Below are 243,793 nucleotides of genomic sequence, written 5' to 3'. Positions count from 1 at the left end.
TCCATCCCGGCGGGGCTGCGTCCATGGAGGGGGGTGGGTGGGCTGGGACTCCTGGGTTCCATCCCGGCGGGGCTGGGTCTGCCTGGGGCGGGGACCGGTCTAGGACCCCTGGGTTCCATCCCGGCGGGGCTGCGCCCATGGGGGTGGGGTGGGTGGGCTGGGACTCCTGGGTTCCATCCCAACGGGGCTGGGTCTGCCTGGGGCGGGGACCGGTCTAGAACCCCTGGGTTCCATCCCGGCGGGGCTGCGCCCATGGGGGGGGGGTGGGCCGGGACTCCTGGGTTCCATCCCGGCGGGGCTGCGCCCATGGGGGGGCGTGGCCGGGACTCCTGGGTTCCATCCCGGCGGCGCCGCGTCCATGGGGGGGCGTGGCCGGGACTCCTGGGTTCCATCCCGGCGGGGCTGGGTCTGCCTGGGGCGGGGACCGGTCCAGGACTCCTGGGTTCCATCCCGGCGGGGCTGCGTCCGCCGGGGGGCGGGGCCAGGACTCCTGGGTTCCATCCCGGCGGGGCTGCGTCCGCCGGGGGGCGGGGCCAGGACTCCTGGGTTCTATCCCGGCGGGGGGTCTGGGCTCCAGGGGAAGGGGATCCCGGGGCTCAGCGGGACCCCCCCCAGCTCACGAGCTGCCTCCCCCCCCCCAGAGCAGCGGCCCCTGCCATCTCCTCACGTCACCACGCCCAGCAAAGCCCCGCCCACCAACATGACCCTCCGTGCTCCGATTGGCTGTTTCCCCCACGGCTGGCCACGCCCCTCCTCCCTGGTTGGGCGCGGCTCCCGCGGCTCCCGCCCCTTCCCCTCCGATTGGCTGCAGCCGGCGGCCGGCCCGCCCGCCCGGCGCTGGGGCGGAGGCTGGGCTGAGCCGCGGGTCTGGGGCTCCCGCCGCCCCCTCCAGCGTCGGCTCCGGGGCGGCGGCGGCGGCATCGGGATGGCGGCGGCGGGCGCGCTGGGGGCGGCTCCCGGGGCGGGCGGCGCGGCCGGGCCCCCGGCGGGTCCGTGCGGGGCGGCGGGGTCCGGGCCGGTCCCGGTGCCCATGAACCTGTTCGCCACCTGGGAGATCGACCGCTCGGCGCCCAGCTGCGTGCCCCGGTGAGCGGCGGGGCGGGGCGGGGCTGTGTGTGTAGGGGGCTGTGGGGCGCCGGGGGTCCGTCGGGGGGAGCGTGGGGGGGCTGTGGGGAGCCGTCGGGGGGCGTGGGGGGGGCGTCGGCGGGGTGGGGGGAGCCGCCGGGGAGCGTGGGGGGGCTGTGGGGAGCCGTCGGGGGGCGTGGGGGGGCGTCGGCGGGCTGGGGGGCGTGGGGGGAGCCGCCGGGGAGCGTGGGGGGGCTGTGGGGAGCCGTCAGGGGGCGTGGGGGGGGCGTCGGCGGGGTGGGGGGAGCCGCCGGGGAGCGTGGGGGGGCTGTGGGGAGCCGTCGGGGGGCGTGGGGGGGGGCGTCGGCGGGCCGTCGGGGGGGGCTGTGGGGGGGCGTCGGCGGGCCGTCGGGGGCCTGTGGGGCGTGGGGGAGCCGCCGGGGGGCCGTCGGGGGGGGCTGTGGGGAGCCGTCGGGGGGACGTAGGGGAGCGTGGGGGGAGCCTGGGGGGGTGTAGGGTGGGTGTAGGGGGGCTGGGAGGAGTCGGAGGCTGTGGGGTAGCCGTCGGGGCGTGGGGTACCATCGGGGGTGTGTGGGGGCTGTGGGGCGTGGGGAGCTGTCAGGGTGTGTGGGGGGGCTGTGGGGAGTCATTGGGGGTGTAGGGGGGGCTGTGGGGCATGGGGAGCAGGGTGTGTGTGGGGGGTAGAAGTGGGGGTGGGGTAGGCAGTGGGCTGTGGGGAGTTTATGGGGGTTAGTGTGGGGGAAGGTGGGGGGCAGGGGCATGTTGTAGGGGATATGGAGCTTCTGTGCGTGGGGGGGTGGGCTTATGGGGCACGGTTAGTTGGGGGGCTCCTCCTTCAGCAATGGGTGCTATGCAGAGGGTGTGCGGAGGTATCTGGGGGGCAGGAGGGGTCTGTGTGGTGTATGCAGCCCAGTGTGAGGTGGGGAGGTGCTTTGGAAATCCCTTTACATCCTGGCTGGGGGGACGGGTATCAGAGCCTGTCCAGCAGTGGGTCTGAGCGGGGATGGATGTAGGAACCCCTGGCGGGAGGGCTGTGGTGGGGCGGGTGCTTGTTCTGGTGGGTTTTATAGAAAACTCTCTGGGTTTTGTGGGGTTGGAGGGAGCGGTGGGTTTGAAGGACCTGAGAGCAGAGTGATTTGGGTTGTGGGTGAAGAGCGTTCGTGGTGAGGCTCTTTGGGACTGACGGAGAAAGGTGAGTAGGTTTGGGCCACAGTATATGGCCTGGTTTTCACGGACATTTAGGGCGTTCATCGTGTAACCGGTTCTCTGGTCTTGGGGGAGTTGGAGTGTCACAGCTTGGTCTCAGTCTGCTTCCCCCACCCCCACATCACACCTGGTTAGCCTGCTCTGGGGATGCCTTTCCAAACGGAGTATCAGGAATGGAAGAAGAGTGGCTTGAGTGCCTAGCGGGAGCTCACTTTCCATAGCTTCACTCTCGCACCTGGGGCAGGTGCCTCCCAGAACTCCCTTGTGCTGCTCCCATCTTCTGTGCTGCTCTCATCCCTGCTTTTGGTAGCTAGAGACACAACCCCTCTCTCTGCCGCCATGTGGGAGGCACTTTCTAACCAGAGAAGACGACACAATCCCTGACCTGAGGTGCTCACGATCTAAAGGCAGGCAGTGTAGGATGATGGGGTGTAACTGAGGTCCGCCTGTCAACAACACTTTTAAAATAGGATATGTAAATGATTCCCAAATTGCTTTTTGTCCTCATTGGTCAGCGAGATTCCCATAGGACTCCTGGTAGGAGTGGATGTGGAGAGGGTAGTAGCCTCATGTGGGTCTTGGGGTGGAGGGATGACATAGTGAAGAAGGCATGGAGAGTGAGTTGACATACAGGTAGATGAGGCTCTGCAGTGGAAAATGAGGCAAGGGTGGATAAAAGCGAGGTGGGCCGAGCTATGCAGGGTTCTGAATATTAAGGCAAACAGCTTGAATTCTGTGCAGTGGAGGACATGGTCACTCTGATGGACACTGAAGATGATTCTACCAGCAACGTATTTTGTATGGAGTGGAGGAAAGCAGTGTACCAGAAGGCAGTGTACCAGAGGGGCCAGGATAAAGAAATTGCAGTAATCTGGGTGGAAATGAGGGGCCAGATGAGTTTTCACTGGAGGATTCAGAGAAAAGACCAGACCTGAGAGGTTATAGGGGAGGAAGTGGCCATATTTGGATGTTGCTTAAAATTTGGACCTGTCTTGCTTAGTTCTTTAAACAGCCTAATTATGACTGGCTAGATGAATCTTAGCTTAGCGGAAAAACTGACACAAATGAACACACTTTTCTTGTTCAGAGGGGAGAGAATTGTGCTTGTGACAGACTTTTAAATGAGATTGCTGGACATCAGAGTTGGCTTTTAGAAACAAGTGTCACTCTTCTTATTTCTTTGCCTACTTTGTGAAGGCAAATGTACCTCAAATGCTGTGTTGTCTGACTTATTTATCAAACTTTTTTACATTTTCTTCCTCAATGCTGTCTGTCTATGTAAGATCTTGTATTGATGCCCTCCCCATAGCGCATGACTGCAGAAGCACCTGTTTCTCTTCTCCGGAGTGCTCAAGTTACTGGAATGATAGATAGCAATAGCATTTGAAGATATTTTTGAGCTGTAATTCCTTTGGCTAATGTATTCTCTTGGCCTGAGCAAGGGAACTGAAACTTAGCCTTCTGCACCTCCGTCCTGGCACTATTTGCCTCATCTCATGAGCGAAGCTCTTCCTTGAAGAGCGTACTGTTGCCCCTGGTGCCAGCTGCAGCAAAGTGTTTAGAAATGCCTTTGGCATCAGTGAATTCACTGAAGCCTGGATTCTAGCAAGAGAAGCAGCAAGAAGTGTTGTTTCCATTACTGAGCCATGCTGGCCCAACTTTTATCTGATGCTCAGGTGGCTATATCTGCTCAAGTGTAGATGGCTTTTTTGTTGTTGACAGTGCCTGGCTGGATTAGACCAAGACCAGATGTGGACACGCCATATTCAAGAACTTGATTTTCAAATATGGATTTTGCGTGGTAGTGAAAACCCTTTTGCTCTAAATCTCAGACTGATTTGTACGCCAAGATCTTTAGTGCAATGCAGGTGCTCATAGTTGATCCTAGGATGTTGTTGAAAAGACCCACTGGTGTAATCATGAACATTTGCGTTGGGCGCTAACCTTATGGATGGATGATGGCATGTCTGGATTTAATAGACCTGCTTATGACAGGTGAAGAACAAGAACAAAAAAATTCCTGTAGCAACTCTTGAGGCTCTGGAAGCCAGAGGGCACTGGAGATCTTAATTAACCTGGTGTCTTTTGGTTGACAAATCCATGCAGAGAGGCCCTTTGGTTACTTAGATGATAACTTAAACAGGAAAAGCGTTAGAGTCAAAATGGCTTCTTCTCCGTTTATCTTCATGTCTGTCAACGTGGTATGTAAATTTGCACAAAACTTAGGCAGACTGAAAACCCAGAACAAAAGTGTCTCTCTCTCCATTCTTCTGGGTCTGGCGAATGTGTAGGGTTTTTAAGAGCATCTCTGTACTGATGGGGAGGAATTAAGTGAAAATAAAAGAATATTAAGGAAACTATCGGTGACTGAGCAACTTGAATGAGCTAAAATATTCTGAATAAACTATAAATTGGCAGCAGAAACCTGGATAGCAGTGACGCTGAAAGAGACCTTGGGTGAGAGGACAGGATCTTGGATAGGAACTCGGAATGTGATATGTCTGCAAAAAAGCCAGTGCAATTTGGGGCTACATACTCATATTCCGAGGCTGAATCACAACACGGAGCAGGGAAGTAGTAGTTTCTCTCTACAGCTCTGGGTGACTTAGACTGTTATGCTTGCTTCTGAGCATGTTACCAGCTGGGTATTGACAAAGTAGAGTTCAAAGAAGAACAACAATGATCAGGGGACTAAAGAGAGGGATTTATGCAGAATGAGTAAAGATGCTATCTATCTATCAGCTGAGTTCAGTGGCAAGATGTGTGCGTGTGCACACAACCTACAAGAAAGAGAAGACTACACACCAAGGAGGGAAGAAATGTTTTTGGGGTGGTAAAAGGCAAATAAGTAGAAGTAAAGGGATGACTCTTAGAGAGGTGAAAATATTGGAAGAAGTTTGTACGGTAGGTTTGAGATGGGATTTAAGGGGGATGTAAAGGGAATAGGAAGTGGGTTGGCTGCTACTTTGAAGAGCACTTCTTGTAGTGGCTCCCCATAGAATGGGAATCCTGTGGCTGACCCCAAGGACTGGTCACTAGGTCTCTGGTGTGTAAGGAATGAGAGGGGGTTAATTTATTTTGAGGCCAGAAGGGACTATCATCTAGTCTGACTTCTTGTACAACTCGGGCCAGAGAATTTCACCCAGGAATTCCTGTGGTGATCACATCCACTGTATCCCTAGATAAATTCTTCCTATTGCTAATTTCCCTCTGGGTTTAAAGATTTGCACTCTGTCTTCATCCTTAATTTATCTAACTTCAGTTTCCGGTCATTGGAGCTTGTTGTGTCTTTGGTTTGAAAAGCTCTCTGCTATCAGAAATTTTCTCCCCATATAGCTAACGTATAGCTACATACAGACCATGGTCAAGTCTCTCTTAACTTTCTCTTTAATAAACATGATAAGCTGAGCTTCCTAAACTTTCCCTCTATGGGAGGTTTTCCAGGTCTTGAATCATTCTTGTGAGCCCTTTGTAGTTTGTCAACATCCTTTTAGGAATGTAGACGTCAGAACTGCAGACAGTAACCAGTAATGATCTGATCCAGCTGTTCTCAAACTGTGGGTCGGGACCCCAAAGTGGGTCATGACCCTGTTCTAATGGGGTTGTCAAGGTTGGCTTAGACTTGCTGAGGCCTGGGGCTATTGCCAAAGCCCAAGCCCCACTGCCTGGGGCTGAAGCCCAAGGGCTTCACCCCTGGGTGGCAGGGCTCAAGTTACAGGCCCCCTGCCTGGGGCTGAAGCCCTTGGGCTTCAGCCTTTGTGCCCCCCGTTCCACTCCCCGGGGGGGGGCAGTGGGGCTTGGGCTCCACAGGTTAGTGCCACCCAGGCAAATGGCTAGTGAGGCTAGAGAGTTGTCACTTTGGATGGGCTATTACCAGCAGGAGAGTGAATTTGTGTGTGGGGGGCTGGAGGGTGAGAAAACCTGGATTTGTGCTGGAAATGGCCCAACTTGATGATCACTTTAGATAAGCTATTACCAGCAGGACAGTGGGGTGGGAGGAGGTATTGGTTCATATTCTCTGTGTATATATAAAGTCTGCTGCAGTTTCCATGGTATGCATCCGATGAAGTGAGCTGTAGCTCACGAAAGCTCATGCTCAAATAAATTGGTTAGTCTCTAAGGTGCCACAAGTACTCCTGTTCTTTTTGCGAATACAGACTAACACGGCTGTTACTCTGAAACCTGGCTAGTGAGGATTGCTTGTATCATGATTTTATTTTTTAAAACCAAATCTTTGACTTCAGGCAGGCTAATCATCTATGTCCCTAGGTGCCTATGTGTTTGTCACTAGTCCTCCTCTTCTTGCTGGTTGTTACACCCACTTGTTGTCATGTCTTAATTAGATTATGAACTCTTCAGGGTCGGAACTGTTTTGCTCTATGGCTTGGGGCCCAGATCCTGTTTGAGGCTCTTGGGCACTCCCATAATAAAGTGTAATATAACCTCACTATCGGAAGCCTTCTTGGAACGGACCTTTCTGTGTGTTACAAGTGTAGTCTTAATACTCAAAGTCCTAATCAAATCTGGGACTCTTTGCACTGACCTTAGACACTGACAAGTATTGGTAGTAACTAGCCTTGATGCCCCGTTGGACTTGTTCCCAGCTGCTGCTAGAAATGACATAATGAAAGGCCCCCTGGCTGATAGCTGCTTCAGATGCCACCTTTAAGGTAGATGCCCGCTGGAACAGCATGTATGTGAAACCGTGAACAATGAAATTAAATGGTCCACATCTCATGGCTTCACTGAGATTACAGGGTTTATACTGAATCGTAGAAGAATAGTTATGGAAGCTAGCTACTGTGCCTGGCAGGATGTCTTCCTGTGGGGCCCCAGAGCGATTGGCTAAATCAAGAAAGGCTCAAATGGATTTAGAATTTATTTTTAAAAAGCCTCTTTCCAGGCTGACCAACAATATACTTAAGTTTCATTCCAGAGCAGATGTGTCATCCTTCCTGACTTGGATTAAATTTGTCAGCTTTCAGGGGTTGTGGGACTTCTGCTACTTGCCCACTCCACCCTCTGAACACACTGCTCTGAATTGGGAAAGCCAGGGCTGGCACTTTCTGGCTCTGGGAGCACTCAAACACAGTGAACCAAGCTGGATTTCCCTGGCAATGGGCTGTTGTGCAGATATGTAGAAGGAGTTGAGTACCTGGAAGCCCAGTGTCCTGTTCTCTGATCATGCAATTAAAGCCACCCAGCTGTGCAGGAGTGATTGGCTTCCCAGCTGTGCCTCACATGCTGGGGAGCCCCGCTGCTTGGTTTCCATCCTTTGTGCCTGAGGCCCCAGCTGCACGCAAACTTGCCTTAAAATAACTCAAATCAGCTTTAATTCACACCTTTAGTTATAGCGGTGCAAGTCCCTGTGTGGACGTTCGATGTGGGAATAAGTGTCCCATTCTGGTTTAGTTTAAGGAAAGTCCCCTGGAATGCTGTCAGTATGTCTTTGGTATGTGGAAAGCATGAATCGTGAACCAGCCACTTTAACTTAAAGGAGTTTGAGAAAAGTTGCACTGAACTTTCTAAAAGCTCCCACTTTAACATTAATTTGGACTCTTACCAAGTAATATTTCATTGACATTTCTAGGGATTTTCAGTACTTCAGTATTTTTATTCACTGTGCTGTAAATTTGGGTGATATGCACAAGATACATTCAGTCAATATAAAGAGGATGGGACCATTCCTTTAAATGAGAAACTGAACCCGTAGAGGCATTACTGCACCTCTAATGTTAAATGGGAAAAAACGAGCAATAACATACATGCTGTGAAATCAAGCTTTGAAAAGTTAGGAAATTCCAGGACATTACATACTCTTACAGTGGTCCCTTCTTCCTTGACAGATCTGCTCCAGGTTTGTGTTCAGTATCATAACTGCTTGCTTTAGTGATGAATAAGTCCTTGCACCTCTAGTTAAGGTGAGGAGAAGGATTCCATTGTGGTAGGCCCATCAGCAGAATTATTGAAGTCTGTTTGTAGAATGGAACTCTACCTTCACAACTGTGCAGCCACAGTGTCTTGGGAGCAAAACAAGGCTGAATTTGACCTGATGAATTTTTTATGGTGATGATGCATGAGCTGGAAGGAGCCCACCTTTCTTTGAACATCCCAGATGGATTTTGTGGTGCTGATAGTTATGGGGAAAAAACCCTTTTGTCTTTAGATACTGATCCTGTCTGATCCAGAGTCTTTGGGGAACAATCAATAGGAAACCCAATGGTGCTATCTTTAGCAAATCTCTTGTGAGTTCGTCTGCATTGTTAATTGAAGTCCCCCTCCGCCCTCATGCATGTGTTGGAAAGTTATAGGCTCATGAAAACATGGTTGGAAGACAAATGGTGCCATAACTGTAACTACAGCAGCAGAATCTTAAAATAGGGGCTCCTTAGGTGCTAGCCGCAGCCACCCTCTGCTTGACCAGGCGACTGCGGGTCCCACGCATGTAGTGCGACCACCAGGCTGCTTGGATCCAGGTGGAGGCACCTCAGTTTAGACAGATCAGCAGCCTCCTTCATTCTGCGCAAGGGATAGATCTTCTGTTCACAGGGCAGTTTGCCAGCGTGACCTTTTGCCAAAGGTCTGAGTAGCTATGTCCTAAAAACATAGTGCAGTGTGGAGAAATGGCTCCAGCCCTAGTTCTGGTGGCGGTGCTGTGCTTGGTCAGCAGCTGCTCTCACAGCCCTGTGAAGCTGAGCTTCGTAATGCATCAGTTACAGGACTTCATTCCAGAAAAGGAAATAGGAAGGCTGAATTCAGTCTGGCTCTGTTGCAACTCAGTCTTGTGCTTCCTGAATGTTTGCACTCTCGGAGGCTGTTGTATTGCATGATGGGGGTCTGAAAACTGGGCGTTCGTTTATTCCAGCTGGAATATCTTTATTTCTTAATATGCATATTAGACTGCCTAATAAATACTCATAGTATTGTATGACTAAATCAGATGTATTGACTCTAAAGAGGACCTGCCTTTAAATTTCCAGTGACACTTTCCATTTGAATAAGATGGCCTGAGCACAACTCTGGGAGTGCTGATTGAGTCCGGATTGTCCTTTTAAGGAACATATTGATGCTCTTGCGAGTGAGGGAAGCTCCAGACTGGGAGTACTGTGAAGTGGTCCAGTTGCTTGCATGGAAACAATATCCTTTGTAACTTGTCCTGTTTGCCTTGGTTTGACTATGGTTGTCTTTTAGCCCCAGATAAAAAATAAAATGTTCCAAACCAACATCTCATCATTGTCCGCTGTTGGTTCTCCTTTGTGACTACTGCTTTTAAGCATCTCTCATCCACCGAAGACCTGAATACACTTGGAGTTATTTTTCTCCAGGTCTGTTAAATTGTATTTCTCCACGATGACTCATTTGTTTGATGCCTTTGTGGTGTTCTCCATCCTTCTTTGTCTTTGCTGCACTTCTAACTTGGTATCCCTGGCAACTTAATTGACATGCTCTGATGTACTTATGCCTTCTTCCAGGTCATTAATGACATGCTAAATAAAACTGAGCCTAACACCAATCCCTGCAACACCCCACCTGCTAGATGTGCCTTGCAATTCAGTACCACTTCACCCTTTAGCCAGTTTTCAATCATGATGAGTATTCAGATCTAAACAAATCTGAGTTATATTGGTCAGTAAGAGAGTCTGAGATTACCAAATGCTTGCCTAAGTTTGTCTTGCTCACCAACAAAAGTTGGTCCAATAAGCTATTACCTTACCCATCTTTGTCTCTGCCTAAAAGCCAGACATTTTCCCATGTGTTGTCTCTCCAACTGCTAACTTTGTATTCTAAATGGATCGAAGATTGGTCTGAATTACTGTTGTAATTAAGGGGCAAAGAGTCCTGTGACACCTTATAGCCTAACAGGTGTATTGGAGCATAAGCTTTTGTGGGTGAATACCCACTTCGTCAGATGAATGTAGTGGAAAATTACAGTTGTAATTAAGATTGGTTTCTAACAAGGGTTTGAGATGGAGTGAGTGACATTTTATGCTGCAGCAGTTCTGCTATCAAAGCAGCTAGGTAGTAACCTGTCTGTTTTCATACCGTATCTGTTACGGTGGCATCTGTTGTTTTCTGGCACGTCTCGCTAGCATACGTAAACGAACCGTGACTGCTTGCTAGGCTCTTAGGTGCAGCACGTATTTGTGGCTGTATTAGTGCAATCTTGCTGCTGCTTGTCCTGGGACCTGGCTAAAATGGAGCTCAGCTGATCATCTTAATTTATAAACCGATTCGATGAGTTATGGCTGTTACCACCTTTTCGGGGATACCGCTTCTCTGCAGCCTCCTCTTCTGTCAAGTTTCCTGTCTGCCGAAGGAGTGGGTGGCTGGGCAGCAATAATCAGAGGCAGCTGCTGGAGCGGATTAAGTTTTTGCTGAAGTCTGGGCTGCTCGCACTGTGTTTTTCTCCGCGTGTGGAATGATCCCAGCTGGAGGCCATGGTATCAAAGTGCTTTAGAAGAAATGACGTAGTGGAAGGTAGAGATGAAAAAGATCTGTCAGATCATGCAGCCCATCTCCTGGGGACCAGTGCGTGGCTGTTCCCTGTTTGTATGTGCTCTAGTAGGCTTTGTCTACTCCTAGCTTTTTAATTTATTATTTATATCCCTCTGGTGCCTGGGAGCCCTCGTCATGGATCAGGACCCCAGTGTGCTAGGCGCTGTACAGACAGAACAAAGAGAGAGTCCCTGCCCCAGGAGCCTCACGGCCTAAGAAAACAGGGGACAGACTTATGAAGAAAAACAAGCGAGGGAGTACCAGGAAACGCAGAGGTGACATTGGTCAGCATGATAGGCAGGTGGTGGTATCAGCACACCAGCAGCCTGGGGTGTGTTTTTTTGGGGTTTTGTTTTTTTTTCAGGTAGGTATCAGGCAAAGGAGGTGTGGAGGAGGGACCAGACCCGGACAATGAGGTGGCTTTGCAGATGTGTATGGGGAGCTCCTCCCAAGCTGGAGGGCAGCATGGCGGTGCTTGTTTGAAAATGTAACAAATGGGTAATGGTGGCTGATCAGAGGCGAGAGTCGAATGAGAGATGGTAGGTGGGGATAGACCTGTCAGGGCCTGGAAAGTGAAGACAAGTAGTTGGTTTATGCAGTAGAGGAGGGGGAGCCAGGGAAGGGGTGCAAAGAGAGGGGGGCATGGTCAAAGGGACTGGCTAGGAACAGGATTTTGGCAGCGACATTCTGAACGGATGCGAGTGGAGCGAGATGGCCTCGAGGCCAGAGGGAAGGGTGCTGCAGGAACAGAGGTGCCAGGTGAGAGCCTGGACACAAGTTCTAGCTGTGTGGCTGTGTCTTGGAGACATGCCCAAGAGTCCATGTGATTTAGACACAGCGTGGGTGTGAGGACCTAGCGTGTTGACGAAAATGCCCCCCCTACATCAGCCCTGCCAGCCTCCCTCCCTTGGTTTTTGTACTACTCCGAATTCCAGCTTGTGACCGTTTGTTTAATTGGCTGGGTCGCAAGTGGGTGTGGTTAGACAGCGCAGGGCAATAGAAGGGGAAATGATGTGTTATTTGGGGGTGCTGTCCTCTGCTGTAGGGGAGGCAGGCCATTGTGAAAGGGCTGTGGGTGGACTGAAGAGTGCTGGATCTCTCTGACAATATGGTCTTGCCTTATTTATTTGAATCCCCCCCGATGCTACAGTAGATTTCTGCCAGCAGAATGCAGTGTTCCAGGCGCCATCACGTGGCGCTACACAGAGAATCTATTAATTGCCGGCTCCAGGATGTGATCACCCTCCACAGATGAAGCCTGAAATTATATTGGCCTTTTTGCCACCCTGTTGCCTTGCAAACCTCCTGTAAGACTAGACCAAAGACCGAGTGCTTATGGTGTTCTCTGCTAGACGCTTCCCCAAATTTGATGCCCTGCCTATTATGGCTTCTTTGTATTTTTAACCAGTTTTCAGTCCACCTGGTAGCATTCCTAGCTACACGATTCTGAATTTTTCAATATCTGATTTTGAGACAATATCAAAAGCGCTGTTAAAATTCATGTGTGTATATTACAGCTGCTGAGTTCCTGTCAGCCATTTGCTTTTCACTTCTTTCTAAAATCAATCACATTTGATTGACAAGTGCTCTTTATAACCTGCAGTCATGCTGCCTATTGCTCATAGTTCTGTGACTCCATTTTTTTCTCTTAATACCTTGTTCCATTGGATTAGTCGGGGTAGAGGCAGGATTTCCAGGGCCATAATTTCCAGGATAATGCACTTCTTAAAAAATGGTTCTGCGTTTGTTTTTTTGCCTGTCTCTTGGAATTCCCGTTTCCAGTGGTGGTTCAAAGATAGGTGCAGCAAAGTCCCTCGGTTCCTGAGTGCATGTCACTCAGATCAGCTGACTTCTATTTTTACAAGATCTTTCTTACCCATGTTCAAAGATCTTTTCTGTATTTTTTGATGCTTTTTAAAAAGCAGTTCAGTCATTTTTGAGTAATCCATTAATTCTGCCTCCCGCACTTATTAACGAACCTACTTTCTTCCTACTGCCACTTGCCCTTTGTTCTGAAAGCCCTTCATATTCTCTTTGACATCTTTGACACTACTGACTTACTGCTTTTCCCCCCTGCTCCTGTCTTTCCCTGCAAGCCTCAGTGAATGATTCTTCTTGTCTGTTGATGTCTCTGCTTTTCCATTTTCAGGACAGGTTTGCGAGTGTCCCCAGATCTTTGAGTCAGTTCCTTGTGGAGCCGCACTGGCCAAATTTTATTCCTTGCATTCTTTTTCAGAGGCTCCGTGATTTGTTGTGCTTTCAGGGGTTCCGAGAATTTTCTTTTGCTATACTCGTGAATTTCCATGTTTCCTCCCATTTCACTTGGATATTTTCTGAATTGCCCCAAATGTGCTTTTCTGAAAGGTCATACCTTGATGGTTGCTGCTTTGACGCTCTCACCCTTTATTGCACCGTAGATCCTGGTTCCAACCATTGCAGTTTTTTTCATCTGCTCGTTCCCTGCCCCTCAGAAGCCGAGTCCGGGTAGCTACTTTAGTTGAAATCCCAACTTTCCAGAACATAATGTATGTGCCTAGAGTAAATCCTGTAATTTAGGAATTTTCTTCCTGATACCTGTTAAGTCGTATCCCATTGCTGGGGGATTTTCTGTAGTTTTAGATTACTGTGGGAGCTGGTCCAAGAAGCTTTCATTTCCCTCTCCTGGAGACGTGTAGCAAATACCCATATTCATGTCTTCTGTTCCTGTTCCTTGTATCCTTTCCTGTAGAATGTCACCACCACACTCTTGTTCTTCAAATTGTAACTAGCTAGCATGGTGGCTTGATGGAAATCATTTTGAATCTGTTTTTGCAATTTGTACTCTTTCCTGAAGAGAGGTTGATTCTCATTGGTTGGGAACCATTAAAACATGTTGATTTGCAACTAAATAGAGCCTCTAGGCTACATTTGGGATTTAAGGCCCTCACCTGGGAGGTAGGAGATGTGGATTCACATCTGCTGTCTGTCCAGAGGCTGCTCAAGGCAATCTGAGACCCTAGGCAAAATTTCAGCATGCCACGCCCCCTCCTCATAGGCCTAGCTTGGCAGGTTTGTCCCAGCTGCCCCTCCATCATGGCCCCTATAACTAGGGCGGCCTCTGTCTGATGCAGAGGAGATATTTGAACCCATATCTCCTGGGTGAGTGCCTTAACCACCAAGCTAGACAGTCATTCTCACACTGTCTCTCTGACCCAATGACTATTTAAATATTTACACAAAGTGGAACAACTTCAGCTGGAGAAACTGAGAGCAGACCATCCCAGAATAGCTATAGCTGGGTGGTTAGGATGCTCCCTTGGGAGTGGGAACCTCTGACTTCAAGTCCCTGTTCAGAGTGGGGGTTCAAACCTGGGTCTCCTACATCCCAGGCAAATGCCCTAATCCCTGGCTGTAAAGCCACTTCCCTCCCCTCCGCCCCCCAAGCTGGCCCAACGTGGACTTTTCCTGTTTGCTGGAACCAAACAGAATATTTTCCCAGTTGGTTTTTGGCTTGCTGGCCAATCCTGGGACTTGTCCTGGCTGCACTGGGGTTTTAAAAGCATATTTATGGGAAAAGGTGCTTTGCTAACAAATTCTAGTCTATTTAAGGCCATAAATGGTCCAGTTGTATTCACTTTTCATGCTTTGACATGTTAGCTCATTAAGACATCATGCTTTTGCCCGTGGAAACAGTGGCGCCATCATTTAGCAACAGGTGCCACATCAGTCTGTTAGCTCTCTAGCTTTCCAGAGGCAGAGCTCTGTTTTCACGTCCTTCTGTGCTCTTTTGTGCTGGGAAAAGTGGAATCCACCTACTGAGTCATACAAATAAGAACTGTGCTGAGTGTACTTGTTAAAATTCCCTCAAAGAACAGCAATGGATTTGGGGGCCGCTGGTGGAGAAATGTGACTTCCTTCAGATCTGGGGGGAGGAGAAGGGGGAAATGTTGAAATTAAAACAACTTGTGCGTTAGCTATGCTGGTCTAATCCCTGTAGTATGCTGCACTTATCTCTATAAAAGTGCTTCTCCTGGGGAGAGTAGCTATCCCAGCGTGATGACGACGTCCAGAGTAGGAATTGTACTGGCAGAACTATTTCAGCTTTAAAAACTTGCAGCCCTGCCTGAAATGTCTATATGGAGACAAATCTGTGTAGACCGAGCCTTACAGCTTTATTAGACACACACTGAATGATGAATTTTTATTGAATGAGAGAAGACAGTATATAAGCTCCATCACCTCTTTCCCCGCACCCTTTGGATGTTACCTTGGAATACCAGCTGTTCAGGGCAGGTGCGCTCTTCCTCTATCTGGACACCATCTAGCATGTCGAGTGTCAACAGAATACAAATATCTGATCTGTACTGGATGGGTTTATGATGTGGGAATTGTTATGATGGTATTACAGTAGGACCTAGAGGCCCCAGCTGAGATCAGGACCCCAGGGGTGCTGGATAGTGCACCTCTATCCTTGCCCTGAAGAGCTTACAGTGTAGATGGATAAGCCGAGGGATGGTGCAGGAAACAGAGACACAAGAGAAATGAAGTGACTTGCTCAAGGTCCCATAGCAGGCCAATGGCAGAGAACCCATGTATCCTGATTCCCAGTCCACTGGACCCTCCCTACCTTTCCTTGGTTGAGTGTATGGCCTTTATGTGTTGGCTGTTCTGTGTCTTGCTTTTGAAGTGCTTGGGATTTGTAAATGATGTAATAAGAAAGTCTATTGTCCTTTAGTGACCTCAGTGTGTTGGGAATTTCTGGGGGGCGGGGTTTGTGTGTGTGGAGATTACATTTCTTCTTGTGAAAGCAAGTGGAAGTATAGTTCTAAGGCTGGGATTTTCTAATGTACCGAAGGGTGTTAGGCACCCACTGCCCAGTGACTTTCAATAGGTGTTGGCCATCTTACTACCTTAAGGGTCTGGGGTTCCCACCACAAAACTTTCAATACCTAGGACGGCTGGATCGCAATATTATTAATGTGAAGACGTGGAGGATACTGGCCAAGCTGCCAGGCTGCTGAGGAGCCCCATCTCATTCAGTGTCCACCTGACCAAGTACACACGTGCTGTATAGCTAGGTTAGCCAGACACCCTGCCTGTGCTCCAAATGCTGCTGAGAAGTCCTCGGTCGTGACAGGCTGTTAGCCCCTACATTAGAACTTGGTTGGCTCGCTTGCTTTCACAGCCAGTGCCTAACCCCCAGGACACTGCCTACCAACCAAGTTACTGAACCTCTGTGCCTTAACTGCAATCCCTTTGAAAAAGCTGGCCCATAAGAATGCTTATCCAAGGGATGTCAGCGTTCTCTCCACCTGACCGCTGGCCCAATGATGGGTGGCTTTGTCTGAGTCACTGTGATATTGGGGCAGGGCCTGGGACACCTGCTTCCCATCAGGCTCATTTGCCTCCTCTTGAAATTGAGCATGTGCATTTGCCCCTTTGATCTGTAGGGGAATTTTGGTGGGGAATTTTACCAGATCCTGGTATTTTACTTTCACTTGTGAAAAGTAACCCTGACTGGTTTGGGGAGACAGGCTGTCTTCCTCGTCTGGGGCTGCTTTTATTTCTCCTCTGGTTTTCGCTAACAGAATTGTAAACTGTTTTAGAAAACTAGGCACCTCTTGTCCTTGAAAACTGTTTCTTGCATGTGAGCCAGTGTAAAAAGGATTTTATGGTTTTATGTGACAATTTGTGTGGCTATCTGCCCAGTTACTATTAAATTGCTTGTAAAAATGTCAAAAGGGGCCGTTTTAAAATGTTAACGTAAAAGCACTTGTTCGGTTTGATGGATTTTCAGGGCTCTGGTCCAGCCCTCAGTGAGCTAGAACCGTGAAAGGCTGAAGACATGCTGATTTTTTTCCTTTCCCTTATTAAAAGGGAGATCAAAACCAAGCCCTCCTTAGTCGCATTGTGGCTAAAAGGTTCTCGTCGGGAAGGCTTTCCACTTTCCCGAATAAACCATGTAACATGGCAGTGCTGGAGCGAGAAACCTGGGTTTGACAGTGCCCGAAATGCAGGACTCTGCTAACTGAGCTCAAGGCACATCTGTTTATCTGCCTGAGAAGGACCTTTGTTTTCTCTAAGCTTCAACCATCCAAAAGGCCGTGGCACATTCACCTTGTGTCCAATCCTGATGCAACTGCAGACAATGGCAAAAAACCTCCTATTGACATCAATAGAAGTAGGATTGGGGTCCCAAATCATACAAAAATTAATGACTTTGCTTAATTACAACCCATTTCCCCAAAGACAGGCATGGCCAATGAGTTTTCAAGGAGACTTAGCCGAATGAAATGTTTAGAGGGCAGGAACTGTGTTTGAGCTAGGAGGAAACCAACAGTTAAATCAGTTTAAAAAATTACCCTGCGTGTTAAAGACCTGTTACGCATGTAGTTTCTTTCAGCTGTGTCTGAAAAAAAAACGTGTTAATCTTTGCCTTCAGAGCAAATCTGATAGCTTAAAGCCGAACGAATTTTCTAAGCCACAATGATAGGAAAGTTAAATTAGGGCTTTTGAGTTCCTAACTCCATGAGGTACGCTGGGAAATCCCACGCTGGGAAATCCCACACCGTTCACCAGCCTCCTGAGCTGAGATCAGACACCCCCGCCCACAGCCGGCTGATGCTCAGTTTCCTGGACCAATACAACCCAGGTGATTTGGAGCAGAGCACACTCAGTCTCTGCTCAGAACCAAACAGTGCAGCTAGAATGTACCTTGCCTGCATGAGGTGAGCAAATACACACAGCACTGCTGCTGTTCCCTGTCGTGTCTCTTCACCTGCATCCCTTGCACTGTCTGCTTCTAGCTAGCTCTGCTGCACCCCGCTCTTAGGAATGTAAATGAGCCACTCTCTGCAAGGGTTTATCTGAACTAAACCGAGGTAACCTGTGCTGAAAATGCTCATGTAGTTTGTGGAGTCAGTGTACTACAATTAATTGTACTTTTATCGCCTACTGTGGAGTCCTCTTTCAAAGTCGACTTACTTTGCTCTGAAGTGAGTTAGTCCGGGCGGTTGTTCTTGTGCTTCGAATACTGCTGCAGACTACTTTGGCACTTGTCCAGTGGCTATCCCACACTGCTTTGCAGATGACTGTTACTGACCTGGTTATGTGTGTGCCCTCCCTTGCTCTGGAGGCAAGTGGACTGGACGGCCCCTACCCCCACTTATCCACTGGCCCCTGGATTCCAGCTTATCACACTTGCTGTGACATTACTCCAGAAGTCCTGCAGCTTGCGGCTGGGAGCGCTGCTGAGACCCTGGGTCTCTTTGCTGTCTGGGGAGGAGCGTTGGTGCAGGAAACGCTTGTGGCCAGCCCCTGGAATAAAGACCTTTAAGTGCACATTGCTAGGCACAGTGCTAAAGTCTCTTTCTTAGAAGCCAGCGGCTCCTATTCAAAGGTCACTAACGCAATAACAGTGGCCAAAATCCTCAAACCTGGAGGCCTAAGTGAGGCTCAAAATAAACGAGGCCTGACTTTCAAAATGCTCAGTTCCCCATCCCCATGCCCAGTTCGAGTGACCACCTTTTCAAAAGGCAAAAGTAGGACACAGGCAGGAGCCCTGTGAGTAGCCCCTGGCCCGTGTCCCCACCCCCAAGGGCAGATGGAGGGCCTGGGGCTCCCCACAGCACTGCGGGGTCCCTACGTGGCTCTTAGCATGGCCCAGCTCCGGCTTGGCCAAGGGTGGGGTTTTTGGGGGGAAGAGGAGCAGGGGCAGAGTCTCATAGCAAGGGGGGCTGGGCCCACTTCAGCCTCCTCTCCCCCCCAAAAGAGCCTGGCACCACCCCGAGCCTCTGGCAGGCTTGGAGCGGTGCTGCAGGGAATCCGGGATACTTGCTGTTCCGGAGTCATTCAGCCCGGGACCAGGACTTGTACTCTGCATTTCAGGACTGTCCTGCCCAATTCGGGATGAGTGGTCATCCTACTCCCAGGGATGAAACAGAGTTGGCCTCTTGCAAATTTCCTGCTTCCCAGAAATAAATTTCCTTCCAGGGGAAATTCTGAGTACAGAGGGCAGGGCCCAACTTACTCCCTGCCAGACACTGCAGGTTTGTCCAGGTCACCCAAAGCAAAAAGTACTATCCAGTAAAAGAGAGAGAGAAAGAACCCCCTCCCACCACCACCAGACACACACTGATAGCGGCTCCATTTCGTGTCCTGGGAACCTAAGAGGACAGGTGGGCAGTTATAGACATGACATTTACAGACAGCCTTCCAATTCCAAACTTGCCAGCTATTTTTCATCTGCACAGCACCCCCAGCAGGGTGTGTCACCGGATCCCCAGCTACTTTGGGACAGCCAGCTGGCGCCGAATACAGCAGCTGGCCTCCTAAACACCAGCTCAGCCAGAGAGCCCATTACAGCTGTGCTCCTGGATCTGCACTGGCTGAGGACTGGTTTGCAGGTAGAGTGAGGTGCTGGTTTGGACCTGCCAAGCCGAGTGTTTTTTGTCCTAGCTGCCTGAGCGACCTACCTCACTTCCTCTGCAGTGCCACAATGGTGACTATCAGACCTGCTTGCCCCAACATCTCCGCACTGGCCCATTTAAATACAGCCTTCCCATAGTGAGAGAGGTGCTGCACAATGGGGAAGCCATACATATAGGGTGCTTGCTGCAGGCTCCTGAAAAATATACCAAATACAATGAGAGGACAGCAAGTGTTCGCCTTGGGTCACCTGAAACGGGGAAGGAGTTAAGAGTTTCCAGAGCATGTCTGGCCTTTGATGTAGTCTGGCCCACTTCCAAGGCTTTTCGTTCTTCAGAAGCATTTGTAGGAGCCCAGGAGAGAAATCACCCCTGCAAGAGAGGACTGAACGGCATCCAGAAAGGGGGCAACTCCGCTAGAGGTTGGGAAACAGCCACGACACTCCACCTCTCCTCAGCTGGACACCAGAAATCGTGTGGTTCCAGGCTCGAAATGGCCCTCGGGGGCGGGACACGGAAGTGATGGAGGGAGAAGCGTGGACACACAAAGGAAGTTTGGAATGTGATGTTTTGGAAAGCTCACTTCACTCCCTTCTCAGACAGCTTGTTTCATTTGTCTAACCATTTCACCATCAGGGGTTATTAGCAGCCGTTCTCCGAGACAAACGGGCCAAGCACAGACCTGCTACTCAATAAGCGGTTTCTTTGATGCTGACGCATAGCAAGTGTTGTAAGAAACGGCCCGGCCACTCAAGAACCAGAGCATGAGGCACCAAAAGGGAGATAACCCGTCTCTTCTACCACACTCTGTCCATCTATTTAGACTGTAAACTCATCTGGACTGGGGCTGCCTCCCACTGTATGTTTGTACCACGTCCAACGCAACAGCCCTCGCAGTGTCACTGCAATGCTTAGAGCACCATGAAGGGGAGGGAATGATGATCTGGCAGAGGCTGTGGGGGGTGCTCTCAGCCACCGGGCCCCACAAACGCCTTGTGAATAGAGGGTTGGGGAAGGACTGTGGACAGGAAAGGGATTCAACTGCAAGTTAGGATGTTTGACGTTGCTAGCTAAGGGCTGTTTCTCCTGTGTTGTATTGATTCAATGATAACAAAGGGCCCTGGGCTCAAGGGAGAGTGGAAGAAGGTGATCGCTGGGTGCCCCCCCCCCAGCCACATAGCACCAGCAAGCAGTTGTAAATTTAATCTCTACACGGGGACAGGATGGTTCAATCGACAGCTTTTTGCAGTGTGTTTGGTGATGCACGTTGTATGAGGCCCCCCGGATAGCGTGCCCATGGGACAGCCTGTCCTCTGTCAACGCGTACCCTTGTGTTAGCACAACCGCGGTTTTTCTGGGCACTGAGGACGTGGCATTCGCCGAGGCTATCCCGTGTTCCTTTGCGTTGCTACCGGGCAGTGAACGTTCTGGGATTTTCCTGGCTGTGCCCTGTGGCATGCAGAGTGGAAGGCATGCTTTTTAAAGAATTCCATGCTTCATCTGTCGCTGCCCCGCGCTTCCTTCAGGGGCGGGCTAGCACCATCTTCCAATGGTAGGTGGCCCACATGGACCCAGCATGCTGCTCAGGCTGCATCCTGCACTCGGAGCTGGACAAGTTCGGCTCAGGACTCTGCCAGCTGCACTGCGGAGCAGACGATGTGGTGGTGGCGGCAGCAGCAGCTCCTCCCAAAGCAGGAGGATCTTCAGTGGCAGTGGAGCTGGGGCCCAGGCAAGGGAGATGCCAAGTCGCTGACAGTAGAGGGCAGTTCCCAGAGCAGCTTCTTAGGGCGCAGCGCCATTTCTGGGCTTGGAAAGCCAGAGCAGACTGGGCTGGGGGGGAGAAGGATTTTTCTGCAGACTTGGGATGACCAGCAGTGGCAAGGGAATTTCAGGATGGCGACGACATATTCGTGGGATCAACACTGCCCTCTGAAAGCTGGCACCCCCAATGCTACTGGTCCATAGCCAACCAATTTGGTGTGGGAAGATTGACCGTTGGGGCCACTGTCATGCAGGCATGTGGTGCCAGGAACAAGGGACTGCTGCACCAGGGTGCAAAGCTGAGTAATGTCCAGGATGTTATTGATGGCTTTGCACACAGTGGGTTCCCAAACTGTACTGGGGCAACTGATGGAATCCATGTGCCTATTCTTCCCCCCACGCCCATCAGGGCTCAGAATTCACAAAAAAGGGGTATTTCTCCAAGGCTTGTCACCCACCGTGGCAGGTTTACACGACACAAAGGTTGGTGGTCTGGAAGGGTCCACACAATGCTAGGATCTTTCAGAATTCAGGTTGGTTTAAATTAATGGAGAAAGGACTGCTGCCCCCAGGAACGCTCTGGACATCAATCGTTATCTTGGGATACCCGGCTTATCCTCTGCTTCTCTAGTTAACGAAGCCATTCACAGGCCACTTGGACAGAACTATTTCACAATCGCCTCCATAGCGGCTGCGCGGCCAGTGGAGTGCGCACTTGGCCATTTGCAGAGGAGACGATGCTGATGGTGGAATAGGTTGGAGGCAGCAGGGGGAAAAAAAAACCAAACATACCAAAAATTTCAGCAGCATGTTCCATTTTGCAAAAAGGTTTTGAAAGTAAAGGTGAACGCCCTAATGATGGGTGGCAGGCCGAGCCATCCGAGCAGCCAGCATGGCACCCAAAGCAAAACGCAAAACAGTCTGGTCAGCAATTCCTGATGCTTGTTTTGAATGTCAGGCTTGAAATAGTGCATCTGTACATCCAGCTGTTAGGCAGTGAGGAGGGGGACAGCGGGGGGGCTCTGTAGTTCAGTGTTTATATGGGTGGTGGATGTGCAACATTCTGGCAACCCGTGTGTGTGTGTTTGTAAAGCCTTCTCAATTGGTGCAAATGTAATGATTTTCTACGTAAAATGAACTGTCAACTCCTTAGGAAGGATATTTTAAAATGTTTTTATTTTGCTTTAGCTCCCTTGCAAATACGTTGAAAGTGCAGAGAAAACGAGATCGTGCTGCATCCCAGCCATGGCCCTTTGTGGACATCTGCCTAGCAATGTGCACTTAAAGGTCTATCTTCCAGTGGCTGGCCACAAGAGCTTCCTGCATCAACGCTCTGGGGGGTGGGGACACGGGCCAGGGGCTGCTCGCAGCCTGCCTGTGTCCTACTTTTGCCTTTTGAAAAGGTGGTCACTCGAACTGGGCATGGGGACGGGGAACTGAGCATTTTGAAAGTCAGGCCTCGTTTATTTTGAGCCTCACTTAAGCCTCCAGGTTTGAGGATTTTGGCCACTGTTATTGCGTTAGTGACCTTTGAATGGGAGCCATTAGCCTCTACGAAGGAGATTCTAGTCTGTTTTAGGACTTGCAGAGTTTCTTGCCCTCTGCGTTGGCTAGCAGAGCTTGTTTTGCTAGACTAATGGCTCCTGGATCTGGGGTCACTCACTGTGTTGCTTAAACAGGATCAGGTCTCGTTCCATATAAATGTGCTGTTTGCGTCTCGCTGTTTGTAATCTGCATCAAGAGGAAAACAAAGATGAGTTTGAGAGACCAATCTAGAGGGTCAGATTACTGGAGCAAGGACTCCTGGGTATGAGGGACAGAACTGGTTATTACATTCCCACTCCCTCTACAGGGACTGCTGGCGAGGTATTGGATGGATGCTATGGTATAGGGCAGGATGGATGTCTGGGCAGAGGGGTGACACCTAACTCAAGCTGGGAGTTCATCCAGCTAGAGGCAGCCGAATTGCTACACTGTCTGTCTGCTGTCGCTCGCTGCTCCTATGTCGAACTCAATGGAAGGAGGAGAGTCTTGTTAGAATAGTAGAACTGTCGGCCTGGAAGGGATCTCGAATTCACCAAGTCCAGCCCCCTGCGCTGAGGCAGGACCAAGTAAAGCTAGACCATCCCTGACATATATTTATCCAACCTCTTCTTAAAAACCACAACCTCCCTTGGAAGCCTGTTCCAGAGCTTAGCTACCCTGAGGGCATGTCTACACTACGAAATTAGGTCGAATTTATAGAAGTTGGTTTTTTAGAAATTTGTTTTATATATTCGAGTGTGTGTGTCCCCACAGAAAATGCTCTAAGTGCATTAAGTGCATTCACTCGGCGGAGTGCTTCCACAGTACCGAGGCAAGCGTCGACTTCCGGAGTGTTGCACTGTGGGTGGCTATCCCACAGTTCCCGCAGTCTCCGCTGCCCATTGGAATTCTGGGTTGAGATCCCAATGCCTGATGGGGCTAAAACATTGTTGCGGGTGGTTCTGGGTACATATCGTCAGGCCCCCGTTCCCTCCCTCCCTCTGTGAAAGCAGCAGCAGACAATCGTTTTGCGCCTTTTTTCTTGAGTTACCTGTGCAGACGCCATACCACGGCAAGCATGGAACCCGCTCAGTTAACCGTCACCGTATGTCTCCTGGGTGCTGGCAGACATAGTACTGCATTGCTACACAGCAGCAGCAACCCCTTGCCTTGTGGCAGCAGACGGTGCAATAGGACTGGTAGCCGTCATCGTCATGTCCGAGGTGCTCCTGGCAACCATGAGATGTGGATGGCTTGCAGTCCTTCTGCACCGTCTGCTGCCAGCCAAAGATGTAAAAGATAGATGGAGTGGATCAAAACAAGAAATAAACCAGATTTGTTTTGTACTCATTTGCTTTCCCCCCCTCCCCCGTCTAGGGGACTCATTCCTCTAGGTCACACTGCAGTCACTCACAGAGAAGGTGCAGCGAGGTAAATCTAGCCATGTATCAATCAGAGGCCAGACCAACCTGCTTGTTCCACTAAGAACAATTACTTAGGTGCACCATTTCTCCGTGAAGTCCTGCCTGAAATACTCATTGATGTAAAGCCACCCTCTTCGTTGATTTTAATTCCCTGTAAGCCATGTCGTCAGTCACCCCTCCCTCCGTCAGAGCAATGGCAGACAATCGTTCCGCGCCTTTTTTCTGTGCTGACGCCATACTACGGCAAGCATGGAGGCCGCTCAGCTCACTTTGGCAATTAGGAGCACATTAAACACCACACACATTATTCAGCAGTATATGCAGCACCAGAACCTGGCAGAGCAATACCGGGTGAGGAGGCGACGTCAGCGCGGTCCCGTGAGTGATCAGGACATGGACACAGATTTCTCTGAAAGCATGGGCCCTGCCAATGCATGCATCATGGTGCTAATGGGGCTGGTTCATGCTGTGGAACGCCAATTCTGGGCTCAGGAAACAAGCACAGACTGGTGGGACCGCATAGTGTTGCAGGTCTGGGATGATTCCCAGTGGCTGCGAAACTTTCGCATGCATAAGGGCACTTTCATGGAACTTTGTGACTTGCTTTCCCCTGCCCTGAAGCGCATGAATACCAAGATGAGAGCAGCCCTCACAGTTGAGAAGTGAGTGGCGATAGCCCTGTGGAAGCTTGCAACGCCGGACAGCTACCAGTCAGTTGGGAATCAATTTGGAGTGGGCAGATCTACTGTGGGGGCTGCTGTGATGCAAGTAGCCCACGCAATCAAAGATCTGCTGATATCAAGGGTAGTGACCCTGGGAAATGTGCAGGTCATAGTAGATGGCTTTGCTGCAATGGGATTCCCTAACTGTGGTGGGGCCATAGACGGAACCCATATCCCTATCTTGGCACCGGAGCACCAAGCCAGCTAGTACATAAACCGCAAGGGGTACTTTTCAATAGTGCTGCAAGCACTGGTGGATCACAAGGGACGTTTCACCAACATCAACGTGGGATGGCCGGGAAAGGTACATGACGCTTGCATCTTCAGGAACTCTGGTCTGTTTCAAAAACTGCAGGAAGGGACTTTATTCCCAGACCAGAAAATAACTGTTGGGGATGTTGAAATGCCTATAGTTATCCTTGGGGACCCAGCCTACCCCTTAATGCCATGGCTCATGAAGCCGTACACAGGCAGCCTGGACAGTAGTCAGTAGCTGTTCAACTACAGGCTGAGCAAGTGCAGAATGGTGGTAGAATGTGCATTTGGATGTTTAAAGGCGCGCTGGCGCAGTTTACTGACTCACTTAGACCTCAGCGAAACCAATATTCCCACTGTTATTACTGCTTGCTGTGCGCTCCACAATATCTGTGAGAGTAAGGGGGAGATGTTTATGGCGGGGTGGGAGGTTGAGGCAAATCCCCTGGCTGCTGGTTACGCGCAGCCAGACACCAGGGCGGTTAGAAGAGCACAGGAGGGCGCAGTACGCATCAGAGAAGCTTTGAAAACCAGTTTCATGACTGGCCAGGCTACGGTGTGAAAGTTCTGTTTGTTTCTCCTTGATGAAACCCCCCGCCCCTTGGTTCACTCTACTTCCCTGTAAGCTAAACACCCTCCCCTCCTCCCTTCGATCACTGCTTGCAGAGGCAATAAAGTCATTGTTGCTTCACATTCATACATTCTTTATTCATTCATCACACAAACACGGGGATGACTACCAAGGTAGCCCAGAAGGGGTGGTGGAGGAGGGAAGGAAAATGCCACACAGCACTTTAAAAGTTTACAACTTTAAAATTTATTGAATGCCAGCCTTCTGTTTTTGGGCAATCCTCTGTGGTGGAGTGACTGGTTGGCCGGAGGGGGGCCCCCCCCCACCGCATTCTTGGGCGTCTGGGTGTGGAGGCTATGGAACTTGGGGAGGAGGGCGGTTGGTTACACAGGGGCTGTAGTGGCAGTCTGTGCTCCAGCTGCCTTTGCTGCAGCTCAGCCATACACTGGAGCATACTGGTTTGATCCTCCAGCAGCCTCAGCATTGAATCCCGCCTCCTCTCATCATGCTGCTGCCACATTTGAGCTTCAGCCCTCTCATCAGCCTGCCACCTCTCCTCCCGGTCATTTTGTGCTTTCCTGCACTCTGACATTATTTGCCTCCACGCATTCGTCTGTGCTCTGTCAGTGTGGGAGGACAGCATGAGCTCAGAACATTTCATCACGAGTGCGTTTTTTTTTCCTTTCTAATCTTCACTAGCCTCTGGGAAGGAGAAGATCCTGTGATCGTTGAAACACCTGCAGCTGGTGGAGAAAAAAAAAGGGACCGTGGTATTTAAAAAGACACATTTTATAAAACAGTGGCTACACTTTCAGGGTAAACCTTGCTGTTAACATTACATACATAGCACATGTGCTTTCGTTACAAGGTCGCATTTTGCCTCCCCCCACCGTGTGGCTACCCCCTCAACCCTCCCCCCTCCCCGTGGCTAACAGCGGGGAACATTTCTGTTCAGCCACAGGCAAACAGCCCAGCAGGAACAGGCACCTCTGAGTGTCCCTGAAGAAAAGCACCCTATTTCAACCAGGTGACCATGAATGATATCTCACTCTCCTGAGGATAACAGAGAGAGATAAAGAATGGATGTTGTTTGACTGCCAGCAAACATACACTGCAATGCTTTGTTGTACAATGATTCCTGAGTACGTGTTACTGGCCTGGAGTGGTAAAGTGTCCTACCATGGAGGACGCAATAAGGCTGCCCTCCCCAGAAACCTTTTGCAAAGGCTTTGGGAGTACATCCAGGAGAGCAGCGAATGCCAGGGCAAATTAATCCTTTCACATGCTTGCTTTTAAACCATGTATAGTATTTTAAAAGGTACACTCACTGGAGGTCCCTTCTCTGCCTGCCGGGTCCAGGAGGCAGCCTTGGGTGGGTTCGGGGGGTACTGGCTCCAGGTCCAGGGTGAGAAACAGTTCCTGGCTGTCGGGAAAACCGGTTTCTCCGCTTGCTTGCTGTGAGCTATCTACAACCTCCTCCTCCTCCTCATCTTCTTCGTCCCCAAAACCTACTTCCATGTTGCCTCCATCTCTATTGAAGGAGTCAAACAACACGGCTGGGGTAGTGGTGGCTGAACCCCCTAAAAAGGCATGCAGCTCATCATAGAAGCGGCATGTTTGGGGCTCTGACCCGGAGCGGCTGTTTGCCTCTCTGGTTTTCTGGTAGGCTTGCCTCAGCTCCTTAATTTTCACGCGACATTGCTTTGGGTCCCTGTTATGGCCTCTGTCCTTCATGCCCTGGGAGATTTTGACAAAGGTTTTGGCATTTTGAAAACTGGAACGGAGTTCTGATAGCACGGATTCCTCTCCCCAAACAGCGATCAGATCCCGTACCTCCAGTTCGGTCTGTGCTGGAGCTCTTTTGCGATTCTGGGACTCCATCACGGTCAGCTCTGCTGATGAGCTCTGCATGGTCACCTGCAGCTTGCCACGCTGGCAAAAAATGAGATTCAAAAGTTCGCGGTTCTTTTCCTGTCTACCTGGCCAGTGCATCTGAGTTGAGAGTGCTGTCCAGAGCGGTCACAATGGAGCACTCTGGGATAGCTCCCGGAGGCCAATACCATCGAATTGTATCCACAGTACCCCAAATTCGACCTGGCAAGGCCGATTTAAGCGCTAATCCACTTGTCAGGGGTGGAGTAAGGAAATCGATTTTAAGAGCACTTTAAGTCGAAATAAAGGGCTTAATCGTGTAGACGAGTGCAGGTTTACATTGATTTAACGCTGCTAAATTCGACCTAAAGTCCTAGTGTAGACCAGGGCTGAGAATTAGAAAGTGTTTGCTAATATCACACCTAACTCTCCCTTGCTGCAGATCAAACCCATTACTACTTGTCCTACCTTCCGTGGACATGGAGAACAATTGATCACTATCCTCTTTATAACAGCCCTTCGCATAACTGAAGACTGGTATCAGGTCCCCAGTAGTCGTCTCTTCTCAAGACTACACATGCCAGGTGTTTTTAACCTTCTCTCGTAGGTCAGGTTTTCTTAAGCTTTGGTCGTTTTGTTGCTCTCCTCTGGCCTCTCTCTCCAGTTTGTCTACATCTTTCCTAAAACATGATGCCCAGATATGGAAGCAGTACCCTAGCTGACGCCTTACCAGTGCAGGATAGAGCAGAACAGTTACCTCCTGTGTCTTACACGCGACAGTCCTGTTAACACACCCTGGAATATTAACCTTTTTTGCAACTGCATCACAATGTTGTCTCGTTCAATTTGTGATCCGCTACACTCCCCAGATCATTTTCAGCAGTACTCCTGCTTAGCTAGCTAGTTCCCAGTTTGGAGCTGTGCATTTGATTTTTTCCTTCCTAAATGAAGTACTTTGCATTTCTCTTTACTGAATTTCATCTTAGATTTCAGACCAATTTTCCAATTTGTTCAAGGTAGCTTTGATTTCTAATCCTGTCTTCTAAAGTGTTTGCAACGCGTGCCCACTTGGTGTCCTTTGCAAACTTTATAAGCATACTCTTCACTCTGTTATCCAAGTCATGAATAAAAATACTGAATGATACCAGACCCAGCACTGACCCCTGAGGGCTCCCACTAGATAGGCCCTCCCAGCTTGACACTGATAACTACTCTCTGAGTAAGGGTCTTTCAGCCAGTTGTGCACTCACTTTATAATAACTTCATCTAGACCACATTTCCCTAGTTTGCTTATGAGACTATCATGTGGGACTGTGTTAAACACTTTAGTAAAATCAAGCTATATCGCATCTTCTGCTCCTGCCCCCTGTCCACTATGCCAGTAATTTAAGACTTCAGACCTGTTACGTTTTTTCCCCTACTCTGTCTGCTGAAGAGACCTCCTCTTAATCTTTCCAAGCCTGTACCCACTGCTGTAGCATCACCTACAAAGTGTGTGTGTGTGCTTTATTAAGTAATATACTGACACCTGCAAGCATTTGTCTGTTCTGATCCTATTTCCTGCCTGGTATATGTCACGTGCCCCTCATTTAGATCATAAGCTCCTGGAGGGAGAGATCAGTGTTTGTTTTTGGTGAAGCTCCTAGTAAACTTGTAGGTGCTATTGAAAATAAATGAAAGGGGAGTTGGGGAAGAGGACTGGACTCCACTAGCCCACCAAGCCCTGCTAGAAAGAAATCCTCAAAAGGAGGAGCCCAACGGGGTCCTAATTTCTTGCTGATGTGGATGCCAAATCAAAACAGGAAAACTTGCTGGCTTGGTTGTTGTGGCCATTGCATTGTACAGCAGACGCAGACCCAGAGAATGATGTCCAGTAGTTGGGATGCATAGTGATATTTGAGAATGGTAATACAAATAGAACATAAAAGCCGACCAGGTGTTCCTGGAAATGCCATGTCCCTGAGTCATGATATAAAATATAGCAAGCTGTGGAATAATCTCCTGGAGAAAGGATGGCACTTGACAAAATGCTTGAAAAGGACATATGTTGGAGAAGTTTTTTGATAGTAGAAGGCTCAGTAACAGACAAAGGCATTACAAGAGTCAATGGGTGGAAGCTGAAGCTAGACAAATTCAGAGTGGAATTAAGGCTGACGGTTTAAACAGTGGTGGTAATTAATCATTGGAATAAACCAGGGGTATGGTGGATTCTCTCTCACTGGAAGGCTTCAGCTCGAGAGTGGATGTGTGTCAAAAAGCCAGAGGTTATGGGCTTAATTCAGGAATCACTGGGTGAAATTCTCTGGCCTGTTATGCAGCTGGTCAGTCTAGATGATCACATCGGCCCCTTCTCGCCCTAAAATACATGGTTGGAAGCAACTGTGTGCTGACTCTTGAGAGATGATCTCCTAATAGGTCTTAGTACTGCATGATCTTCACATAGGTCTCTTCCATCTTCAGCATCCAAGCAGGCGGGTTTAAGAAAATGAACGTGATCGGGATTTTTAGTTTCTTGGCCAAAACGTAGCTAAGGCACCTGTGACCCTCGCTCTTATGTGAGCCTAATATAGTGTTGTCCATAGAGAAATCTGCAGAAAATTGCAAGCCTCGGCAGTGTAAAAGAAACTCCCGAGTAAATACAAAGCCTGCTGTCCTCACTGTATTCTTAATTTTCACATGCAATTCAGTAAATACGTACCTTTGTCAGATTTCCATGGAGCTGAGCTGCAGAATTGCCAGGGTGCCACAGAATTTAAGTCCAACTTGCCACAGCGGGTGGGGGCCGCAATTGCTTTGACTCAAGTGAGCACGTATTCAGGGGCGAAAAAATGTCATGCCAAAGAGGATCTCAGAGTAACAGCCGTGTTAGTCTGTATTCGCAAAAAGAAAAGGAGGACTTGTGGCACCTTAGAGACTAACCAATTTATTAGAGCATAAGCTTTCGTGAGCTACAGCTCACTTCATCGGATGCATACCGTGGAAACTGCAGAAGACATAATATACACAGAGACCATGAAACAATACCTCTTCCCACCCCACTCTCCTGCTGGTAATAGCTTATCTAAAGTGATCATCAAGTTGGGCCATTTCCAGCCCAAATCCAGGTTTTCTCACCCCCCCCCCCCACGCACACACAAAGAGGATCTGTTCTGCCTGCTCTTGCTCCACCTGAAGCATGGAGCTCCCCTGAAAAGGTCTTGCTGGATAGGCAGCTGATGACAGCTTTCAGCAGGAACTCTGCAAAAGCAAAAATAACGGCCAGAAAATCCAGTGTAGATCTTTCTAAAATAACCCCAGCCTTGCTCAACAGCTGAGACTGCAGAGGCTGTTTCTTCCCCTGGCTGGTCTAACTAAACAGTTTTGAAGCAGAGAAATTGATTACAATTGCAATCTTGCTGGGGTTCAGTGCTTATATGTAGGGTATTGCAAACAGAGCAGTGCAGCCACATCTGTTCCGTCCATATTTCAAAACTTGCCTTCTTGTAGGAAAGGCATTTTGCAATCTGTCGCTCAAGGAGACTTGTATTCCTGCAGGTTCTCAGCTGTAAAGTTCCTGCGTGGAGAGAGGCCAGAGCTGGGGTTGGTATAGAATGGGTTGGGGCATTACGGGGGGGGCAAGGCTGTTCTAGCAGTAGGGGGTACAAATGCAGGCCCTTGGGAAAAGTCCAGTGGTCCAGGTTTATCTGTAGCATTCTGTGTAACCGCTACAAGAGGTTTGAGAATTTAGTGGGAGTCATTGAAGTAGCTTTACTGCTATCTGCTAATATCACAATCTGGAGCTTCACAGACTGGGTCTTGCAGTCTGACTGGGGCTTAAACCTGGCCAAAAGGAACTGGTTTAAGTTTCAAGCTTTGAGGGTCGCTATAAACAAGGAGTTAAAAAAAATGCTTTTAAAGACTGTGCACGTTTTTTGTTCTTTCTTGGGCTTGGGGAAAATACAGGCAGCTACCTGCTCTCTGGCCGGTTACATACGCTATAAACTGGGGAAGTCTTACTCCAGTTAATAATAATACAATCCTACATATTTCTTGCCCCTTCCATCCTGAAGGATCCCAAAGCACTTTACCAGTTCCCGTCAGAGGAGTCACTTCCCTGATCACAAAAGTGCAGCTGTTTCTGTGGTGGAATGCCCCAGTGGTTTGACTGCATACAACACTATGCATGCTGCTCTGAAACTCTGATTTTGTCCAGAACACACATCTCAAATACTCCCCTCCTCTGACACTCATACAGCTGTGAAAGGTGCTAAGGGATTGTTCGTGACCACAGATTTAAACATCCACACCACAGCACCTTCCATAGCATGGTTCTCCCAATGCTCTGCAGGAGCTTTGGCTCAGTACTGACTCAGAGAGCCCCCCTCCTGCCCCCACTTTCTGCAGTTGCCTCCCTGTTCCTTGGAGATCTCCGCTCCATATATTGACCCTTCTTAATCTTACTTGGTTTGTGTGATCCTGCGGCAGGCAGGTGGGATAACCAGGGATAAGCAGCTGTCAGCCAGGTGCTGGAAAGGCTTTTTCTGTCTGGATTCTTTGTATGCCGCGTGGTGGTCTCTGGTGACATGGATGTGCTGGGTTGCCGTGGCAACCAACATTCTTTCCCTCAGGCACCACATCCTTGTTACTGAGTTTCCTATCAGCTGTGCCGTTCATCACGTTTGCATTGGGGCTGGGTTAGACCCCGGCAAGGCAGCTCTCTGGCCATGCTGGAATAGGTCACTAACGTGTGGGGGTGGTGAGCATGCACCGTGTTTATAAAGACAAGTAGGAGTCTGTTGTTCTTTGCCATCCTTTTAGTGCGTGCAGGTTAGCTAGAGCCACTGGCCTCCCTTCAGCACCTGCTGAATGTGAGCTCTCCAAGGTTACCAAGTTGGGCAGCAGTGTCGGTTGAGGTGTTTGAAGTGTGTGTGTTGTAGTTTGTCCACGTGGAGCGATTTAAGTCAAGGGGGTCTAAATCGTTGCTTTAAATCAGGTTATCAATGTTGAGAAATGCAAAGTAACACACTGGAAAACATAATCCCAACTATACATACAAAATGATGGGGTCTAAATTAGCTGTTACTGCTCAAGAAACAGATCTTGAGTCATGGTGGATAGTGCTCTGAAAACATCTGCTCAGTGTGCAGCGGCAGTCAAAAAAGCGAATAGAATTGTTAGGAACCATTAGGAAAGGGATAGAGAATAAAATAGAAAATATCATAATGCAACTATATAAATCCATGGTACACTCACAGCTTGAATATTGTGTGCAGCTCTGCTCGCTCCATCTCAAAAAAAGAAAGTGTGTTAGACATGAAAAAGTTACAGAGAAGGGCAACAAAAACGATTAAGGGGATGGAAGAGCTTCCACATGAGGCGAGATGAAAAAGACTAGGACTATTTAGTTTGGAAAAGAGACAACAAGGAGAGGATATGGTAGAGGTCTATAAAATTATGACTGGGGTGGAGAAAGTGAATAGGGAAGTGTTCTTTATCCCCTCACATAACACAAGAACCAGGGGTCACCCAGTAAAATTAATAGGCCCCAGGTTTAAACAAATAAAAGGAAATACATCTTCAACCAACGCATAGTCAGCCTGTGAAACTCACTGCTAGGGGATGCTGTGAAGGCCAAAACTGTAACTGGATTGAGAAAACAATTAGATAAATTACTGGAGGTTAGGCCCATCAGTGGCTATTAGCCAAGATGGTTGGGGATGTGAGCTCATGTGCCAGGTGTCACTGAGTCTCTGACTGCCAGATGCTGGGACTGGACGATGGGATGGATCACTTGATAATTGCCCTCTTTTCTTCATTCTCTCTGAAGCATCTGGCATTGGCCACTGTCGGAAGACAAGGACACTGGGCTAGATGGACCATTGGTCTGTCCCAATATGGTCATTCTTTTATTCTTTTTAAAACTAAATGTGAAAATGTGTACTGTTGAAACCTTAGATTAAAATGTATAATAAGTAAATGATAAATACCGCTTTTGTAAAGTGTGGTAAGAGATCTTACTGGAACTTCACAGACTTCTACATGCAAAAAGCAAACTGTTGAAACGATCCTGCTGCTCTGATTCTGCAGCCTCTTAACCAGGTGCATAATTCATGTGACCAGCACTGGAGTGAAGCGTGTGCAGAAGTGTTTGTAGCATCAGGGGCTAAAATTGTATTTTTTATTAACTTTTCTTTTAGTGGCCTTAAAACCTTTGTCACTTCCAAACAAAACTACTTCAGGGTTAACTGTGAAAAGTTAGGTTGATTTTTCAATACATATAAAAAGTTCCTAATAACTTTATTAATCCTCAGGCCAAAAGTTTCCAAAATGAGAGCCTCAGTTAGGCACCTAAGGGTGGGATTTTCAAAAGTATGTAGGTGACTTAAGAACACAAGTCTCAAACTGCAATCCCCTGTGCCGTGTAGCATGGGCAAAGCATTTCAGCTTTCCTGATCTGTGGAAGTTCAGTATATGGGAAGGTTGGTTGCAAGTATATCACGGACTATTTGCTTCTCAGTTTTGTGTTTACAGTTGTGGTGTTTGCACAGTGATGTTTATGGGCACATCTGCACTGCAAACAAACAAACAAACAAAAAAAACCCACCAGCAGCAGTTCTCAGAGCCTGGGTCAGCTGACTCAGGCTTGGGGGGGCTCACACCACAGGGCTAAAATAGTAGTGTAAATGTTCCTTCCCGGCCTGGATCCCCGGGCTCTGAGACCCATCCCCTCACCCGGTCTCCATGCCCAGGCTCCAGCCCAAGTGGGAATGTCTACACCACTATTTTCAGCCCTGCAGCATGAGCTCGATTCAGTGGACTCAGGCTCTCAGACGCTCGGATGCGTTTTTTTTCCCAGCGTAGACATACCCATTGAGGCCCTGAACTTGTCGTCTTCGTCAGCATTGGCGAGCATTGTAAGTGTGAAACCTTGTGGGGCGAAAAGAAGTCTGCATGTAAAATCTGGAATTCCACTTTTAAATCTCTAGAATAAAGAGAGAGGGAGAGAAAAGAACCAGCAACATGTAAATAAAAAAAAATCCTTTAAACAAAAAATTCCTGATTTTTAAATTTTAAAAAATCCTTATATTTATCCACCCTGGCTTGTGCCCAACTCTGGAGACCCTTCTCGCTCCCTGCCACTGAGTGTATTCACTGTCTGAACTAAAAGTCACCCATTTTGTGTGCGTTATCCTGGATTTCATATTCCCCTAGGGAGGTGCTCTGTTCTTCTGCGCACTTGCCTTTTCAGGCAAAGTGTGCATGCCCTGATTGAAAAGCTGTGCTCTCATCTTATTACTGAGCCTCTGAGGGGATCCGCACACTCTGTGTGTCTCTCGTATCTGCCCCTCGACTTAGCGGAGGCTGTGCCAATTGTTTCTCCGGTGACATTCTGCTTCGGCAGGCCTGCAGCTGGCGTCCGTGAAATCCCTCCGGAGGTCACCCCTTGGAGTCCCGTGCCATGTTGGATAGATCTCTGCGCCAGTTAAGAGGCGGCCTTGTGCTATTAAATATGCAGATGGGGTCGTGACTACATCCCTTTAGAGGTGATGGATTACATCCATTGTGCAGAGAGATGTGCAGGCTCCTCCCCATCCTCGCTCCCCCTTCGCTTCCTGCCTGTCAGCCTGGAACTGCACGTGGCTTCCCAGCGTGTTTGTTTAAAAAGCAAAAAAGTCAGAGACTCTTGATTCTAGAGGCATTCCGCAGGATTCATGCCGGGGCCCTGGTCATTTGGACATTGAAAGGCGTGAAGTATGCTCACACATCTGTGATCAACACCAATACCACATAGCAGGGGTCATCGATTTATATTTTGGCAAGGTCAAAATTTCTTGGTCAAGGTCCAGACTTCAGAGAAAATAATACAAAACCAATAACAATAATGATCCTAAGGAAATAAAAAGCTGCCACAGTCTGTTCCAAAGCATCTGGTGGTCTGGAGTTGGCCCTTGGGCTGCCTGTCAACTACCCTGCCGTATAGCGTCAGTCAGGGGCGGGCCATTCATTTGATCTCCTTACCTAGACTTGCTGTTTCAGTCACCCTTATTGAATGGCCACAGGGCTCTTCTTGGGCCTCAGCGAATGCAGTAGCCTCAGGTTGTTCCTCAGCCTCTGATAGTTTTCCTCCTTGGGATCCTTATAACAAAGATAGACGAAAGAATTGCTGCCTAACTTCACCATCTTGGGAGTTGTCTGGGAGCTCAGAGGGAGACACTGAGGCAGCCGCAAGCGCGCTGGACTGGGGTCAGGAGGCCTGGGTTTTATTCTTGCCTGTCACTAACTTGCTGTGTGACTCTGCATTGAACCTCGCTCTGTGCCTCAGTTTCCCCATCTTTAAAATGGGGATAATGCTGCTGTTTGACCTCCCCTCTTTAAAGCATTTTGCACCGTTTTGATGAGAAGCCTTGTGGAACTGTCAGGTGTTACTTTACGACATCAACTGAGCAGGGATAGCATCTCCCAGTGATGCAAAGGCTTCTCAGGAGCTTATTGGCCATCTGGCTGTTGAATGTCACTTTTTTCTGTTAACAGTTCAGGAGAAAGCTCTCACGTTTTCTGATATATTCTGCATCCCAAGAGGAAAAATGTATCTTGTCACGTCACTGAGTTCTGGTCCCACAGTACCAGAAGTACCAAGAGAAGGTGATTGCTTCATATCCAGATATTAGCAGGTCTTTTAGCTAATTTATTTTTCCTGCACCAAATGCATCGGTAGTGGACAGCCCATGAGTGGACCCAAAATAATTTCTTCTGCTCAGTTAATTTGATCATGTGGGGCAGAAAAGTTTCTTCTTCTGTAGCTGTTTCTGTGAGGCTAGCTAATTACCACACAATTTGTGATACAAGATGTCTCCAGGAATGGATTTTTCTCCCAGGTTTATGCAAACTAGCTCTTAACTCACCAGTGTTCCTGTCTTGAAGCCTCAAATGTTGGAGATATTTTGTGTGTGTAATGAAAAGAAGAAAAGAATCAAATGTGTAGTCACAAGCAATAATCCTTTGGAGATTCTAGAGATCTCAGAAACCAGAGGAGTGAGCATTATTTGCAGTTCCAAATGGCATCTCCTTATATTATGCCGGTGTGTGTGTGTGAGAAACTCTCACGGCGTTTGTTGAAATGGTCTGGTTCATGTTCTGGTGCCTCTGTCTCAACATACCATAGATCAATCGAGAAGGCCTGTGAGTTGGTCTCACGGGGTCAGATTTTCACAGCTAGGCATGTACAGTTGCACACATCTGGCATACATACAGATAACTCATACGTGTGGGTCTGGGTCAGGAGTTTACTTGTGGCCAGTCAGGTGCGTTTCTGGCCATGTGTGTGCACCGATTGTGAGCCAGGGACATGCTGCGTCCCTCATTTTGGTGCTGACAGGACTCGTGTAACAAGGGGACTGCCTGTCTGAGAACCCCCTTGCTTTGCCTGGTGGGGAGCTGCCAAGTGTGTGTGCCCTCTATTTGCGAGGCTAAGCAGCTGCATGGTCTCCCCTGTCTGTCGTGGTATCCGAAAGCTTTTCTTTACAAACAGCTGTTGTGTTGTGTCCTCTGCCTGCATGAGTCTGGTGACAAAGGCTGCTAGACTTGACGGGCAGAGACAAGGATCGTGGAAATAAACCTTCCTCCACGTCTTATCAAATAGGCTGTGTGTTGGGTGTGAATTGGGGACCTGCTGGCAACAGTCTCTCCTCCCTTGCCATCGAACAAGTCCTTTCTGGGATCCGCCTGACCCAGTATGCCCCCGCTCCAGCCCCTCGCCCCCTCCCCCGCCCCTGAGTGCCTCCAGCAGACTGGAGATGGGTCAGGGCTGGCCTGATGAAAGTACTGACCTCCTGGCCGGAGGGATAGGGCAGTCTGGGCTGGAGCTGGCTGTGGTATAGCACGGTCCAGGAGTGACTAGGGTGTACCATTGGGGGCTCTCAGGTGAGCCCTCCCCTGCTGTGGCTGCCATCTCAGAGGAGCTCTCGCTCCCACCCTCTCTGGGGTAACTGCACAGCTACGGTGAGGGGGGAACCAGGCCCCTCTCTCTGGGTGCAGCAGGAGGCCAGCAGCCCCTTCCTGGAACAGATCTGGAGCATTTTCTCATGCACTGGGAGCAGCTGTTGTTGTGGATTCTTTCACTTCACTAGCTGCGGTCCCCTCCTGGCAACCATGCGTTCTCCGCGGACTGATGGCCGAGAGTGGTCTGGGCTGTGTGTGTTTGTTTTGCTGAGCTGCTTGGCTTCGTGGTTGGTTGTTCACCCTGCAGGTTTAGTGCTGCTCCGGTACCGCCATTGCTTTGGATTAAATCCACGCAGGCTCCTTCGGAAGCTTCACTGTTGGTGTATCCTTGAACGCTGGGCTGGCCGAACTGCAGCCGGACCCCTGCTGGTGGCACGGGGGGAGGTCAGGGACTGCTTTACCCCCCCACGGGGCTGGGGTCGGGAGGCTGGGGTTGCTCGGCCCGGGGCTGGGGTTGGCCAGCTGGCATGACTGGGGCTTGGGTCGGTCTCTGCTTCAGGAGAACCAGTTTGAGACCCACGCGCGGGGGGTTAACGGTTAGGGGGGTTAATGGTAGGACTTATACTTACCAGTTAACCGTTCAATGTTTTACACCCCGAGTCTTCGCTGAAGCATTGCAGCTGTGCCGTGTTCTGAGCGTAGACAAGCCCTTATTCTGGTCGGGGCTATCAGAAGCATTTCAGTGGCCCTGGGAAGAAGCTGACTGCCCGTAGCTTCTGGGCCGGTTGGAATCATGGGGCATCTGTCCTGGTCAGATAGCACCGGGTGCCGCTTTTCATGGCCTTTGCAGAACAGGCCAGCCCTGCTCGAAGCGTGGCTGCTCCAGCAGGAGGCGATGGCCACGCAGGGAAGGCGCAGACTAGCTCTTGCACTTGAGAGAGCAGGGTAGAGTTTATAAGCTGCCTTGGAGTGAGGTTTGGGAAGGGAAAGAGGAGAGTGTTCCGGGGCAGAGGGGAAGAGGGCACGAGGTGGGGCTGGGGGTAGTGGGCTCTGTTCTGGGGGTCGCTGGTATTTGGGGCAGGCAGACAGGCGGCTGGCTCTGGGAGAGGTGGAGGGCAGTGCCCATTTACTGCCCTTGGGACACATGCAGATCGGGGCTTGGGTACTGTGGGAACAGGCCCCCTCGCTGTACACGAGCTAGAGAGCGGTGTGTGCAGTACTCTACCACAGCCGGAATCGCCCCAACCTGCCTTTCCCAAGGCTGGGGGGGTGGGGGGGCCAGCGCAGATTCCTTTCCTCCAGGCTGCTGCGGTCTCTCGCTCTCCGGACTGCGGCCCCTGCCCTCTGGTGTGACGTATGCCGAGAGACCTTTTGCTTTCATCTTTGGCAAGGGATGGACAGGGGGACCTAATAGGTCTCCTTAGCTAGGATCTAGGTTTCTATTAAACTTTCTCCTCTTTGAATTAGCACCACTCAGCCCTGGAACTGCGTGTTGGGAGGGAGTAGGGGCCTTGTGAGTTTGCAGGGAGCGTGCTCAGCTAGTGTTCATCAGCTCTGGTGGCTCTGCCCTGTTCTTTGCAAAATCCCAGTGCAGGCTGGCTCCTGCTAGGAAGAACGAGCTACCGCTACAAACAGCAAGAAAACCCCAGGCTCTGCTGGGCAGAGGGAGGTGGGGGCTTCTCTCCAGGATTCAGGGAGCTGTACAGAACGCTGGAGACTGGAAGCAGCTGCTATTTCAGTACCTGCCTGTCTTCCGCTAGATCAGCCACTGGGACAGCAGCTGTTTGCCTAGCTCTGATGGGAGCCTGTGTGTCCAGTGAGAAGAAAAGCAGTGACAGCTGTCAGAAGACTGTAGGACGCTGTGTGTTTGCTAAGACCCTGGCACTCGCCCAGTGCTCCATCAGTAGGTGTTACCATCTGCAGCAGGGGGAGCGGGCTCTGCTGTGGGCCTGGGCCATGAAAGGAACCTGTCTCCCCTCCTGCACTTCGTTCTGGCCTAGTGGAAGTGTAGATACATTGTACAGCGCCAGAGCAAATTAAATAAAGCCCTATAACCGCAGTTACCATCCTCCTAGGAGACTACTCCAAGCACGTCTCCGTCCAATTCCCCAGCTGCGGTTCTGTCCCCAAGCACCTTTGTGCAACCTTGTAATAGTTCTTAAAGATTCCCCGCTGCAAAGCTGGTGATTGCTCCGCTGGGGTCAGCCGGCAGCGCAGACAGAGGAGAGCTGGCAACTCACCGTTCAGAAGTGAGAGGCTCTGAAAGCTTTGCTGTGTGTGCTAATGCCCTGTCCAGAGGGGAGTGTGTAAAAGCATGCTAGCTTTGGTACAAAGCCCTTTGCATCTACTGCCCAGCCTGGCTCGAGTGGAAATCCGTGTCCATCAGCAGGCTGCCGCTAGCAATAGTGAGCTGAGGAGCGCTTGCAGGTGGTTAGTACGGCTCCCGCTGTCCCCTTCACGAGCTGCTGGTGTCGAGAAGAGACGGGAATGTGAGAATACTCCAGCCTCTCTGAACAGCCCTCTGCATGTTCTCCGTGCCCACCAGAGTGCACAGCTTGGTTGCAGACCCTCCCTGTTCTCTGCTCAGAGAGTGTGGGCACCTTGCGGTGCAGGGCTGACTGCAGGAGATGGCCCAGAGGGATTCCTTAGGACACGGGTGAAAAGGGGTTCGGACCTGCAAAGGCTTTGGGGGATGTTCCCCCAATTCATCGTAGTTCTGTGTGCCTGTGCCATGCACTGAATGTGTCTCTTCCCAGCTCTCCGTCCTGGTTTCAGCACTGTGTGCCTGTGGCATGCATCGAGCATGCCTGTTCTCGGTTTGCACCACAGACCTGGTCAGCTACGCCTAGTGCTGCCTGGAGAGCCTCTCCGAGCACGGAATCCATTTGTCCTGGCTGGGACCTTTGCACCAGCCTCTCCGGTGTAATTCTCAGTGTGACAGTAAGTCCCTCCTGTGTCAGCCCAGTCCCACATCATCAGTTGGGCTTCATATCCCTGACAGTTCTGCCCACCAAACTGTCCCAGGGTGGAACTTCCTCAGAACCGAACATGGAGCCCCGCAGCAGCCTCCCATCCCAAGCAAGAGGCAGGTTGAGGGCACTGCCGTACACCGCATGCAGACTTGCCAGGGAGAGGTTCTGAGTGAGTGGTCCGGGGACCCAGAGACAGTGCTGCTCTTCTAAGCCACCTGGTGAGTCTGTTACTGGGTGGGTGTCGTTCAGGAGTTCCTGGGGGAATGATCGTTCGCAGAGGTGCTGATGCTTTTTCAGTACGATAATGTTTCCTGTATTTCTAACCCAGCATCTGGCATGGGGGACTAGCGGTGCTCTGGCCAGGGCAGAACAGTGGGTGTGCATGATGCGAAGTCGAAGAACTGGGTTTTGCACTGAGTTCTGAAGGCAGAGGCCTGTGGTCGCTTCACTCTGGTCAGAGTCTCCAGGAGGCCTTTGAGAATCAGGACAGAGGCCTTGAGCAGGGCTCTGTATTGAGGGGGCAGCCCCCATGAAGAGCAGGCCCTGGTGCGATGTGTTTGCAGTAACCTGTGTTGACAAGGAAACTGGCTTATGCATTTTGCATGGATTGGAGGTTTTTCAGAGTGCATGGCTTCATTCTTGCACGGGAGTGGCCTCGAGCCTAGAAGTTATGAGTGCACAGATCCCTTTGGCTGTGTCTGAACCCAGTAAGGTGGGGCGCAACTTTCTCCCAAGGCACAGATAGAGGGGGATGCTTCCTGCTACCATCACTGTTTGGCTCTCCGGGCTCCAAAGGGAGAGAGAGGCTGAAGACTGACTTACTGGTGCAGTTCGAGGGCAGATGCCTTTGGCCCTCGGAGATGCAATGACAAAGGATAATTCTTTGAAGTTCTTTCCTTTTCCTACCAGCATGACTTCGGTCTTGCCTAGGTGCAGCTTTAGCCAGCTGCTGTTCATCCAAGTTCTTATTTGGCTAAGCACAGGTGAATCTGAGAGATGGTTCGGGGGGCACGCTGAATAGTGTCGTCACCATTACAAGTGTGTGCCCTGTTTTCAGTCTGAATTAGTCTACCTTCAACTTCCAGCCACTGGATCATGCTAGGCCTTTTCCTGCTAGACTGAAGAGCCTATGATTAAATATTTGTTCCCCCTGGAGGGGATGATTCTCCATTTACAGTTACATTGTGAGACCTATCAGTTAGCCAGTTTTTAATCCACAGAATGTGGGCCATGGTAACTTTATATTGTTCTAGTGTGTTAATCAAAATGTCCCGTGTACTAAGTGAAGCCCCTTACAGACGTCTACATCTCTTACAACAACACAGAGCAGGTGGGGTGGTTCGTCAGTGATGAGCATGGAGAGTAAAGGGTTTGTTGGCCATTGATTTTGTGTGGTTCACCATGAGGCTGAGATGCTGCTGATTGTCTGTTTTGGAACTGGTGTGAGGTAGCTGTTGATTGCACTGGATTTGAATCCAGTTGCTCAGAGATTTTTTCTAGGCAATGGCTGGTGTTTCCTCTCTTTGTCTTCCTGCTCTGACTTGCACTGGGGAAGGACACGGGTGGGTGGCCAGCTGAATGGGCAGGGACCGCGACCTAGGGCTGTGCCAGATCCCTGCAGAGTGGCACGACTGCTCAGCTCTCCAGGGGTCTGAGTTAAGGTGAGCTGCCAGTAAAGGAGTGGAGATCCCTCTGTTGCCCAGGATATGGGAGGCATGTTCAACACCCCAGTGCTCTGTGCTTTTGCTAAGCTTGGAGAAGGGAAAGCGGGCAGTGCTCTGCTCTGGAAGTGAGGTTGCAGATGGGAGAGAGGGTTGAATTTTTCGAAAGGCACTGGAAGTAGGCTGAAGGAGATGTGTCTCCAGGAACGCCGATGCTTGGAGGTCACACTAGAACGAGATTCTTTGGCTGCCGTTACAGGATTGAGAGGGAACGTGGAGACTTGGTTGGGGTTTGCTGAAGAGGAAAGTCTTGTGCAGCTGGGCATTCCTCTCCTGTCGGAAAGAATTAATCTAACTCTCTGCTTTGCCAGAGATGTTTCCTGTCATTAAAATCCAACGGACAGTAGAATTAGCCAAACCCTGCAATGGACGGCTGAAAGGTTAGCGAAGCCCATAGGACCAGTCTGAGTGGGGCTTTCTCTCACAAGCTAGTGACCATGCCCTGTGGATCAGGCAGGAGAATTGTCTGCCCTCTCCGAATATGGGCCAATAGTTCACCCCAACCTAAACTGCAAGGAGGCAGCTAGCTCTCTTGGGGCCCCTTCTGTTTCCCAGTCATAAATGGGACCCTGTCAGGGCAGGAAGTGCTGCGTATTCCATCCACCTGAACCGGCAGGGGAGGTCAGGAAGGCATGATAGGGTTCTCAGGTTGGAATTTGGCCAGGTGTGGGGGCTAACACCTTAGCGTGTGTGAAGAGCACCAGGGACTCTTTGCCCATGAGTTGTCAGGAGCTCGGTTCACATCTCGTCCGAAGATGGTGCCCCCAGCACCTCACTGGGGCAGTAGGTTCAGGACAAACCCCAGGGGAAGAGCACTTCCTCCTGAACTACTGGACCTTCCTCACCTCCAAGTGCTGACCTGGCCTGACCCTGCTTAAGTTTTGGAATGAGATGAAATCTCCTCTTTCCCCCGCCCTCTTTGAGCCTTCTCCCATCTTCTCATGGAACGCCCCTGGATTTGGTTCGTGCAGCCACTACTCTGTCCTGCAGAGTCCTCTGTCCCTCCTTGAGAGCCACTTCTACCTCAGTGATTGCAAGAAATCAGCCACCTAATGATGCCTTGAGAGAGGGGCTCTTAGGGACAGCTGACATTTACTATGCAAAACACCCCTTTGAACAATACAGCTGGCATAGCGGTATCCCTCCTTCCTATGTCGTTTTTCTCTTTAGATTGTGAGCTCTTAGGGACCGGATCCTCAGCTTATGTGCTTGGGCAGTGCCTGACCCTCCTGGGTGCTGCTGGAATGCGGCTAATGCTCCTGATAGAGGATGGCATCAGATGGCAGATGGGCAGAAATGTACGGGGCAAGGATTCCTTCTTTCTGCTTTCCTTGGTTGCTAGGGCAGGGTTGCTCAGCTCTGCTGTGTCCATTGCCATTCCTCAAGGGCATTTGCCCCGTTAAATGATGTGCCTTGTTGCTTGGGGAGCTGGGGATGGTGTTTTTCCCATGGCAGAGAAGAAAGTGGTTGTGGCTTCTGGGAGCTCAGTGGAAGGCCATGGCGGCAGGGCCTGTGGGGTCCACAGTGCATAGCGAGTATTTAAGCAGGGGGCAAAGTGCACCAGGACGTCAGCTGTTGTGATTTTATTTTTCTCCGACTGTTTACACCCTTCTAGATGCACCTAGAGGAAGTTGTTGCTCTGTGGAAGTGGATTGACTTGTGGGCTTTTGGGTACATGCTCATGACTTCTGTGTTTAAAAGTGAGCAGAGGACGGGGGAGCCCTCTGGAGCAGGTCTGGCATAGCCTTGCCTTTCTAGGAGATTGGCTAGGAAACCTGGGAGGGCAAGTCTGCATGTTAGCATTCAACCTCCCCGGTTTCTGGGAGCCACGCTGGATCCAATAGCATGTCCAACACAAGCTTCCAGGGGCTGGCACGTTCCTCTTGGTATCTTCCCCTCCCAAGATCAGCAACACAAGAAACTTAAAACAAGGCAACATCAATGCACTCGGCATAAACAGCTGCATGCTCTTTGTGGTTCATCATTTCCAATGGGAATAGCCCCATTCTGTGGATTGGAGATGCTCGGGGGAAGATGTTCCATTTAGAAATGAAGAGGGGGGTATCTTGGGAAGTGGAATAAAATTCTAGCAAATCTACATAAACTTTGGTTTGCCTGGTCATGCCTCTGTTACAGGGTGTGGGGGTCTTACTCTGTTCCTGGCAAACAAGGAGTTAATAGCAACTATGCTCACACCTGGTATGTCTTCACTGCAATGTAAGCCCAGGGTCTGTGGGACATGAGCCCGCAGGTTCGTATTTGTAAGCTCAGGCTTGAGCGTCCACATTGAATATTTGACTCTAGGTTTAGAATTTCTAGATCTGCGTCTTTTACCTGCGCTCAGGCATCTACACGGCACCATGCAGCCCCAAATCAAACCAACCTACCCCAGGCTTCCTAGTGCCCTCCCCAGCGGCAGCCACGCTAGCCCTTTGTTCATGGTACCCTGAGGGAAAACTTGACTGTCCATCCCACGGAACGTTGCAGGAGGCTGTTACAGCCCACCAATGCATCCAGCTGAGCCGTCTTTTGGGTCTGTACTCTCCTGGCAACCAGAGCCAGTTGCATGGAGGAGTCCCCACTGTCAGAACTTGTCCTGCTTGGGATTTCAATCCTGTGTCGGGAGACAGGCAGAGCATCCCTGAGATACTGGTGGACCTTTTGGTGGCGTTTTCTGACCTGCTAAAGGCACCTGTCTGAGGAGGACGATGATACAGACCAGGCAGCCTCTCACTGGCTGATGCTACTCTCCACTCTTGGGGTAGCCACTGATGCCCCCTGTGTAGACCAGTGCTTCTGGAGCAGGGCCACAAGCACAGACTGGTGGGATCACGTCATCATGCAGACCTGCAGTGACCAGCGGTGGCTCCAGAACTTTTGCATGAAGAAAGCAACGTTTCTGCAGCTTTGTGAGCAGCTTGTCCCAGCCCTCCAGCATAAAGATACACTCACGAGGCCAGCTGTGCTGCTCCAGAAGCAGGTTGCTATAGCCCTCTGGAAGCTGCCTGTCCCAGACTGCTTCAGCTCCGTTACTAGCCAGTTTGGTGTTGGAAAGCTAACGGTGGGGAAAGGGGCGGTGGAGGTTTCTGAGGCAATCGGGTGTGTGGCTTACCCCCAGGCGGCGGGCATGAAAAATAACCCTGCAGTACCTGATGATGGTTTTGGGTGGGGGGGGTTGTTTCCAAACTGTACAAGGGCCATTGATGGGACTCGTGCCCATAGTTTGCCCTCCTCAAGGAGCATGTGACTACTTAGATCGCGAAGGGCACCATTGTTATGCAGGTCCTTGTGGACCACAGAAGCTGATTTATAGATGCCAGCATGGGCTGCACTGGAAAAGTTCATGATGCCAGGGTTATCTGCCAGTCGGGAGCCTATGTTCATAGACAGGCTGGGACACACTTCCCATCAAATGACATGCTCATAAATGGAGTTACAGTCCCCATTGTTGTTCTGGGGGACCCCACATACCTCCTTTAGACTTGGCTTATGAAACCGTATCCTGATCTCAGAGGCCCTGGCAAAAGAAGGTTTAATCACACTCCGTAGGTGTAGAATGGTGACTGAATGTGCATTAGGCAGATTGAAATCCTGTTGGAGATGTTTACAGAACCATCTGGATTTCAGTGTCATCGGTGATGTCCATGCCCTTGTGGCTTGCTGGGCTCTTCACAATCTTTCCCAATCCAAAAATGAGCTGTTTGCCACTGAATGAACCTATGGCAGTAATGGGTTGCTGAACCGAGGTACCCAGCCAAAAAGAAAAGGAGGACTTGTGGCACCTTAGAGACTAACAAATTTATTTAAGCATAAGCTTTTGTGAGCTACAGCTCACTTACAATTAGCCTAAGTTAATTGTAAGTGAGCTGTAGCTCACAAAAGCTTACGCTCAAATTTGTTAGTCTCTGAGGTGCCACAAGTACTCCTTTTCTTTCTGCGAATACAGACTAACACGGCTGCTGCTCTGAAACCAGCCAGAAAGTGAACCTGTGTCAGCTGGAGCAGGGTGCACCTGGGTAACGGAAATCAGGGATGCCTTGTGCACCCCCATCATGGACCGGAAGGAAGAGGGGGAATAGCACCTTTATGGGTGCATTTGTACAACACTTTTTTAAAGTAAAATGAAGGACACTTGCTGCGTGCTACAAAGGGGGGATGGATTTTCATGAGTTGTTAATTGTGGATGAGATGACTTCTTATGTAGTGCGGGGGTGAGAGTTTTGCGTGACCTGAATTGTGGCTTTTCACTATGGTTTGATCTGAATAGACGTATTGAGAAATTGCTTTGCAGAGTTAATGATACACCCCGTCCTCAAGCCCCTTTTAAGTATCCGCGGTAGTGTCCAACCCCTTCTCCACTGAACACTCTCAGAAATACCAGGTCTGCTGTCTCCAAGGGAACCATGCACTCACCAGCTTGTATGATTCAACTCGGGATCAGCACTTTGCGTAATACCACAGCACTTAGGTGTATTTATAGTGAAAACAAGGATACGTTTATTATCAGATTCAAGTGATAGTGGGTAAGGATATTGGAAACAAAGGTTACTTATAAAACAAAATCATAACGCACTTTCTAGAAACTCAGTTTAACAGGCTAACTTCCTGTCTAAAGAAGTTTCTCATTCCCGAAGGTCTCTGAGGTGTTTCAACCAAGGTTGATGGTGATCCATTTTCATGATTGTGAACACACGGCCCATTTATTTCCTACGTGCAGGATAAAGTGATCTCTTCTTGGCCTTCTATTTCTGTCTCCCAAATTCATTATCTGTTCTCTCAGGATAACCACCTGTGGCTTATTTTTCCTGTGTGCTGCTCCCCTGTTGATTTCACATCTCTGTTGTTTTCGTATGTAAATGGCTATTCATTGTGTTGGCTTAAAATGTTCAATTGACCTCTCCACAGGGAGACAGATGAATAAACATTTCTTGTCTGACAGAAAAACTGTTTGTCAGCCCTGCCTTGATACAGACTTAAAAACCTATTTTCAGTGTCTGTACGTTACTCCTTCTGTAGGATTTGGACGTCCATTTCGCAATGTTAATAACCCGCGTGACCTTGCCTTTCGCTCGAGACCTCATGACATGTTTGTACGTACCAGAATTAGGATATTGTAACCGCTGGCTAGTTAGTATTAAGGCGTTCTCGGGTCACGCAGACACACCCCTCTCCCGCCCTTCTGGCTCCTCATCTGGTTCGTCTTCCGGCTTCCAGTTATTCACGCACCCACCACCACTGGCTCCCAGTTCCAGTCTCCCACTCAGATCCCCCCAACTCCTAGTCCTGCCAGTTCCAGGCTCCCTGCCCACCATGGCTCCTTGTCCAGTCTGTTTCCCCTGTCTCCCCAACCCCTGTTTTCCTCCCCCAGCTAGTCCCAGCCTCCAGTCCTAGGCTGCTACTCCTGCCACCCCCCAGGTCCAGCCCTGTCCCCTCTGTGTTCAATTCATGCAGCTTCCTTCTCCACACTGCCTAGGTGCCGGTGGGGGCTGGGGGCTCTGAGTGCACAGGTCCCTGCTATCCGTTCTGGTGCCCGGACCTGGACTCAGCACAGCCTGCAGCAGCCTAGAGCTGCAGTTGCCGCGAAAGTCCTGCTCAGCCCTGGTAGCCTTGGGCTGGAGCCTGCTCAGTGCAGGTGGAATCATCAAAAAATAATTAAGCTGCAAAGGTCTAGTAAGTCCCTACTGAGCACGTGCAAACTGCAATTTTTCAAAGGCTCATAACTTAGCCCAGTTGCGGGGGGGGGGGGGGATATTAATGCGGATGGCCGAGGCACTTTCCTGACACAAGGGTCACCTCCCACCAAATTTCAAGTGCCTGCTCCATAGCATGGGGACGCTAGAGCATCTCAAAGGAAAGGGGGCCAGAGGTTTTTTTAACACAGGTTAAAGGACACATTTTCTCCTAGCCTCGTTCTAGAGAATGGCTGAACTTGCTTGGCTGAAATTTTCCAGAATAATTCGGCCTCAGGTAGACACCCGGCGTGGAAAATTTCAAATCAAATAGTTGAAGTTTGGCAAAGTGATACGCAACTGGAAACAGAGTATCTTAATAGGAACTGTTACGCAACCTTAATTATAGGCAGTGCCACTATTCCCCCCTATAATACATATCTAATAAAGTGCCCGTGTATGCAGAGAAACCACGTGCGGGGGGTGGGGAGAAGACTTTTAGGCTTGTATATACTTGAGAAGTTACTGAAATAGGCTTCATTGTGTGTGTGTGAGAATGTGAATGCCATTTCTTTAGTTTAATCCAGTGGATGAAGCTAAATTGGAACAGGTCACTCTAATTCTGGAATACGCCTGTCTGCATGGGGAGTTATTCTAGAATAGCTATTTCAGTCAATTTCCCAGCGTGGGCCAGCTCTTGTAGACTGGTCTAGAGTAGCCATGTTACTCATGAGTGGCTTCACTGCACTGGAGCTGTGTAAACTATCCCTAACAAGGGCTGATAGTAGAAAGGTTTTATGCCTGAATGTCATCTTTCCTGTCTTTACCGCGTGTTCCGCAGAGTTTGAGAATGTTACTACTACTCTTAGGTTTCAGAGTAGCAGCCGTGTTAGTCTGTATTTGCAAAAAGAAAAGGAGGACTTGTGGCACCTTAGAGACTAACCCATTTATTTGAGCATAAACTTTCATGTATGCTCAAATAAATTGGTTAGTCTCTAAGGTGCTACAAGTCCTCCTTTTCTTTTTACTACTACTCTTGTATCCCTTTCCAGGTTCCCAGGATCTTCTAGGAGCCCGAATTCACTGTGCAGACTTCATTTTATAACCTCTTTTCTCCCGCCCGCCCTTCACTGATTTGAGACTGCTAACAATAACCTTGAGTGGCCTTGCTAGGCAAAATTGTATGAATTTGAAGTTTAATATCTTGGGATCTTTCAAGAGTGGGCGCATGGGTTGATGTGTCTTGTTGAAAGTTGGAGTCTCCTTTTCCTAATGGTAGAAAGCTCCAATGTCTGTCCCTGAAAGACCATAAGGTATTGGACGTTAGGCATGTCCCTGTTCCAGGACTGAATGTTACCTGTCCTTGGGCCATGGCAGGAGGGGAAAATGCCATAAAGGAGGATACGTTTTCATGGCCAGTTTAGAAGCAGACTCGTCAGAGAGGGTCTAGGAGGGCAGAATGCAGCTATGGCAATCGGGAGCAGTGCTAAGTTTTGGCGATCTCTATGTAACACATTGTCTCTGGTGTGTATTCATACTAATTACTGTGGCAGTCCTGCCCAGAGGCCCCAGGTGGTGCTCAGTGCTGTATAAACCCATATGTGTCTGTGTATGCACTTAGGTGTTTGTGTCCTATGCATGTCTGTATCTGAGAAGTGAGATAATCGGCTTATGTGATTTGAGGGATAAATTTGAGTCTAAAATGAAAGTTGAGATGCTTGCCTAGTATACGGGCCCTGGTGGTTCTGTGTCTAAGAACTGGGTCACGGCAGCAATCAGGAATTGAGCTGGACACATAAAACAGGCATGTGGGTGTTAGGCAGCGATAAGGTACTCGAGCTCTGTGTTCCTTGTGGCCCCCCCTTGGGGGGCAGAGATAAGGGGTGTGTGTGTGGGGGGGTTGGGAAGCGTTGTGGGAATGCTAGGTTTTTTTGGGATCTTTGGGGAAACTTGACTGTCACTTCCTCGTTTCCCGGCATCTGAGTCTGGGGCTCTGCATTCCCACCTCCTGCTGTAGGGCTGATGTCTCAACTCGACCCAACAACGTTCTGCAAGTGAATTAAACCGATCCAGGAGCCTTTGGCAGTGGAGAACGATGGACTCTGGGTCTTGACCTTCTCTCTCTCCACAGACATGGCGGCTGGCCCCCTAACTCTGCCCTCCTGTGAAGCGGGTGGTGGTTCTTGCTGTGGCAGGGAGGCAAAGATAATTGGGAACAGCAAAAATGTATTGTTCCAGATGCTGGGACACTGACGCCTGCTCATCAGCAGTTTGCAGTTCAAACATAGTCTGTGCAATTCACAGTGAGCGTCAAACACTCGGGTCCTTGCTGATGTGTGCTGCTGCGCAGGAATTCTGAACACACAAAACCAAATGCTGACCCATCAGCTGTAGCCCAGGCTTGGCTATCAGGGCTGCAGTGGCCTTTTGGGCCATGCCCCAGGTCTTTGCAGGGCTTTCGGCCACCGGGAGCTCATCCTGCTCTGGGAAGAACCTGGAAACTGAGGAATGGAGACGCGGCGCATACAATGGATTTCACTGATAGAGTCCCCTCCAAGATGGCTTCCGCTGCCTGTGGTCTATATCTATATAATGGACAATACGTCTACACGGAGTTCCCAGAATTTGATGGAAAAGAGGCTTGAGCAACTTGGAAGATGCAGGAAGTGTTTCCAGAAGCAATTTACACCCATTTCATTCCCCTCTCCTCCTCAGCACCCAATCTCCAAGTCCCATCTCAGCCTGGGCGCTGGGGCATGTCTGCCTCGCAAAAGAAAACTTGCAGCACTGAGTTGGAGCCCAGGTCAACCGGCTTGGGCTGCTGGGTTAAAATGAACAGCGTAGACATTTGGCCTCCAAAACCTGGTGAGGGGCAGGGTCTCAGGGCCCAAGCTCCAGCCTAAGCCTGAACATTGTCGCTGCTCGTTTTAGCCTCGCAGCCTGAGCTCTGCAACCCTGAGTCAATTGACCCAGATGCTCAGACTCTGTGCCCATGGGCTTTTCTCTCCAGTGTAGATGTACCCTGAGATTCTTCAGTACAGTGAAGCAGAAGGATGGGCAAACAACAAGGGTTGGGGGATGGCAGGGTGGGGTGAACAACAGGAGTAGGGATGGTGGCGGGAAGAGGCAGGTGAGTGGAGTTGGACAATGGGTGAATGGGAGATGAGGGGGTGGATCACTTGACAATGGCCTGTTCTGTTAGTTCCCTCCGAAGCACCTGGCGCTGGCCACTGTCAGAAAACAGGGTACTGGGCTAGATGGACCCTTGGTCTGATCCAGTTTGGCCCTTCTCATGATGGTGGGGAGAGGTGGGTGGTGGGGAAGCAGTGGGGAGGGTGGGTAACGGCGGAAAACCCTGCAGTGGAAATAGCCACACTGTGCCATGGAGACTGAAAGTGTTGAGATTGTGCCAGTCTGTGAGGCTGCCCCATGGGCACAACAAGGCTGCGCGAGTGGGACTGAACCTGTGGCATAGCTCCTGATCCCTGCCTGGCTCCAGTTCTCCTCAGTTTCTTACTCCTCTGCTTCCCATGAGCCTTCTGATGGTGCCCTCCAGTGCTGCTGGGCCTGTCTGCAGCCAGCCAGCCTGGGATGGGGAGACCCCACTCCTAGCCGGCGGTGCAGCTCTGCAGCCTGGCAGTGCCGGTATGAACTGTGTCACTGATTGCGTTAGCAGAAACCCCCAGCTCGCCAGGGACTGTGGGCAGGGCCCGGGGGAATCTTTGAATGCACAGCACTGCCAGCCCCAACCATTCAAAATCATGGCTCAGCCCCCAAGCAATCACAAGATGTTTTTAGTAAGGCTGTATTGTACATTTGGGTCTCTTGATTGTTGAATTCCCCCAGCTGCCCCCAGTGTGTGGGTGACAATTAACTCTCCCAGATGTGTTGGGTAAGGGGATGTTGGCTCTGGCTCCATCAGTCCACATCTGCCCAGCAATTAATTGCCCCCCCTACTCCCACATCAATTCTGTTGCTCCAGTCCTCAGCTCAGTTCTGCTCCACCTGGCCTCCCCTCTGCTTCCCCTAAGAACATAAGAATGGATACCAGGTCCGCCCAAAGATCCATCTAGCCCAGTATCCTGTCTTCCAACAGTGGCCAATGGCAGTTGCCCCAGAGGGAATGAACAGATCATTGTAATCATCAAGTGATCCTCTCCCTGTCGCTCATTCCCAGCTTCTGGCAAACAGAGGCTAGGGACATCATCCCTACCCATCTGGCTAATAGCCATTGATGGACCTATCCTCCATGAATTTATCGAGTTCTTTTTTGAATGCTGTTATAGTCTTAGCCTTCACAATACCCTCTGGCAAGGAGTTCCACAGAATAACTGTGCGTTGTGTGAAGAAATACTTCCTTGTGTTTGTTTTAAACCTGCTGCCTATTGATTTCATTTGGTGGCCCCTAGTTCTTGTGTTTATGAGAAGAAGTAAATAACACTTCCTTGTTCACTTTCTCCACACGAGTCATGATTTTATCGACCTCTATCCTACCCCCCCTTAGTCGTCTCTTTTCCAAGCTGAAAAGTCCCAGTCTTACTAATCTCTCCTCCTACGGCAGCTGTTCCATACCCCTAATCATTTTTGTTGCCCTTTTCTGAACCTTTTCCAATTCCAATAGAGCTTTTTTGAGATGGGGGGACCAACCACATCTGCAGGCAGTATTCAAGATGTGGGCGTAGCATGGGTTTGTATAGTGGCAATAGGATATTTTCTGTCTTCTTATCGATCCCTTTCTTAATGGTGCCCAACATTCTGTTTGACGGCTGCTGCACACTGAGTGGATGATTTCAGAGAACTATCCACAGTGACTCCAAGATCTCTTTCTTGAGAGGTAACAGCTAATTTAGACCCCATCATTTTATATGTATAGTTGGGATTATGTTTTCCAATGCGCATTACTTTGCATTTATCAACATTGAATTTCATCTGCCATTTTGTTACCCAGTCTTGAGAGATCTTTTTGTAGCTCTTCGCAGTCTGCCTGGGACTTAACTATCTTGAGTAGTTTTGTATCATCTGCAAATTTTGCCACCTCACTGTTTACCCCTTTTTCCAGATCATTTATGAATATGTTGAATTGGACTGGTCCCAGTACAGACCCCTGGGGGACACCACTATTTACATCTCTCCATTCTGAAAACTGACCATTTATTCCTACCCTTTGTTTCCTATCTTTTAACCAGTTATCAATCCATAGGAGGACCTTCCCTCTTATGCCATGGGAGCTTACTTTGCTTAAGAGCCTTTGGTGAGGGACCTCGTCAAAGGCTTTCTGAAAATCTAAGGACACTATATCCACTGGACACCCCCCCCTTTGTCCACATGCTTTTTGACCCCTTCAAAGAATTGTAGTAGGTTGGTGAGACATGATTTCCTTTTGCAAAAACCATGTTGACTTTTTCCACCAACAAGTTATGTTCATCTATGTGTCTGACAATTTTCTTCTTTACTATGGTTTCAACCAGTTTACCTGGTACTTAAGTTAAGCTTACTGGCCTGTAATTGCCAGGATCTCCTCTGGAGCCCTTGTAAAAAATTGGCATCACATTAACTATCCTTCAGGCATCGGGGACAGAAGCTGATTTAAATGATAGGTTACATACCACAGTTAGTAGTTCTTCAATTTCACATTTGAGTTTCTTCAGAACTCTTGGGTGAATCCCATCTAGTCCTGGTGACTTATTACTTAGTTTATCAATTTGCTCCAAAACCACCTCTAATGACCCCTCAATCTGGGACAGTTCCTCAGATTTGTCTCCTAAAAAACTGGCTCAGGTTTGGGAATCTCCCTCACATCCTCAGCCGTGAAGTTCTCCTGGGGCATTCCACCCCCCTCCCCCAGGCCTGGGGGGCTGCAGCAGCAGAGTCCCCCCACTCCTTCCCAGGCCAGGTGTGTGCGCGTGGGGTAGGGGTGGGGATTGGCATAGGAGCTGTCCCATTGCTCTTTCAGTGTCCTGCTCTGAGGAACAGGGCCATACCTGCTTCTTGCTGCAGCTGTGATTGCCTGCTCCACCCAGGAGGTGGGCAAGTGGGGCAGGCAGCCAATCAATCAGAGGGGCTTTGCCCCCAGCAGAACTGAAATTCACTAGCAGGCTAGAGAATCTTGTGTCATTGCCAGGATGGCTCCAGCCCGGGCTGAGATCTCCTCACTGCAAAGAGATCACGAGAATTGGCAAGAGCAGTTGCAAGCTGGTGGGGTCGTGCAGGCATCTGCACGCTGCTGAGGCCCGTCTCCCTCCCGCTGTGCTCAGACACAGAGGAGCAGGAGCACTCTGAGTGTGTTAAACCTCCCCTGGGGAAACCTGTGTCCATGCTACCGGCACAGCCAAAGCCCAGCTCCATCCCACTGTTAACACGGGTATCAGAATGGTGCCCGAGAGCTGTGTAACTTGAGTACACGGGGGCACAGGCTGGTCTCCTGAGGTAACCGGCTCTTGCTGTGCTGGGGTTTGTAGTCCTGGGCACATGCTTCCTTTCCTCCTGGGTGGTTTGTACTCACCCCCGTTCTCAGTGGAGGTGCCGGCTGCCCGGAGCCGAGTTGCCGGGGTGAAGAAGCTGATTGGAATTCAGGTGCAATAGCTCCGTCCTTTCTTCTCCTGGCAAAGTAGGTCAGGGAAATGCATCTACGTGTCAGGGGAGCCAGGGCGAGGGGAGGGGGATTTGAAGAAGGGGATAAGAGCCCAGCACAATCCGTTTTCCATCTGTCTCTCTGGTGAAGGGATTGATGCTTTGAATGTAAATTGTAAGGGCTGGCACAGTGATACCAGTGACTGATGGCAGAGCATTGGCTAGCAGCTTGAGCTGTGGGCTGGTAGCCAGGACTCCCGGACGGTGTACTCCAGCCACTTGCTGTGAGACCTTGCACAGCTTGCTTTGCCTCTTGGCCCGCCCCCTATTGGAAATAGGGATGGAGTGCAGCTAGTGCCAGGAGATATTACTGTCCCCGGCGCTTGGAGATCCTGACAGGCAGGGCTGTAGCCTGGTTAACTGTTCCTGGGGGCTGGGAGACCGCGGCAGGTGTTCGAGCAACTCCACGCTGAGTCTGAACTGACCCTCACTGTGGTAACAAGCCAAGGGAGGAAAGTCTAAGCAAGTGTGTTCCTGCTAACCTTGGGCACTGACTGAATTGTCTCAAGATCACACGAGTGTGTGTGTGTAGGGGTGGCATAGGGGGATGGGGCAGCATGGAAGGCGGGCTGGAGCAATCGGATCTCACAACAGAAACTCGCTCAGAATGCGGCCTTGCCGAGGGGAACGATGGAGCTGGGAAGTTGTCCTGCTGCCTCTCTGGAGCTGAATGCCAGTGGACGAGAGAGCAGATCCTTGGGCCAGGAGTTTGGGGGCCGTGGAAGGCTCTGTGCTTTAGGGTTCAGGTCCTCCTCGCTGTTGACTGTACCCTGCTTTCCCAGCTCCTGAATATATATTCACTTGTAGATATCTGTGTTATGTGGAGAGGTGGAGCAGGCCTCCATCCAAGAGCACAGGGACACAGGGCCTCCAGGCTGGCAAGGATGGGCTGAGGGGCATGCTCAGCTCTTTTTTGGCCATTTGGATTGGCAGGATTAAAAATGGACTGCTATGCAAAGCAGCTGCTGTCAGTGTGTGTCCCCCAGCCCCCATGTCCTCCGCCTCCCCTGGAGTGGACAGTGGGAGTTCAGCTGTGTCACTGGCAAATTAGTTTCTGCTAAAGCACTGGTCTGCAGCGCTGAAGAGAGTTGATGTGCTGACAGGAAGCATGCCCTCGTTGTTAAACCTAGGACTAAGGCCTAGCCCCGCCTCTGCTACTAATTTGCTGTGACCTTGGGCGGGTCCTGCCGGTTGGTGCCTCCACACTCGTCTGCATGACGACTTGGCAAGCCAGGGTGTGAACCCAGAGCACGCGAGCTTGCCGCACGGCAACATCTGGTGCGATCACTGCTGTAACGCACTAGATGCTCCGCTATCACAATGCTCCTGTTTCAAACAGCAGTAAGTCGAAGCATGCGGCGTTTTATTGCGCAGCAGAGTCACACCCTGGCTTGGCGCGCAGTAATATCCCTCAGCTTTCCTTTCTGTACAATAGGGATTATAATATCTTTCTCAGACTTGGATAGAGCCTTATAAATGGTCAAAGTATAAAGTACCGGAAACCTTTCCGAGCATTGGAAGACGCTGAGTTTTCTTTTTGTCTAAGAGTATTGACAAGGAATCTCCAGACGGTTACAAAGATGGACAAACATCTTTATGGTTTCCAAAGATGAGTCAACAGTGTAACACTGTTGCCCCCCCCCAAAAAAAGCGATCATCATTCTGGGATGCATTAGGAGGAGTGTTGTAAGCAAGACACGAGAAGTAATTCTTCCACTCTACTCTGCGCTTACAGCCTCAGCTGGAGTATTGTGTCCAGTTCTGGGCACCACCTTTCAGGGAAGATGTGGACAAATTGGAGAAAGTCCAGAGAAGAGCAACAAAAATGAGTAAGGGCTAGAAAACATGACCCATGAGGGAAGATAGAAAAATTGGGTTTGTTTAGTCTGGAGAAGACAAGGCTGAGAGGGGACATAACCGTTTTCAAGTACATAAAAGGTTGTTATAAGGAGGAGGGAGAAAAATTGTTCTCCTTAATCTCTGAGGAGGACAGGACAAGAAGCAACGGGCTTAAATTGCAACAAGGGCGGTTTAGGTTGGACATTAGGAAAAATTTCCTAACTGTCAGGGTGGTTAAGCACTGGAATAAATTGCCCAGGGAGGTTGTGGAATCTCCATCATTTGGGATTTTTAAGAGCAGGTTGGACAAACACCTGTCAGGGATGGTCTAGATAATACTTAATCCTGCCATGAGTGCAGGGGACTGGACTAGATGACCCTTCTAGTCCTACAAGTTCTGTGATTCTATGAAAGAAACTCTTGAAAGCCGAACATTCCGGAGTTTAAATGATGGATGGTGATTGCTCTTGTGGAGTGTAGGTAGTCAGGATCCAGTGTTATCCATGATTCCAATGCCAGATAATCTGCCATGGACCCCACCCTTTGCTGCAGTTTTGTGCTTCCGAATCTAAGATTTCATTGAAAAAATCAAACCTGTATAGTTGAGAAGAAACCTTTTAAGATGTTGATCCAAGTGTAACCAGTGCAGTGTGGTCTGCTGGAGTCTGCAGCTAGCTTAAACTAATGCACTCGGAAGTGTGAACTTCCTGATTCAGCTCAATGGGATTGTTGACACTGAAACATAATGACAGTAATTGAAATGTCACTATTAGTGGTTTCACGGTCGATCGCTCTGGCAGAAATGTCTAGCTAATTGTGTCCCATAGCCCCCAGCTAACTGCACTGCTGCCCCAGATACCAAAACTTCCAGCTCTGCCCCAACAGTGTCTGTGCTGTGGCTATCCATCGTCAGTACAAAAATCTGTGGCACCCTGTGGACACAGATGGTGCAAAACAAATGGAATTTAATATGGAAATAAAGAGCCCAGGAACAATTCTACTGACTCTTACCCAATTAAACAGGACAGGAAGTAAAACTTCCACATGCAAAATAGATGTGAAGCTGCAGCAAAATCCTGGATCTGCTACTAGGGCCCTTGGTATAGAGGGTCATTGCGGTTAGTTGTGGTGTGCATAGGGCCCTGTGTGTAGATAGCCATCCTAGCAGGTCTCGTACTCACTGTCTGCTCGAGTCACAGCCCTGGCTCTCCGTATGGGACAGGTGAACAGGAGCAAAGGCTTCCTTCCTGAAGCCTGGGTTACTTCCCCAAAGAGCATCAGGGTGTCTGACATGAGCGCTCTTGGAGAAGTGTGTCCGGCAGTGCAGCATATGGACTTACGGAGGGTGGGAGTGTGTCCTGTGTATGCAGTTGCCCTGTGTGTGCACTGAGGCCTTGTGCTTGTGTCCGACCACCCCGGGCTGCATCTGAACGATCCCTGACGTTCTCGCTGGAGAGCTCGGCTGGTTTAGCAGCTGGAGAAACATCAGAAAACCAGCTAAGCAATACACTGAACACGGCGCTCTGCTGTGGCTGTGGTTAGCCCTGCCCTTGGCACCCAGAGAGCCAAGTGAACTGTGTCTGCTCTGCCGTAACCATCCATAGACCTGGCCAGCAGGTCACCTGCCGCGCACCTCCGGGCTGCATTAGAGACACCTGAGCTCTAGCCAAGGCTGGTGCTTCTAGTGTACATTGGGCTGGTTCTGAAATCAGTAAAGCCTCAGTGAAGTAACTAGGTTGTTATGAACAGACTGGACACGTGTGAAATCTGTTACATGTGAAATGAGCAAAACCTTCTAAAACCACCACTTCTCACATGAAAAATGGGTCCAGTCATTTGGTTTCCAGCTTGGAAGCAACGTGTCCCAAGAAACCCGGCCCTTGGTGAAATGCTCCCTCTAGGCTGTTGGGCCGGAAGTCCGAGTCCAGACCACACCCCTTAACTTCTGTGTGTCAAACACCACTGCTGGAAAGAATTGGGGAATCCCAGCAATCCAAAATGGAAATGAGCTATCCACTCCTGTTGTCCATCCCATTCCATGCAGGGCTCTTCCTGCCGGACATTCTCCAGCACTTGTGCGAATGACATTTGGCAGATCTAAGACCAACCTGCTTAGTCGCAAGAAGATCGGGGTTTATTAAGTTTCATACTAATTACATTTGGCTTGGTGTGGCCCTTAATTTTTTTTTTGCCAGCTCCAGTGCAGAGATGTAGATGCCCAGACGAGTAGACTCCAGAGATTCAGATGTTTCTTCTCAGTAGGGACAAAGGGGACCATTGAGTGGGAGTTGGATCCATCGCCTCCTTCAGCAGTGGCAGGGAAATCACTCAGGTGCTGTGTGATCAGATCCATGGGCCCAGTGTCAAACGTGGGTCAGATTCATCCCTGCTGTGAGCCCCGTGAAGTCAGAGGAATCTGAGTATGAAGCCGACTCTGAAAGAAGTCGAAGCCAGCGAACCCTTGGGGGCATGGAGCGTTGCCCTGCGTTTCTACGGTGCCAAATCCTGCCATTTACAATCCCTCCTTGTGACAGAGCAGAGCTCGGTGTTGTCTCCCAGGAACAGCGTTAGGTTACAGAGGTCCTTCCTCTGTAACTCATTCACTGCCCTGCGCTCTCTGGGCAAGATCCTCAGGGAGAAAACCAATCCAGTCCCTTCGCCCCCTCACGCTGTCATCGTCCTCCCGTCAGATGCTGAGACCTCTTCCCTGCTTTCCCTCCTCAGTGCCCTCAACCTTGCTCCTCAGGGTCCGTCCCCTCCCAATACCAGCATGCACTGGTCTCCTCCATCACTTAAACCCAAACCGGCCTTGGCCCCTCCTCCCTCTCAAAGTATTGCCCCATTTCCCTTCTGCAGGCTCTCTGCGGGTGCTGTCTACACTTCCCTCTGCCAGCTCCATTCTCCACCCTCTCCAGGCCAGCTTCTGCCCTCTACGCTCCACTGAACTGGCTCTCCCCAGGCTCCTCTCAGCCAGCGCTCCGTCCTCACCTTTCTCATGCCAGCGGCTGCTTGTGACGCTGACGACCGTGCTCTCGAAATCCGCCCTCGTTCAGCTTTTTTGCCTTGCTCCTCTCCCAGTTCTTCTCCCAGCGGTCAGATTGCTTCTTGAGAGTGTCATTCTGTGGGGTTCCTTCTCCCTTCCCCCTCTGTCCATGGGGATCCCCCATGGTGCCGTCCTTGCTTCCTCCCTCTGCACCTGTCAGTGGGTGATCCTACCCCTGTCTTTACACTGATGACTTGCAATGCACCTCTCCGCCTGGCTGTGTGCCCTGCAATCTGGCTCCCACTGAGCTCATTCAAAATGCTGCTGTTGAGATCTTCCCCCAGCTGTGTCACCTGCTTTCTAAGCCCCTCCAAAGGTTCCCCCGACTCCACTGCATCAAACACATAGCCCTTGACCTTGCCCTTAATGCCCCTTTACTGCTTAGCCAGGCTGTACCTAGCCACCCTGTTGTTCTGACCTCCACCCCCAACTTTGCTGGGCCAGCCAGGCCAGCCTCCATTGCTCTCTGGTGGCGTCCGCCTCTCCCAGCGGGGCAATCCATGCTTTATTCCATGCCACCTCATAGGGATTGCAAACCTCTCCATCCAAATCTACAAAGCTACCCCCCGAACCGCCTTTGAATCCTTCTCCTGAAACTCACCTCTGCAGAACTGCCTTCAGCAAAAGGCTATCTGAGAACAGCTGGGCAGGTGCCCTGTTCCGATTGCCGCTACTGATTGGCTCATTATGCCAACCACTTGTGCATATGGCAGTCTGCAGTGAAATACCCTGTTGTTGTTTCCCCACTCCTCTCTCCCTCCCACCCCCGCTAGTTCATTTCACCCACCAGTTCCCCCTCATCTTTTAGATGAAAGCCGAATACCCCCTGTTGTACACGAGCAACAGTGATTGGATCATCCAGGCATGTCCTGCTTTATTGCTCTTTCCTAATTCTAAAGCTGCCTCTCACCAGTTGTGGTGTTAAGTCAGTTTTTCTGAAACACCAGATCATCTAGACCTGGATTTCCTTCCGGAGATCAATTTCACTTTAACTTGGAATCGGAACAGCCCGGATTGTTATCTCATGCCGCCGGGAGAGGTGGGATTGGAATCGCTGCTCTGCTGAGATCAAGGAAAGGCTGGCTTTACTTTCCTAGCCAGACGCATCCCTGTTGTGGAGGAAGATTGCTACAGAGGAGATCAAATAGGAAAGCTTTCCCAAGTGGTCCTTGCTGCTCTGAGACTGAAGTCTAATGATAAGCCTAACAGAGAGGGGCCAGGCTGACCAGAGAATGACGACGAGCGAGATATTCATCCCAGATGAATAGCCAGCATTGTGTGCCTAGTTGCATGAAAAAAATTGAGATGGCTAGTGAAGAATGCAACTTCTGAGGTCTGCACAGGACCATGTCTGCTCTCATAACAAGGGTCAGCTCAAATCCCAAAAGGTAGAATTGTAACCAGTAGTTGAGTCTGGGATCGGTTTCCTTCATTTGCAAATGAAGGATCTGTTATGAGTTAGTGACCTTCTGGGAAATTACTTTTCTTCAGTGCCTCCGTTTCCCTAGCTGCAAAGTGGGGGAGAATACTGTAACTCACCAGGGTGTTCGGAGGCTTATGTCCTGTCTTTTCTCAAACTTGCACATGTTTGTTTAAACTGGTTCAGCCACACTGGGACAAACCAGTTTGGACACACTCATTTAAGTTTAAGCATGTCTTATCGTGGTTTTGTTTCCACCTATTCCTAAGGCTGTGTCTACAAACATACAGAAATGGCACCATGTAACTTAAATCAGTTTAAAAACTGCTAGCCTGGTGCAAACCCTTGAGTGCACAGTCTTATATTGCTTTAAACCTGGTGCATATCTGGTTAAACAAAACCAGATGTTGTGTCCACAGATGATGATCCACTGGTTTAGCTAAATCCGTTTAAAATGGCCCCCCTGGTTACACCAGGGCAATAGTGTGTGCAGACCAGGCCTGTTCAGTGAAACTAAACCAAAATAGCAACAATGAGGTTTACGCCTGCTTTAAACTGGAATAAATGTGTCCCTGTGCACTGATTTAACCAAATCTGTTTAAATTGCACCTTCAGTTAAACTGGTACAACACTGCATGTAGACAAGCCCAGGTAATGCTTGTGTCGGGCGTCGTTACTCCTATGCCAGGCTGTGGGGAGGAGCTGCTGCTCTTCATTTCCTCAAGGAGAGGGGGACAAAGATGATAATGTTCAGACTGAAAAGGAAATGAGGACACTGACCCTGAATGGGAAGGTTTGGAATTAACCAGCAAATGCCCGGGGAAGGAGGACTCAGCCCCCTGCCCTGGTGCTGCCCCACGTGCCCGGTAACAGAAAGCTGGTCTCCCAGCAGTGCATTTCCACTGGTTTGCGGGTGTGATGTGGCTTGAAAGCAAGGCTGACTTTGTCATGCTGAACTCCGGCAGGGCTCAAAGTCTTCAGGCCCCTAGTTTCTCTGTAATATGCTTGTTAAGGTGCAGTCAGTCTTTAGAGCCCAGGCACTAAACAGTTGTCAGCAGGACGACGGACTTCGCTTGTTTGTCATGAAGCGTCTATCCTCAGCTTGTCATTGAGGGGCCAAAATGGAGAGTGAGGAGACTGCTGTCTGTGCTTGGGTTAGTTGTGATCCGGGCCATGCCAGATAACATGGCGTCATGTGGGTACCAGTATGGGCTCCAGAAGGCAGCACACTTGGGTGACCTCCTGGGTTTGGGGAATCTTATCAGTTGCCAGTGAAGACGTCCGTCCGGTAGAAGGTGAGACCAAGTCTTAACCGAGATGTCCCATTGCAAGATGACTGGGATCTCTCCGCAGGTTGCCAGGATATTGGTGTCATCACTGTCTAATCTGGAGGCTGGGGCGTGGACCATAATTAACTCGCTGGGTATCCAGAATTTGTGCTTTGCAAAGGATGTCCTAATGCCCTGGGGTAACTGCTGTAAGAGGAAAGCTATCAATGTTTTGAGTATCGTCTGCTTAGTCCTTCTGTTGCTCACAGAACTCCCCAAGGGTCTTGCAAGCTGACGAGGAACCATCCGATGCCTTTTTGAGCATGAACTCCGGTTGCCTCAGAAGAGATTAGTGATTTTGTTGATCATTGATAATAGGCTGTACCGATGCCTCAGAAAGGCCAAGTCAGCTGACTCTGCTCATCAGAACCGGCAGTGAAACGAGCAAGGCTGCACAGGTAGTAATGGTCTGCACGCCTCACCTGGGAGGCTCCCAGGGGGAAACCTGCCCTCTTTCATTCCTGACAAAGCTCTGGCTCTGAAAGTCCAGCTGCTCCCTTGAGACAGCTGCCTCCCCTCTGTGTGGCAGCCAGAGCTGCTTCTGCTCTGCTCTCAGACCTTGATGAAATGAACCTTTCTTGACAGGCGTGGCTGCTTTGCTGAAGAGTTGTACGCTAAATAGTGCAGTACACCTCCGTGTGCTGCCTGCAGCCCGGAGCTTACTCGTAGCCCCTCGTGCATGCTTCTTGCTGTCGCTGCTTCTGCTCCGATTGTATGAATTTTGTGGCACCGTCCTTTCCTCGAAGACTCTGCCAGCTCAGGAAGTGTGGGTAGCTTAGAAACCTGTTCTCTGGTTGTATGAGTCTGGAATCTCAAACGGTGCAAGCTGGGTATTCCTGCCAGAAAGGGGCATTGCTGGGGCTGCTGGGATGGAGAGAGCAGTGCATACTGGAGCTCATCTACAGGGGGGCTCACCTCCATGTTAAAGATGAGAGTACATTGCAGCACTTGGTGGGCTGCGCTTCAGCCACCAGGGTCTGAAGTTGACACTCGTGTATAAGGACAGTAACGTGGCGGAGTTCCCAGCGTCCTCCTCCTGGCCACGTTTCAGGATCTTCATTCCATCCTTCTCATCTTTGATCTCTTCATGGGTTTGACACTGTTGGTCACGTTGCCCTGCTTGACATCTTGATCTTCCTTGGCTTTTGACTTTCTCCTCCTGGTTCTTCAGCTCTTCTTTTTCTCTTGCACTTTCTAGGGGCTGGCACGTGGCTTTTATCCCCTCCTCTTTTTCCCTTGCATCTGTTCCACCGGGTGATCTCATCTTCTTACACAGCTGCATTTCCCAGCTTTACACTGCTACCTCTCCGCACCTGACTGCTTTCCCTCTGTGCAGTCCCGCTCCGTTTCAGGCTGTGTCTGAGTTAAGCTAGTGCAAACCCCTGTGTGGGCACACTTCAATCTGTTCACAACTGGCTTATATGGAGTTAGCTTAGTGAGGTAACGGATAACAGGTGGGCAAGGCAGCATGTAATGATCGCTGCTCCTGACTGCTAACAATTGCACATATCTTATTCTTTTTGTTATCCAGTCTCTGGCCAGTTTGTCTCGTTTGCCTGTAATGTCTTCTCCTTTACACTGTAAGATATTTGGGGCAGCTCTTATAGCATAGACACCACTACTCCAATATAAATGTTAAATGATAATACTGAAAGGTAGCAAACTTAAAACTGGTGAAAATATTTGTATACCATGCTTAACTAGCCTGTGGAACCCATTGTCACAAGGTATGCGTGAGACCAGGAGCTGTACACACAAATATTAAGAGACTGTCCCTGCCTGTAGAGCTTATCGCATACCTGTTTTTCCACAATAGCCGAATGTCATAGAAATGTCGGGCTGGACGGGACCTTGAGAGGTCGTCGAGTCCAGCCCCCTGCTCCGAGGCAGGACCAAGTAAACTTAGACCATCCCTAGACCTAGACCATTCTTAAAACCCTCCACAACCTCCCTTGGCATCCTATTGCAGACCTTAAACCACCCTGAGACATAGAAAGTTTTTCCTAATACCTCACCTAAATCTGCCTTGGTGCAGATCAAGCCCATTTCCTCTTGTCCTTCCTTCAGTGCTCGTGGAGGACGATTTATCCCTGTCCTCTCTGTGACTGCTCTTGACGCATGTGAAGACTGTTCTCAGGTCCCCCCTCCACCTTCTTTTCTCAAGACTCAGCACACCCAGGTCTGTAACCTTTCCTCCTAGCTCAGGTGTTCTGAACCTTTGATCATTTTGTTGCTCTCCTCTGGCCTCTCCCCAGTCATGCGCCATAAAATGTGCTACAGCCGCTCCAAACGTGGGGAACAAAGACGCCAGAGTAGGCAGCTAGGCCGAGGTGGCTGAGGTGTCTTTTGTGACAGGCTGAAGGCCCTAACACACTGTGTCTGCACCGCTATGGGACTCCTGCACATGCTGGCCTGACTTGTTACACTAGCAGGAAAACTCCCATTGATTTCAGGGCGAGAGGATCAGGCAAGTAGCAGAAGCCACTGGAAGCAACAGAAAAGCACGTTTCTGGCCTACGGGAGAATATGCTAATATGTTGTGGCTTAAGGCATTTGCTGACCGTGTCACAGAGCTGTATGGGGCAGGCCCAGGGCAGCGAATGCAGAGTCAGAGCCTTTCTGGAGAGATCATGTGGTGGTTTGCTCTAAGCATAACAGCCTGGTAAGGATTTCTGATGATCAGATCAGCTCAATCCCCAAAGAGTGCCTGACCCTCCGGAGAGCTGCTCTGGGATGGCGGTTAGCTGTTGCCAGGCTGCCCAGTTGTGGACACAGCACTGTGCTACTTTAGGAAGAGACCAGAAAAGTGACCGAAAGGGATGCCGTCTTTACTGCATCTCAGTGACCTCAGATCAGGTTGGCTGAGTTCGCACATAAAAGGATATATTTTTTTCTAATTGCCAGCCCTGCTGACCTCCCCAGAACCTGACTCCGGCTGAGTTCTTTCCTTCCCTTGTATCTCCCCCAGTAATAACCATCTTGCTGCTCTGCTTTGGCCTTCAGTTATGCCACTGACTTCAGTGGGAGTTTTGCCCGAGTGAGCACTGAGCAAAAGTCGAGCACTGACGTCTGGATCCGGCCCCAGGGAGCAGAGCTCTGCAGGGAGAGGGGCCTGTTCTTACAGAGTTCGTTTAGACCCAGAAACGAAGCTGTGGGAGAGCTGTTGTACGTCTGTGAATGGGGATGGAATTGGGACAGCTTGTGGCTGTGCCGGTCTGGGGTCTGAGCCCCCAGCAGTTGGAGATGAGTGGGTGGGCTGGCTCTTCTCGAGGAATGACTAGGCTCAGGAAAGAAGTGTGAGCAGCGCAGAGGAAAACTCAATGTGTGCAAAGCTATTTCCCCTGCTGAGCAATGGGACCTCCCTTTACCCTGGTAATCCTAGGTCCGATTCCGGCTCTGGTAGACTGTCCTTCCTCTTGAGCAGAGCTTTCTCGGAGGGTTGTTAGCGCAGAGCAGCATCAGTGCTTGGCAAGCCCTGCCAGCACTAAGAGACGTTAAAATGGGCCATTTCCCTCAGCCGAAGAGCCGGCCTGCCAGCGGAAATGTTTGCTAAGGCCTGGGTGAGAAAGCGGCGCGTTTTGTGGGTGACCTGTAAGTGTTACTTGGAGAGCGAGCCCCTGTGTGGATCAGCGCTGGTAGCACAGGGCAGTGGCTGCCCCATCTGGATCAGGAGAGACTGTCAAGTTTGGTCTGCAGCCTGCACCCTGAAGTTGGGGGCTGCCGCAAGGCTTCTAGCTGGAAAGGGCGGTCAGTTCACTTCCTAGACTCCACACGCTGCTTAGCGAAATGCCAGGGCAATCCTACAGAAATCTGCAAAGTGAACGGCCGGACCTTTCACAACCTGGATGCTGCAGATACCTGCAGATGCTGGTGCTTGCAGACACCTGCTTTGGGACAGGGCTAGTTCAGGAGTGGCTGGAAGGGGGACAGTCATCGCATGGGCTTTTGATGGGTCTCCATTCTGCCTTCTGTTGCTCAGAGGAGGCAGCAGGTGGCATTCTTTTGAGAAGTAATTTGAGTGCACAGATCAGGACAGGCGTTTGCTCATCTGATCAGCTGTATAGAACCCAGAGGGGATGGCTCAGTCTTCAAAGAATTAGATGTGAACTCTAGGCTCAGATCCTGGCAGGATTTGATTTTAGCCCATTATCTTTGCATGAGTCATATGCAGCTGAGTTAGGCTAAGAATGCTGATGTTAGAGCCCGGGGAACTTTTTGTAATTTGGGGTATGTCCTTGGGCAAAACGCGCCCTCCCAAATCTGGGCACTGCACCCCCAGTCCTACCACAGGCTTGAGCTATTCCTGTCGTGTCCTTTGGAGGTGGGGGGAGCAGCGCCGCACAGACCAGGGTGCTCCGTTGCTTTATGTAACGGCATGGCAATTTTCAGCATTGTTCTCTAGCTCATTCATTATGCACCCTGATGTACTCCCTCCTCCCCTGCTGTGACCATTGCTGCGCATGTCAGAGAGGTTTTCGCTCAGCTCTTTGCGCTGATGCTCAGAGCTTTTCCCGGAATGGCTCCAGTTCATTTAGAGCCCAGGAATGTGCATAAGCAGTTCAGATTTTCCTTCCTAGGTGCACTACCCTTTGTTTTCATGGGTGACTTGCCTCTGCTCTTTGCCTAGCCTGTAGGTCCTCTCCAGGGAGGGCAAAGCTTCCTGAGGAGCAGTAATTGCTTCCTGGGGGAGACACCTGCCTTCTGACTCGTGAACCTTTTGCTAATACTCCCTGAGTGCAGCATCACCGCTGTGGCTTGTGCCTTTTCTTATGCCATCCACTACGCTTAGGCCTCATTTAGGCTGGCAGAAACGGTGACGTTTTAAAACGTGTTCTCTAACTGACAAAGCGGGGTGCAAGCCAGAGCAGGGAGGGGCTATGTCACCCACCTGCCCTGCTACCTGGACTGCTGCCAGTCACACCCTGGGTGTCTGTGTTCAGCCACAGCCTGCTCCAGCAGCTCTGACCCCAGCAGCCTGTCAGCAAACACGAGCCGCGCTCTGGCTCCTGCCAGGCTTGGTTACTGCTCCCAGGGTGACCCCAGCACATGCCCAGTCCTGGATTCCCCCCAAAAACGTTTGTTATGCGTGTCCAGCCCTCTCCTGGGCAGCCCCTCTCACGGGATCGGGACACAGCAGTCTGCCTCAGCTCGAGTTACCCACCCAGTTCACAACGCTGGGTTAGTTCTAATTAAAGAATAAAACGAGTGTATTTAATTGCAAGGAGAGAGCTGTTCAGGGTACAAGTAAAGAGGCACGAAAGTCAGAAATGGTTCCAAGAGAAATAAAGATAAATCGCTTCCCAAGCTGGGCTTGGCTCACGGTGAAGTCCGTGAGCACATGTCCAGTAACACTGCTGACCAAACTCTCCGGCCAGGATCTGCTCCCAAAGCCCAATAAGCATTTCTTTCCTGGTCTTAGGTGAACAGGAGAGAGATGGGCGGGGAGAGAGAACCGGGGGGTTGCCCCTCACTTTTATAGTTCAGTCCTCTTTTGAAATGCATTGTCCTGAGGGTGACCCCTAGGTAAAGGTCTTTCCTATGAGACAAGAAGACAAGGAGTCGGAGGTGTGGGGAGAGGTTCCATGCTGTTGTTTGCTGAGATCAGATCTGTTTGTTCCTGCCCCGTCCTTGCCAAAGAATGGCCACTTGGTAGTCGATGGCCCATCAGCTTTGATGGCACCTGCCCGGCTGGGGTGACAACTTGTCCTTTGTCTTTGAGTAGCAGGTTTACCCCCCCAGACTTGCCTGGCAAACGCCCTTCAGTCATGAGTTCAGCTTCTGCTCAGAGCGTTACATAGAATGCTGCTCCAGCCCTGTCCCTGAGATGTCGTTAGCTGTCAGATGACACCTCCCCAGGTGTATCTGTACACAGATTATTGCCATGGTGTGCAGGGTGTGACGGCGGGGGGGGTGTTCCGTCACACTAACACAATCTAACTAGCACGGTTTAAAACTCTACTTCAGCCAGGCAAGTTGTATTTTAACACACATTGGCTACAGCCCAGCTGGCTGACACACGTCCAATACCCTGTCTGCATGCAGGTTTTAAAACGTGTGATAGTGTGTTTGCTAACAGGTTAAAAGTTCCCCTTTCGCCTTGTCTAGCTGAGCCCAGAGTCACTTCCTTGCTCCGGGGTGGAATTCCCCTGTGGGCTCTCAGGGCTGGCATGAGGCAGGGGGCGGATTTAGAGGACAGCGATGCTGCCGAGGCTTTGTTCTGGCCCTCGCCTAGGGCTGAACGTCATCTCCCCTGCTCTTGGCAGTTCACACCCCTGCAGTGGCCTTAGCCCCCTGCGCCAGGAGCTTTTCTTGCTGTGTCGATTGTTCGGCCCTGACTCCACCCACTAATGGCCGGGGGGGCCTGGCTCCGGGTCTTCTCTTTGCATTTCCTCCCCAGGTTCTGCAGGGCAGATGGCTGCTCGCCCTAGAGCCGGCTGTCTGGCGCTGTGGGAGAAGGGGGATGTATTCAGCATGCAGCCTAGACTCCCTTTCCATGCCTGGGTTACTCCAGGTCAGCATGAGAGCACGTCTCTGCTGCTGCTTGCTCTTCCGCTTCAGCCCTGGGTTGGCCCTGCTGGGAGATGCTCAGAAGGAGCTGGAAAGCCCCAGACAGGCAGGCAGAGGTTGTCTGAATACAAACTCAGCCGTGGAGAGCGGGAAAGGCGGAAAGGGGCTGCCACAGCGGGGACCTAGGAGCCCTGTGGGCTCAGCCTCTTCCTGCCTCTCTCAAGCTCGTTTTAGGGGAGCCTGGTTCTTCCCAGCAGGGATCCTTCAAGCTGCCCCGGGGGAAGTGGCAGAGGTGTGTATTTCAGGGGCTCTGAGCCCCTCTCCCCCGGACAGTCGGGGGCAGCAGCAATGCCTCTGTGTGGTTCTCTTCCAAGCCCCTGCCCTGGATTTAATGGGGCCGGCCCCACCCCCTCTGCTCTGTTTCCTTCCCTGTGTACCACAGCCAGAGCCCACTTCCCTGTCTCCGGCAATGCAGCCCTCGTCCCCAAGGGTGTCTGGCTGGCGACAGCTGCTGTCTCTAATCACAGGACTCCCGTGGGCACCGCAAGGAGGCAGCTGCCAGCCGGCGCAGGGACTGGGACAGCGAACGCTAGCTCTGCTTGCTCAGACTGGAGCCACAGGAGCCCAACCGCAACCGCTCGGGCTACTCTCCCTGGGTGGCCCCTTCCAGGGGCGCTGTGTGCCGGGGGGCTTAGGTGCACTGCTCCCCTCTCCTCAGCCTCCTGGTGCTGCAGCGAAGCTCTGAGTGCCCAGGGGTTGGCAGGGGCAGGGCTGGTGCTGCTGTAAAGCTGTTTGGTGCTGGGGAGTGCCAGGGCTCTGGCAGCTGCCTGGCCCCTCGCTGACCTCCGCTTGCAGAGGAATTCATTTGGGGTGTCCCTCCCCCTGGCCTTCTCCCTGTTGTGCATCACCCTGCTGCTGGCCCGCTCTCTGGCTCTGCCTTCCTGACAGCAGGGCACTGCCCTTTCAGAGGGCAGCCCAGGTCCCTTCTTAGCCATGCGTCCCCCCCAAGCTGGAGTCTCTCCTGGACATGTGGGTGTTCTGGAGTCCCAGGCCAGGAGGGCCCATGGGGATCACCTACTTTGACCCCCTAAAGACACAGGCCAGAGACCTGCCCCCCAATCACTCCTGGAGCGGAGTTTTTAGAAAAAGAGCCAGTCTGGACTGAGAAATGGCCGGGGCTGGAGAATCCACCAGGGCCCTGGGTAAATTGTCCCAGTGGTTTATCAGCTGCCAGCCTGACCTGATGGCAGGCTATCCCCCAGAGCACCTGGAGGTGAGTGTCCCACAAGAAGTGTGTGGGGGTAGTGGCTTGCCTGGAATGAATGTGTGCCCATGGGCTGGTGTTTTCCCCTTTCTCTCCAGGGGCACGGGGGGAGGAGGGGCTGAGCTTCTTTTCCTCTGCAGAGCTCGAGCCATGGGTTTCCCTTGCACTCTGACTCTGGCCACAGCCAGGGCTTTTCCAGCCAGCCGGGACCCATTGAAAGGCCTCTCAAGCCTTGTAGAAATCAGACAGAAGGCTCCCATCACTGGTGAGCAATTAAAATCACTCTCTGAGCTGGGACTCCTGCCTTAGGGGTGCAGCAGTTGCCAGACTGGATCAGAGCAGCGGTCTGTCTAGACCTGTCCCTGTTTCTGACCCTGGCCAGTAGCCCCAGCTGTGCCTGCTGCAGAGAAAGGTGTAAGAAACCCTCTAGTGGACGATTGACTTGCCTGCCCGTAAGGCTCCGTCAGGTTCAGGGCTGGCTTCTGCCCAGCTGCAGGAGGATTTACGCGACTTCCAAATGCTTTGCCTCCTCGCAGATGTAGGCAGGGCGTTCTCCTTCGGCAGAGCAGGGGCCAGCCGTTTCTGGATCCTACTCCACCTTTGTCCTCGCTGATAGCTCAAGTTGCTCGGCTGCGGGGTGCTGGGCTCTCTCATTTAGGTCAGTCCGGGAGAGACCAGCTTCAGAGCTGGATCCTGGCTAGAGAACTAGTGCGTGAAAAGTACTAGCAGGAGCAGAGGAAGCAGGAAAGAGGCAGGAGTTAGAGAAGAACTGCTGTTTATAATCTGTCGAGCAAGAATAGAGGTTTGCAACACTGGTGAATAACAGTTGCCTTGTGCAAAGCGTTAATGCTGAGGGCAAGATGTGCAAAGGACCTCCCCAGCAGGCATGCGTCCTGTCCCAGGACAATGAATGTGATACCAAAACTCGGTGAACCTGGCAATCACTGCCTGGGAAGTCCAACTTAAATCTCTGGTAAAATAAAGCCATAACTATGAAGAGGGACAAGTTGCTAACCCCCCGGTGATATGTCCCTTGCGCACTGAGCAGCCTTGGGGTTTGCAGAGAAAATCACACGAGGCAGACTGGAGTCCCTAGAATACAACACGCTACAGTCCCACTGCCAGGGCTGTGCACTAATATCCCCACCCACAATACAACCAACCTTCTTCTGCACCCAGGCATGAACCCAGACCCTGAAAACAGAGCATCCTGCCTTCCGGAGAGACAGCGCAGCAGGGGGAGAGTCCACAGGCAGAAGCTTCGCAGAGCGAATGAGCACAAACTGGAAATAGAATGGGGGGAGAAGGGAGGTCAGGCCTCTAATCAAGATGAAAAAGTTGAAAGGGAAATGGAGAGAGGTTTTCTACAGCACTCTCCAAAATCCCACGGGGTAGGGAAGAAAGAAGCTTCTGTAGCTGCGAGATTTCCTAGCCAGGAGCGCTCAGATGTCTGTGCTTCGTAGATTTAATTGTAAAGCCAGAAGGGACCATTAGATCATCTAGCCTGACCTTGTGTATAACACAGGCCTGTGAATGTCGCCCACTTACTCCTTTATTGGCTAAAACATCTCCCAGAAAGGCTCCAGTCTGGCTCTGAAGATCCCCAGAGATGGAGAATCCACCAGTGCCCTTGGGAGTTTGTTCTGGGGGTTGGTTACTATTAAACATCTGGGCCTTATTTCTAATTGGAGTTTGTCTGGCTTCAGCTTCCAGTCACTGATTCTTGTTCTGCCTGTCGTGGATAGACTAAAAGAGCCCTTTAACACCTGGCATATTCTCCTTCACTGTAATCAAGTCTCCTCTTAATCCTTTTAATAAACCAAACTGTGCTCTTTCCTTCTCTCACAAGAAGGTATTTTCTCCAGCCCTTGAACTATTCTTGTAGTGCTTTCTGGCACCCTCTCCAATTTTTCTACATAAAATACATGGACCCCAAAACTGGACACGGTATTTCTGTATCAGCCTCCCTGGTGCTGCATACAGAGGTAAAAATCACCTCTGTATTCCGACTCACTCCTCCCCTGTTCATACATCCCAGGATCGCATTAGCCCTTTTTGCCACAGAATCGCACAGGGAGCTCACGTTGAGTTGCTTGTCCACAAAGAGAGCCCAGCTCCTTTTCAGAGTCACTGCATACCAGGGGCCAGTCCCCTGTGTTGCAGGGCTGGCCTGCATTCCTTGTTTCCAGATATGTAACTTTGCATTTGACTGTATTAAATCAAATTTTGTTTGAATGGGCCCAGCTTACCAAGTGATCCAGATCACTCTGTATGACTGAGCCTTGTTCTCGTCCATTTTCACCACTCTGCCAATGTGTCATCTGCAAATTTCATCAGCAGCGATTTTTATATTGGCTTCCAGATTATTGATAAAAATATTGGGGAGTACCAGGTCTCATGCTGATCCCTGCAAAACCCACCAGGAACCAGTCTCATGTAAGGATTCCCCATTTATAACTGCTTTGGGGATCGGCCGCTTCTTAAGCCATTTAACAGGGCTTCACTGCTATTGTAGAATGCTAGTACTTTGGTGGAGTGTTGGATGGTGCTAAGTCAAGGGTCTTACCAAAGTCTCAGGATATTACCTATGTGCAACTGCCCTGTCATCGCGTCAAAGAATGAAATGAGCGTTGTTTGCTGATAACTATTTTCCATAAAACCGTGTTGACTGGCATTAATTATTGTCTGAATCCTAGATTAGCTTTAACATTATTTTGCTCAGCGTTGGTGGCAGGCTCACTGACCTCTAGCTACCTGGGTCAGCCTGCTGAGGAAGCCCATGAAGTACATGCCCAGGACAGTGGGTCTGTCACTAAAATGTAAAGCACACAGAGCGTACAGATCTGGGAGAAAGGCAAGAGATGCAGAAAGAACCTCCCAGTATTTATAGCCTGCGCCACCTTCTCTGAAATGGCCAGGGTTCAAAAATGAACTAGATAAGTTTATGGAGGGTAGGTCCATCAATGGCTATTAGCCAGGATGGGTAGGGAGGGTGTCCCTAGCCTCTGTTTGCCAGACACTGGGAATGAGCGACAGGATGGATCACTTGGTGATTCCCTGTTCTGTTCATTCGCTCTGGGGCACCTGGCATTGGCCACAGGGACAGGGATCTCCTAGCAATGAGGGATTTCAGCTCCCTGTTGGTGCTTTAGGGCAGAGCCCCCCACATCCTCCGGGGGTGACAAGTTCATCTCCTTCTGGCCCTATTGAATGCTCTGGTATCTGAGCACAGGACAGACCAGCAGGGCTGAGTTCGCAATGCTCTTGAGCAGTGCAAGGCTGGAAAGCCTGTTCTGCGAGCTCCAGCCCTTCCAGTTGTGGGACCCTGGCTTAGCTGTGTCAAGGGCACTTAGACCTGCCCTGCAGCACCCCCAGCTCTTCATGCGCCCTCTGTTCCAGCCTGTAGCCACTCCTCGGTTCCCTGCCTGGCTCCCCTCTGCTCTGTCTGGCAGATTAGGAAGGGTGCTTTCTGCCAGTGCTGGGAGACCAATTCCACCCAGCCCTGCCGGCCTCTGCTCCACATCGCGTGGCCGGGCCAGCCGAGCGCAGGTGATGGGTGGTTGTTTGCACATCGCTGTGTTTGCAGGCATTTGACTAAGCCGTTGAGTGGCTCAGACGACTCCTCTCCTTGGCGGAGCCTGTGGGTTGGTTCAGGGGCTGGGCCTGTGGGAATAGGCAGTGCCACTTTCTGCCCAGCCTCCTCCCTCCCCCGGCAGGCACACAGCGCACCGGGATGGAGGGTGGGCTCAGGGCAGCCTGCTCTGGCCCAGGGGGTGTTGGGCTGCGATTCCCATGTTTCTGGCTCAGCCAGGCTGGGGAGTATGAAGCTGCCACAGGGAGCGAGCAGAGGCGTAATGTCTGAATGGGAATATTTGTCTTGTTAAGTCCCAGATCAGAGTGGATCTAAGTGCTTTAGTTTATAAATAAACAGCCCTGGTGGCCAAGGTAGCTTTACTGAGGCCTGGCAGCAGCCCTGCTTGGGAAGGATCTGTCCACCACACGGCCTGCGACTTCCTGTTGCACCGTAATCCCTTAATCCTACTTTAGCTCTGTTAATGTTCCTCCTTCCCTTTCTGCTCTGATCCGCTTTCTCGGAGGCGGGGGGTCGGAGGGGGGTGAATCCTGCTGCTCCTCAGCTGAGCGTGTGCCTGTGGTGGGGAGAGGCGGCCGCGGCTCGGCGCCATCCCAGCTACCGTCCAGAGGCCTCGGACCATGCGGCAGGGCCCCGGGGATGGTGGTGCCTGAGTGTGTCCCATTCTCTCTCTCTTACAGACTCTGCAGCCTGCGCCTGAAGAAGCTCACCGTGCTGAGGGAGCTGGACAAGGAGCTGAGCTCGGTGCTCATCGCTGTGAAGATTCAGGTGAGCTGCTGCCCCAGTGCAGCGCTGAGGGGTGGGCAGGCTAGTGCTGAGGGCATTTTCTGCCCCTGTTCCTCTCTCTGTCGAGGCCCCGGGACCGGGGTGAGCTCTGGCGCCAGCGGGACCAGCTCTCGTGGAGATCAGTGGTCGCTGCCCCTGCCCGCTTGCTCTAGTGCTGAATTAGTGGCCAGGCCTGCAGTCCTGTGATGCGGGGCCGGAACCAGTCCTTTCCCCCTCACCCTCTCCCCTTGCCCGAGCATCCGCTCCTGTCCCTTGGAAGGTGGGAAGCAGCACTGTGCGGGCGTTCGTTGGGCTGCTGGAGCCAGTGGCCCCCGGGGAAGGAGGCCCTAAGGGGCTGGGTCTGAGCAGAGGGCCTCTCTTGTCTCCACATGTAGAGAGGGACACCTAGCTGCCAGTGCTCGAGTTCCCCAGGCAGAAACCTCAGACTCCATGTAGATCTTCCCCTGCGTGCTGCAGCCCTGGCTGGTCTCTCCTTCCTGCCGTCTGCCGCACCCTGCACCAGGGATGGATGCAGCATACTGCAGCGCTCTGTTACAGGTCCAGCCAAAACTAGCTAGTGTGGCCCATTGCCTCTCTGTCCCCCGTTGGGCCCTGGAGAGTGATGACATCAGCCTGCCCCCAGCCTGGTCTCTTCCATGAGTATCTGGCTCGGCGCGTCAGTGGGCCCCTCCGTCTGGGTGGGATGCCTGTGATGATGCTGACACTTGACCTGGACCCAAGAGGCTCTGCTCCGCAGCTCCCTGGATAGCATCTGGAGGGCAGCAGGGTGGGAAGCACCCTGGCTGCCTGAACACCTAGGCTCTGCCCTGCTTTGGGGGCCTTCCATCTGGGGCTGTCCAACGTGTTATACTGGGCCTCCCGAGCCCTAGAAGCTCCCTCCTTTCCTGCAGCCACGCTATGCCCTGCAAACGGCTCTGCCCAACCAGCAGGGATGTACAGGGAGGGAAGGAGCTGGAGTGCAGGGGATGTTTTAGGGTGGCGGGATGTAATGACTGGTGCCCAAACACCAGGGGAACGCTCCAGTTCTGGGGAGGAGAAAGCTCCCTTGGGTCTCTCGTGGTGATGAGTGGTTAGGGTAACCTGTCACCAGATCAAGTATGGCTGGTAATGACCACCGGAGTCAAGGGTTTGAACCCCAAACACGGTGTGTAGCCCCGTCTTCCAGCAGACACCCCCGGGTCTGCTTCTCTCTTGCACAGCCTGGCACGCTGATAAAGGCTCGCTGAATGCAACTGATGTGGGGCTTAGTCTCATCCGAAGATCACGACTCTGTGCTCAGCTCGCCTGACCATTCTGACTTAGGAACGCCTCACTCCAGCCTGCGTGAGGAGCAGGAAGAGGACAGGGGGAGCAATGCTGTGTGTGAGAGGGAGAGAGACACCAGCCTGGTGGAGGCGATTTTTCTTCCTCCCTACAAGCCCATGCATGTGTGTGATCTCCCATGCCAGCCTCCCCTTTTTGTTGTCCTGGATGATCCTGCTGCCTTCCCCTGTGAGTGGGAGATCCATCCTACCACCTCTTCTTCCTCACAGGGAACAGGGATCTCTTGCCTCTCGCTGTGTCACACGTGCACAGACCCAGGAGGATGTGTCATTCTGCCCCCTTCCCTCTCCCCAGGGTGTGTGGGGGCCCCGTGATCCTGCTGCCATCCCTAGCAGCAGTCTCGGATAGAAGGGGGCTCTTCTGCGCTCTTGTCAGCTGGTGGAAAGCTGTGGCTGCCATGGGAAGCAGGGTGGGGCGGGGAGGCCAGGGAGCTCTCTGTGCTGCAGGCATTAGGGTTTAAAGCTGGATTAGTGGTGGAAGCCTGGCTATTAATGCTGCTCCAGAAGGGAGGGCTGGTTTTGCCTGCCCCACTTGCCCTCCAGGATCCAGACCAGAGCTGTAGGAAGTATGGGGCACAGGGGGGCCAGACAGCCTCTCCAGTCCTGGCCCCTCCAGTCAGTTCTAGCATCCAGGGTTTTATTCCTGGTCTCTGCAAATACTCGCCTTGTGCCGTCTGAGACTCATCTTGGGAGGTATTGGGGGTTGTTAGCGTCGCTATAAATCCCTACCGAGCCTTCCAGGAGCCGTGAGAGTGCTGCCCAGGGGAATAGCAGAGCTGGGCGGGGGGCTGGTGGCCGGGGGGCGCAGCGCTCACAGGGAGAGGAGCTGAGACGGGGCTAGGCTGCTGCACCAGCACTCCGGTGGTGTGACAGGAGACCTGAGAAAGTGGAGCTGCTGGCGGCGCTGGGCTGGGCCAGGGGCTGAGAGGGGAGGGCAAGGCTCGCGAAGGCTGTAATCCCCTGGGTGGCTAACTGCATGTGACCTCTGTAAGGCTCTCCTGCCCTGGTCGTCTTTGTTACTCTAAGTGCCCCATGGGCCATGAGCCCTCCGTGCTCTGCAGGTTCCCTTTCACTGCATTCCCCAGCCCTCGCCCTCACTATGCCAGAGCCGCAGAGCTGAACCGTTACCCACGAGCCGCCCGGCCCAGTGGGACACCGCTCAGTAGGAGCTGTCTGTATTCTCACATGCTGTTACAGTGGGTCCCGAGCACTGCCCGGTGCTCCCCCTGCCCCTCCAGAAATAGAGCCTCGTGCCCAAAATGTAGACGTTGGCAAGCCAGGGACTGATGGCTGGGACCGAGGCTGTCCTCTACAAGCAGCTCTTCTGTGAGGTCCTTGCTGCTTACCGATACTCAGTCTAAAATGGCATTGCCTCTTGCTGGTTTGGTGAAGAAATCTGTCAGCGATCACGTCCAGGAATGTCTGGGCCCTGCCTTCATTAGTAGCACTTGTCCTCCAATCAGCATCTGGGAAATTAAAGTCTCCCATAATCACACAATTCCCAGTAGCATTTATTTCATTAAAATGTTAAAGAGGTCTCTCTCCATATCCCGGTCGGATCCTGGGAAGGGGGGTGTCGCAGACTCCAGCACCGTCCCATTGGAGCCTCTGTTACCTTTCTTCTCCAATGTGATTTTGGCACAAAGAGGTTCTGTTTGCTCCATTCCATCACTTCTAATTTCTTTACAGTCTAGCACGTCATTAATATACAATGCTACTCCACCCCCTTTACCTTTATTTCTGTCCTTCCGGTGCTCCTGTCATGATTATTATTCCACCATGTTTCCATTGCCCCTACAGCATCTGGCTTCGCTTCCTGCACCAGTGGTTTTACTTCCTCCATTTGTTACCCAGGCTCTTTGCATTAGTGGACAGACAGCGGCTTCCGCATCTGGCCACCTTCGTTTCTTCCCTCCCTTGGGCCACCACCCGGGCTGCCTCTGTAACTGTCACGGCCTTCCTGCCTAAGCTCCTGCCAAGGGAGAAGAAGAACGGTACAGCATGCTAAGAGAGGCAACCTTCCTAGGTCAGCTTGGTTTGCGCCAGGGCCCCCTGGAGAGCTTACTGCATGGAGCCAACGATTTTGGGAGGCACTTTAGCCGACTACAAGCCCGTTCAAATCAGCAGGGGATCGCACTGGTGCCAGTGAAGCCATGTGAGAGTTGGAGCGATCAGGTCGGAGAGCTAGCTGCTAACGGCATTGGGCGTTACGAGTGACAATCAGCAATCCTAGAAGGGCAAGTAGCATTAGTGGGTATTAATTGGCCCTGGTAGCTGACTCCAACAGTGCTTTGAAGCTGGGAACAAGGAATGCTGGGCAGCAGATGCAAGATGCCAGTGAAGAGATGCAGGGTCTGCATTCAGATGTGGGCTGGCCAATCACGCCTCAGGCTCTCTAGGATTGAATTTCATCTGGGTTCTGCCACCCCCTGCCTGCGTGGCAGCCAGTTGCAGTCAGTACCCGGCCCTACCCTTGCCCGCTGAGGCAGAAGAACGAAATAAATCTACAGAGCCCAAAACGATACTGCTTCAGGATAGCTCCCAGTGGCCCTGCAAAGCCAAGGTCCCACAATAGAAGCCTGTGACATGCCTGAACAACGACCACAGTCCATGCCACATGCTGCCCTGGACCCATGAGCAATGGGACAGGGGCCCCGGCTGGAAAAGGCTCCAAGACCGAGGGCACTCAGGGCACAGCAGCAATGATGGACAGTGCTCAGGTTCTGGGGGCGCAATAATAAGACCCCTCTTGCAGTGCCGTCGAGAGCAGACACTGCTTCGCGGCTGCAGATGTTCCCCCTCTGAGAGCGCATCACTGCATTCATCAGCTCCTCCCACTGCCTGAGCTCCCAAGTGTAAACCAGCACCCGCGCTGTGTCGGAGAAAGGGCCCATGCAGCCAGAGCTGCCGAGGAATTGCGATCATCCCTGGGTAATCCTGCCAGGAACTGTGGGACCCCCATTGCCACACGTTTCTCTGCCTGACAGGGCCGGTAAACAGGCCGAGATTGTTCTAACCACCAGTCTGAAAGGGGATCCAGGAAAGAAATTTCCATGGCCTTTGTGCTCTCCCACCAGGAGAACACAGAGAAAAATCCATGGGTGACGCCTCCCTAACCCCCTCGGGATGGAGGAAGCTGCGCTGGGTCCAGGGCCAGCCGCTGCCTTGTTTACCACCTGCATCGCTAACATGCTGCTGCCTCCAGCACAAAGTGCCTCCCAGCATTACAGAATTAGCTGGATGCTGGGAAGAGGGGAAACAGCTCATTAGCTGAATTTGCAGATGATACTTAATGAGGCGTTGTCAGGGGAATGAAATGATCGTACAAAGGGAGCTAGCGCGGCAAGAACTCTGGGCAGAGAGCGCCGCCAGAGTCATCCTTAAAAACCTGCCGCTGATCCATCTGGGGGAAGAGCTGCAAACACAGGCCCTCCCTGGGAGGGAGGGGACCGCGCCACCGTCTCTGGGAGTAAGGAGGCGAGGTAACCAGCAAATAATGCTCTCCCTGTTCAACTATATCCACAGCCTCTGGAGCATGCCCAGAGCCTGACCCTCCGATGGCCGGCTTGGTGCCCAAGCCTCTCCCTGCACAGGCGAGCACCGCCCGCGCTCCCAGGCTGACACCATCCTGCTTTGGCATTGCATCCTCACTTATCGGATGCTCAAGACAGGCTGTTGAACCCCTTTTATTTAAATGACCTTACAGGCAAAAGGGCCCGTCCCAGCTGTGGGCTGCAAGTTAACTGGGTCAATTCTAACCTGTCAGGAGTGACCAAAAGCTGATGGATGGTTAGAGACCTGTGTGATGTGAGCTGGGGGTCTCCTTCCAGGGGTGGCCCTGATCGCCATGGGGCTAGTGTGGACTGCAGAGAGGCTGAGGAGCGACTGGCTCGCTCTGGAGGTGAGTTGAGGTGAGCGGCATCGGTAGGGTACGAGGGGAGGCTGTCCGGCTGCTGTCCATGTTGTATCTGTTCCATGGACAACCAAGGTCTCCTGCGCTGCCTGTCCAGCACCGGAGGTAATGTTTACACGCCCTGGGCAAAGTGCTTTGGATAGCCTCTGGCTAGGTGTTGGCAGGCTCTGGGGAGGCAAGGCTGCTTAGCTGGATGCATCTAACTGTTGTCTTGAAAAGTACAACCTATGCTGCCTCCTTCCCGAGCATCTCCTCCCTCCTGCTGCTTCTATTGTGCCCATTCAGGACCAGTGTTCTCCTGCCCTTTGCCATGCTCTCTGCCTCCCCTCTCACTCCTGCAAGGGGGAGGCATCTCTGGGGAGCTTGGCCTTATCTCCTCCGTTTTTCGTCTGTTGCTGCTTACTATTTCCTCTCTGTCTGGCTGCCAGCATTGCTGGTTTCTGTACGGGCCTCTCCAATCCCTCTGTCCCTTCTGGGTCCATCTGGTCCAATGTCCCCCATCCCAGAAGCCCTAGAAACCAGAACCTCTGCTGCTGCTTGGCGAAGGAGGATTGTGCAGTGGCTAGAGCAGAGCTCTGGGGAGTCGGCTGTTCTTGGGCAAGGCACTTCGGGTATTGGCTCTGTGCTGTCAAGTCAAGCCAGTGCTGCTGGCCTATCTCACTGGATCTCTGGGAAGCACTTTCAGAGCCTCAGCTGCAAGGATGCAGTCGTCATCTTCTCTTGATTCCCCTCTCTTGTGCTGGACCCTGGCCCTGGGGTCTCTCCTAGTTCAGGTATGTTCTGTTCGCCTCTGTGCGGAGGAGCTGCCTGGAGGCCCTCCATGAAAGGGAATGAGGAATAGGCTGATCAGTGACACGTTTACAGCCTCCAAGGGTGATCTGCAAAGGGAAATGTTGGGCTTATGCTTTTCTGCTACTTTGACCAAGCCAGGGGGCTGGAAAGGAGGTTGGGGGTTGAAAGGTTTTTCTGTCGGTGCATGGGCAACGCCAACCCTGTGTGGCCTGGAAAACCAGGACCGCTGCAGGGGCCCAGAAAGCCGGACGGGGGTTGGAGTCACTGCCTTGGCACCCGTTCACCCTGTGACTAAACACCTGGGAGAAGGGAGAGTGCAGACACCTTTCCATGTACAGATGAGAGCTGATGGGGCCTGGCCCAGAGCTGGCCTGAATGGGGGCCTTCAGCAGCACCTGGGGGCCGCTCTACATTCAGACTTTCACTGCAGTAACAAAGCGTGTGACTGAACCCCCCCGAATGATGGGGTGCAGGTCTGCACACAGACCCGTACTTGGGGGGAAAGCAGCCAGCGCCCGTTCGGACAGATGTGCGGCACCGGACAGCTGTGCGGCTCTGCGCACTAGGTCCTGGGGCTGCAGACGTTCCCACAGTGCCACCCAGAGGCCAAGCAGAGGCACAGCCAGTGAGCACTGTGGTGAGTAGGTGCCCCAGAGAGTACCACCCAAGGGAGCCAGAGCGACCGTACCCTGCAGTCCTCTGGTTGGCCCAGTGCCCTGTTTAACCCCAGGGGTTGCCCGGGCAACCGTACAGGGTTGTGGCCTGCTGCGACTTCAGACTTCGCTTGTCGCCTGATCTCCAGTCTCTGATCCCAAAATGACTCTGACTGGCCTGGCTCGGCCTCTGGCCCCGACCCGGCCTCTGGCCTCTGGCCCCGACCCGGCGTCTGGCCCCGACCCGGCCTCTGGCCCCCGACCTCCGGTCTCTGGCCTGGTTCTACTTCTGACCTCCGGTCTCTGACCCTGGCCTGACTCTGACCCCAACTCTTGCTTACTAAACCTGGCTCTTGTGATTCCTCCCACTCCTGCTCAGCGACTATAGTCCCTGATGTGCAGATCCTAGCTGAGTTGTGGTGAACACAAGGCCAGACTGTCTACACATTGATCCCTTACACAAACTGATGTTAGCCACATTCATTCCCAAACAAGGCCTTGGCCACTGGAGAAAGTTGCACTGATTTAAACCAGTTTAGCTAAACCAGTGGAAAAGGCTGTGTGGACATTCTTATTTCAGTTTAAACCAAGCTTGGTTTTGGTTCATCTTAAATCGGATCAGGAGTCAGTTTAAACTACTCTAATGCTGGCATGAGAGCAAGCCCCAGTGTGGCCATGAAATAACTGTTACGTTAAACCATTGCCCCACTCTCCTGTAGATAAGGCCTCTGAGTTGCACCCACAGGCTATGTCTGTGACGAGCTAGAGTTGTGATTCCCCATCTCGTGTACACAGACTTGCACTAGTGCTCAGTATCCTAGTGCAAGTAGAAATCGCTTTGTCGCCGTAGTAGCACAGGGAGCAGCATGAGCACGCATGCACCGGGTGTGTTCTCCGCACGGCTGAGCCATGCCTCCACGGCTGCTGGACTTCTATTTCTACTCGCACGAGCTCGGCCAGGGCTGGGGAATCGCAGTGTGGATGTAGCCATGGAATGGCACCGAAGTCACTAAAGCTGCGAGGTGAAGCCCGTTGAGTTATTGCAGTTCCAGTTTCTGTGTAGACAGGGCCCCCGCTAAGCCAGGACAAGTCTGTGTGCAGACTACGCAGGGCTGCACCTCAGCCTGCAGGACACACGGTTTTCACGTGGGCCGGGGTGTGATATAATTCAAGCAGCACAGCCCCCTAGGGCAGCTGTAGTGGTGTAAAGGTGCGTACAACAATGTGGCCCATCCCCTTCCCTATGGGAAGAGCGGTGGCACCTTTATGCTGGTAGAACTGCATCCACACTCCTTCTGCCTGCGTTTCTATACCCACCAATAAAGCTGTGAGTGGGCAAAGACTGTGTGGAGATTCCAGAGGCAGCATCTCCTACGCCTTGCTGCTGCACTAAGGAACAAGCTGCCCGGGTTTAACTGAAATTGGTTGGAAAGTGGACTTAGTTGAAGTGGTGCAAGCCCCCATGTAGACACGCCGATTTCAGTTTGAGTGGCTTACTTTGGGTTAGTTTAAACTGTAGTTGGTAAGGAATCAATGTATGCTAAGTGGTTACTGGAGTTAGAACCTCCGTGCTGGGCTCTGTCAGAACAGCCCTGTAGTTAAACCAGGGCAAGTTTGTGCGCAGACCAGGCCCTAGTTACTGTGGGCCTGATCCTGAGCCCACTGAAGTTAGTGGGAGCTTTTCCATTGACTGCAGTGAGCTTTGGCTCAAGGCCCTAATTGGGGAGCACTCGCTACCCTGCAGCTCAGGAACGCGGAGAGGTTTCTGCTGCCCTAGCTGGAGCTGGGTGGATGCCACAGGGCTCTTCTGCTGAGCAGGAGGCATGGAACGGGGGCGCTCCTGGGTGTTTGAATGGCACTTCCAGCTCACAATGCAAGCGATTTGCTTTGCAGAAAGGTTCTTTGATACACTCCGTGGATTAATATGATTTAAAAACTAATTAAAAGGTTATTACCAGCAAAGGGGATAAGCGTTTGGACAGGCGTGTATTAGAGCTGCTAATGCCAAGTGTGGAGTCCCTTCCGCTGCACTGATCCACTTGCTTTCACAGCAGAATGAAGCAGGGTGCAGTTAATCTTGCTGGTTGGGGAATTTTTATGAGAAGGGGATCTGTGTAGTATTTGATCTGTGGGACCTGACTCTCATTTATTCTGTAAAGTTTAATAGTTTCAGCTGGGTTTTGCGTCTTCTGTCCTCTTTGCGCTTCCTGCTAGGCTGAAGGGAACCTCTTTGAATTGGGGAGAGCTGGGGGGGCAGGATCTGTTAATGCAGCTAATGGTTGTAAATCAGAAAGACTTCTCTGCAAGTCTTGGCAGCCAGAGAAAGGAATCGGAGCAAACTCCCTGTGTGCGGAAAACTCCAAGCTGGCGCAGACCCTGCCAGCTACATGTGCTGACATCTCCTCCTCCTGGAGGAAAGGACATGAGCCAGCTAGTGTCACCAGCTGTCGGACACTGGTTGAAATAGAGGGCGCAAAGAGGGAAAGAGCCTTTTGTGGTCACTGAGCTGTGCCCAGGCGTTACGGTGCTGGACTCTGGTACAAAGCCCATGGGTGGAGGAAGGGAGAGGAAGCAAGATTTGCAGCTCCAGTATCAGATCAAGGATGGCTGAGCTCAAAATGGCCAAGCCCTGACCAGGGTTACAGACAGCATCTGGGCTTCACCCTGACTGACTTTCAAAAAAACCCTTCTGAGTCAACAAAGCCAGCCCCACCTACAGGATGGGGAGCTGTACTTTGGAAAGCCGTGAAAAAGGCTTACGAGTCACGGTGGAACCATCTAAACATGAACTCAGAGCACAGTGCAGTGGCTGTGCAGGCTAACACGGCCCTTGCCATCCGGATGGATAAACTGAGGAATATCAAGTGGGAGTAAGGAGGTGGCATTCATAACCTCTCTGTATGGCAATACTGAGACCACTGCTGGATACTGTGCCCGGCTCTAGTGATCACACTTCAAAGAGGACATAGACAAATGGGAAAGAGCCACAAGAATGATTCGAGATCTGGAAAACTTGCCTGATGATGAGACTGAAGCGGCTCGATGTATTTGGCTTATTAAAGAGAAGGTTGAGTGGGGGTTTGATCGCAGTCTGTAAGTAGCTGTAAGTAGGGGAAGACATTTCTGATAGCAGCTAGGTTGGCTCTTCAGTCGAGCAGAAAAAAGCCGAACAAGATGGAATGGTAGGAAGCTAAAGCTAAATACATTCAAACTAGAAATAAGGTGCAGATTTTTAAGTGACAATAATTAACCATTGGAACAATTTACCTGGGGATGGGGGAATTCTCCGTTGCTTGGGTATCCTAAAATTGAAACGGGAGATCTTCCTAAAAGACACGTTGCCGCACAACCAGAAGACATGGGCTTGATGCAGAAATTACTGGGTGAGGTGCTGTGGCCTGTGCTATCCAGGAGGTCAAATAAGATGATCACAATGGCCTCGGAATCTATGAATAATCTAGCCTAGGGGTCAAGTTTCTCCTTAACCTTCTCTTTGATGAACGAAATAGACGGAGTCGCTTCAGTCTCTCACTGTAAGGCAGAATTTTTCTTGGGCCTTTCCTCTGCACGCTCTCCGATTTGTAACTGATGGTTTGAAGTGTGGACACCACGGCTGGAAAGTGTCTAATAATGGTCTCACCAGTGCTGTAGACAGAGGAAATATCACCTCCCTACTGTTTCTCAATATTTCCCCACTTGTACGTCCAAGGATCATGTTAGCCCTCTTAGCCACAGCATTGTACTGGGAGCACGTGTTCAGCTGGTTTCCACCATTCATCCCAAGTCCTTTCCAGTTGCTGCTTTCCAGGGTATAGTCCCCCATCCTGTAACTGTGGCCGACACTCGGGGCTCCTAGAGGTGAGACCTTGCACTTGGCTGTATTGAACTGCATCTTTGATTGTGTCCTGCTCACTCATCGATACAGTGCAGTGACCCACCCCCACCCCACCAACCTGGTGTCACGTGCAAACTTCATCACCAAAGATTTTATATTTTTTTCCAAATCGTTGATAGTGTTGGGCTGAGAACTGATCCCTGTGAGACTCCGGTCCCCCGCACCCCAGCTGATAATTCCCTGTTAACAATTAACGTGTTGAGGTCTAGGAGTTGGCCAGTTTCTAATCCGTTTCATTGGTGCTACATCGATTCTGGTGCTAGTTTGTTAATCAGAATGGGCTGCGGTATGAAGTCGGGTCCCCTACAGATGTGCAAGCACTGGGTATGATGTCTGCACCGTTACCCTTATAGGCCAGACTTGTCATTTTCTCTAAGAAAGTTGATCGTAAATTTGCTCAAAGCACCTGCAAAGACGCCGTCTTTCCCCAGCAGATGAGTTACTGGAGCAATCCAGGGTGGATGCTGTGCTCCCAGAGCAGGAAAACTCCCTGACACAGCTGGCTAGAAAAACCCCTCCTTGGCAGTACATCACTGGGGCTGTCTGTCAAAGCTTGGATGGGTTTGGATGTAATCCGAGAGAGGGAGCCTTGCAGGCCAGACAAATAGCACACAGATGTGGAGCCTCATCCACTGCAAAGCTTGCAAACATGGAAGGGGTGGAGGTCTGTGTGTGTCACTTGTCTGGATCTGTTACTGCAGAGGGGCAGGGAAGTCCTCCCTGGCCTTTTGCAATAGAGCCCCCTCAGCGTCCAAAGGCGTTTTGGGGTGGTACGTCCACGACTAGCCTGCCGGAGGCTTGGATGTAGCCTGGCGAAAGGTGCTGGTCAGTTGCACTTGTAAAGAACCTGTCACAGCTTTTGCATCTCAGGGCTCCAGTGACCCCACCTTATGTGAGGATGGAAATGAACTAGTCCTCGTTCCACTCCGTGGAACTTGGTATATTCAGTGTGCAAATCTTCCTGAGGACCCATGTCTGGAAGCAGAGCTGGATCCGTTACACTGATGATGGGCATGCAGGAAATCTTGCATGCCCAACAAGATTAAGGTAATAATAAAATCCTTGTTTACTGTATTACAACACTAAACACATTTGTACAGGTTTGTGTTACGTTTTCGCTGGCAATTACCATTGTAACAACCATCCGTTAAACCTTGTATTAAACACACACAAGAAAAACACAGTCAAAGTATTTGAAACATGAAATTACGTAAGAACTTCATTGTCACAATGTCCATTATTCCCTTCCCCTCTGGTTGTCTGGAGTATTTCTAGGAAAACTCTCCTGCAGGCCAGTCTCTTTAAATAGCGCTGAAGCTGGAGCTCACTGTCCTCTGGGGGAGAAAAGGAAAAGTTCCGGGAGATGTTCGCTTTTGCCACTGTGGAGGATGTTTGCTTTAAGGCAAAAGAAAACTGGCACAAAGGCATAGCACGGAATAACCAAACCAGAGAGGTTTCAGAGGGGCAGCCGTGTTAGTCTGCATCAGCAAAAACAACGAGGAGTCCTTGTGGCATTTTAGAGACTAACAAATGTATTAGGGCATAAGCTTTCATGGGCTACAACCCACTTCATCAGAGGCATGGAGTGGAAAATACAATAGGTTTGTGGAGTGTATTCTTCACACCACAAACCAGAGAAAGCCTTGTCTGTCTGCTGGCCTTTCTTGCTTGCCGGCCTGCTGGGGAATTCCATGCTCAGCACACAGTGTTAATCTTGGCTACTCTGAGCCCTGGTAGATGTCTGCCTATGGCAGGCTGTCAGAGGGACTGCGTTAACTACCTCTCCAGTCTCAGGCTCACCGCAGTGTTGCAGGATTTAGGTGAGCCTGGCAGAGGTTCTCTTCTCTGGTTCTCTTTCTGGCCCCCTCCAGTCAGGTCAGGGCAGCAAAGGCGTTCGGATGGGATGGTGGATCCCAAGGTCATGGTGTGTAGGCCTCCCACTTCCGTGATGGGTGTGTCTGGGATGCTGTCTCTCCAGAGATGGATCTCTGCAAGGGTGCACATTGCTGCATTCATTGGCCTTTGTTACTTCGGGTTATCTCAGCGAATCCTCTCTTCAGGGCATTTCTGATTCCTTCTCCTGGACTCTGCTCAGGTGCCTCTGATGGCAAAGTCCCTGACACGTTATGTGAGCAGTTTGCTGGGTTCAGGGGGTCTGGAGGGAGGCAGCGGCTGCAGCTGAGCTACTGTCAGGAATCAGATGAAGAAGATCTGGCTCTGTCAGGAGGGAGTGCCCATCTCGGTGTGTGCACGAGGGCTGGGGTTCCCAGACAGCACTGTCTTGAGTTTTTCCTGGTGGGCTGCAAGATGATCCACGCTCTGTGGGGACCTTCCCTTGCAAATGGCTGGAGAGCACTGGGACAAACCATTGTCCTGACTGAGAACCCTGTGCCAGCATCATCTCACGTCCCATGCACTACCCTGTCTCCTGGGCCCTCTCTTCCAGCTGCGTCTGTGCTCAGGAGATGCGAGGAGCCAGACAGCGGCGTCTAGGCTTTGATCAGGAAACACCACCAAATTGATAATCAGTGGGAGGGGGATGCCTGGGGGGCGCTCAGAAGAGCTGGAAGAAGCCTCTGTCCTGTGCCTTTGCTAAATGCTGACTCATAAGGGGCGGTGGTGGCTCTGATAGCCAGGAGATGGAAAGGAATTGTTTAGGTTGAAGCTAGGAGTCCAGGAGACTTCCTAGTAGGCTAGGACAGTCTTCCAAGAGAAGTGGTGGAAACTCCATCACTAGACTGGATAAACCCTTCTCCGTGTTCTGCAGGGAATGATCTCTGGTCCCCGAGGAGGCGGACTACATAGGCCCTATTGTCTGTCTCCAACCTTCATGATTCACTGGCGGTGGAGAAACCCTGGGGTTGCACCTGCGTGTTTAGTGTATTGAATGCGTGTCTCCAGCTGAGTGGTTCTGTGCTAGCCGCCTGCCCCTCCACGCCTCTCCTGATCTCGTTGCAGGGTTCAAAGCGAGTCCTGCGATCCAATGAATACGTCCTTCCACCCGGGGGCCTGATGGAGACTGACCTGGAACTGACTTTTTCTTTACAGGTAACGTGCACCTTGCTAGCCTGGATGCAGAGCACCCAGCCTCAGCAGGCTCTGCTGCTCCTCATACCACCCTGGGTCCCTTCCTGACAACAGGGAATTCAGGGAGAACCGAGCAGGAGCCCAGTGATGTTGTCTCTGGGAGCTTTGGTCCGTGCGGGGTGCACGTGTGATGCGGGGAATGCGCAGCTGGGGTCCTGACTGTCAGCACGGGGCTGATTGCATCTCCATGCTGCATGCCAGCTGCTCTGGGCACCTCGCTGTGCCTCGCCCGTGCAGTGTGGGCGGAGGAGATGTGGAGGGTGAAGCAGGTTTGCGTGTGGCCTGGGGGAGGGAGCAAGCTGCTCAGGGTGAGCCATGGCTGGGAGGAGGTTGGGGTGCAGGCTCAGGAGCTGAGAGGGCTGTAGCTGCATGAACATTAGGCCTGGCCTGTGTAGCTCTCCTGCCCTGCCATGGCTGGGTGTTTTCCCTCCCACTGTAGTACCCACACTTCCTGAAGAGAGATGGCAACAAGCTGCAGATTATGCTGCAGCGAAGGAAAAGGTACAAGAACCGCACAATCCTGGGCTACAAGACTCTGGCGGTGGGAATCATTAACATGGCGGAGGTAAGCGGCGCCGGTAGGGGAAGAGATGCAGTGCCTGTGAGCCTGGGTGGCCTGGCCCCGAGTGATGCCTGGGAGCTGCTGCTGCTGGGGGCGGCTGGCCAGGGGTTGCTCTGGCCTAGCAGCATTGCCCAGCCGCTAGCACTGAGTGGCTGGTCAGCGCGTGGAGGCATCCGTGGGGGGCATCGTTGTTGCTGGCTACGTGCTGGCCGGCCGTCACTGGGCTCTGTGTTTGTCTGCTCGCCCAGGTGATGCAGCACCCCACAGATGGAGGGCAGCTTCTGGGCCTCCACAGCAACATGAAGGATGTGAGCATCCAAGTGGCTGAAATCAGCATCTACTCCCTGTCCAGCCAGCCCATTGACCATGAGGATGGCAGCGTCCCCTCTGGCCCCAAAATCAAAGCCTCGGGTAGGTATCTCTCAGCCCAAACAAGATGCGAGCGCTCCTCTCCCCACTCTCAGCGTAGGTTTCTCCAGGCTCTCCCAAGCTACTCTGGGGCAAGGATGTGGGGGACACCCCATATTCCTGGGCATGCTGGGTGTTTCCCGAGGGCGGGGTGGGTGGCTCGGAAGTGGCATCTGCATTTTCTGGTTTCAGATCGCTCTCCAGACATGGATAACTACTCGGAGGAGGACGACGACAGCTTCTCTTCAGAGCAGGAGGCCAGCGATGATGCTGTGCAAGGCCAGGTAAGGGCGGCCTAGCCCTGCTGCTGTGGGGGTCTCAGGTCAGAGTGGGTCCCGCTGCCTGTCCTCAGGGAGAGGGGATGCCTGCAAAGCCCTGGGGCAGGAGGAATGGACTGAGCCTGCAGGTGCCCCCTTGGCCCAGACCCTCTCCTGCCCTGGGAATGAATGCCTGGGTCTCGGGGCTCTGGCTGGCCACAGCGTGCAATAGGTGATGTCTCGGGGTGAAGGCTGTAGGAACTCTCTGGAGCACAGGGCTGCTCTGAGCAGATATCCTCCTTCGTCAAGCCATAGATCCCACAGCCAGAAGGGACCGTTGTGATTATCTAGTCTCATCTCCTGTGTGACGCAGGCCAGAGAGCTGCCCTGAACAAACGCCAACTTGAACTAAAGCATCACTGTTAGAAAAACATCCCAGCTGGATTTAAAAATTGCGAGTACTGGAGAATTCTCTCCAATCCCGGGTCAATGGTTCCAGAGGCTCATTACGCTCACGGTTAAACATCTGCACTATATTTCCGATCGGAACTTATCTAGCTTCAGTTTCCAGCCCTTGGACGGCGGGAGACCTTTCTCGGCTAGACTGAAGAGCCCGTTATTAAATACTGGGCTCCCATGTAGGTACTTTCAGACGGGGGTCGAGTCAGCCCTTAGCCTTCTCCTTGACAAGCTGAACAGCTTGAGCTCTTTGAGTCGATCACTCTGAGTCCTGTATCATCCTCGGGGCTCTTCTCTGACGCCTCTCCAGTTTATCAACATCCTTCCGAAACTGTGGCACCAGACCTGGACGCAGAATTCCAGCAGTGGTTACACCAGGGCTAAACGCCGAGATAAAGGCTGGGTCTACACGACAGAGTTAGGCTGACGAAGGCAGCTCTGTAAGCGTCTTCGCTGCAATGACATCATTGCACCCACTACGCTGACTCAGTGAGGCCACTCGCGAGAGGCGTAGCACTTACACTGATGTGGCTAGGTCAGCACAGTCTCAGTGTAGACGCCACGTTGCTTACAGTGACTCCTGCTACCTTTCAGAACCCATCCCGCAATGCCCCCACGGGCAGCTCAGACACACACTGCCGGCACGGGCATAGTGTGGACATGTGAAACCGATTTGAGGACTGGGTGGCTGTATGTTGACATAACTTAGGTCAACTTAATTTTGTAGTGTAGACTTGCCCATAGTAACCTCTCTGTTCCTGCTCCCGGAGTCGCCTGGCTATGATGCCAGGCTGGCATTAGCCTTTTCAGCTGCAGAGTTGCATTGGGAGCTTGTGTTCAACTGCGTATTCATGACCCCGCCTCCAAGTGTGTGGCTGAGGAGTGTCCTGGGGGAGCTGCTGTTCGTGACACCCAGGCTTCATCCCGGGAAAGGAGCATGGTTTAGTTGTGGGCCCCACCTTGAGCTGCCCCCCCACAAGGCCCTGGCCATCTGCTCCAGTACCCTGCTCTGGGGTGGCCCACGTTTCCCTTCTCATGGGTGTGGCAGGCTCTGCAGTGACAATGGGTCAGGTGAACTCCAGCGGGCCGCACACCAGCTGGCTCCTGGAAGCCTTGGTCTGTTCTTCCCCCATCCCCTGGGTTGGGTCACTGGCAGCTCAGACTCTAAGCAGTGTGGGGCAGGACACGTGTGGGTCTCAGGTGCTGCATGATCAAGGTAAAAGGGAGTCCCAAGGGAGTGATTCCCCTGCAGTGGCGGGGTGCGCTGTATGGGGCAGTCTGCTGGGGATCGGTCATGGAGTGAAGGGGGGAGCAATCAGTGAGGGCTGACAGGCTGGGAGAAAACAGCCTTGTGCTCCAGCCTGGTCAGCTTCTAGGTGTCATGTCAGAGGGCCCTACGCTGGCTTCCAGGGGGGCCGGGACCCTTCCGGAAAGGCAGGGGTGCCCCCGGCGCACTGTGCCCTTCTGATGTGCTGCCGTCTCTGTCCATTTAGGATCTGTACGACGAAGAGGATGAAGTGAGGAAGCCGAAGAAAGCCCGGAGGAAAATGATCAGAACCACGTCCATGAGCAGAGTAACGTCCGCATTTCTTGTGTCTGCACAGCAGCACGGGGACTGGGACTGGGCCCGGGCCCGGGCCCAATCCCGGTGGGGGAGCCGCCATAGCCTTTCCCCAGCAGGAGGCACTGCAAGCTCTGGCTGTGGCGGAGCTCCCACGAGCTCCGCCCCTTGCCCCGCTCGCCGTGAGCAGCGGTGCAGGGCGCTGTGCCCCCGGGGGAGAGAACACCCCACCGTGCAGTGATCTCGCCCACAGGTCGCGAGCGGTGTGTAGCTCAGGAGAGAGTGACAGCCGTCCTGCACTGGTGCGGGGGGTGCCCATCCCTGGGGGGCCATTGACTTGGTCCTGTCGCTCAGTCCTCTCTGCCCTGCTTCCTGGTGGAGCCTGTGCTGCCATGGGAAGACGGGCGCGAGGCGTGCGGTACGGCCCAGTGCTGTGAGGGCAGCCGCGTCACCTGCACACGTGTCCCCGGCTCAGAGCACATGGAGGTTTGCAGGGTGTGTTCCCCAGCCCTCTGCTCTGCCTATCCACAGAGCTTCTCTGGCCCCCAGCACTGTCGGAGCCCCTCACACCTACCCTAACGTGCCCCAGGAGGCAGGGCCGGGCTGTTCTCCCCATTGAACAGGTGGGGAGCTGAGCCCCAGGGAGCAAAGTGACTGGCCCATGGGCACACAGGACATCTGGCAGAGCGGAGACTCGAACCCAGGTCTCCCAGTCTATTGTTACGGTTGTTGCTACCGAAAGCAAAGGAAATCTGGCTCTCCCTCTCCCCACCGCTGCTGAGCCCTCAAGGTCACGTCTTGTCCGTCGGCCTGCCGATGTGCACACGTACCAGCCAGGCTCAGCACGGGCAGATTCTGCTCCCACATCTCCTAGTCAGTGTCGGAGGGCCAACCCGAACCAGCTAAGAGCTCTGCCTTTGGGATGGGTTTGGGGAGGCCTAGGGAGCAGTGGCTGCTGCTGGCCCGTGTGCTCAGGAGGGGAGGGGGCTGGGGGCTGTGCAAGCCCCCCTAAAAATGGCAGAGAGCCCATAGCACCTCCCAGCCTGCGTGCTGTGGGTCTGGTCTGCACTGGGGAGACCTGCCGTGGTGTGACTGTAACGCTGGTCTTACGCCGGGGCACACTGCTGGGCTTGCTCCAGCTAGTGCTCCTCTCTCTATCAGTCAGGGCCTTAGAGGGGCTGGGTGCTGTGTCTCTGCACGTGGCCTGTCATGGCTGCCTGGATGCTCTGCAGATGTTCCTGGTGTCCTCTGGATACTTCGCTTCTGTGTTGTCCCTTTGCCCTCCATGTGTTGTGACTTTGTCTTCGGGAGCTCTTTGAGTTGGGCCGCGTCTCGCTCTGTGTTTAGCTAATGCCATCGCTGTCAAGACAATAGCTCATAAGCCCGGTGGTGCTGACAGAGCCGCTAGCTTTGAGGCTGTGGAGGGGGCCCACCGCTCCCCATGGAGGGCGCCGTGCGTTCAGCACACGGCACAGTGAAAGCGGGCGGCTGGGGGTAACAGCTCCCTGGGAACCTCACGCCTTTTCCTCTGTCCTTTCCTTCCAGCAACCGAACTTCAAGCAGAAATTCGTTGCTTTGCTGAAGAGATTTAAAGTGATGGATGAGGTGAGAAAGGGTGGGTCCGTCCCTGTCTGACGCATGGCGCCAGCGGGACGAGCGCCTTGGGATCAGTCTGGGGAGCCGGGTGGCCATGGTTCCACCATTTCTTACCAGCCATAAGGGCAAGCGACGGGGCGAGGGGGCAGAGGAGCGAGGGGGGAGTGTTGTGGGGAAGAGGCAGCATGAGAGCAGGGGCTCAGAGAGAAGGGGGGATGGGGACATAGTTCAGGTGCCCGTGGGCCCCCCCACACACACACTTTTAGGAAGCTTCCGCAGCTCCTTAATCAGTCCCTTGGCTCTCTCCTGGCAAACCCTATGTGCAGATGTGTTCGAGCCCAGTGGTGTCCCTTGGGGACGCATTGTCTACCCCATAGAAAGCTCACTCCTGCCCCAGGAGACGAGGGCAGCACACGGACATGAGCCATGAATCCCCAGGGAGGGGCTGGCCGGCTCTTTGTAGCGTGAAGAGAGGGCGCTTGTGGGTAACCGGCTAGGGGAAGAGCCTGTACGTGGCATGGGCAGAGCGTCGGGGTTTCCCACTTTCCAGCCTCCACAGGAGTGCAGCCAGGATGGGTGGGGGAATCTCCTAGTGCTTTCAAGTTCCAAAATCCCAGCATTTGGGTTTCGCGATGTCTGAGAACAAAGTGTGGGGAAATCAGTAGCGTAAATAACCTCAGCCCATCTGTCTATGGTTTGGAAGAGCTCTGGTGCCTCAGGGGCTCGGAACAGCAGCTTAACATTCGACTGGGGGATAGTGCCGGGCCCCGAGAGGTGCCTTTTGCCCTCCCTGTGACCGTCAACCCTGGTTTGGCCAAGTTACAAGACACGGTAAATTGCCTTTGCATGTGCTCAGTTGAGCTTGCTCCAGAAATCTCATTCCACGTGCACTGTGCATGTTCCTCACGCCCCTGAGGCCGCCCCATGATCCAGAGCCACCCTCATGGGGACACCGAGACTGGCTGCTCCTACTGCTCATCAAAATGCCCTTTGGCCTCAGGGAGAAGGTGCACTGGGCTGGGAAGCAGGCATTCCTGAGTTTGACTTCTGCTAAGGGCTGGAGTTACTGGTTCTGGTCCCATCACAGCTCTCATTGCTGAGCACAGCTGCTATCCCTAGAGGGGAGGCAAGTGTCAGCCACCCTGTGGGAGGTACAGGGTCTTTCCTGGCAGAGCTCTTCCATTTGACAGAGCATACCTGCCCCTCAGAAGGAGCCATGGCAGCCAGGGCTGGGCTGGGTTGTCTGTTGAATGAGGCTGTGGCTGTATCTGTAACCACTGCTCGGGGTATTATGCATCCCCCCCGTAGCTGGCCTACGCAGGATAACAACCTACTACTGCTAGTAATGTAGGAACTCCTTCAGCTCAAGTGGCTGAGATCTACATGATAGTGCCAGGGGGCTGGGGCTCAGGCCGGAGGGGAGACATTATGGTTGCACATGACAGAATTTGAATTTTCCTTTTCAACACCTGTGTGGAAGGAGGCTGTCGAGGTTGCCAGGTGTGACGCTTTGCGGGCAGGAAGCGTAGCCCGGTGCCTGCAATGGAGGGTGCTGGGCCTGGCCCGGCTGCACATTCAGGGGCTGTCTCGCTGCTCGGCAAGCTGCTGCCTCTGGGCCTGCAGCCCTCAGTCGCATTGCCCATTTTCGCTGCCACGTTGCATTTCCGGCTGACGTCCACTGTGGCCCCAGGGCTCTGCCTTTGCCTGGCTCTTCCCCGCCCTTGCTGCGCCGCCGGGTTCAGCTCCTCCAGTGGCAGCTGCTGGTGTTTAACCACGTCTTGGCTAACCCGGCTGGGAGCAGGCCTGCGTGGCACCGTGGCCCCCATGCGTGGCCTCTCAGCTGTTCTGGCTCCTTGGTTGGTTCCTCCTGTGTCTTATGTTCTAAAGCTCATGCTTCAGGTTTCCAGCTGGCCCCCAGCGGGGTTAGGAAGGGATTTCCCCCACTGTCACCCCCCAAAAGTATTCTAAGGTGGTTGTTTTTTTTAATCTCCTTCCTCAGAAGCCATCAGGGATGCCCAGCGCTAGAGATGAGACACCTGTCGGGGTGGCGGAGGTGGAACTGAGCATCCTCTTTGAGGTGCTGGGCTGCCTCATGTGGCCAGGGTCTGGCTGATCACCAGATGTGGGGTCAGGAAGAAATTTCGCCCCGAGTCCCGTTGGTAGTGACCTTGAGGATTTTCACCTTCCTCGGCAGCGTGCGGGTGCGGGTCACTTGCCAGGACTATGAGTCTAACTCACTGACTCATTTCCCTGCCATTGAGGGGGGCTGGGTCAGTCCCCCCATTCTAGGCCTGTGGCATGTGACAGTCTAGTCTCCTGAGGGCTGGAGCACTTTGGTCTAATTCCAGTTGGGTTTAGTGTGTGGGTCCTGGGGGGTGGCAGTGGTGGCCTGTGATCTACAGGAGAAGTGGCTGGATGATCTGGTGGTTCCTTCTGGCCTTACGCTCTATAACTGATTTTGGGGTGTCTTAGCTTGTTCTCCCCAGCTGGGGTAGCTGCATTGTCATGGCCAGGTCGGGAGCAGCCAGACCTAGTAGTCAGAGTCTGCAGTCACAAGAAGAAGTCGGCTGGGCCAGGATACCGGGACATCAGAAGCAGGAGACGAACTGGAGATCAGAACCACCAGTCAGGAACCAGAGTCAGGCCAGGTCAGGATACCAGGGGGTCAGAGGCAGGAGACAAATTGAAGATGAGAACCACCAGTCAGATGCCAGGCATTACTCGGGGTTGGGCTGCCAGGAAATCAAGCCAGAGGCAAGCAGTCCAGAACAGGGCAGAGCCCAGTTGTTCAGACAGCTTCCTGTTCCTGCTGCTGCTTAAGTAGGACCAGCGGGCCAATCAGCTGCTCGGGGACTCTGCCAATCGGACTTTAGGGGCGGAGTCTCAAACTGGTGCTGAGCATGGTGGGGACCCGGTAACCAACCATCAGCAGGCTGCCAGGTGGAGGGTTGGAGCATGGCTGCTTCTGTAAATGCTGCTGCGGCCCCCAGGTTGAATCGCTTCTGCCCATAGCAGTAATCTCGCTCGGTCCCTCTGTGTCATTTCTCTCTCTTCACATGGCGATCGCAGCTCCCTCGTTCACATGCTGTTTACCACACGCTTCCTGAGCGCAGGTGAAAAGGCTAAAGCAGTGTGGACCGATCCAAGGTGCCCCAGCTAAACGTCTCCCCAGAGCCCATTCCCTGCCGGGGGTCATCACCTGTTGCTCATGGGCTTGTAGCCCGTGTCCAAGCCCAGAACACGTCAGAGTGAAGGTTGCCATGCGGAGAGGGGGCAGAAATTGACAGGGTGATGTGTCGTCGCAGCGTTTGATTCTCTGCGTTGAGCCGGCCATAGGTAGAACCTGTTGAGGACATTGTGCTGGGTGAGAAGAAGGTGTCCATTGTGTTTTCTGCCACGTAACCTTCCATTTATTTTCAAAAAACTTCAGTGTCCCTGGGCAGCCTCGGCCTGCTGCCCTGCTTAGTACAGAGGGCCTTGGAGGGGGAGTGCTGGAATTGATGGCTCCCAGAGGGTTGTATGGGGTGGAGAGTTAGCTGGCCTGGTCTGCCATGAGCGACAGCAGGGCTCAGTGGAGGACTTCTCAGATACTCTGGCGACCGGTTGTCCCTTTATGAAGCCAGATCTGGTTGGGTGCATGACAACGGGCAGGGTATTCTCCCTTCTGCTAGCGGGTGTTTTGGAGATGACCTTGGTGTCTCCGCTCCATAAGGATACAGTCGGAGAGCTCCCAAAAGGCAGACCAGTTTGTCTGGAAATGACTGTATTGGGGTGGGTCTCAGATGGCTTTGTCCTTCCCGAGTGGTCTCTTGAGCGGAGCAGAAAGTGGCTGGTTTGGTAAGAGTCTAAGCCCTGGGGTTTCCTTGCCGGCACTTCCTGGGGTTTCCTTGCCGGCACTTCCTGGGGTTTCCTTGCCGGCACTTGGTGTCCAGTGAATTTGGATCTCTGCCAGAGAAGGTGGGTTCCAGGCTTCGATTTGGTTTGACTACAAGGTTTGGAGACTCAAGCGTGAGGAGGCTGCGGAGTCCTAGGTGGCTGAAGGACTCTGCCGTGTCTCTTCATGATGAGCATATTAGGGGGAGGTGATCACTCACCCACGAACTCCGTAGCTCATTTTGACTGAAGCCAGCCCGTGCCTGGCTTTTTGCCTTCCTCCCTGCGGGCTGGGTCAGTCCTGGGTGAGCGGGCTGTGCGTGTTAGTCTGGTGGCTTCGGTGCTTGAACAGGGCTGGAGTTAGAGGCTTGGGCCCTCCAGCACTTGGACTCATTTGTCTCACAAGAGTTAGTCCTTCCTCTGAGAGGCAGAGCTCGTACGGTCTGTCTTGGCTGTGGGTTTTAGTGACTCCCTGAGGGTTGATAGGCAGTCTCGTGTACCTTTTGTGGGCTGCATTTGATACTTCCATCTGGGGCAGGAAATTAGCCCACAGTGATGATGAAGCAGGCATGGGGTCGTGCATGCGGGGAGGTGTCTACATTAGGGCAGGCCAGTCTCTAACTGCACGTGGCAGGATGCACGGGGGATTGGCCTCGTTTCCCCCAAGGCCGGCCCAGCTGTGTGAAGTTTGGGAAATGGCAGCATGACCAAGTTCCTGCTCCTGTGGCCCTGGGCGGTGACTGTGAGCAGCTGCGGGGAGCTGTGCTCGGGCCCCCGGCCCTTTCGTTCCTCAGGTGGCTCTGTCCTCGCTGCTGCATGAGGACAGGCAGGCCCCGGTTGGGGGATGGCCTGGAGGTATCTCCAGAATGCTCCGGGGGTCCCAGAACAGGCCGTAGCCTAGAGCGTGCCCTGCCGGTGTCAATGGAGAGAATCCAGGCACCTGGGCCAGGCTGGGACAGATCAGAGCAGAGATCCCCACACTAGGCGAGCGCTGTGCTGACAGGCCTGTGGGGCTGCTCCTCTCCGGAGAGCACGCAGCCAGGGACCTGGGGAGGGAGCGTTGCTGTTACCTGTGCTTCTCTGCCGCAGGTTCTGGACTCCGACCCGGTGGGTCAGACCCGAGAAGTGGAGGAGGATCTGGGGCTGCTGTACGACAGCTTGGAGGAATGCAACAACAGCGACAGTGGCCCTGAGCTGGAGGATAATGAGAGTGTGCACAGCACCCCCAAGCCCACCCTGAGGTGAGAGCTGATAGGAGAAACACAGATGCATCACATGTCCTGCACCGGGTGTCCCACGCCTTGCCCTGTGTGCCCCAAAGGTCAGTTACGCTCTCCTCTGCCCAGCCTAGAGGCCCGGGCGGTGCTTTCCTTTCCCGCAGCGCTCCCGGGTGCCTTGCCAGCACACAGCCAGCATCTGGGAGACCTGGTCCCCGGGCCCTGTCACCCAGTTCGATTCTTGTGCTTGGAAAGGAAGCTTCCCAGGCGAACGCCGCCCAGCGCCGGATGCTGACCTCAGACTGGGCAGGCGGACGGGGAGCTGGGTAACAGCCGGAGCAGCACAGAACCTGGCTGGAAGTCGCTTTGCCTGCGGAGTGCATTTCCTGTGCCTCCCGGAGAGCCAGCCCAGGGCAGGACTGACCGACTCGCTCGCTGCTGGACAGGATGGAGGGAGGGGGCACATGCACTGGCCCCAGGGAGGAAGGAGCCCTGTCGTCTCACGGGAGGCCCTGTCATCCCTCTGTCCTGTGCGGGGGACATGCTCTGTCTACACTGCAGCTGCGAGCGAGCCCCCCAGCCTGGTAGACAGACTGGCACTAGCTCCACTCAAGCTAGCATGCTAAGAATAGCAGTGTGGATGTTGCGGCTCTCCCGCTGGCTCTGATCTTGGGGGCTAGCAATGACCACACCGCTACTGGGAGCGTGCTAGCAGGGGCTGTCTGGGCTGGGAAGCAGGAGACGTACATCTCAGTAGCTGGGGACTTTCTCATTATTCATAGAAATGTCCAGTCCTCCGCTGAACCCCGTTGAGTGCCGAGCCTCACATTGTGGCAGTGAGTTCCACAGGTTAGCTGAGCGTTGTGTGAAGAAGTACGGCCTTGTGTCAGTTGGAAGTGAGCTCCCTTTTGGTGTCAGTGACTGTCCCCGGTTCTGGCCATGCTAGGGAGTGATGGACTTAGCTTCTCTATTCCGTTCACTCTTCCAGGCGCATCTGGCATGCCTCCTGGATGCTATGCAGCCCTGAGCCCTGCCATCTCTGCTGGCCTCCCAGAGATTGACTGCCCATCTCTGAACCCCTCTATTTCTGGGATTACTCCACAGCTGCACTCGCTTTCCAAGGGAGGCCAGCTCAGAGATAGGGTATGGTAAGATTTTATCGAATCACACATCCCCAGGCCAGGGCACACTGGGATCAGAGCACAGGCCAGAGACCGGCCCCCAATCATTCCTGGAGCAGAGCTTTTAGAAAAACAGCCAAACTTGACTGCAGAATTGCCAGTGCTGGGGAATCCAGCATGACCCTGGGTGAGTCGTTCCAAGGGTTCGTTACTCTCTCTGCTAAAAATCGACACCTTACTTCCAGTCTGAGTTTGTCCAGCTTCAGCTTCCAGCCACTGGATGGTGTTAGACCAGAGCCCAGTGCGACGTATCTGTTCCAGCCACTGGATGGTGTTAGACTAGAGCCCAGTACGAAGTATCTGTTCCCCATGTCAGGACCTACAGACTGTCACCAAGTCCCTGCTTCACCCTCTCTTGGCCAAGCTAAATAGCCAGAGCCTCGGGAGTCTGTCCCTGGGAGCCAGGTATTTTCAGTGTTGGTTTTCGACTTGTTCCTCATGCGCCCGACTCGTTTGTTTGCCCCTCTGGCTGCCACAGCCCCTGCCGAGCCCACGATGACACCCAAGGCGCTCTCTGGGGCCGGGTGACAGGTGCCTTTGCCTCTCACCTCATGACTCTGGCTTCCTGAATCACCCCTTGTGGGGGACTCTGCGGCAGGCAAAGCGCTGCCCCCAGGCTATTCCCCTTTCCCTGCTGCGTGCGAGCGCTGTACTTGCCAGGGAGGGGTGATTTCCCTTGGCAGTAGCCGTATGGCTTCGTTCCTACTCCGCTGAGTGCAGCTGGGTTTCTACCCGGGGGGTCGTTCATCGTCTGCAGGACCAGTTTCACCGGGGATTGAACTCCGGCTCCAGGGTCTGCGATTCCCGGGATCGTGCTCCAGGCTTCTGAAAAGAGAGCGGTGACATTTGCTGCTCTCCAGGGCACCGGAGCAGACTCGAATATGGTGCCTCCTTTTTTATTGTCAGTTCATCCGCGCTGTTATTAAGCTCTCGGATTAAGCTGGGGACATTTTGCTCATAAGCTCAGCAGTGCTGCTCTGTCATGTGGAAACAGCGCCCTAGATGTCCCGGGTCACTTTCCGCCTCTTTGAGAGCCACAGGCCAGTGGGTGTTGTCGTTTTTGGACCCCTAACCCTGTGCCCTGGGCTGCTTCTCAGCTTGTTCCAGCCAAGTCTTTAGAGTGGGATGTGTCGCAGCCAGCCCTTTGGCTGCTTGCCACATTCCTGGGCCTCCATCAGGCCCCCGCTTCTCTCCAGATCTGGGACTCCAGATCCCAGCTCCCTTTGCCTGGAGCTCGGACCTCCTCCAGCCAGCCACGTCTTTGTCAGCTGACTGCTGTGGCTTTGGTAGAGGATGGAGCAGACGGTGCTGGGAGCCTCCAGAGAGGGCCTGCCCATGGTTCCTGGCCATTCCTCCCTGTTCACTGGGGAGGTCTTCTCGAGCCAACCAGAGCCACTGGGGGGGCACTGCAGGAAGAGCCTCGTGATCTCGTGGGGTTCGGCCAGCCGGTGCTCTGTACCCACAGTCAGCTAGTCTAGTCTCTCCAGCTGCGGTTTGCAAGGCATCTGCCTGGGGCTTGTCTCCGCTGCAATCATAGGCAATCGTCCAGCTGCTGCGTAGCCCCGGCATGGCTCTGCAGCCGACAGGAGGCCAGTCTGAAACACCCAGCGGTAGAGTGGCTGCAGGAGCCGGGGTGTGAACCTGCCTTGTGAAAGGAGGGCAGGGCTCCAAGTGTCTGACTCGGGTGGTTAAGCTCTGGGCCAGGCTGCCCAGGGAGGCAGTGCAGTCCCCATCACTGGGGGGTCTCTAAGGCCAGGGATGGTCTGGGGTTACTTGGCCCTGCCTCTGTGCAGGGGGCTGGACTCGACGACTCTCTGGGTCCCTTCCAGCCCATGTGTCTGGCTCTGCACTGGTGTAGGTCACTGACCACAGGGGGTGTTGAACTCAGCTGTGCGTTCCCAGCTCTCTGGTGGCGGGGGATGGGGCGGCATTGGAGTGGGGTGATCTCAGCTCACGTTAAACACGGCTCTGTCTGGAAACAGAGAGGTGACCCCGGCACCCCCTGTGTACGGGACTTAACTCTGGCAGCCCCCAAGAGCCCCAGCTGTGGGAAGGAGTCGGACCCCAAAGGCTTTGCGTCATCCACCCTCTGTCCAGCGACATCCCTGAGGTGCCCGACAGCTCTGCTGTGTATGGTGGCTGTGGGGCCGTCCCCCTGCGTCGCTGTAGCAGCCCCCTGCCCCCGGGCTGCCCACCTGCCCGGAAAGCGCCAGTGTCCTGCAGGCCTGCTGGCCCTGCGGTCAGGGCAGTCCCCTGGCATGTTCCCTTCACACCAACATCACCACCTCCTGGGAGCAGCCCGGGCAGGGGCTCTATGCCAGCTCCTCCCGTTAATGATCCTCACCCGTCCCGGGGATCCGCGTTCTGTGCCAGCCAAGAGCCCAGCCAGCCCCTAGGCACCACGGACAGGATGGAACAAGGCACCACGGGGCCCAGGAGATGTGGCACCAGTCTGAGGTGCGAGCAGGCACCAGGCTCCCTCAGACAGTCCCGGTCTGAGCACAGGCGTAAACCTGCCCCAGCTCTCCTAGCAGGGAACTGGCCCGTCCTTGGCTCCCAGCCCTGCGCGCCACCTCCGGGAACCGCAGGTCCCAGACTCAGGCCCAGCCCCTTGGCCAAGTCTCCCCCCACCCCGGCCCAGCATGAGCCTGAGGGTAGGATCCCTTTGCAGCTCAGCTCCTGGCGCTCTCTGGCTCAGCATGCCAAGGGGACAAGCTCCTCTCCCTGCAAGCTTCACCCCCCTACCCCGGGGACGCTGGGCTGGGCTGGTGCCGGAGTGAGTTGGGGGCCTCTCTGTGGCGCTGCAGGCTGAGCGGGGGTCCCGGTGTCCTCGTGTCTGTCTCATCTCGCCCTCTGTCTGTCTCCCTGTGCGTCTCTGTCTCTCCTGCAGGCGTTTCTTTGAGGGCGTCTCTCACTCGGGTTCCCAGACTGAGATTGGTAGTCTGCACGGCCAGAAAGGGCAGGAACAGGAGTCCAGCAGCCCTGTGAGTCACATCCCCGCCTCCTTGTCCTCCCCCAGCAGCCTGTAAGCCTGGGATATCCTGCCGGGAGCCAGGCCTCCCAGGGAGGTGCTTGTCACCTGCGGGGGTCGCTCTGCTCTGCATTTCCTTCTCCTTTTCTCTCTTTCCTGGGCGCGAGCGGCGTCCTGTCCCAGCACAGCCGGACGGAGTAGGAGCGCTCTCGGGGGGACAGAAGTTTGGCGGGAGCTCTGGGGTGCAGGCTGCCCCACACTCGTGCGTCTCCAGAGACAGCCAGAACCACATCCGGCTGCCCTGTGCTGGGGGTCATGCGTGGGGCTGCCGTGGCCCTGCCCTGGGATGCTCTGATCTAGACTCTGGTTCCCTCTCCCCAGGGACAAGCGGAGAAACGCAAGGCCGGAGCTCCGCGGGCCCTGGAGGAGGTGGGCGTGGAGGTGGTGGCCGCGGTGAGTGTCTGTGTGCTGTCAGGCCGGCAGGCGTGGCTGGCTGAGGCTTTTGGAGGGTGCCCAGCGTCTCAGTGTCCAGGGAGCGAGCTGTCCCCTCAGGTGGGGGCGTGGAGGAATGCTGGCAGCCCTGGGGAGGGGGCAGACGCAGGCAGGGAGCTGAGAGGAAGGATAGTCCAGTGGTTAGAGCACTTGGGAGCTTGGCTCTGCTGCAGGCTCCTGGTGGGCCCCTCACAGAGCCTCTGGGCCCCCGTCCAGTGGGGCCGACAGCCCTGCCCTGTGAGGGGCCACACAGTGACGAGCACTCCGGTCCCACAGGGATGGGGCCAGAGACGTGCTGTAGCTAGACGGTGGGACGGGGAGCAGGGCGGAGGCCTGTCTCAAGGAGACTGGCTGTGGGCCCATCAGCCCCTGGGGAGGGGTTCTGGGGCCCTGGTCTCTCTCCTGTGTCCAGTGACTGTGTGTCCCCTCAGGCGCTGGAGCCGGAGGAGCCCTCCCCACGCCCCGGGGCGGCAGAGGCAGCCAGGCGGGAGAGCAGTGTTGACAGGCTGGCCCAGCTGGGCAGCGCCGGCAAGCCCGAGCCCCCAAACGCTGTGTCACCCAGGTAAGGTGGCTCCAGACCGCAGTCCCGGGCTGCACGGCTGGGCTGGGGAGAACACGGCTGGGCCCACCACGCTCTTCCCTGGCAAGGAAAGTGCTGATGGACCAGTCACAATGGGCTGATGGGGGTCTGGCCCGGCCCCGGGGGCGGGGGACGGCGGGGGCCCGGCCCCGGGTGCAGCCAGCTCCCGTGTAGCTGTTGTGATGGTGTGGGGACAGTCCTGGGGACCTGGCTGCCCCAGCCCTGGGGCCAAGGCTGCTGCAGCGTAAGCTCTGACTCCTGGAGATTCTCACCCTGCAGCAAAGCTGAAAGCAGACAGGTGTGGCGGCCCCGCAGCACCTCCATGAAGGACCGGCAGAACCTGAAGGGGCAAAGCGACCGCACCAGCAGCCTGGACAGTGAAAGCTCGCCGGACTCGCGGCACAGCGCCCAGGTCAGGCTGCAGCAGTGTTAGCGTGGGTGGCATTCCTGCCTCTTGCAGGGCAGGGGGCATGGCAGGGCGGTGGGGCTGGGCCCCATTGGCTTGCAGGAGAGGCAGTGGGTGGCCCGGTTTGCTGCCTGCGGGACCCTGGCCCATGTGGGTGGAGAGGCGTTGGAGTGGGACAGTGGCTGGCCTGTGGGAGACCAGGGGATCCCTGTAGTGTTTGATCCTGCCTGGTTGTGCTGTCTTAGGTGCCCCGGAAATCTGTCTATGATCAGCTGAACCAGATCCTGATCTCAGATGAGCAGCTTCCGGAGAGCATCATCCTAGTGAATGTCACCGAGTGGCAAGGGCAGGTGAGGAGGGAGGGGAGCCGGGCTGTACACCAGCTGGGCAGGCTGCCTGCGGAGCCATGGCAGGGGGCAGCCCCAGGAAACAGAGGGTTTCCAGGCTAGGGCCCTATGTCCTTTGTCCTCGCTTGGGGGCAGCCACTGGAGAACAAGACCAGGAATAGCATCAGTGCCTTCGGAACGATGTATTACACGACAGTGCAATAGGCGACCAGGAGAGACGGGCAAAACATTTTGGTTTATTGAGAACCAAGGAGGTCCTGGCTGTGGCACAGGCTCTCCCTCACCCCACCCCCCCGCAGCTGGAGAGGGTAAAATTGTCAATAATGGTGCGGAAAAGGCAGAAGTATTCAGTGACTGTTTCCGGGCTGGAGCTGAAAAGGAGCCAGGGTGATGGGCTCGTGTCACACGTGGAGGACGACATGCTTTCCATTCCAGCAGTCGCCAAGGAGGATTAAACACCATCTGCCAGGGACGAACGATTTTAAAACAGCAGGCCTGGAGAACTTGTATCCAAGAGTCTTAAAAGAGTTGACTGAGGAGATCTCTGATGCTAATTTCGAATAAATCTTGGAATACCAGGGAAATTCCAGAAGCCCGGATGAGGGCTGATGTTGGGCCAATATTCAAAAAGGGCAGGTGGGATTAGCTGGCTAGCTGTGGTCTGGTTAGCCTGACATCAGTCCCATGCAATGTCATGGAAAAGCTGAGATGGGATCCAATTGCTAATGAAGGATAGGTATATAATTAATGCCAGCCAAGGTGGGTTTCTGGCAAGCAGATCTTGTCAAACAGCCCTGATTTCCATCTCTGATGGGATTACAAGTTTGGTTGATAAAGGTAACGGCAGAGATGTAACATACTGAGACTTCGGGAAGGTGTTTGACTCAGCTCCACATGACACACGGGTTCACAGGCCTAGCTCAGCCTCACGAGAGCCCTCGTTAAATGGACTAAGAACGAGCTGCCTGGCAGAGCTCGCAAGGAGTCGTCCCTGGGGACTCCTCGCTGGATGGGCGTGTTTATGGCAGGATTCCTCAGGGCTCAGGAACACTCGCTGCTGTTGTTCCCCAGGGAGCTAGCGAGATGGAGCCGGGAGGCAATTTTACTTCCTTCTCTGGCATTGGCGCGGCCAGTACTGGACGCCGTGGCCAGGTCTGGGGTCTGCCATTGGAAACGGGGCGAGGGGCAGAGAAGAGCCAGTGAAACGATTGGAGGGCTGGAGAAAATGCCTCACAGTGAGACTGACAGCCCAGGCTGCCCAGATGGTTAGAGGGGAGCTAGAGGGGTGACTAGATTACAGTGGGGAAGTGGGGGAGAAAATGCCAGGTCCGAAAGGAACTTCAGGGACCCCTCCCCAAGCTGGGAGAATGGGCAGGCTGTTGGGAGCGATCGGCGAGCCTGTCTGTCCTGGAGACGTTTCTGCCGGGTATGCCTGCCCCCCGCCCCCCCACAAGTGCTGGAAATGCCCTGCCCCCATGGGAACGGAGTCTCTGGGTCCAACCTCCCCCCGCTGTGCAGCACAGCTCCCACGGGGGCCCTGGGGTAGGGGCCTGGCACAGATACCCCCGAGAGAGGGATGCCTCTAGAACTGCTCCTACCCAGTGCTGGGTTCTGGATGAATTGGAGCCACTGGGCGGGAGAGAAGGGACGTGTGCATGGGCTCGGGCTAGCATGGGTCCCACAGGCTGGGCTGTCTGGAGCGGGGCTTCAGCCCCTGCCTTCTCTCTGGCTTTGTCTCAACAGTACTTGAGCGAGCAGCTCCAGGCGCACAAACAACCAGTCGTCTCCACCTGGTCTGTGGCCGACGTCCAGGCTGCCTTCAACACCATCGTCGCCCGCATCCAGAGATAGTGAGTGCAGCTGGGCAGGGTAGGGGGCGGGCCCTGAGCAGGGTGGGGTGGAGACTGGCTCTGGGGGCGGGGGCTGGCCCCATGCAGTGTGGGATGTGGCAGGGGGCTGGCTCTGAGAGGCATGGGGGAGGAGACTGGCTCTGGGGCCAGACCCTGGCCGGGGTGGGGTGGGGTGGGGGAAGGGCCTGGCCCAGATAGCACTGGAGCAGGCTCAGCGACTTGCAGTGAGGGAGGGGTTTGAAGGAGAAGTGCATGGATGCTGGGGGTCTGACTGTGCACCATCGCAGGATTGGGCCCTGAGTGCATGGGCTGGGAGCAGGGATGGGCTGCCCGCATATTTCCCAGCTGGGTGTTGACACTGGACCCTAATGATGGTGGTGTCAGTCTCAACACTGAGAACTCATGGCTGCTCCCCATAAGCCACAGTGGGTCGCTGAGCAGTGAGGCAGGACGCAGCAGACCTGCCCGTGGGGAGCTGTGCCCTTCATCTGGGCTGCGTGGGGGGAGTGTCTTTGTCTCCATGGGTAGCGTCTGTCCTGGCCCCTGCGTGGCTCTGAGTCTCTCAGGGGTTTCTCTTCCCTCTGCAGCTGTAACTGCAACTCTCACATGCCTCCCCCAGTCAAAGTGGCCGTGGCGGGAGACCAGAGCTACCTGAGTGTCGTGCTGCGGTTCTTCGTGGAGCAGCTGGCCAGCAAGACCCCCGACTGGCTGAACTACCTCCGCTTCCTCGTGGTGCCACTGGGTAAGAACCGCCCGCTGGTCACCCCAGTTCCGGGCACAGGGCCCTCTGGGGAAGGGGCTGCAGGGCCCCCCGAAGGCTGCCCACGTGGGGGAGAGGCGGCAGCAGCCCGGGCGTCAGCAAGCTCCGCTCCTGGGAGCAGCCAGGGTCTGTTCTGGCTGTGTCACTGCCTCCGTCTCCTTGGCAGGCTCACACCCGCTGGCCAAGTACCTGGCGTCTGTGGATGGGAGGTACAGCGCGCTCTTCCTGGACACGGCGTGGAGGGAGCTGTTCAGCAGGGCCGAGCCCCCCAGCGCAGGTGAGCAGCAGGGGCGTCCAGGCAGTGCCAGCTCTGGGCTGTGTGGGCAGCTGGCAGTGCGCTCAACTCTGCCCTTTGTTACCAGATTTGCCCATTACTTTGGGTTCACTCATTTATTTAGGATTACTCTTCTGTCGGGGGAAGAGGGGGGTTCTGTAATTCTGTCAATGTCCTGCTTGTGCCACGTGTGTTCTCACACGGAGCTCTGCTTCTCCCTGCTGCAAGTGCCCTCCCAGTGGAGCTGTCCTGCCAGACCAAGGTTCCCCAGGGCTGGGTTCCTCCCGCCCCAGGATCAGACGAACACACACATTAACAGGGCGCGTCTGAGAGGACCGGGTTAATTAGCACTCTCAAGCTGACCCCTTCTATGTCCCTGGACTCAGCAGACACTTTCGAGCTGCTACTCTCATATGGCCCAGGTTCAGCACATCCCTATCCCCACTTTCACGTTACAATTGTTCTGGTCGTAACCCACTTGATGAGCAAACCCCCCAGGATTGTTGGGCGCTGCAGGGACCTTTAGCTTAGGTACAAGGAGCGTTGCTGCAGAGTGAATGGGGAAGCCAAAAAACACCGACATGTGGGGTAGAGAGAAGCAACCAGCTTAATGATGAAAGTTATTTATTGCCAGGTAATAACCAGAGGGGAGCCAAACAAACAAAACAGGGATAATAATAAATCTAACTTCAATTTGATTATAAAAGTCAGGTTTAGAAAACTCTAACTGATCCCACCAGTCAGGGTCAGAAGACTAGACTGAGAGAGAGAGAGAGAGCTAGGTTCTCGCCACTCTGTGAAGCTGGAATCAATGGGGGTCCCAGGTGATGGTGGTAGCTGAGGGTCCGGAGTGCTGGAGCCAGGCCAAGCCCCCAGCAGGATCAAATGAACTTCATCAGGAGAAGATGAGGTCCCAGTGGAACTGCTGCAGAGTTTGGATCCAGGCATCAGAGCACTTCCTTGAGCGTGGGTCTGGGTTTTTGTGGGGAAAGAACAGTGGTTCAAGGGAGAACACTAGGTTTGTTTATGGATAAACTGATGGCTCAAGGGAGGATCCCAAAATTGTTTTGTTCAGGCTAGACAATAGGAACCGCTCATTCCTGGCTGTGGGCGGTGTTCCTTCCAGGGAGCCCACAATGCAGTTAGATAGCTTCAGTATTTTGGGTACCAATAAAGGATTTTTTACTAGAATTGGTCTGATAACGACTGAGCTGGGTGTGTGCAGGCGTGGGTTCGTTAACATCTGGAACAGAGATCCCCCATCATGCAGTGCTTCCCTGCTTTTCTGGTCCCAGAGTTCAGTGCGGTTCTTGCCTTGGAATTTCTGTTCTCCATTCTGTGCGCTAATGGGGATGCCTCCCTGTCCCATCTTCAGGGGGGAGGGATAGCTCAGTGGTTTGAGCATTGGCCTGCTAAACCCAGGGTTGTGAGTTTAATCCTTGAGGGGTTCATTTTGGGATCTGAGGCAAAAATTGGGGATTGGTCCTGCTTTGAGCAGGGGATTGGACTAGATGACCTCCTGAGGTCCCTTCCAACCCTGATATTCTATGATACAAATGAGGTGAGGGGAGTTGCCTTACTCCTGTCACCCTTGTCCAGAGGGGTTTAGGTGCATCTCCGATGGCCTTTTCATAAGTCTGTCTTCTGATCAGCTTTGGTTCAAGCAGAGGCTGGGGGGTGGGGGGGGAAGTCTTCCGTGAGTCAGGCAGGCTGGGTACTGTGCCCTGGTTCCTTGAGAACACAGAGCTGAGAGATAACACCTTGCCTCCCCAGACACCGTGGACGTCCCTGGCCGCATGGTTCAGTTCATTGCAGGAGCCAGCCAGTCTCACCAGCTGCCCATCTCCGAGGCCATGCTAACATACAAACAGAAGAGGTGAGAGCAGGAGTGAGTGCTCAGGCCCCTGCAAAGGGCACGACCAGCTCAGACCCGGGGGCACACGCAGTCTCCCTGGACACCAACCAGTCTTTCTAGCCACTGCCGAGGGCCCTTCCGCAGCCAGATCCGGGGCCTTGGCACTTTGAATCCCAGCTGGGTGGCCCCCAGTTTATACAGTGCCCTAGGGAACTGTCTGAACTAGCCGGGTGGCAGAAGAAAGGCCAGCAGGCCCGGATGGGCAGGGCTGGGGGAGGGGAGGACTGGCCAAGCCCTATGCTGGATGAGCTGGGGTCCCCCAAACCGATGCAGGGTCTCCTGTGCAGTCCCCTTCTCAGCTGGCGCCGCCCCCCCCCCCCAGTGTGTGAGTGGCAGAAGCAGCCACAGGAGCCCTGAGCGGAGATGCCCAGACAAATGCCACGCTATGCCCTTCCTGCCCGGCCTGCCTTTGCCGTATCCCTCGGCGCGGAGTGCGGGGGCCCAGGCAGAGAGCAGGGGTGACCCTTCCCTCTGGGGCCTTGTTTCTGATCAGAGCTCCTCACAGCCCCGTGCACTCCCCCTGCTCCCGGGGGGGCACCGATAGCTCTCGTTCTCTCACGCTGCTGGCCCTTGTGGGGCGTGCCCAGTGCTGGACACAGCAGCGTTCCCCATGTGCAGCAGGTTGGGTATCAGCTGTCTGCTGCCACGGAGCCTCAGGGCTTTCTGGGTCATCTGCCAGGTGGGAGCGTGGCTGGGGACATGGGCAGCCCAGCTGCTTGGATGCTGGCTTCTGGGCTGGGCACTGGGCTCCCCGGCCTTTGCTGGCACACCCAAGGACTTAATCCTGCTACGCAGTGAGGCCAGGAATGTGAGCTGCGGGCGGAAGGCGGAGCAGCGTGGCCAGCTGGGGAAAAGCCCACGGAGCTACCGACTAATCTGCCTCATTCAGAGAAACCCAGGGCTGGGACAGCAGGGGGAGTGGGGGGCACAGGCAGAGCTGGGGGGGGGGGAGCCCAGGGCTGCACTAGCAGGGGGCTGCGGGTTGGGAGTGGGGGGAGCAGGCAGGGGAGCCTAGGATAACAGGCTGCAGTCAGGAGTGAGGGGCACCGTAGAGCTGGGGGGAGCCCAGGCTAGCAGGGGTTGTGGGGGGGGCACAGGCACAGCAGGGGGTGGGGGGAGCCCAGCCTAGCAGGTGGCTGCGGGTCGGGAGTGAGGGGCACAGGCAGAGCTGGGGGGAGCCCAGGCTAGCAGGGGGTTGAGGGGCAATGCTAGCCCCTGGGCAGAGCACTGGGAGATACCAAGGCCATTTTCATGGTTTCTGTCCTGGCAGGGTTCATGCAAATTGTGTCCCCCCGCAGGGGTCAGCCCCCTGAATTGGCCCTGGAGCCGTCTTGCCCCTGGGGGGTGGGCTGTGCGTGGGGGCCGGCTGTTGGCGCGTGTCCCAGCAGCGCGCTCACCTCTCCCTTCTCTTGGTTTGTGGCACCCAAGGAAGAGAAGCCTCTATTTTGATTTTTATATCAGGTACTGGCCCGTGGCTTGCTGCGTTGTTGCCTCATTGTGTGTCCCTCCGTCCCATAGAACCGGTGCCCCCGCCCGCCCCTCGGCTCCCCTCTGCCCTGCGGCCCTGGAGCAGGGCCCGGCCCAGGCTTTGCATGTGAACTCACTTCCCTGCAGTAGCTGAGCGGGGTGTGGGGGGAGCCCCTGCAGCCCCCCTGTGCTGCTCCCTGTTTGTCGCTATCCCCGCTCCTCCCCTGCCCTCCCCACTAGCCTGACCCTGGGCTGCAGCGTCGGGCGGGTGCTGTGCATGTAGGGGACGGGGCAGTGCCGGGGGACACTCCAGCCCCGCAGTGCTCTGCTCCTGCTGGGGTGAACAATTTGGGGGCTCCCCCTGCCAGCCAGGAGGGCCGGGCACTGCCCTGTGTGGCGAACAATTCGGGGGCTGCCCCTGCTAGCGGGGGGGGCTGGGTACTGCCCTATGTGGTGAATGACTAGGGGCTCCCCCTGCCAGCCAGGAGGGCCGGGCATGGCCCTGCAGAAAGCCTTACTCGGCCCGTAGGTGGCAAGGCAGGGTCCTGCCCGGTGGACTGGCGCCCCGAGGGCAGCAGCGTGCTCCGGGCAGCGGGTTTGCCGTCTGACCTTTCCGCTCTTCCCTCGCTTAGCCCAGACGACGACTCCTGCCAGAAGTTTGTGCCATTTGTCGGGGTGAGTGTCTGATGGTAAGGGGGGGTGCAGGCACCGCAGGCCAGCCCTGCCAGGCGCATGGACACTGGGGGGGGGGGGCGGTAGGGCGGGGGGCTGGCCGCAGGGCCAGGGGAGGTGTCTAAGGTCTCTCTGTCTGCAGGTGGTGAAGGTGGGGCTCGTGGAACAGTCCTTCAGCGCCTCAGGTGAGCCCGCCCTGCGTCCCAGAGCCACGGGGCTGGGCAGCTGCCTGGCTGGCTGTGCCCCTCAATGCCAGGCTGCGTGTTTCACTGCTCCTGGCTCTGCCTCTTCCCCACTGAGCAGCCCGGATCCACTGGGGACAGCAGGGACCCCTCTGGTGGGGAACCCCAAGGGGGCCCCCCCTCCCTCCCTCCCCGAGCCCTGCTACAGCCTCGGCTGGCCACGGGAGCTGGGAAGGTCCCATCTACACCCCTCAGGGCCAGAGCACCAGGACTACCCGAAGGGAGACGCACCAGTGGTGAGCCCTGGCTGTGAGTGCCCATCCTGCCCCCCCACAGAGCCACAGGCAATGGGGTGTCATGGCCTTCTGCCCCAGAGCAGCCCCCCTCACCCCTCTAACTTGGCCCTGCCTTTCCCTCACGCTAGTGGACTCTGACGATGCCACGGTCTGCACCAGTTCCCTGCTGAGCTCCACACCTCCAGCCGGCGCAGGGACCCCCCACAGCAAGGAGGCCATGGGCACCCCGCCGCCCTCCCCGTCCGTCAGCAGCAGCCTCTCGGGGGCTGGGTGAGGCTCCGCCAGGGGGACTGGAGGGAGGCCAGCAGAGTTAATGTCCCTGGGGACTGGGCACAGCAGCCTTGTTAACCGTTTCCTTGCGGCTCACTCCAGCAGAGCCAGCCACACTCCTCTGTCCCAGCAGGAGGCAGCGAGAGCCCAGGGCTGGCAGGTTCAGCCTCCTCTGCGTCCCCCCACGCCCTGGCCCAGAAGGGAGGGGGCCCACACGCTGCCAGGCAGTGAGGGGCGGGGGCTGTGCCACACACAGCCAGACCCCCGGGCCCGAGACTCTTCAGCTGTTAAACGAAAGCGGAGATTGCAGGCAATGGGCCCAGGCCCCTTGGGCCACATGGGTGACACCCATGGGGAGGAGGGGCTGGAGCTGGCTGTGGGGCAGCAGGACCCAGAAGGGGGCCAATGGCAGGTGCGAGGTGAGGAGGGGGTGGGAATGGCATGGCGAGGCCCAGCGCTGAGGGGCGGAGTGTGGCCTGGTGCTATGTGGCTGTGGTTGTCGCCCAGGTCCCTAAGCCCCGGCATGGAGGTGATGGGCCTGCAGGTCGACTACTGGACAACCCAGGGGCCGGAGAAGAAGAAGGAGGGAGAGAAGCGGGAGATGGGCTTGAAGAACACGCTGAAGAGCAACTTTCGATCCCTGCAGGTCAGCCGCGTGCCCAGCCCTGGGGAGCTGGTCCCCCCCAGCACCATGGCCATGACTGTGGTCACCAAGGAGAAGAACAAGAAAGGTAACAGCTGGCAAAGGCCCATGCGGCCCCCGGGCAGGGCCCGCACTCCTGTACCAACCCTGGCGGGGGCAGAGAATCCCTGCCTTGCTCCCCTGGCAGGGCTGGGTCGAAGAGTCTTTGCTTTCTTCTCCCAGTGATGTTCCTGAGTAAGAAACCCAAAGAGAAGGACCTGGAGCCCAAAAGCCAAGTCATCGAAGGGATTACGCGCCTGATCTGTACAGCTAAGCACCAGAACACCATGCTCCGAGGTGAGGGCAGCCCAGCACCCTAAATCCCTAGTGCCCAGCTTCTCTGGCACCATGTCAGAGCCCCCCAGGCCAACAGCTCTGCCCCACTGCTCGGACACCGGCAGGCTGCAGCATGCGCTGGGCCACAGGGCTGGCTGAGCTCTGCCCGAGTCTCTCTCTCTCCCCCTGGCCTAGCTGTGCACTCTGAGCCCTGCCTGGCCCTTGCTGAGCCGCGGCGGTGCTCTGAGCACAGTTAACAGAACTCTGGGCACCATTAGGAAAGGGCTAAAGCCTACGACAGGAAATACCCTCTTGCCTCTATAAATCCATGGTACGCCCCCATCTTGGATACTGCGTGCTGTAACAGATTCAGAAAAGGGCAACAAAAATGTTTAGGGGGATGGAATGGCTGCCGTATGAGGAGAGATTAATTAGACAGACTTTTCAGCTTGGAAAAGAGACGACTAAGGGGGGGATAGGATAGAGGTCTATAAAATCATGACTGGTGTGGAGAAAGTGAATGAGGAAGTGTTGTTTACTCCTTCTCATAACACAAGAACTAGAGGCCCCCAAATGAAATTAATAGGCAGCAGGTTTAAAACAAACAAAAATATTTTTTTTCATATAATGCACAGTCAACCTGTGGAACTCCTTGCCAGGGGATGTTGTGAAGGCCAAGACTATAACAGGGCTCAAAAAAGAACGAGATAAGTTCATGGGGGATGGGTCCACCAATGACTATTAGCCAGGATGGGCAGGGATGGTGTCCCTAGCCTCTGTTTGCCAGAAGTTGGGAATGGGCAATAGGGGAGGATCACTTGATGATTCCCTGTTCTGTTCATTCCCTCTGGGGCACCTGGCCACTGTTGGCAGACAGGATACTGGGCTCGATGGACCATTGCTCTGACCCAGTGTGGCCGCTCTTACGTTCTGCACTCTGCTCTCTCCTCTCAGTGTCCATTGATGGCGTGGAGTGGAACGATGTGAAGTTCTTCCAGCTAGCAGCGCAGTGGCCAACACATGTCAAGCATCTCCCCGTGGGCATCTTTGGCTACTCGAAGAGCGTGTGAGCCAGCCGGGCAGCCCGGACTCTGAGTGTGGCAGGAGGAGGCGATGTCCAGGGCCTGTCGCTTCTGCTGAGCACTGGGGGAGGTTCCTGCTGCCCAGCTCCAGGTGCTGTGCCCTGGCCGTTCCCACTCTCTCTCCCCCCATGGGCCTTCTAACATGCACCTAGAACTGGTGCAGCAGGGGGATCCCCATGGTGCCCAAGCCAGCCTCCCACCAGCCAGGGCCAGAGGTCCCACCCTGAGGAAGGGAGGGGGACTGGGAGCAACTGGAGGGAGTCTTACTGGTGCTGTGCCTGTGGGGGCAGAACAGGCTGCTCTGGCTCCTGCCCGGAGGCCAGCTCAGCCAGTCACACCCTGTGGCAAGAGCCTAACTCCGTTGCCCCCTTTCGGAAGCACCAGGGCCCCACTGGCAGCTCCAGGGAGTGAGGGGTCTCTGCCCCACCCTGCCGTTTCGGTTAGGGGCTGTCACCCTTTGCTCAAGGGCCCAGTGAGCCTGGGCTCAGGGCCCTGCAGCACCCCAGAGGCCATGGGGCTGAGCCTGGGCCCAGCTCTTCCCCCCTGCCCCACCCCACCCCCCCATGCTAGGGAACACTGGACCAGCTGAGGCTCACCTAGAGCTGCATCGAGGAAGCCATGAATGTGGCAGGTGGGGGCCTCCTCCACCATCAGCAGTGGGGCCCCAGCCCTAGGAAGAGCAAGGGGGGAGCTGTGCCTGCTGCAGGAACTCAAGGCAGGTGTGCTTGGCAGTGCCCATGCCACCCTGTGCTCCCCAGTGAGGTCCCAGGCACTGGCCTAAGGGGAGCAGAAAGCTGGGCTGGCCCAGCTGTGCCCTCAGTGCCAGGAGTCAGTACCCAGCCAGTCTGAGCTGCAGCCCATTACTACATCAGCCCCCCTGCCCAGAAATGCTAGGGGCAGGCCCACCTGCTGCTCCTGAGAAATGGGGCTCAGGAGGAGGCTGGGCTGCAGATGGGGGGACCCTGGGCACGGCTGTGTCTTTCCATTTACTGCTGGCATGGGGTTCACAGTAGCATGGTAGCTCTGGCACTTGGGCTGATGTCACACTCCTGCCCTCTGCCTGGAAGGCTCCAAGCCCAGCCCCTCGGAGCCCTGGGCGGCCACGGAGCCGAGGAAGCGTTACCCTGTTTTTTTACAAGATTCTATTTTTTTTAAACTTACTGTATGGTTGCTTTTCTGGATTAATTTTAATAAATTAATGCTGGTACCACTGTGACTGGGGTGCAAGGTGCGTGCAGCTGGGCCCTGGGCGGGAAGGTGGTGCAGAGCCCCTCAGCCAGGGCCAATGCTGCTGCCTCCCAGCCAGCTGCGTTGTGGTGGGCACTGGGGGCCTACAAACCATGCATGGCTATGGCTGCTGCAGATGCCAGGCACTGCCCAGTGCACAACCCCCAGGAGACAGCGTGCCAGCCAGTGCGGGCCCAGAATGCCCAGCCCAGCTCCAGGGACCTGCCTTCAACGCTGACCCCCCCCGGGCACATGGAGCCAGGGCACAAGGGGGAATCAGGAGCTGCCAATGGAGCCGGACCTCAGGGAGGGGGACTGCTCCGTTCTGCCCTGGCCCAGCTTTAGGATCTTCAGCCAGCTGCCTGAACCCTAGTGCGGGGTGGTGGCACCAGCTGCACCAAGGCAAGGGAGGGAGTCCCTCTAGCTGTGCCTAAGCTCTGCTGTTCCCTGGTAGGGCCCAGGACTGTGGGCACAGATCAGCACAGCTGTTTTATTTAAATTAAAACCCCCAAGCCCTTGGGAATCGTGTCTCATGCTCCAGGGGCCGTGGCTGGGCCCAGGCCTGGCTGCTCTCCTCGCTCAAGCTCTGGGCACGCCTAGGCCCCCAGCACCGGGCAGCCAATGCCCTGCCTGTGACTGATGGCTCTGGCACTCCCCTGGTGCAGTGTTCGTGCCCACCTGGCCTGCTTACACAGCCCTGCTCCGCTTCTACCTGAAGGTAGAGAAGGTCTGTCTCTTCTCGGTGCAGGCTGCGTTGGGCATAGTCTTGATCTCCACAGTCTGGAAGGTGACTTGGGGCGGGCGCTGCGGGGGCGGGGAGGGCATGGGCTCCGGGGAGACGTACGCCAGCAGCTGGGGGTTCTCCTCCTGGCGCCGCAGGTAGCCCTGGCTCAGCAGGTGCAGGATGCAGGACAGCACGTCCGTGCTGCTGCAGCAAAAGCTGAGGAACTGCAGGGCGGGGCCAGACTCCCATTTCTGACAGGCGTCGATCACCTGGGGGGGAGAGGGCAGAGTTACCCCGACGCTGCCCGGGCACGGAGCCCCGCGGCCGCTCCCCTGCCAGGACCTGTACCCTGAACACCAGGTTATCGATGTGCAGCTCCTTCTCCCCTTTCAGGATCTGGATGATGAGGCAGCAGATGATGTTCCTCTTCCTCTCCAGGGTGCTTCCCTCGTCATCCTCCACGTTCAGGTACGTCTGCTGTGGGAGCAGCCACAGGTGCTGGCCCGCCGCCCGCGCCAGGGCCGCCTCGTTCAGCCGCAGGACGCCTGGGACCGACACAGCCGCGCTCAGCCACGCCCAGGGAGCAGCTCCTCCAGCCCCTCCCATATCCCCCCCAGCCCTGCTTGGGGACCAGCCCCAGCCCCTTCCATCTACCCCCCTTGACCTGCTTGGGGACCAGTCCCAGCCCCTCCCATGTACCCAACCCCCGGCCCTTCTTGGGGACCACCCCCAAACCCCCCACCCCACACACAGACACCAGCCCAGTTCTCTCCTCCCCCCAGCCAGCCCTGCTTGGGGACTGGCTACTCCAGATGCAAACCCCCTTCCGGCTCACAGACAAACCCCTGCTCCCTGGCATCTGCTCTGGGACCAGCCCTACCCGGCCAACCCTCCATACCCCCCAACCAGGCCCAGCGTAGGGGCTCCATCCCCATCTGTGGTCCCCTTGTTCAGGAACCACCCAGGGCCAGGGCTCAACTGCCCCTCCCCAGTCTCCCCATACGCACCCCCCTGCGGCAGGCTCCGGGTCAGGATCCCGGCCTCTCCCATCAGAGATTTCAGCGCGTGGCTCAGCAGGACAGGAGACAGCCCTGTGGCCTGGGCCAGGGTCTCCACAGCAACTTCCTGCGGAGCAAAGGAGACAAGAAGTGAATACGCAGGGGCAGGGCCATGATGATGGGGCGACAGCTCTGGGGGCCAGGACAGGGCAAGTGGGCCAGGTGGCTGGGGGCCACGGCCCAGGGGCTGGGGCAATGGGGCAAGGTCGCTGGGGACCGTGAGGGAGGGGCCGGAGTGAGTGTACTGGGGCGAGGTCCCTGGGGTCCATGTTGATAGGGGAAGGTGCCGGGGCTGTGGCAATGGGGGGGAGGTATCAGAGGCTGTGGTGATAGGGGTTTTGGGGGGGGGGGAGCACCAGCTAAGGGGCTGTGGTACCACATTGGGGGACTGAGGGGCAAAGGGGAGAGAGAACAACACTGATTCCTCTGGCACAAGCCACCCGGGAACACAGCAGCTGCTTTGCAGCGGTTTCTGGGTCACAGGAGGGCAGGGACTGGGCTGTGGAGAAAGGAGTCCAGGGGCTCGGGGGTCACTGCCGGGGGGGGGGGAGGACAGAGGGAAGGGGGGTGTGACGAAGTGGGACTGTTCTTAATGTTTCCTCTGAATAGTGTGGGGGTGCCTCATTTCCCCTATGAAGTTCTTAAGTATCTAGGTGGTACGATAAGGGTGTATGATCACTGCAGAGCCCTAGAGGGCAGGTGTGGGCAGGAGTCTGGACACAGAGAATGGCCGACACCCTGTTTCCTGGCAAATGATGGCCTGGGCCCTTCCCCCTGCAAGGTGAGAGCTGAAGGACTGGAGAACAAAGGAATCCAGTGACCTCCTGGCCCGGGAAAGGAACAAAGCCCAGAGGAGGAGGGGCTGGAGGGAGTTTCAGTTGGGGGCTGGCTGGGACATGGAGTGAAGGGCAGATGTGGTTGTCTGGCTCACTGGCCCCCAGAATGGACCCAGCTGAGGGGTCCTGTTCTCTGCACCTGCAAGCTCTGTTTTAGACCATGTTCCTGTCGTCTAATAAACCTCTGGTTTACTGGCTGGCTGAGAGTCATGTCTGACTGCGAAGTTGGGGTGCAGGACCCTTGGGCTTCCCCAGGAGCCCCGCCTGAGCAGACTTGCTGGGGGAAGCACACGGAAGGGCAGAGGATGCTGAATGCTCCGAGGTCAGACCCAGGAAGGTGGAAGCTGTGCGAGCTGCGTGTCCTGAAGACAGGCTGCTCCCAGAAAGGCGACTGCCCCAGAGTCCTGACTGGCTTCATGGGGAGCAGCTCCAGAGCATCGCCCAGGGACTCCGTGACAGGGGGTATCTGTGCAGGGGGGAGGACAGGGGGTCTCTGCCCCATATGGATGAGCTGGGGGGAAGTTCTCCCTGTGTTGCGAGGACAGGAGGGGTCTGCAGCCAGGTTGGGGGTTCCCACCCCCAGCGGGGAGCTGGGGGCAGCTCCAGGACGCCGGGGGAGGAGAGGGGGGTCCCACCTGGGCGCTGTTGAAGCCCAGCAGAATGTACATCTGCAGGGTGGAGACGTGCAGGGTGGTGCTGCCCGCGAACTGGAGCTCCGCGTGGCCCAGCCACGTCCACTGCAGCCGCCGCGGCTTCGTGTGCTCCAGGCCAAACCGGCTCTGACCTGCAAGAGACACGGCCAGTCCCAGCAGAGCCACCAGAGGGCCAGGCCCCCAGGGTCCTCAGCCAGCCAGGGCTGTGCCCCCCTAGCCACATGCCCCTAGGCAGGGCTGCAGCTTACCCCACTGATTGCCAGCCTGCCCAATTCCAGCCACACACATCCAGGTGGGGCTGGAGCTCACCCCTCGGCTCGCCGGCCTGGCCCCCTTCCCAGCTGCACACCCCCAGGTGGGGCTGGAGCTCACCCCACTGCTCGCCAGCCTGGCCCAGCACTAGCAGCTGCCCCAGGAGTCACGGCCACGGCCAGGGGTTTCACTGCTGCGTCTGACACCCCCCCCCCCAACCTCCAGCCCAGTGCAGTGACTCTAGAGCCCTGCCCCCCATCCCCTGCAAAGTGACCTGAACGGCCCCCCGGTGCTCCCTCTCCTGTCACACACCGCTCTCCACCACCACCATGGGGCACAGGGACAGCCCCCAAGCCCCTGCTCGGCCTAGTCGGCCCCACCCCAGCACCCAGACTCACTGTTGGTGTAGAAGTCGGCAAACCGCGCCAAGTAGCCCCCAAGGGGCCGCGGGAAACATCTGCTGGGATCCTCCAGGTAGCAGAGCGGGGAGACGGTCCAGCAGCGCGGGGACAGGGCCAGCACCTTCACCTCCGGCTCCTCCTCCAGCGTGGCCGGCTCCTCCGCCATCGCCTGGGGACAGGAGCAGGGGTGTCAGGGATCAGGCTCCCGCCAGGGGCTCGGCTGCAGCACCCCCTGGGAACGGAGGGGGCACCGTGCAGACCCCACACCACCCTGCTTGGGGGCCCACCGCATTCCCCGGCCCCTTGGGAACAGAGAGGGCACTGGGCAGACCCTGCCCCGCCAGGGCGTTTCACTGCTTCCCCCCACCCCCCTGGGAAGGGAGGGGGCCCCGGGCAGACCCCGCCCCCCTGGGAAGGGAGGGGGCCCCGGGCAGACCCCGCCCCGCCCCGCCCGGGGGCTCACCGCGTCCTCCTGGCCCGCGTCCAGCTCCAGCAGGCGCTTGTCAAGCTGCTGCAGCTGGAAGAGGTGGAATTGCTGCTGCAGCTCCTCCGACTCACTCAGACTCTTCAGCATCTGCTGGGGGAAGCGATTGGGGAAGCAGAGCCCGATCTGCTCCACGACGGCCCGTTCCAGCCACACGTTCCCCTGGGCCAGGAGCCGGTCGCCCAGGTAATACCTGCAACGGCCGCCGGCGTCAGGGCGGGGCCCAGAGCCCGACTGCCTCCCCACAAACCCACCCCGGCCCCTAGGCCTGGAGCCACCCCTAATTCCCGTCCCGGAACCCCCCCGGGACCCTCCCTGCCTTTGCTATGGCCTGGAGCAGGGCTCTGGGGCTGCTGATCGGAGTCTGGCGGGACTTTGGGGAGCCCACGGCCCAAGCCGAGCCAGAGCCCCCATAACAAGCCAGGCACCAGCACTCACAGACGTGGCAGGCCCAAGACAGAGCCCAGGCCGGGGGTGGGGCCCAGCGCCCCACTCCCTCGGCTGGGGCCGCTCACCGGTAGAAGTGCTCGAAGGTGTTGGCGAGCTCCAGGCCGGAGAGGAAGAGGATGGGCTCCAGGCTCTGCTGTAGCCGGTGCAGCGACTCCACGTTGGCTGTGTCCCTCTGGCTCTCCTGGATCCGCTGGTCGATGTAGCGAGCAAACTGCTCACTCACCTGCAGGGGAGAGCGCCAGCTGCCAGGGGCCTTCTCGGGGTGGCTCCCCACGGCAGGGAGTCCCCATGGAGGCTCAGGGGACGCTCCCATGGAGAGGGGTGATGGGGGGGCTCCAGAGGAGGGAACAGTCCTGCAGAGGGGGAGGGGCCACTCCCTAGGAGCTGGGTCATTCCCAGGGGTCACCCCACCCGTGGAGACAGGGAGGCAGAATGGGGGAGGTGGGGCCGTGGGAGCTGCATGTCTGGGCCGTGGGCAAGGGGGCGCGAGGGGCTCGCTCCCTCTCAGGGCCCAGGGCTGTTGGAGCAGGAGCGGACTAGATGGCCTGAATACAGCAGGGGTAACCGGCAGAGACCCCCACGCACCTGGGCCCCCTCACACCTGGCACCAGGCCGACCAGCCTGGCAGCTCTGCTGGGCCCCAGGCTCGTGCCCCAGGGCCAGGCCAGCCCCACGGCAGCCCCCCACTCACGTGCATGGCCGTCAGGAAGGAGAGCTGCAGCAGGCCCCCGGAGAAGCCCTGCCGCAGGGCCAGCGTGAAGGCCGTCTGCTGCCCGAACAGCTCCTCCATGGCACGGCGCAGGCCCAGGTAGAGACGGCAGTACCGCTCCACGAAGTCCGGCCCCTGCCACGACGACTCCAGGAACCGCTTCACCTGTGCGGGGCAGGCAGCCCACGGTTACAGGTCGGCGGGGAGGGCCCTGAGGGAGCCTTGGGGGGAGTACAGGCCGGAACGGGCGTGGGGAGGGACCCAAGGGGGTCCAGGCAGGACTGAGCGCCGGGAGGGGACAGGCTGGGGTGTCCGTGGGGGGCAGAATGGGTGTGCGGGGGGGGGGGGGGATGGGACATGACAGACACAGGGGGTAGAGGGTAGGCCGGGCATGGGGGCAGCCCCGAGGGTGGGGAGGGGCCCAGGGGGACAGGACGGGCCAGGCATGGGGAGGGCCCTTCGCATCTAGTGTCCCAAGGGCTTCATGGGCCTGGGGCAGGAGCCGCAGAGACAGAGGTGGACGGGGCCCTGCTCCCCCCACACAGGGTGGGGTGGGGGACGGGCAGCAGATACACACAGCCCAATGCTCCCCTCACCCCTGCTGCTGCACCAGCCCCCTCCCCCGTCGCCCCCCCACACCTGCTGCTGCACCAGCCCCCTCCCCCGTCGCCCCCCCACCTGCTGCTGCACCAGCCCCCTCCCCCCACACCGGCTGCTGCACCAGCCCCCTCCCCCGTCGCCCCCCCCGCACACCTGCTGCTGCACCAGCCCCCTCCCCCCACACCGGCTGCTGCACCAGCCCCCCTCCCCCGTCGCCCCCCCCACCTGCTGCTGCACCAGCCCCCCTCCCCCGTCGCCCCCCCCACCTGCTGCTGCACCAGCCCCCTCCCCCGTCGCCCCCCCACACCTGCTGCTGCACCAGCCCCCCTCCCCCGTCGCCCCCCCACACCTGCTGCTGCACCAGCCCCCCTCCCCCGTCGCCCCCCCACACCTGCTGCTGCACCACGCCCCTCCAGCACTGCGTAATCCCCGTAAGGCTGCTGGGCTTCTTCCCCGACACCTTGGCGGCCCCGGAGCTCGTCTCCTTGTTCTTCCCGTTCTTCCCATCTGCCAAGGGGGAGCCGACGTGAGGGCAACGCCCGGGGGGCAGGGCGGGGGCAGCACCAGCACGAGCAGCCTCCCCCACCCCAAAGCTGCCTGTGGGGCGTGGGCTGGGCCCGACCCTCCCAGCGCTCCCCCGGAGAGGGCACCTCGCTGGCAGTTGGCAGGGGTGGCTGGGAGCCCCCTGCCCACATGGGCCCGGCTCAGCCCCACATGGTCACTGAGTGTGTGTGTGCGTGGGGGCTGCGGGGGCCAAGCCTGGAGCTCAGGGCGCGTAGCAGCCTGCCAGCCCCGGGCACCCTGGTGCGCAGACCCCAGGGCAGCAGAGTAGCCACCCCCGGCCAGGATCCTGCCCCTTACAACAGGGCTGGCCCCTGCCGGCTCTGCCTGTGGGCACCAGACCCACGGATCTGAGGGCTGGGCTAGGCCCCCACATCTCTGCCTCCTACACCCAGCCGGCTCTGCTGAGCCAGCCGCCCAGGGCCTTGAGGACCAACCTCTGCCGCGCCAGGCCCAGGGGCTGCCCGCCAGCCCCACAGAGCCCTCTCCCACGTCACCCCGCCTGCGGGCACCAGGCATACACAGGGTCGCGCCGAGCTGCAGCACCAGTGCCCGGCCCTGGCAGCAGGACGTGTCAAAGGCAGCCCGGAGAGTCCTTACCCGGAGGGACCCCTCTCCCCACTCAGCCTCGGGCAGCACCCCAGGGCCTCCTCCCCTAGCCCCACCCTGGGACCCGGCCCACTCCCTGCCCGGCCCCAAAGCCCCGCCGAGGGAGGAGCCCTTACTGGCTTTGACCGGGGCTCTCAGCTCCTCGGGCTCCGGGCTGCCGGGGTCCACGTGCACCAGCAGGTGGCTCAGGCGCCGCACGCGGGAATTGAAGATGGTGGCGCGGCTCTTGGCGCGTCGGGCCGTCTCCAGGTTCTCCAGGTACTCGCTCAGGAGCCAGGCCAGGGGGCTGACGCCGCTGGGATCTGCAAGGCCGGAGGGGGAGGCTGAGCCAGTCGGGCTGGGCAGGCTGGGGGCAGCGGGGAACCGGGCAGGGGGAAACGGTACCTGGGCTGGTGATGCTCTGCACCAAGGGATTGATTAGGGCCTCCCAGCAGGTCCTGCCCAGAGCCTGGGCCGCCTCGTCATCGGGAAGGAAGCGATCGGCGAACACCTGCTCGTGCCGCAGGGCGCAGTTCAGCCTGCAACAGCAGAGACACCCGCACCAGTCACTGGCGGGGCCCTGGGGCCTTGCCAGCGCAGGGCGGGCAGATCCTGGGTACAGACACACAGGGCAGGGCACTGCCAAGGGCCATGGCCAGCGCTGGAGGGAGAAGAGGGGTACAGCCCCAGGTACAGCCACACTCAGGGCAGGGCACTGCCCATGGGGGACCCCGGGCACAGACACACGGGGCAGGGCACTGCCCGGGGCTCTGGTCAGCGCTGTGGGGCACCCTGGGCACAGGCCTCACCTGTTGAAGAGCTGCAGCAGCTGCATGCGCTCGTCCGCGATCTCCTGGCACCACGTGTGCGCCTGGGTAGTGTAGAACAGGTAGGTCCGCCGGCACAGCTGCTCCTTGAAGATGGGCCAGAAGGTGGGCTTGGGCCCCAGGATCTCGATGCCACGCACCCGCGTGTCAATACCACCCTGCAGAGGGCACAAACCTCCCTGGTTAGACATGGGCCCGCCGGGCCCGGAGCTGACCGAGCGACTCCCACGGGGTGCCCCTGGGCCAGGCCTCTCGCGGCCCGTAGAGCCCCTGCAGGGGGTGAGGGAGGCCAGGGACCGGCTCGGCTGCACACAGGGACGGGGCTGTGATGTTGCACACCAGGTGCTTTATGGAAATATGCTTGTCAGTGTGACTATGATGTAACTGGGATATGCTTTATGCAAAAGGTCTCTTGTAAGGTATCATAACAAAGATTATAACCTACTGACTATGTTCCTCCTACTTGTATGCACGTATCATTCATGTATCTGAAGCTAGAAATATGAAGTATAACTCTGAGGTCCTATTATAATTATGCAAAGTTGTGGGCCATTAATGGTGGTTTAGAATCGTGATGGCTCCCACTGACTAGGACAATTGGTTGTAAATGGTTTATTTACCTGCAAACCTTCCCGCGTACCTGTGGGCCAGCCCATGGGGAATGGAGACTCGGGGTCTTACAGTGACATGTGACCATGTCACATGATACTGGAATCCATCTTAAATCTGTTGCTTTTCCATTTAGAAGGAGGGGTGGGGAACCAGAGAGACAAAAGATTCCCGCCTTGTGCCAAAGCTAGAAAGGGGGTGGAGCAGGACAAAAGGGGCTGTCAGTCACGAAAAAAACCCTAGTTATCACCTAAGATGTCTGCTGGAATTAACAAGGACTGTACCGGGGAAAGGACTGGGCCCAGACAAGGAAGGAGTCTAGTCTGTGAAATAAGCTTATCGGAACACCTCTGAGGATGAGATATTACCTGTAATCAGTTTCTTAATGTATTAGGCTTAATGTATTAGTACTTAAATCCTACTTTTTATACTTAATAAAATCACTTTTGTTTACTAATAAACCCAGAGTAAGTGATTAATACCTGGGGGAGCAAACAGCCGTACATATCTCTCTATCAGTGATGCAAAGAGCGGACAATTTATGAGATTACCCTGTATAAGCTTTATACAGAGTAAAACGGATTCATTCGGGGTTTCGATCCCATTGGGAGCTGGACATCTGAGTGCTGGAGACAGGAGTACCTGATGCGTGGTTTTCAGTTAAAGCCTGAAGCTTTGGAGGAGTGGTCCAGACCCTGGGTCTGTGGTGCAGCAGGCTAGTGTGTCTGGCTCAACAAGGCAGGGTTCTGGAGTCCCAAGCTGGCAGGGAAAAGGGGCTCAAAGGTAATTTCAGCACATCAGGGGACAGTCCCAAGGGGGTCTCTGTGACCGAACTCATCACAGGGGGCCCGCCAGTACACCCACCTGCTGGCAGCGCTTGATCTTGATTTGGATGATGGGCCAGAAGCGGGTCAGGTTCTCCAGGAGGATCACTCTGCTGGCCGAGGGCATGACAGTCACCTGGGGAGACAGGGAGAGCCGCATTCCTCAGACACGGAAATGGCGAGGCTGTGAGAGATCCCAGCCTGCCCCGCAGGAGAGTTGTCCAGGCCCAGCCCCCAGGGCCACGTGAGGCAAAGCCGTGGGGTTAGTGGCGTGCAGGAACATGGGCCCCAAAAGGGATGGGGCGAGGAGATGACCAGCAGCTGGGACGTAAGTGGCGGCTTCCCAGCGGGGGTTGGACTGGCCAGCAAAGCCTCTGCCACTCCATCAGGCAGCCCCAGGGCCCCGCCCAGCCACACCTGGGCAGATCAGAGAAACCATGGCTCTGCTGGAGCAGCGAGACACGCCAGCCCTCTCCACCACTTCCTGCTGCCCCCTCCCGGCACGGCCACTGGGAGACCAGCCCCTGGGAGCTCCACCGTGCTCAGGAGCTGCCGTCAACCCGCCGGGAGCAGCCGCAGAGACCACAGCCAACGGGGATCGAGGGGTGTCGCCGGGCACGGGAACTGGCTGACAGCCACCGACCAGCGGCCCAGCAAGCCCTGCGGGCACCCGGCACCTAGTGCCAGAGGCGCCCGAGAGAGACGCAGATCTCCCGCTGCGCCCCTTGGGCTCCCAGCCCGAGTGGTGCTACTGAGCCAGCGTCACGCCCCACTCCCAGCGCCCAGATCAGGCTCATCCACCGGTTTGGAGCTGGGGGTGGTGGGGGGGTGTCCCAATTTCCAGCTTTTCTCTGCAGCGGGGCGGGGGGGAGCCTCGCTTGGGAAGCGACAGGCAGGATTCTCAAGGAATCGCCGGCCCCCAGGAGCCACGGCTTGAAGGAACAGACCAGCCGTGCCGAGAGCTGGCATCAGCACCGTCACTGCCAGCACAGGCCCAGCGCCCCACGCAGCCGGCTGGCGCTGGCACGGTGTACATGCTGCTCCCACTGGGAACGCGCAGGGCTGCCTCTCTGCCCCGCCCACCCCACTGACCTCGTGGGACTCAGTGCTGCCCCAGGGGCCAGAAGGCGGCTCCCCAGCTCCTCTCGGTCCCTCTTCTGCTCTACAGCCCCCGGGCAGCGGAGACCCTGGTACACCCTAAGCTAGGCAGACTGCCCGGCCCAGACAGCGCCGCTGGGTTCTGGGGAGAGGTTTCCCAGGGCAGCGCACTCGGGTCTGGGGAAGCAGAGGGCGGGAGGGTCTAGCAGCAGAAACGGGAGCAGCTAGGACACGGCAGGCTGTGCCAGGCCTGCCTGGGGCGGATGAGGAGCAGGACAGGAGGGGAAGCCGGGACTTGGTCACTGGGGTGTCTTGATCCTCCCACTGGAGCAGCTGATCCTGGCCAGCACTGGAGACGGACCCTAAGCTCAGGGCCCTGCCCTGCTCCTCCCCTCCTAGGGGAGCGCTGGTGACGTGCCCGCCAGGATAGGGCCTACAGGCCTGGGGCTGGCGACTCCCTGCGCCTCGGGTGCTGGCTGCCTCCCAATTCCGCGGCAGTCGTCCCCCCGCAGCCTGGGCCAGGCTGCCCCAGCTCCACTGAACAGCAGAGATGGGCGCTGGCAGGTGCGAAGCTCTCAGCCTGCACCCGCCCTGCTAGGGAGCCCCCAAGCCACAGGACCCCCACTCCCTGCAGCTCCCCCTTTTCTGTCCAGGGCGGCCTGGGCCACACTCACTGTATTGAGCTCGGTGCTGATGCTGGCCGGGTTCTCTCCTCCCATGACCACGATCCGGGCTGGCATGTAGCTGGAATCCTCGCTGGCCACCACCACGCTCATCTGCCTGCAGCCAGGGAGAGCCACAGCGTCGGCACTGGCCCATTTCTGGGGTTGTGCTCCAGCCTGAGCCTAGGGTGCCCATCCCGAGGGGCATGTCCGCCAGCAGGCTCAGAGCCTCACATGGCCACCGGTCCTAACGGGAGCCCCTGAGCCCCCAGGCCCAGCTCCTGGGGGCTGTACCTGGCGCTTCATGGCTCTGGGCCCACAGCGCCTCCAGACATTCCAGCAGGGAGCATGGCGCCCGGGGACACAGACAAGTCCCTGCATGGCTGGCTACTGGAAAGGGAACCCACCCCAGCCTGAGCCAGGGAACCGGCATGTGCAGTCCCCCTGTGCTGCCTCGGGCACCCAGCTACCCCTCGCCAAATTGTTACCTGCCCTGTCCACCTGATCCCACCCCCATCCCCGGGACACCCCGGGCAGCCAGCCACCCCCCTACCCACCTGATCCCACCCCCATCCCCGGGACACCGGGCAGCCAGCCACCCCCCTACCCACCTGATCCCACCCCCATCCCCAGGAACACCCCTTTGCCACCCCGGGCACCTTGCCACTCCTCGCCAAATCGTTACCCAGGTCCAACCCCCTCCCATAGCTACCTGATCCCTCCCCCACCACTGGGACACGCTCTTTGCCACCCGGCACACAGAGCCACACCCCCGCCCCGGGGGGCCAGTACCCACAGCCCCCGCCCCACCTGACCACCACGCCGCGGTGCATGTAGATATTGATGTAGTGCGAGCCGGTGCTGCCGTTGGACTCCCAGTAGGTCTTGGGGTTCCTGTCCGTCAGCTTGTTGGCTCGGTGGGGGTTAGAGGAAACCTCCAGCTTCTCCCAGCACTTGTCCTCCTTCACTTCCACGCTGGAGCCTGCAGGGAGAGGGGACAGAGCTGAAGGGACCTGGGGAGCCACCTGGGCGGGGGCACAGGTGGGGCAGAGGGGCCCCGGGCGACCGCCCCAGCACTGACCCTGGCAGAGGTTGCGCAGGAAGACGTCGAAGAAGGGGATGTTGATGGGCTGGTGGCTCCGTCTGTGTTCCTCAATCTGACCCAGTACCATCTGGAAGAGAGGGGGGCGCAAAGCGTCAATGGGGGGAGCCACCTGGCACCCCTTCGCCACTGCCCGATTGCTGGACTCTGGGCAGCAACCAGCCCCCAAGGAATGCAGCCCCACAGGTGGGGTGGGGGAAGCTGAGTGAACTGGGTCCAGAGAGAGCCTCTGCCCCACGGCCACTCCCCCCAAGGCTATCCCCTCCCTGCCCACCCCCTTCCAGAGACCACCAACCCCTCCCCCTGCCTGCAGACCACTCCCTGGTCATCCCTTCCAGATACCACCAACCTCTGTGACACTCTGTACCCCACATGACACCCTGTACTCCATGTTCACCACTTTTATATGGTTATGTTATATTCTGTACAAAGTAAGCCTTGTGAGGTATCATCTGAAGATTCATAAACTGCTGAACATCATTGTGCTGTTAAGATGTGTGTAACAACACTGTGTGTAAAGCTATGAGATTTTACTGCATGATTGTTACTGAACTATGGTACTGTTTTGGGTAATGCTCACAAACTAATTTTTCAGAGACAAAGACACCCTAGCACGCCAGCAAAGTACCAAAGAGCCATTACATACTACATCAGACATTCACCAGCAGGGGCTGGGGGAGGGAAGGGAAACAAGAAAGTTACCATTCATCATGAGGGCAGTTTGGAGCTCACATACACAACAGCACTGCCCAACCCCAGGACCCAGCAAGGATTTTTCCAGCACAAAGGGCGGGAGGATAAGAAGTGGGGAAAACGTCCCTAGCCACCCCTCTCCTCCGTCCGTCTCCGCTCATGACAACGACGACGCACAAGGAACTGAACAAAGGGGGGAGCGGTCCCAGGCTGGGAAAAGACACAGCCTGTGAAACTTATCACAGCTGCTGGTTAGAAAAATTCCCTCTTTTGCTTTTACACCTATTAGTCCTGGTACAGTTTAGGAATTCGCTGGCGTGTTTATCCTTTTATGACCAATTCCGACTGTTATGCCTTCCCACCTGTGATCACTTAAAATCCACCCTTCTCTTGTTAATAAACTTCTTTCGTGGTTCTGCCTAAGCCAGTGTGTTTGACCAACGTGTTTGGGAAACCTCTACCCGAGACGAGAAAGGCGGGCCCATAACCCCTCCCAGGGCTGGAATGACTAGCAAGGAGTTTCCGCTGTCCGGGAGGGCTGGGCGCAGTGCAGGAGGGGAGCAAGGCTGGGGATGGGGCTCTACGGGTGTTACCCTCTACGTAACACATGGACTGCTGGGCACAGCCTCACGTACTCGGCTGCATCCTGGGGGCTGGGAGCGAGCAGAGCCTGGACGGGTCGCTGTTCCCAGCAAAGCGGTGTAAAAGGCACCCCAGGCAGGAGAGCTAAGGGGACTCAGCAGTCCAGGCTGCACCTGGAGGAAAGTCACGCCCTCCCTCCCGCCAGACCAACCTCTGCAAAGACCACCAACCCCTCCCCACAGACAAACAACCTGCCCTCCTCCCTCCCCTCCCTTCAGGGACAGCCAGCCCCCAGCCAGCGCCTGGGACTCCCGGATGGTCTCGACCCGGATCAGCGCCCCGGCATGCTGCAGAGGTTCCTCCCACCCGCCAGGCAGACCGCCCCAGGCGGTGGGGGGAGGCCTCCCCCATGGCAGAACCCCTGCTCACCTGGGCGGGGTCAGGACGCACACCCCACACCGCACACGTGCCCCGGCTCACCTGGATGCAGCCGGCCAGGATGCTGGTCGTCAGCTTCTGATAGAGGCTGGCGTACTTCTCACAGTCGGTCACCAGGTCCCGCAGCTCCGGCCCCAGCAACAGGTTGGAGTTGTGCTTGTCCAGGGCTTTGGACAGGGCCTCCTTGGTGCCCAGACGGCACATCACCACGGCACAGTCCTTGGTGGCGGTGGCCAGGCGGTGGAGGAAGCGAACGAACTCCTGCACGACCTGCAGAGGGAGCAGTGCGGACTGGGGGTTGGGGCACCGGCCTGGGGGCCAGGAGACCTGCTTCTAGTCCCGCCTCTGCTACTGACCTGCCAGGGGGCTGGGGCGAGTCCCCGCTCTCCCTGGACCAGTCCCCTCCGCCCCCGGCCGCCTGGGGCATGGAGCGCGCAGCTCCCTGGGGCAGGGCGGCTCTCAGCTCCTGCCGTGCCTGGGCTGGAGTCTCCAGGCACGGCACGGACAGAACAGAGAGAGGCCCCAGCCCTGGCTGGGGGGCGCAGGTTAAAGGGGTGATGCCAGGGGGCACAGGTCCATCTTCCCCGGGGCAGGCCTGCGGCAGATCAGGGCTGTTATGAGCCAAGGCACCGGGCAGAGACTTCACCAGCAATTCCTGCCGCGAGCCCATAACTGGGGCTGAGCTAGGAGCCCCTCCCCGCCCCCACCTCCTGCTCCTGGATTCCCCACCCCCGACAGGTAAGCGGGTCCCCCCGTGGCTCCTCACCTCCCGCTCGTTGCTGGGGGCGCTCATGGAGGACAGACAGGGCTCGATGCATTCGTGCCAGGGCAGCCCCTCCTCCTGGTAACTGTCCAGGAGCTTGTTCAAAATCCTGCACAAGAGAAGGGGGAAGGTGGGGCCTGAGGGGAGAGGCCAGCGGCTGCCAGTGCCCCGAGCCCCCCCACGTGCCCGGCCCTCTGGCCACACAAGCCACCTTCACTGCCATGCCTGCCCCCGCCTCCCATGACAGCCTCTCATCCCAGCCCTCCCCACTGCCTTGGGACAGCCCCCACCCCCACCTCGGGACACCCCAACTGACCACACATATACACACACCTTGGGACAGCCCCAACCAACCCTGACCCCCCAGAAACAGCCACTTCCAGCCCCGGGACAGCCCCAACCAACGCCCCCCAGCACAGTGCCAACAAACCCTGCCTCAATCCACCCCCAGGACAGCCCCAAACAGACACGCCCCCGTGCTGGCTGCCATTCCCATCTGGGACATCCCAGCCACACTCTCGCAGTACAGCGTATGGATCCCCGGCCAAGGTCCCCCACGCCCGGTGACACCCGAGGATCCCCGGCTGCCCCCCTCGCCCAGTGTCACCCGAGGATCCCTGGCAAAGGTCACCCCCTCCCCCCCGTGTCACCGAGGACCCGGCCGCACCCTGCACTCACCGGAGGATCCCCAGCTGCACGGCCTTCTCGGCCCCCAGCTGCTCCAGGCTGCGCAGCAGCAGCAGGAAGTGCTGGCGGTCCCGCAGGGCCTCGGCCCCCTCGCTCTCGGGGCCGGCCTCCTCGCAGAGGCAGCGCTCCAGGGCCAGCACCAGCTCCTTGGAGAGGCTGCCCTCCTGCAGGCGGCCCAGCAGCGTCTGCACGTCCACGTCCTTCAGATCCAGGGCTGAGCCCGCCTCTGCCACAGGGAGAGCGCCGTGGGGCCGGGGCTGGGGCAGGGCACTGCATGCCGCCGGCTGCACGCTCGCTGGGGCGCCAGGTGCCCTGTACCCCCGTCCCCAGGCTCTCAGACGGGGCTGTGGGTGGGGGGCAGGGGCTCCGTACCTACCGTCCCCAGGCTCTCAGACAGGTGGGATGGGGGAGGGAGCTCTGTATGTGGGGCAGAGCTGCGTACGAGCTGTCCCCAGGCTTGTAGGTGGGGTTGGGGGGGCAGGGGCTGTGGGGGTGGGGTGGGCTCCATACCTGCATCTCCCAGCTCTCAGACAGGGGTTGGGTAGGGAGCAAGGACCTCTGTACCTGCTATCCCCACATCCTCAGATGGGGCTGTGGCGGGGGCAAGAGGGTCCATACCTGTCGTCTCCAGGTTCATGGGGAGCTTGTGCTCAGCCAGGCGGCTGAGCGCGATCTGGGCCAGCGTCTCGTTGGCATGGCTGGGGGCGGCGGGGTCCTGGCCCCCCTGGCAGCAGCTCTGCAGCGCCGAGTGGATGTCACAGCTCGCCAGCTGCTCGGCCAGGCCCCGGTGGCTGTCAATCAGCATGCTGGCCACCAGCAGGCCGTTCTGCACGGCCGACGAGGCCCTGTGGGGCAGAGCGCCAGGGTGAGTGCCCGTGGGCACCAGCCGCTGCTCCTCCCCAACGGGTCTGTGGGGCAATGGCACCTCCTGCCAGCCAGGGGCCCTCCCGCCAGGTACCCCCAGAGCCTCCAGGGAGCTGCCCCTCACCACTGCCCCCACAGCAATGACCCCGCTCAGCCCCCATACCCAGCGGTGCCCTGCATGGTGCGGATGGCGGCAGGGAGGGCGCAGAGCAGGCTGTCCGAGTCCTTGCTGGAGGCGGAGCCGATGCTGGCGAAGATCTCCCACATCACCTGGGCATCGGCGTGGTTCAGGGGACAGGGCTTCTCGCTGGCACCCAGCGGCTCGCAGGTCCCGGCGCCCACCAGCACCTTCAGCGCCTGGGAGGCCAGGGGAGCCGGTCAGGGCGGAGAGCTGGCAGCGCCAGCCCCAGGCCGAGACCACGAGGCTGCCAATGCCCCCTGGCCACCCGGTCCCCGCCCTCTCCCACCCACGATCCCGGCATGCCCCACCCCCGAGCCCACGACAGCCCCCACCTGCCCCGTGAGCTGCACTCACCGCCAGGCCGGCCTGCTGGACCAGCGCCGAGGGGGCGTACTCCTGCATGCAGGCCAGCACGGCACGCACCCCGCCCTCCGTGGCGAAGAGCACGCGCCAGTCGTACTTGGCCATCAGCACACAGAGCAGCCGCAGAGCCAGTACCGCCAGCAGCTTCTCCTTCACCTGGTTGGTGAGCAGTTCCACCAGCATCTTCACTAGCTTCTCCCTGCGGGGAGCAATGGCGGGCGGCTCAGGAGCCGGGCTTGGGCAACCGGGGACTGACCTGCTGCGTGGCTCCAGGTCAGCTCTGGTCCAGAAACCAGATCCCCCGGCCCCCCACGGGCCTCCCACTCCCCAAGCTGTCACAGGAGTCCCAGCAGGGCAGCCAGGTTTGATTTCCAGCTATCCAGAGGTGCAGAATCCAGCCCTGCCCTTGAAGTTTGTTCCAATGGCTCAGCAGATGAAATTCAGTGTTGATAAATGCCAAGCGATGCACATTGGAAAACATCATCCCAACTCTACATATAAAACGATGGGGTCTAAATTAGTTGTTATCACTCAAGAGAGGGATCTTGGAGTCACTGTGGATAGTTCTCTGAAAACATCCATTCAATGTGCAGTGGGAGTCAAAAAAGTGAACAGAACATTGGGAATCATTAAGAAAGGGATAGATAATAAGAGAGAAAATATAAATCCATGGTACGCCCACATCTTGAATACTGTGTGCAGATGTGGTCACCCCATCTTAAAAAAGATCTATTGGAATTGGAAAAGGTTCAGAAAAGGGCAACAAAAATAATCAGAGATATGGAATGGGCTTCCATATGAGGGGAGAGTAATAAGACTGGGACTTTTCAGCTTGGAAAAGAGACGCCTAAAGGGGGATATGATAGAGGTCTATAAAATCATGACAGGTGTGGAGAAAGTAGATAAGGAAGTGTTATTTACTCCTCCTCATAACACATGAACTAGGGGTCACCAAATTAAATTAACAGGCAGCAAGTTTAAAACAAACACAAGGAAGTATTTCTTAACACAACGCAAAGTCAAACTGTGGAACTCCTTGACAGAGGATGTTGTGAAGGCCAAGACTATAACAGGGTTCAAAAACGAACTAGATAAATTCATGGAGGAGAGGTCCATCAATGGCTATTAGCCAGGATGGGCAGGGATGGTGTCCCAAGCCGCTGTTTGCCAGAAGCTGGGAATGGGCGACAGGGGATGGATCACTTGGTGATTCCCTGTTCTGTTCATTCCCTCTGGAGCACCTGGCATTGGCCACTGTCAGCAGACAGGATACTGGGCTAGACGGACCTTTGGTCTGACCCAGTATGACCGTTCCTATGTCCTTATCACCTTCTCTGATGAGCATCTGGGCCTTACGTCTCACAGGGACCTGTCTGGCTTCAGCTCCAGCCACCGGTTCTGGTTCTGCCCATCTCTGCTAGACTAACGGGCCCATTAGCACTCACGTTTTCCCCCCGGGAAGGTCCTTGCGCATCATGAACAAGTCATCCCTTGGTCGTCAGGTGTCCACACAAGGTATTGGGAAACCGGACAGTGGTCAGAAATGAGCTACAAGTATCCAGGGCTGGAAAACCAGCCTCACAGCAAGCGACTAAAGAAGCTGGATCCTGGCAGCTCCTCGGATGAAGGGTGAGGACACCTACTCGCAGTCTGTAGGCACCTGCCCAGGGAGAACGCTGCTGACACGGGGGCTCTTGGGTCCAGCAGGCAGAGGGGGAGGAGAGCCACGGCGAAGCTCAAACGGGAAATCAGAGACCTGTTTACCAGGGAGGGTGACCGGCCATGGGAACAGCGTCCCAGGGATGGGGCAAGTCTTCCAACGCTTGCGGTCACTACGCTGGGAGGGGCCATCTGCCTGAAGCCCACCCTGCAGCTCACCCACCACTGACGGGGCTCCATAGTGCCACTTTCCCAGGAGACTTCAGACCTGTGCAGGAGTCACTGGGTGACGCTCTCTGGCCTGCGCGACACACAGGATCAGACCAGCCAACCACAATGGTCCCTGCTGGCTGTACAACCGGTGACATGTATCTGTCGCCCTCCTGCCCAAATCCTTTGTACGTTGCTGTAGCTAGACCATAAGCGTCTGGAGCCAGGATCGTGAGCACATCTACTCACGACTGGCATCCCCTGGCTCTACTCTAATAGAAACATCACCCAGGAGTAATGCCCGCGCCAGAGACAGACGCTAGCCAGCAGCCGGCCCCTGCAGACAGGAGCAGCTGGTTTTCCTGCCCCGTCTCTCCAGGGAGGCACGGGCCTGCCATCTCCAGGTCTGGGCGCGCCCAGAGGACCCACCAGAGAACTGACCTGATGGTGAGTCCCTCAGGTTTGATGACCTGCCGCTCTCGCCCGGCCTCCTCCTCCAGAGTCTTGATAATGAACCTGAGCCCAGCTAGCTGCAGCCCCACCTCGGAGCTGGACCTCTGGATCAGTTCCACCATCTCTGCAATCCGCTCCAACGAGCTCTTCTTCCCCGACCCCTTCGCGCTGCACAACACTGGCCGGGACCATAACACCAGTCAACCCGAGGCTGCCCCACGAGCCCTCCAGCCAGCCCCTCCCCACGGCACTTCCCCACCCCCCACGGATCGCCCCTCTTCCCGACCTCTCCCCGAGCCAATCGCTGGGTCTCCCCTGCCCAGACCCCCCTTAGCCAGCAGGGACCCGCTTTAGCTAGATTCCAGCACCCAGCCACTGCCATGCATGGCTCCTTCCCCGGCCGGCACGTACCCTTGGCTTTCTCCTCTGCCATCTCCGGGCAGGCTAGCCCCTCCGCTCGCAGCAGCTCGGTGAAGAGCTGGCAGTCGGATTTCTCCGGGGGGGCTGGAGCAGGCACTCTGGCAGCAGGAGGGTCTTTCTTTGGTTTCTTGGACACCAGGGATTCGGCGCACTCCGAGGGGGCTGCGTCCAGCCCCAGGCCGCCCGGCTGCGCCCCCCCTGGGCGGAGGAAGTACTTGCTGTAGACATGGGAGCTGTGCAGGTCACTCAGGGTGCAGCCCTGGCACTGCTTGCTCAGCACCCGCAGCACTTGCTGGGCCAGCTCCACCGGTACCGACAGCTGGATCAGGGCTTCTTCGTCCAGCTCCGACAGCTGGAAATGCAGGGCCTGGGTTAATTCTCAGCAGCCCGATGTCCCCAGGCCAGTCGGAACCGAGCCGACACGGGGAGGTCCCCAGGCCAGCCGGAACCGAGCCAACACTGGGCAAGTCCATCCAGAATATCCCCAGGCCAGCCAGAACCAAACCAACCCTGGGCTAGTCCAAATGGAATATCCTCAGGCCAGCCAGAACCGACCTGAAACTGGACTAGTCCAACCAGGATATCCCCCAGCCAGTCAGAACAGACCCTACACCGGGCTAGTCCGACAGGGATATCCCCAGGCCAGCCAGAACCGAACTGACACCAGGATGTCCCCAGGCCAGCCAGAACCGAACCGACATCGGGCAAGTCCAACCGGGATATCCCCTGGCCAGCCAGAACCGACCCGATACAGGATGTCCCCAGGCCAGCCAGAACCAGACAAACCCATTTCTCGTCCTACAGTCTACATCCCAGTGGTTGCTGACAGCACCTATCCATGCCTGTGACCTTCCCATCCGGAGTCTGCTGGACACAGTTTCTCTACCTGGACCTGGGCCGAGCTGGTCTTCTCTTTCGTTCCCTCCCTCTTTTCCATCCGTACTCCTTGGTCCTCCCCTCACCTGCCCCCCCACCATTCCCCCTTACTCCCCCGGTTCAATCTCTCCTCCCAGTCTGCTCCACTCTACCCAAGGCTCCCCAGTTCCCTGTTCCACTCCCTCCCTGCTTCCGCCCGCAGCTCCATCCATTCCCAATATGTCAGCCCCCAATGACCAGCTCCTCTCAGTTCCCCTCTCTTCTGGTCACACTCCTACACCATGCCTGTCCCAGAACAAGGGAGCTGGACAGGGTACACTAGCCATCCAGGACGCGGTACAAGCCGGAGAGTGACCTGGTTAGAAGTGCTCAGGGCTCCAGGCCAGGGAGGCAGATGTTAACCGGCAGCACTATGCAGCAGCTGAGTCCATCACCTCCAGAACCCAGCTTGGAGCAGTAACAGGAAACGCACGCTCAAAGCAAGGGTCTGGGAGTGGCTGAGCAGCCCAGTGGCTGGATTGCAGAGGGGCTACTCCTCACAGACAACACCGCTAACCCAGGGCAAGTCCGTGTGTTCACTGCCTGCTTAAAGGCACAGAAAGACAGACGCCGGCAGAGACTTTCTTTACCAGAATAGAAGGAGAGTTTGGGGAGCAAATCCAGACTGGTGCCATGAGTTCAGGGCCCGAGAGGGGGACGGTGGGGTACCCAGCAGCACTGAGCGGCTGCTAGCAGGCTGCCCTGGGACAGATAACTACTGTGCCAATAGGCCTGTCCTCTCCGGCCTGTCCTCTCCGGGGATAAACTGCACATGTAGCTGTTGTAAGACACGCTCCGTGACGTGGGTACCCTGCAGCAGCGAAAGGAAAGCTGGGGCTAGCTGCTGTCTGATCTCCCCCAGTCCTGTCCCCCTTTACCTCCTGGTGCTGCCGGATGAGCTGGGCGATCTCCTGCTGCTCGTGCGGTTCTAGCTTCTTCACGAAGAAGAGCAGCTCCCACCACTCGGCCCGGCTCAGGGCCTCCGAGTCCTCGCTCAGCCGGTCCATCAGGTAGGGCAGGGAGTACAGCCCCCCAAGGGGCTTGCAGTAAAACGTCTGGGTCACTGCAGGGGGGCAGAGCAAGGCAGAGAGACTAACCCTGAGCACCTCAGCAGGACAGTTACCCTGCTGCAGAGCCACCTGAGCCAGGAGGGGACAGCTGGCCTGGGCTAGCCAGGCAGCCAAGGGAGTGTGGACCCAACAGGCTGGGAGCATGAGGTAGGGAACTCTTCAGTCACAGAAATCAGCAGAATCATCATTTCAACAGTTTTCAGAGTAGCAGCCGGGTTAGTCTGTATTCGCAAAAAGAAAAGGAGGACTTGTGGCACCTTAGAGACTAACCCATTGATTTGAGCATGAGCTTTCATGAAGTGAGCTGTAGCTCACGAACGCTTATGCTCAAATAAATGGGTTAGTCTCTAAGGTGCCACAAGTCCTCCTTTTCATTTCAACAGTGTCACGCTCTGCAGTGAGGGGGTGAGAGGGGGGACTCTGTATCCCACCAGCTCCCAGCTCCACGTCCTCCATTTGGTGGGAATTTTGACGATACAGTGTCATCAGAAATGGGTCTCGTTGCAAACCATTCAAAAGCCCTTTCCCCCACAGACACAATGGTACCAACCATGGCAAACCTAGAGCAATTATGTAGATGTACAGTGGAGAAAATGTTTCAAAATCCCCTTTTGTTAATTAGACTTTAACACAGGGATGCACGGCTTACATTAAAAAAAAAAAAAAAAAAAGGACATGGATCTCAGCTAATCCTAGAGAAATTGGCCTTGACACATAGGACTAAAACATTTCTTCCTTAAAGTCATCCCCGGTCTCTGCTAGACGGGTCACTGATCCTCGTCCACACCGCACTCACATTTCCGGCCAAGGCAGGCTGTTGGCCAAACATCTGCAACATGGCGAACATGCAGTCTGTGAATGCGAGCATTTGATTATCTAAGGGACGGATTCGGGAGCACATGTTGTTTCACACAGAATGGATGTGATCAGTCCATCCGCCAAGACCCAGTCATTCCTGATAAGGGAGGGTAGTTTTGGACGCACTCTGCTGTTCCAGAGCCCTTCCATTGCTTGAACTGGCCCTCTTGCTAGCCGGTATAAATGCACCCTGCGTCGGTGGCAGTTCTTCTCCGTTTGTTTGCTTCTTGGAAAACACCTACCGATGTCGCTCAGCAAGTGTTGTCATGCTGGACTTTAAATGGTAAACGCCGTATTTATGACCTCATCAAGAATGGTCTCAGTCACTCCGAGTACCTTCAGAGTGAAGCGAGTCTTCGCCAGCTGAATCAAATGCCTGCCTGGAAGATAAGTTGGTCTTTCCAGCCAACCTTCCAGTAGTGTCACACTTCCCAGTCCTTCCTTCTCACTTCCCAGTCTCTTACTTTTATTCTCCTGTTCTTCTTTTATTCTATCACCTCCCCATACCACCTACCCGCTAGCTCAACATCTAGCTTCTTCTCCTTCCGTCCGCCTTCTCCAACAGCTTTTTCCATCTGCCCCCTTTGGGGGGATTGCGAGCCCTCACCCCAGCTCGAGCTGCCCACCCAGTGGCCGTCTCTCTCCGAAGGCCAGCGTTCTGCGCAGCTTCATCACAGCTGCAGCTGGTTCCACGCCCGGGTCAGGGTTACTGCATAAGGTGCCACCGAGCTTTCTGGTTAACTAGCTCCTCAAAGATGCAGCTACTATTCGGTACTCTTTGTCTCCCCACTGATGCCTAACAACGATCAAGACCAAATGAAAACCCAGGATTTTGAAATAAGTTGATCTGGGATTGTAATCAGCTCCGTTATGTGAGGTATGGCACGTAACTACGTGTATGCCATTCGCAGATGGATTCCAGTGATTGCTGGTTGGATGCTGACGTCTTAACCAGTCCCTCATTACAACTTTCAGCATAACAAGGAGACCTGTTAATAATACCACAGAGCTGCTCCTTTTTTGCTGATAATGTCAACTTCCCTTCAAGCACTCCTTCCACTCACAGTAATTTGGAACAGTAACAAAGGGAATCCGGCCTGGGTTCTGAGCACTCACGGATGACAATGCTGCCAGCTCTGGGCCACACTTTAACTTTGCGAGGACGGCACGTCGACATACCCGTGTTAAAGCGTAACTAAAAACCAGCGATTTTTAAATGTTCTCGACTATACAGCTACATCATTGTTCTAGGCTGGTCATATTTGAGCCCACTGTGTTGTTGGGGAAGGGCTTTCGAGAGATCCCCAACTCGACCCATTTCCGATGACACCGTGTTATCAGAATTTCCACCAACTGGAGGACCTGGAGCTGGAAGCAGGGGGGCAGCGAGCCCCTCCCCCGGCCATGCCACAGAGGGTGACATAATTGAAATGATGATTCTGTGCATTTTTACAAATCAAACAACACCTCCCTGGTCTTCCTGTCGTTCATCTACCCACGGAATTACCCCTGCTCCCAGACTGTGAGACAGGTCTGTCCTCAGGCAGGAGTGTGTGCGCGACCCCCTCCCAGCCTTATTGCCTTCTTCATTCGGGGTGCGGGAGGAGGGGAGTGGCGCACACTCCCTGGGCAGAGAGGGAAGGAAGACTTGCCGGGAGGGGACCCCACTGAAATGGGGGATGGGTGCAGAACCTGAATTCCCTTCCTCACGTGACCTGCTCCCCAAAGAGGACCCTCCCAGGCTGCCAGCACAAATGCATGTCTCCAGAGAGGTGCCCACAGGTTCCCAGCACCGGGCGCCTCCCCGGGGCTTTGGGGTGTCATCACTGCACCCTGTGGGGCAAGGGAGTGCCCCTCTCTCTAGACGTAGGGACAGAGGCACAAACGACACGCACTTGTCCAAGGTCACCCACCAGGCCTGTGGCAAGGCCAGATGGCCCGAGCTCTCCACTTCCCAGGAACAGCTTGAGGTCCAGGTAAGACGAGGCCCTGCTAGCCCCAGCCCAGCATGTGCAGAGCAGAGGGCTCAGCCCAGCAAGCCCCCCACACCACACAGTGGCATGCACTCACCAGTGGTCAGTTTCAGGTTCTTCGTCAGGCTGGACACCTTTCCCTGGGCCTCCCGCTCCGCCTGGCTAGACGAACTGACAATCTCCACCATGTGCCAGTGTACCCAGTAGGTGCGGCCCAGTGCCTGCCAGTAAACCTGGGCGGGAGCCCAACAAAGCCGGTTACTGCAGGCAGCTTGCCCACAACCCAGGAGGAGCAGCTGGGCCCACAGAACCCCTCAAGCCAGCAGGAAAGCCGAAGACCTCCTCCAGAACCAGCGGCGCTCTCCATACCCACATAGGGACGGGACGCAGCCAGGCACCAGAAAGCTTCAGGCCAAGAGAGGCTCCCCCCGACACCGGGACAGGTGTCCACCATCCCTGGCCCAGCCCCACCCCTCTGCCAGCGGGAGTACCTGGACGGGCGGCGTGCCATCGTTGCTCTGGCGGAACTCGCCCTCATCCCCAGCGCTGACCTGCTCGTAGTCCTCCAGCATGCGCACCCGCATGCCCCGCACCAAGTTCCCCTGCACGTACTCCACATAGCTGCTGCGGCTCGGGAAGGCAGAGCGCGTCTTGAAGGCACTGGCTTCTTTCTGGGGTGGGCAGGAGGCCACCTGGACAGCGGCGCAGGCGGGAGCCTTGGGCTGGAAGATGGAGCGGACGACCCGCGGCTGCCCCTCCTGCAGGGACAGCAGCTCCATCCTCTGGCTGCGGTCCCAGCCCATCACCCGCACCAGCTCGGAGATGAGATTGGCCATGGCCATGCTGAACTCGAACTCCCGCTGCATGCGGCTCCTCTCCCCGACGTGGGTGCAGGGCACGGCGTAGTCCTGCCGCTCCCCGCCCAGCTCCGTGCTGCTGTTGAGCTTGTCCACGAGAGAGGTGACGCACAGATACCGCTTCACCAGCGAGAACAGCAGCTTCCCGGGGATCTGCAACAGACACGCCAGAGCCACGGTACGAGAGCTCCCCAGCCAGACCCCCGGCCTGCCCTGAGCCACCCACACCCACCCTGGATAGGCCACCTGGCCATGCTGGGGCATTGCTACCCGCTCCTAACAGGCTTCCAGCAGCCTGCCCACCCCGAGCCACCCCCACCCCTGCCTGCCCACCCATCCTGGGGCATCGCCACCTACCCCCTGGCATTCTACCAACCCTCTCCCCCGTCCTGCCCACCCTGAGCCACCCCCACTTGCCCCCCTGTCCTGGATAGGCCGCCTGGCCGTCCTGGGGCATCGCCACCCACCCCCAACAGGCCTCCACCAGCCTGCCCATCCACCCTGAGCCAACCCTCCCCACATTCTGTCCATCCTGAGCCAACCCTCCCCTCCCCCATCCCTAACAGGCCTCTGATCCAACCCTCCCCACAACCTCCCCTCATCCTGCCCACGCTGAGCCATCCTGAGCCATCCCTCCCAACCCCAATAGGCCTCTGAGCTCTATCCTGTCACCACACCGTCCATCTCCATACCAGACAGGCTCCAAGCCTCCACCCAGTGAAGCCCCCTGCTCCTGTGCCCCTCCTCCCAAGCTAGCCAGCCCTGCGGGTACCTGGGGCAGGTGGATCCCCTCGAAGGACATGCAGTGTTCTTCGGAGGACGTGGTCTCCGCAAACAGCTCCAGGAGGGTGTAGCGACTGTCGAAGTCCATGTGTTGCTCAATGCCGTCCTGCTGGCTCAGGGACAGGAGAACGTAGGCCCGACTCCCTGCAGCCGCGACACACACCAGCTGAATGCTTTCCCTCCCACCTACCCCTCAGGAGCATCTCAATCTTCGCAGCACCCGCGCCCCGTCCTCTCTCCATTTCTCCCAGCCCCCCAGTGGAAGCTCCCGGAGAGGAAACCAAGGGCTGGGATCCCAGAGATGTTTCTCAGATGTACCCAACCTGCAGGGTCTCTGGCTCGACCCATATTCCACTGTCTCAAAACCCAGTGCTGCTCATATTGCCCAGGAGAGGCAAGCAGGAGACAATAGCCAGAGACTGCAGTATGCCCCCCTCAGAACAGGGGGCTCATGTACAAAGCCAAGGAGGCACCACTGTACACATGGGCAGGGCCAAACACCAGCTGCCATCCCCTTCCCAGTACACCTGAAGACGACCCAGTTCCATTCCAGCTACAGAGATTGGCCTGAGCTGGGCTGTCCAGGTGAGTGAGATGCTGGCAGACCAGATGCCAGCTCATGCCAAGGCCCCAGCCTCACTGAACACTGACAAATACAGAGCTGGAAACTGGTCTGGCTCTCCTGAGCATTAGCCTTGTTAAGATGAATAGTAGAGTTGTAATTATGTGTTTGATGCCTAGACCTTATGAATCCTGTAGGATGCTGCATGTATTGATTTCACTTACAATCTCTGTAGCCCGTGGTATGACGCTGTATTGAGTGTTCGCATTGCAAACCTCTGTACTTGTGTAACTCATCAAGCAGGAAAGGCAGCAGTAATTCAGGGAAAGTGCTTGTCCTGCACCTGAGGTGGCCCACTGATGGCAAGCGAGGCAGTGTGTACCATCCAAGGACAGAGACCTTGTTAACTGAATGCCTCGCTCCCTCCAGGAAGGGGAGACCTGCGCATGAACTCACCCCATGAGTGTGAATTCTGGGGCAAGGAAAGTGGATAAAAATCCCTGACAAGGAGAAACTGAGATCTTCTTGCTGTCCGGACTCGGAGGGGCAAAGATTCTTAAACATGAGCAAGAGATTCCCATGCCACTTGGCCTGGGTCAGCCGTAAAGGACACACAGAGCTACTTATTACAGAACCTGATAGTACCTTCTTAAATCTAAGACTGTAACTCATTTGTGCGCATGTTTCCTGTTTTATCCTTGAAAATAACCCTCATTTCTCTTCTTAGTTAATAAATCTTTAGTCAGTTTATTACAGGATTGGCTACAGGCACTGTCTTGGGTTTGAAATCTGAGGTACAACTGACCTGGGTAAGGGACTGGTCCTTTGGGACTGGGAATGACCCGAATATTGTGATTTTCAGTGTAAAGTGACTCTCACTCAGCCTAGTTTGCTGGAGTGCCCGAGGGGCCTGTCTGTGACTCCCCAGTAAGACTGTCAGAGTAGCTGAAGAGTTCATGCTTGTTTCTAATTACAGAACATACCGCTGGTCTGGGGCGTCTGCCCTGCTTTCTGACAGTGCCCTGAGGCTGGCACTCTCGGTTGTGAGCCGCTCTAGGCAGCGAGCACAGCTCTGTACTGCACCAGCTGGTACCATCAGACTGCAGGCTCCCGAGGAAGGGGCATCTGGGCATAGCCATCCATGCAGCAAAGTGGAACAGCGTGCATAGTGCCCGCACTCGGGCCAGGACTGCCCAGGGACCTGGTTGGAGGAGGTGGCTCAGTCCCGTACACAGAGGGACTTGACCCCAGTTCCGAGTCCCTTAGCTGTTTGGAAAGGGCCCTACATAAGCTCCAGGATCCCCCCAGTACACCATGCTCAGCAGCTGGGCCTGGCCCAGCCCTTCTCTGGGGCTCCTCGCCAGGAGATCTCACCTGCATCGTGGGAAGCCAGGGCCCTCAGCATCTTGCCGGCACTGCGGCGGATTTGCTTCTCCTCATTACACAGCATCTTCATCAGCAGGTCCAGGGCCCCGGTCTCCTTGAAGACGCCCGTCAGCGAGCCAATGCTGGCGTAGGCGCTCAGCACGTGGATGGTGTTGAGGATGGAGGACTCCGGGCCCGTGGGCCCAGCCATCTGCCGGCCAGCCCGCTGCACCAGGTTCCTGACGTCAGCCTTCATCTCCAGCAGTGAGGCCTCGTCCAGCGTGACGTCCGGAGGGAACGTGCTGGGTGCCTTCTCTTCCTTCACCCGTTGCCCCTCGGGCTTCCTCTTGCCCAGCAGCGTCGGGCAGTTGGCATAAACCTCCTCTGCCGACATCCACATCAGGATGTTCTCCGCTTTGCTCTCCGCCGAAGAGGCATTGGTGCTGCTCCCTGGGGCCTCCTCCAAGCTGAGGATGCTCCAGCGAATCAGGTACTCGGTGTGGCCATCGTGGCCCCAGCGCTGCCGGATCAGCTCCTCGGGGTGGGCCTGCAGCTTGGGCCCCAGGTGCACGAGCAGGTTTCCGTTCCTCCTCTCGCCCACCATGACGGGGAACGTCTGCGCAGAGACAGAGAGAGAGGCAGGAGCAGGTTATGAGCTACCTAGGAACCCCAGTTGAGAGCCCTCCAGGGAAGAGCCTCTGGGACCCAGCTGGTAGGAGAGGGAGCTAGAGATGGAGATCTCTGCATGTCAGGCCTCCTGGCATTCTGCACCCCAGATCAGAGCTCTGTAGGCAACATCCCCGCCAGGAGATGAGCAAGAGCTCCACATGCAAACCTAAACCTCCTATGAACCTGGGGCCCAGCCCTGGGTTACTGGGGGAGCCAGAGGGTGCCAGATCCCTGGCAAAGCCATCCCGGTGGATGGAAAAGCCCAGCTAGCCCATCCCACAGGGAGCAGCACAGTCAAATGGACAGGGCACTGGCCTGAGACTTAGGAGACTGGGTTCTGCCCCCAGCCCTGCCACCGACTCACTGTGTCGCCTTAGGTACGTCACCATCTCTGCATTATTGCCCAAGTGTACCATGGCCAAAGCCTCACCCTCCCATGCAGGAAAGCACAACTATATCACACTCATCATTCACAGCCTCCTCTGCCTCCCCTCTGCTCCCGGCTTTGGTTCAGAACCATCCTCCTGTGTGTAATTCCCTCCAGCCCTCATCCCAGCTGGACTCACAGACCTCAGCTCCCTGTAGTCCTCTCCTCCCTCCCTCATCTTATGCCACTGTCTTCTGCCTCTCCCACTGGTGCAAGAGCCTCGCTCTGCAGCTACTCCAGCCCTACAAACACTTGTGCATGTGAGTACTACCACTGGCTGCTCGCAGCAGGAAAGCTAAGCAGGGCATACACGTCCACAGGATTGAGGCCAAATATTCATTGGGTTATACAGGCTAGAGGCAGGGTCGGTTCACATCTAACAACAGGATATTGGCTGGGGTGGGCCAGGGCTCTGATTTCCAGAGACCTCCATGACATTTTCCGATTCGACCCTGGGGCAGCGGGCGGACCACAGAGTTCCCAGCCACTGTGGGCAGTGGGCTCCAGCTGCTAGCTGCCACAGGTGAACCCCAGAGCTCCCAGCCCCAGACCCTGGAGCTCTGAGCCGTTGCAGGTGGCGGGGAGGATCCCGGGGCTGCAGCAGCGGTGGGCGCTAGACCCCCCCTCCCTCCCCATTTTGTCAGAGTTATTCTTAGTAAAAGCCACGGACAGGTCACAGGCTTCCGTTAATTTTTGGTTTTTTGCCTGTGACTTTTACTTAGCCTTACCTATGAGGGTCAGGAAGGAACATAAGAATGGCCATATGGATCAGACCAATGGTCCATCTAGCCCAGTACCCTGTCGCTGACAGTGATCAGTACTAGAGCTTCAGTATTTCCTCTTGTTTGTATTACACCTGGTGCCTATTAATTTCACCATGTGACCCCTGGTTTTTGTATTGTGGGAAAGGGCAAATTATGCGTCTCTATCCACTGTCTCCACTCCATTCGTGATTTATAGACCTCACATCCCTTCTTGTTTCTTTTCTAAATGGACCAGCCCTCATCTTTTTAGTCTCTCCTTGTACAGAAGCCTTTCCGTATCCTTGATCATCTTTGTTCCCCTTCTCTGAACCTTTTCCAGTTCCACCATATCCTTTTTGAGAGGGGGCGACCAGAACTGGACACGGTATTCAAGGTGGAGGCTTACCATGGATTTATATAGTGTCACTATTATATTTTCTATCCCTTCTCTAATAGTTCCTGATGCTCTGTTAGCCTTTTTGACCGCTGCTGTGCGTTAAGCTGTAGCTTTTAGAGAGCTAGCCATGAGGACTACAAGTTCTCATTGAGTGGTAACAGCTAATTTAGAACCCATCATTTTATAGGTATAGTCGGGATTATTTTTTCCAGTGTGCATTACTTTGCACTTATCAGTGTTGAATTTCATCTGCCATTTCGTTACCCAGTTACCCAGTTTTGTGAGATCCCCCCTGTGAGGCCTTGTCTACATGACACAGTTTTGTCAGCATTAACAGTGGAGGTGTACATATTGAAATGCTCCTCCCGCCAAAGTAAATCCCCTGCTACGCTGACAAAATAAAACCACCTCAACGAACGACACAGAGCCTTTTGTGACATAGTTGGAGCGACGCAGTGTCAGTGTAGACACTGCACTTGCTTATGTCGTCCTAATTGGCCTCTAGGAGGTGTCACAATGCCCAGCATGACCGCTCTGGTCAGCACTTTGAATTCCACTGCCTTGAAGGTACACAGGCATGACCTCCTCCCCCATTTAAAGGGCCGGGAATTTTTGAAATTCCTCTTCCTGTTCGCTCGGCATGGACTGTTCACTCAGCACCTTCCCAGCTGACCATGCCAGCTTTCCGCAACAGACGCGCTGCCGCATGGGCTACCCCGCAGCAGTTGGGTCTGCGGGAGAGGACGCTGTGCAGTCGCAGCCTCGCTCCAGCTGTAGGAACTTTGATAGCTATAGGCAGATTGCTTGTGGCATACAGGAGAAGGGACATGCAGCAATGCTGTGCTAAGATCAAGGCAAGGGAGGCCAACCCTCACTCTGGTGTAGCACCGAAGACATGCTGCTTCTGCAAGAAGCTGCACGCCATCCTTGGTGGCAACACCACTGCCACAACCCCTGGGGATGCTTCGGGGGGACTGGAGGCAACAGCCAGTGAAGTTAGCCCTGAGGAAGAAGTGGTGGATGAGGAAGTGGAGTTGGAGGAGGGTGTGGGACGTGTGACAGGGTCATCTGGTGGCGTGGCAAAGCAGGGCCTATTTTTGACTCCAGAGGGATCTAGCCAGTTCCAGCACTCCGGATCTGGCGTGCATGAAGGATAGGCAAGCTCTGGTAGCAAGCATTTTGCTTTGATACTGCACAATGATAGGAAACATTTACTTTGTTATACGGTAGAAGAGGGATAAGGGGGAGAAATTAACAACAGAGCCTATGCAGCTACACAGTGGGGACCAGTAGAAAAGTTTGTTAATATACACTGGGATGTCCCAGAAATCCTCCATAGAAACCTCTAGGAAACTTTTGAATAGTACTCTGTAATCCTCTGCCAAAGATTGCTTGGTAGAGCTGTCTTGTTTCTTCTCCCACTGTAGGAAACTTTGCCACGCCACCCAGCAATTATTTCTGCACGGACCAAAGCAGCTCACAGGCAACCAGCATACAGAGATGGTCTGAAGCCACACGCATGCAGGAGATGCAACCTTGCCTCCTAGGTTACCCTCAAGAGTGAGATATCGGGTTCGATTACCCCAGCCTGTGGAAAAGGGTGTCAATATTCAGAATTGACACGCGTAGTGACCTAGGCACGCGTAGTGACCCTCTTTGCAAACCACACAGACCCTTTGTACCTTCTTGCCTGTTCTCCCTTCCAAAACTCACCATATTTGGGATTCTCGCCGAGCTGTGTACTAGCCAAGAGACAGTAAGAAAGAGGTGTATGTGACCTTTGTGATTCATAGCTGTGAGTGCACTCACAATACTGTCTCTGTCCAGTGTTTCTTTGGCTTCTTCTGATGTGCCCTTGAGGACCAACTCCGACACACCAGAGGAGCACCTCTGTCAGATAAGGAGGTGAACCAGGAAGAGTAAGGTGGATATGTTTAGAGATGTGCTGCAGTCAATAGACACAGCACTTAGTGAAACTAGAGCATGGCGGTAGACAGTTAATGAAAAACTCAGGCTGGAAAGCCTGGAAAGGAGACAGGAGCAGTAGCAGATGACAGATGGACAGGAGCAAATGATAAAGCTACCGGAGGGTCAGACAGAGATACTCAAGTCCCTCATAGCGCTGCAGTCTGAGCACATCCGTGCACGACCCCTCCTGCAATCAATACAGAACACTGTTCCATGCCCTGCCCAAACTCCCCCAACACATTCCTCGCATGTTCCCATTCCATCGCAGTAACCCTTGCAATCCACCCCTAGAGACTGGTTTTATGGTGAAAGATTGAGTTACACACAGTTGTGAGAGCCTAAACCGAGAGAACATTCCTCATTGTCATGTCCCCTGTTTGCAAAAAAAAAAGTGTTTTATCCTTTAATTAAAGTGTAGTCTTTGAAACAAAATGAGTCTTTATTTGTGTTATGCACATGGTGGTTGCTACTAGAATTCAAACACAGTAGCTATAGGCAGGAACATTTGCTCACTGTAATTAAACCTCAGGAATCAAGAATTACAGGGGTCATTCAAGGTGGCAAGTAAACATTGCATCAATGCATCACATAAAGACACATTACTCGGGCTCATTGTCAAAATGCTCCTTCAAAGCCTCCCTAATTCAAATAGCCCCCCACTGAGCCCCTCTAATTGCCCTGGTACCTGGCTGCTCAAAACCAGCAGCCAGCTGATTCACCTCAGCACTCCACTCTTGGGGAAACTTTTCCCCCCTTCACTTTGCAAATGTACAGCAGGCTGCTATGACTGTGGGAATATTTTCCTCACTGAGGTCTAACCTGCCAAAAAGGCAGGGCCAGCAACCTTTTAATCTGTCAAAGGCACATTTATCCATTATTCGGCACCTGCTGAGCCTGTTGTTGAAGTGCTCCTTGCTGCTGTCTAAGTTGCTGGTGTACGGCTTCATGAGCCACGGGAGCAAAGGGGTAGGTGGGGTCTCCCGCATCACTATGGGCATTTCCACATCCCCCACTGGAATCTTCTGGTCTGAAAAGAAAATCCCAGCGTGCAGCTTTCCATACAGTCCAGTGTTCCTAAACATGCATGCATCATGAACTATCCCTGATCAACCCGCACTCATGTCAGTGAAATGGCCCCAGTGATCCATCAGCACCCTCAAAACTATGGAGAAGTAGCCCTTTCAGTTGATGTACTCCATCACAAGATGATCTGGGGCCAAACTGTGATATCATTTCTGGGGGGAGGGATAGCTCAGTGGTTTGAGCGTTGGCCTGCTAAACCCAGGGTTGTGAGTTCAATCCTTGAGGGGGCCATTTAGGGATTTGGGGCAAAAATTGGGGATTGGTCCTGCTTTGAGCAGGGGGTTGGACTAGATGACCTCCTGAGGTCCCTTCCAACCCTGATATTCTATGATTCTATGATCCGTGCCATCTATCACCCCGCCACAGTTAGGGAATGCCATTGCTGCAAAGCCATAAATTATTTCCTGCACGTTACCCAGAGTCACAATCCTTCATAGCAGGTGGTGATTAATGGCCCTGCACACTTGCATCATCACAAACCCCACAGTGGACCTTCCAACTGCAAACTGATTTGCAACTGACTGGTAGCAGTTTGGATTTGCAATCACCACTCGCTTTTCCATTGTGAGGATGAGCTCCACGCACAGTTCCAGGAAGGTGGCTTGGTGCATCCAAAAGTTTTGCAGCCACTGCTCATCTCATACATTCTTCATGATGCAATCACACCACCCCCTGCTTGTTTCCCGAGCCCAGTACCGATGGTCCACCATGTGCAGCTGCTCCATGAATGCCAGTAGCGATCTTAAATTACTTCCTTACATTGCACACAGCAGGGCAGGAAACAGATTCACTTTCTGTTTCCCAACTCATGAAATACTGCAGGACCAGCCACACTGTGTTCACAATGCTCATCACCAGACTGGTCAGCAGTTCGGCTTTCAGGAAGAGATGGTGAGTGCACAGTTTACCGGGGCTGTTCAAAAATGGCGCAAAACGAAGTCGGAACCCCATGGAATGATGGGACAGAAAGAACTGCATCATGGAACGGTGAGCATGCTGCCATCATGCACTGCGATCCGTTCCCAGATCTCCCAGTGGCAAAGGGTGGTGAATTGCACAGTGGGATAGCTACCCACGATGCAACACTCTCTCTGTCGATGCAAGAGCGCCAACTGTGGATGCACTCTGCCAACACAAGGAGCATTGCGTGTATGTGCACAACCGATGTAATTAAACCGGCATATGACCATCGACATAACTTACGTGGACTTAATTCTATAATGTAGACAAGACCCGACCTAAGTCTTCACAGTCAGCTCTGGACTTAACTATCTTAAGTAATGTTGTATCATCTGTAAACTTTTCCACTTCACCGTTCACTCCGTTTTTCAGATCATTAATTGAACACCACAGGTCCCAGAATAGATCCTTAGGGAACCCTGCGGTTTACTTTTCTCCATTATGAAAAGTGAACACTTATTCCTGCTCTTTGTTTCCTATCTTTTAACCAGCTACTGATCCATGAGAGGACATTCCTTCTTATCCCATGATCCTTACTTTGCTGAAGAGACTTTGGTGAGGGACTGTGTGTGACGACGTGGGAATTTTATGTAATATTTTTATGACCCCTGTGTTTGCCTCAGTTTCCTCTATATGTTGCATTGTTACCCAGCGGAAGGAAAGAACTGTTTGTCTTAGGGGCAAGCTAAGAGATAGAGATGTGGGTGTCAACTAGCTGTCTGGGTCTTAATCCCCGTATCAGTGGAACATCTGAGAAGACAATGGCAAATCCAATCTTCAGGACATTGACACCTAGCAAATAATGACCGGGAGGGATGTGGACTTCCCCGCCTCTCCTTAGGGAAGCTGAACAATCCCCCAGCTTGAGATAAAAGGACAGGAGAGGTATGAGATGGGGAATACAAGTTGGCTCCTGGAAGGAGTCAGAGCTCTCAGCTGGAAGCTGATGAAGGAGATCAGACAGAGGAACAGGCAGAGCTTGCACTAAGCTGTTCACTTCAGCTTGCTCAGGCTCTGGGCTAACCAGAATGGCCTATGCTTGAACCTTCACCTCTCTAGACTACTCTAAGGACCTCCTATGCTGTGTTCCAGTTAACAAATAAAACCCACTGTTTGGACAACGCTGCATGAGTCTCACTGCAAATGCTGGACAAGATCCATGAATCCCTGCAGAGTGGACAAGTCTCCATCAGGAGTCTGTCTCAGCTGGACTTGCTGAAGGGAGCTCAGTGTGAACTCAGTAAGCTGCCTGGCTTACCCTGGAAGAAGAGCAAGACCCCTAGGGATCTGACACACTGAAGGGGTTCCTCCTAGAGATGGTTCCAAAGCTGGGGCCATAGCATCAATCCTGTGGATCTGTGTCACCTTCTCAAAGGCTTTCTGAATATCCAAGAACACTACATCAACCAGATCACCCTTATCCACATGTTTGTTGACACCCTCAAAGAATTCTAACAGATTGGGAGGTATGACTTTCCTTTACAAAAGCTGTGTTGACTCTCCCCCGGCAAGTCTTATTCATCTGTGGGCCTCATAATTCTGTACTTTACTATAGTTTCAACCAGTCTGCCAGGTACTGAACTTAGGCTCATCAGCCTGTAACTGCCAGGATTGCCTCTGGAGCCCTTTTTGAAAATTGGTATTACATTAGCGACCTTCCAGTCATGTGGTAAAATGCTTCTTTCAGTGACAGGTTATGTACTACAGCTACTAGTTTTACAATTTCACATTTGAGTTCCTTCAGAACTCTTAGGTGAATACCATCTCGTCCTGGTGACTTATTACAGGTTAATTTATCAATTCATTCTAAAACTACCTCTTCTGACACAACAGTGTAGGACAGTAGTTCACATTTGCCACCCAAAACTAATAGCTCTGATGTTGGTATTTCCCCCCACCTCCTCTGCAGTGAATTCATTTAGCTTCTCTATGACGGCCTCGTTTTCCTTGAGCACTCCTTTAGCACCTTTGTCGTCTAGGTTACGTTTACAGGAGGATAAAAGCCTCACGGCACAGTCACGGGTGGCCCAGGTCAGCTGACTTGGGCTTGTGGGGCTCAAGCTACGGGGCTAAAAATTGCTGTATAGATTTTTGGGCTCAGGCTGGAGCCCGAGCTCTACAACCCTCCTCTCTTGCAGGGTCCCGGAGCTCAGCTTCCTGCCCAAGCCCAACCATCTACTCAGCAATTTTCAGCCACAAAGCCCAAACTCAAGTCAACTGACCTGAGCCAGATGCGGGCTTTTTATCCCCATGCAGACATAGCCCTAGTGACTCCACTGCCTGTCTGGGCGTTTTCTTGGTTCTGATGTACTTAAAACATTCTTACGGTTAGTTTTTGCATCTTTACCAATTTAGGAATTTCCTCCAGGTCAGATTAGCAGAGACACTGGGGATTTTTCACCTTCCTCTGCAGCATGAGGAGCAAGTCACCTGCTCGTATCACCTGGGCACGTCTCACCTAACCAAGTCCCTGCCACTGGTGCACCTCAGGCCTTCCTGTTCTCTGCCTGGAGCACTCAATAGTTTAGTCTCCTGAGAGCGGTAACACTTTGGTCTAATTTCAGTTGTTGGGTTTAATGTGCGGGTGCTGGGTGCTGTTGGTGGCCTGTGACTTACAGGAGGCCAGACTAGATGATCTGGTGGCCCCTTCTGGCCTTAAACACTATGGGTACGTCTACACAGCATTTTGGAGCAAGCGTCCCAGCCTGGGACACAGACTCTGGCTAACAGGGCTCACCTTAGTGCTCTACAAACAGGAGCGTAGACAGCGCTTTGAAGTTGCAGCTTGGGCTGGAGCGCAGGTGCTGAAGCCCAAGCTCTCCGTCTGGAGCCGCCACCCCACGCCCCAGGCTTCGAAGCCCAACTCCAGCCCATACTGCAACTCCAAAGCGCTGTCCACACTCCTGTTTTTAGAGCACTCGCCCGGCTAGCCTGAGTCTCGACCCAGGGTGGAAGGCTGGCTCGAAACCGCTGTGTGGCCATGCCCTATAGCGCGAAACACGTCCCAGCGAATTCTTAAACGGGGCCGCTGGGAGATCAGAAGTAGCTCAAGCCCCCCGGCTAAAGCCACAGGTCTAGCGGCAGCCACGCATGGGCGGCCGGAGGGAGCCAGGCCCGGGTGTCGAGAACTGGGGTCTTGGGCTGGGGGGCTGGGAGACTGGGCCCCCCCCCAGCTCCTCCCCCGCCCCCGCCAGCCGCAGGCTCCGGAGCCGCCCGGCCCCGCCTCGCCCCAGCGCCCCGAGCAGCCGGGCTGCCCCCCACGCCGGCCCGCAGCGCGCTCGCTGGGTGCGGCGGGGCCGGTTCGCGTCCAGCCCGCCGGGGCCGGGGCCGGGGCCGAGGCCGGACCCCCGGGCCCGGGCGCCTCCCCGCCGCTCCCACGGGTCCCTCCCCGCCGCAGCCGGGCGCCCGGCCCGCTCGGGGACAGCTGGGGGCGGGGCCAGGCGGTTCCCCGGCTGCCCGAGGGCCGGGCCGGGCCTGCCCGTTACCTGCTCCCTCCAGCCGCTCCCGCGCCGCTTCCGGGTCCTCGGCGCGCGCAGCCCGCCCACTACGGCTCCCCGCTCGCGGCAAACCCCGGCAGTCGCGCCCGCGACGGGGAAGAGTCGGGCCGGCCGCCGTGCGCCACGGAGGGGGCGGAGCCTCGCGCCACGGCCCCGCCCCCGGGGCCGGCGGCCCCGAGTCGTGGGCCCTGGGAGAGCCATTCTGCCAGCACACGTGTGTCCCGGCCGCCTCCCAGGGACAGCCTGCACCCGGGAAGGGGTTTCCGAACTCCTCCTGCCTACGGGGCTAGGGTCACCAGAGGCCCCGGTTTTATAGGGACAGTCCCAATTTTGGGGTCTTTTTCTGCTATCGGCTCCGATTACCCCCCCCCCGTCCCGCTTTTTCACGTTTGCTGTCTGGTCACCCTGTAAAAAGCTGCAGTCCCTGGGGGTGCACCGAGCTGGGAAGCCTGGGCAGGGCTCCGCGCCCAGGGACCAGGGTCTCTCTGAGAACAGCCGCCCACCAAAGCTCTGGTGATAGCGGTGGCCTGGCCTGGATCGTCAGAACCTGGCCTGTGCAGCAACCCTACTTCCCAGAATCAGGGCCCACGTTTTACATAAACTAGCAGGGAGGCCCTGGGTCCCGTCTTCCCGGCTCTTTCCACAGCTCAGCCCAGTCGGCAGACAGGACACTGGGCTAGATGGACCGTTGGTCTGACCCAGTCTGGCCGCTCTGATGTTCTTTTCCTTGAGTGTTTTTCTGTGTTTGTAACACTTGCTTTGGGGGAATACATCATCCTTGTAATAAGAACAGGAGGACTTACGGCACCTTAGAGACTCACAAATTTATTAGCGCATAAGTAAGCTTTCGTGAGCTACAGCTCATTTCATCGGATGCATGCCGTGGAAAATAGAGGGGGGAGATTTTACATACACACAGAGAACATGAAACAATGGTAACACCCAAACACCCATTGTTTCACGTTCTCTATGTATATAAAATCTCCCCACTGTATTTTCCACTGCATGCATCCGATGAAGTGAGCTGTAGCTCACGAAAGCTTATGCTCTAATAAATTTGTTAGTCTCTAAGGTGCCACAACTATTCCTATTCTTTTTGCAGATACAGACTAACACGGCTCCTACTCTGAGATCTATCATCCTTGTAATGTTTTCATCCTTCAATAACAGATACTATCAGCCTGAAACACCATCTTAAAAGAATTTGCAGGTCTTGAAATCTCATTTTTACAGTTTATAAACTGAACTAATTCATTGTCTCCGGTTGGGACCCTTGTAACCTCAGCAGTACCTCAACCAATCATCACCCTTCCACTCAGGCTCATTTGCATGCCATGGTAGAAATGAATCCATGACGGGAGGGGAACTATGCACGTCAAAAGTTTTTACTGGCAGATTCCTTGGTTCACAACCACTGTGCCTCAGGGTTCTGGAGCTGCCTAGTAGCAAACTAAGGGCCAGTTTGCCCTTACATTCCAGCTGTTTTGCATTGCCCTGGTATAGCCCCAAGCAACCAGAGCAAACTGGTCATAGGTTCATCCAAGATTCCTTCTCAAGGTGGCATCAGAGTTCTACCTTCTTGGGCCTGGTATTCTGCCATTATTTTTCCCCCATACCCATCCTGCTAAAGCCTTTCTCCACAAGCCTGCTGTGAAGAGTTCCTCAGTGTTCTGCTTGGAGGGGCTGAAGCCAACACTTTATTTCATTTGACCCCGCCCTCCAGGTAGTGCCGTTACTAACAGAACCGAGCACATTAATTTTTCGGTTCAGTGGTCATGCTAAAAAATAAATAAAAACAACATTCGGGTCATTTTGAACAGAAACTGAATTGTTTTGTTTTTTCTTGCAAAAAACAAAACATCAAAAAAACCAAAAACAAAACAAAAAAACCTTTGTCCGGGTCAAACTCAAGGTTCAAAATGACATTTCATTTAAACAATTTTGGTAAAGTTTGGTTTGAAAATGTCAAACCATAACACTTCAGTGTTTAAAAAAAAAAAAAAAAATCAGCCAACTTGAATTCATGAATAGTTTTGGCGCCCCCCCAAAATGTACTCTTTGCCAAAAGAAACACCCAGATCTAGTTACTCAGAGGGTATTTCATGGTGCTGTGACTTGGCTGGCCTGACTCTGGAAGGTCATTCTAGGCTCATTCCATTAGAGGCAACTTGCTGAGGTCTGTAAAGCAGTAACACAGCCCTCCCTCTTACAAAACATGACTGCCGGACTCAGCCCCCAAGAAGGAATCCTGTTGTAGACTCAGGTGGGAAGGCCCAACTCCCCCAGTCCAAAAAGTTTTATTTTGGGATCTCTGCATTTCAGGTGGCCAGGTTTTATGCATGGATTTTTCCCTTTTGATTCTGGGTATCACAGTTCTGAGGTTAACTGCTCCTCTGATCCCCTTCCTGGCCTCCTTAAGGGCACCCATTCAGGTCTCAGGCTTCTTAGCCATCACCTCTCTCTCAGGGCACAAACCCATATCCATGTCCCTGTCCCTCTAGGCCAAGGATTTAGGAGTGCAATTCACTGTGCTCATCCCAGCAGGTCTGACCTTAGTCCAGCACCTGAAATTCATTCTCTCCCAGGGACAATGACAAGTTCACCAGGGACAAATCTCTGCTACAATTGAAATTTATTGTGAGAAAGGCCCAGCTGTAGGAGCATGGACCCATGCCAGGCCTCTGTACAAAAGCAGCACCACGTGGCTTTCTAATCCAAGTCCCCCCAAAGGCAGCTTCCCCATAGGAAAGAGAACGAGAGTGGCTATCTCCTCTTCAGAAGGGCAGCCCAGCAGTATGTACCATCCAGCCATAACCCGAAGGAGAATGTTGGGACTGTTCCAACCTTACTGTGGGATATCTAGTAGGTAACTGGATGGCACCCCCATCGTCGCTGCAGGCAACAGGACAGGGGAGTGGTTATGTCCCCAAGTTCAGCCCCTCCAGAGCAGCCATAAGATAGAGAGGGATGCAGATTACTGCAGCATCTCCAGCACCAGGAAGCAAGGTTTTTGGAAAGGGTCCAGTAACTTCAGCAGGGAGGGGGACCTACTGGTAGGCTCTGACCCGTGAGCAGCCCCCAACACCTTCACAGAGAACAGGATCTTTACCATGCTAGGCCCAGGAGGTTAGGTTGAGTTCCCTTGCAGTGGAGAGGGCTCTGGGAAAAGGGGAAGATACACAGACTAGGTTTCCTGCAGATGCTGAAGGGGAGAGAACACAGGGCAAATCCATTTAACACTCCAGTCATTCATTATCCCCCCCCCCCCCCACCTCTATGGCCCAAGGCTCAGATGAGCCCGGTGGCTGGGAGTCAGCAGCCCCATACCCACACTCTAGGGGGTCTGAATATGCCCGTAGTGCCAAGGCTAGGTTCACAGAAGCAGTACGTGGAGCCTGCCCCCCAGGACACTGATCCCATCAGGGCACTCCTGCAGCTTTGCACAGAGCAGATGCTGTAGGACAAGTGAGAGTTGAGGGGCTGATTTTATTGAGAGCCATTGAGGGGCAGGCACCAGGGCCAGGTGTCAAGCCCGAGCTGCTGCTGAGGGTAGGTTGACGTAGCTCTTCATGGGTGGGAGCGGTTTGATCTTGCGTCCCGCCCAGCCGCCCTTGCGGTGCCATAAGCCACTGCGCGGGCGCTTCCCCAGCCAGCGGTTCCGACCAGCTTTCCCAATGATCCGCTTGTTGTGGTCAATGTTGGAAACTCGCCCCACGGTGGCTATGCAGGTCTCCAGCACCTGCCAGAGGAAGAGAGAGGCTGTGAGCGGGAGCCCACCCGGGGCAGACAGCGCCCAGGATAGGGGTGCCAAGGGAGAGTTCTTGGCCCCTGCTGCCAAGAAGCTGCTTTGCCTGCGCATACAGCCACAGCCCCAACAGCTCAGTGTCCTCTCATGGAACCCCTCCCATGTGTGGGCGGCCTGGCAGGCACTGGTCTACCACCACTGCACCAGAGCAGGTGCCTTCCACTGCTGGACCCTACCCATGGGATGGACCAGGCTAGAGAATACTACTGAGACAAAGACCAGAGGCTAGGGGCCAGCTGGGAAGGGGATTCCCTTAATCTAGGGCAGAGCTGAGAGCCAGGCCTCGTCCCTGGGCACTGGCTGCCCTGCCTGCCTCAGCTCGGTGGCCTGTCCACATTGGGAATACGTATCCAGGGCCACATCTCTGCTCCACAGGTCTAGGCTGCTGCAGAGCCCATACAGCCAGCACAGACCAACCCTCACATTTCATCCTCTGGCTGCTGATGTTGCAGACTCAGCCAGCAGCGACTGCTCAGAGCCCAGGGCAGAGGCGCATCCGCCCGCCACCCTCATCCCCACTCTCCCCCCTCTACCTGCATGTGTCTCTTAGAGGGCAGCTGCACGATGGCCGTTCCATTCACCTTCCTCAGTAACACCCCACAGGTCCCTGTAGCACACAAGGAGAGGGCAGGCTAGTTTCTGGCTTCCCTTAGCAACCGGTCTCTTGCCAGCAACCTCCTCCCTTAGCAAATGGTCCGCTACCAGCAAACCAGCTGAAGCCCTCTGCAGTGCCTCAGAGAGAAGTGGCTCTATCCCAGATGCACAGAGCCCACACCTCTTCCCTTGTCACTGAAGGAGGCTGGGGGAGGGGACAAAGGCACTCGGGATTTTCATACACCACAAGAAGGGAGTGTTCCAGACCCATCAGGTAAGGAACCTCTGCCACCTGGCCTGGGACTGGGGCAAGCAGACAGCTTTGGGAAGGGCTCCATGCCCTGGGAGTGCCCTCCTAGGAGCATGGCTCACCCACTGCGACAAGATATTAACTCCTTCCCCAAGCAGGAGTTGCTGTTTTGGGATGTCAGCCCTCACAGCTGAGGCTAGGGGAGAGTTGTGTAACCAGCAAAGAAATAGGAAATATTCTCCCCATCCTGGGGCAGAGCTGCCAGAGCAGGGACCTTGAACCAAGATGGTGAAGGAGGGCAAAGGCCCAGGATACCAGCCTGGAATCAGCACTGGTTCTCTGGTATCACAACACCCACAGGTCCCCGCCTCCCCGGGACTGGGCAACCCCACCGGCCACCTCCAACCAGCACCTGCAGGTTCCTACATCCCCGTGGCTGGGCTCCACAAGCTGGTCACGTCAGACCAGCACCTGCAGGTCCCCGCCTCCCCGGGGCTGGGCACCCCAAGCCAATCACCTCAGACTGGCACCAAAGCCAGAGGAAGCTGCTCAGTCCCCAACAAGGTGGAGTGAGGGAGAACCTAGGATACAGCCTGCCTAGAGGCAAACCAAACCAATCATCTGGCCTCTACTCAACCCCATCCAGGCTGCTCTCCTTGAACAGAGGAACAAGACCAGACCTGCTCTAACGCTGGTTGTGATCCTGGCGAGGGTCCATCTCACCTGCTGCTCGGATGTACTGTGCTCCTTTCCCAGGGTGGCTTTCCAGGTTATTGATCAGGGTCCCCACAGGCAGAGCTCCCAAAGGGTATGCATCCCCTTCATTGGCAGAAACTGAAAGACAAAGCCCAGTCAGTATGCTAGCACTAAGTCAGCTGATCAGAGCGACTCCAGGGAGGCCTAAATTGGGCTTCTCCAGCTCCCAGTCCCAGCAGAAGGCCCCACAATAACTTCTCACCTGGCCTAACCCCTCGCTCCACAGGGGGGCCAGCGCAGGCTCCAGGGCAATGTCTTAGGTTTGGGATTTTGCCTCATCCTCAGGACAGGCTCTCACACCAGGATGAGAACATCTGAAGTTCCTCCAACTGTCATTCAACATTTCCCCTCTAAGATTGTTCTCCCAACCCCACTGTAGCCCTGAATCAGAGGGTCCTGGCTGGTGTCCCAGAGAGCTGGCTCCCTCCAGCTGACACCGTATCCAAAGCAGTTACAAGTCCCACTGTAGACAGAGTGATGTGGTATGACCCTGAGAGAGGGTCTCTATGGGCATGTGCTGCACTAACAGTGAGCTTGAACAGCTATGCCCCATGCAGGCATGGTCAGCATCTTGCCCCATGACAGATGCTGTTCTGAAGCTTGTGCAGCCCCTGTCAAGGGGAGCCAGGCCCCATGCCCTAGGATTCACCCAGAGCAGGTCGCCCAGGCTCACCTGCCATCCTGCCTATGTGCCCCGAGGTTTTGAGGAGGTCGCCAGGCTGCATGTTTTCTGTCGCAATGATCCAGCGTTTCTGCTTGCCACCAGCCACCAGGGCGATATCAGCCGACCTGACAGAGACAAAGAGGAGCTCAGTGAGGGCACTGGGGTGACTACCAGCCTCACACCTGGCTCCCACAGCGTGAGAAAGCTTTACCGTTTACCATAGGCCCCACAGGGCCTCCCACCCCACACAGAGCAGCCAGGCCTATGCACAGTCCCCCTCACACCCACATGTGGCCCCACACCCCAGAAACGTCCCCAAGCAAAAACCTGATCCACACTCCACACTGCTGCTCACCTGCAGGGGTCATACCGGACCTGGATCACCTTCTCCTCGTAGGGGCCTGACTCAGCCCCAGGTCCGTAGCGCAGCCGCTGGAAGTCAATCATCCGGTAGCGCTGCTTGTGCCCCCCGCCAATCCCATGCACAGTGATACGACCTGCACAGACAGCCAGAGTCAGACAGCCATCCTTGAGCCAGCTCCACCCACCCCTGGGCCCTGACCCAACTCCCCAGAAAGCAACCACCCCTCAACTCCTTCAGGAGATACTGATTCCCACCCATGTGCTGCCTCCTGCATCCATTCACACACTTGCTGTGTTTATGGAAGAAAGCATCTGGCCATACTGGGTCATTCTAACCCCCCATCATAGCTTCCTGCAGCTCACTGTCCCAGCATAGCCTCGATGCTAACAGTGCACCTGGACTGCATGCAGGAAGAGTGGGGTAAACAAACAAGACAGAGCCCTGGAGAGCAGACCCTTCCTAGCTCCACGGCATGGACTTTGGGCCATTAACGTCTCTGCTTCCTCTATTCCCCCCCCCCTCCCCCCGCCGGGTGAATGGGGTCCCTTGAGCGTAACCCTGAAGCCCATTCTCACCCAGTCTGGTGGGTTGCAGGGAATCTGTACTCTAGACATACCTGTGTGATCACGGCCACCTGTCTTTTTCATGCCAATGGGTCTGGTGGTGTATTTGATCCTGCATTTCCACATGGGGTTGTTGGTGGAGAGGGTGGATGAGGTGCTGAATCCATGGCACGCAGGGAGGAGCTTCCCCCCAAGGCAGACCAGCCTGGGATGTTGGGCAATCTGGGAAATCCAAAACAAACATGAAACTCCGAGAACAGAGCCTCCAGTCCCAGGTTGGAAGTGACGGGGACTTACAACTGAAATACCACCCCATAGGGAGAGCGTCACGCACACTGTTACAGTGGGGTGAAGATGGTGGATGCTGAGCGCTGCCCTGTGCTCTCCCTGCCCATCCAGAGACAGAGGAGCCTCAAACCCAAAATGTAAACATTGGCAGACTAGGGAACGCTGGCAGACCAGGGAACGTGCCCATGCCCCCTTTACTCTGCTCCTGTGGGGATGGCAATAAGAACTGGGCACATCACAGCACCTCGCCCCCCTCTAAGGAGACCTGCTATCCTCTCTGTGCCCAGCACAGCTCCAGCTCAGCACCCTATCCACACAGCCCACCAGCCCCTTGCTGTGCTCTGTGCAAGGCTTGCTGCTGCTTGGCACAGAACACCCAGGGCAACAAGGCTGAGGGAGGAGTAACATCCTGCCAGCCCCCGCCAAGGGACACTTGACAATAGGGACCTGAGGGGCAGAATTAAGGTGGGAAGTGTTACCTTAGTTCTGCAGCACCTGTTTTCCAATGGGTGTGTTCTTGCAGCAAGGGGGATGTGAGGGGGCATGTTTGTCAGTGTTTGAATTCTGGGAATTAATTCCCATCGTGAGAGGCTCAGGAGCACAGGGTAGTGCTGAGCACCTCTGACTTTCCCTCCACCCTAACAAAGTTCCTCTTTATATGGGAATTTCCTTGGCTTTTGAAGAAAGTGTGGGTTAAGGTGTCAGCTCCCGCTGCCTCTGCCATGCACTGAGCCTCTCTGTTCTCAGCTGCATGCATATGCAGGTGGGGGCAGAGGTTGTATTTTGGGAACCCCTTCACCAAGTGACCCCACGTACACACCACACTAACTCTGCCACTCATGTGCCACAGCAATTTTCAAGACAATGTGCCTAGGCATCCAGCTTTTAAAGCACTTTTTAACAAATTGCTCTAACGAGAAACCCTGCTGCAACCTCACCTACGGACTTGAGGCTGCTCCTCCATGCTAGATACACAGCTGCAACAGAGACACCTACAGCCCCAAACAGCTCCTGCCTTCAGCCTAGCTTTGGAGCAGCTCAGCCACTCAAGACAAGAGGGGACAAATCAGACAACACTTGCAGTGGCCACATCTGCTGTCCCCCCCAGTTTAAAGGCATTGGCAACTGGCCTCAATTGGGATTCCAGCTCCGCCAGAGGAGAGGAGTGATGAGAAAATCCCACTTGGAGCAGGCACAGCCAGTACCAGGAGTCGGCAGGACTATGGCCCCGGGAAGCCACTGGGGAGGATGCTGATACTGTATAGTACAATCGACAGTTGAGTCAGTTGGCAAAGCTGCATGCGATGCCTCCCTGATAATACACTAGCAAGTACTCCTCTCACTCAGCACAGGGCCCGACACTGGACAAACAGACTGGTTCTGGAAGGCAGGTGGCCGTTCCCCTTCCCTCCACCCCCAACCTCCCCCAGTCTCGGTCACCCCCACCTCCTTCACTCCTAACGCAGAATGGTCATACTGTGCAAACTGGCAACCCAGGTACTGGGAGATCTGCCCACCGCTCCCCTGGGCTCCCCATTTTTTACACTCACTCATGCATCTGTTTCAAACTAGATGATAAGCTCCATGTTGGGCTCCAATCCTGAGTTGTGTCTCGGGGCTCTACTGCAATAATACGTAATCAGTACTAGAGCTGGAAGGAAAGAGTTGGGCTTCACTTGGCTCTGGGACACACTCAGCCCAGCCGCCTGGTTACCAGGTTGGAGACTCTGCTTCAGACACTGAACAGCACAGGGAACAGGGCTCATCTCCAGTCCCGCTCAGCAATCTGGCCAGACTGGGCCTCCTCAGGAGGGCAAGGCCCATCTCAGGGAGGAAGCTGCGGCCGCACAGACACCACACTCCAAGGAGAGAGCAGCAAGGCGGAAGGACAAGGAGGTGGGAGGATCTGCAGGTGACCCCAGCATCGGAGCCCTTGGAGCGGCACAGACAGCTGCAAGGAGCTGCTCACCTGTGAGTCACATGTGGGGCAAGCCCCCCCCAACCCGGCCAGGCTGCATCAGGACCTGTCTTGTGGCACACGCCCACCCACCCTCTCCCGCCCCTCCTAAGGCTGAAGGGCCGCGGGGCCGGTACCTGCGGGAGGCTGGGGGCAGAAGACAGCAGCAGGGCCCCTAAGGCCCGGGTCAGGTTTGACACAGACATTGTGGCAGCACGGCCGGCTGGCTGGGGAGAGAGCAGAGACAGCCCATCAGCAATGAGCAGGCCCCCCCCCACGCGCGCGCGCCCAGCCCAGGTGGGGGCCCCCCACGCGCGCGCGCGCGCCCAGCCCAGGTGGGGGCCCCCCCACGCGCGCGCGCCCAGCCCAGGTGGGGGCCCCCCACGCGCGCGCGCGCGCCCAGCCCAGGTGGGGGCCCCCACGCGCGCGCGCCCAGCCCAGGTGGGGGCCCCCCCGCGCGCGCGCGCGCGCCCAGCCCAGGTGGGGGGGGGCCTTGCCTCACGCTCTCTCCCCCACCCCAGAGCCCGTGGTGGGGTGGTCCCCCTCGCCTCACGCGCCCCCCAACACGGAGCTGGCGGGACCGAACCACTCACTGCACGGCGCCGCCGCCGTCACTGCCCGGGCCCCGGCTGAGCATGCGCGCGCAGCCCGAGGGGGCGGGGCCGGGAGAAGATCCCGCCCCTCTGGCCGTGACCGGCGCGGTCCCGGATGGAGCCGGGCCCCGCCCCCAGCCAGAGAACCCCACTGCGCGCGGGCGGCAGGTGCGCGCGCCGGCCGTCTCTCTTCACACGGCCCCCAGGCAACCGCTGGAACTCGTTGCCAGGGGATGTTGCAAAGGCCAAACGTATAACTGGGTTAAAAAAAGAATTTGATAAGTCGGTGGCGGGCCCTTGGCCCAGACGGTCACAGACGTTCGCCCTAGGCCTGTGGCTGCCAGAAGCTGGGAGTGGGCGGATCACTGAGGGATTGTCCTGTCCGTTCCCTCTGAAGCATCTGGTCGGGGGCCTGGAGCAGTTTGTGTAGCGGGGGTGCTGAGAGCCCTTGAACCAAGCTGTGAGCCCTGTGTATGGTGGAAACTGCTGCCAGCCAGGGGTGCTGCAGCACCCTCAGCACTCCTAGTTCCAGCACGCATGGCATTTGGCACGGACCAGGGGGAAGACAGGCTCCTGGGCTAGATGGGCCAACGGTCTTCCTTTTGCTCCTTGAGTTATTCCAGCCAACAGAACTGTTGCATGCAAATCCGCCATACAGCAAAGGGTAGTGATGGACTGGTTTACCTCTTACCTCGCTTAAGAGTCACCAGAGCAAATGCCCTGAAACTGTGCGTAGGCTAGTATAGACATACTGGTCATGATGCCACAGTTAAGTTCTGTTTTCTACTACTTAAATAATCATAACAACTAGACATAGCACTCAATAATATAGATCAGTTACACAGCCACATTTCTTCAAATATAGCCTGTGTAAAAGATTTCAATCAATTTTGACTTGGGGGGGGGGGGAGGAATAGATCAGTGGTTTGAGCACTGGCCTGCTAAACCCAGGGTTGTGAGTGCAATCCTTGAGGGGGCCATTTAGGGATCCGAGGCAAAAAAAATTGGAGATTGGTCCTGCTTTGAGCAGGGGGTTGGACTAGATGACCTCCTGAGGTCCCTTCCAACCCTGATATTCTATGTATAGAAAGTTTGAAGTGTCTGTGTTAGTCCATTGTTAAGATAAAGAAAAGATACATAATTTCTTAAATTAACTTTTACCTGTACATTTTTAGAAAACTCATTCTGTGCCCCAAGAGTAACTGCTGTAGGTTTGAGGAGGAAATGCTGTGCTTTTCATACAGAATAAAGGAGTTGACTCCCTTCTTTAAGTGCAAATTGGAAGTCAGCCTTGACTATGGAGTCACACCCTCTGTAATTCCCCTAATTGGTATTTTTCTTGCTGTTGGGGTGGGGAGTCTTGCTTGGTCTGGGTCTTGTTATTGCCAGGTATTGTTGGGTTGGGTTGAGTGTCATTTTGCTATTGCGGAGGCCAGAGATGCACTGGGTATAACTGGGCTGGGGCTTGAATCAGGTGTCAGTCCTGAGAGGAGTGTAGGTGGAATTAGGCCTGTGTTTGGCAAGGGGAGCTGGGCTACATTTCCATAACACAGAGTGTGCTTGGTGAGTAGAATTTGGCTGGGTATGTCTGGCATGGCTGAATGGGGACAGGTTTTCTTAGTGCAGAGTATGGTTGGCAAGGGAAATTGGGCAGGTTGCCTTAGCACCAGGTGTGGTTGTTGAGGGGCCAAATTTCATAAATTTTAAGGCCAGAAGGGACCATTATGATCATGTTTTCTGACCTCCTGTGTAACACAGGCAGGAGACTCTCTCACAGTGATTCCAATATCAAGCCAATCACTTCTAGCTGAGCCTTTTAGAAAGAGATCCAGGTTTTATTTCTAGAGTCCAAGTGACAGAGAATCCTCCATGGGTTAGTCATTTTCATGGTCTAAAATATACACCTTATTTCTAGTCTGAATTATAAGATATCTCTTACCCACGTAGGTACTTGTAGACTGGGAATAAGCTTCTTTTGAATAAACTAAGTAGATTGAACTTCTTTAGTGTCTCACTATAAAGCAAGTTATCTAGACCTCAAATCATCCTTTTAGCTCTTTTCAGAACTTTTCCAGTTTCTCAAAAAGTTCTTACTGAAGTGTGGATGGCAGAACAGGACACGGTATCTGGTAATGTGCCCATCAGTGCAGTAAACAGAGGTGATGCCATCACATTTCTACTTAATGTTCTCCTACTTATACATCCAAGGATTGTGTTGGCTCTCTTAGCCACAACATCACACAGGGAGTTCATGCTGAGTTGGTTATCTGTCATAATCCTGAAGTCCTTTTCAGGGTCACTGCTGTGATGTTGCACTCTATATGATTTTATGAAAGTATGCTGGTGAGTGTGAATATAATGTAACTAAAATATGCTTCATGCAAAAAGTCTCTTATAAGGTATCATTACAAAGCTAATAATCTACTGAGTGTGGTAATCCTATTTGTATAAATGTATCACTCTTGTATCTGAAACTAGAAATATAAAATATAACTCTGAGGGCCAATTTTAATTATGCAAAGTGTGGGCCATTAATGGTGGTTTGGAATCTTGATTGCTCCCATCAACCAGGACAATTGACTGTGGATGGCTCTGTTTGCAGGCAGGCCTTCCTGGAAGTCAGACTGGGAGGAATGAAGGCTTGGGGTCTTGTCATCTGAACTGGAATCCATCTTTAACCTGGTGGTTTTCCATTGAGAAGGAGGGGTGGGAACCCAGAGGGACAAAGAATTCCCGCTTTATGCAAAAGATATATAAGTGGGTGGAACAGAACAAGGGGGAGGCAATCATGAGAAATTCCCTAGCTACCACCTGAGCTGGAACAAGAGTTGTACCAGGGGAAAGGATTGTGTCCAGACTAGGAAGCCATCCAGTCTGTGGAAGAAACTTATTGAAACATCTCTAGGGGTGAGATTTTATCTGTATTCAGTATTATTACTGTACTACACATAGACTTGCATGTTTTGTTTTATTTTGCTTGGTAATTCACTTTGTTGTGTCTGTTACTACTTGGAACCACTTAAATCTTACTTTCTGTATTTAATAAAATCACTTTTTACTTATTAATTAACCCAGAGTATGTATGAATGGGGGGGGGGGGGAACAGCTGTGCATATCTCTCTGTCAGTGTTATACAGGGCGGACAATTTATGAGTTTATCCTGTATAAGCTTTATACAGGGTAAAACGGATTTATTTAAGGTTTGGACCCCACTGGGAGTTGGGCATCTGAGTGTCAAGGACAGGAACACTTCCTAAGTTGCTTTCAATTAAGCCTACAGCTGTTAGGGGATGTGGTTCAGACCTGGGTCTGGGTTTGCTGCAGGCTAGCGGGTCTGGCTCAAACCAGGCCGGGCACTGAAGTCCTAAGTTGACAGGGCAGGAAAGCAGGAACAGAAGTAGCCTTGGCACATCAGTAGGCAACCCCTTTCTGTGATCCAACCCGTCACAACTGCATTAAAGATAAAGTCCCCATGTTGTAAGTATGACCTACTTTATTTTTTTCCGCGGCCTCGTATTTGCCTTGTATTAAAACACATGTTGTTTGAGTGGGCCCAAGTTACCAAGTGATCCTGATGACTGACCTGTCCTTATAATTCCATACCATTCTGACAGTATTTGTGTCATCTGCATATTTCATCCGCACTGCTTTTATATTTACTTTCAGATCTTCGATAAAAATATTAAACAGTATTAGGCTAAGAACAGATCTGTGTGGTACCCCCCCCCCCCAGAAACGATTCCTTCGCAATTCCTTTTCGCGATCTGTCAGCCAGCTTTCAGTCTATTAAATATAACCTGCATTCATCACAGATCCTGCTTTACTTTAAACCCGTGCCACGTGGGACTCGACCAGGGGACGCGTTTGGACTTCCGTAAGCGAGGTCCACACCAGCGGTACCGTCCTCCGAGCTGGTCGTCTCTTCAAAAGACCCCCCCCTCGAGTGTGTTTGACGAGGCCTACTTCCCCAAAACTATGTCATGCGGCTGGACGCACCTCCTTCGCACATCAGCCCGGCCGCAGGCGCGCTGGCCCCGCGGGGGCGGCCGCTCCCCCTGGCTGGCAGCGGTTTCCATCAGACGCTGGGGTGACAGTTTGGTTCCAGGGCTCCCAGCACCCCCACGAGACACACAGCTCCAGCGCCCCTGCCCGAGGGCCGCGAGGCCAGGCCTTGCAGGACCCCCTAGGTGGCAGGGAGCTGGCAGCCCCGGCCCGGGCACGAGCCCCACCACCACTGCAAGGGACCAGCGCGTCTCCGCCGCGCGCGCGCGCGCGCAGCGCCCGCAGGGAGCGACTCGGCCCCGCCCCCCCCCCCGCGCGCGCGCGCCCGCCCGCCCGCTCGCTCGCACGGCCAACGCTGCGGCGGGGCGCGCGCCCAACGGACGAGCCCGGCTCTCACGCGGCTGCGGGGGACCTGTCAGAGCGGCCGGGCAAGGCCGGGCGGTTGCTAGGCCACGTGACGTGCCGCCCCGCGGGGCATTGTGGGAAGCGGCTGCCGGGCTGAGGCGACCGACTTGGGTTTAAAGGGACCGGGGCCGGCGGCGACGGTCGGAGCCAGGGGACCCCGCCGAGTGAGGGGTGAGTGAGGCGGGCGCCTGGGACTGGCGGCCCGAGCCCCCCCGTCCCCGCCCCGAGCGGCTCGCCCCTGCCGGCCGCGGGCCTGGGGCGGTGACAGGCCCGGGGCCAACTCTCTGGCCTGAGCGCCCCGGCGCCGCCGCCAGCCGGCCGGAGCTGGCGCGCCCGGTCCCGCGGAGGCGGCGGCCGCGCCGGGGCCCTAGCCCGCCTGGGGAGCGGGAGTCGGCAGGGGACCCAGCTGGGGAGCGGGTGAGGGCCTGTCTCCGCTGGGCCCGGCTTCCCGGCGGGGCACCGGGCCGCCCGCTGGCAGGGGCCGCTGGTGACAGCCCGTGGCAGGGAAGACGCTCCCGCACTTGGCAGGTTTCTCAATCCAGCGCAGCCGCTCCAGGGAGAGACCTGGGTGCTCTGGTGAGCCCCCCAGGGACAACACCTGCGCCCTAGGCAGCAATGGCCAGAAAGATAAAGACCCTGATTAGGGGGTAAGGCATGCGAGAGCGGGACTAAGCGTGAAAATGGCTATGCCACGGAAAGGGCACTGGGCTGGGACTTCAGAGCTCTGGGCTCTGTTCCCTTCCTAGCCCTGCCACTGGCCTATTGCCTGACCATGGACATGTCCCTCGCTCCTGGGGTGGCAGGGAGGTGGCTGGGCGCGATGGGATGCAGTGAAGGAAAATACAGTGGCTGTGAGGGGTGGCTTCCTGGCAGTCAGGCACTCCAGTGAATGACGTCCCAAGGGAAGAGGGATCACTCCTGCTTGGAATGCTTAAAACTAGACTGGACCAAGCTCTCAAGAACAGAGACCAGTCCTGCCCCTGGCGATGGACTAGATGGGACCTAACAGGTCTTTTCCATAGCTAGCATCTCAAAGTTTGGCCTGAGGCAGAACTAGTGTTGCAGGGAGAAATCTTCCCAACTTAGGAAAGGGTCTGACTTGAGTAACCAGCTGTCTGCTTGCCCTTGATACGTGGCAAAACCATCTCAGTCAATGCTTTGTGATGACCGGTCCAGGACACGCTGCCCTAAAGTGCAGGGTCTTTCTGCACAGCCTAACTGCAGGGGGCACTTGGCCAGCTCTGTGCTAGGATGGCAAGGAGGGTCTGGCAAAGGCAGGAGAGTAACCAGGCGCTTCACCTGTCCTGCATTCTGTGTGGCTTAGCAGGAGCCCTAATAATCAGTGAAGGCAGAGCTGTGTATGAAACCCATGATGAGAGTCCAGGTCTGGGTAAGAGGCAAAGTCCTGAATTCAAGCTGGGGCAGAGCATTCTGCTGCTGTTGAAGTGGGGTGATCCACGCTCTCTCTCACTGTATGTAGTCTACTTGTCTAAACTAATAATTAGTAGAAAATTTACACAAATTGGACATCCTTGTTTGATTGAAGAGCACTTTGTATCTGCATACAAGTGCCCCTTTGATTGTTGGGAAGGCAGCAATCAGTGTTACCTTACCCCAGATGCTTACAGGGGAAAGAATCCGGGTCAACTGAATCAGTGCAGACTTGGTTGACTGGGAGGCTGGGTGGACACAACATAATGGAACAATCGACATACTCCACTCTGATAGCAGTCAGACAAATCTCTTATTTGCTGGCTGAGAGCCCCTGAAATCAACCCCACCCTCAGGCTCCAGCATGGCAATGCCTTAGCTGGAAGCGAGCTTTGGATAGCTTTCAGGGACTGCAATTTTGCCCTCTTTGTGCGCCATGATATTTCCCAGCCATGTTCCTCCACTTAAGCTACTGCTCCCTTCAGTAAAACCCCTGCTCTGCCCTTCCAGAGATGCTTGTCTACTAAACTGTACTCCTTCTGCACAGCAGAGGGATGGGGGAACACAGCCAGCACTGAGGAAACTAGAGGCTGCAAAGCTATGGATGGCCTGCTGAGGAGCTGCACAGAAGTCAGGGCTATTCTGGGATGGGCCCATAGTTGAGGAAGCATTTCTGAGATTGGGGAGGGAGCAGCAGAGATGGAATTTAGCTGTCCAAGTAAACTGAACTTAGCTGACTAGAGAGTTGCCTTCTTTGGGTTTGTTGCACTGTAATTCAAGTTAATAGATTGCCAACTAACTGTTGTTAACTAATACCTCTGTTCATGCTGATCCTGGACACTACAAAGTCAGCAGGAGTGTGGTATGGTGCAGCACTTGGCCTTGTGTTCCTGTTTGTGTTTGAATAATTAATCCTATGCATCATGTACTGGGGTGGTGGTGTTTCATTTTGTAAAAACTTTGTGGAGTTCCCCTTTTTCCCATGGAGGGATGGGATGAGGGGGTAAAAATCTCTACAAATCTGTGTAAGATCATACTACAGGCTTTAAAAATTCCCAGCCCTTGGCTCTGGTGCTATGTAGCCATCCAGCTGTCAGGGATGCTCCATCTCTGTCTAGGTCCTCATGCCCCCCTCTGTGTTTTCTGATCATGTTAACCCTGGTCATAAACACAACCTCAGAAGTTCTCTCGACATAACTGACTGCAAATGAAAATACCCACTTTATGACCATGCTGACTCCCTTCTCTCCTCTGTGCAAAGATACCTGCCTGCTTTGAGCAGGGTATTCATCTGTATGCTATGCGTAGAGAGAGGGTTGGTGGAAGGTGTCCTCCCTCTGGAAGGTAAGAACTTCCACTTGCAGTGAGAGGGTGCATAGGAAAGGTGTAGTGGGACTGGGTAGATGTTGTTTCTGGGCAATGTCTGGAGAATGAGTTGTGAAATTATGGTCTTTTGAATGTAGTGGGTAGTTGAGATGGGCATGGTGGAGGCATTTGCTTTGCATGTGGAGGCAAGGTGTTGACATCTGGCTAGTAATGTGCAGGTGAACTGGAGGATGCTCTGTGGCCATGCAAGGTTGGGGTGGGAGATGGCTTGCAGTCCATGCTGGAACATAGGCAGGTGTCAGAGTTCCTGGTCTGAAGATTGAAGAGGGGCAGGCATGTGGTATTAAGCTTGTCTGGGAAATAGTGCAATTTTACATATAAACCTCTATTTCGGAGATTGTATGAACTGAGTTGTACGTGAGTATCCTGTTCCCTGTTAACATCTATATTAGTAAAGGCCTAGGTTTTAAGAGTAATGTTGCTTGCTGTCCACACAGTGAAACAACCTTCATTCTAAGCAGCAGGTGTGTTTGTTCACAGGGACTCTGGACTCTTGTTATCTGCTGGAGCAGCTGCAACTCTCTGGGTAAGGTACAGGGGAGGCCGGACTTGAGCTTCCTTAGAAGCGCAGGGCAGAGTTAATATTTGCTCCCCGAATCAAGGAAAGTTTCCTTTTCCTTGGCAGAGGCGCAATAATAAGACTTGCCTTATACTTTAGAATTTACTAGGTGTTTCATCTCCAGACTGAGTGGAAACCAGCCCCATCTGATGCATGAGTAAAGCTCCTAGCCCCAGAGAGCCAGGCGGATTCCTTACCTTCTGTGTGCATTTTCCCTTTACAAAAGGTAAAGTGCCGGTGGTGGGGCAGCCTGTCCTGAGAGGCAGTGTTTTTGGGGGGTAGAAGCAGTTGTTGTTGTGCAGTGCACTGTACACGGTCACATCCTCAGGCCAGGGATTGACTGTCTAGCTAGGCCATGTCTTTGCTGCCAGAAAAGGTGGTTTTACAGTGAGCTAACTAGTGAACGTTTGCTGTGTTGCCGTGGAGCTGAGATGCTGGAGTGTTTACTGTGATGTAGCAAGGCAAGGTCAGCACTGCACCCCTGCTCCAGTTGCCCTTACTGCGCTACATTGCGGTAAAACTATAGTGGCTTCTCTTTACTATGATTCTGCAGTGAGATGGCAAATGTGCGTTAATTATACCATGGTGAAAACACAATTTTGAGATCAGACACAAGAAGTGTGTATAACAAACATTCAGCAGGAGAGGTTGAATGATAATATCCCTTATTGATACCCTGAAGAAGCGGGGTAAAGAGAGCATTGGGCTGGGCTTCTCCCCTCTTCCCCAGGGACACTATATAGGACAGAGCCAGAACCCTGAAGCTGCAGGCCACGTAGCTGTAGCAGTGGGGTGGCAGAGAGAGCACAGACTAGGGAGCCATTTTAGGGAGTGTTACAATGGCAGCATGTCACTGCTCATTTTGCCCCATGAATGGGGTTGTTTTTGTGCAGGTGGACCAGGCTGAAGGGCAGGCATCTTTGAGCAAGATGGCGGGGAACAAAAACTAACTCCTAACTGCCAAGCTATGTACTTCCTGGCAGTTTGGTGGATGTCAGCCTGTCAGTGACTGTGTGGCCACCTTGTCTAGTCAGATTGTGAACTCTGGGCAGGTTCTGTCTCTCTCTTGTTCTGGGCATATACAGTGCCTAGTGATGTAGGGCCCTAGGTGCTACTATTATACAAATAGCTGGTAACCCTGCAGCACCAGAGGGTGCTATTGCTAATTTGAGAGTTCCTTAAGCGCCATGTGTTTGGCCTGAGAGTCTGGGGCAGGGCTCACGGAGAACGTGGATGAGTTTGATTCCAATGACTGATGACTGAACGTCTCACTGAAACCCAGCAAATCCTTGGTCACCTGCTGGGGGTAGAGGGAGAAGGTGGTGGCATCAGCACTCTGGGCCAGGTACTGTCTCTAGAATCCCACTCCAGAGAACAGCAAGGCAGGAAGCTTTGGTTGTAACTGTAGGGCAGGACCCTCTTGATGTATGGCGACAGCCTGGCACTGTACTATGCTTGCTGGGATTTCCACTGCCTCCCAGAGGCAGAAGCCTGTGTGGGTTTGGCACGCCATGCTCATGGGTTTTCTCCAGCATTGTTAAGTCTTGATGGTTTCTCTGTAGCCTGGCTGCACCTCCTCCCCAACCCACTGCAGTAGGGGGAGCTTGGTTGCTGAGCTGCCTAATGTCTCGGTCTCCGTGTGAAGGGAGGTCAGAGCAGCAGCAGATGCTATCATCTCTGTGTATGTAACTGCATCCTGCAGTCCTCTGGTATCCACAGCATCCTTGGGAGTAGGAATGCTAATACCTGACAGGCTTCTTCAGGAATCCAGGTATGCTCCTTTCTGGTGCAGGCTGGTGCATGGGGGTGGGATGAGTCACATCCTGGGGAAGGAGGGAGGGCTGGCTCTGTACCTTCCTGTAACAAAGGACTGTATTTGGCCATGCTTTTGCGGTGAGCTAGGCTGGAAGCCTCCTCTTGGGAGGTTCCAAACTAGACTAGGCAATCCTGGTAAATGTACAGTAGGAACACCCCTGTACTAGCCCCCAGCAATGGACTGGGTGGGATATAAGGGGCTTTTCTTTGTCTGTTGGGAAAGATCCGTGTGTCCTTGCTGCAGGACAAAGCAGGAGAGAATGTGCCATGTTTTTGCTTCTCTGTGACAATTTCAGAGCCTGGAAGTCTGTCTGCTTTCTAAAAAGCTTTTCTTTATCCTCTGCCTTTACTTTAAAAATGTCCAGAGTGTCAGGTCTTGTTTTTCTGGAGGGTCCCTGGGGGCAGGGGCTCAGCTGTAGTCAGGAAGCTCTCTCACCACTTAATTAGAGGTGTGGGAAATTTTGTACAAAGAGACCTTTTATCCCAAGTGTTTTGTGTTTGGGAAAAGAAAATCCTTCCTTTAGACCAGTTAGACTCTGCTTCCCTAGTGTTGGTAATGTCATAACCCTACTATTAACTAGGTGGCCCTCAGGTAAATGAGACCTAAATTATTATTATTAAAATAAACCCTTAAAGCCTCAGTTTACATCTTAAAAAGGGCCCAAGTCTCTCCCTAGGATGAACTTGTCACTTATTCTCAGCTGAAAATCTGTTGTTTTTCTCTTAATGGGTATACAACTAAATTGACTTTCCTTTTCCCCCCCCCCATTACCTAATCATCTCGTCATGTTACTTGTTCACTAGAATCCATGGCCTCTTTTATGTATAAATGCAGTCCCGGCCCCTCCCCCTCTGCTACCTTATCAAGGGCAGTCACCATTACAATATTTTGCTACTTGCATAGCCAACACTGTTAACCCCCCTATATACTGGGTACCAGAATATCTGGGAAGGCAGTAAAGTGAATGATTTACGAAGGTATTGGTAAATATATTAATGGTGACCACCATCTCTCTCTCTCTCTCTCTCTAAATACTGTTATGTCTCCCATCACCATAACATCTGAGCACTCAAGGGTCCCTGTGTCCCATTGCTTTATCTAGTCCTACAGCATCTGAAGTCTTGGAAGTTCAGGATGGAACCAACTATCAGGGCCCATCAAGTGGGAGAAAGTGATATATTACCACTGTATTTGCACCCATTTTAATAATGATTTAAATTTGCAAGCAGGAAATCTTGAGTTAATTCATCAGTCTTTTTAACCTTATTTTGCATTTGTACTTTTTAATTATCTTCCTAAAGAGATTTTGATTCTCATTGGTTGGTAACCATTAAAATATGAACTAAATATAGTCTTTACACTAAATTTCTTTTTGCTAAGATGGAGGATAAGTAAATGTGTATAAATCTAGTCTAAGCAATTATGTGCTTACTTTACATTTATCAGATTTTTTAATTTTTATATTTTTTACTATGGTGTATGATGCATTTCTTATTTACTAGATTAATCTCTTGTTTTGTTTCATGCTCTATTAGATGAAAATTTGAATTAAATAAAAAATGGACAAAAACACTTAAACTTTTTTTATTCGTTAAGTAAACCTACCTTACTTGTGCTGGACACATACAAATTTTTTCAAAGTGTATCATAACATATTTTGTTGAAAACTAAGGAGGTGTTTGATTGTTTCTGGTCAACACTGTAGTACGAAAAGAGCCATGAGACTGATTAAAGGATTGAAAGACATGCCTTATAATGGTAGACTCAAGGAGCTGAATCTCTTTAGCTTAACGAAGAGAAAGTAAAGGGGTGACTTAATCAGTTTAGAAGTACCTGCATGAAGAACAAAAAATTGATAATGGGCTCTTCCGTCTAGCAGACAAAGGTCTAACAAGATCCAATAGCTGGAAGTTGAAGTTAGAGAAACTCAGACTGAAAATATGATGCAAAATTGTAAGTGAGGCTAATTAACTATTCAAACAACTTACCTAAGGTCATAATGGATTCTCCATCACTGGTAATTTTAAAATAAAGATTGAATTAGAGCACAGATTTAGAAAAAACATCCAAACACAAAAGAATTCAGGGAAGTCCTATGACCTGTATTGTGCAGGAGGTCAGACTAGTCACTAGATAGTCACAATGGTCCCTTCTGGCCTTAGAATCTATGGATGTTATCTGTCCGCCCTGACTGGGTGCTTTCTAATGCAGTGGCTACTCTGGTTTCAAATGTCCAAGCAATAGGTTTCCTAGCTCTTTCCCCTGAGAAACTCTTACACAGCCTGACATACCGCTGGGGCAGGAAAGTGATAAGCACATCTTCCAGCTTTCTCATTTTGGATCCTAAGCATATGCCTGTACTGCAGTTGGACACCTGCAGCTGGCCTGTGGCAGCTAACTTAAAGTCGGGCTAAGGGGCTGTTTCATTGTGGTGTAGATGTTTGGGCTCGGACTAGATCCTGATCTCTAGGATCCACTCCCACCTTGCAGACTGGAATAAACTCCCCCAAAAACGAAGGACCTGCACAAACCTCACCACTTCCTGCTCCAAGTACAAGGCATGTTTCTTTGACCTGTCTCTTCTAATATAAACACACACGTGAATATATCTGTTGCTAACAACCCTCTTCTCCCTCCCTCCCGAATATCCCTCCACTGCACACTCTTCTCCCTCTGGAGAGAGGATGAGAGAACAAACAGCATGTGACGTGGTCACATTGCTTAATGCACTATTGGAAGCAACTCAGCGAGATGGTGATGGTGTGGTATGGGAACCTGTACTGAATGGGGAGAAGAGAAAATGGGATGGATTAGTGATTCCCTAGCTCCTGATGGAGAAATCCAGAGCATGTGTTGGACAGCTTATTGAGAAAGTCTATGAAAGAGGAAAAGACTATCAGGGTTGGAAGGGACCTCAGGAGTTCATCTAGTCCAACACCCTGCTCAAAGCAGGACCAATCCCCAATTTTTGCCCCAGATCCCTAAATGGCCCCCTCAAGGATTAAACTCACAACCCTGGGTTTAGCAGGCCAATGCTCAAACAGCTGAGCTATCCCTCCCCCACTCTTTGCCCTTCCCTGGCCTAGGGTACCTCTCTGCTAGCAGTGTCTGCTCCAAGCTCAGTGGCAGTGCGTTCACTCCACCTGACAATGGAAAGTGTCAAGCTGAATGCCTGAATCATAGCCCCTTGCTACTGGATAAGGTGAGATTTTTCTCATTAGTTTTTCCCTCCTGGGTCCTCACAGGCTTTTTGCTTTTCAGTGTGTAATGTATCTGATGGGAATGGGGAGAGGGATTCCTAAAGGCCACCAGCCTGGCTCCCTTCTGGCAAAGGGGTGACTGCTCTTATTGTGGTGAGGAATGTGGTATAAGTATTCTAGAGGGATCCCCCACTCTCAGGTCTGCCTGTCCCAAAGAGATGCCCTGCTTGAAGGACTTGAACACTTCCTCTCTGTACTACCACCTCAGGGAGACCCTATAATGCCCCAGCCTAGGTGATCTTGTGAGTGGTGCCAGGAGTAATTCAGAGAAGGTTATTGGAGACCCTGGACTTCCTGCTAATCTCCATTCAGATGGCAGGCCCCTCTTTCTTCTCATGGAGTTGGCATCAATCAGCACCACCCTCAGGAGTTCCTCAGGGGCTGAGCGGTTGCAGATTTCAACAGACTCCTTTGTATGAAAGCCTCCACTAAAGCACCCTCTGCCCTGTCCCCAGGAAGCCTGCCCATGTCTCTTCCTAGCAGAAGGGAAGCCTAGTCTTTAACTCGACCCACTCAGCACATGCTACAGGCACTGTGCTTTTGTCTGCATTAGGCTTCCTGGTTAGCAAGTGTTAGCTAAATTCTAGTGTAGGCAACCCTGGGATTGTTCTGGAATCTCACACCTTAAATGCACTCTTCCCTGTCCCTCCCTCAGCCACTGGGGTGCCTCTGGTCCAAAGCTGCTCAACTGGGGCTCCCTCATCTTGAAGGGTGAGCTCAGATGTCTGCCCTCCTCTTGGAAGCTGCTTTGCCCTCCAAAGGAACCTCGGAAAAGCTTTGCCTGCCCAGACAAAGAGCAGGCACAATGCCCTTATCAGCACTGGGGGTGCAGGGAAGGTTTTCTCTTGAGCTTGCATACAGTGAGCTTGACATTAGCACCCGTTGCCATAGAGCTCCCTTCCTGTCTGAAAGGCTGCGTACCACATGTGGACCTGCCAGCATTGGGAAAGCTGTAAGTGGGGGCTCTCTTGTAACTCCAGGGAAACCCACTGGGGTCAGCATTTTCAAGGAGTAATAAATAAGTGTCTACTGATGTGTGTGGGGCTTCTTCGGAGACAGGCTGCTCCTGTGCCATTAAGAGGGGGTACTCCTTGACTGTGATGACCTCCGGTTCCTTGATCCTGCCTCTCTCCCTGCTACTTAATGCAGCTGGGACTCTACACAGGGACTAGGAGGAGGCAGCCAGAATGCTGCTCCCAGTCCTTGGGACTATGATTCAGGCTGGAGGATTCCCTTTCTTCTCCCTGCTTGAATAGACAAATGGGGAGTTTGAATCCCCTTCTTAAGCAAAAGCCTCCTCTTCCTGTTGGACACAGCTAGGTGCTGAGCAGGTCTTTGGCTAGGCTGTGCCCCCAGTGTTCAGCATTGGGCTTCACTGTAGAGTAGCTAAGTGTGGTGCTGCTGAGAGCTCTCTTCCCCTCCAGCTCAGCCCCAGCATGCCACTGGTGTTCCCTTTGTATGTGCAACTGGAGTTGCTCAGCTAGACAAGCATCAACGTTTGGCATTGACAGACACTTCTAAATAAACAGCACAGCAGCAGAGGTCTGTCTGTGTGTAATGGAATAACGGAGCTGTGTGGAAGGAGGCCAGGTCTGGAATAGCAGGGGCTGCTGTGCAGCTCAGTTGAGGAATAGCAGGAGTTATTGCAAGCCAGGATTGAGGTGCATATACGGAGCTCTGGGGCTCAGGACCGGAAAAGCTGGAAGTGTTGCAGAGCTCTGTATGTTCAGCTCAGGGCTAGAATGCCCAGGGGTGCTCTGGGTCAGGATTCCTTGGCTCTATTCCCAGGTGTGCCCGTGAGACACTTGCCTTGGACAAGTCTCTTACTCTTCTGTGTCTTGTTTTCCCTCTCTAAAATGGGGTCTGAAATGCATTAAGATCCTGTGATGAAAAGGGCTGCAGAAGAGAGAAGTGCTGTTTGTGGGGAGGGTTCCCTTTGTGGATTTGGAAGTCGCCAAGTTTGGTTTTAAACAGCGTGTAGGCCTGGAAATTGACTTTTCAGCTCAAGGGCTGGGGTAGGAGCAGGGAGAAAATCTGAAGTCATTTGAACAAAAGGTGCCTGAGACTGTAAACTTTAGGCTGCTCTAAGTCGCAAATGTCTTGCGATGCTTTTTGCCCACACCTAGGAGAAAAGGAGGTGCAGGAGACCCATGGCATGTATCTCTGGCCACCCCTCACCGACCGAGCACAGCGTGCCAAGCATCAGGTTAACACAGAAACACAAAAAAGTTTGATTTGCCTTTGAAAACTTCAAGGAGGTGGCATGCTGCTAGCCATCCTGGCAGAGCTTCGGCTCTAGCTCCTCGTTGTAGCCCATAGAGCTAGTTTTAGCATTTATTTTATTCAGCAATAATGCAGGGAACCTACAGGCCTATATCCTGTAAGATGTTGGCTTCAACAGTTAGCATAAGGCTTGAGGTCTATGAACTTTGGCACAGATAAATGGCCTAACCCTTAAGTTTTGGGGAACTGGTAATAGAGTGTTTAAGGGGAAAGTTTGTCCATAATGACATCAGCCAACCACAGGAACATGAGCTAACACCAGCTTTTCAATAGGATGGGAACATCTTCAGATGTCTGACCACAAGAGTGCCATGGCAATGATGCATATGATAAGTTGAGATAAATAATATACTAAACTATAGGGGAATGGCACCCCAACATTAGTAGGATAATTAAATATAAATAAGAAAGAGGGGAGAAACCCCTACTGAATAGATATTAGACATAGTGGTGTCAGCATAACATATTACACAAGTTGTATCCCAGCCTGTGAGCTGGAGGAGTAACAGATGTAGCCCTTGGGAGGTGCCAGAATGATGGCCACTGGTGATGGTGATGAGGAAGATAATGGTTAACATTTCAGAACATTTTGTGCCCTGCTAGGGATGGTGTGAGTGTATGGGCGTTCAGATGTACATTCTGTATTATTGCTATCTACCTTGCTGGGTTAGAGTGTTTGATTTTGCTAAATGTAGTAATAAACTAGGAACGCTTCTGTATTTGTAATAAAGTGTGAAGGTTGAGGGCATATCAGGGTTCCCAAATAAACAGTAACTTTAATAATATTGGGCCTGATCTAGGGTCAAGAACCTGTCAAACCTCAGAGTGATAACTGGGACTTCTTAAGTAATCAATATAATTAATATACAATTTATAAATTAGGCTACACCACCCATGCTAAACAGCAACACAGAAGAGAGGGGATTGTTTCTTGTCAGGGATGTGACCTCCCCCAGGACCTCCAGCCCCATGGGGGTGGGAGGCTCCACCACCTGAGCTAAAAGAGTAATGCCTTTACCTCGTAGCAGTAGTACATTCTTATGTGGGCCAGCCCCTACAGTGGAACACACAACATACGCTTACTTATTCAAAGTATCATTGAGCCTGTGCCACAAATGGGGACAGCAGAGACTCCTCAAGGCCACTTCTGGATGAGCCAGGACTAGCAGTCGTATTGCAGAATCATCACATGCTGCTGCCTATCAGAAAGAGTAGGCCAAATCTGTGTGCTTGGCTGTGCTGTCATTGCAATAGGGGTGCTCTGCCACACCACTTCTACCCAGCTGGACTAGCCTAGCAATTAGTTTGCATGTGGTAGACTTCCTGGGTAGCGGAGGAGGTAGAAAGCTGCAGGAAGAGAAGCAATGATCCTGTAGTTAGGCCACTAAACTGGGACCCAGGGAAGCTGGGATCTCTCTTGCTGTGACACAGACTTCCCATGCTATGTTGGGCAAGCCACTTAAGCCAAAATATTGGGAGGTGGTCACTAACTTTATCCGTAACCTCTCTCTGCCTATATTGCGTCTCTGTAAACTGGGATAATTGTAATCACTGGAGCTGGATAAGGAGAAGTGAGGGGTTTGGAGGGGCATGGGGGCATAGCTTTCCCAGGTCTGTGTGGGAGGGCATGCATGGAACCCCTAGAACTGAGTTGGGGGGACTGGGTTAGTTGGGAGGATTGGAACTGTGCTAGGAGTCAGAAGCAGGAGTCTTGCAGAGCAGAGGACTGTGGACAAAGTAGTGTGGGGAGCCTGGAGATAAGAGTGCTCTGCCCTTATTTATAAGGTGTCTATGGAGAGGCTCATTTAGGGTGTGAAAAGCCTTTGAAGGCTGGGAAGAGATTTCGCCTTCCCACTAACTCCTGTTGCAACTGTATGTCTGGGTGTGCACTCACATTGTGGGCTTGAGTGTGCTTTGTGTGACTGTTTTTGTTCTTAATTGAGCATAGGATCAATTAAAAGGTGCCTGGAGCAGCCATTTCCCTGGGTCACAGCACTACCCTCCCTGAGCCACCATCCCTTGTGTCACTCCCCATTCGCTTATCACTGCACCCCAGGGGAGTGGGGGTCTGGGTCCAGGGTGGTGCCTGGGGTAACACATACTAATGGCCAGCAGTGACCAGGCACTTTCCTCTGCTGAGATGGTGGCTCCAATAGCCTGCGTGTGCACAGGCCTTTGCAGTGGGGCTGTTTCTGGAGCACCGTGGGCAGGGGCGATCCCTGGGCCGAGCTCCCTGAGACTCGGAGCAACGTCCAATATTGTTGGCAAAGACTCGCTATCCCGGCCAGAGAGAGTAAACCCCAGAGGGCCCCAGCCAGGCTCGTTCACATGCTGTATAGCAGAAAACATTACTGGGCTGGACATTACTGGGAGGTTGTTGTGCTCAGAGCTGGCATTGCACCACCCCAGACTGGCGTCGGCTCTGGCTCAAGGCTCCTCAAGGTAGGAAACTAGGAAATGCTCAGTGCTGGATGGGATAGCCCTTTCAGGATCCAAAAGGGGGACTCATATTTTTGGTTCCCTTTCCCTCAGTTTATCTAGCAAGGACAGGCTGATCTGCTCATGCAGGGAACAGGGGAAGCTTGGATCCAGAGACTCCTCTCAGAAGCTGCCCCCTTTAACAGAGCCTGCAGTCCAGCAGCCAGTCTAGTAGTAGGGGTGGCTGTTCTTTGCTCTCACAAAAAGGGCTCTTTAAGGAACACGCAAATGGTCTGTTTTACTCCCTTGGGTTGTGAACTCCATTTGACTCACCAGCTGAGGCTCCCACTTAGCACTTAAATCATATAAATGTTACTTCTGAGGGCAGGGCATTCTGTGCCAAAAAATTAAAAATTCTGCTAAAAAAAAAATAAAAATTCTGTGCACAATATTTTAAAATTCTGCCCATTTTATTTGTCAAATAAATGTGGAGGCTTCAGCATGGCATTGGGGACCACAGGCCACTGGCTGCACAGAGGTGGGAGATCACTGTGCAGCTCCCCCTTGGGATACAGATTCAGTGGTTAGGCTGTATCCAACCCTGACACAGCGCAGGGACCAGGCCTGGACCAGAAACACCCTAGGGCCTTGCCCCTTCATTCCAGGTGTGGGCAGGCAGGCTCAGCAAGGCAGGATCAAAGTGTGGAGGGGCTTAGTGTGGAGGGAATCCAGGTGTGGGTTGTGCAGGTTCTGTGTGGGGCGATCTGGATGCGGGTGACTCAGTGGGGAATCCGAGTGTTGGGGGAATCTGGATACACAGGGGCTTATTGCGGGGGTTCTAGGTGCAACGGTAATGGGACTCTGCAGGGGGATCCAGGTGAAGGGGGGAGGGGTCTGAGTGTGTGTGTGGGGGACAGAGCTCAGCAGAAGGTGTGGGGGGCTCAATGCGGGGTCCAGATGCTGGGAGAGTGGGGCTTATCGGAGGGGTGAGGCTTGGTGGGAGGGTCTGGGCATGAAGGGGTCTGGATGCACTGGGGTTGGGTGGATTAGGGAGCAGCTCCCTGTACAAGGATCCCACCCCCTGCAGCTGAGGAGTGATGGGTTCAGGAAATAGGGGAGGGAGTTTGCTGCGCTTCCTACAGCTGTGGGAGAAATCTGGGGGTGGATCTGACTCTTACTAGGGGGCTGTGCAGGGGAAGAAGAAGTCCCATCCTCCCCAGCCGGGACTAGCAGCTGAGCTTGGTTCAGGGTAGGAGCCACTAGCCAGGTCTTCCCCAGTCCCAGCCCTTGCCCTACAGTGATTTACCTCTCTGGTGGCTGCCTGGGCACCCGAAACATATTGCTGGGGAGGGTCTCATGACTGCTCTTGTGGCTTCCCCATCAGAAAGTCATTTTTCTGTGGGGGAACAAAGAAATCTGCCGGGGACATAAATTCTGTGCATTTACAGTGGCGCAGAATTCCCCCAGGGGTAAAATATAGGATTGGAAGGTATAGTAAGTGGAGGCCCTGAAACATAAATTCTTGTATCAGAGGCCCAGTCTGAGGCCTGAAGCCTGAACTAAAGTAAAGCCTGAACCACAGTACCTCCAGGCAGTGATAAGCAAAGCTGGGCTGTGAGCCAGAGCCAGGGCCCACTCACAGAAATTGTCAGGAAAAGGTTGTTAGAGGCACGTGCACACACACACACATCAGGGCGAATGAGAGAAACTTGTGCCAAGGTGGCGGCAAGACACTCTGTAGACATAACAAGGAACAGGCAGGTGCATCTTAAAGACAGGGTCTAAAGGGCAACGTGATGGATAGATTCGTTTGAACTATGATGAGTAATCGGTCCTGCAACGGTATAAAAGTAGGTCCCGGAGCGCATATCTTTGACCAGCCTAGGGGGCAGTGGAGTGTCCCGCCACTGACTGAGCTGTGTCCATTGCCAGGGAGCACAAATTCGTTGTATACCCTGTAGAGTCTATAGGGAACTATTACTGTGTTTCATTTGACAATAAACCTGGCTCGGGTTCCTTCGTACCTTACTAGAGTCTGTGGTTTTTGGGGGTTCTCTTGGGGTCTGCTGTGTTAGCTATCTGCGCAGAGCTGGGGCAGCACACAGAGGGAACATGCACACAGCCGACTGTTATCATCATCGAACAAGAACGGAGCACCACACTGGTAGCTACCGACAACAGAAGGAACCTTGAGAGGTCATCAAGTCCAGCCCTCTGAGAGCACTGTGGCCTGACCAAGTAAACCTAGACCATCCCTGACATCTGTCCAACCTGTTCTTAAATACCTCCAATGGCCAGGATTACACCACCATCCTGAGAAGCCTTTGGGGGGAAGGGGCGTTCTTCTCACTCCCACAATGGGGGTCTGTGATTCACCTTTCCTGCTTTCCCAGTGTCTGAGCCTGGGCTGAAGTCCTGTGTTTTGTGCCAGAAACTATAACTCCACCTGGGTGACTTAGGCGCAAGGCTGTGGCTAACATGGCTTTAGTGGAGACAGGGCCTGGGAGAGAAAGGCCAAGCTATCTTCAGGTGGCACTGTCCTGCCATTCTTGTGCTTGGGGTGCCCCTTTCTCAGGGTGCCTTCTTCAGATTGGCGGGGCTGGGGGGGGATGGACACTTCTTCCTCTGAGCTCCTGCAGCAGCAGGCCTATCTCTGCTTTATTCCTTCAGGCAGCCCGTGTTTCATTGACTGTCTTTCCCCTGAGCTGGAAATCTCAGTGACTCTCCTGAGCTGCCTCCCAAGCTGCAGAGTCTGAGGGCTGGTCTACATTTAACATGCTACAGCTAAAGCGCTTCAGTATAGACTAGTGAGCCCCAAACTGCGGGGCATGTTCGGGAAGGAATTTGCGGAGAATGTTCTGGGGAGTGTGGTGGGGCCTGGGCAGCCCCCAACCTGGCCCACCCTGTCTGGCCCTGCCTCTAGCCTCAGCCCATAGCCCCATTCCTGGCCCCCCAACTCTTGGCCACGGCCCAGCCCCTCTCCTGGCCCCAGCTCTCAACCAGGACTCCCAGGGGGCAGGCACATTGTATTATAGGCAGCCTCCCTCTATCTCACTAGGTCACTGGCTGCCAGTCTCCTCTCTCCCCTTCCACTTACTGTCTCACTGTGGGTGGGCGATCCTCTCCAAGTTCAGTGTGCAACTAGTGTCCCTGTGGCTGTGTCCCTGCCCAGACCACCTCCCCTCTGGGGCACCCCTCCCCAAGGAACTGGAGGGGTGGGCAGTCGGGGCTATCTTGAGCAGCTGCCTCCCTGAGAGAGGAGTGTGCCTGCTGGAGCGGGAGTTCTGTAGAGACTCCATTTGTTCTGACGTCCCTCATGCCACACCTGGAGTGAGATTTCTAGTTATGCTGTAAACACAGGCAGGAGACTGTTGCTGAGCAAAGTGCCCATAACGCACAAAGGTGGGTCCTAACAGCAGAACAAAGGCAAATCTGCTGCCAGCACCCTCCCTTCTTCCCTCCCTCTTCTAGCTGGCGTAATACCCTGGCCACCTGCCACCTTCCTTCCAGTGGGTCATATGAGCCCAGATTGCGCTGTCTGCTTGGTATCTCTCCATGCCTGCAGAGGGCAATGCTGGTGGGCAGACTCCACCAGTTGCTGTTGCATGCCCCAGCACTGGCACTAGGTCCATGCACCTAATCCAGCCCTAGGTAGGGACACTGAGTGAGGTAAGAATTGGATGTGCCTGGGGCAGTGGGTTCAGAGCCTGGAGCCAGGGCATTTGTCTGGCATGGGGGAGGCAGTGGGGATAGTCAGGCTGGAGTGTGAAGGGGCAGATCTTTGGGGGGTATGTCTCTACCATGTACCTTGGAGAGGGGGAACCAGACACCACCTAAAGCAGTAGTGCGTGTGGCGGGGCTGGAGACCAGACCCTATGGGTCTGCCAGGGAGGGACAGCCAGGGCACAGGAGTTCTGTTTGCACAGTGTGTGTTGCTCTCTCTGGACTGCAGTTGTCAAATGTGATGGTGCTTTCCCTGAACATAGTCCGTTCACACTCAGGGCTGCAGAGTGCATGCTGTCCCCGTTGCCCCAGGAACAGCACGGACGGCTCCTGTGCAGGGCTCCAGAAGTAACAATGGCACACTATAAAAACAGTAACTCTCACAGTTCCCCTACAAAGGTTGGTGGGCTCTTATTCTCCCACTGGATATAGAGAATGAGGCATGGGCAGGGGCATGGAGCGGCTTGTGCACAGGAGCCCTGACTCCTAATGCTGTGCTGAGAACAGTCCCTTGGCTGGCAGCAAAGCAAATTACCCAGAAAAAAGGCTACTGTCATTCCAGAGAAGAGCCTCCCTGGGGAGTTCCATGGCATAGCTGTTGTGGTACTGTTATATTGCTGTTGGAATGCAGTAAACTTCCCTGTGTGGAACAGCCTTCAGTAACCTGTCAGTGTCTTCCCTCCTTGCTTGTGCTAAATCCTGTCGGTCACGCTGTACTCCTTTCCCCGACTCAGCCCAATGCATGTCTTTGTTCTGGGGGTGGTGAGCCCTTTAGGTTGGCCGAGGTCAGTGCCTCCCAGCCCTGAGGCAGGTGCTTTCTTAGGGGATTCACTGCTGAGGAAGCAACAGACTTTGGGTTGGATTTTTTCTATCCTCCCTTTGTCCTTTCTTCTTACTCAGCCAAGGTGCCTCATGCCTCTTTGCATTCCTTCCCACTGCTCCCTCTCAGTGACCTCTGGACTGGAGGTGTGTTCACCACAATCCCAGCTGCCAGTTACTTAACTCCGCTCTGAAAGGGCAGCTAAATCAGCTTTCTTAGCTGCCAAAGGTGTGGGGGCGTACAGGAGAGCGTCAGTTCTGATGCTGGCTCTCTGTCTCCTGCCCACACACGCAGTTCCTGCAGGTGACAGACAGCACTCCATGTCCCCCTCCTCTTAGAAGGGGATAGGCCCACAAAGCTCTCCCCTCCTTGAAAGAGACGGGATGAAGAGAGGAGAGGACTTGCAGAGAGGGGTAATCAAAAGCATCTGATCCCTGGTCCCTGGCATCCCCTCTGACTTGTCTGTGGGGGTGGGGCTCTATGTAGCTTCTCTCTTAAGATCTTGCACCCTTGTAGCTCCCCTGGGCAAGGCTCTGACACTCACCAAGGCTCTGCTCTTCTCTCATTGCTAGGCAGGTGTGTAGGTGAAGGACTATGTCCACAATGGTGTACCCAAGGGAGGAGAAGCTGGATAAGCTGAGCCAGGAGGAGATCATCTGCAACACCAAGCTGGTGATGCAGGGGCTGGAGGCCCTCAAGAACGAGCACAACTCCATCCTGCATAGCCTGCTGGAGACCATCAAGTGTCTGAAAAAGGATGAGGAGGCCAACCTGGTGCATGAGAAATCCAATCTGCTCCGCAAGTCGGTGGAGATGATTGAGCTGGGTCTTGGGGAGGCTCAGGTGAGTGACGGGGAGGCATGGTAGCAAGCACATGGTAGGGGTGATCCGGGGGTCTGGGATAGGAGGGCAGACAGTACCGTGCCATCCCCAGGGGCTGCAGAATCCTCTGCCAGATCTGAGCTTGGCAATAACTAATCTCTGTCTGGAGAGGCAGATGGGGCCAGGGTGCAGCGTAGTGGGGCTGTTCTGCGGGGGGGAGGCTGTGCTGGTTCTCCTGCTGGACTACTGATGTTGCCGTTGGCTCTCTTGGCCCAGGTGATGATGGCTCTGTCCAGCCATTTGAATGCAGTGGAGTCAGAGAAGCAGAAGCTGCGTGCCCAGGTGCGGAGACTGTGCCAGGAGAACCAGTGGCTGCGAGATGAGCTGGCCAACACTCAGCAGAAGCTGCAGCGCAGTGAGCAGACGGTGGCCCAGCTGGAGGAGGAGAAGAAGCACCTGGAGTTCATGAACCAGCTGAAGAAATACGATGAGGACGTCTCGCCATCGGTAAAAGTCATTGCTGCAGGGTGCTCTGACTCCCAGAGCCATCCCACAAGGCTGAGCCACGGGATGGACGGGTCCTCCAGGAGTGCCCAGCGTCCATGGCTTGCGCTCTGGACAACTGGCAGCGTGTCACAGTCCTGCCCCCAAGGACTCCTCTAGCCCCAAAAAGGGAGTGCGCTTTCGCCTGCCTGAACCAGGGTCTGTCTGCTAAGGAGCCAGCTGTGATGTGGGACCCTGCTGCCAGGACCGGGAGTGAGACTTGAGGTCGGGGGGTGAGCTCACTGACCACGGGGGGACTGAGCCCATGGGGTGGGGGGAGCACCTGCCTGACCTCAGTGGGGACTGGACCCTGCACAGGGTGAGGTGGGGAGCTATCTTACTGGGGTGCTGGCACTTTACACTGATGGTTCTTCCCCTCCCCCTGCCAGGAGGAGAAGGAAGGGGACTCCACAAAGGACTCTCTGGATGATCTGTTCCCGAATGAAGAAGAGGATCACGGCCCGGGAAGTAAGTGGTTCCAGTACCCCCATCCCGATCCTCCGTCCTTCTCTGTGGTCTGTCTGCTGGGGCCTGTAGTAAGAGCCCTGGCTGGCTTGAGGTGAGTGGGTAGCCCAGCCTGGCTGGTGCTGTGAGCCCAAGCGGTGTGTGGCCTGTGCCCAGTGTCCACCACCAGCCTAATTACTCGTGTGTGTGTTGGCAGTGCCCCACCAGCACAGCAGTGCGGCAGCAGCTGCCCAGCAGGGTGGCTATGAGATCCCAGCACGCCTGCGCACCCTCCACAACCTGGTGATCCAGTATGCCTCGCAGGGGCGCTACGAGGTAGCTGTGCCACTCTGCAAGCAGGCACTGGAGGACCTGGAGAAGACATCAGGCCACGACCACCCCGATGTGGCCACCATGCTCAACATCCTGGCACTGGTGTACAGGTGAGCGTTGGGATGGGGAGCAGAGCCCTGCCACTTCTTCCCCATCTACCAGTGCAGGAGTCTGGCAGATGTGGGCCTCCTGTATCTGGCAGAGTCTCCATTTGGAAACTGCTTTGGGTCAGGTGATGGCCATGAAGCCCAGGCCCCGTTTGCCTGGGGTGGGCTTTGCAGAAAGCCGTGGAAGGGCTGGGATTTGGGGAAAGCTGTAGGGCATGGGGAGGGATGGGAGAGGGCAGGCTGGAATGGGGGTACAGCTGTGGTTGTTGAGGCTAATTGGGAATTGGAAAAGGCTGCAGGATTTCTGGGGGGACTGTTGTTCCAGGCGCCATGTGCTCAGAGTCCCAGCACTTTAGACCTGCACCGTGACTCACTGGCTTTGTGCCGCAGGGATCAGAATAAATACAAAGAGGCAGCCCATCTGCTGAATGACGCACTCTCCATTCGTGAGAAGACGCTGGGGAAAGACCACCCTGCAGTGAGTATCTGCTGCCCTGGCCCTGGGGGCACATGTCCTCTGCTGGCTGGGGAGTGGGGGCCAGGTGGGCAAGAAGCATGTCACGTTCCCCCCCATTCTCCGTGATACACCTGGCTGGGCTGCTCACTGATTGCACAGCAGGCTGCCACGAAAAGCCCCAGGTGGCAGGGAATGGGGCTCAGGCACTGGCCATGGAGCACTCCTTGGCATTCTGCCCCGCTATACCATGCTGGGGGATCAGGTGAGGGCACATGCAGTCCCAGTCCTGACTCCAGCACTTTTGGGAGGAGTTTGGGTTTTACCCTGGGCATCGTGGATAACTCTGTGCTGCTTCCCTAACGTGCCTGGCACCTGCAGCTGGGTACAGGCTGCTCCTCCCTGGCCCGGTTAGCTGGGCAGAGTTGCTGTGTGCTGCCAAGTTGCTGCTGTGCTTCGCCCCAGCGGCTGTAATGGTGAGTCCAAAGAGACCAGGATGGCCTTGCTCCCCACCTCCTCCTCTCCCCCAGCACATTCCTTCTGGTTCCTTCTCACTTCAGTGGGATGGGGCTTGTTCCTGTAGGTGGCAGCGACCCTCAACAATCTGGCTGTTCTTTATGGCAAGAGAGGAAAGTACAAGGAGGCAGAGCCACTGTGCAAGCGAGCCCTGGAGATCCGCGAGAAGGTACCAGCCTGAGCCCTCCCTGAGTGCACGTATACACCCTCACCCCTCCTGATGGGCTGCTCCCCATCCCTGAGATCTGGGAGAAGGTACCAGCATCGCCCTCCCGCAACTCCTCCTAGCAGTCTGCCCGGGGTGGGAGGGTGGGGAGATGAGTTCATGATTTGAGGACTTCAGTATCTCAGCCAGAGGTTATGGGTCTGTTACAGCAGTGGGCAGGTGAGGTTCTGTGGCCTGCAATGTGGAGGAGATCAGGCATGATGGTCTCTTCTGGCCTTAAAGTCTGAGTCCCCAGTGCCCTGAAAAACATCAGGCAGGTCCCTGTAGTTTCCCTCTGCCCCCAGTGCGCTGACCTCTACCACCTGCTCTCCTCCGGCCTCCAGCTTTGTTTTGTAGTGCCAGGGTCTCCATCTCCATTCACTGCCAATGAACCATCTCTCTGAATCTCCCTGGCATTTGGCCACCATGTGGCTACAGGCCATGCTGACTGAGGGACCAGCTGGAGTCTACTTGTTCCCTGCCTTTTAGCTTCAGGGAGTGCTGGGCGAGGGCTGGCATGCTAGAGTGTCCCTCAGTAGAGTAGGGTGTTCCCAGGAGTCCAAGGAGGAGCATCCATGGTGTCCCCATGGGGCCTGCAGTGATCTTGAAGAGGCTGCTGTCTGAGGCCTCCCTTCTCTGGCTTCTCCAGGTTCTAGGCAAAGACCATCCAGACGTGGCCAAGCAGCTGAACAACCTGGCGCTACTGTGCCAGAACCAGGGCAAGTACGAGGAGGTGGAGTACTACTACCGCCGGGCACTGGAGATCTACGAGAGCCGCCTGGGCCATGACGACCCCAACGTGGCCAAGACCAAGAACAACTTGGTGCGTCTGCAGGGAGTGGGGGCTGTCTGGGGGGCATAGGGTGGCATCTGGGTCAGTGAGAGAGGAGCTGGGGGAGCTGACTGGGGGGTATTCATGGTCTCACGTGGCCCAGTGGGGCTTGAAAAACTCTCTCTATTGGCTGCAGGCCTCCTGCTATCTGAAACAAGGCAAATACAAGGATGCTGAGGTGCTGTACAAGGAGATCCTCACCCGTGCCCATGTGAAGGAGTTTGGCTCTGTGGATGGTATGTACAGCTGGAAAGTGTTGGGGGGGAAGTGGGGAGCCTGGCCATAGCTCTCTGGGGAATTGTTCCCCATTCCAGTTGTGGGACTGGCTCTATGCAATGTCTCCTCTGCTGGCAGGACGAGTCCCTGCAAAGCCTGCTGTGCTCTGCACCCTGCCTGGGCTTGTCTCCATGCAGTTCAATGCTCTCAGCCACCTGACTGGGAAGGGAGAGGGCCCCCATTCCTCCTGCAGGGCTGGCACCATGGGATCTAACCAAAGACCTTACAGAGCTCAGTGACTCTGTACATTGTGGCTAACAGCTGTCCTTGCGCCGCCATCCCTGCGCATGGCACCGCCCTGCCCCTCTCCCTCAACCATACAGGATAAGAGGAGCCCCAGAGTGGCTGGAGGCTTTCCCCAGGGCTAAGGGGAAGGTCATTTATGTGTAGAGAGCAGGTCAGTGACTATGGAACCAGCAGGGGATTAGCAGCCCACGAGCAGGGATGCAGCCCCTGCTGGGGTTGGGGAGAGCCCCACAGGCAGGGTCCTGTGGAGAGAGCCGGAGAGGTGCGTTCTGAAGCCAGTGCCCCCGGGATCCTGGCTGGTTTCTAGGTGGGGTGTGGTGCTGCAGCGTGTGGCAGGGTGGAACTCCGGAGCGAGGTTGTGAACAGCACTCTGTTGTGTTTGCCCCACAGATGAGCACAAGCCGATCTGGATGCACGCGGAGGAGAGAGAGGAGATGAGCAAGGTGAGAGCAAGAGGTCAGATCAGCACAGTCTCTGACAGTAGAGACAGCCCAGTGGCTCAGCTTGTATGCCGGGGGTGGGGAAGGTCCTGTCCTGGGAGCTGGAGTCTCTTCTCTTCCCTAGGGGCAGGAGGGGAGTCTCTGCTTTCTGTAACCCCTCTGGAGCAGCAGGTGCTGCAGCTGGTCACAGCCAGCAGGGGGGCAGCTGGGACAGGGCATAGGCATAGGGAAGGAGGCAGGGTGCAGCAGCTGGGCAGGGGCATAGCAGAGGTGGGGGTGCTGCAATTGCTCTCTTGTACCTGTGTGGGAAGGAGGGCTGTGCTCTGGCAGGGGGGAGGCCGCTATGTGTCTCGCTGTGCCTGCATGTTTTCTGTTTGCTTGTAGTGCTCTCCCTAGGACACTCTGGACAGAGGAAGATGGCGGAATGACAGCGTGTTTCTGTGCCAGAGACTTAGCTTCCAGCCCCAAAGGGCCACAAAAGCCCAGCTCACTCCTGGGGTAGCCCATAAGGCTGATCAGGAGAAAGGGAACCTGAGAGGAGAGGCAGACAGGACTGGGAAGAGGCTGCAGTCTGCTGCCTCCATCATCTCCCCAGAGAACCTTCTGCAGTGTGCTACTGGAGCCAGAATGGGACCTAGAGTTCTCCCCGGCACCCTGGTCCTTCCAGTCCAGCTCTGAGCGAGGGCAACGCAAACCATGCCAGCATCTAGAGCCCCAGAGAGCACAGGGCCTTGGGAGCCAGGCTGCCTTCCTCGGGGCAGCAGCCCTGGATCCCTGGCGAATGGGAATTGACCCCAGCAGCTGTGAGAGAGAGGGAGGTGCACTCCTGAGATGGACTGAGCTAAACAGACATACGGAGCAGGTGTCCCTTCTTAGGCAGCAGGCAAGACGCAGGAGCCCCCAGCACACCTCTCTCACCCCTCTCCCTGTGCAAATGCAGCAGGGAGGCCTCTCTCAGGTCTCTCGTCTGTGTGCGCAGACCCTGGACTGGGAGCCGGCAGTCAGGATTGGCAGAGTAGTTGTCTAGATGGCCAGGCTGGAGTTTGAGGGCTTGAATAACTAACTCTGAACGCAGCAGGTGCTCGGCCCTCTGAGATCCCACCCTGTTTCTGGGAGCTGTCCCAGCTTCTATCCTGCACAGTGCAGTCTAGTCTGGAGGTCTCTCTCTTGGCCTTTGTGTGCCCCAAGCTGCAATCTCTTCACCTCCCAGCGTAGCCCACGTAGGACGCTGAGGGCCCCTTGAGAAGCAGAGCACCATGCTGGGCAGGGGGTGCTGCAGGGCACAGGACTGCTGAGACTAGCACGCAAGCTGTAAAGAATCGTTGCTGCTCTAAGCTGGCTCGCCCCTTGGGTGCTCTGTGCTGCTGCACCCACTGCTCCACCTAAGCAGGGGGTGGCCCCTGGGCCGTGCTGCCAAGAGCCTGCTGGGTTGATACCAGCATTTATTGTAAGCCACTGCGTCGATGCTCAGTTCCAGGTCAGCTGGCCGTGCAGGTAGCCTGGGTTAGACAAGGCCTCTGGGAATGAGGAGGGAGTGACATGATAGTTGTCAAGGCAAAATTTCTAGCACCCGATCGCATTCGTGGGGTCTCCTCCAGTGGGGGGTGCCAGTTCTGAGCAGTGAGGAGTTAGTTGTGGAGGAGGAAGAGCCTTTTTGGCTCCAGCTGAGGCCTTTTGTGGGTGACTAAATCAAACGTAGGGCTTGGAGCTCTTGTTGGAGCTTGTTAATGTCTCCCGAAAGGAGGGCTGGTGCCAACCCTTGACACTGGTGGCCGTGCTGAATGTCATCCTGCCTGGACGCAGCCTTGGGAGCTAGGTGATGGAAAAGGTGGTGGTGAGGCAGCCTTGGCATTGCCCGGAGGCCAGGCCTGCTGCAACTTTTCCATCCCTGCCCATCTGTCCTAGTGCTGTGCAGGGCCGTGAGACGATCCAGCCGCGGATGAAGGTCAGGTGACAGTGCTGAGCCCATTAGTTGCCTGTGATGCCATTGCCCATACTGTTCTGTTGACTCCGTTGTGGCCCCTGACTGGGGTGACTGGGCTTGCTCCTGAGGGCTTCTGCACCTGGCTACCTTGTCACCTAGGCTGAGGCCACTGCTGTGCAGAGCTCCCCAGGGTACTGTTGTGCATCCCCTCCTCCGTGTGCAGGTGAGGTTCTGGAGATTGCAGTGCCATCTGCCCAGATGGTGCAGGGTCAGTGCTCTCCCAGGCTGGCTGAGGGCTGGCTGGAGGCTCACCCAGAGAAGGGATGCTGCTGCTCGTGTTTAAGGGGCAGATCTCTAGAGATTGACAGATGACATTTGGCCACCTCTTGTCAGTGGAGCTTGCTGCTCGGCTGCTTTCAGGGTATGTTGCTGTGTGGAGGCCTACCTGCACTGCTAGCCTTGGTGTGTGGGATTGCTGCTCGGAGTGGCTCCGTGTCCTGTTGCTTTCCCTGTGCACCCAGAGCTCCATGGCCAGGTACGCTGTGAGCCCCGGCTCACAGGTTCGGAGATGAGGAGCTGCCAGGATATAAAGGGGTCTGGTGAGCCTGCAGCACCCTTCCTGTCTGCGTGTGCCAGGAGGTTCTGGGGAAGGCCCTTCTTTCAGAAAGGCATGTCCCCCTGCTCTCCGTGGGCCTTAGTGTTGCTTTGACAGATGGGAGCAGCTCCCTTACCAGGGGGACTTGGAGGTGACACAGCAGCTCAGGCTAGTAGACCACTCAGGCCTTTAGTCACCAACATCCCTGTCTGAGCCCTGAGGGTTCACATCTGCTTACCCACCTCTGGGCCCTGCCTGCCCGGCCTTGCGCAGCTCCATACGCACGCAGTCCCAGAGCTGAACTTCTGGCCTGGCGCCTACACTTTTAACTTCGAGCGAGAGAAATGAGCTGGCCCTATGGCTCTCCTGCTGCCACCTCAGGACAAGACTCTGCCACAAGGAGGTTCCACCAGGGTCCTGAAATTGCCTTGGCCTGTGTGGGGCAAGGTGGCTTCTTATGCCTGTACTGCCCCTTCCTGCTCCTAGCCCAGAGCAGCTCTGAACTCCAGCTGGGAAGGAGTGGCTCCAGCACCCAGCTTTTCTGGGTGCTGGGTTTGAGTGGTGTGCTCTCTTATCACGGGCCAGGACTGGGCCTTCTCTCCCCTGTACAGGGCTGAGATGATTTCCAGGCTACTGCTAAGCATAGAGACTGTGGGGGGCTCTGTCTCCTGCTCCACCTCCTCCAGGTGAACTCTAATGGAGGTGGCTTCGTGTGTTGGGCATTCTGCAGTGCAGAAATGCTGGTGCCAGCCGTCCCCCAGGACATACTGTGGTGCCCACCACAAGCTAGCAGCAGTGGGCTGGGTGTAAGGCGAGAGCTGTGTTGTGGCCAGTGGGAGACGTGTGTGCTAGCCTAACCCACAGGTGGTCCCTGTTCCCTTGAGCTGTGCTCTCTTGGTTCTGCGTAGCACTAGCCGAGCCCCTGGGTTGAGGGGTGTTGCTCCCATTCCCTCCCAGGCCTGGAGACCCTCCCCCTGCCATACCTGGTTGCCTGTCTGTTTTCTCCTATTAAAAAGCATCATACCCATTTTGGCAGAGCTTCACTTTCTTTCTCTGTACTTACCATTTCACCGAACATCACGATGGGGCTGAATGCGTGGGTGGGGTGGATTTACTAGCATCCAGGCAGCGGCGGGGGCACATGTGGGGATTGGGCAGGGCCAAGGCAGGAGCTGTGCCCCCTGGGGAGGGAGGGTACTGGGCATGGCAGTGGCAGCTGGAATGGTCCTGGGCTCACGGTTTGGGACATGCCCCCTGGTAGGAATAGCCTCACTTTCCCCGTGATATGGGGGCTGGGAGGGAGCTCTGTGGTGATGCCATCCTGGGGTGCTGCAGCAGATATCCTGGCTGGAGAATCAGCTGGTGTTTAAAGGCAGGGCGAGGAGATACAGTCTGTGCCCCAGCCCTTGTCTCCCGCTGTGAGCGTGCTGTAATTGGGATGCCACCAGAGCCCGGACTGCAGCCCACCCCCGAACATCTACACTGCAATTTCATATTCCCTCAGCCTGAGCCGTGGGAGCCTGAATCAGCTGGCGTGGGCCAGCCCCCGGTGTTTTATTGTATCAAGAGGCAGCACGTAGACCTTACTGGAAATAGCAGGCAGTCAGCGAGAGAAACTCCGTTGCTGGGGTCTTGAAGCATCCAAGCAAACAGTCTGTGGTTCAATACAGCCAAGTGTAAATGTATCATCTAGGAACAAGGAATGTAGACCGTGCCTACGTGATGAGGGTCTCTACCCTGGCAAGCAGTGACTGAAAAAGATGTGAGGGTCATGGTGGATGATTGGCTGAACATCAGCTCCCACTGCATCACTGTGGCCAAAAGCACTAATGCGATCCTGGGACGCATGCACGGGAATCTCGAGTAGGAGTAGAGAGGTTATTTTACCTCTCTGTTTGGCACTGGTGTCAGTGCTGCTGGAGTCTGTCCAGTTCTGGTGCCCACGGTTCAAGAAAGCTGTTGCTAAATTGCAGAGGGGTCAGAGAAGAGCCGCGAGAATGTTTAAAGGATTAGAAAACCTGCCTTAGAGTGATAAGCTAAATAGACTGAACTCTTAGAGTCTAACAAAGAGAAGGTTGAGGGGTGACTTGCAGACAATCTATAAGTACTTACATTGGGAAGGAATATTTCACAATGGGCTCTTCAGTCTAGCAGACAAAGGTCTAACACAACCCATGGTTGAAAGCTGAAGCAGTCAGTGTTTTGTCATTGCCAGGGGCTGAGTGGTGTGCTCCAGGTTGATGGTATGTGTGCAGGGTTGGCCCCAGGCCCCATGGATGGGGTGAGGCCTGTACCCGCTAGGGTTGTTTAGCCTCCCTTTCTCTGTCCGGGGCGGTCTAGCTGTTGACCTCATAACTGTGCCATCCTGTGGCCGAGGTGGTTGTGCTGGGGGCTGGCAGCACCTGCTCTAGCTCCACCAGCCCCAGAGCCCATTATTCTGACTGGCCATGCAGGAAGGAGGAACGGCAGCTAGATGCCCAGCAGGGCACACCTGGGCTCCCATGCAGAGGGAGGGCTGGGTGTAGCCTCTCACTGTCCCCACATCTGACATGGCTGACGTGCTTCCCCTTGTGGTCTTGGAAAGGCTGAGTTAGCCTGGGCTGATCCTCTGGCCAGGCGAGGAAAGCCAGCCTGGAGAGAGAGGGCGTGTCTGAGTGTCCCCGCTGGCTGCCTGCCCTGGGGCTTGGAGTGACAGGCCCAGGGGCTGGAATTCCTCCAAAGGGAGTGGCTCTGCCCTGTGGGAAGGTTCCCTGGGCTCACTCAGGCCAAAATGCTCTCACTGGGGCCTGGACTGGAGTGAGACTCTGAAATGGGAGCGGCCTGATGTGCAGAGCTGTGAGCCCCACTGCCCTCCCTGGGCGCTCCCCCCTCTGGTAGCCAGGACCCTCTGAGCCTAGCTCCGGCCCCTGGGTGAGGATCTGGCCCTTTAAACCAGCCTAAGGACTGAGTTCTGAATTTTTGGGCACTTGGCTGTCTCCTTTGTGCAGTGCTTAATTTGTAATGAAAGAGGTGCCGAGGCTCCAGCAATTTGTTTACATTCATAACCGATGCAGCAAGCCCAGCAGTGCCGGGGCTGTGAACTGCCAAGCCTAGAGATCATGGGGCTCAGGCCTGGCACAAACTAAGCCCTGCCTTTGTGCCCCGGTGACTGTGGGGTCAGAGGGCACTGCCACCCGGGGTGCTCAGAGCCATCTGCCCTGGGCTTAGGTCCGTTTCAGCCCCAGCACTGCTGGCCCCACTCGGGCTGGCGTGGAAACCAGCCACGGTTCTTGTGAAAATCTCCGTGAGCAGTGGCTGGGCAGGAAAGTGCCAAAGTGCCATGCCCCAACAGGAGGATGGGCTCTAGGGATGGGGACTGGGGTGGCTCAGGTGGGCTCTTGGGAGCTCAGGCTGGATGTAGAGGTCCTCTGGGGGGCCCCATAGAATTGGGGGGCAGGGATGGAAAGTGGGATGTTTAAATGTTGAGCTGCTGCTGGCCACAGCAATCAGGGTAGGGCTCAGTCCAGCATGGGGTGGGGCTGTTCTGGGAGCCTGAGGCAGGTGCCATGGGGCTACTCTAGCTAACCTCTCTTCTCCTTCCCTTGCAGAGCAAACAGAGAGATGGTGACCCATATGCAGAGTACGGCAGCTGGTATAAAGCCTGCAAAGTCAGCAGGTAAGGTGGGGCTCGGGGAGCTAGGGGACCATGGCATCAGCCTTGGCAAGCAGCCCCTCTGGAGCCAAGGTGCTGCCCCGCCAAGCCCCCATCGCAGTAATAGCCCCTGCGGTGCTTTCCTTGCATCATGCTGGCTGCCCCGCCCTCTCCAGCACATGTCAAGGGTTGGCCTCTTTAGCTTGATTACTTTATCCTGTATGTAAATTTACTTTCATTGCCCTCTGCCTGTGAGGATCCAAAGAGTGTGCCATGTTGCTGCAGATCTTGGCTCTCTCACCAACAGAAGTTGGTCCAGTAAAAGACATTCCCTCCACCCCCGTGTGTCTCCGTAACCAAGCCAGTCGGACAGGGGAATCCCCACATTCCTCTCTCCAGGGCAGGCTGGACATAGGAACCACCTCTCAAACACACGTGAAGAACCTATTTCCAGCAGGTGTCCCTAACTCTGTGCCCACCCCATCCATAGTCACTCGATGATTTTCAGGGCCAGCATGTCACCAGCTGACACGTGCTATCTTACCTGACACTTTAGAGACATAGTCTGATGACAGTGAGTTGGGGCAATGAGTGTCAGGCTGAGCTATGTATGGGGTGCCCTCTGCCAGTTGGCCAGAGCGGCTGTGAGGGCCACAGGTGCTCCTCAAGGGCGTGTAGCGTCTGTGCGTTCACAATGCCTTCAGGGAGAGTTGATGGCTGGGCCCTCCTGTGCAGCGTGGCCCATCCCAGAAGGCCTGGCCAGGCGCCTGGTGGCTCCATTCCCCGCTTTCCCACTCCAGTCTGCCAGAGGGGACCAGCCCAGCTATGGCTCTCCTCTGGAACGCTCTCAGGGACTGCCACAGAGCTGAGTCTTCCTAGCGTGGCAGGGGCACCAGCCACAGCAGAGGAAGGGGTGCCAGCCAGGAGCCGCTGGGAGGATAGATGGCTGCTGCCTGAGCCTCACATTTCCTCTCGCCCCCAGCCCCACGGTGACCACCACCCTGCGGAACCTAGGCGCTTTGTACAGGCGCCAGGGCAAGCTGGAGGCAGCAGAGACGCTGGAGGCATGTGCAGTGCAGTCTCGGCGGCAGGTAACCCCTGGGATGCCCTGGCAACCTGGGCAGTGGGATGGAGCTGAGGGGCGGGAGAGGGGTTGCTCGCTGGCACATCCCCTCAGAGTGGCAACAGGATCTCTTGGAGTGGGGCCCTGTGATGCCTACCCCCGGCCAGGCTCCCTAGGCCCGGTGGGTTTAAATCCATGCAGTCCCATTGGCTCCCCCTGGGGCTGGGGCTGGGGCTTGGGAGAGACGTTCAGGGGTGTCTGTGGTACAGCAAGGAGCTGGAATTCAGGAAATGCTCCTGCCACAGATCTGTTAGACTGGCCGGTAGCTTGGGAGCCATTCATCTGCACCACAGAGGTTGCTGGGGAGAGGGGAATTTTCCGAGACAGAGGCGTGAAGAGCTCAAACTGAAAGTTGGACACGCAAGGTCCCAGGCCTGGCAGTGCAGCTGGGGGCTGGGTGAGCGGAGTGACTGAGCGGCTCACGAATGGGTGACTGCGGGGGCTGGAAGGTAGCAGAGTGTGCACTGGTCTGTTTAGAAGGGCTGCGGCAGAGATCCCGGGAACTGCAGAGCTGGAAGCACGGCTCGTACCCGTGGAGGGTGTTGGAGGGTTAATAAATAGAACACTGAAGCCCCTGGCTGAATGTGAGACGATAGCCTGACTGGCATGGCTTCGGCAAAGGGCACTAGTGCCCCTCGGAGCTGAACACATCAGCAAAACAGCTGCTGAGTGGGAGCGGCTGGACCTTCCACGAGGTCACTCCCAAAAGGCTGCTCGGGAGGGACACCAGGCTGCTAGCTGCAGAGGGGTGTAGGTGATGGCTGGTGGGACTGTGTCCGGTCACTCTGCTGGCCAGAGCCCTCCAGCCAGGCTCTGTGTAATGCTCTAGCCGGCCCATTCAGTGTGGTGAGCTAGGTGGAGGGGGCGCCCTTCTCTCTCCTCTGCCTGCAGCAAGTCTCTCTTGGGCTGTCCCTTCCCTGCTGTGTGTGGTTGGCTTTGCGCTGCCTCCTTCGGGCCCAGCCCCCCGAGAGCGTTCTGGCCCTGGAGATGGGGGCAGGGGGGTGGGCCGTGCCACGTCCTGGGGCAGATGGTGGCACTGGCTCTCAGTAGCAGCGAGGGGCCAGCCCTGACATGCATCCTCTTGTGCTGACCCCTCTGCAGGGCATTGACCCCATTAACCAGACCAAGGTGGTGGAGATTCTGAAGGAGGGAGCCAGCGCGGAGAGGAGGAGGAGCCGTGACAGTCTGGGGGGCAGTGTCAAGTATGAGAGCGCCACAGACGGTAGCGAGGAAGTGAGTATGGGCGTGCAGTGGACCGGGGTAAGTACAAGTCCACCATCAAGAACTGCCTAGGCCAGCCGGGAGAGGCAGGGGGCAGCACTTGCCCAGGGGCCCTGGCCGCAGTGCTGCCCCCTGCAGTCTCAGGAGCTGATGGCCTGTCCTGGCATCCCTGCCTGCCTCATTCATTCCCTGCACCTTGCCCTGCCCTCTCTCGCCATTAGCCAGCCGGGCCAGGTAGAGGAGCGCCTGGCAGTCGCTCCGAGGGTAGACTCCTGCTCTGAGGGGCTGCTGAGCCTGCCGTTGGAAATGTCCAGAATGAAGCAGCCCTGGCTTGCCCCTAACCCAGACTTGGCATCCCCTTTAACACCCTCCTGGCTATGTCTGCATCGCACACGGACTGCCAGCCCTGAGTGGGATTCCTGAGGGAGCCTGGCGGACAGCTCCTGTGCCCTGGGGTGGGCAGCACTCTGAGAGCACCCTGCTGGGGTGGGAGGGGGTGTGTGCGTGTGTGTGTGACTGGGGAGTGGTGAGTGGGTTATAGCTGCAGGCAACTCCCTACCCTCACTACTGCCCCAGGAGGCTGAAAGCCATAAACCCTCCCAGCGTGTGCCCCCTTATGATACATTGCCCCCTAGTGGCGTCAGTCTAAGGGAGGGGTCGAGAGTTAGGGCTCAGTGGGAGCACAGGCAGGGAGGGCAGGAGTGTCTCCAAAAGAGACTGCTCGTGACCCTGGTGGTGGCTTCCATCCGGCTCTGGAGGCCAGGGCAGGCTTGCTCTGAAAGGAGGCAGCCTTTCTGTTTCCATTGCTCAAAGGGGCACCAGCCTCCTGGCCCAGAGGAGTGGGCATGTGAGTCTAGCTCGGGGTGCAGTGCACAGGGTCAGACTCATGAAGGGCAGTGGGGAGAGTGTGGGGCACGTGGTGCTAGGGAGAGGGTGTGTGTTCTGGCTCGGGGGAGCTGTGGCACTGTAGCTAGTTTCTGGGCATATCCGAGCTAAAGGATGAGGGCACGGCCCATAGTGGGGGACGGGCGTGGCCTAGGCTAGGCAACTCCTGACTGCTGTGACCCTGGCTACATTAACACACCCCCCCCCCTCCTCCATCAGCTCACTAACCCCACCCCACATGCACACCCTGCATGAGCCTCTCCTCCATCCCCACTTCTCACCTCCCTTGCCATGACGGCCAGGCAGCACCTTGCCTCTCGCTCTCTTGATTGTGGATTGTACCCAAGTGGAGTAACCTCTATAGGCAATGTGGGGAGTCCCGGGGCTGGGAGCAGAGCTGGCAGGGAGCCCCCGACAGCTGCGAATAGGACTGGCGAGGAGCCCACAGGCTGGGCGCGGGGGAAGAGGGTCTATCCTTCAGGGGCAGCAGAGGTGGGGTTCTCCTTCCAGAGGATGGTGGTGGTCTCCTCTCCAGGCTGCGGTGCAGCTCCTTCTCCCAGGGAATGCAGGCAGCCTGCTGCTCTATGGAGGGAGGAGGCCAGGACAGCTGTCTCCCTGCCTGCCAGGGGAGGGGCTGGAGGACTGCCCCACCTGGATGGGTCTCTGAAGGGGCCTGTCATCCCCCAGAGAGGGTGGATTGGGGGCTGCCGGGCTCTGGGTCCAGAATCCCCTATCCCTGATCTCCTGGCTTGCCTTTCCCTGCGTGGTTCCTCCCATGCTATGTCTGCACTATGGTGCCCTTTTGATCTGCTTTGTTCTGGTGGTGGGCTGGGAGCTCTTTCCCTGAGGGGCTGCCCCAGATCACACCCTTTCTAGAGGCCCAGGCTATGCCACGTCCCAGCCCAAGCTGCTGCCCTAGCTGGGGGAAGGCGGTGCCTGCTGTCGTGTCCTGAGCCAGGGAGGCCTAGCAGTACTTCTCTTGCCTGGCTTGGCAAGCCATGGAATGAGGCCAAATGTAGCTCCAGGGAGGGCTGCAGCTCACAGCTGCCCCAGTTGAGGCTGAGCCCTGAGGAGGGAGGTGGGAGTCCCAGCCTGGTGGCTCAGTGCATTTCCCATTCCCCACAGCTCTGCTGCCTGCGGGCCTGGCTGCATGGCTGGCTTCCCCGCTGTTCTGCTCTGCAGGAGCTCTTACCCTTGGCTACGTGCCCTTTCCAGGGGTAGATGGATTCAGTTAACTTAGGATCTTGTCTCTCATGGGCAGTTGCTCCCTGCTCTCATCTGGAGGATTCAGAAGTTCCACTTGTGGCTCTGATCCTAGCTACCCATCCCCTCGTGCGAACCCCCAGACCTGCCTGTCTAACCCCCTGGGGCCAAAGGTTGTGTAGCTTCCAGTGGTCAAGTCAATGGGCAGAGAAGGCCCTCAAGTGCCAGAGACCTCTGTCCATGAACTGCTGTCCTGCCCTCCCCAGAGCAGCTCCCCATGGCAGCAGGTTTGCCCTGCAGTGGTTTGGGCAGGAAGGTAGCACCGAGACCTCCCAAGGGACGTGCCGCACGTGGGCCCTTTCTGCAGGCCTAGTGCTGGTTAGGGGCTTGAACACTCCGCAGGAGAGGGGACAGGGGGCTCTGCTGGTATTTCATTAGCAACCCCAGCCCTGCCTAGCTACAGAGCCGGTGAAACTGTGGCTGCAGCCCAGCAAGCCAGCCAGGAACGGAGAGGAGGAGGATGGAGGCACTGCTTGTTAGGCACTGAACACCAGGGAGGGCGTAAGAGCTGACTGGGCCTGATCTGGAGCCAGCCTCCAGGGCCTCTCAAACCTTCCCAGGCCTCTGTGTCTGCACACAGGGAGCCTCTGTCCTGCCTGCTGCAGCTCTGCCCACTCACCTCCTTTAACTCCACGCATTTCAGGCCCGTGGCTGAGTCTTCCTGCTCCCCTAGGAATGGCCAGTGGCCAGTTGCAGGGCAGCCGTGTGTTCTGGCTCTGGCCGGGCTGGGGCACAGCCCCCGCCTACCCTCCAGGGTTACCTCCATCCTCACTATGGCCTTGTAAATGATGTCTTTCTCCTCTCTGTGCACTAGGCTTAAATGCCTCCTGAGACTCCCTCTTTCCCTTCCACTACAATCACCTGGATGTATGTGTTGTACCTTCCGACTTTTCCTCCGCACCATCCCTCCTTCCACCGCTCCTGCTTTCCTCGGCAAGGACTCCGCGCCAGTCCCCAGCCTACCTTCCCAGCGCGCGAGGGGCACCACAGCACCCACAGAGGAGCACCTGGCTGCAGGGGGCTCAGCCGCAGTAGTCTGTCAGCCAGCGAGAGAGCAGGAAGAATCTGCATGGAGCTGCCTGCTCCCTCTGGCCAGGGCAGGGCCACTGCAGGGATCCCTCTGGCCCCCGACCTCTGCTTCTGTCCTTATGTCACTGGGGCCTGGCCTGCTGATGGAAAGTGTCCTCGCTTCCTGGGTGTGCACCACACGCCCAAAGGAGCTCGCCTTCCCCCCACACACACTCCCCCATCTTCCCACAGACTGCTCTGTAACACGCACACACCCCGAGCCTGCCAGGCTTCTCCCCTAGCTGCCAGGGCACAGGGAGGCTAGGGGGTACGGTTTGGGGCGTGCAGGCCTGGGCCACGTGGGGATCTGTGCTGGGCTGTGTGTGGGCACTTTGTTCCCTGTAGCCTTGTATCATGTTACAATGGGCCTGTGTCTGGCACCACTAGGCCGTGCTAGGCCAGAGACTGGGGCGAGCAAGGGTGGCTCTGCCCTGTGGGCTCTGAGGCCCTGCTCTGACTCACAGGATGGTAGCGCTGGGCTCTGGCTGGGGCGAGGACTGAAACAGGTGCCAAGGCTGAGGTGAGCAGAGGGCTGCCCAAAGCAAGGGGTCCTGCCCTGCAAGCAGGGGCTGTTGATCCAGACTCCCCGTCAGGGTTGGGGGCAGCAGCGGAAGGGCCTGGGAGAGGCAGGGGCTGCGGGATGCAGACATGGGAGAAGCACGGCTGCGTGTGGCTTGTTCGGTCCTGGCCTCTCTGCTGAGGCCGTAGGGCAGGGTGTCCAGCCTGGGCTCCCTTATGGCCCTGGGGTGACGGCGCTGAGAAACCGGTTCCAAGCCAGCCTGCGTTTCCCCCGTAGCTCCGCTTGTGGGGGACGGGGAGTGGGGTGAAGCAGGGTGTGCTCTGCTGCTCCTTTAAGAGGAAGGGAGCAGGGAATGAAGGTGCAGAGGCTAGAGCCCTGTGTAGCCATAGTGGCAGGGGAAGGGAGCAGGCAGGCCGCAGCCGGAGCTCCCAGCAGAGTGGGACAGCAGGAGGCCCACACAGGATGGGAGCGCTCCACCTGCGGCAGGGTGAATTGCTTTGGGAGGAGCAGTAGGGAGGGCTGAGGGGATGCGGGGGGACGGAGGGAGAGAGGGGCTCAGTTCTGGGAGCTGGCTGTAGGGAGGTAAGGGGGTGGTGGGGGAGGAGACAGAGCAGGGCATGTTTCTGAGGCACAAGATGGGACTTGGACTGGGGAGTCCCCACTTCCTTCTCCCAGCGCAGCTCATACTCGGACAGCAGCTGAGCAGCCTCGACCCAGGCAGGCCTGAGGGACCTGGGCTGGGAGCTGCATTCAGACTCCCAGGTCACTGCCTTGTACTTAGGAGGAGGCTACGGGGAAGGGGGGGCCCTGATTGTGGCCCTGGAAAGGTTGGTTACCCCCCTGCTGCAGACAGAGGGGCTGATGCTGAAGAGGGGTCTGTCTGGGAGCGCCTGAGAAGTGTGCTGAGACCACAGCTCCCTTCAGACAGGGCTCCAAGCAGCCGGCAGCAGGACTGGCTCCCAGTCCAATGGCAGGGGCATAGAGAAGAGAGCTAGGTCGCAGAGGCCATGGGAGCTGGCAGGGCTGCAGCACTCTAGAAGGGGTCTCCTAGGACCCTCTGCACAAGGGGATGCAGTGTGGGGGGCTGCCTTGCCAGGGGGGCATTTGCCTGGTGCTCTGTGCAGTGTGTGTGTCGGGTCACTTGCCCCAGGGCTCGGTGGCCCAGGATGGGTTGCCTTGCAAGAGGGAATGTTAGCCCTGGCACTCTGCGCCCTAGTAGGGGTTGTGGGGCAGGGCTCTGTGTGGCCTGTGAGGAAGCCGACCCTTGCTGCTGGCAGCCCCTCTAGGCCCTGGCATCCAGTGCAGGGGTGGGGGGTGTCTTTACCTCAGGGAGCCAGAGCCCTGTTAATGCCAGATGCACAGCAGCTGCTGCCTTCCTGCCCTGAGTGCAGAGGAGCTCCTGCTGAGTGGTGCTGGGCGCCCAGCTCACTCCCTGGTAGCCCACAGGCCAGTGCCCACATGACCATGCTCCAGCCCGAAGCAAGGCCTGGGCCAGGACACTGTGAGGAAGCCTCTCCTTGGTGGCTGCTCCCAGTACTTCCCCAGAGAGCCGTAAGCCAGCCCCTGCTCCTGCGTCTCTTCCGACCATGCTTTGGGCCCCTGCATGGCTGTACACTCCACGTGCCACCAAGTTATTCAGCGGCCTGCTTCTGGCACTGGGCGTGGGGAGCACCTCTGCCGCGGCACGTCTCTCTGACGTGAACTGGGGCTCCCCGTCGATGCTGTGAACTAACTTACCTCCGATTAAAGGCAGCCAGACCTGAACTGCTGCCCTGTGCTTCTTTCCATGCGACACAGGCCAGGCCCCCCAGCTCTGCCGGTACTTGGACCGACACTGGGTGAAGCAAGCCCACCCCTTCCTTGGGCCCAGGTGTGCTGCAGCTGCCCAGCCCTGGCCCACTCCAGCTTTCCCAACACATTTCCAGGAGGAGGGGAGTGTGTGGGGCCTGTATGTCTGTGTGGGGCAGGCGTCACAGCGTGGTAGGGGAGATGCACCTGAGCACGGCAATACTTAAATGCAAAGGGGAGTGAGTGAGCGAGCCCCTTGAACAGATGGTGGGGGACGGGGGCTCAGACAGCCCATGGTCACGTTTCCCAAAGTGGGGCCCTCAGTAGGTGGCTCAGGGCAGGCTCTGGTTTCCAGAGGTGCTGAGCACTCCCATCAGTGGGAGCACCTCTGGGCAATTAGTCCTGGGCTACCTCAGGCTGGGCACCCCGAGTGAGGGGCCACTCTGGAAAGTGTTGCCCTAAAGGAGTTGTCCATGATCACACAAGGGAACAAACCCAAACTCTCCTGACTCCTGGTCCTGGGGCCTAGCTGCGGCACTCGGCTGCCTCCCTCTGCCTGTGTCTGCAGCCACTGAGGTTCAGTGTCGGTTCCGAGTCACAGCCTGCTGCTGCTGTGGGCAGGCCACTCCCCAATGGACCGCAAGAGACTGCGCAGCAGGGCTGGGAATGAGCTCCCCCAGCAGATACACAACCAGGGGCAGCTCCCAGAGGCCGGAGGGGCTGAGCTCCAGCTTGGCCAAGCACTGACGCGGGGCTGATCAGAGCTACAAGCAGGAATGTTGTAGGGTGGTGGGGGGAGGCGGTGTGAGGGCACCTCAGTACTGACTGTGTGGGAACAGTGCCATTCACATGGCAATTGCCAGCTCAGGGTGGAGCCAGGGCCCACCTCCAATGAGAGCTAGAGCTGGCTGCCCCGCAGCAGGCTGGAAGAAACCCTCCAGCAGTAGCAGTGGGCTAACCAAAGGCCGTTTCCTCCTGACCCTATTAGCTGGAGGCTGGCTCATGCCCTGAGGCAGGCGGGTGTATCCCTGCCCAATCCTTTCTTTAACTCCCCACTGCTGTATCTCTGAATAGCTCAGTAGCCGGATAAATACCCAGTCCTTCACTGAATACTGCTAAGCATTTGGCCTCAACTGAAAAACTGGAGTGGGGGCAGAGAAGAGCCATAAATCGGATTTGAGGGCTGGTCTGCTGGAGAAAATGCCTCCCAGTGAGAGACTGACAGAGTTCAAGCTATTCAGTTTCTCCTGAAAGAGGCTAAGAGGGGACTTGACTGCGGCAGATTACCTTCGGGGGGGGAAATGCCAGGGGCTGAAGGGCTCTTTCATCTAGCCCACGACAGGCAGAACGAGAACCAGTGGCTGGAAGCTGAGGCCCAACCAGTTCAAATCCGAAGTAAAGCCCAGATTTTTACCGGTGAGGGTGATTAGCCCTTGGAATAAACTCTCCAAGGCACTGGTGCATTCTCCATCTCCTGCTGTCTTGAAATCTAGAGGGGACGCTTTTCTGGAAGTCAAACACAAGTGACTGGGCTCAATACAGGGTTCACTGGATGAAATTCTCTGGCTTGTGTTGTACAGGAGGTCAGGCTACATAATCTAGTCTCTTCTGGCCTTAACACCAAGGAAGAATCATTGATCTCTTGTGGCAGTGAGTTCCACATGCCAAGTGTGTATTGTGTGAAAACCTCTTGCCTTTGCTCAGTTGTGAATTGCCACCTTTCAGTTTCATAACTGTCCCCTTGTTGTTGTGTTACGGGAGTGGATGAATAGCCGTGCCTGCCCTTCTCTTTGCCCTTCTGCACGTCGTGTCCCTTTGTCGTGTCCACTCTCGGCACTTGGATTAGGGTGGAGCCCCCCTCGGCCCTGCTGGAGAGGCTGTCTGTCCCATCCACACACAAAAATAACCCCCCTCTTCATACCATCGTCTCCTCCGTGCACGGAGATGCTGAAGCTCCCTCTGTGCATAGATCTGAAAGTTTTATTCCTAGCAATTTAAATGTACCTTCACTTCCTGCTGTCACTGTATCACTGTGTGCCAAGAACGATCTCCTCCCCAGCACTAGCTACAACTCTGTCTAAATGCCTTGCAACATCCTTTGCATAATAGGCAAGTTCCAGTCGTCAGATACTCTGCTCTCTGCATTCCTAGTGACTGAATCCCTCACGGGAACAGGAGATGAGTCAGAGTTTGGAAAGCAAAGGCAGAACAAGATCCAGTGGCTGGAAACTGAGGCAAATTCAGAGTGGAAGTAAGGTGGACATTTTCAACATTGAGGGTAATTACTCACTGGACCAGTTCACCAAGGGATGCAGTGGTTCCTTCATCACTAGGAGTCTTTCAGTTGAGACTGGATGTCTTTCTAAAAGCTCTGCTCTAGCCCAGCCAGAAGGCCGGGCTGGGTTCAGGTGTCACTGGGTGAGGTTCTGGGACCTGCGTTCTACTGGAGGTCAGGTGAGATGCTCACAACACTCCCTTCTGGCTGTGTGTGTGTGTGGAGCGTGAGGAATGTGAGCTGCTTCTGTCTCTGCTAGAGCAGGGGCCCCAGCAAAGAATTTGTATCTCCAGCTCACCCATGTCCCCTCCCATCCCACCACTGGCTTCCCCAGGGGAATATCAGAGCAGCCACTCTGAGGTGGGCTTGCTCCACCCTCTTCCTAGCGGGCATCTCCTCAGCTCCAGCGGTCCAGCCTCCCTCACTGCAGGATGCTGGGTAACATCTCACAAAGGGGCTCAGCTAGGCTAGAGACAGGGCACTGCGGGGTTCGTGAGCCCCCCACACTCAGCTGCCTTGTGGGACTTTCTGGAAGGGACTTGTGGCACTTCCTAAGGAGGGAGACCCCTGTATACAGCAGGCCTCCATTTTACAAACCCTGACGCTTTGCTCCAAGGGTTTATCTGCCGCCCTGTTATTGTGAAGGGCCTTTGGAGGTCGGAGAACACTGGTCCTGCTCTCTCCTGTCTCTCTGGGCACCAGCCTGACTGAGCTCTCCTGTACAGCTTGGGGAGCCCAGCACGCAGAGCCCACGCTGGTTCCGTACGCAGAGCTAGCAAATGCACCAGCAGCCGCTTCTCTCAGCTCCAGCCAGAGGGGCTGCCTGGCACCACAGCAAATAGGACGTTGGTAGCCAACCGTGGTTTTCCCTGCCACTGCCCCGTGGGAGGGCAGAGAGCCAACTGCTGGAGTGAGCGTTGGGGAAGATGGCAGGCTGCTAGATTGGCTGTTAGTGAAGTACTCAAATATCCTGTGGATGAGATAGACCACTGAAATCCTGGCCCTCCACTTAAGGAAAGATAACCTGGTCCCCCATCATCTGCCAGGACACCCACCCCAGGATGCCTGGGCCAAGGGCATGTGGGGGTTCATTTGCAGCCAGTGCAAACAGCCCATTGACCTCAGAGCCCAGGGACAGCATCTTGAGGCTAGAGCTGCTGAACTGGAGGAGCAGCAAGAGCTGAAACTATTCCAGAGGTGATGAAGGGCCGTTGCAGAGCGTGGCGGCCTTTCCCCATCCTCTTGGCCCTGCAGTCAGTCCCGTGGCAGGAGGGGATGTAGGTGCGATGGAGGGTATATCCTCTTAGATAGGACCCACCTTCCAGTAGAGACGGTGGAGGCTGATCAATCCTCATGGACCGAGAAGGTTGCTCCAGGGACTGGGATTGGAGCTAGGAGCTTCCATAGGGGATTTTGATCACTGCACATGGGGAGACTGGGAGAACTGTTGGGTGTTTTCCCTAGGTAGCATAGAGGGAGGGAGAGGTCCTGGAAGCTATATTTCAATCACTATGAAGAATGCCTGGACCAAGGGCCTCTGACAGAGCCTTCTTTGAAATGCTTTTCGCTCCACACACAGGGCTGGCTAGGTCGGGGGCTTCGGGTCAGGGCCAGGTTGAGGTCTCACAGGGAAATGCTGTTATTATCGAACTGGCAGGCCCAGGAGTTAAGAATAGGCATACAGTCAAAAGTAATCCCACCCCACCCCTACAGTGAGAAGCAAAGGCCCAGCCTAGGGAAATTAGAATTCCTAGCCAGGCAAGAGGAGCTTGGAGGTGTGTTGGCTCAGGGTGGAATGATCAACATCCATGGACAAGTGTGAGCTGGGTAGGACCCACCTCTGCAGGGAGGGGGAGGAGTCGTGCCAGAACTGAAAGGTTCAGTGGACCCGAACGGGTGGCATTTCTGAGTGCCAGGGACCACGCAGCACAGCTGGTGTACAGACATACTCCACATCTGAAGAATACAGATCTACCGATAAGAGTTTGTTACCATCAGCCTCCTGGAAAGGGATTGGGAGTGTGCAGTACTGAGGGAGATCAAAGAGGCCACTCCATGTAATGCAACAATAATAATGGGAGACTTCCCACATAGCACCTGGTCAGATGGCATCACAGGACCGCGTTCAGAGAAGCAGTTCACTTCAGTGATTGCTTCTTGGGCCGGTAGCTCCAAAGCACGCCAGGGGAGAATCCCGAGTAGCCCACTGCAGTTGGCTCAAGAAGGGAGAGTAGATGAGCTCTGTTATAGCGACCAAAATGCCAGCAGGCAGCGGAGGACAGTCACCCAAACCTGGCACATTGACACTACCAGTAAGATGGGAATGTAAAGGACGAGGAAGCTGCTCAAAGAGGCAGTAGAGACAAAAATAAAGAAGCCCCAAGCCCCATAGATTTGGATTCTACTGAAGGAAGCAAAGGCGGTCTTGGAGGGCAGGTGTACTTCAGAACAGCAGAGGGAGAGCGAGAAGTCTGGCTACACGGCTGGTTTAAGGGGTTACTCAGGCCCAAGAGGCCCTTCAGAAAGGAGTGAAGTCAGTAGAAAGGAGCATTGGCTACATCAGACAAAACTTGAGGAACCAAGCTGGCTTAAGGTGGAATCTGACAAGCAAGTGCCCAAAAGTATTAAAAATAAACCTGGGGTATGTAAGCAGATCACAAGCAGGGATTCTGTGAGGGAAGTGGTGGGTCCGCTGGACCACCTGGAGTCAAAGGGAGCAAATACAGAAGAGGAGGAGGCTGCTGAGAAGCAAAAGGATTTCTTCGCCGAAGTATTCATGGCTGAGGCTGTTGTGGAAATTCCCACCTTGGAGCTGCTGTAGCAGGGATTGAGGGGTCAGAAGGAAAGATGCTGGATCATACTGATATTAAAGAGCAGTAAGCCTCTGGTATCAGGTGGTGCTGCCAAGAGCTGTAGAGGAGCTTGAGAATACAGTGGCTAGCCAAAACATGCAGGGTAGGGGCCCAGCTAACCCAGGGACCGTCCCTACCAGCGGCCAAGAATGGAGAGTCCGTGAAATCCTCTGGGGGTAACTTGTGCAGAGGAGTCTCCCTAAACCCAGGCCCTTAATGGCTGGATTACCACCACCCACTGAAATAAGGTACTGCACTGGAGGGCTGGAAGATAGGTACATTTTCTCATCACAAAGGCTACAGGAATGATCCTGCAAAGGACAGACCACGGCCTGCACTTCAGGCTCAGCTGACTAGGTTGAAATTATAATTAAAAGTAGAATGAGCTAATTTCTCGATAAATGTTAGCTATGTGGGACTAACCAGCATGGCTTCTGCACAGAACGTTCATAGATTCCAAGGCCAGAAAGGACCATTGTGATGATCTAGTCTGTCCTGTATAGCACAGGCCATAAGACTTCCCCAAAATAATTCCTAGAGCAGAGCTTTCAGAAAAATGTCTGACCTTGATCTGAAAATTTCCAGTGATGGAGAATCCACCGCGATCCCGAGTAAATTGTTCTACTGGTTAATTACTCTCCCTGTTAAAAATTTACATCTTACTTCTGGTCTGAATTTGTCCAGCTTCAACTTTGAGCCATTGGATCATGTTTAGCTTTGTCAAGCCCAGAGAAAGAACTATGAGGGACCTCCTAGGGACCCAGTCAAGCTAGGAGAATGGGCTACATAGTGGTAACAATATTCAATGCTGACAAATCCAAGGTAATGCACTTGGAGAGAATCATCTGACCGACTCCTCCACCTGCCTGGGTTCTGAATTAACTGGAACCACCTGGGAAAGAGACCGGGGCAGCGTTGTCAGCCGTGGAGTGAAATTCTCTGAAATGCAGAGGAATGGAATGGCAAGTCATTCTATTGGCAGTACATAAATCCGTGGCGTGTGGTCATCTGTGGTGCTGCGTGCAGTGTGGGGGCACCCTGGTGAGAAAACCCTAGAGCAGAAATAGCAGGGATTTGGAGATGGGCATGAAAAATTATTAGAGGCCTGGAAAAACTTCTGCAAGTGGAGACTGCAAAGTGTGCCTGATTAGTGAGCGAGGGAATAGGACAGATTCTAGATCAGTGAAAGAGACAGGGACGATCTCGTGAGGCAGGGAGAAGTGAAAGTGGAAAGCAGCAATTGCCACCCTGATGAAAGGAAAAAACTGGTCTGCAAAGGAGTAACCTCCCATTCCTAGGGATGGGGCCATTCGGGTATAGGAGACAGGCTTGGAGTGGGACAGAAACCGTAGTGCTTCAGGAACTGACTCTGCCCCTGACTGCCCGGGCTGTGGGAAACATTCCTCTGCACAGGTTATCCCCTGATTGTCCTTTATGGGGTTTCATGGACTCACCTCTGAATTGGCTGCTCCTGGCTGGTGTGAGACACGGGACTCTGGGCCCATGCGCTGATCCGGCCCGGTACTTCCATTTTGAACAGCTCACTGTTCCCAGACCCTAGCACAGGGCAAATACATTCTTATTATGCCTGTCAAGCTCTTTGGAGCAGGGCCTTACCAAATGTTTCTTACCACATGTACAGAGCCTAGCACAGTGGCAGCTGGGGCATCTAGGTGCTGCCTTATACACGTAAGGTTTGTTTACTCTAGAGAGGAGATGGATTAGAGGGGACGTGGCAAAGGGACAAAAAGTATGAAGGGCACAGAAAAGGGTGGGCAGGTGGGCGTGGCTGTTCACCAGCTCCTGTAACACAACAACAAGGGGACAGTCATTGAAACTGAAAGGTGGCAAATTCACAGCTGAGCAAAGGCAAGACTCACACAAAACACAGTTGGTGTGTGGAACTCATTGCCACAAGACAGTGGTGACACTAGGAGCTTAGCAGGATTTGAAAAAGGATTGGACACTTAGCTGGCTTAGGATAACTAAGCTGGAGTCAAAATCATAAGGGTCCTTTACAATCCAAAAGCTTTGGAAGGGATCTAGACCCTGTTTAAGGGGGTCGGGTGGTCACACTGGCCTGGCCTGCTGTACAGTGTAGTCCCATGTCTGAGCAGACGTGAGCAGTGGTGTTGGCTGCCATGATGCTGAACTCAGTTTGTGCTGCTCTCCATTGGTCTCTGCACTGTGGTTAGCATGGGGACAACTCTCCTGCCTGTTCACAGCAGGGTGCGGACGGGGTACCGCTGTGTAGTGCAGGCCAAGCTTAGCCGATGTGGCCTTAATTTGCCCTCTGGGCAGGTTATCCTGTCACTGCCACTGGGGGCTTCTTGCCTCTCCCTCAGGAGCAGCTGGTTCTGGCCAGTGTGGCCCCAATGTGGCCCCAAGGTAGCTGAGCTGAGCCCCGTGGTGGCCCTCTCTCTGTTCTGCCCTCTCTCAATCCAAAACATCCATGGGCGAGAGTTTCACAAAGAGCCAGGAGCTGCTAGAACCACTGGTCAGCAGGCTCCAAGAGGAGGAGCCCTGGCAAGTCTGCAGAGCACCCGGTGCTGCCACGTGTGCTAAACAGAGAGCAAACAAGCACTCCTTGCAGCAGCGGTGCCAGCGGGAGTGATCTGTAGCAGGGCAAAGCTGGAGGCAAGCACACCCACTACCCTGAGAGGGAAAGCCCTCCTTGGGGCAGGAGCTCCATGCTCCTCCTCTGAGCACTGAACGGGTCCCTCAGACCCAGCATCCTTAGCACCAGGCCCCTCGTCTCTTAGGAGCCATCCTTTAGCTAGCCCAGCCAGAGCCAGAGGCTTTCAGCACAGCAATCTCCTGCCACTCCAGCAGGTCCTGGGAGAGGGGGAAATGCCAGGGGAGGAGTCAGCCCAGGAGCAGGCGTGATCGAAGGGAAGAAGAGGAGGGAGAGGAGCAGGCATCCCAGCCCCCCTAGGATGAACTGTAAAGCTCCCTTCAGCATACACCAGCCCCAGCTCCGGCCAGCAGGCCCAGGGCACGGCTCCTGCCAGCGGGACCGGCCTGTGCCTGCACCAGGAGCTCACCGGGGGTCCTCGCTGCAAGCCGGGGTGAGGAAGCTGATCAGTCCCAGAGACCCCCTCTGGGGAAGTCTGTGGACTCTGCCTCCCCCTGCGTTTGATCCGCGAAGGGGTTCAGTCTCCACAGAGCGGTGTCCTCGTGTGGGGTGCTCGCTCCACACCATGTGGAGCAATCAGGGAGGGGCTCCCCTGCTAACTGCACCGGGATGGCCGGTCACCTGGAATTCCAGAGGCCGGGGGTCTCCCATGGGCACGTGAGCGAGTGTGGGAATCACGCCACCAGCATCCCACTAGCCTCCCGCCCCGGGAGAGGTCCTACTGCCAATGGCCGGCTAGAGGGGCACCAGGGTTAGTTGGTGATTGGTCTACTGTGTTGATTTCCCTGCGCTGAGTGACACTGGTTGGCATCAGTGCCCGTCTTGTCCGAGGCTTTCCCTGCTCAGTGCTGGCCATGCTTGGCTCTGAGGGCGGAGTTTGTGGGGTGCCGATTCAGTGAGGCTCAGTTCTGTTTGTATGGTGATTTGCCATGTATTTAGATCTTAGTGAGCCTGGGGCATTTGCGCTGGGGTCCTGCTGCAGCCTTCCCTTGGCATGGAGTGCAGTCCCTGTGCTCGTCAGCCGTCTCACTGCCCCCTGCTGGTTGTCTCTCTCTGCAGGACGGCACTGGTGCCCTCCAACGCAGCAGCTCACTGGTGAAGCTTCGGGACGTGATCAGGAGGAGCAGTGAAATGCTAGTCAAGAAGCTGCAGGGGAACGCCCCCCTGGAGCCCAGGAACACGAAGTACGCATCTCCCAAGCGGCCTGCGTGCTCTCACACCCATTGCTGCCTCTCAGGGCAGCGGGAGGGCGCAGCCGGAAATGCAGACTTCATCTGCCAGGGGCTGCCCTTTCCTGAGGCTTTGCCTCTTTGGGAGCAGGGTCCCTGCACAGAGGGGTTTCTGCAGAGCCCTCTGGCCTGGGGCCCTGGTGTCAGCAGCATGGAGGCTGCTACCCGCATTCAGTCACACCAGAGTGACAGCAGGTGGAGCCCAGAGAAAACTGGGGGAGCAAGAGGCTCTCATCCAGCCTGTGTGCGGAGATGGGGACCCACCAAGCTCTAGGAGGGGCTGCAGGGATGGGCCTGGAGGTGGGGCTGGGGCTGGGGCTCTCTGGCCCCAGGGGAGGCAGGGGCTGCCACGGAAATAGCGTATGTCCAAGCTCCTTTCCTCCTGTCCCTGTGCTGTCAGGCGGAGAGGCCAGGCCCAAGGGTGGGAGGGAGGCTGCGCCCCACGGGCAGGGGCAGGGGCTGAGCTCGTGAACTCACCCTTTTTCTTTCTTTTTGTAGCTTGAAACGAGCAGCATCATTAAATTACCTGAATACATCCAGTGATGAGGTAAGAGCTCGGCAGCAAGCACTGCCCCCCGCCCCCCAGCTCAGAGCCCGCAGGGCATGGGAAAGCTGCCTGGTTACGCAGCGATGCACACGGGCCTGCTAGGGCTGCAAAGCTGCCTTTCGGAAATGAAATTCCACCCAGGCAGGATGAGGTGGGAACCCAATAGCCACCAGCAGTGCAGCATCAGGGACACCCCGGGCAAAGGCGAGACAAGGAGTAAGATGCTAATAAACCAGCACATGCCAGGGCAGCTTGGGCTCACCAACTGAGCAGGGCCAGGGCAGGGGACAATTCAGTGAGTGAATCCGACGCCGGGTTGGATTGTACGATTCCATGGATGGGAGGTTTGCTGCAGAACTGTTTGCCGGAGTCTGAGCGTTCATTAAAAACCAAGCCCGTGTTGTTGGAAGAAACCTTACACGTGGCAGAAGCGTGACCCCTGCGTGTGCCTGCCTGGGTCTGCTGGCAGCCTGAAAGAGTAGGTCGGAAAGGGCTGAACTGACTCATTACTGTTGATGGACTCGTGACTCTGGAGCCTAGCGATGCCAGTCACATGTCAACAGTAATGTATTCACTGATGATAACTTTAGCAACCCCCCGCCACTGGTTAATGTGCTAAATCCACACTGCCCCCGTCCCCTCTGAGCCTCTCCACAGGTGCCAAAGCCTCCAGCTTCCCCCAGCAGCTCCTGGGATGTTGTTGTTCATGGTCACTGTGAAGATGAGACGTGATGCCATTGAGATGGGGTTGGGGCATGAGCTAAGCTGACTGGTTACTGCTGCGGGTGTCTGGCTGGGGGAGCTCAGAGGACATGGCCCCTCGAGCTCAGCTCAGAGCAGGGCAGCCAGCGCGTTCCCCTGGGCAGGGCAGGGGACTGAGCGGAAGCTGTCCGGGCATGGGCCTGCATGCCGGGGATGCGGGATCCTGGACAGTGTGGTTTGTTTTTCAGGATTCCCCGGGCCTCCTGGCAGAGAGCAGAGGCTTCAGTGTCAGCAGCGTGGATCTGTCCTCTCACAGCTCCCTGCTCACCTCCAACTGACCCGCCTCCGGGCTCCTCTCTGCACCAACTCCTGGCTCCATCTCAGATGCTCCTGCTGCTTGACTGCACCCTGTGGCTCCGGCACCACCTCTAGGATCGCGCACTGCCTGACACTCCAGCTGCTCCAGGCTCCGAGCCGTGTCCTGCTCCTCCACCGCAGCCGGAGCTCCAGCCCCCCCGTCTCAGACCCTGCCCCTGGAAGAGGTGTGCCCTTGCCGAGCCTCCCTCTGCCTGCTGCCTGCCTGGGCCTGGTACTTACCAGGGACTAGCGGCCTTGGCGACAGCACTTAGAGCTTTGGTTGCTCAGCGATGAGCTCCAGCAGCACTTACTTGTGGCTTTGGCTATCGGAGCAGAGGGGTGGAGACTCTCCACTCCCTGGGGCTGGTGCCAGCCCTTCCCCCAGGCAGGGGCTGTGTGTGTGCTCCTCTAAAGCAGACCTGCGGGCTCCTTCTGCAGTGAAGGGCTCACCCCGCCTCTGCACTGCCTTCTCCTTAGTTACCAGCTTCTCCTCGACCTCAGCACCACCCAGTGCCCAGGACTGGGGTTCTTCCGATTCAGCTCCCTGGGAACCAGAGAACGAGGCTGGAAGGGTCATGGCGACCTGGCGACCTTCCCGGGGAGTTCACCTATGTGATTCAGCCCAGGCTTCGAGGGCAGGGGCTGACCCCATTGGGAATGTGTCCCAATCCCTACGCCCCCGTCCTAGGAGGCCAGTTCCTGTTCTGGCTGTGTTGCCTACGTCTGCCTTAGCATGGAGAGAGCCGTGCATGGGCACTGGGGGAGCTGGCAGGGTCATTGTTACCCGTGATTTATCTCTGATTGCGGTACTTTATTTTATGAAATAAAAAATCACCGAAGTGACTGTGGTGAGAGCCTCCAAGCCAGTGAGGAGGGAGGGCTGGCTGCACACCAACACATACAGACAGTGGCTCCAAGCTATAGAGCTCAGTGGCTGAACCAAAAAAAAAAGAGTTTGGGTCAAACAAAAATGTTTGGTTTTTGCGGGATTTTACCTTAAAAAAATAATAGAAGGGGAGTAAAATTTGAAACAAAAAGTTGTTTTGAATCAAAAAATCAAACATTTTGACTGTTTCTGAATTTTTGGATCAAAAATTCGGCGAATTGGACACGAATTTGTGAAATGGTTTGGTCGCTCCGAACATGCATTATTTGGTGAAAAAAGTTTTGTCTGAAAAATGTCGGCCCGCTCCACTCCTAACGCCCGGGCCTGCTAGCCACAAGCTCTCGTGTTTCGTCTGTGCCGAGCCCCAGGTGCTGGAGCCTGACCCCTGACTAGGCCTGCCTGCAGACTCAACCGTGCTGCCAAGGGGAGAGGGAAGACTAGGCCTGCCTGCAGATCCCTTGCGCTCAGCTGCTGTCTGTGTTAAACACTTGGGGGTGAAATGCCTGATGGTCTCTCCAGCTTTCCATCCTGAACTGCCCAGGTGCAGGCTGTAGAGTTACAAAAGAAATTCAGCATGCAATACTGGATCCAACTGGGGGGGTCCATCTAGTCTAGTCGCCTGTCTCTGACGGTGGCAGTTGTGGAATACCCTGCCCCAGGGAAAGTTTCTTCCTAACCCTATTAGTTAGAGGTTGGCTTCTGCCATGAAGCATTAGGGTTTATAGTCCTTCCAAAACTCCAGTGGTTTTCGGTATTTATTATTATAACTCTGCATATTATTGTTATCCAATGAATGCCCGTGCCTTTTATGAGTGCTGCTAAATGGGATTTAATAACATCATGTGACAGTGAGTTCCACGGGCTAATTGTGCATTATGTGAAATTCCTCTTACCAGTTTTGAATTTGCTGTCTTTCAACATCGTTGTCACCTTGTTCTTGTGTTAAGAGAAAAGGTGGATAGAAGCTCCCTATCTCCCCTCTCTGTCTAGTCATTACTGTATGGATTTGGATCATGATCCCTCTTGTCTCTTCTCTAAAGTAAACAATCCCAGTCGTTTCAAGCTGTCTCCATATGCGAGCTTGCCCAGTCCTTGCCCTTTTCTCAACCCCTCTAGTTCTGTAATATCCGGTATGAAATGGAGTGCCCTGTGCCGGTGAAATGTCATAGTCATTTCTGATATGGCATCATGACACTCCAATTTATTCTCCAGCCCGCGCCTTCTGCAGCCAAACAGTGTTTGCTTATTTCAGCAGAGCTGCACATGGAGCAGAGGTCTCCACTGAGTGGCTCACGGTGATGCCTAGGTTTGTTTCCGGAACTGATGCAGTTAATTTAGAACCCAGTAACGTCTGAATAGTTCCAATTATTCCCTTCTGTGTTTATTATTTTGGATTTTTCAACACTGACTTTCATTTCCCATCCTGCTGCCCATTCTCCTCGCTGGATTAGTTCCCTGTGATGCTCCTCACAGTCCTCTCTAGTTCTGACTAACCTCGCTGTGTTGCCAACTCCCCTGATTTTACTAAAAGTCTTACGGTGGTTTTTACAAAGCTCTGACTCCTGGAATCATGGGCGTAGAGGAGCAGCTCAGCTTCCTTTGTTCAAAAGAGGGCTTGGCCCTTGTGGCTGTGGAAAAGCTTGACAACGTGACTGAACGGCTCAAACCTAAAGCTTGAATGTGACCTAAAGGCTCAGAGATCAGAAAGCAAATACAAAGAACCCACATTGGTTACTTGTTTCAAAATGTCATGACTTTTAAGCCGCTCTTGGGCCTGACTCATGAGTTTTGATCATTTGGGGCTGGTGACACTGTCTCAGCCACTCTCATGCTGACATCATTACCCTAATGAGCACCATTGCCATGCTCTAATAAACATGGCCAGGCCAGACTGCCACCAACCCCTTCCGGGGGAGGCTCTCCCCGGGACAGGAGGATGGGGGCGGGACAGGACGATGGGGGGCGGGACAATGGGATGGGGGGCAGGACAGGAGGATGGGGCGGGACAATGGGATGGGGCGGGACAGGAGGATGGGGGCGAGACAGGAGGATGGGGGGCGGGACAATGGGATGGGGGCGGGACAGGAGGATGGGGGGGGCGGGACAATGGGATGGGGGCGGGACAGGAGGATGGGGGGCGGGACAGGAGGATGGGGGGGCGGGACAATGGGATGGGGGCGAGACAGGAGGATGGGGGCGGGACAATGGGATGGGGACGGGACAGAGGATGGGGGGCGGGACAATGGGATGGGGGCGGGACAGGAGGATGGGAGGCGGGACAATGGGATGGGGGCGAGACAGGAGGATGGGGGCGGGACAATGGGATGGGGGCGGGACAGGAGGATGGGGGGCGGGACAATGGGATGGGGGCGGGACAGGAGGATGGGAGGCGGGACAATGGGATGGGGGCAGGACAGGAGGATGGGGCGAGAGAATGGGATGGGGGGCGGGACAGGAGAATGGGGGGCGGGACAATGGGATGGGGGCGGGACAGGAGGATGGGGGCGGGACAGGAGGATGGGGGGCGGGACAATGGGATGGGGGGAGCGCCTCTCGGCTATGGCGCTCCCCCCCACCCGGTGATGGCCCCTCCCACTGCCACATGCTCCGCCCCTCTGGAACGGAGGCCCCCGTACTGATCCCGTCAGGTGTGGGCGGGGCCGGAAGTATCCGCTTCGCTTCCGGGGCACCGCGTCACACGTCCGCCCTCTCGTCATGAGAGTTACGTCAGGACGCAGGAATCGTCCCCAGATTTCCGGGCCGGTGACCTCAGGCCGGAGAAGTTCCGGGTCGGGACGTGCCAGGTAACGGGCCCCCTCCCCCCGGCCAGCGGGGTCCTGCCCGGCCCCGGGGGCCTGGCCTGGCCTCAGCGCCCCGGACTCCTGGGTTCCGGCCCCCCGCGCTGTCTAGGCGTGAATCCGGAGTCCCCGCAGGGCCGGGCAACGAGCCGGGGCCTCTGCCGACGCCTTGTGGGCTGAGCTCCGCAGAGCGTCCTGGGCTCGCCCAGTCGCTGCCCGGGGCCGCGGCAGCCCAGAGGCTCTCCCCGGAGCCAGCGGTTCCGTGCCCGGGCCGGGCCGGGCCGGTCTCGGGTCATCTCACGCGGCTGGTTGCTGCCGAGGAGTGATTCGGCGCTGTACATGCGCGGGAGGCCTTGGGCTGTTCGGTGACAAGGGCCGGCCTTTAAACCCCCTTGCTGTGAGTTTATTAGGCCAAATGTCTAAATAAGTCGCCGTTTGTTTCGGGATCAGCTGCCCTGAGTCCTCGTCCCAGCTCGCGGAGGGGAGCGGGAGCCAGGAGGCCAAGGCTTACTCCGAGAGCCTCCGCCCGCCGCGCTCTGCCTCCGCGCCCCATCTGTTAAATGGGGCACCAGCCTCCGCCCCACAGGAGAGCGGGGAAGGTAAACCTAATGTTTGTGAACTGCTCGGATGCGTCTGTGCCGGAGAGGCAGTAGATGCCTGTTGGCCGCAACACCTTGCAAGAGCGCCCGCCGCTGGCGAGCGACGTTCCGCCTGGGAACGCGTTCCCGACTGTGAATGGTCCACGCGGTAACAGCTGCCGCATTAGAGCGGGGGTTCTCAGTGGGGGTCGGGACCCGTCAGGGGGTCGGGAGGTTATTGCATGGGAGGGTGGGAGTTGTCAGCCTCCGCCCCAAACCCCGCTTTGCCTCCAGCATTTATAATGGTGTTAAAATATAGTAAAAAAAGTGTTTTTTTAATTTCTAAGGGGGGGTTGCACTCAGGGGCTTGCTATGCGAAAGGGGTCACCAGTACAAAAGTTTGAGAGCCACTGCAATGGAGCAACGTTTATGAGATTGTGACGTGTCATCCTCTGCTTGCTTGCATCAGTTTTTTGTGGCAAAAACAGACAAAATGCCAAGCCATTTCTCACTGAAAGAAAAAGGACAGGTTATCCACAACTGCCAAGCTGTGGGGGCTACTCAAAGCCAAGTTGCAGTCAAGTGGGAGTTGCACAGGTTGCTTGTATGCAGAATGTGGAAGCAGAAGGATAAGCTTTTGGCTAAATATGAAGACGGACAATCAAATAGCTGATGTAAGCGTGGGCATGAAGGAAAAGCCTCTGGTGTCGACTAGCTTCCCTTTATATGGCGCAGGGAGTATAACTAGCTGGACCTGAAATCGAGGAAAAACCCCTTCAGCTTGCTGCTTCACTTGGAGTGAATGATTTTAAGGCAAGTGACGGTCTGTTTACCAGATGGAAGAAATCCTTCAATGTTGCTTACAAAAAAGAGCATGGCGAAAAACACCGGACAAACCAGCATTGGCAGTGTGAAAAATTTCTTCACGTTTTCCCAGCTGACATCTACAATGCTGACTAAACAGGACTTTATTTGAAAGGGCTCTGTGACAGAGGACAACATGTAGGAAAAAAATGAAAAGCTAGGAGGAGGGAAAGCTTTAAAGGATAACTGTGCTCGTCTGTGCCAACATGGATGGGAGTGACAAACGCCTGCTGTTCGTGATCGGAAAGTCAAAATGACCCAGATGCTTCTGAAGGATTTCAGTAAACTTCCCTTCAATTATGTCAGTTCAGCGAATCCTGGATGACAGGTGACATTTTCATCAACTGGTTGAAAAAGTGGGATTATCAGCTTTGCTTGCAGAGCTGTAAAATGTGCCTTTTCCTCGATAACTGCTCTGCACAACCCCAAGGAATGGTTCTCACTAACATTCAGCTCAAATTCTTACTCCCTAAGACTACCTTTTTGATGCAACCTATGGCTCACAGTGCGATTAAGAACATGAAGGGACATTACCAATCAAAAATCGCAAACTGGATTATTGTTGCTCCTGATGTGGACCCCAGCACAGATGTTCAGACAGGCCTGAAAACTGTAAATGTGCTAGATTGTATTCATCTTGTTGCTGAAGCCTGGCAAGATGTAAAGCTGACTAACAATTTCCAATTGTTACAGGAAAGGCAAATTTGTTGTGCCAGTGGAAGGTGTGCGAGATGAGTCTATTGAAGACTTTGGCGACCCCCCTGAACGATGTTCCACTTCCAGTCAACGTGGAAAAAGAGGTAGCTCTTAGTAGCTGCTGGGGATGAGGATTTGCTCACATTCAGAGAGCTACCCAATGAGGAATTACTGCGCACTGCAGCGGCTTCAAGGCCAGAGAAACGAGTTTGTGTTGATGAAACATAATTCAGAGGATAATCAAGAGAGTGAGGACGATTTTGATGAAGTTCCACGTCTGACAGACTCCGAGCTGTTCAAGGCTTTGCATGCACTCTGGCGCTTTTCCCAGGTAGCGGGACTTGGTGACAGGGTCTATGGGACGTTGAGTCCCATCTTCCAAACAAAACCGTGTTTGTTTAATTTGCTTGGCTTCTTCTCCATGTTCTTTCACCTGAAATGAGTGAGTTTGTCCATGCTTAATTAACGTACAGATTGATACTCTCTGTATGAATAGAAAACACTCTGATGTGGAATAATACTTTTAGGTTATTACAGTATTACTGTTATTATTTATTAATTTGCTTAGCAGATGTCCTTATCCAGTGACTTACAACGTGTACAAAGTATTACAGTTAAGGGCGAGTACAAAAAATGTTTACAAGACCAAAAGGCTGTTTGTTGTCATGGCTGATGTTTGATCTTAAAACAAAAATAAAACTTGATGCTTTTATAACATTAACTCCATATTGCTTTCTTGGTACAATATTTAAGGCACCATGGAGAACTGAGCATGTGTTTAAAACATACAGGCGGCGTACTACAGTAATACTGTAGCAGCAGTAATTGTTAGTGTGTACTGTAGCTGTTGTACGTATCAGAAAAAGCAGGTCGCCTTTGGTCAGGCGACACCCCCCATAACAGCACCAGCTGCTTAGGAGCAACATAGCAAAAGCGCACCAATAAATTGCTGCTAACCAGTGTTTACTGTACAAGTATCTCAGCAGATATAAACTCAGGACTTCTGGGTTCTGATCACAGCTCCGGGACTCTTAATAATCCCAAGGGCTGTGTCAATATGGTGACCTTAGTTCACCATCCTCCTGGAGTCCCTACCAGCCAGGAAGTCACTGGCACTGCCTGCACCATTTCTACTCCCCCACCTGAGCCACACCAGTCTCTGCTGACTCTCCTATCTGGTCCTCAGCTTCTCAGGTGACTCTTCTTCGGGGGCTGAATGGAGGGCGTAGGGAGGAGAACCTCTGCCAGGCCCTGCCCCCTCTCTTCACCCCAGAATTGTTTGTATTGGTGTGTACCTCTCCAAACCTGCAACTCCCTCACTTCTAGAGCACACACTGCTGCCCCTTTCCATGCGGTGGGCACCAGCTGTGCCCCCTTGCTCTCAGGTTTGCACTAAACACTGCTTCTTTTCTTTTCTCCCCCTGCAGCAGGAACTGTGGTGTTGGCATGGCTCGCATTACCCTGGAGGACCTCAATGGGTTGGACGATGAGTCCCTTGATGAAGATGAGGAGCCAATGGATGGGGAAGAACAGAACAGGCTGTTCTCTCATTGGGAAACAGTGGCCAGCACCCACCAAGTGACCCTTCCTCAAGGTGAGAGCAAGGCTGAGTTCCTTCCCCACCCCCACAATTAGAAATTCCAACACATTTAGTGCCTCAAAGGGAAGCCTTGGCAGAGGTGGAGCCTTCTCCACCAGCAATTCTGTGTGGCCCATTCCTGGCTGCTTCCCTAGGAGGAGCTGACCCTCCAAGGACAGTGTTCCAAGCCCAGTGGCCCAGAAAATATGAAACTAGCAGTTCCTTTATAGGGCTTAACAATGCTGACAGGGTTTCTATGGCCCGAGAGACTGAGCATGCGTGCAAGGAGCTGAGTCCGGTCCCTGGTTTCAGCGGGTCTAGAACCTGGGGCTCTGGGGGCCTGAAGTCTCGGATACTCCCTTATCACCACCAAGGGAGACAGATGAAGCAGCACCTCACTAATCTTCGCAGGTCAGGCCCCCCAGGAAGTCCTATTGGGAGGCCAAGGCCTGGGTTGCCCATTTGGCTTGCACCCATTATTTCAGCCAGGAAGTGACCCAGGTTGGGTTGTCCAAGCAACTCTTATGAAGCGGGATGTAGGTGGTCTTGGCAAACTGTCAGAGCAGGAGTCCAGCATTGGAATCTGGTCAGAGCTGGAGCCGGTGGTCAGGAGTGAAGGTGGAGGGGCAGGACCCAGAGAAGAGGCATGGGTCAGGCACAGAGCAGCACTAAGGCAGGACCTGGGAGCAGAGCAGGAACAGGGCTGGACGCAGATTGAAGGAGACAGGTAAGGAGTGGGGTCCAAGCAACTGTGTAAACTCCCTCTTGGTGGTGCAGCGGATCCCGTTCCTTGCCTGTCTCTTGCGATTGGCATCCGTCCTGGTCCAGGTTCCTGCCTCGGTCCCTTGCCCGGTCCCAGTTCCTGCCTTACTCTAGCTCCGTTCCTGCTGCTTGTGCCATCTCTGGTCCTGCCCCTACACCTTGCTTCTGACCCTTGGCCTGACTCTGCATTGGTTACGTTGACAGTTGCTGGCTTTCAGGAGCCATCCCACAATGCCCCACACTGACAGTACAATTGCTGCAAGTGCTCCTGGTGAGGACGTACACCACTGACACCAGGAGCAAGGTGTGGACACGCATGAGCACTGTAATTACTGTGGTGGCTCTCTGCCCATGTAAGTTAGGTCGACTTAATTTTGTAGAGTAGACCTGCCCTGAGGGCAAGTCAGAGCTGAGCGTGCAGCATCTCTCCCCCAGCAAGAGCCCCGCAAAGGTACGATTCAGAAATAAGTGACGGAGCCTGTCCAGTAACCCCTCAGCAAACAGATGCTTGGTGCCCAATTGAGAGGGGCCGATGACTGTGGCTCACATACGGAGGGGATGGCAGGGCCAATAGAATGGGAATGCACCCTGCCCACCTGTGCTTTATCAACCTTCCTTCCCGCCAGGTAACTCTCCGCTTGCTGAGCGTGCACCCACTGACCTCTGGCCCTGGCGGTTGAGCTCTGTTTAGTACAGCAGCGTAAACAGCCTTTCTAGGACCTTAGAATAAAGGCAAAGCCAGCTGTCGGACTCTTGATCCGAAACGTGCTTCTGGGCCATGGAACGTGGCCGTGGCCTTCCTAGCACCGGAGAGGGGACCATCTGCTACTGCTGTGGCTGGCTACAGCTGAGCTACGCAGAGCAGCTGTAGCGTGGCCCTGCTGGCCCACGTCTTGCATTACAGTGGCAGATTGTGCTGACTGCTAGGTGCTCTGCGGGCAGACCTGGAGCCAGGATTCCTTCCCCAAAGGGCTGCCAGTCTAAACAGACTGGGGGTGGGCCAGGCCCCAGGAGCAGCTGCCTGAGGTGATGGTGAGCATGCAGCAGGCTAGTCCTGTATGTCGGCGATGGTCATTCCTTCGTGTGGGCCCTTCTCGGGGCCGGGGGAGCCCTAGCAAGCGCCTCTGAGCAGGTGTGTTTTTCAGAAGCACCTGGATCCATCCTCAGGGTTACCCCCGAACGGTACCGGGGGCGAGCAAGCTGCAGCTGCTAAGGGAACAGGCCAGCTTGTTTCCTGGGCTGGGGGTGTGTCCAGTCGCCGCCAGGGTGCAGCATTGACGCACTTCCCAGGACTTGGTATTCGGGCTGCGGGGTCCCTGTTGCTCTGAATTGTGCATTTCTCCCTTCCCCATCCCGCGCTGTGCTCGCCGTGCAGGCCCCTTTTCTCCTGTCTGTTTGGTTTTGCAGAAATGGCGGGTCCCATCATGCAGATGACACAGCACAGCCAGGTGCGTGAGCCGGTGCCCTACGTCACCCTGCTGCAGCATGAGAAGGTGAGGACTCTTCCTCTGGGCGTGGACAGATTTCACACCCACAGCCTGTTTCCTGTGGAAGTGTGTGGGGGTGGAGTCCCCTGCTGGCCATGTGTCTCTGTACAGTGCACAGAGCCCTTTCCCTACACACAGCACGCTGGGGTCCCTGGTCTTGCAAACAACCACAGCCCAGATCCTGTCCCTGCCCTGGTCCTGGGCCCTCCTGCTGCTACCCCTCATCTCCAGCGCAGGGCCCCCAGGATCCATAATGCTCCACCGGTGCTTTGCTTCAATCCAAGCTTGCCTCGCTGCACTGGGGGCTCTCACCCCTGAGCGACGCAGCTATCCCCACCTAAGCGCTGGTGTGGACAGCTCCCGCCCCTCGCAGAGCTGGAGTTACCATGGCGACGGGAGAGCTGTCTTCACAGACACGCTGCAAGTTTGTCATGTAGCCCTGCCCGTCTTGTACCCTAATGATGCCCGGTCACAGAGTGAGAGACGGTTCCTGCTCCGCAGAGCTCCAGGTCTAACGGAAGCCAAGACCTAGCAGAGTGTACGAACAGACAGGAAGAGGGGGAGGGAGATGCTGCGAACAGGGTAACATCTTCCTGTCACCTAGGCTGCTGGGGCGGGACTGGAGGAGCCCAGCTCAGGTAAGGGCACCTTGGCATTCGTTCCCTTGCTTCTGGCCCATTGGGTCACCTGACGTTTTAGCTTCTGCCTCTTCCTGCCCCTCTCTGGTCTATGGGAGGGGTGTGGGGTTCACACGCTCCTGCCGTGTGTCCTGCTGACCCACCAGAGCTCCGGGTAGTGTCTCTCCAGTCCTGCGGAGCCTGGTGTCCCGCTGGCCTGAGTCCCCTGAGCATGGCTGCAGGAATTCTCTTCCTTTCCATGCCCCAGCCCCTGCAGCCTGGCACATGTCGAGGGTCACTTCATTCCTGTTGTTCCTGCCCAAAGAAGGCAGGACCACCCTCCTCCTCCCCCCATCCTCTTATCATTCACTATCATTGTACGGGGAGTGTTGGGCAAGCCACCCAGCCCTGTTCTAGCCCCATTAGGTGCTCACTCTGCTCCCCTCGTCATCAGAGACCCTTCCAGCAACCTGCTAACCTCCAGCATTGCCTCCATGCCTGCCTGGGCTTCTCTTTCCGGCTCCTCCCCTCTGCCCCACTCAGGAGGGTGCTGTGTAGTCTCCAGCAGTCAGTGTAGTTTCTGGGGGCTTTTCTGTGTGGGTTGCTTGCTAGCTTCCTGACTCCCGCGGAGAGCCCTGGCCTTCGGGCCAGCCAGCCTGCCCTCCCTCTCACCAGGGCAGGGCTCTGGAAGGGGAGCAGTGGCCCCTTTGGACTGCTGAGGGCGCAGCAGGCTGGGATCGTGCTCTGTCCTTGGTGCTTCCCTGCCGGTGTCCCGTTCTGCCTGTTGGGCTGGCCTGGTTTGGGGCCCGTCAGCTTTCCCAGCCCTGCAGAGGTGGGAAGGCTGCCTAAGCCCCTGCTGATCAGGGCGGCTTTTTATGCCCAGTTAACTAGGGTATAGTTTGTGTAAGTCTAGCAGCACGTGTGGAGCCCCTAGCCACAGCGGCTCCATGCCTAGCAAATGTGCACCAAGGTCCCCAGATTTGCTGGGGTCGACAAGTCAGTGCCAGGGTTCCGGCACCTTGGAGAACCCCTAGTTAGAGTGGCCGTGTGTTCGACCCAAGGGGCACTGAGGACCCTGTACATCTGGGTCTGCAGAGGCCCCAGCACTGCTGACTGCTTCAGTGTCCTCCCGAGCACCCTCACGTGCCTGAGGTCACTCTTCGGTGGCCTGCCTCAGTTACCCCCTTCAAGGGGCTTCTTAAATAAACTGCAGGCTTTTCTATCCAATAATACCCCTTCAGTGAGGTCTAGACTAGTGACATGACATTGACAAGGAAACAAGTCTTCCACCCTAGCCTTACGCTAGGCACAGCGCCTCCGCCCTGGGCACTGTCTGCTGCTGGAGAAGACACCAGGCCTGGTCTGCCTACTTTGCCTCCTTCCCAACAGAAAACCCCAGCTGGAAGGGTTCTTCTATGAGCCACCCGCCCAAGCTTGCCATCTGGATTCTCTCTTCCCCCTGCTCTTTTCGGGGAATCAGATGATCCTCGCTCACCTGTGCCACCTAGAGTTGGCTGACTCCAGGCCTTTACCTCTGAACAGCGCAAGGCCCCCTCTTCCAGTAGCTCTGCCTCAGTGCCCCTGCCCATAGGCCCATGGGAACCCAGTGGAGGGATCATTTTGAAAGAGTTAACCCTTTCAAGGGTTCCGTTGCCATAAGTGGCACTGTGAGCCCAGAACCCCTATAGCCTGACTGAGTCAGGGGCCATGGGCCTGGCCCTGTTAAGTCTGGAGATCCAAGAGCCAAGGTGATTCTGTGCCCAGTGTAAGTAGCATTAAAGTCTGTCTGAGTCAACCAAGGGCGGTGCCAATGGTCATGCCCCATCAACTGGCAGACGTTGCTCACCAAAGTGGCGCAGTGCCCATCATGAGCAGCACTGGGATCTCTAGGGCAGTGGTGCCCAATGCTGAGGCCGAAGCACGTGGCCTAGAGTGCTCCCCATTCCAGCAGGCACAGTGAGATCCAGCAGCTGATGCTGGAGCCAGACTTCTCTCTTGTCCTCATCTGATGTCCCCGTTCCAGGCCAGCTGCACCGTCGAGCCCTTGCTGATTGCCGAGTGCCCCACACAGCTGACAGACACTGCACTGCCTCCTCGTGCCAGGTGGAATCCTGCCGTTCTCCCACACTTAGTCTAGGCCCAGGGTACCTGCCAGCCTTCCTTGGGGGGCTGTGACCAGTAGGGTTTGTTCCCCACAGCAGGACTGGAGCCTACCCAGGGAAAAGGGCCATCACCCAGTGAGTGTCTGTGTGCAGATCTCCTTACCTCGAGCGTAGTGGGCCTGCCTTATCCATGACACCCCCTCTGCACACTGGGGTTCACTGTGCTCCCCAGCAGCCTCTGCGTGCCTCCCTCCCTTGGTCTGTTCTTTGACCACTCCAAAGCTCTTTGGTTCATCTTGGGTTTTACCCTTGACCAGGATCTGCTCTGCCTGGGTCCTGTTCTGGAAGGTCCATCTGACTCCTGTAGCTCTCTGCGCTCCTGACCTGCTGCAGCTAGCATCTGTTTGAGCCAGGAAGGGGGTACCACTGGTTCTGGCACAGGGTGGGCAGCTTGTCACAGTGCTCAGGCTAGCTGCACCTCTCCCACACACCCCTCCAGGTGTCAGCCGCCCGCCCGCCCTCTGGTCGGGGAAACGTTGGTTTCTCTCTCACAGATGGCACTGACACCCAGCACTGAATCAACGGTGCTCACCTTAGGAGGTCTGACTTGGCTGGGTCCTGCAGGTCCTTCCCTCCGGGCAAGGCCAGTGGGAACTAGCAAGCAGCAGCTCCCCGGAAGCAGAGCACTGCTATGTAGAACGAAAGCACTTCAGAGCAAACTGATCGGAAACATTGAAGCATGTGGCCTGCGGCACTAGTTCTTCCCAGCCCTGCGAGGCACCAGCTCGCCACAGCCTCCCCTCCATGAGGGGTTCTCCTCTTCACTCTCCTCTGGGGTGCGCGTTCCCAGCCTGGCAAGACAAGGTTTGCAGCACCTTGGAGACGAGACCCAGGATCTGTGAAGCTGCCAGCTGCCCCATTGGCTTTCCAGTGTGTGCCTTGGCAGTGTGAGCTGGGAAGCCATTGCCTTGCCTTCTGCTGAATTCAAGCATCGGGGTCTAGTGAACATCCCCTAACCTAGTCCAGGTTAGATCAATGCGTTCGTAGTTCTCAGCAACTCCCCATCTCATGTCCATGCCGTCGGACTAGATGAGGGTTATTGGTTAATACAGAGCAGTCCCTGCAGGAGTCCTCTTCTCATTACATACAGCAGCATTTCTGTCACACCACTGTCCCGGGCTGGGGTTGCCAAGACGCCCTCGGCTGCCCAGGGCTGCCTCCGCACCGGGCAGAGGCTGGGCTTGGCCAGTGGCCTTGTGCTGTTGCTGTGATGCTGAGCCCGGCATCAGGGCCAGGGCATCGAAAGATGGTACCATGCCTGCTGCAGATCCTGTAGCACAGTCATGGCATCTGCCCGGGTCTTGGTGCACCCAGCTTGGGGTGACGGTCAGGCTGTCCCAGCTCCCTGAGAAGGGTGGGGAATAGTCTTTCACTCACCAGAATCCGGGCTGCCAGGGAGCAACTGTGGCCACTGGCAGGAGCAGCAGGCTGGAGCCGTCGCGTCCTTCCCTGGGGATAAAGCACCAGTCACCTGGGCTAGGTTTGTAGCCAGGCTGCAGCGCAGGTGAGACCTGCCAGCTACCCAGCTGTGTTGGCATTGACTGGGCTGTACTAGTGCCCTTTGTCAGCGTCCTGCAGGGCACCATAAGACAGAGTAGAGACCTGTGAGCTGTGTGAGCCCAAGACTCCGGTCCACGGCAGGCAGCGTCACGCTGGAGGGGATGCTGCCTGCGTGGCTCAGATCAGCCTGTCCCTGGAGTAACGTTTACAACCCAGAGGACTCTGGATTACCCCGCAGCCTGACCCCTTACAAGCCCCATGTCCTCCAGCAGTGGGACTCCTCAGTTTTAAGGCCCATGCTCCTGGGTGTGCCATCCCGTTGCTTGCATTTGGCCACACACGGCTGGGATGTGTCCCCCTTTCTTTCTGCCAACAGCGCTAGTGGCCAGGGCCCACGGCCCAGAGGAGCTTTCTTTCCCCGCCTGGTGACTGGCAGTAGGGGGTGGGCAGTGACCATGTGATGGGGTGTTGTCATCAGCAGGCAGCCTCCTGCCCTGTTCTTGGCTCTGACTGACTGGTCTCCCTGCCTGTCTCAGTGCGAGGAGCGGCTGTACCCAGCGGGGAAGTGGGCCTGCGTCACCAAGGGGGAGCCGATGTACGAACAGAGCATCTCCATGGGCTTCATGAAACTCATGCGCTACATCTGCAAGGAGAACTCCACAGGTGCGTGCTGGAAGGTGAGGGGCGGGGGGCTGGCTCCACCCCTCGGGCGCCCTCTCACTGCCGGCCTCTGCCTGCCTCCCTGCAGGCCGCTACCTGGGCATGACGGTGCCTGTGGTGAACGAGATCCGCCTGAGCGAGGAGGGCACCGAGTTGCTGCGGGACGTCACCACTACCTATTACCTCCCAGGGGAGTTCCAGCCCGACCCCCCTCTCCCCACAGACCCTGACATCCGCATCGTGGAGAGACAGCCGCTCCGCGTCCTGACCAGGTGAGCCCCACCCCTGCCATTGCTGCAGGCTGCGGGAGGGGGAGAGGAAAGTTTTCTGAGCCCAGCGGGGGAAGGAGCTGAACGGTGTGGGCGGAGGAAACGTCTCTGAGGGAGAGGAGGAGAAGGGTGGGAGGATTGGGGCGTGCTGGGGGTGGGGCTGGCATGGGGGAGATTGCCAGGTGACTGGTCTCCTGTGGCTGTGGCCGCTCCCTTTGTTCCAGGGTGTTCTACGGGGTGACGACAGAGGAGACAATCCTCCGGGAGATCCACCTTCTCTGGGAGCTGCTGGGCTCCACAGACACCGTGCTGCGGGAAAACTACATGGTGGCTGCCTATGAGAACCCCAGCGTCCCTCAGCGGCGCAATGAGATCTGGTTCATCCGGCGAGCAGAATGAGTGCAGCGCAGCCCCACGCTGGACGCCGGGCCGGGCCGGGCCCCGCTTTCGATGGCAGTTCTGACAGAAGGAGATGAATGCACAGCCTGACGCACGGGTCGCCGTAGAAGGGTACCACTGCCCTGGGCCCGAAGAGGAGACCTGCTCTGCACCCAGCCCCGGGAAAACTAGCATGTGCCAGATGGCTGGCCAGGGCCCAGCCCACGCCTGCAGGGGGCAGTGTGGCATCGAGCACTGAGAGCAGCGGGTGTCTGAGTGGGCCCTGCGTGCCCCAGGCGGGAGTGTGGCTGGGCACATGGGGGCTGGCTGGCCAGGCTGGGTGCTTACGCTTGTTGGTGCCAGGGTGCAGGTCTGGGCTCAAGGTGTCAGTCCTGACTTGAGTTTGCAGTGCTGGGCCTGGCATCACGGCCTATGCATGTGGCTGTGGTTGAAAGATCCCTTGGGCGATGGCTGGGGTGGCACTTCCTGGGGCTCTGTCTTCAGTCCCTCCGTGGCACGGAGTATTCCTCCGTGTCCTGCCTGCTGAGCCCGTTCGCCAGCAGCAGGGAGGGTCTGTCCTGCAGCCAGTGGTCGGAGCCTTGGGTCGGGGGGCCTTGCCCTGCTCTGAGCGGGGCTGTGTGTATGCATGCCCAGGAATAGACTGGTGGTGCCTGCAAGCAAAGCTGGGATCCTGTAGGACTCTCCTTCATATCTGCCCAGTCGTGTGCCTGCTGCAGGCAGCCCCTTCCTGTTGGTCAGCGCCAGCCCTGCCGCACCTGCAGCCCCCAGGTGTTAGTCCAGCCCTCTGCCCTGGGCTGAGCAGAGGGGCAGCAGCTGGGTCGCTGTGTGTTGTGTTGTGCATTGATTGGTTGGTTTCACACTCATGCGTGCTGCTGGGGGAGGCTGGCAGCATGAACCTGAAATAAATCCAGCTCAAACCACTGTGTGTGGCAGCTGATTGGCTGGGGGTGGCCACGCTGTGCCCAGAGAAGGGCTGGAGCAGCTGAGGGGGACCCCCAAGGGGGCAGCTGGCAGCTCCCCGGGGGCACTGTAGCCTGCCTGCTCAGATCAAGCGGGAGTATCGTCCAGCTGCACCCCGCTCCCCAGTAATCGCCTGCAGGGGGTGCCTCCCCTTTGAAACAGCGGTTGGGGGCAGGGCGGCTGTGCTGCTTCCTCGTGGCCGCTGCACCCGAGGCCGGGCTTCGTGGCGCTGTTAGCTGTGCCCTGTATGGGTTGTGCCCCGCTGGAGCCAGCTGCTGGTACTGGCACCAGCATGGGCTTGCTCCTGAGGGCAGGGAGTCACCGCTGTGGCTGCTAAGAATGGGCCTGGCTGGTCCCACCAGATTCAGAGACCTCCTGGACTATGGCTGGAGGGACTGGGTGGACCCCACAGCCTTCAGCCAGTGTGTGGGGCTGTCCGGCCCATGTGTCCCCTGCCCTGTGTGCCAACAGGTGGGGGTAGCCTGGGCTCTTGCTTGCATTGAGCAGGCTTGGTGGGAGGGTGCCTGCTGCCTGCTCCTCACCCTTGGCTCTTTGCAACTCGTCATGGGGTCCCTGCCCCAGGAGCCTCCCCGACCAACCTGGACACCACCTGAGCTGGCCACGTGACATCCAGGTGTACGGCAAATGCAGCAGGGGTTGGGGGAGTCAAAATCGGAACTTACTGACAGGATGAGTTGGCTGAATGCAGCAGAAGGGCTAGACGCAGGGGCAGCCAGCCAGCCAGCGCCCCACGGCACACGGGGGGCCCAGACAGGACGTGAGGAGCTCAGTCTGGGTGGCTAACCAGAGAGGGTTAAGGGTGACTTGGTCACAGTCTGTTGGTACCTGCATTGGGACCAGAGCTTTGAGGAGGGTTGATGCGAGGCCCATTCAGACTAGAACTAGGGTGCAGATGTTTGACAGCAGGGAAGACCGTGGTGGGAGAGTCACCATCACTGGGAATATTTAAGTCCGCCTGGGCTGTTTTTCTAAAGCTCTGCTCTAGCTCAGGCGGGAATTCAGCTAGGGAAGGCCGATGGCCTGGACTGGGCACTGGCTAACCCCAGTGGGCCCGTCTGGCCCTGCGATCTGTGAGCACGAGCCAGAGCCAATGGGGAGAATCGCGTGGGATGGAGCCTCCCTGCTCCCAGGGCGCTGGAAGGGGGCCACAGATCATGCTAGGCAGAGCTCGGCAAGCACATGGTCAGTCTGTCGGGCTGGCCTGACTTCTCTCCCTGCAGCTGTTAGCTGTCCATGCGTCACGCCGAGGGCTCTCAGGGCCAGTCTGCCGGCGTTCTGCTGTACGCTGGCTTGGGTGTACTATGTGCAGAGACTCTCCCTCTCTCGGTTGCCAAGTCAAGCACTCAGAAGTTAGGACATGCCAGTATTAAGTTACCTGCGCACCCTCAACACGGCCCCTCTGGGCACCTGCATTATGACCATCTGTACATGCTCGTGTGCTGCCTTTTCCCCAGGGCCTGGTCTCTGCCAGCGCGCAGGATGGGTGGCGCTCACCTAATGAGCAGCGAGTCTCATGGTGCAGCGTGTGACCCCAGCCACTGCTCGACCCCTCCGCTGAAGCCAGAATGATTAATTTCCTGATGAGCCTTTCTAGGATGCTCATCACTGAAAAAAATAAATTCCCTTATGTGGAATCGGACTGACCTGCCATGGGTGAGCAGCAGGGCTGGACCCTTCAGATCCACCCCACTGACCTCAGCAACTTGAGCTAACAGTCACTGCTAGCAGTAGTAGGCTGTCATCCTCCATGTGGACCAGCACTAGTGGGGGATTAGACCACTTTTGCTGGTAGCTTTCACAGCTATTTGCTGACAGCAGAGGACTGGTGAGACTCCCAGATGTTCAGTTCCAGGCTGTGGAGGGGGAGTGGTCTGTGCATAGCTTCTTGTACCTGTTCCCCCCACCCTTGCCCCAAAGCCTGGCTCCTGCCCCATCTCCTTCCTGCTCTTTCTTCCCCACCCTTCATTCACTGGCCTAGCCCCATTCTCCTGGCCCAGATGGTCCTAGTCTCCCTCTCCAGGCTTGCTGGCCATTTCCCAATGACCCCCTGTAAGAGGCTGGCTCACCCCACAGGCTGGAGGGCTGGGAATAGACTGCTGGGATTACAGACGAAGGTAGCCTGGGTTGAATCAGGGACTGCCCTACAGCAGGTGGCTGCGATGGAGGGGGAGCTGGGGCAGGTGAGGAATGGCTCTTGCAGGGCAGACCCTGGAATCAGGTGAGCTGTCCCAGGACAAGCAGGGGCGAGACTAGGAAGGCCCAGGAGGGGGAAAAGAAACCATGTGCGGATTTAGGAACTGATACTGACTGGTATTTTGAGGGTTAGTGGCAGTGTGGCTTGTATTACTAAACCCATGCCCCAAGGAGGAGTATTTTTGACCAAGAAAAAATCCTGAATGAAGTTTTATTTTAATGCTCCAAGAGGGGAAACTGAGGCAGGCTACTTGGACCATAATCCTAGGCCATGAGGTGGGCATGGGAGGTGGGTGGCCTACTAAACCCACCCTCGCAGTCTCTCCCCCTCTCCACATCTAGTTCCAATGTCCTTGTGCGGCCAGTCACCGTCCCCCGTCCCGCTCTTTGCCTGCCCCCACGCTGGTTCCCAACCCTAGTATCCAGCCCTGGGATCCTCCTCCAATCTCAGTCTCCCTCCACCACCTCCCAGCCTCTTTGCCCAGCCAGTCCCAGTTCTCCTGCACCCCAGCTTCTTGTCAGATCTCTCTCCTTACCCGAGACCTCGCCGCTGGTTTCTAGTCCCAGGCTCCTTGTACAGTCAAGTCTCCCCCCACGGCTCCCTATCTGATCTCCGTATCAACTCCCAGTATTCCTCCCACCCTCACCCCGTTTTCCTCATGGGTTCCCAGTCTCCTCGCTCAGCCTCCCCCACCTCCCCTCCCAGTCTCCCTCCTTCCCCTCTCCTGGTCTGGCTAGTGTCCCCTCTGCATTGGAATCAGGTGCCTTCCTGCTCCCCACGACCTGGGTGCCAGCAGGGGACGGCACTGAGTGCGCAGGAGAGACCGGCTCGCTGCTCTCAGATCCTGGCCCCCTCCAGCCCAGAGCAGCCACTGCAGGGACACTCCTGCTGAGTGGCCCATAGCCATGGGTAGAGCCAGGGCCAGCTCTAGGTTTTTTGCCGCCCCAAGCAAAAAAAATGTTGGACCCTCCCTCCTTTTTTTGGCTTTTATACAGGTTCGCACTTTGCAATGGCTTTTGGTTGGTTTGGTTTGTTTTGACTGTTTAAAATTAAAAAAAAAATGAAAACAGAGAATTTGTAGTGAGTGAAATAAAGCAATTTCCTACGAGTGTACTCATTTAATTTTAACAAAATTACAAAGAATTTGGGTTCAACGACATGCTAATGAAAAACATTACTGTCTTCCGATGTGCCCGGTTTTGCATGTATTTATAGGACCTGAATTTTTCTGGTTTTCATACTTGTGTCATCTTAATAATTCAGTGAAATCTAAATTGTTTGCAGTGGTACTCTCAATGGAAAGGAATGCGAGTCTGACAAACAATTCTGAGACAGGGTGGACCTCAAATAATGGTTTAGTCAGTTCAGTTCTGAGAAACTGCTCTCGCCAGAAGCCACTGATACGGGTCACGGTAAAAGAACGCGTAACGCTAGAGCTGTGTTTGGAGTGAAAAAATCATTTCTTGCTATAAATTCTAATACTTTTCAAGGAGAAGTTTTAGGACTTATGAGCCCAGGTAAAGCTATTAATTCTTCATACAGTTCTACTCCGTCAATGGCAGCAGCGTTATCAGCACTGAGCGCTAAATGCAGGTCTTGGCAGTGCTTCAGGAGGCCGTCGTTGGGAACCTGCTTTTTAATATTTCCAATATCATACAGGAAATTCAAAAGTTTCACAGTGACCATGCAACTGATAAAATCTGTCTTCAATGGAAGTTCTAGCTCCATCCAAAACCAAAAAACTACATCTTTGGTCTGTGAATACAATAACCACGATCGATTAATTTGTTCCCCATTTTTCATTTTTTTCTTCGTACTGGATGGCATAAATCAACTATTCGACTCATTAAATGGATATTCAAATGTAGGATCTAGTTTTGAAGGACTTTTTTTCACAATAATCTTTAGTATTGCGTCAGTAATTACTGTCGGCCATGTACTTGGATCCGATCCTATGTCAGTGTCTCCACCTTCCAATAATTGTTCTTCAGTTTTAGATTTGGATAACAGTTCTTCGTTTCTGGACTCTTCAGCTGAAGAAGTAAATCTTTGGATGGATTGTGATTGTTCGTCTTTATCAGTTAGCGAAGATAATCTTTGGTCAGATTGTTGTTCATCTTTATCAGTTGATAAAGATAATCTTTGGTTTGATTGGTCTTCATCAGCTGATGAATAATCACTTTCAATGCATTGCTTAGAGCTTTCTCCTTGATTGTCGACTTTTAAAAAATACTTATGAAGTACGAGAGAGTTTTTCTAATTCTTTTTGCCATTTCTCTCTTTGTTGCCGGTAGGCAGCACCGGAAAGTCGTTTTCAGTTTTGTCCCCGCATTTTTGCCCTATAACCACTGGCAACCAACGCAACTCGGAAATTGGCGCAAATGGCGCTGATAGGGCGGCACAGTACACACAAGTAATCGTGATTCCTGATTGAATTAATCAATAACCGTTAACGTTTACACATTTACACATGTTCACACTGAGTGACCGTCACAGCGTGACATGATATTTTCCACGTCACGCTCCTATCGCACTACTGGAGATTTTTTTGATCTTCACGTATTATTTTTTTTTGTACATTGGTGGATTTTTCTGGGGAAAAAAAGGGTGTCCAGAATGCTGCCCCTGGAAATGTACCGCCCCAAGCCCGTGCTTGCTTTGCTGGTGCCTAGAGCTGGTCCTGGGTAAAGCATGGCTGGGAGCTGGGGCATGTGCTGTCTGGGCAGCACTAGGAGCTGCGAGGGGATGGAGCATGCTCAGTGGTGACAGAATCCTTGGGGAGTTTAGCTGCTAAACTCAAGCAAGTTCCTAAGGAGCATGTGTGAACTGGGCTGGTTCGAAGTTTTTTCATAAGGATGGCAAAAGCCTCTTCCCCCCTTCCCTCCAACTTTCAATCCCTGCTCCAAAGCAGAGGGGCACTACAGGTGGTCAAAAAGGCCACCATACGTTTTTAATATGGGCAAAACAAGGTGTTTTTCCCCTTCGCCTCATGCGTGGTAATGCCTGAACTGTTTTGGCTCGTTTGCCAAAAAGACAAATCTTAGCAGGAGGCAGGGACCCAGCGTGGAAAGTTCATCCCAAGTAGTTACCCAGCAATGTGATCAGCACCTGGAAAGAGGGGCTTAGACTGGGAAGGGGTGGGCAGTCCTGTCTGTAAGGAATATTTCAGAGGGGAGCTCAGGACCCCATTCTGCTGGGCAGAGTACATACACGTAGTAAGAGAAAGAGCTTTCAGCCTATTGGATGAGGGGTGGGAGGGGAAACTGAGGCACATGCTGGGGAAGTGACTTGGCCACGGTCCCACAGCAGGCCTGTGCAGAGCTGGGCTCAGAACGCAGGTCTCCTGAGTCCCAGCCCAGTGCGCTCTACCCCGGGTGATGCTGCCTCTCCTGAGCCCTGCCCTTTCCCTGGGCGAGAGGCACTCCTATGGCTCTCATCCATGGAGGAGCCTGGGTTTGTTTTTCCAGCTGTCTGAAGGGCTGAGCCTACCAAAGCTGCTCTGAACCCAAGTCTTTGTTGGGGCCTCAGGCGCAGTGCTGGGTGTGGGGAGAGGGTTTGAGCTCTCGCCAGCTTTGCTCTCAAAGGACTAGTCCTTATTTGAACCTTCCCTCGATGGGGGTGAGGAAGGACGGTCCCTGACCTGTTTTCTAGCAGTCGCTACACCCGGCAGAGCCAGCTGCTGTGTACTGCATGGGCAACGTGTGAGCTTGGGTCCTGACCCCGTCTGGTTACAAGTGCCTGATATCATTCTGAACGGCTCTCCCTTCTGCCGGGGTGCTAGGGGGACTTGGCTCCCTACCCTGGGTTGCATGGCCAGCATGTAGAAATGGACCCTGCCCCAGTAAGTGCCCTGGCGCTCGCTGTGGTTCTTTGGTCCAGGGCTTTCCAAGGTGCCGCCCTCCTCACGGCCATGTCCTGTTTGAACTGTATTTCAATTGGGCAGTGCAGAAATAGAGAGAAAATGGGGTTTTACTCTTCAAAACTCAAACACTGTAAAATGCAGAGTTAAGGTGACGCTTCCCACCCCACCACCTTGACTTGGTCGCTCTGGTCCCTACCCTCAGGTGTCCCTTGGGGGCTGGCAGGACCTTACCCCTCCCTCAGCCTCGTTGCCCTGGGTGTTCTGTGACAAGCAGCAGCAAGCCCTGCATAGAGCACAGCAAGGGGCTGGTGGGCTGTGTGGACAGGGTGCGGAGCTGGAGCTGTGCTGGGCACAGAGAGGATGGCAGGTCTGGTTGGGGTGGGCTAGGTGCTGTGATGTTCCTATTGCCATCCCCACAGGGGCAGAGTTAAGGGGGTGTGGTTGTGTTGTGCAGAGAGAGGGTTGAGAAGTTGCCCTTTTCCCGGCCCAGCGCTCCCCCATCAGGGTAGAACTCAGGGAACACAGCTACTGTGTCTGATATTGGTATTAGATTCATAGACTTTAAGTCCAGAAGGGACCATCATGATCATCTCGTCTGACCTGCACATTACAGGCCACCGACCCTCACCTGCCCGCTCCTGTAATAGACCCCTAACCTCTGGCTGAGTTACTGAAGTCCTCAAATCATGATTTAAATTCACGTTACAGAGAATCCTCCATTTACACAGCTCCCCTTGGAAGACTGTTCCAGAACTTCACTCCTCTGATAGTTAGAAACCTTCACCTAATTTCAAGCCTAAACTTGTTGATGGCCAGTTTATAGCCCCTTGGTTTTGTGTCCACATTTGCCCTTAAGTTAAATAACTCCTCTCCCTCCCTCGCGTTTATCCCTCTGATGTATTTATAGAGAGCAATCGTATCTCCCCTTGGCCTTCGTTTGGTTACAGTAAACAAGCCAAGCTCTTTGAGTCTCCTCTTATAAGGTTAGTTTTCCATTCCTTGATCATCCTAGTAGCCCTTCTCTGCACCTGTTCCAGTTTGAATTTGTCTTTCTTAAACCTGGGAGACCAGAATTGCACAGAGTATTCCAGATGAGGTCTCACCTTGTACAGTGGTACTAACAATTCCCTGTCTCTACTGGAAATATCTCGCCTGACGCATCCTAGGCCTGCATTAGCCTTTTCCACGGCTGCATCACACTGGCAGCTCAGTCATCCTGTGATCAACCCATACACCCAGGTCTTTCTTCTCTGTCACTTCCAGCCGATATGTCCCCAGCTTGTAACAAAAATTCTTGTTGTTAGTCCCTAAGTGCATGACCTTGGACTCTGCACTATTAAATTTCATCCCATTTCTATTACTCCAGTTTTAAAGGTCTTTCAGATCTTTTTGTATGGTATTTCCATCCTCCTCCACATGGGCCATACCTCCCACTTTGTGTCATCTGCAGATTTTTATTAGCGCACTCCCACTTTTTGTGCCAAGGTCATTCATGAAGATATTAAATAAGATTGGTCCCAAGACAGGTCCCTGAGGAACTCCTCTAGTAACCTCCCTCCAGCCTGACAGTTCACCTTTCAGTATGATCATTGTAATCTCCCTTTAACTGGTTCCTTATCTTTTCAATGCTCATATTAATCCCCATCTTCTCTAATGTAACTAATAATTTCCTGTGTGGAACTGTATCCATTGCCTTACTGAAATCCAGGTGGATTAGATCTATTGCATTTCCTTTGTCTAAAAAATCAGTTATCTGCTCAAAGAAAGAGATCAGGTTGGTCAGGCATGATCTACCCTTTGTAAAACCATATTGTGTTTTATTCCGGTTATTATTTACCACTATGACCTTAACTACCTTCTCTTTCAAAATTTGTTCCAAGACATTGCATGCAATTGAGGTCAAACTAACAGGCCTGCAGTTTGGCCCACTACTAGATGGAAATGGTAGAATCATCCAGGATAAGGCAGCAGAGGTGTTCAATAAATATTTCTGTTCTGTATCTGGGAAAAATATGATGTAGACATATCATATGATAATGCTCTTTCTGTTCCACTAGTATCTCAGGAGGTTGTTAAACAGCAGCTATACAGTTAGACATTTTCAAATCAGCAGGTCCAGACAACTTGCATCAAAGAGTTTTAAAGGAGCTGGCTGAGGAGCTTGCTAGACTGTTATTGTTGTTTTGGAACACTAAGGAAGATTCAGAACACTGGAAGAAAGCTAACACGTGGCATTATTTAAAATGGGATTACATTGATCCTGGGCAAGATAATGGAGCGGCTGATAGGGGACTTGATTAATAAAGAATTAAAGGAGCGTAAGATAACTCATGCCAATCAACTGGGGTTTATGGAAAGTAGATCCTGTCAAACTAACTGGATATCTTTTTTGATGAGATTCCAAGCTTGGTTGATAAAGGTAATAGTGTTGATGTAAGCTAGTTAGACTTCTGTAAGGCATTTGACTTGCTGCCGCATGACATTTTGATTGAAACAACTAGAAAGATATACAATTAACAGAGAACACATTAAATGGATTAAAAACTGGCTAACTGGTAGGTTGCAAAATGTAACTGTAAATGGGGAATCATCAGTGAATGGGTCTGTTTCTAGTGGGGTCCTGCAGGGATCGGTTCTTGGCCCTGTGTTATTTAACAATACTATCAATGACTTGGAAGAAAACAAAAATCACCACAGAGGAAGTTTGTAGATGGCCCAAAACTTGGGGCAGTGCTAAAGAATGAAGAGGACAGGTCACGGATTCAGAGTGAACTGGATCACTTGGTAAGCTGGGTGCAAGCGAACAATCTGTGTTTTCATACAGCTAATTGTAAATGTCTACATCTGGGAACAAAGGCTGTTGGTCACACTTGCAGGATGAGGGCCTCTATCCTGGGAAGCAGTGACGGGAAAAAATGTGAGAGTTGTGATGGATAATCAGCTAAACATGAGCTCCCAGTGTGACACTGTAGCCAAAAGGGCTAATGGGATCCTGGGCTGCGTAAACAGGGGATTTGGAGTAGGAGCAGAGAGGATCTATTGCCTTTGTATTTGGCATGGCTGTGATGGCTGCTGTGCAGTCTCTCTGTGACCTTCCCTGCAGAAAGGGAAGGCAGATAGTTAGACATGGTTACTAGTAGAAGTGAAGGGTACAGACATGTTAGCAGCAGCCTGTGGAAGCTGAGACTTGCACTCATATATCTCTGGCTCCCAGCCCGGTGCACCTTCCCCTCGGCTACCTTGTGAGGGAAGGGCTCTCTCTCTCCCCCTCTTTCTGTCTGCTTGCAGCAATCCAGCAAACCAAAAAAAGGATGAGCTCCGGCACTTTTGAGTTCTCCAGTGTCGCACTAAATCTCAGCTGTGGCATCCCAGGAACGTCCCTTTTACAGGGATCTTGCCTATCGCTTTCTCCATTTTTGTGCAAAAAGCATTCTGAGGTTAATATTTTCAAATGCCGTTTTTGGAATGCTGTATCTCAAGAACCCCTTGATTGAGTGGTCCCAGATTTTTCCCATAGACTCTACCCCAGACCGCAAACTGGTATATCCATTTTTAGATAGATCTGACTCTGCCTGTGGATTTTCAAGCCATTTGAAGATTTGTCCTTAAGCAGAAATGCAGATGCAGCCTTCACTTCTGAGTGGCTCTGTGTTGCTCCATAAAACACAATAAGTAAAGGAGAACAGGACAGTGCCGTGTGCTATGAAATGAAGAACAGGGAAATGGGCACAATGACATGAGACTAGCAGGTTATGGCAAGAGGAAAGCTCCCATGCTAACAATCCAGCAAGGAACCCTCCTGCTCTGGGCCCTGGGGGGTGGCCCCACAGCATCTTTCCCAGCTCGATTTTCTAGGCTTTGTTTAAGCTCCCATATTCGTAACCAGACCTGAGGTAGCTTGGGTACTCACTCTGTTTGGGTAGTTAGCTCCGCACCCTCGTAATAAGCCTGTGGCATACTATGCTACTGACAGGTGTGGTATAAAACCCAGCTTAGAGAGGAGATCTAGTTGCTCCATCATGAAGATTGCAACAGCATTTCTCTTCAAAGCCCAATTGTCCAACTTCTCTACGTGCTCAGTCAGATCTGCTTGAAATCTGGCATGCCGGTTGAAGGCCCGTTTGTGGTGAAAAATTGGCAGCATTGGGTCAAAAAGTTCCCGAGATACAAATCCCCCAAATGACTTTTTGTTGTTTACATTTTCAATTGCTTACAGTGGTTTTTGCTCCAACATGGAAAATCTACTTGAAACCTACATCCCTAAGCTGCTCCGACGGAGATCTAGGTCTGGTACGCAGGCGGCGGGTCTAGTACTTTGGTTCTTATCCTCCAGAGCAGTGTCTTGGACGGCTCCCCGCCTTCTCCAACTTCTAGTGCTGGGACTCACAGACGTGATCACGGCAGCTGCCAGTGGTGCCAACTCTCATGATTCTGTCCTGAGTCTCATAATAATTATTGCTTTCCTTAAAGCCCCAGCTCCTGGAGTCAAATGGAGATGTGATGATTTCAACCTTCGTTTTTAAAGAAAAAGTACATTTCTAGCCCTCGTGGCTGTGGAGAAAGCCTCAAAACGTGACCCCCGTGCACCCGAAAGGCTCCAAAAGCAGAAGGCCAATAAAAACACCACCAAAGCTTTTATTTTTACATAATCTCATGCTTTTAAAGCCAACCTCCTGATTTCTGGTGAGCCTGACTCGTGCTTTTTGAACATTTGGGGTTGTCAGTACTGCATCTCTGACTGTCACAGAAAGACGAACAGCAGTTTTAGGAAGAAGATGGGTGCTATAGCCACCAACGAAACAGGCCACCACTGCCCTGCTCCACTGACTGGGGCTGGGGGAGAGGAGTGTGTGGTGCATGGGGCGTACTCTGATACTTCCTCCGAGTTTATAGGAGACAACTAAACTTTGTGTTTACTCTCTTATGTTTGCAGTGATCTCGGACACGCCAGCCAGGCACGAAAGGGTGCCCAAGAGGGCCCAGAGCGGACTGTGGGGAGGAAAGGGTACTATCAGTTGCTGCACTGAGGGGGAAGGTGGGCATGAGGCAGTGAGAGCCAGTGGGGGAGGAGTTGATGGAGGGGCCACAATGAGGTTTTTGCCCCCAGGTGGAATGCCTTTGCACTTTTGTTGGGTGGATGCGTAGGTGCGGGTGGGGGGACAAAGTCAGGAATGGTGTGGAGAAAGTGGGCAATGAGGCAGAGCTGTTCCAGGCTGGGTGCTCAGGTCAAGCACAGTCTTTTGCTCACTGGGAAATCTCTAGGAGGAGGTGAATGGAAATTCACCCCCACAGCTCCCTTGTTATGCAAAAACCAAGCCTTTGGAAGCTATGCCTTGGAGAAGGGACCATTGTCTAGTCCTTACCTGTTCCCACAGTGTAAAGATCAAAGGTCCAAGCTGAATAAAGGAAAGACTAAGTGTGTATATAAAGTCTGCTGCAGTTTCCACGGCATGCATCCGATGAAGTGAGCTGTAGCTCACGAAAGCTCATGCTCAAATAAATTGGTTAGTCTCTAAGGTGCCACAAGTCCTCCTTTTCTTTTTGCGAATACAGACTAACACGGCTGTTACTCTGAAACCTATTCAGGGGTGTACTTGTGCAGTGACCTAGCCCTTGGCTAAGCAATGCCTACTATATGGAGAGGCAGAGACACTGGAGATAACCTTAAATTGTTAAACTTTACAAAGGACACCCCAGAAATTTGGCAAAAACATAAACCATATGAAGTAACATCAACTCTTTCCTTAGGAAAATAATCAACCGTAAATTACCCTCATACAAATGTTACTGTGACACGCTGAGCATCTTTCCCAGCCCTGAAGTAAAGCTCTGTGTGGAAGGAAAGTTTGTCTCTCTCACCAACAGAAGCTGGTCCAATAAAAGATATTCTCTCCCCGACATTGTCTAGCACAATAAAAGAAACCTGTCAACACGGCGTTGTGCCACCCCAAGAAGGAATCAGGTCCTGCTCTCCCTGGCTGCAAAGTCCAGCTTTACACCTGCTGTCCCGCCTTCGTCCTTCTCTGGCCTGCACCTCTGTCCAGCAGTCCCCGCCGTGAGTAACAGCTCCTCACCCGTTCACCGGGCGCCAAAACGGTATTTCCTCTGTCAGTGCCTCAGTGGTGAACCTCCCTGGTGATACGCTTTGTGCTCCTTGCGGCCAGGCTGCATGCACACAGCACTTCACAGCCCAGCTTCCTCTGTCCAAACCCCTTTTTAGCCAGCAGTACCTTCTTTTGCCTCTTTCTGTAACTGCCGTCCAGCTTCCCCTATGGGCAGTTCCTGAGCCTCCCCCCAGCTCCAGCCACCCTCTCGCCTTTCTCTCTCCCCCCGGCAGCATTCTGAGTTGCTGCACTACGGCTGCAGGCCCTGTCACCTACCCCTCTTGGTCACAAGTACAGCAGGGGCTAGTGCTGGGGCCAGGGTAATTAGACTTACTCTGCGCCAAGGTGGTTATGAACGTGCAATCATTGGGAGAACCCCTGTGTGGGGTTTGAAGGACTGACTCCTACGTGAGCCCCTGGGACGTCTGGTAAGTCTTCCACCATAGGCGTCGGTTCTCTGATTGTTTTAATAGGTTTTCCCTGTAATGCTTTCACCGTTCGAATACGTGTGCTTGCTTAGAAAGAGCTAGTTATCACTCACCTATCGGTAACAATGCAGTTCCCAGCCTCGGAGGGGACAGCGGAGTGCAGACCCTGGCCTGCTTAGGCCGTCTGGCTTACTGGGGTATCAGAAGATCTGTGCAGCCTTGACATACCCTGGTCAGGAGGGCACGAGCTGCAGGCCTCTGCACCAGGGAGGTGAAGGCTGGGAGCCAGGAGCCCAGGGTAGGTGCCCTCCAGGGAGCAAGTGGGTGCTGTTGCCCTGCCCGTGGGCATGTGGGGAAGGGGTGGTGGTGGTTGGGGGTGTCGGTGCATCCAGCCAGGGCAGGGTAAGTGGGGGTGTCTGTCACTTAGGGTGGGGCCCGCGGGGAGGTGTCAGTTGCTAAGGGGGGAGCTGGGGGGCAAGTCACTGGGGGCAGGGCCCCATGGGAGGAGGAGGAGTTACTAAGGGGCAGGGCAGGACCCCACTGGGTCAGTCGCTAAGGGGTGGGGCCGGAGGTGAAGCGGGGGGGGGGGTCAGTTGCTAGGAGTGGGGCTGGGGAGGGGGTCAATAGCTAAGGGCCAGGGTTGGGGGGCAGGGTCAGTTGCTAGGGGAGGAGCTGGGGCAGGGGCCAGTAGCCAAAGGGCAGGGTTGGGGGGCGGGGTCAGTTGCTAGGGGAGGAGCCGGGGCGGGGGCCAGCAGCCAAAGGGCAGGGTTGGGGGGCGGGGTG

At 54.7% G+C, this 243,793-nt stretch overlaps 5 protein-coding genes and 1 long non-coding RNA gene across 28 annotated transcripts; 3 read left to right on the top strand and 3 right to left on the bottom strand.

Moving 5' to 3' along the window:
- Positions 1-844: 844 nt before the first annotated feature.
- On the top strand, positions 845-114,525 carry LOC140909773 (phosphofurin acidic cluster sorting protein 2). Of its 5 annotated transcripts, none has more exons than XM_073339862.2 (25): positions 845-1,086; positions 73,906-73,993; positions 87,545-87,634; positions 88,113-88,238; positions 88,484-88,646; positions 88,836-88,927; positions 90,853-90,933; positions 92,466-92,525; positions 97,479-97,630; positions 101,678-101,771; positions 102,140-102,211; positions 102,682-102,812; positions 103,110-103,242; positions 103,482-103,586; positions 105,327-105,433; positions 106,021-106,175; positions 106,360-106,470; positions 108,241-108,343; positions 109,811-109,843; positions 110,482-110,524; positions 110,664-110,706; positions 111,128-111,269; positions 111,777-112,000; positions 112,135-112,248; positions 113,182-114,525. In XM_073339862.2, exons 1-25 carry the CDS (start codon positions 926-928, stop codon positions 113,295-113,297), a joined length of 2,739 nt encoding a protein of 912 aa, XP_073195963.1. In that variant the 5' UTR covers positions 845-925; the 3' UTR covers positions 113,298-114,525. The 5 variants fall into 5 exon arrangements, with proteins under 5 accessions (XP_073195963.1, XP_073195967.1, XP_073195964.1 ...); XM_073339867.1 differs by lacking the exon at positions 845-1,086 and adding an exon at positions 10,470-10,770; XM_073339866.2 differs by lacking the exon at positions 103,482-103,586.
- Positions 25,641-31,859, bottom strand: LOC140908361 (uncharacterized). Its single transcript, XR_012157844.2, has 3 exons — positions 31,763-31,859; positions 30,021-30,192; positions 25,641-26,193 (listed from the first exon to the last, which is right to left on the bottom strand). It is a non-coding gene; the product is annotated as an uncharacterized LOC140908361 (long non-coding RNA).
- Positions 114,526-115,163: 638 nt separating the features above from the next.
- Positions 115,164-152,544, bottom strand: CUL7 (cullin 7). 2 transcript variants are annotated; one of them, XM_073339860.2, is made up of 30 exons: positions 152,403-152,544; positions 142,680-143,286; positions 140,733-140,887; positions 139,595-140,113; positions 139,201-139,336; positions 136,081-136,265; positions 134,279-134,639; positions 133,856-134,045; positions 131,537-131,744; positions 131,165-131,358; positions 130,756-130,982; positions 130,129-130,363; positions 129,454-129,559; positions 128,730-128,957; positions 126,954-127,044; positions 126,683-126,854; positions 125,885-125,990; positions 124,153-124,248; positions 122,662-122,837; positions 122,258-122,391; positions 121,990-122,175; positions 121,095-121,210; positions 120,086-120,268; positions 119,460-119,617; positions 118,924-119,137; positions 118,458-118,629; positions 117,790-117,938; positions 116,268-116,385; positions 115,609-115,805; positions 115,164-115,529 (listed from the first exon to the last, which is right to left on the bottom strand). In XM_073339860.2, exons 2-30 carry the CDS (start codon positions 143,272-143,274, stop codon positions 115,245-115,247), a joined length of 5,892 nt encoding a protein of 1,963 aa, XP_073195961.2. In that variant the 5' UTR covers positions 143,275-143,286; positions 152,403-152,544; the 3' UTR covers positions 115,164-115,244. The 2 variants fall into 2 exon arrangements, with proteins under 2 accessions (XP_073195961.2, XP_073195962.2); XM_073339861.2 differs by lacking the exon at positions 152,403-152,544 and having other exon boundaries at positions 140,733-140,852; positions 142,680-142,770.
- A 3,336-nt stretch (positions 152,545-155,880) lies between these two features.
- Positions 155,881-166,479, bottom strand: MRPL2 (mitochondrial ribosomal protein L2). 4 transcript variants are annotated; one of them, XM_078852381.1, is made up of 8 exons: positions 166,245-166,479; positions 161,793-161,882; positions 159,464-159,632; positions 158,839-158,980; positions 158,493-158,608; positions 157,787-157,897; positions 156,753-156,826; positions 155,881-156,153 (listed from the first exon to the last, which is right to left on the bottom strand). In XM_078852381.1, exons 2-8 carry the CDS (start codon positions 161,859-161,861, stop codon positions 155,941-155,943), a joined length of 894 nt encoding a protein of 297 aa, XP_078708507.1. In that variant the 5' UTR covers positions 161,862-161,882; positions 166,245-166,479; the 3' UTR covers positions 155,881-155,940. The 4 variants fall into 4 exon arrangements, with proteins under 4 accessions (XP_078708507.1, XP_073195958.1, XP_073195959.1 ...); XM_073339857.1 differs by lacking the exon at positions 166,245-166,479 and adding an exon at positions 162,249-162,348; XM_073339858.1 differs by lacking the exon at positions 166,245-166,479 and adding an exon at positions 162,153-162,240.
- Positions 166,480-166,640: 161 nt separating this feature from the next.
- On the top strand, positions 166,641-216,132 carry KLC4 (kinesin light chain 4). 11 transcript variants are annotated; one of them, XM_073339848.2, is made up of 17 exons: positions 183,331-183,477; positions 183,810-183,930; positions 184,924-185,194; positions 185,450-185,680; positions 186,106-186,184; positions 186,378-186,603; positions 186,991-187,078; positions 187,638-187,739; positions 188,425-188,598; positions 188,744-188,843; positions 189,520-189,572; positions 195,676-195,743; positions 196,702-196,810; positions 197,944-198,102; positions 212,409-212,533; positions 213,077-213,125; positions 214,076-216,132. In XM_073339848.2, the coding sequence occupies exons 3-17, from the start codon at positions 184,946-184,948 to the stop codon at positions 214,163-214,165; spliced, it is 1,902 nt and encodes a 633-aa protein (XP_073195949.1). In that variant the 5' UTR covers positions 183,331-183,477; positions 183,810-183,930; positions 184,924-184,945; the 3' UTR covers positions 214,166-216,132. The 11 variants fall into 11 exon arrangements, with proteins under 11 accessions (XP_073195948.1, XP_073195952.1, XP_073195947.1 ...); XM_073339847.2 differs by lacking the exons at positions 183,331-183,477; positions 183,810-183,930 and adding an exon at positions 166,641-166,826 and having other exon boundaries at positions 184,928-185,194; XM_073339851.2 differs by lacking the exons at positions 183,331-183,477; positions 183,810-183,930 and adding an exon at positions 166,642-166,826 and having other exon boundaries at positions 197,944-198,075.
- Positions 216,133-217,770: 1,638 nt separating this feature from the next.
- Positions 217,771-233,724, top strand: LOC140909769 (heme-binding protein 1). Of its 5 annotated transcripts, none has more exons than XM_073339841.2 (7): positions 217,827-218,265; positions 220,004-220,337; positions 221,434-221,600; positions 223,755-223,840; positions 228,650-228,776; positions 228,862-229,045; positions 229,267-233,724. In XM_073339841.2, the coding sequence occupies exons 2-7, from the start codon at positions 220,315-220,317 to the stop codon at positions 229,439-229,441; spliced, it is 762 nt and encodes a 253-aa protein (XP_073195942.1). In that variant the 5' UTR covers positions 217,827-218,265; positions 220,004-220,314; the 3' UTR covers positions 229,442-233,724. The 5 variants fall into 5 exon arrangements, with proteins under 5 accessions (XP_073195941.2, XP_073195942.1, XP_073195946.1 ...); XM_073339842.2 differs by having other exon boundaries at positions 217,856-217,874; XM_073339843.2 differs by lacking the exon at positions 217,827-218,265 and adding an exon at positions 218,307-218,467.
- Positions 233,725-243,793: the final 10,069 nt, after the last annotated feature.

This window comes from Lepidochelys kempii, chromosome 3 (assembly GCF_965140285.1).
Source record: "Lepidochelys kempii isolate rLepKem1 chromosome 3, rLepKem1.hap1, whole genome shotgun sequence".
Taxonomy (NCBI): domain Eukaryota; kingdom Metazoa; phylum Chordata; order Testudines; family Cheloniidae; genus Lepidochelys; species Lepidochelys kempii.
Note: the sequence above shows the minus strand (reverse complement) of the source record. Positions and strands in the feature narration are given on the sequence as shown.

Coding starts and splice junctions, on each gene's coding strand:
- LOC140909773 (XM_073339862.2), top strand. CDS start 926: ATGGCGGCGGCGGGCGCGCTGGGGGCGGCTCCCGGGGCGGGCGGCGCG. Junction 88,647..88,835: donor CCCCAAAATCAAAGCCTCGG/GTAGGTATCTCT, acceptor TTCTGGTTTCAG/ATCGCTCTCCAGACATGGAT. Junction 102,212..102,681: donor GCGTGGAGGTGGTGGCCGCG/GTGAGTGTCTGT, acceptor GTGTCCCCTCAG/GCGCTGGAGCCGGAGGAGCC.
- CUL7 (XM_073339860.2), bottom strand. CDS start 143,274: ATGGTGGGCGAGAGGAGGAACGGAAACCTGCTCGTGCACCTGGGGCCC. Junction 122,176..122,257: donor GCAGAGCATCACCAGCCCAG/GTACCGTTTCCC, acceptor CCGGCCTTGCAG/ATCCCAGCGGCGTCAGCCCC. Junction 121,211..121,989: donor GAGAGCCCCGGTCAAAGCCA/GTAAGGGCTCCT, acceptor CCCCCTTGGCAG/ATGGGAAGAACGGGAAGAAC.
- LOC140909769 (XM_073339840.2), top strand. CDS start 217,786: ATGAGAGTTACGTCAGGACGCAGGAATCGTCCCCAGATTTCCGGGCCG. Junction 217,875..221,433: donor TCCGGGTCGGGACGTGCCAG/GTAACGGGCCCC, acceptor CTCCCCCTGCAG/CAGGAACTGTGGTGTTGGCA. Junction 221,601..223,754: donor CCAAGTGACCCTTCCTCAAG/GTGAGAGCAAGG, acceptor TTGGTTTTGCAG/AAATGGCGGGTCCCATCATG.
- KLC4 (XM_073339847.2), top strand. CDS start 184,946: ATGTCCACAATGGTGTACCCAAGGGAGGAGAAGCTGGATAAGCTGAGC. Junction 196,811..197,943: donor CAGTGCAGTCTCGGCGGCAG/GTAACCCCTGGG, acceptor ACCCCTCTGCAG/GGCATTGACCCCATTAACCA. Junction 213,126..214,075: donor TGAATACATCCAGTGATGAG/GTAAGAGCTCGG, acceptor TTTGTTTTTCAG/GATTCCCCGGGCCTCCTGGC.
- MRPL2 (XM_078852381.1), bottom strand. CDS start 161,861: ATGTCTGTGTCAAACCTGACCCGGGCCTTAGGGGCCCTGCTGCTGTCT. Junction 158,981..159,463: donor AGGTGGCCGTGATCACACAG/GTATGTCTAGAG, acceptor CTGTCTGTGCAG/GTCGTATCACTGTGCATGGG. Junction 156,827..157,786: donor ACAGTACATCCGAGCAGCAG/GTGAGATGGACC, acceptor TGTGTGCTACAG/GGACCTGTGGGGTGTTACTG.